Here is a 272228-nt window from a genome sequence, read left to right on the forward strand (position 1 = left end):
ACCGGCCAGGCCTTGGGACTGTATCTGTGCACGAATTTCATGCACCAGGCCTCTAGTTTACACATAATTACACATGAGGGTTTCGAATATGTTACATATATGTGTTATGCATATCTATACAGTTTCATGGGGATTGTTAATGAATACCTTCTTGTGTTTCTTTGGGATAGAGTCTAAGCAGGGGAGTGGGCCTCAAATTATGAGGCATTCCTGTTGGGTCATTTCTAAGTGGGACACCAGCCTTTGTTGGCAGGATGCAGGGAGGGTGCTTAGGGCAGTGGTTCTCAACCTGTGGGTCACGACCCCTTTGGGGGTCGAACGACCCTTTCACAGGGGTCGCCAAAGACCATCGGAAAACACATATAATTACATATTGTTTTTGTGATTAGTCACTATGCTTTAATTATGTTCAATTTGTAACAATGAAAATATTACCTGCATATCAGATATTTACATTACGATTCATAACAGTAGCAAAATTACAGTTATGAAGTAGCAACGAAAATAATTTTATGGTTGGGGGTCACCACAACATGAAGAACTGTATTAAAGGGTCGCAGCATTAGGAAGGTTGAGAACCACTGGCTTAGGGGGTGTTGTCTGATTCTCAAAGTACCAAGACTCCAACACGGTAGAAAGTGGGAGAGTAAAAGATTCTGGCATCCAGACTCTGGATTCAGGCAGTGATGTTGGCTCAGTTGCAGACACTAGTCAGTGGAGCTTTGGGAACTGAGTGGGTCTAGGCAGTAACTTCTCTCTTGGCTGTTTATTGAATACCATTGCATTTCTTCATTCTGACCTAAGGTTCTGCCTGGATACCAGTAGAATGTTTGTGGGACAGTCTCTAGGGTCCAGATTTCCATCAAAGGATGCTTCTTAGCACAATTTTTAACTTCTTATTTGAAGTAATTTTAGTTTTACAAAAATGTTGTAAAAATAGTACAGAATTTATATACACATACCCATCACCCAACTTCCCCTAATATTCCTATCTTAAATAAGTTTAACACAACAGTTCAAACGAAGAAATTAACACTGGTCCAGTATTATGAACTAAATGACAGACTTTAGTCACATTTCACTAGTTTTTCCACTGATGTCCTTTTTCTATCCCAAGATCTTATCCAGGACCCCATACTGCATTTAACTGTCATGTCTCCTTAATCTCCGATCTATAATGGTTGTTCAGAAGACAACTACTATGTTATTTTGTAGACTGTCTCAGTTTGGGTTTGTCTGATGTTTTCTCATGTCTAGAGGTTATGCATATTTGGCAGAACACCACAGAGGTCATGTGCCCTCCTCAGCGCATTGTATCAGGGAGTTCTTGGTGTCCATGTGTCTTATCACTGGGGCTATTAAACTGTATCACTTGGTTAAGTTGCTGTCTGCTGGGTTCCCCTTCTTCTTTCTTTCTTTCTTTCTTGTTTTTTTTTAAATAAATATTGTTGAAAGTATTGCATATGTCACCCTTTTTTCCCATTGACCCTCTCCAGGCCTCCCCTGCCCCCACCCCAAGCCTTCACCACCCTATTATCTGTGTCCATGTGTTATGCATATCTATACAAAAAAAAAGCCTAGGTGGCTCTCACGCGACTCCCTCATGTCATCACAGGATGGCCGCCCCCATGTCATCACAAGATGGCCACCACAAGATGGCCGGCAGGGGAGGGCAGTTGGGGGTGAGATCAGGCCAGAGGGGAGGGCAGTTGGGGTGACCAGGCCAGCAGGGGAGGGCAGTTAGGGGCAACCAGGCTAGCAGGGGAGGGCAGTTAGGGGTGACCAGGCTGGCAGGGGAGGGCAGTTGGGGGCAATTGGTCTGGCAGAGGAGCAGTTAGGCGTCAATCAGGCCAGCAGCGTAGCTGTTGGGGGTGAAGGGGTCGTCAGGGTAGCGGTTAGGAGGTGATCGTGCTGGTAGGCAGAAACAGTTAGGGCAATCAGTCAGGCAGGCAGGTGAGTGGTTAGGAGCCAGCAGTCCCAGATTGTGAGAAGGATGTCCAAGAGGTCCCAGATTGGAGAGGGTGCAGTCGGACATCTCCCGAGAGGTCCTAGATTGGAGAGGGTGCAGGCTGGGCTGAGGGACACCCCAACCTCCTGCCCCATGCACAAATTTTGCGCACCGGGCCTCTAGTGTGCATATAAGGTCTTTGGTTGATTACCTCCCACCCACCCACCCTCCCCTCCAAGATTCCGCACTCTGTTCCATGCTTCTATGTCTCTGGATCCACTCTGTTCATCAGTTTATTTTGTTAATTAGGTTCCATATAGGAGTGAGATCATATGATACTTGTCTTTCTCTGTCTGGCTTATTTCACTTAGCTTTATGCTCTTCAGGTCCCTCCTTGCTGGCTCAAAGGGTAAGAGATTCTTCTTTTTTACAGCTGCATAGTATTCCATGGTATAAATGTACCACAGCTTTTTTATCCACTCATCTATTGATGGGCACTTGGGCTATTTCTACATCCTAGCTATTGTAAACTGTGCTATGAATATAGGGGTGCATACATTCTTTGTGATTGGTGTTTCAGGTTCCTTAGGATATATTCCTGGAAATGGGATCACTGGGTCAAAATGGCAGTTCCATATTTAACTTTTTGAGGAAACGCCATACTGTTTTCCATAATGGCTGCACCCGACTACATCCCACTGGCAGTGTACTAGTGTTTCCTTTTCTCCACATCCTTGCCAGCACTTGTCATTGTTGATTTGTTGATGATAGCCATTGTGACAGATATGAGGTGATAACTCATGGTTAAAATTTACATCTCTTTGATGACAGTGACTTTGAGCATTTTTTCATATGTCTCTTAGCTACCTGTATGTCCACTTTGGAGAAGTGTCTATTTAGATCCTTTGCCCATTTTTTAATTGGATTGTCTTTCTTTTGTTAAGTTGTATGAGTTCATTATATAATTTGGATATTAACCCTTTATTAGATGTATCATTGCCAAATATGTTCTTCCACATAGTGGGCTCCCTTTTTATTTTGTTGATGGTTTCTTTTGCTGTGCAGTAGCTTTTTTATTTTGATGTAGTCCCATTTGTTTATTTTCTCAATTTCCTTTGCCCTAGGAGATGTATCCATAAACATATTGCTATGAGAGATGTCTGAGATTTTGCTGCCTATGGTTTCTTCTGGGATTTTTATGGTTTTCCGATTTACGTTTAAGTCTTTTATCCATTTTGACTTTATTCTTGTGTATGATGTAAGTTGGGGGGTCTAATTTCTTTTTTTCTTTTTTTTTTTTTGCTTGTATCTGTCCAGTTTTCCCAACACCGTTTATTGAAGAGACTGTCTTGACTCCATTGTGTGCTTTTACCGCCTTTGTCAAATATTAATTGAGCGTAATGGCTTAGGTCGATTTCTGGGTTCTCTATTCTGTTCCATTGATCCAGATGCATGTTTTTGTGCCAGTACCAGGCTGTTTTGATTATGGTGGCTTTGTAGTATAACTTGAAATCTGGTATTGTGATTCCTCCAACTTTGTTTTTCTTTCTCAAAATGGCTGCAACTACTCGGGGTCTTTTTTAATGCCATATAAATTTTTGGAGTACTTGTTCTAGATCAGTGAAATATGCTATTGGTATTTTAATAGGGATTGCATTGAATCTTTACATTGCCTTGAATAATATACATTTTAATGATGTTGATTCTACCAATCCATGAACGCGGTATATTCTTCCACTTGTTTATATCTTCTTCTACCTTTTTTTTCTACATCGTATAGTTTTCCAAGGACAGTTCTTTTGCCACCTTGGTTAAGTTTATTTCTGAGTATCATCATTTGTTTGTTGCAATGGTAAATGGGATTATTTGTTTAGTTTCTCTTTCTGTGAGTTCATTATTGGTGTATAAAAAAAGCCATTGATTTTTGGGTGTTGATTTTGTATCCTGCAACTTTGCCAGATTCGTTTATTAAATCTGGTAGTTTTTTGGTGAAGTCTTGCAGTGGTTCTCAACCTGTGGGTCGCGACCCCTGAAAATACATCCTGCATATCAGATATTTACATTACGATTCATAACAGTAGCAAAATTACAGTTATGAAGTAGCAACGAAAATAATTTTATGGTTGGGGGTCACCACAACATGAGGAACTGTATTAAAGGGTCGTGGCATTAGGAAGGTTGAGAACCACTGCTTTAGAGCTTTCTATATACAATATCGTGTATAAAAGCTAGGTGACCAGTATGACCGATCGCTATGACACAAACTGTGGCCAACCAACTGACCTGATTGGGGCTGGGGCTGGGGCTGGCGGCCAACCTCCTGCAGCCCCTCCCCCTGGCCAGCCTGGCCGGCTACCCCCACCCTGATCGGGGGCAGGGCCGGTTGGCCAATCTCCTGTGGCTCCATCTCCCTCCTCTCCCCGCCCCCCACTCCACCCCTGCCAGCCCAGCCCCAACCACCTGATTGGGGCGGGGCCAGCCAGATCCCACCCATGCACGAATTTGTGCATTGGGCCTCTAGTCTGGAAAAAATGAGTGTTTTGCTTCCTCCTTTCCAATTAGGATGCCTTTTATTTTTTCTTCTTGTCTGTTCACTGTGGCTAATATTTCCAGTACTATCTACACTAATAAAAGAGAAAAATGGTAATTGGCGTACGGCGATACCATTTTCATTGGCTAATCAGGGCTATATGCAAATTAACTGCCAACTAAGATTGGCAGTTAACTGCCAACAAGATGGCGGCTAATTTGCATATGTAGGCACAATGCAGGGAGGCGAAAGGGAAAGCAGGAAGAAGCCCCCTGCCACTGACAGTGATCGGAAACCCAGGGGGAGCTAAGAGCTGGGGGGCAGGGCAAAGGCGGCCCTTGGGCCGCCTTTGTCCTGCCCCCCAGCCATGATCGGAGAATCAGACACCTTTGCCGCCCTGGCCAGTGATAGCAGGAAGTAGGGGTGGAGCCAGCGATGGGAGCTGGGCACGGTCGAAGCTGGCAGTCCCAGGAGCTAGGGGTCCCTTGCCTGGGCCTAAAGCGAAGCCCACGATCGCGGCGCCCCCCGCTGCCACTGCAGGTCCCCGCTGCCTGGGCCGGACGCCTAGGCCAGAGGCGTTAGGCCTGGGCAGGGGCGGAGTCTGCAACCGCGGGGAGCTGGGGGTCCCCTGCCCAGGCCTGACACCTCTGCCGGAGGCCTCAGGCCTGGTCAAGGGGCCGATCCGGTGATTGGTGATCGGAGGGTGATGAGGGTCAACTCCTCTGGCCGAGGCATCAGGCCTGGGTGGGGGGCGGAGCCGGGGATTGGGGGGATATGATGGTCCCCTTGCCCAGGCCTGAAGCCTGGGTCAGAGGCGTCAGGCTTGGGCGGGGGGTGGAGCAAGCGATCAGAGGGAGATGGCGGTCCCCTGCCCAGGCATGATTCCTGGACCAGAGGCCTCAGGCCTGGGCGGGGGCCAGAGCCAGTGATCGGGGGAAGAGGGGGGGTCCCCTGTACAAGCCTGACACCTCTGGCGGAGGCGTCAGGCCTGGGCAAGGGGCCGATCAGGCGATCGGAGGGTGATGGGGGTCAACGCCTGAGGGCTCCCAGTATGTGAGAGGGGGCAGGCTGGGCTGAGGGACACCCTCCCCCCCCCCCCCAACACACACCCAGTGCACGAATTTCGTTCACCGGGCCCCTAGTGTTGAATAAGAGTGGTGAAAGTGGACATCCCTATCTTGTTCCTGTTCTTAGGGGAAATGGTTTTAATTTTTGCCCATTGAGTATGATGTTTGCTGTAGGTTTGTCATAAATAGCCTTTATCATGTTGAGATATGCTCCTTGTATTCCTACTTTGCTGAGAATTTTTATAAAAAATAGGTGTTGGCCCATCTAGCATGGCTCAGTGGTTGAGCGTTGACATATAAACCAGGAGGTCACAGTTTGATTCCTAGTCAGAGCAAGTGCCCAGGTTGTGGGCTTTATCCCGAGTGTGGGGCATGCAGGAGGCAGCCAATTAAAGAATCTCTCTCATCATTGATGTGTGTATCTCTCTCTCCCATTGCCTTCCTCTCTGAAATCAATAAAAAATTACATATACTTTTTAAAAAGGTGTTGGAGTTTTTTGAATGCTTTTTCTGCATCTGTTGATATGATCATTTGGTTTTTGTCTTTCAGTTTGTTTATGTGATGTATCACATTTATTGATTTGCGAATATTGAAATTGCCTTGCAAACCTGGAATAAATCCCACTTGGTCATGGTGTATGATCTTTTTAATATATTGCTGGATCCAATTTGCTAATATTTTGTTGAGGATTTTAGCACCTGTGTTCATCAGGGATATTGGCCTCTAATTCTCTTTCTTGGTAGTGTCTTTATCTGGTTTTGGAATTAGGATAATGCTGGCCTCATAAAAAGAGCTTGGAAGTGGATTTTTTGTTCATAGTATTTTCTTACAACCCTTTATATTTCTACTAGAGGCTTGATGCATGAAATTCATGCAAGGGGCTTGGCCCTTGAAGCCTTGGCTTTGTCCAGAAGGTCGTTCAGCTGTCCAGTCTAATTAGCATATTACGCTTTTATTATTATTACTAGAGGCCTGTTGCACGAAGAGATTCGTGCAATAGGCCTTCCCTTCCCCTGGCTGCCGGCACTGGTTTTCCTCCAGCACCTGGGACTCAGGCCTTCGCTCCGGCCAGAGCCTTCAGTCCTTGCCACTCCCGCTCCACTGCTTCGTGCCTATGTATGCAAATTAACCGCCATCTTTGTTGGGTTAATTTGCATACTCTCCTGCTTGGCTGGTGAGCGTAGTGGAGGAATGGTCAATTTACGTGTTTGTCTATTATTAGGTTAGACTAGAGGCCTGGTGCACAAAAATTTATGCACTGGCGGGAGGGGGGAGTGTTCCTCAGCCCCACTTGTGCCCTCTCACAGTCTGGGACCCCTCAGGAGATAACAACCTGCTGGCTTAGGCCCGCTCCCAGGTGGCAGAGGGCAGGCCCAATCCCTAGGTGCAGCCCCTGGACGGGCTCAGAGCAGGGCCTATTGGGGAGTTGGGGCGCCGCCCCATGTCATGCACAGAGCAGGGCGGATCGGGAGGTTGCAATGCCACCCTCAGTCACGCTCAGGGTAGGGCCGATTGGGGGGTTGGGGCGTTGCCCCCTGTCACGCACAGAGCAGGGCCCATCAGGGGAGTTGGGGCTCCATACCCTGTCACACACAGAGCAGGGCCGATCAGGGGGTTGGGGTGCCTTCCCCTGTCACGAACAGAGCAGGGTGTATAGGGAGGTTGTGGCCCTGCCCCCTATTACACACAGAGCCGCAGGGCGATCAGGGGGTTTGGGCGTTGCCCCCTGTCACGCTGCTCCAGGGGCCAGGAGGCCTCAAGGCTCCGCTGATCCCAGTGCTGGGAGGCCTCATGGCTCCATTTGACACCGGGGCAGTGAGGCCTCGCTGCTCAGCTGATCCTGGTGCTAGGAGGCCTCGCAGCTCTGCTTAACACAGGGGCAGTGAGTCCTCGCTGCTCCGCTGATCCCGGTGCTAGGAGGCCTCGCAGCTCCGCATATAACCCTTTTACTATATAGGATAGAGGCCTGGTGCATGGGTGGGGGCCAGCTGGTTTTCCCTGAAGGGTGTCCCGGATCAGGGTGGGGGCCCCGCTGGGGTGCCTGGCCAGCCTGGATGAGGGGATGATGGCTGTTTGCAGCTGGTCACACCCCCTTCAGGGTGGGGGTCCCCACTGGGGTGCCTGGCCAGTCTGGGTGAGGGGCTGAGAGCCGTTTTCTGTCTGGCAGGTGACTGAAGCTCCCAACCTCTCCTTTTTTCTTTTTTTTTTATTCTGGGATTTATTTACCTTCTGTGGCTGTCACTGGAACTGAGAGCCGGCTTTAGCTTTGTGGCTTGGCTCTGAGGCCTTGGCTGCTGAAAGCAGGTATCTGGGTTTGTTTGGGTTCTATAATTGAAACACTGTTGCAACTCCAGCTCCGCCGGCTGGCTGAAATCATGGGGTTTGTTTAGCTTCTATATTTGCAACATTGTTTCTTAGACTGCAGCTCAGAGCCCAGCAGAGGCAGGCGGGGAACCTTGGCTTCCTCCTTCACTGGAGCAAGCAAGCCTCCTGTTTGCTTCAGCTGCCTGGCTTCCGGCCGCCATCTTGGTTGGCAGTTAATTTGCATATCCTACTGATTAGCTGATGGGAAGGGTGTCGGGGTTATGGTCAATTTGCATGTTTCTCTTTTATTAGATAGGATAGGTGGTTTCAGTCATTATTTACCCACTTTCATTTCTGATTTTATTTTTCTGGGTCCTCTCTCTTTGTTTCTTGATGAATCTGGCTAATGGTTCATCAATCTTATTTATCCTTTCATTGGTTTTCTTGTGTGTTTTTTTGGTGTTTTTGTTTTTTTTTTTTAGTCTCTGTCATTTATTCCTGCTCCAATCCTTATTATTTCCTTCCTGCTACTTACTCTGGGCTTTGTTCTCTTTTTAGTTCTTTATGTTGTAGAGTTAAATAGTTTATTATTAATTTTTCTTGTTTTCTTGAGGTAGGCCTGTAGTGTTATGAACTTCCTCTTAGGACTGCTTTTCCTGTGTCCCAGAGATTTGGGGTTGTTGTGTGTTTATTTTCATTTGTTTCCAGGACCTTTTTTATTTCATACTTGATCTAGTTGGTAACCCATTCATTGCTTAATAACATGCTATTTAGCTTCCACGTGTTTGAATGTTTTGGGGAATTTTTACTGTAATTGATTTCTAATTTCATTCCACTGTGATCTGAAAAGATGCTTGATATGATTTCAGTCTTGAACTTGTAGAGACTTGTTTTGTGTACTAACATGTGGGCTATCATTGTGAGTCATCCATGTACACTTGAGAAGAATGTATATTCTGTAGCTTTTGGGTGAAATGTCCTATAAATGTTAGTTAAATCCATTTGATTCAGTGTGTCCTTTAGAGTTACTGTTTCCTTGTTAAGTTTTTGTCTGGAAGATCTCTCCAGTGAAATCAGCAGGGTGTTAAAATCCCCTACTGTGACTGTATTGTTGTTGATTTTTCCCTTAAAGTCCTCTAGAAGTTTTTTATATGTTTAGGTGCTCCTATATGGGGTCATATATGTTTACCAAGGTTATATCCTCTTGTTGCATAAATTTCTGTAGTATTATGGTGTGACCTTTGTTGTCTCTTGTGATGTATTTAGAAATGTATTTTGTCGGATATGAGTATTACTACTCCAACTTTTTTGTTTTCAATTTGCATGGAATTTTTTTTTCTATCTCTTCACTCTCACCCTGTGTGTGTCTTTTGTTCTGAGGTGGGTCTCTTGTAGACAGCATATAGTTGGGTCATGTTTTTATATCCATTCAGCTACCCTATGTCATTTTATGGGAGCATTTAATCTATTTACATTTAAGGTTATTATTGATAGGAGTTTACTTATTTATTGCCATTTTAATTCTGTATGCCTAGGTTTCTCTCTATTTCTTCTTCTCATTACAGAAGTCCCCTATAGCATTTCTTGTAATGCTGGCTTGGTGGCAATGTACTCCTTTGGCCTTTTTTGTCTGGGAAGGTCTTTATTTGAGCATCTATTTTGAATGATAGCCTTGCTCAATATAGTAATCTTGTGGCCTGTATTGTTTCTGATGAGAATCAGGTGTCAGCCTTATGGGAGCTCCTTTGTAGGTAACAGTTTGCTATTCTCTTGCTGCCTTTAAAATTCTCTCTTTGTCTTTAACTTTTGGCATTTTAATTATGATGTGTCTGAGTGTGGGCCTGTTAAGAGTCTTCTTGCCTGGGTCTCTCTGTGCCTCCTTAACTTGTGTGGCTTTTTCCTATACCACATTAGGGAAGTTTTTTGCCATTATTTTTTCAAACACGTTCTCTATCTTGTTCTCATTAACACCTGCTCTTCAAATATTGTTAGGTTTCACGTGTCACATGGTCCCCTTAAACTGTCCTCCTGTTTTTTAATTGTTTTTTCTTTTCGGTTCTCTGTTTGAGTGATTTTTTTCAACCCTGTCTCTAATTCATTGATCTGATCCTCAGCTTCCCCCAATCTGCTGTGTATTCCTTCCAATGTGTTGTTTATTTGTGCTATATTATTCTTTATTTCTGTTTCCATAGTTGGTAACCCATCTTTGTTTACCATTGTTATTAACTGTATCCTTTCTCTTGCTGTTGATCATCTTTACCATCATTATTCTGAACTCTATATCCGATAAATTTTCTTATTTCCATTTCATTTATCTCTTCTGATGAGTTCTCTTGTTCTTTCTTTTTTGGGTTGTTTCTTTGTCTCCTCATTTTGGATGACTGTTTGGATTTGTGATCATGTATTAATTCAGTGGTTCTCAACCTTCTGGCCCTTTAAATACAGTTCCTCATGTTGTGACCCAACTATAAAATTATTTTCGTTGCTACTTCATAACTGTAATGTTGCTACTGTTATGAATCGTAGTGTAAATATCTGACATGCAGGATGGTCTTAGGCGACCCCTGTTGAAAGGGTCATTCGACCACCAAAGGGGTTGTGACCCACAGGTTGAGAACCACTGTATTAGGTAGATCTGCTATGCATCTCAATCTCTAGTGCAGGACATTGTCAAACACTGTTTCTGACTAATTAGATCAGGCAAAGACTCAAAGCCTCCAGAGACTGCCTCTGACTACAGACTGATAGGATTTCATCTTGAATAGCCCTCAGGCAATTATCCACAGTTGAGGTGAGTTTTTCAACTGGGGCAATCACTCCTGCCTGGAGGGTAGTTGTTATTTTCCGTCTTTTTATAGGCCTCAGACACTCCCGCACTGTGGGCAAGGGGTTTTCCAATAAGGTGAGTCAACTGTCTTCCCCCCAGGCAAAGCTGCCTGTCTAGCAACTGTCTGCATGAGAAAGATGACCTCCACAGTGTGAGGGGATGACTCAGCACAGGAAAGCAGAGTGTCTGTCTGCCTTCTGAGTTCTAACCCTAGATTCCCCAACCCTGGCTTCTGCTGACACAGCTGCAATCCACTCTGCCCTCCCTCTGTCGGAGCACAAGGAGAGTGGCTCCACAGGGAATTTTGTGCGTTGACCCTTTAGAGCAGTGGTTCTCAACCTTGGCTGCACATTAGAATCACCCGGGAATCTTTTTAAATCCTGATTTCTGGGCCTCATCCTCCAGAAATTCTGTTTCTTTGTTATGGGGTGGGGCCACAACATTAGTAACAAGAAACAGAATTTCTGGAGGATGAGGCCCAGAAATCAGGATTTTAAGAAGATTCCCAGGTGATGATTCTAATGTGCAGCCAAGGTTGAGAACCACTGCTTTAGAGGGTGCCTGCATTTCCAGCTATCCCTCCCTGGCAGACAGCAACCCGCTGCTTTTCCCAGCCAGATATTATGTGGGTATCCTTCTCAGTTCTGGAGCTCTCTGCTGTGAGGCCCAGCTTGGGGATTAAACCACAGAGTTCTTGGTGGCAACCCCCTACAGCTGAGATATCTCTCTGGACCTTCAGTTGCTGTCTGTGGGAGCCGGACCAGCTCTTTTGCGCCTCCTACCAGTCTCCATTTTCCATCCTTGGTTATCAAAGTTCTCTCCAGCGAGTCTTCCGTTGATTATTCAGGAAATTTTTCTGTATTTTAGTTGTAATTTCAGTTTGGTCCTGGAAGCGTGTCCATGCAGCATCCGCTTATTCTGCCACCATTTTTAATCTCCTGATTTCTCTACTATAAAGTGACTGTTTTTCCCTTTGTAATTGATACATATCTTGGGGGAGGTACTTTGAAACTATGCTTATTTCTCCTCAGATTTCCTCCCACTAATTTTGGCATGCATCTTGCCTGCAACATTTATTACTGTGGTAGTTACCTAATGGTGATGTTTGTATGTCCCTAATTTCTTCTACATTTATTAATTATTCACATAATTAATTCTGAAAGGATGACCTGTTCTCATTAATTTCAGGTTTTGGTTAACATGTTTCTATGTGGCTTCAAATATTCATTTTATCCTAACAATATATTCCTGGTTAATGTGGTGAAATTTCTCAAGTTCTGAGTGAATTTCTGATATTACCTCTCAGACTTCAGAAGAACCAGCATTTTTTCTATACGGTAAGCCTTTGGGCCTTAGGGAACTGGAAAGCAGAAGATGGGGTTTCATTTGCTCATGCATTTGCTTCTTTCCTTTATTGAAAAAAATAAGCATTGAGCACCTACTGTTATGTTCCAGGCACGGGGATTGAGGAATGAACAAAATAGACAAAATCCTTTCTCTGACATTCTACTGGACATAAAAATAGATAAGCAGTTGAAAACAGGATAAGTTGAATGGGGACAAGTAACTACAGAAATCAGTAAAGCAGGAAGGGGACTGACTGGGCATAACCAGGGTGATTTTAGGCAAGATGGTCCGGAAAGGTCTCTCTTAGGAGGCCCTGAATGGAGGGAGTAAGGCAGGTGTCCAACCTGATTTTTCCACCATCAGGTGGGAAATCTAAACGAATTATCTCACTTTGGATCAGGGTTTTAGGAATCATAGAAAACTGAAAAATGTGTCCCCTCTCTGAGTGGTAGCTCCTACTTACCTGTAGCTCACTGTTGCACTGTGGAAATGCCAAATCTTCTGATAGTTTTTCCCTAGTAGAAGACAAAAATTAGGAATTCTTGCTAGTCCATTGCACCCAAATTATGCTGTATCAGATAATTTCTAGTGGTATGTGGATGAATATATTTTGTTTTCATTGTATTTATTTATTGAGTTACTTTTGTAATAAAGGATTCCTATTTTGCATTTTAGTGGTAATGCAGATTCCTTTTTAAATATATGTGTATATATATACATAAATATATTTTACTGTAAAAATAAGCTGATTTAAAGGAAATCCTATATGATAAAAGGCTAATATGGAAATCGACTGAATGGTGGAATGACCAGTCACCATGATGCGCACTAACCACCAGGGGAAGACGCTCAACACAGGAGCTGCCCTCTGGTGGTGAGTGTGCTCCCATGGGGGTGGAGGGGGGTACGGGGAGGAGTGCCTCTCAGCCAGAAGCTGGGCTCATGGCTGGCAGTGCAGTGGAGGGCGCAGACTGGGCTGAGGGGACACCCCCTCCAGTGCGTGAATGTTGTGCACCGGGCCTCTGGGATTGACTAAATATTCAGCTGGGGCAGATGTAGCTGAAAAGGAAGAGGAGAGCACAGTGACTGAGGTTTTTGGTAAACACTGTTCTGGCTCAGTTCACTCTTTCTCCTCTAGATCTGGGGCTCTCAACCAGGAAACTGAACTGAGTTTGACAAATGATTACCACGGGCTCCGAGCCATTTGTGTCATGGTGGGTGCATCAGTCAGGAGTGCTTTCAGGTACAAAAACAGACAGCTCACAGCAGCTTAAACAAGTGAGGATTGATTTCTCTCCCATCACAATAAACCTGGAGGTAACTTGACTACCATTAGTTGAGAGGCTAGCTAGGCTGAGTGTTGTTCAGGCTGGAACCTCTGATTTGCTTGGCCTTCCCCTCATGGTTACAAGGTTGCTGCTGCAGCTCCAGCCAGAACAAGGAGAGGGAGGCTCAACTCCAGCAACATGTATTTTTCAGTTCTGGATTGCTTAAGCACTCCCAGATTCCCCACAGATTATTCCACTTACATCTCATTGGCCAGAAATGGGTCACATGGCCTCCCCCAGCTCCTAGGAGGGCGGGAAATTTCATTTAGCTTCTCAGCCTCTCCTGAGGAGGAAGCCAAAGAAAGAACAAATTGAAGGTCTGCAGCCAGGAGTGCCTGGCTCTACAGGGGAAGGAAAACAATAATAATTAACATTGGTGGGTGTTGACTGTGCCAAGCCCTGCTGTACGCATTTTCCATGCATGATCTCATTCAGTCCTTCCTTATACCCAGCTTATTAAGTTGCTGCTATGATCTCCCCATAGGAATGGCTTGGAAACTGAGGCACAGAGTGGTGAAGTCATTTGCCAAGTAGAGGAGCCAGGGTGGGAACCTTTGCAGTTTGTCTCCACAGCCCTGACTTTTGGGCGCTATGCTTTGTTGCCTCCACAGAGGACCTGGATGCCCAGACAGCTAGCTCTCTGACCTCAGTTTAAATTTTTCCAGTGAGGGAGGAAGAGACCAGCATGTTTTACTTTGGAGAAATTTTTATCATTAAAAACTTCTTGTGAATCACATCTGCTCTGTGTAACTACCTCTCACTACTTCTGGTCCAGTCTGGTGAGCAGCACCAGCGACTTGTCTTCCTGGCTGCTCTTCAAGACTTGCAAATGGCTGAGAAGACTTCTCTTGACCTCCCTTTCCGCAAACAAATTGTATCTGTGCTTTTCATTATTCTTCCCAGAATGAGGTGTCTGGCCTTGGGGTTTTTCCTTTCTTTGGGTTCTGCTGGTCAACTCAACAACATTTAGCATGTCCCTCCTCTGTGCCTGTCTGTGTAGTGCTGAGTTGTGGGTGAGACAGCTTTGTGCCTGGGTGGTCCTGCTCTCACTGTGCTCTTCATCTAGCGAGGGAGGCAGCCCTCAGTGACAGCTCATAGTGGTCAGGGTTGTATGGGGAATCCAGGGGATAATGGGAGTCCAGAGGAGGTGCCCAGCCCTGATTGGGGTTCTGAGAGGACTCCTGGAAGCAAATTTGGGTCTTAGAGGAGGAATAGATATGCATCAAGGAGCAGGTTTTCCTTTCTGAATCTCCCCTCCCTTCCTCTATATAAAGGGTTTGGACTTGGGTTTCCATTCATCCATTCACCCATCCATTTAACATTGACCGGGCATATCCCATTTCTGATCCTGTGTTAGGCACTAGGCTTACAGGGATAACCTCCTAGAAAGATGATACCGTGATTACGAGTCTCAAATACTTAGAGTAGTCATAATAGATGAGCTGGTGGTGATGACCGAGCTTACATTCATTAGCCCCTACTACATGTCAGAGGTTAGGCAGCTTAGTCACCAGCCCATAAGGTAATAAACTTTAGCTGCTGCTGTTGTGATTGTTCATTCACCACATATGAGTATTTACCTTATGTCCAGCACCAAGCTTGCATGGTGCCTGGATATGGTAGAACTGTGCTCTGGGAACAGGGCTTGTCGAGTTGAGACCTGGGCCAGAAATTTCATGGCAGAAGACAGGAGTTTCTTTGGTCTATTTGGAAACCCGTAGCTGTTGTCGTTTCACCCCTTTCCCTCTAATTCCGAGGCTTCTCGAACTGGCTTCTAACACATGGGCTGCTCTTGACCCTGTGGCCAGAATGTATGGATGCTCTGCTCAGTCCATCAGTTGAGTCCCAAATTAGACCTGACAGTATGGTTTATTCTCTGGGATGGAGCAGGGAGGGCAGAGGAAGGCTGTCAGCCCGAATTAGTTCAGGCCCTTCATGTAGCATTGCTGGTTCAGCTTCCTCCAGCTAAAAGAGTTTTCCAGGGTATTAGGGCTCCTCCCACCCCCAGGGGCTGAGATTTAGCTGTGATTCCTGAGAAGCTGTGTTCGATAAGGACCTCCAAGGCAAGCTCTGTCTGAAGGAATCCAGGGCTCTGGGTCCTTTCATCTCCTGTATCAGGAACTGAAAGTGGCGATTCCCAGGGAGTGCAGACCAGCTCTATGGTTTGATTTACAATTTTTCGACTTTACAGTGGCGCGAAAGTGACATGCATTCAGTAGAAACCATACTCCAAATTTTGAATTTTTATCATTTCCAGGGCTGGCAGTATGTGGTGTAAGATGCTCTCATTATGCCGGGCAGCAGCAATGAGATGATTTTGCCCAACTGTAGACTAATATAGTGTGGGCAAAGCTGAGATACGATGTTTGGTAGGTTAGGTTTATTAAATGCACTTTTGACTTCACATATTTAAGCTGAATTTATTGGGACATGACCCCATCATAAGTCAAGGAATATCTGTAGCTGTTCTATATCACCCTTGTCCTTTCTTAAAATTACTATATTTTTATTGATTTCAGAGATGAAGGGGAGAGGAAGAGAGAGAAAGAGAAACATCAGTGAGGAGAGAGTATCATTGATCATCTGCCTCCTGCATGCCCCACACTGGGGATTGAACCATGGCTTCCTGGTTCATAGGTCGACGCTAAGCCACTGAGTCATTCCTGCTGGCCAGGCTCACCCTCATCCTTCCATTGAGGTTCAGTTCTGGCAGCTGGAGGCCACTTCCTTGCTCCTCACCTCCCAGTCTGTGATCACAATTGCCTCTGCCTCTAGCTGCTTGCATTTATTCCCAGGACTGCCAGTGATAGGCAGGATTCTTTTGTGGTAACAAATCAAATCCTGAAATCTTGGAGGTTGGGACACAACAGATGTCAATTTCTTCTCTTTTTTTAATATATATTTTTATTGATTTCAGAGAGGAAGGAAGAGGGGGAGAGAGAGAGAGAAACATCAATGATGAGAGAGAACCATTGATCAGCTGCCTTCTGCATGCCCCCTACTGGGAAGTTGAGCCCGTAACCAGGGCATGTGACCTTGACTAGAATCAAACCCAGGACCCTTCAGTCCACAGGCTGATACTCTATCTGCTGAGCCAAACCAGCTAGGGCCAGATGTCAGTTTCTTACTTAGTGCATAAGGTAGATCAGGGTGGGGCTTCACTTTATACATCAGAGCCCCAGACAAACAGGCTCCCTGTCTTAAAGCCTCATGACTGGAACACAGCCTCCAGGGTCAAAACTGCAGAACAAGGGACCTAGAAGGTCACACAGCAGACTTAAAGAGTGACACAGTTCTTTTCTGCTCACCCCTGGAATTAGTTGTGTGACCCTGCCCAACTACAGGGCGCTGGAAATGTGGGTTATTCAGTGAGTAGTAAATATCCTGAACACAAGAGTTAGGTGTGGTTTTTATTTAAGAACCTACTGTGTGCCAGGTTTTCTAAGGGCTCTGGAAATACAGAGGAGTCCCTGACTTCCTGGAGCTCAGAGTTCAGTGGAGGAAACAGAATCTAAGAATGTAATTATGGAAGCAGCTCTGTAATTAACATCTGTGCTAAGTGCCTCAATGGAGGAGTGGTGAGAGCATATCCAAGGGGGTGCCTATCATGTTTGGGTTGGTCAGGAGATGTTTGTCATGAGGACTGTCGTTTGAGAGGAGGCTTGAAGGAAGAGTAGGTCTTAATGGAATGGGAGGAGCATTCCCAGTGGAGGGAACAGAATTAGCAGAGCCCTGGATGTGGGGAGGAGCTTGACTCTGCAAAGGAACTGGAAGACAGACAACCTTAACTGTAGGATCATGAATGGGCGAGGTGGTTGGGGGCAGACCGTGCAGGGTCTGCATGGTTGTGGGGAGGAGTTTGGTATTTGTAACACCTGCCATTTGGAACTGTTGAAAGAATTAAATGAACTCCATTATTTTTTCAAGGAATGCTGAGTTTCTACTCTTTAGCAGGCAGTGTTTCGGGTACTAGGGATATAGCAGTGAACAAGACAGACAAATTTCTCTGCTCTCATGGAACAGGCATTCTGCAAGGAGGAGAAAGACAATAAACAAGAAAAACATATAATTAAGGGCACCTTACTTGGTAAAAAACTTATGACCATCCTACCTGGTTTGGCTCAGTGGATAGAACGTCGGCCTGTGGACTGAAGGGTCCCAGGTTCGATTCCTGGTCAGGACACATGCCCGGATTTTGGGCTCGATCCCCAGTGTGGGGCATGCAGGAGGCAGCCGATCAATGATTCTCTCTCATCATTGATGTTTCTATCTTTCTCTCCCTTTCCCTTACTCTCTGAAATCAATAACAATATTTTTTTTAAAAAAAACACACACTTATGACCAATAAATAGGGTAATTTAACAGAGAGCATATAGTTTGGCTGCTGTGGGTTTACCCATAACAGAAAACCCCATTTGTATTGGCTTAAACCATCAGGAAACAGGTGGGCTACCCAACTCCAAATCCAAGGGTTCTTTGGGCCTCTTTCTAGGCTGGTAACATGACAGCTCAACAATGGCATCAAGAATCTAGATTTAGGCTGCTAACAACTCTGCTGTCTGTGAAACTTACTGCCTTCACTTTAAAGCAGACACTTTCCACAGTCATAAGGGGGCAGTTGGTATCACTGCAGGAAGTCTCAGGTAGGAATAGAAGTTTTTCAAACTTCGTGGGCCCTAAGGATCTGTTAGCCCACCCTTGTGGGCAACGAATTGTAGGGCCAGTAGGAGGGCAGGGAGCAGGCAATTGCCATAGTCTAGATGGGAGGCCATGGAGGACAAGACCAAGCCAGGGAGAGTGGGGGGTGGGGAAGGGCAGGTTACGAGGTAGACTGGACAGGGCTTGCTAACACCTTGGCTGCTTGAAAGAAGGAACGCTCAGCACACACACAGAGATGTCCACTATGTACTATGTCTTCTGCTTGTAAAAGTCATGGGCACATTTGCTTTTTACAGACTCTGAGAAATCTTACAGGAAAGAAACCTGCTTTTTTGACTGTAGAATCTTTTTTATTTTCTAAAACACACCAACATGTTCTGTAGAAAAATTTGAAAAATGTTGCTTTAATACCTATTCTCATTGTTGCTGCACATTAGAGTCACATGGGAGCTTTAAGAAACTCCCAGGCCTGGGCCACACTCAATTCATTAGACTCATTGAGGGTAGAACCGGGTGTGCACTGTTTTTTTAAAGCTCCCCAGATGTTTCCAGGGTGTGGCAAAGAATGAGGACTGATACTTTATAATGTTTCTTGGGTGCATTTCCCATTATAAAGCTCTATTGCTTGCTTGCATGTCTGATTATACAAATCGTACTTACTGGTTGTTTAAAAAAAAAAGAAGAAGAAGAAGAAGTCAGCCCAGTTGGTGTGCTCAGTGGTTGAGCATCGACCTAGGAACCAGGAGGTCACAGTTTGATTCCAGTCAGGGCACATGCCTGGGTTGCAGGCTTGATCCCCAGTAGGGGGCATGCCAGAGGCAGCCAATAATGATTCTCTCTCCCTTCTGCTAACAGCTCTGCTGCCTGTTTCTTACTGCCTTCACCTTAAAGCATTTAAGGTGATGTTTCTATCTCTCCCTTCCTCTCTCTGAAGTGTATATATATATATATATTGTTGTTAATCCTAGCCTAAAGATATTTTCTCCATTGATTTTTAGAGAAAGTGGAAGGGAGGGGGAGAGATAGAGTGAGAGAAACATCATTATGAGAGACACATCAACTGCTTGCCTCCCACACAACCCCCAAACCAGGGCTGGGGATCAAGCTTGGAACCAAGGTGCTGCCCTTGACCGGAATCAAACTTGAAACCCTTCAGTCCGTGAACTAACGCTCTATCCACTGAGCCAAACCAGCTAGGGCAATAAAGATATATTCTTTTATAAAATGACCTGTGTTGTAATCGCAGCCCGCTTCTACCTCTCTGAGTGTGGCCAACACAGGTAGCCTTCTGGTGCCTCAGTTTCCCCATTTATAAAATAGAGTGATTATGGGATTTAGGGATTTAATACAGATCCACAATCCTAGGTGGAATGTGATCCAAACAGACAGATTATCTTCACTGCAGAAATATCTGTGTGCGGATACTTCCCCAGACCCTGCCAGAGTATAGGCTCTATATTGCCTTTCTGAAATCCTAATTATTTAGCCCTAGCTGGTTTGACTCACGTCAGCCTGGGGACCAAAGGGTCCTGGGTTCGATTCCAGTCAAGGGCACGTACCTTGGTTGCAGGCCCCGGCCCTGGTCAGGTCTCGTGCAGGAGGCAACCAATCTATATGTTTCTCTCAGATCGATATTTCTCTCTGTCTTTCCCTCTCCCTAAAAATCAGTTGGAAAAATATCCTCATGTGAGGATTAACAACAACAAAGAAATTAGTAAAAATAAAATAAGGCTCATGCCAAAAAGACATACCTATATATATAAAACCCTAATATGCAAATAAACCAAACAGTGGAACACCTGAACAACCAGTTGCTATGATGTGTGAACTAATACTCTATCCACTGAGCCAAACCAGCTAGGGCAATAAAAATATATTATTTTTTAAAAAATATTTTTTAAAATATATTTCTTTATTGATTTCATAGAGTAAGGGAGAAGGAAAGAGAGATAGAAACATCAATGATGCGAGATAATCATTGATTGGCTGCCTCCTGCACACCCCCTACTGGGGATTGAGCCCGCAACCCAGGCATGTGCCCTTTGCCGGAATCGAACCTAGGACCCTTCATTCCGCAGGCTGATGCTCCATCCACTGAGCTAAGCCGGCTAGGGCTAAAAATATATTCTTTTATAAAATGACCTGTGTTGTAATCGCAGCCTGCTTCTACCTCTCTGAGTGTGGCCAAGACACATAGCCTTCTGGTGTCTCAGTTTCCCCATTTATAAAATAGAATGATTGTGGGATTCAGGAATTTAATACAGGGGGCACATGTGGAATATGGTGGGTGTTGGCTGTGGAGGTTATGGTGGAGCAGGTGAGCGGGGGCACCAGACCAAGGTGGGGCGCTGGTTGCTGTCATCAGGGCAAGCCTCTGGTGGTTACTGAAAATTCTTTGCTCCTGTGCACTGCAGTCCCACCCGACGGTGCTTGCACCTGCTGCCGGCACCAGCACCGCTTGCACCCACTGCCGGTGCCATCCCTCAAACCCGCTGCTGGTGCCGGTGCCAGCCCCAATCGCTCGGCATCATCAGCGAGTGCGAGTGGTGGTTGCTGGCCCCAATTGCCCCTCAGGGCTTCTCCACCTCCCCCTGCCCTTGAGGGACAATCAGGGCCGGCAGCCACCTCTCGCACCTGCTGCCAGCAACAGCCCTGCTCGCTCCTGCTGCCGACGCCGGAGCTGCCACTCACACCCACTGCCAGCACCGGCCCCACTCACACCTGCAGCCGGCACCCAGTGCTGGTCCCAATTGCTCGGTGCCATCAGCGGGTGTGAGTGGTGGCTGATGGCCCCGATCACCCCTGAGGGCTTCTCCACCTCCCCCTGCTCCTGAGGGGCGATTGGAGCAGCAGCCGCTGCTCACACCCGCTGATGGTGTTGGCTCCACTCGCACCCGCTGCTGGCACTGGCCCCAGTCACTCTACGCCAGTGATGGCGAACCTTTTGAGCTCGGCGTGTCAGCATTTTGAAAAACGCTAACTTAACACTGGTGCCGTTTCACATATAGAAATTTTTTGATATTTGCAACCATAGTAAAACAAAGGCTTACATTTTTGATATTTATTTTATATATTTAAATGCCATTTAACAAAGAAAAATCAACCAAAAAAATGAGTTCGCGTGTCACCTCTGACACGCATGTCATAGGTTCGCCATCACTGCTCTACGCTGTCAGCGAGTGCAAGCGGGGCTAGTGCCGTCAGCGTGTGGGAGCAGCAGTGGTTGTCAGAGCGGGGCTGCCAGCAGAGAGGGGACCAGGCAGGGGAGCGGAGCATGGGCCAAGACCCGCCCCGGTGCCCACCTCAGCCTCATGGCCCACAGTTCATTTCAAGATGCACTAATTCATGCACTGGGCCCCTAGTTAAAAATAAGTAAATAAAATAAAATCCTAATTATCCAGAACTCTGAAACATATCTGGCCTAAGAGGTTGGAAAGGGATTATGCAGTTGTATATATAAACTGCTCTACATAGTGCGTGGCACATAATGAATGCCGTGTAAATGTATTATTAAAAATAATAATAATTTAAAGTACTTCACCATCCTTAATCATAATCATGGAAATGCAAATGGTATCCATAGTGAGATACCATTGTACACCGACCTCAGTGGCTAAAATAAAAGGCAAAACGGGAGGAGATGAGGTCAGAGAATGACGTGAGAGGCCTTCTAGGGACTGAGGCTTTTTCCCAGATGTACAGTGGAAGGATTCTGAGATGAGGAGGAGCGTGATCTGACTCACATTTACAGAAGCCCTCTGGCTGTGTGTGGGAGCAGGGGTGAGAGCCAGGAAATCTTGGGAGGAAGCTCCTAATATGTCCAGGCAGGAGATAGGGGAGAGGGGAAGGGTGGATCTTAATCATATTTTGAAGGTGGAGTTTACAGTAAGTGTGAATAGACAGGGTGTCAACGTGACACAGAAGGGTGGAGGATAACGAAGGGTTTGGCCTGAACACCAGGTGATTAGTGAAGGCATTGACAAGAGAACATTTGCGAGGAGAAGTTGAAAGTGCTGTGAAGAATCAAGAACATAGCTGTGTGAGCTCTTCAAGTTTGGCATTGAAGGGAGAGAGCCAGGCTGGAGAAGGAAACATAAGAGTCCTCAGGAAAGTGATGGTATTTAGAGCCAGGGACCAGATGAGATCACCAAGGGAGGGTGTGGATAGAGAAGAGAAAAGCTGTCCAGAGATGGTCAGGAATCAAGCAAAGGAAGTCCTGTGCAGGGGCGGGGTTGCGGGTGGGGTGGGGCTGGGGGCAAGAGGAGGGAGAACATGGAGCCTGAGGCCAGCAGAGGAAGGAGGGAGATGAGGGCCCAGAAATGACTGCTGGGTGGGCAGATATGAAGGACAGATGGCTGATGGGAACAGGTTCAAGAGAGGACTTTTTGTTTTGTTTTGTTAATCCTCACCAGAGGATATTTTTTTCCATTGGCTTTTAGAGAGCGTGGGAAGGAGGGAGGGAGAGAAAGAGAGCAGAGAGAGACATCAATGTGAAAAGACAGGTACCGTAAGTAGGTCTCTGACGTAACCCGATTTTCGCCGTAAGTCAGAACCCACCTACATGAGCACCTACATCACTCACATGGAGCACATACACAGCAGTAATGAAGTGAAACAGTAAAAAAAAATTTATAGAAAGATAATGATTCCTGACCTTTACTTGTGGTAAATAAATAATAAAAAACATAAAGCACATATGTACATACGTTGAAATGACGGAACTTCTTTTTAATATATAAATAGATGGGAGATGGTGACGTAACCACAAAACGATGTAGGTCGAGTCCAACGTAACCAGAGAACTGTCTGTAGATTGGTTGCCTCCTACACACACCCAACAGGACCAGGGATTGAACCTGCAACCCAGGTACATGCTCTTAACCAGGAATTGAACCCGAGAGCCTTTGATGCATGGGTCGGTGCTCTGTTCACTGAGCCACACTGGCCAGGATTTTTTGTTTGTGCTTGTTTGTTTTGTTTTTTAAAGCAGTTTTAGGTTTACAGAAAATTATAAAAGTACCTGGTTCCCAAACTCCCTCTGTCTTCACCACACAGTTTCCCTATTACTTCTGTCTTGTATTAATATGGTACATTAATTTGGTACAACTGAACCATTATTGATACATCATTATTAACCGAAGTTTATAGTTACCATTAGGGTTCACTCTGTGTTCTACATGGGTTGGGTTTTGATGAATATATGACATGTATCCTCCATACAGAGTAGTTTCGAGGCCCTAAGGATCACATATACTCCACCTAGTCTCCTTTCCTTCCTCCCTCTCATGACAACTGATCTTTTTCCTGAAGAGAGACAGGGCCTTTGGGTCCATGTCCCCAGCAGACATGAGCTATGTAATCATATGGTCCCATGTGCTTTGTTTATTGCTGTGTCTCCAGTGCTCAGGCCTTGCCAGACACAGCCACACAATAAAGATTTATTAAGTTAATGTCTTCTTGATTGGGGAGGGATTAGAACCAGAAGGGCCCTTGGGATCAGAGGCTATCACTCCAAAGTGGTCAAAATGTGTTCTATGGACTTGGGCTTCATAGATATTAGGGGAAGGGATAATTGGAAATGTAACCCAGAATATGGGTATTCCCTAAACTAACCATTTACCGAGTGCCTGTAGGCAGGGCTCACAAACCCATCTGTGAAATGGGATAACAGTAGTATTGGCCTCATAGAACTGTTGTCAAAAGTCAGTGAGATAATGCTGTAAAACTCTGTAAGTGTTTAATAAATGTGAGCTGTTGTTAAAAGTAATAATGTCGCCCGACTGGTATGGCTCAGTGGTTGAGTGTCAACCTATAAACCAGGAGGTCATGGTTTGATATGCAGTCAGGGCAAATGCCTGGATTGTGGGCTCAGTCCCCAGTAGGGGGCATGCAGGTGGCAGCTGATCAGTGATTTTTTTCTCATCATTGATGTTTCTATCCCTCTCTCCCTCTCCCTTCTCTGAAATCAATAAAAAAATATTTTTTAAAAAATAATATTATTACCATTATTCTGATTTCGTGGCATTCACCATCTAGTGGGCAAGATAGATATTAAATAATGACATAAATAACCACATAATTCAACTGATAATTAAATTCTCAAGAGAAAGTCCAAAGTGCCTTGAGAGAGAATAACAGGGCTGGAGGTGGGCTTGGGAGGGTCCAAAAAGGCCCTTCTGAAGAAGTGACCTGCAAGCTTACGCTTTTTGGGGGATGGGTTGGGGCCGGGATGTTTGGGCAGGGAGAAGAGCCTGTACAAAGGCCCTGGGTGTGTTGTAGAACAGAGTCCAGTGTGTCCTGAGCAGAGTGAGGAGGGGAAGTTCAGGCTGGTCATACTGGCCCTGGTGAGCCCTCGTTAGAGATTTGGACTTTTCTTCCCATGGCCACAGAAGGGTTTGAGGGAGAGCAGTGGATGGTTTGTGTTAACTCCTCTGTGCACTTTCAAGACTTGGTGCCCTGCCTCCCTTCCTTCCCCTGGACAGTTTATACTGCCTGCTACAGGTCAGGGTTGAAGACTCCAGGCCGCATGCCCCACGGCACCTTGAAGTGCTGTGCTGTCATCTGGCCACTCGGTCTGCAGGGTTGAAGGAGCTTTATATAAGATAGAAGGTGCCTTGGCTCCAGACTCAGTCCGTAGGCAAGAGGCAGCTTTCTGGTCAATCCCAGTCCACTGGCTGTCCAACAAAACAGGTCACCGCAGCACTGCCTCTTCCTTGGAAAGGCTCAGGGCCTCACTGACTCATGATTTCTCCTCTCAGAGAAGGGACCCCAGCCCATTCCCTGCAAAGACATCCTCATTTCCCCCCAAGGCTGGAGCTGCCAACAGCAGCATCCCTCCTCCCCCCAATCCCCAGTTCCCTACTGTTTTTGTAAAATGCCAACCAATATGCTTCTCTCAGTTCCCTCTTCTCAGCCAGGCCTAGAAAGAGGTGGGACAGGGTGGGGAGGGGAGTTTCCAGATTACCTCTGTCTTCTTAGCACTGCAAAGGAAATGGCTATTTTATGGGCCAAGAGTTTAGGGAGGCCCTGTGCCTAAGCCCCTGATCAAGAATGCAGCTGAGTCTGCCAGCCACATTCCAGCCTGGGAATGGGGTCCGATCCCAGGTGCCCTGAGAAACTTCTCTGATCCAGCATCCTTACAGCTCCTCTGCTGCAGTGCTCTCCCCCCATCTTCCCAAGGTAGCTGGTTAAGTGGAGGGCCTCTCTGTCCCTTTGTTATGCCCACAGCAGGCCAGTCCCAGAGCAAGGTAGGCCCTGGCACCATGGGGATGGGTGTCCTCCCTCCTAAGCACCCGTGTCTCAGGAAACCCACAAAGCTTGTAACTGGTCTTCTTAGCAGTGCCACCTGGGTGGTCAAGAGCTTCTTACAGAGACTCTTAAACAGATGGCTTTCCATCCAGGCCTGGTCCATGCTGCTAAATGTGTTATGTGTATTGACTCTTAATCCTCCCAACATCCCTTTGAGGTCAGTGCTAACCAGTTTTACAGATACGGAAACTGAGATGCAGGTCAGTCAGGTCACTTGTCTGAACCACACAGCTAGGAAGAGGTGGAGCCAGGATTTGAACCCATGCCATCTGGCTTCATAATCGCAGTGTTATACCTCCTGCCTGCGCATCCTTTTTTTTTTTTTTTTCCGGTGGTCAGGGCCTTAAGCTCTTTTTTTTTTTTTTCTTTTAATTAAATCTTTATTGTTCAGATTATTACATTTGTTCCTCTTTTTTCCCCCCCATAACTCCCCTCCTCCCAGTTCCCACCCCACCCTCCGCCCTCAATCCCCACCCACTGTCCTCATCCATAGGTGCACGATTTTTGTCCAGTCTCTTCCCGCATCTCCCACACCCCTTTCCCCCCCAAGAATAGTCAGTCCATTCCCTTTCTATGTCCCTGATTCTATTATAATCAACAGTTCATTCTGTTCATCAGATTATTTATTCACTTGATTCTTAGATTCACTTGTTGATAGATGCATATTTGTTGTTCATAATTTGTATCTTTACCTTTTTCTTCCTCTTACTCTTCTTAAAGGATACCTTTCAGCATTTCATATAATCCTGGTTTGGTGGTGATGAACTCCTTTAGCTTTTCCTTATCTGTGAAGCACTTTATCTGACCTTCAATTCTGAATGATAGCTTTGCTGGATAAAGTAATCTTGGTTGTAGGTTCTTGGTATTCATCACTTTGAATATTTCTTGCCACTCCCTTCTGGCCTGCAAAGTTTCTGTTGAGAAATCAGCTGACAGTCGTATGGGTATTCCCTTGTAGGTAACTGAGTTTCTTTCTCTTGCTGTTTTTAAGATTCTCTCTTTGTCTTTTGCTCTTGGCATTTTAATTATGATGTGTCTTGGTGTGGTCCTCTTTGGATTCCTTTTGTTTGGGGTTCTCCGCACTTCTTGGACCTGTAAGTCCATTTCTTTCACCAGGTGGGGGAAGTTTTCTGTCATTATTTCTTCAAATAGGTTTTCAATATCTTGCTCTCTCTCATCTTCTGGCACCCCTATAATTCTGATGTTGGTACGCTTGAAGCTGTCCCAGAGGCTCCTTACACTATCCTCGCATTTTTGGATTCTTTTTTCATTTTGCTTTTCCGGTTGGGTGTTTTTTGCTTCCTCGCATTTCAAATCATTGACTTGATTCTTGCGCTCCTCTGGTCTGCTGTCGGGAGTCTGTATAATATTCGTTATTTCAGTCCGTGTATGCTTAATTTCTAGGTGGTTCCCCAATATACGATCGAGGGTCTCATTAGTTTTCTTGTAGATCTCATTAAGTTTATTGGCGGCTTCTAAACAGTTCTTGAGAGACCTTAAAAGTGTGGTTCTGAACTCTATATCTTCCATTGACAATTTTGTCCTGTTTCTTTGTCTCCGCATTTTGTTATGCTTCCTTGGTGCACCCCCTAGTGGTCTTTGTCCTGCGCATCCTTTTGACACACACACAGTCCTTATCACATCACCCTATTTATTTTCTTCTTAGCACTTATCAGTTTCTTGACTTGTGTATTGCCTGTCTATACCCTTTAGCATGTCAACTCCTACTGATAACACAAGCGGTGTGTCTCATTTATTGCTATAAACCTAACATCTAGAACAGTACCTGGCACACTGGAGCTGCTCAGTACATATTTTTTAATTAATGAACTGAATTGCCAGTAGTAATAATGTGGAGAAACTGGGTCTCTCATACTTTGCTGGTAGGAATGGAGCAGCCACTCTGGAAAACACATTGGCAGTTGCTTAAAAAGTAAATATGCAGTTCTCATGTGACCCAACCATGGCATTCTTGGGCATTTATCCCAGAAGAGTAAAACTTATATTCACACAGAAACCTATACACAGTCATACATTGTAGCCAAAAGTGAGAAACAGCCTAGATGTCCTTCAGCAGATGAAGGGTTAAGCAAACTGTGGTACATCCATAGCATGGAATACTGCTCACTGGTGAAAGGGAACAAACTATTGATACAGGCAACAATTTGGATGAACCCAAGGAAATTAAGCTAAATGAAAAAAGCCAATCTCAAGTGGGCACATACAGGATGATTCCATTTATATAACATTTCTAACTGGCAAAAGTACACAAATGGAGAGCAGGATTGGTGGTTGTCAGAGATTGAGGATAGAGGCATTATAGGGTGGGAGATGTGGTTATAAAAGGTAACCTGAGGAATGTTTGTGGTAATGGAATGTTGAGATCTTGCTTCTGATGGTGGATATCCAAACTTAACACATGTAATGAAGTTATATAGAACTGAATACACACAAATGAGTACAGGAAATAGGAATAAATTCAGTAGATTATATCAATGTCAGTATCCTGATTATGATACTATACTATAATTTTGAAAAATATTACCATTTGCCAAATTAGGTTAAGTGTATGTGGTGTCTCTCTGTATTAAATTTACTTACAAGCATATGTGAGTCTACAATTATATCAGTAAAAATTTATTTTAGCCCTGCCCGATTTGGCTCAGTGGATAGAGCATTGACCTGCAGACTGAAGAGTCCCAGTTTCTTTTTGAGTCAAGGGCACATGCCCAGGTTGCGGGCTCGATTCCCAGTAGGGGTCGTGCAGGAGGCAGCCAATCAATGATTCTCTCTCATCATTGAAGTTTCTATCTCTCCCTCACCCTACCTCTCTGAAATCAATAAAAATATTTTTAAAAAATTTATTTTTAAAAAGTTGTCAGTGAGACTGGAGGATACAGAGAGTCTGGGAAGATGGGCAGAACAGAGTACAAGACCTCCTAGGACATCTTCAGCCTCAGAAGGATTTCAGGCAGGGCTGCATTTTTTAAAATTGAATTTATTGAGGTGACTTTTGGTTAATAAAATTACATAGGTTTCAGGTGTACAATCCTATAATACATAATCTGTATACTGTATTGTGTGTTCATCACCCCAAGTCAAGTCTCCTCCCATCACCATTTATCCCCCCATATTCTCTTCTACCTACCTCACCCCCTTTCCCTCTAATCACCATGCTATTGTTTGTGTGTATGAGTTTGTTTGGGGCCTTTTGGGGGAGTGAGGGGTTGCTTAATCCCTTCACCTTTTTCACCCAGCCCCCTTTGCTCTGACAGCTGTCAGTCTATGAATCTGTTTCTATTTTGTTGTTAGTTTATTATGTTCATTAGATTCCACATATGAGTGAAATCTTATGGTATTTGTCTTCCTCTAACTGGCTTATTTTACTTAGCATAATGCTCTCTAAATCCATCCATGCTGTTGCAGAGGGTAAGATTTCCTTCTTTTTTCATTGTGTAAATGTACCACAACTTTTTTATCTACTCATCTGATGGACACTTGGGCTGCTTCCAAATCTTGGCTACTGTATATAACACTTCAATGAACATAAGAGTACATATATTCTTTTGAATTAATGTTTCGGGTGTGTTCAGATATATTCCCAGAAGTGGAATTTCTGGGTCATGAGGCAGTTCCATTTTTAATTTTTTGAGGTAACTCAATGTTAGACTTGAAATCTTATATAAAAGTCCTAGAAGAAAACGTAGGCAGTAAAATTTGGACATTTCTCATGGCAGTATATTTTCTGATCTATTGCCCCAGGCAACAGAAACAAAATAAAAAATAAAAAAATGGGAGTACATCAAATTAAGAAGTTGGGTTTTTGTGGGGTTTTTTAATATATTTTATTGATTTTTTTTTCAGAGAGGAAGGGAGAGGAATAGAGAGTTAGAAACATTGATGAGAGAGAAACATCGATCAGCTGCCTCCTGTACACCCCCTACTGGGGATGTGCCCACAACCACGGTACATGCCCTTGACCGGAATCGAACCTGGGACCTTCCAGTCCACAGGCTGACACTCTACTGAGCCAAACCAGTTAGGGCTCTTTTTTCTTTTTTAATTTAAATTCTTTATTGTTGAAAGTATTATGTAAGTCTCCTTTTTCCCCCATTGACCTCTCCCTGGCTGCTCCCAACCCCCAGCACATGCCCTCCCCCCCCTCCTCCCCCCGATCTGTGTCAATTGATTATGATCATATACATGCATACAAGTCCTTTGGTTGATCTCTTACCCCCTCCCCACCCCCACCCTCACCTTCCCTCATGGGTTGGACAGTCTGTTCGATGCTTCTATGACTCTGGTTCTATTTTTATTCATCAGTTTATGTTCATTATATTCCACAAATAAGTAAGATCATGTGATATTTATCTTTCTCCAAATGGCTTATTTCGCTTAGCATAATGGACTCCAGGTCCATCCATGCTGTTGCAGATGGAAAGAATTCCATCTTTTTTACAGCAGCATAGTATTCCATTGTGTAGATGTACCACAGTTTTCTAATGCACTCATCTGCTGATAGGCACTTAAACTGTTTCCAAATTTGTAAATTGTGCTGCTATGAACATAGGGGTGCATATATCTTTTTTGATTGGTGGTTCTGTTGTCTTGGGATATATTCCTATAAGTGGGATTACTGGGTCAAATAGAAGTTCCATTTTTAATTTTTTGAGGAAATGCCATACTGTTTTCCACAGTGGCTGCACCAGTATGCATTCCCACCAGCAGTGCAAGAGGGTTCCTTTTTCTCTGCATCCCCTCTAGCACTTGTCCTTTGTTGATTTGTTGATGACAGCCATTCTGACAGGTGTGAGGTGGTACCTCATTGTTGTTTTGATTTGCATCTCTTGGATGATTAGTGACTTTGAGCATGTTTTCGTATGTCTCTTGGCCTTCTGTATGTTCTCTTTCGAAAAGTGTCTATTTAGGTCCTTTGCCTTTTTTTGATTGGATTGTTTATCTTCCTTTTGTTAAGTTGTATGAGTTCCCATAGCTACAACAAATGTCTGCTATTTTGCTGCCTATGAAATCTTCTAGGATTTTTATGGTTTCCCGTCTTATGTTTAAGTCCTTTATCCATTTTGAGTTTATTTTTATGTATGGTGTAAGTTGGTGGTCTAGTTTCATTTTTTTGCATGTATCTGTCCAATTTTTCCAGCACCATTTATTGACTCCATTGTACGCTCTTGCCTCCTTTGTCAAATATTAATTGAGCATAATGGCTTGGGTCAATATCTGGGTTCTCTGTTCTGTTCCATTGGTCTATCTGTCTGTTCTTGTGCCAATACCAGGCAGTTTTGAGAACAGTGGCTTTGTAGTATAGCTTGATATCTGATATTGTGATTCCTCCAACTTTGTTCTTCTTTCTCAAGATTGCTGCAGCTAATTCAGGGTCTTTTTTTATTCCAGATGAATTTTTGGAGAGTTTGTTCTAGGTCTTTGAAGTACGCCGTTGGTATTTTAATGGGGATTAAATTGAATCTATAGATTGCTTTGGGTAGTGTGGACTTTTTAATGATGTTAATTCCACCAACCCATGAACACGGTATATCCTCCCATTTGTTTATGTCTTCCTCTATCTCTTTTTTCAGTATCTGTAATTTTCTGAGTATAGGTCCTTTACCTCCTTGGTTAAATTTATTCCTAGGTATCTTAATTTTTTGTTGCAATGGTAAATGGAATTGTTTTTTTTAGTTTCTCTTTCTGTGAGTTCATTCTCTATAATAATAAAAGCATAATTTGCTAATTAGACTGGACATCCTTCTGGACATCCTTCCAAATGAAGCCAGGGCTGTGAGGGAAGCCCAGGTCCCAGGTGCCCGCCAGCAGCCAGAAGGAAGCCCGGATCCCGGGTGCCAGAGGGAAACCAGTGCCGGCAGCCGGGGAAAGGACGGCCTATTCTTGCATGAATTTCGTGCATCAGGCCTCTAGTCTATATAATGAAAGCCCAGCGAATGACCAGTTGCTACTATGCGCCAGGTGCAGGGACCACCACCAGCGCCACTGTGGAGCCCAAGCAGCCAGTTGTGCTGCCGCCGTCAAGGTGCTGGTAAAGAAGAACACGAAGGTGACCAGCATGAGCGTGCAGCTTGAGATGAAGGCTCTGTGGGACGAATTCAGTCAGCTGGGCACCGAGATGATCGTCACCAAGGCTGGCAAGTCATAGCGCCCCTCTCCCCGCTGCAACCCTCCCCACGTGGCGTCAGTCTCGGGTAGTGGGCTTTGGCCTGATACATACGAGCGAGACTGAAAAGTGGGGAGGGGCACAGCCTGGCCACCTGCAGGTCCCTCTCGGCGCAGGCCTGCTCCTTCTCTCTCTGAGTGCTGACTCTAGTGACAGCCGCCTGGCATGCTGGGCCAGAGGGTACTGCTCGGGAGGCCAGGAAGGCGGTGGAGAAAAACCCTGTGGACCAGCCGCCCAACCAGCAGTCTAGGACCCAGCACCACCAGAAAAAGACCGGCTCAGAGCACACTGAGCAGGGGGGAAAGGCAGCCGCCTGTAAGGGGCCTTGCCACCACCCAGCTCCTGGTGGATCCCACCTCAAAGGAAACTCAGATTTTGGTTCCTTAGTTGAGTCTATCCCAGCTAAAGAGGACCAGCTGGCCACATTTTAGGGGATAATTAAGACTCTAAAACAGTGTGTTCTGTTTCATGGCGTTTGCTATCAAACGGCCTAAATTCAGGGTGATTGTGGGGCCTGGCTCTGCCACTGGGGCCCAAGTCTTCCAATTGGCTTGTATTTGTTGTAAGGCCCCAAAGAGAAGAAGGGGAACAAGTTTTTCGATGCAATGGATTTGACCAGCAGACAAAGGCGAATGCCAGACTGTGTCTAATGTGCACACAGATATACCAGTTCTGAGTCTGCCTGGCCAAAGGGAGCTCAGGGCCTGTTTGCAGAACCTTCTGGTGGTTTCTGTTTTCTTGCTGAGGCCATCCTCCCTGGGAAGCCTGAGACCCATGCTCTTCTGTAGGCCTCTTCCCCTAGCTGGCTGCTCAACCGATTGATACCCCCAACCCCGATCTGGGGCGGGTCCAGCCAACCAACCTCCTGCCGCCCCTTCCCTCAGCTGGCCCAGTCCAATTGGCCCTGATTGGGGAGGGCCGGCTCGACCCCACCCGTGCACGAATCTATGCATCGGGCCTCTAGTTGATGTATAAAAAAGCCATAGATTTCTGGGTGTTAATTTTGTATCCTGCTACATTGCTGAATTCATTTATTAGTTCTAGAAGTTTTTTGATAGAGTCTATGTACAATATGTCATCTGCGAATAATGACAGTTTTACTTCTTTTTTTCCAATTTGGATGCCTTTTATTTCTTCTTCTCTGATTGCTATTGCTAGCACTTCCAGTACTATGTTGAACAGGATTGGTGAGAGTGGGCATCCTGTTTCGTTCCTGTTCTTAGGGGAAATGGTTTTAGGTTTTGCCCATTGAGTATGATATTGGCTATAGGCTTGTCATATAAGGCTTGTATTATGTTGAAGTATGATCCCTCTATTCCTACTTTGCTGAGAGTTTTTATAAGGAAAGTGTGTTGGATTTTGTCAAATGCCATTTCTGCATCGATATGATTGTGATTTTTGTCTCTCAATTTGTTTATGTGATGTATCACATTTATTTATTTGCGGATATTGTACCAGCCTTGCATCCTGGAATAAATCCCACTTGGTCATGGTGAATGATCTTTCTAATGTAATGCTGGATCCAATTTACTAGAATTTTGTTGTGGATTTTAGCATCTATGTTCATCAGAGATACTGGCCTGTAATTCTCTTTCTTTGTAGTGTCTTTGTCTGGTTTTGGGATTAGGGTAATGCTGACTTCATAGAAAAAGCTTGGAAGTGTGCCTTCCTCTTGAATTTTTTGGAATAGACTGAGGCGGATAGGTTTTAGTTCTTTGAATGTTTGGTAAAACTCCTGTGAAGCCATCTGACCCTGGGCTTTTGTTTGCTGGAAGCTTTTTGATTACTGCTTCAATTTCTTTGGTAGTTATCGGCCTATTCAGGTTTTTTTATTCTCCCTGATTGAGTTTTAGAAGCTTGTAGTTTTCTAAGAATATGTCCATTTTGTATGGGTTGTCCAGTTCGTTGGAATAGAGTTTTTCATAGTATTTTTTCATAATCCTTTGTATTTCTGTGGGGTCTGTTGTTATTTTGCCTCTTTCATTTCTGATTTTGTTTATTTGGGTCCTCTCTCTCTGCTTCTTGGTGAGCCTGGCTAGAGGTTCATCAATCGTGTTTATCCTTTCAAAGAACCAGCTCTTGGTTTTATTGATCTTTTGTTTGTGGTTTTTTTTCTCTATGTCACTTATTTCTGCTCTGATCTTTATTATCTCCTTCCTTCTATTCACTCTGGGCTTTTCTTGTTGCTCTCTTTCTGATTCTTTAAGTTGTAGAGTTAGATAATTTATTACCAGTTTTTCTTGTTTTTTTGAGGTAGGGCTGTAATGCTATGAACTTCCCTCTCAGGACTGCTTTCACTGTGTCCCATAAGTTTTGGATTGTTGTGTTTTCATTGTCATTCATCCAGGTCGTTTTTAATTTTTTCTTTGATCTCTTTGGTAACCCAATCATTGTTTAATAGCATGCTATTTAGCCTCCAAGTGTTTGAATTTTTTTAAATGTTTTTATTGCAATTTATTTCTAACATTATGCCATTGTGGTCTGAAAAGATGCTTGATATGATTTCAATCTTGTTGAATTTGGAGAGACTTTTCCTGTGACCCAATATGTGATCTGTCTTTGAAAATGTCTCATGTGCACTTGAGAAGAATGTATATTCTGTAGCTTTGGGGTAAAATGTTCTGAAGATGTCAATTAAGTCCATCTGATCTAGTGAGTCATTTAGGATTGGTGTTTCTTTGCTGATTTTTTTGTCTAGAGGATTTATCCAGTGATGTCAGGGGAGTATTAAAGTCCCCGACTATGATTGTATTGCTGTCAATCTCTCCCTTGATATCTTCCAGAAGTTTTTTTTATGTATTTGGGTGCTTCTGCATTGAGTGCATATGTTTACCGTGTGTATTGATCCCTTTAGTATTATGAAGTAGCCTTCCTTATCTCTTGCTGTGGCCTTCACTCAGGTCTATTTTGTCAGATATAGGTATTGCCACCCCAGCTTTTTTGTTTTTCCCATTTTCCTGAAAGATTTTTTTCCATCTCTTCACTTTCAGTCTATGTGAGTCTCTTGTTCTGAGGTGGGTCTCTTGAATACAACATATATATGGGTCATGTTTTCTTATCCATTCAGCCACTCAATGTCTTTTGATTGGAGCATTTAGGCCATTTACATTTAAAGTTATTATTGATAGGTACTTGTTTGTAACCATTTTTATTTTTTGTACCTGTGTTCCTTCTTCCCTTTTTCTTCTTCTTTTTACAACAGTCCCTTTAGCATTTCTTGCCTTGCTGTGGTAGTGATAAACTACCTTAGCCTTTTTGTCTGTGAGGCTCCTGATTTCTCCTTCAATTTTGAATGATAGCCTTTCTGGATAGAGTATTCTTGGATTCAATCTCTTGTTTTGCATCACTTTGTAAACTTCCTTCCATTCCTTTCTGGTCTGATATATTTCTGTTGAGAAATCATTTGATAACCTAATGGAAGATCTCTTGTAGGTAACTCTCTGTCTCTCTCGCAGCTTTTAAAATTCTATCTTTGTTATTAATTTTTGCCATTGTAATTACGAAGTGACTTGGTGTGGATCTTTTGGGTTCATCTTGTTTGGTACTCTGTGCTTGTGTGACTTTTTTCTTCCCCAAGTCAGGGAAGTTTTCTGACATTTCTTCAAATAAGTTTTTTAACCCTTGCTCCTCTTGTCGTCTGGAACCCCTATTATACCAGCTGTACCAGTTAATAATGCAGATTTTTTTCAATAGATGGGAGTTACACATATGTTGATATATGTGCGATTTGATATGTATGCTATTTTGTTGTATTGACAGCAAGCTTCAAAACTTCATATGTCAAATTTGCTGAAGGTGTTAACATCATAGATATTTTTACACTTAAAGATGTTGAATTTCGTGCCAAAAAAAGAGCATTTGCGGGAAGTTTTAATTTTCATTACTTTACTTTGAAGAAAACGTTATCATATACTTCAGGAAGCTTATGGTGAACATTCTCCATCTCAAGAAACTTGTGAATGCTGGTTTAACACGTTAAGCACCAAGTCTGTTTTGTCTTCCTTTCTGTGTAGCTCACGATATCTGATTTCACTGATATGCTGGCGGCACCAGTGACTGACTGGTCTAGACAGAAAGTATAGTGTCAGTCACCAGAGACTGACATGGTGCTTAACATGTTAAACGCTTTAAAAGTGGTGATTTCAATGTGAAACACAAAGAACATCCAGGTCAATCGAAAAAGTTTGAAGACCAACAATTATTGGTTGAAGATATGTGTCAGACTCAAAAAGCAACTTGCGGAAAGATTCAACGTTGCTCAGCAAACAATTTCCGATGGTTTACAAGCAATGGGAAAGATTTTAAAGGAAGGAAAATGGGTGCCACATCAACTGAACGAAAGACAAATGGAAAAGTCATCAGTAAAATGTTGCTTCAACGCCACGAAAGTCTTTTTTGCATTGAATTGTGACTGGCAATGAAAAGTGGATTTATTTTGAGAATTCCAAATGCACAAAATCATGGATTGATCCAGGTCAACCATCAACATTGACTGCAAGGCCAAATCACTTCAGAAAGAAGACAGTGCCCTGCTTTTGGTGGGATCTGGAAGGTGTGGTGTATTATGAGCTTCTAAAACTAGGAGAATCCATTAATGCTCATCGCTGCCGACAACAAATAATCAATTTGAACCATGCTTTGATTGTGAAAGGACCAGAATTATGCCAGAAGACACAGCAAAGTAATTTTGCTTCATGATAATGCACCATCACACACTTCAAAATCAGTTAAAGACACGTTAAAAGATCTTACTGGGAAGTATTAATATACCTGCTGTATTCACCAGACCTTGCTCCTTCAGATGACCACTTGTTCCGATCGATGGCACACGCACTTTCTTAGCAGCACTTCAAAATGTATGACGAAGTGGAAAATTGGGTCTCTGAATGGTTTGCCTCAAAACAGAAAAGTTCTATTGGGACGGTATCCACAAATCACCTGAAAGATGGGGGAAGTGTGTAGCTAGCAATGGACATTACTTTGAATAAAGCACTTTTGATGTTTCTCTTGAAATTATCGTTTTTTCTTTGATTATGAAATCGCATTATTAACTGGTACACCTGTTATGTATGTTGCTTCATTTCAATGTCCTTCAGGTTCTCCTCCTGTCCTGATTTTTTTCTATCCAATTGCAGTTCAGATTGGGTGTGTTTTGCTCCCTGTCTTCGAATTCGCTAATTTGGTCCTCCACTTCTCCTAGTCTACTGTTGAAAGCTTCCATATTGTTTTTTATTGTAGCTAATCACTCTTTATTTCCTCCTGATTCTTACATATGTTGTTGATTTTTCTCATTCATCTGGTGTATGAACTTTATGATCCTTATTCTGGATTCCTTTTTCTCACATATTGCATGCCTCTGATTCATGTAGTTCCTTTTCTGGTGATTCCTCCTTTTCTTTGCTTTTGGGGGCTGTTCTTCTGTCTCCTCATTTTTGATTGCACCAAAGGATCTAGGTGTTGAGTCACCTGAGGCCTGTGGCTGCAGTGGTGGGCTCTGTGGCTGGTCTTCAGGTAGTTGTGGGTGGCATCTGCTCCTTGGGCCATCACGGGTGGCAGCTGCTCCTCTCGTGGTCACGGGCAGCAGCTGCTCCATGGGCTGGGTTTCGCGGGGAGGCTGCTTCTTGGGTGGTCGCTTGTGGTGGCTTCTCCCCTCCTGCGGTCATGGGTGGCAGCTGCTTGCGTGGCTGCTGGAGTGGTCATGTGCCCAGAGCTGCTGTGTAAGTCTCAGCAGTTGCGGTGCCTGGGGCTAAAGTGTCTGGCTGGTGGGAGGCTGGAGTTCCGGTCTCTGTGGGTCGGCAACTGAGGCAGCAGGTCCCTGGCCAGAGTGGCTGTAGGGTCCCGGGTGGTGTCTCAGAGCACCCTGAGTCAAGGTGAGCCTAGGCTCCCAGTCACAGCAGCTCGCTCCTTCAAGATGGCGCGGCCTCTGTGGCAGAGCCAGCACTCCAGGGGAGATTACAGCAGTAGCATAGGCTGCCCAGCTATGCGAGCCCAGTCCGCCAGCCCTAGAAGGTCCTGAGAGATCTAGCTGTCCCTCACTCAGACACACACACACACACACACACACACACCACATTCCATACACTTCCCTTTCACTCCCTTACTCATACTCTCTTCCTCATTGCCATCCTCCCAGCCGCCATCTTGGAATCCTCTCTGTGCTTCTTTTGGAAAATAAAAAGGTTTTGCACTGCAAAGGAAACTGTCAACAAAATGAAAAGACAACCTACTGATTGAAAGAACACATTTGCCAATGATAGATCTGAAAAGGACTTAATATCCAAAATTTATGAAAAATCATACAACTCAAGACAAAAAAAATAAAACAACCCAATTTAAAAATGAGCAAAGGACCTGAATAGACACTTCTCCAAAGAATACATACAGATGGCCAGTAGACATATGAAAAGATGCTCAAGGTCACTAATATCAGAGTAATGCAAATTAAAACCACATACAATATCACCTCAAACCTGTCAGAATGGCTACCTTCAATAAATCAACAAACAATTGTTGGTGAGGATGTGGAGAAAAGGGAATCCTTGTGCACTGTTGGTGGGAATGCAGACTGGTGCAGCCACTATGGAAGGGCTACATTTTTGTTTGTTTTTTTGTAAATCCTCCCCTGAGGGTATGTTTCCATTGATTTTTTTTTTTTTTAAGAGAGAGAGGAAGGGAGGGAAGCATTGATGTAAGAGAGAAACATCAATTTGTTGCCTCTTGTACACCCCAACTAGGGTTCAAACCTACAGCATCTATATATGCCCTGACCAGAAATCTTTTGGTGTATGAAATGACACTCCAGCAAACTAAGCCACAAAGCCAGGGCAAGAGCTGCATTCTTTACATGTGTTAATTTTTTTTTCTCAACAGTTTTGTGAGATGGACTCTTCTGTTCATATTCTATAGATGAAGCAACTCAAGTCAAATCACTGATCCAGAATCACAGGGCTAAGTCCAGGCAGGTTCCTGTGACCTCCCGGTAGTCTCACTCGGACCTTCGCCTTGATTCTGATGGCGTGATGGTGCCCTGAGGCTGCTGTGGCCTTCTCACTGTGGTCTTTGTGTGCCATTTCAGACAGCCCAGCTACAGTCAGGTCTTAGTGTAGCTCAGATCCAGAGGGCCGAGCTTTGATTCAGGAACAGAGCCACCATAGGAGGGCCAGGCTGGGCTTTCTTGTCCTATCTTTCATCCTCAGCTCCAGCCAGCTGGAGATTAACCCCCTGCCATTGTCAGAAGTAGAACATAGGAAACTACCTACAGTTTCTTGTGATGAAGGAGGGAAATGAAGTAACCGCCTGTGGAAGGTTTCCTGAGTTCTTGTGTGCAAAGGACAGTTCAACTGACTGTTTCTGTGGATTACGTGTGAATGGCTGTAAACACCCTCCATACATTGGGATTTGTCATTCCTTCCTGTCTCAGATGCCCCATTTCCCTCCTGCAGAGATTTTTCCCTTGTTTAACAATTGAAAAATGGCTGCCTAGTTTGTTGGTCAGTTAGGATTCTTTTAGTTGCAAGTAACAAAAGGCTGGCATCATCTGGCCAAATGGCAAAGGCATTTGGTATATTGGATTGTAGAAGTGGGTGGGCGTCAGATGGGATAAAATCAGCAACTCAAATGTCTGTCATCAGGGACTCAGTTTCTCAGCTTGAGCTTCGTCCTGAGGCCTATGTGTATACAGGCTGGCGCAGAAGTAGATTGAGCATCTGCCCCCTGCATTGAGCATCTGCCCCATGGTGGTCAGTGTGCCTCATAGCTACCAGTTGGACAGTCGCTTAGGCTTTTATATATATAGATTGTATTGTTTTTCCTATGAGAAACTGTAAGTGGACTTTTGCCCACCCTATATTTGCCTCTTGGTCCCAAGATGACTGCAAGTGGCAATCAGGGCCACTGACTTTCTTGTCTACATACATCAGGAGAGAGAAAAAACAGCCCCATCCCTTCTGGTTATAAATACTTCCCTTTAGTCTATGATCAATCCAGTTAGATCATGTGCTTCCCTTACCAGGCCAATCAAATCCCCAGAAGAGTGTCTTGGTGTCCACCTGTCAGGGAAGAGGGAAGTGGGTATTGAGACAACCAAATGCCTGCTCCAGCTGAGAAAGGCCTCCAAACTCAGTTCCTAACTGAGGCTCACTAAGGTAGCAATAGATTGCATCAGGCACAACACATGTGGCACTTTAGAACACAGAAGTGTGGTTTCCTTTTGAAGAAGTGTAATGATTTATGGCAGGAACAACACCAGGTGTTAGACTGGTGGGGTCAGAACGGACCTGGGTTCAGCAGCCTTGGTACTTGAGTTATAGGTAGGAAAGAATTCAAAGCCAAACTTAAAGAGAACATGTATTTGGAAAAATCACAGAGATAGGAGAAATAATATGTAGAAGAAATGGGCTGAGGAAACAAGTTATAGAGGTAAAGGAAGAGCCCTTGGAGCTTAGAAGTGAGGAAGGTAAAGGTAACATACCTGGGGGGATGCAGAGGGGAAGAGGCAAGGGAAAGGGACAGGAATGCTCCTGGGATGGAGCGCCATGTGCTGGATCCTCCATCCTAAGGGTTTTAAGAGTAGAGATTTTAGGGGAGGTCCTTTCAGGGTTTAGGGCTCCACTGATTGATTGGTCAGGCTAGGGAGTCATTATCCAATGCAGCTGGTCCTCAGGTCAGCCTTGAGATCACTTGTCTGTTTTTGCTGCCTTTCTGGGCCTGGAGCTGAAATATAACTGAGGCCTAGATGTTATCTCTAGGAAGGATAGGTCAAGGGATCCAAACTGCATAACCAGTGATATGCTAGGAGAGGAACGGTCACCCTGGGGACAAGGTCCCACCCTACAATTGTCCTTTGCTAGGTACCCAGGGCTTTCTGTCCTGGAGACCTGTACCAGGGCTATCCTCCTTGCTCTGCTCATGTCTAACTGCCTACCACATGCCTGGTTTCTGCCTTCTGCCTCTTCTCCCACCCTATGTAACCCCACAAATCAAGACAAGTAGAGTCTAGCTCCCACTGATTATTTGTCTGTTGGTGGAAACAATGTGTGTGTCACCTCCCTTACCACTGGGAAGGCAATTATTTTTTCCTTCTTCATCCTCTATACACATACCCTCTGTATTTTTTTCCTCCTTCCATTCCCTCCCCGACTCTGAGCTGTCTGTGGTATGTCTGTAGCTATGTACATATCCTTGCAAAATATATTACGAGGTTTGAGTAAAATGTCTGTTTCCAGAAATGGTTTTGGGCTCCATTTCTCATTATTTTGCTTCTGGATTTCACCAAGTAGCATGTTTTTTAGATGAACTACATTGCTCGTGTGCTCCAGTGTGCTATATCTGTCCTCTGAATAGTCATATATGATGCGCATCCATCACTCCTCATGTTTCTGGTCCCCTGATGTTGGGCATCCAAGTCACCCCCAGCTCCACACCACCCAGACAGCACTCAGTGAGTACCCATATACCTATGCCCTGAAGCCCGAGGTTTATATCCAGGGGTCTCATTGTGGCAGGAGGCAGGAGGCAGGCATTCTCTCTTCTCCACACACACCCCTTCCCAGGGATGGATGGTGAGGTTGCTCTTCACAAGGCTGCTCTGGTGCATGCTCTCTCCAGAGTGCAGGAGGGTCCAACTTTCCCATTGAATCATCACCACTTGCTGTTATCCTGCTTCCTTATTTGTGTCATGTTGATGAATTGGGGTCTGGATTATAATACTCTAATTACTGGTCTGACCAAGGCGCCTCTTCATGCCTCTTTCTGCACTTGCTACCCTGATTCAGGCTTCCCTTTCCATGAGTGGCTCATTCAGCGATGAATTAAGGCAAAGGGGCTCATGAGGTCGTGAGGGGCAAATTCTGGAGTTGGTTGGCCTGGGTTTGAAGCCTGACCCTGCTGTCACACCCAGCAAGTTACTTAACCTCTCTGAGCATCAGAGCTTCCTTAAATAGAAAATGGGAATGATAATAATATTTATATTTTAAGATATTTTGAGGATTTAATGCATTTAGGACAGTATTGAGCATATATGTGATAAGAAAATATCAACTATCATTACTATCATCATAATTATTGATGAGTGTTTTAAAGTTTCTTAAAGTTCAAATATTTTATCCCCTCTTTTCCTTTCATTCATGTCAGGCTGTGACAGCATTTCTGGGTTCTTCCTGGTGGTTCCTTAGGAACTATAAGAGACAATATAGTGAAACTTGGAAAAAGACAAAGCACCCACATTTGGGAGAAATACATTCATTTCCATGTGTGGTTTCATTTTTAATTTTTAAAAATGTGATGTATGAGCCCTAGCTGGTTTGGCTCAGTGGATAGAGCGTCGGCCTGTGGACTGAAAGGTCCTCAGTTTGATTCCAGTCAAGGGCACACGCCTGGATTGTGGGCTTGATCCCCAGTAGGGGGTGTGCAGGAAGCAGCCAGTCAATGATTCTCATTACTGATGTTTCTCTCTCTCTCTCCTTCTCCCTTCATCTCTGAAATCAATAAAAATACGTTTTAAATGTGATGTATGATTTTTTTAAAATTTAATTATAAAAGTAAAAATTGAAAATCTTACTCCTCCTTTCTCTGCAGCCACCCCCAACCTCACTTTCCAGAGATAAATAACCTTGTAAACAATTTTCTGTGTTGGCCACATTGATAAGAGTATGGACTCTGGAGCCAGATGACCTGTGCACTTAAATTCTGGTTCTAGCACTTATTGGCTCTGTGATCTAGTATATTAGTTTGTATTACTACCATACATAACAAAGAACCACAGATTGGGTGATTTAAACAAAAATTTCATTTTCTCCATTTCCTAGTGTGGAAGCTGGAAGTCCAAGGTCAAGGTGCTGGCAGGGTTGGTTTCTTTTGAGGCCTCTCTCGTTGGCTTGCAGGTACCATCTGATACTGCCTCTCCATGTGGTCATCCCTCTGTGCACATATGCCCACAGGTATCTCTCTATGTCAAGGACACTAGTCAGCCCGGCCAATCTAGCTCAGTGATCAGTGGTTGAACATCAACTCATGAACCAGGAGGCCACGGTTCGATTCTGGTCATGGCATTATGCCTGGGTTGCAGGCTCGATCCCCAGTAGCAGGCATACAGAAAGCAACCAGTTCTCGCTTATCAATGATATTTCTATCTCTCTCTCCTTCTTCCTTCCTCTCTCTAAAATCAATTTTAAAAACCTTTTTTTTTTTAAAAAAAAAAGGACACTAGTCAGATGGGATTAGAGCATCTTTTCCCTTCATTTTTAGATAGATTGGGGGAAAGGGGTGCGCAGAGAGATAGAAAGAGAAAGAAACATTGATTTGTTCCCCATTTTTATGCATTCATTGATTGATTCTTGTATGTGCTTTGATCTGGGATCGAACCCACAACCTTGACATAGCAAGATGACACTCTAACCAACTAAGCTACTCAGCCAGGGTTCCCTTCATTTTTAGGTGCCCCTAAAATGCAGGCAAGGCAGATATATCTGTAAGGAAAATAGAATCCACTCTTGAGTGAGGAAGGAACAAGGAAACCAAGCGGTCAGGGAGGCAGTCCTGACACAGCGGCCAGTGCTATAGGGATACAAGGAGTGGGGATGTGGGGGTGGTATGACCAGCACCCAGGGCATTGTTGGGGAGAAGGGGCAGAGAACCATTCCCTACTCTACTCAAGATGCTATTCAAGGTGGAGAAAGAGAGGGAGGCTGGCTTCTCATCACTTCCACCTTTCAGGCCTTTGCCACTGCCCCATTGATTGAACTTAACCAGAAATCCTGGGAAATGTAGTTCCTTGTGGTTCAGGGCAGCACAGGAGGAGGGCAGGAACTAGGCAGCTAGCCAAGACAGTGGTACCACTCTTATCAGGAAGCTTCCCCTTCCTCCTAGCAGACTTCTCAGCTGGAAAAATGTGTGTCTGGCTTTTTAAGCCCGATATTGGCAGGTAGGCAAATAGAAAGGGGCAGGATGTCACGAGAGTGTTTGCTCTGGCTTAAGAAATGAGTTTTGCCTTCCACTCAAGCCTGACCCCAGGCATCTCTCTTTGTGCCATGGACATTTATACATTTATTCATGCAACAAGTATAAACTCTAGAGTCAGTCTGCAAGATTTGAACCCAGGTTTGCCATTTACCAGCAATGTGACCTTGGGCAAGATACTTCATTCTGTGCCTTACTTTCCTCATGTGTAAAATGGGGATGATAATAGTACCTTTCTCAAAAGATTGCTGTGTGGATAAAGTGAGTTAATACACCTAAAGTGCTCAGAACAGTGTCTGGGCATATAATGTGTTAATGTGATTTCATTCTTCATTCTCCCATTCATCAGATGTACTTGAGCATCTCTTGGAGGTGCCAGCACTCCTGTGGAGGCAGGTGAGTAGGTGGGGTGCCTGCCCACAGGAACTGGTAGTGGTGGGGTGGGGGTGGCCAGGTAGATGCATGTATGTGAATGCCAGGTAGACAGCCTTTCACACATTCAGCAGGAAAGGTCCCAAGGGCTTCCCAGAGGTACCATGCCAGATGGGGTAGGGAAATCAGGGAAGGTCTCATCCAGGAGGTGGATTGGGAAGTAGGCCTAAGGAAGGGGAAGGAGTAGTGTGCAAAGAGCATGGCATGTACCCCAGCCAGTAACTCAGTTGGTCAGAGCATCATCCCATATGCCAAGGTTGTGGGTTTGATCCCTGGTCAGGGCACATACAAAAATTAACCAATGAGCGCCGAAACCGTTTTGGCTCAGTGGATAGAGCGTCGGCCTGCGGACTGAGGGGTCCCAGGTTCGATTCCGGTCAAGGGCATGTACCTGGGTTGCGGGCATATCCCCAGTAGGAGATGTGCAGGAGGCAGCTGATCGATGTTTCTCTCTCATCGATGGTTCTAACTATCTCTCTCCCTTCCTCTCTGTAAAAAATCAATAAAATAAAAAAAATTAACCAATGAATGCATAAATAAGTGGAACAACAAATCTCTCCCCCCCCCCTTCTTCCTTTCTCTAAAATCAATAAGTCTAAAAAAAAACAACCAAAGAGCGTGGCAGTTACTGCAGGCAGAACACAAGACTAAGGCTGAGGCGGGAGGCTGCTCTGGTTAATAAACATTTGGGAATTAGTTGGGAATCCTAGGGGGTGTTTGGCCTGTGAGTTATAGCTAATTTGTGAAGAGAAAACCTTTTAATCCAAGGGTTTTTTTTGTTTTTGTTTTTTTAAATATATTTTAATGATTTCAGAGAGGAAGGGAGAGGAGAGAGAGATAGAAACATCGTTGATGAGAGAGAATCATTGATCAGCTGCCTCCTGCATGCCCCACACCAGGGATCAAGCCTGCAACCCGGGCATGTGCCCTGACCAGGAATCAAACTATGACCTCCTGGTTCATAGGTTGATGCTCAACCACTGAGCAACACCCACCAGGCTGAATCCAAATGGTTGGTGGTTTTTGTTGTTTTTGTTGTTGTTTGTTTTTAAAAAGGTCATCTAGAGTTGTTGAACCCTTTTGGTCATGCAGAGAGATCTTTGGAAGAGGAGATTACAGCCTCCAAGTGGTAATAATGGATCCAATAGTTGGGCACTTACTGGACATCATGCCCTGTGCTTTATGTTTCTTCCTCATTGAACCCTCACAGCCTCCTGTGAAGCCGTTGGTAGTGTTCCCATTTTCCAGAAGAGTCACTTGACCTTCCCAGGCATTGTCACTCCTTCAGGAGGGAGGGGCTGAACACCTGCCAAAAGCCCTGTGCTGTTCTAGGTAGTTTAGAATGGGCAGCAAAAGAGTCAACGTTCTGTGGAGTTCATGCTTCTGCTGTGGGAGATGGACAAGCAAACTTCTAATTGGAGAAGTGAATTGAAGCCAAGTTTCCTTCAAAACCAGGACTCTTAACTAAGGTTCAAGGTGCTGTTTTGAAAAGGTTAGGAACACAGGCTCGCATTCCAGCTTTCTCTTTCTGGCTCTACGTGACCACAGGCTAGTGACCTCCTCTCTCAGAGCTTCAGTTTCCTTATCTGTTAAATGAAAATCTGCGTGGTACCTCTTGTTAGTTAAGATTGTACTCTGCTACTAGTAACAGACAACCAGTAAGCAGTGGCTTAAATAAGACAATTTCTCTTTTGCCTATAGGAAGGAAAGGGTGTGTAGGTAGACTGGGGCAGGGCCACTGGTTAGGAGAGTGGGTTCCTTCTGACTCCTTGCCCTGCCATCGTCAGCATATGGTTTTCCAACCTCAGGATCACAAGATGACTGCCACATCTACATTTCTAGAAGAAGGGTGGAAGGGTCTGAAGCTGATATTTTTTCCATTGATTTTTTTAGAGTAGAAGGGAGGGGGAGAGATATATATAGAGAAACATTGATGTGAGAGAGACACATTGATTGGTTGCCTCTCACAAGCACCCTGACCAGGTAGGGCCAGGAATCAAGCATGCAACCAAGGCAGGTGCCCTTGACCTAAATCCATTCTGGGACCCTTCAGTCTGAGGACCAATGTTCTATCCACTGAGCCAAACTGGCTAGGACAATGTCTTCTTATTGGAAAGTGTAGCTTTACCAGGAGGCCCCTTCACACACACCCCCAGCAGACATTCATTTAATCTCTCATTTGCCAGAATGGGACACATAATTACCATAGCTGCAAGGGATCCTGGGAAAGCACACTTTTTGGTTAAGCGTCCTCACCCCAAACAGATTTGGACCTCTTTTGAGGAAGAAGAGAAGAGCAGTTGGAGTCTGTGCAGCCTCAAATATGAAGCATTCAGCTTGGTATCCAGTACAGTAGCAGCCCCCAGAGGAAGGTCATAGTGTTCTCAGATTGAGAGGCAAAGTTCTCTTTGTTGTCAAGCACTGCCACCAGGTTGTGTGCAGTTTTCTTATCTGCCCATTAGGAGTGATGCTCCTTGTCTTCAGGTATCCTGAGGAGCATTTGTGAGTCTGTGAAACTGAATGGAAGGACTCTGAGATACAGCCCACCCTGTAGGAAGCTGGGGCTAGTTTTTGTTTGGAAAATTGTCAAATTTTCTTAAAGTTGAACCCAGCCCTACCAACTGACTGTCCACCCAAACATACTGCCCTGAAACGGCTCATTTATTCATCTCTGTCCCCCTGTAGTGTGAGAGCAGGAGTGGTGACCTACATCTCCATGACCAGGTCTGGCACAGTACCATGGCCACCTGGTACTCAGTGGAGATTGAATTATTTTAGGCTCCTCCTCTTATGAGGAAGCAACCAAACGTTTGCATCAGCACCATTCCTGCCCCCATGTGGACAGCTACTACAGCTTCCAATGGGACCCTCTGCCTTTCACCATATTCATTATCCATATGGCAGCCAGATCACGCACTGTCCTCCTGTACCTGCCGTGAAAGTCAGCTCCAGAATCCCAAACACGCTGGGGTCTTTGCACCTGCTGTTCATTTGTCCCCCTCACCTACCATCACCCCTTTCCTTGGCCACCTCTGCATTATTCAGGGTTTAGTGTAGATACTGTCCCTTCCATGAAGCCTTCCTTGATTACCCACTCTATAGGACCCTGCTCCTTTCCTTTGTCTATCGATCCTTCCCTCCTCTTGCTTTATATTGACATGTACTTGGTAAGTGCACTCAGTCCATGTGTGTCTTCCCCTCTAGCCAGAGTACAGAGAGGGCTCTTCTTCATTCACTACTTTATTACATAGAAAGACCCCAGGAAATTTCTTCTGCTGCATGAAAATCAGTTAAGTAAATAAAGACTTACTGCTTTTTCCTGATTTTGAAAACACAGGCATTAAGGTAATTAGAATAAATATAAGAAGGTATAAAGAACACATTTCCAAAAATGACTGGTAGTTCCAGCACCAGTTAACATTTTAGAGTAATTTTCCTAGTCTTTTTTCTATGACTGCATCTGCGGGTATATAAATGTTTAACATCATAGGACGTGCAGTAATTTCTTTAGCCATTATCCTATTTTTGGACATTGAGATTGATTATTCTTATTTTTTTTCTTTATAACCAGTGCAATGCATTTTTTTTTTTATTCATCTGTGTGATTTATTTGGGATCAATTCCCAGAAGTAGCATCACTGGTTCAGAGGGTAAGAACATTTTAGAAAGCAATTGCCAGATTTCCTTTAGAAAGATTCCAACTGTGAACATTAAAAAAAAAGAAGAAGAAAAAAAAAAGTATATGGTTCTGGGAGTGAGTGGCTGACTTCCTAGTGTCCTGGGCCCCCTGAGAGCCATTGCCCTACCTCGTCTCCTGAGGACCCAGTGCCCACTTACAGCCTGTCTTCCTCTACCTTGGCCTTGGCCTGGGTACTCATCCTGCATGCAGTCCTGGGGCTGGATGTTTGATTACAGTCTTGTGCAAATAGTGCTGCACGCCCTCGCCATCTGTCAGCCAGTTCATGGGCCCAAGAAGAGGCTTTGCACCCAGTCGAGGGTCAAAACTGGAGCCTCTGTGGTGTCACTGCAGGGGCATGGCCAGGATGCACTCCTAACAGCGTCTGGCCCCACAGTCTCTGTGCCCTGAAGCCCTCCTGAACTTTCAAGTGTGTGTGGATCCCTTCCCCCTCTGTCCCCAGCTGTCATGTGGTGAGTTGTCCGAAACTGCTGCCGGGTGTAGCCTTGCTCTCCCTCCCTTCCCCTGGCCAGGAGGAAGTGCACATTCCCCCAGCCTGCCCAGGATGTTTATATGCAAACTGATGAAGTGGCCCTGCCCTTCTGGGAAATGGATACCTTTTCTAGGAGAAAAAGTGAATTTTGAGTCAGAGGAGCAAGAATGACTGGTATGTGTGTGTTTACATATACTGCACACAAAGTCTTGAAACTTATCTTTAGGCCTTCAGAGAGGGTCTTTAAATATAAAACAGCTATGACTTTTAAAAATATATATTTTTATTGATTTCAGAGAGAAAGGGAGAGGGAAAGAGAGATAGAAACATCATTGATGAGAGAGAATCGTTGATCTGATGCCTCCTGCACGCCCTGTACTGGTCATCGAGCCTGCAACCCTGGCCTGTGCCCTAACCAGGAATCAAACATGGGACCCTTCTGTCTGCAGGCCAGCGCTCTATCCACTGAGCCAAACCAGCTAGGGCAAGACTTTTAAACATATATATCTTTTTCATAAAATTGTATATGTAATACAACAGTACAGTCTTTAAAAAGAATTCATGCAATGCAAAAGACTTTAAAACTTTGTTATTTTGAAATATAACAAATGCTCTGAGAAATGTGTAAATTGTAAATATACAGTTAGCAAACGTTGCTATATTAAGCATTCATGTCAACCTGAGATCTGCAAAGAGATGCTGCCAGCATCCCAGAAGCTTCTCCCGCCCCCCAGGAGGCTTTGTTTCTCAGACTTCCATGGTCACCATTTCTTGGGTTTTTGAAAGTTTGCTCACCCATGTGAACAACTCTGAATAGCATGGTCCTATTTCACCTGTTTCTGAACTTTCTGTATACAGAATCATAAACTCTACATGATCTGTGTCTGGCTTTTTGGCTCAGAGTCATGTCTGAGAGTTACATCCTGGTTTTGATGTTGGCACATTTCTGGTACTAAAACTCATTTTAACTGATACACAGACAAGCTTTATGAATTTTCATATTTGTGCATTTTGTTTCATGAGTACTAGGAAAAATATGATTCCAATGCAAGTATCATTAAGGCTTTAATGAGTCAGTTGGTGGAAAGGACCCTCTTGAGTCAATAATAGTACAGGTGGTCTGTGATTGTGCCAAAGTGGAGACCTGTGACTGGGAAGTTTGGGAGCTTCAGGGTTGAGGACAGGAAGATCACATGCATGTATACACTGTCACTACCCTCCCTGGGGTGACCACTTGCAGCTGGAAGTCAGCCTTCCAGGTCTTCTGTTCTGCAATTGACATATGTGGATATAGATAATACAAAATAATTTGGAGTGTGGGAACTATTTTTAAATACAAAGTTTTTATAGTAAGAGAGAGTATGCCATTCTTCCTCATTACTTCTTGGGGTTTCTGATTAAAGTAGCCAATTTCCTTGTAAGATTCCATTACAGGGTGGAGTGAGACTGGCAATGGTGACTCCTGCCTGGAATACGAGAAATTAGGGACCTGAAAAATGCCACACATGTCAGTGATTCTTTTATTTAGCAGATGGTTTGGTATCGCCTCCCTATTTTATTTTATTTTTTCAGTAATCTTGGCAATTCCATAGCTTCTCTCCCTTCCTGCACATGTTGGGAACTTGGAATCTGGAAGGGAGTTAACAGGGGGACCAGGCAGAGGCTGCCTGGCTTGGGACATCCTCAGTACTGAGTTAACATAGGATTGTGACTCAAGAACCACAAATGTGCAGGGCTGTGGCCATCTGTGCGTGCACATGTGTGAGAGAGACACACAGACAGTGGGACATGGAGAGACTGGAACAGGGTCCCAGGTAGCAGAGATATAAACATGGCACCGAGATGCAGAGAGATGGGGTAGAGTTATAGATAGAAAGGGACAGGGACACAGAAACGTGAGACTGTTTGGCTGTTTAACTGGCTGTTTGGCTTGCTTATTGGTTGGTTACCTGGGTGGGTGGTTAGTTGGTTATCTGCTTGACTGGCTAGTTGATTATCTGGCTAGTTGGCCGACTGGTTGCCTGGTTGGTTTTAGTTTTTCTTTTCATTTTAAAGGACTCAAAATACTTATGGAGGACTCACCCTGATCACAGTGCTGTTTTGGATCTGGGAATAAAGCAGTGAACAGTTGCTGCAGGCATTTGCGTATCTCACCACAGCTCTCCACTTCTCCCCATTAGGGCACTGTGAGTGTAGCTGCTTTGTCGTCATTATTGTTTTTAAATTAAGATGTATGAGGACTTATTGTGGTGCCTTATGAGGATCATCTCATGCTCCTCCAGCAGTCAGAGGAGGTGGCACTGCTATCTTTCTGGTATGTGTTGGGGTCCGAACTTGATCTTAGGCATCTGACTCCAGAGTGTGAGCCTGATTTCTGCCTTAAAATCACTCAAAGGTGGAGGGAAGACATTTATTGACCGCCCACGGTGTTCATAGCTCTGTCCCTGGTTTTTAGAGATGAAAGTGGTTATGATGACCTTAGAGTCACCCACCTGGCTCTTCAAAAACCCCACCTCTGCCTTTTCCTTCCCAGGGTAGTCTCGAACACGTAACTTGCCACTCTGAGCCCCAGTGCTCCCTTCTGTGGGGAGAACTGTAGGTCCCCCTGCCTAGGGATGCTGCATGGGTTGAGTAGGGCCAGGTTTGAGGCCAGTGTCATATGTAGCTTAGGGAACTTGCCCAGTGGAGCAGAACTTCAGCCTGGGATCCTGACTTCAACTGTACCAGTTTTTGTTCTTAGATGTAATGGCCCAGGACTTGGGTCAGCCAGACCCAGGTTCAGAGCTCAGCTCCTCCTCTCATTCTCTTTGTGACTTTGGACAAGTAATGTCCCCTCTCAGAACCTTGGTTTCCCAATTTTGTGTGGTAGGTGCTCTGCACGGGTCCTGTCTCTTGGCACCTTGGATCAGGAGACAGGGTGATTACTGATGGCAGCTGGGCAACACCCAGGATAACACAGTTCAGCTGTGTATATCCAGCTCCCTCACTCCCCTCCCACCACAAGGAGCCTCCCTTTCCACAGGGTTCCTGGTGGGCTTCACACACCCCCACCCCACTCCAAAGCTGTTCTCAGGTCAAAACAAGCAGAGCCAGAGATGCTCCTGGCTGGCTCGCCTAGAGCAGGATGGAAAGAGCAGAGCATTAACAGATGTTCTTTGACGAGAATTCCCTGGTTCTATTTAATCAAGATTGTTAAATATTGATTTAATCTCTGGGCCCAACAGATGTGATCATAGCAGGTTTCAGTGGCAATTAGCCAGGATTAATTTGCAAGTCAGGCTCCATGTTGACAAACCATCTTCTAAAGGTGGCTTGGCCTGGCCACAGGCATGAGCCCTGTGCGGGGGAACATGTAAATATTTAACCACCAGTCCAACCTGGGCAGCAGCAGCCATGAAAACAGACCCAGAAGGTTGTCTCACACAATGATTGGGAGCACTCGGGGTTCCAGGCAGCAGCATCTACCAAAATGTTTCAGTATTGAAATAAATGGCATCGCCACACAGTGCATATGGCTTGACACTGGGCTGGCTGGAACCAGTGAGATCCCTCGGATGTCAGGCCTCTTGGAGCAATGATTGTGCTCTTGATGAAGTCTCCCCAGAAGGGCTTCCCCGATCAGAGGCCTTCATTTGGCCTTTCAGGCCCCTTGCTTGGCTCTGTCACATCATCCCCATTGCATAAGCGTGGCTGCACTTCTGTAGCTCCTGGGTGGGCCCATTCTTCAGGAAACATCCTTTTGTAATTTTGTATTTCAAAGTCTTATTTGAAATGAGTGGGACTGCCCCCAGAATTAGAACAAGATGCTCTCAATTCACTTGTGCTTTGTGGGAGGTAGCAACACCCTAACCTAACCCACCCAACCCCACAGGGACTTGGAGGGGACACCTCCCCATGGCCCTGGTTCTGGGCTACCAGGATAGGGTGATTACTGATGGCAGCTGTGTGTGTCCAGCTCCCCCACTAACCACCTGGCTTCTGAGCCCAGGGGACCCAGGGTTCACTCCAAGGGCACATTTGGTACCATTTGTTTGCTTGAGATTTGTTTTTATTATTACACTAGAGGCCCAGTGCACAAAAATTTGTGCACTCGGGGGGAAGAGGGGATCCCTCAGCCCGGCCTGTGCCCTCTCTCAGTCAGGGACCCCTCGGGAGATAACGACCTGCTGGCTTAGGCCTGCTCCCGGGTGGCAGAGGGCAGGCCCAATCCCTAGGTGCAGCCCCTGGTCGGGCTCAGGGTAGGGCTGAGTGGGGAGTTGGGGCACCGCCCCCTGTCACACTCAAGGCAGGGTCAATGGGCAGGTTGCGGTGCCACCCCCTGTCACACACAGAGCAGGGCCAATCAGGGGGTTGGGGCGCTGCCCCCTGTCACTCACAGAGCAGGGCCCATCAGGGGGGTTGGGGCTCCATACCCTGTCACGCACAGAGCAGGGTCGATCAGGGGGTTGGGGAGCTCCCCCCTGTCACGCACAGAGCAGGGCCCATCAGGGGGTTGGGGAGCTCCCCCCTGTCACTCACAGAGCAGGGCCCATCAGGGGGTTGGGGAGCTCCCCCCTGTCACTCACAGAGCAGGGCCCATCAGGGGGTTGGCTAGCTCCCCCCTGTCACTCACAGAGTAGGGCCGATAGGGGAGTTGGGGCACCGCCCTCTGTCACACACAGAGCAGGGCTGATCAGGGGGTTGGAGCGCCGCAACCTGTCACACTCAGGGCAGGGCCGATGGGGAGGTTATGGCTCTACCCCGTCACACACAGAGCAGGGTTGGGGCACTGCACCCTGTCACACACAGAGCAGGGCCAATCAGGGGGTTGGGGCGCCGCACCCTGTCACACACAGAGCAGGGCCGATCAGGAGGTTGGGGCACCGCAGCCTGTCACACACAGAGCTGCAGGGCAATCAGGGGGTTGGGGAGCTCCCCCCTATCAGGCACAGAGCAGGGCTGATCAGGGGGTTGGGGCGCCTTCCCCTGTCACGAACAGAGCAGAGCGGATAGGGAGGTTGTGGCCCCACCCCCTGTCACACACAGAGCCGCAGGGCGACCAGGGGGTTTGGGCACTGCCCCCTGTCACGCTGATCCCAGTGCTGGGAGGCCTCGCGGCTCCGCTGATCCCGGTGCTGGGAGGCATATTACCCTTTTACTATATAGGATAGAGGCCTGGTGCACGGGTGGGGGCCGGCTGATTTGCCCTGAAGGGTGTCCTGGATCAGGGTGGGGGTCCCCATTGGGGTGCCTGGCCAACCTGGATGAGGGGATGATGGCTGTTTGCAGCTGGTCACACACCCTTCAGGGTGGGGGTCCCCGCTGGGGTGCCTGGCCAGTCTGGGTGAGGGGCTGAGGGCTGTTTTCAGGCTGGCAGGTGACTGAAGCTCCCAACCGCTCCTTTTTTTCTTTTTTTTTTAAATTCTGGGCCAGCTTTAGCTCTGAGGCTCCAGCTCTTAGGCCTCCGCTGCTGAAAGCAGGTTTCTGGCCTTTTTTTACCTTCTGTATTTGAAACAATGTTGCGATCCTGCTGGCTGAAGCCCGGCGACTAAAGCAGGTTTCTGGGGTTTTGTTTCACTTCTATATTTGTAACATAGTTGCTTAGAGTTGCAGCTCAGAGGCCGGCAAGGCAGGCGGGGAACGTTTGAGTCCTCCGTCACTGAAGCAAGCAAGCCTCATGTTAGCTTCCAGCTGCCTGGCTGCCGGCCGCCATCTTGGCTGGCAGTTAATTTGCATATCGCCCCGATTAGCCAATGGAAAGGGTAGCAGTTGTACACTAATTACCATGTTTCTCTTTTATTAGATAGGATGAGTAAAAATAATACAGCCAATACTTGTATATCACTATGCCATCATAACTCATAACATCCCTAGGAGTTAAACCCAATTATTATTATCTCTAATTTATTGATGGGGAAACGGAGGTAAAGAGAATCCAAGTGTCCTGCCAAGGTCTAGCTAGTTAGGTAGCAGTGCTGGGACTTGAACCTGGGTAGTTCTAACCACTATGCTACAAGTACCTCATCAGGAAACATCTCCAAGATGGTAATTAGTAAGAAAAGCAACTATGAGAGCATTAATCTGTTGTTATTTTTTAAGTTCATCCCTCTTTTTTTTTTAATCCTCACCCAAAGACAGACAGAGAGAGAGAGAGAGAGAGAGAGAGAGAGAGAGAGAGAGAGAGAGATATTAGCTGCCTTCTGTTGTCATCCCAATCAGGGATTCAACCAGCAACATTTTTGTGCATAGGAGGATGCTCAACAAACTGAACCACTCTGGACAGGCTTTAATTCATCCTGTTTTATAAGCATGTAATGATACAAGCATTTAACCTATGCAACTTGAACTATACTAGTTAGCAAACTAAAAACAAAGAAGGCACCATTCCAGCTTAAGCACTTTGGGTGAGCATAGCCTCCCTTTCACCGAGGAGCATGTGAACACAAGATCAGTGCCCCTTCCTTCCTTCCGTGGGGCTGGCGGTGAGCATCTTCAGGCCATAGAGGAATCTCCTCTTGGAAAGATGCATAGTTTTCAGACTCCTTGGGCCCTAGAGGCCAGGCAGACATGGATCCTGGTGCTCTTCCATTCTGACCGCCTTCTGTGTGGTCAATGCTCTTCAGGGGTGGCTTTCATTCACTCTGCCATGTTTACCCTCGCATGCTCAAGAAGGAAATCTTCAGTTCAGTCCGAGACTCCCCGCCTCTGTTCATTTGTGAGCATTTCCTTATAGACTCATAGAGAAAGGTCTGGAAGTGTATAAAAGCTGTTCACAGAGCCTCCTCTCTCAGGATGCGGATTCGGGGTAGGGCCTCAGAGGTATTGAACTTACATACTTGCAAAAACTCAAACACAGAGATTCCTGGAGGTGTAATTGCTGTATTAAACTAAAATAGCATGCTCACCTGAAATTTCAGTGCATTAGTCCAGCTCATTCTTCCTATTCCCCAAAAGGAAAGAAACAGGTTTATACCCTTAGAAACAGGACAGGACACTGGGAATTCTGACCCTTTGGGACTTTCACCTGTTTGAGTATCCTATCAAATAAAAGGACCACCACTCTAACACACAAGATGGCTGCCCCCAGGGCTAGGTTAGAGGGTAGTTGATCATTACATCTGGTCCTGATGTTAGCCATGGTATCTCTTCATCTGGTTTTGCCGATTTTCTGGGTCTGGAGCTGAAACAAAATTGGAGCCTAGGTGTTATCTCTAGTTTGATTAAAACTCTGTCCCTGTAGTCAATAGACCCGAGGCTTTGTTCCTAAGATTGATTGATGCTGATCAGAATCTCATTGTCCTGAGCCTTAATGATTGATTAAGGGAGTGGATGTGCAAGGGGGAGGGAAGTAGGTGAGTCAGGGTGCACCTAGGCTGGACAAGGCCTATTTGAATCCAGTGGAAAGAAGGAAAAAAGGTCAGATTAAAGAAGTGAAGTTTCTGTGCAGTTGCACCCTCTCTTCTGCACATGTGTCCAAGAACATATGTCATAGACCCAGTCCACTGCAGACTTGAAGCTGCTTATAGTCTAAAGAGGACAAAAGATACTCAGAGGCTTAAAAATCCAGTGGGCTAACTCCTATAGTCAAGGATGTGTGCAGACGCTCAGAGCACAGCAGAGGGAGAACGGGAGTGATCCTGACGGGGATGTGGCAAGGAAGACACTGTAGGCCAGCAGCACTGGGAGACAAGAGGTGTGTACAAGGCTCCCTGGATCAGCAGTCCTGTGAAATACCACCTGCAGTAGTTCTCCAGTACCCTTCAGACCAATAATTGTTACCGTGCATGACCCAATCAGCAACATTCAACCCTGCAGACCACCTGGTCCCCCTCGGACCACACCCACTGCTCAGGCCTCTGCCACACCTGCTTACCTGCCTCTCTCTCTGCCTAGGCTTGCTCTGCCTTATGTGCTCACTGGCTGTCAGATTTGAAGCCTCTGGGGCTTGGTGTCAAGCCCTCCTCTCTTTGCTCTCTCTTCCTTCCTCTGTCCTCAGCCCTGACTACATATTAGAAACAGCTGCAGAACTTTTTTTAAAATTTTTTTATTGTTTTAATGATTTCAGAGAATAAGGAAGAGGGAGAGAGAGAGAGAAACATCAAACACCTGGTACATGGCCGGTGCCCTCTCTTCATGTAGATCCCAGGTCAGACAGCACCCCCACAACAAGCCTTCCCGGCCTTCCCCATCTGTAGATGAGTACCCTCACTCTACCCTCTCACATTTTGTTCCTTTATACTGCTGACCACCTTTGAAATTTGTTTTCTGTCCTTGTTTACTTATTTCTCTGGCTTCCCTCTACTGCAACTAAGTTCCTGAATACAGGAGTGCAGTCTCTCTTGCTCAGGGCTTTATTTTCAGCACGTACAATAGTAGCACATAGTAGGTGCTAAGAACTATATTGAATAAATGGATGGGTTTTAAGTGCTCAGTGTTTGTGGAATGAATGAATGAGTTATACATGCCTGATAAATGAGTAAGTTTTTAGTGCTTTCTTAACAATAATTTGGACTGAATGATTTGTAAGAATGTGATGTTTGTTGTATGAATGAATGAGTTGTAAGGACTGGTTTTTACTTGACAAATAAATGACTTGTATGTTCCCAGAAACACTTACCACATGTATGCCCTGAGGAGTCATCATTCCCCTTGGGCCTCTGAGAGTAGCCCTCAGGCACAGCTCTAAGCTATCCAGAACTCTTAGATCCCACTGAGCCCCCATCACTGTGATTGGATCACATTTCTATGAAGGATAAACACGTTCAGCTGATCAGGGCAGCCCTGGACACAGAAGGCTACCTGGGAAGGAGGCCTTGGATCCCCGCCAACCCCCATCTAAAGGCCTTTGAAGAGGCAGTGCCCTCCCTCTCCCCATGTATTACTTTCAGCTTCTTCCCAGGGACAGATATGCCTGGACACCAAGCAAGCTTTGTTTGCCCTCAAGTCACAGACCCTTACTGTGCCAGTGCTTCATGGTCCATCCATTCATTTATTCACCAGCTATTTATTACAGCTTTCTATTTGTCAGGTCTGTGCTGGGGATGCAAGCAATGATTAAGACTCACCTTCAGTGCCTCACAAACTTATATGTAGCAAACAATTAATTACATGGTAAATTACTTATATATATTGATGCAGGGACCCCAAAGAGAAAAGCAGAGTGCTCTGAGAGCTTAGGTTGGAGATCAAACAAGGTTGGTGAGAAGGAAAGTCATGTGGAGAAAGTGTCCCCATTTGTCCTGAGTCTTGAATTACCTAGATAAGGGAAGGGGCAGAAGGAATGGCATGTACAGTGGCCCTGAGGCAGCAGGGAGGCCATGGTGTTGTCAGTCAGTGAGCAGTCAAGGTAGCTCAGTCCAGGGTGGTTGTGAGAGAGTCAGCAGGATGTGGGGTGGTGAATTGGACATGTGGAGTGAGGGAGAGGAGGTATTAAAGAGGATGCTGATGTTTCTACTTTGAACCCTTGGATGGAAGGAAGTGCCTTTCACTGAAATATGGAAGAAGCAGTTGACCAGTTGCATTCCTGTTGTAACAAATATTCCAATGTACCACCACCCTGTTGACATCAGCCTCGGATATATGACTATTTTGGCCAATGAAATGTGAGCAGAAGTGACATGTCATTCCTGTGTTAAGGACCTTTAAGGGCTGTTAATAGTTCAGCCATGTCTCTTAACCTCTGGGATTGGCAGGGTCTCAGGTTAGGGCTGAGCTGTCAACTGGGAGCAAAGCTGACATGAGCAGGGCTCTTGACCAACCCGTGATGGACATGCAATATGAACAGGAAACACACCTTTATTGTATAAGTCCCTGAGCACTTGGGGTTCTTTATTACTGCAACATAATTTAGCCTATATTGACTATCCTGAGAAAGAACAAGTTTTGTGGATGGGGAGAGATCAAGCATTCAGTTGGGAATGTTCACCTTGTAATGCATGTGGGATACATATGTGGTGATACCAAGTAAATAGATAGATACCTGACTTTTTGTGCTCAGCAGAGTGATTGGATCTGGAGATATTTTAGTGTGTGTCACCAGGGAGGAAAATGAGAATCAGAGAGGTCCAGGACTTTGCCCATGATCATCGGGAGGTGTTTGAACTCGGGACTGCCTGACTTCAGGAATGAAGCACCTGGGTCAATCCCAACTCTGCCACCACATAGCCATGTGGCCTTGAACACATTACTTCACCCGTCTATTCCTCAGTTTTCTCATGTGTAAATTGAAGATAATGATGTCTACCTTAATGAGTTGTTGTGGGAGTTAAGAGAAATGACAAATGTAAAGTGCTTAGAAAAGGAACTGAGCCACATAGAAGGATGGTAGCCATGGTAAACCAATATATGTTTTATTGTTATTTTGTTATATAACTAAAATGTCTATGGGGGGGAGTGGAATAGGGCTGACTTCAGGTCCAACTTGATGCAAATGATGACTGCAGTCCCCAGATTGTCTCTAACTATTGGCCCCTTTCACAGGCAGTTCTCCCCTCACAGTCAAAAGATGGCTGCAGAGATTCCATTCCTCACATTCTATCAGAATCAGGGTAAGGGGGAAACGCACTGTCTTCAGCCCCTGCATTCCTGACCAAGATGTCACTGGGCCTCACTGGTTCTGATCTGGTCACATGGTTTGTTCCTGAGCTCCAGAAGGAGCCCCTCTTCTAGCCCATTGTGGCCCCACAGAGCAGAGCTCTTCAGAGCCAGGATACCCAGGCCATGGTCCTTGTCTGTTTTTCTACTGTCCCAGCCTCTGGGCTGTGGGGACCTGGTGAGGGAGTATCCTCTCAGCTCAGTTCCCCAGCTTCTTCACAAGCAACAGTCTGGGAGCATTTACAGAATACGGACAGACCCTGACCTTTTCAGGAGCCAGTGTGGCCATCCCCAGGGGTAAGTCCTCATGGCTCAAGGGCACTCAGGACAGTCACAGATTCTGGCTTTCCCAGCTTCTCCGGCAGCTGGTGGAATGGCTAACAAGTGACCACATTCTGGCCAATGAGACATAAAAGGAAGTCTGTTGAGATAGGGGAAATGCTCTGGCAGATTCTCCTTCCTGATTGGGTCAGATAGGTAGAAAGAACACTCTTACATTAACTCTTTCTTTCCCCCTTTCCCATGGTTCAGTGAGAAGCTTAGCTATGACCATCAGCTGCAACCACGAGGCCACAAGTCAGTGTTGAGAACCAGCAATACATTGAGCGGGGCGGGCGGGAGAGAAAGAGACAGTGCCTGACATCATCCACTGTACCAAGCATGGAACCGTCATATCTGCTTCCTTGTTATGTGAGATAATGAAATGTTTTCATCACCTGAACCACTGTTGGATGATATTCTCCTACTTGAAGCCAAATGCATCCCATGTGACTGTTCTATTGCCACTGACTTCTCATTGTGCTGCTGTGTTGGCCCCATTTTTCCCTCTGTCTACCATTCCCAGCTTCCTTCCTTGCACACCATGTCATGTATTAATCAAGGTCCTCAGATGGCAACAACAGAAGCCACACTTGGCGATTTTGGCTTAGAAAATTAACAAGAGGCCAGAGGAGTAACTCAGAAAACAGGCAGGAGCCAAGGAACACTGGAGAGAGGGAACCAAGGGTCCCCAGGAAAAGCCATGCCACAGGAAAAGCCAGGTCCACCCCCCACCACCACCACCATTGCAGGACACTCCCTAGCTTTCATGCTCTTCTGAACCTTGCTCAGATTAAGCAGAGAACATTGGCTTGCTGGCTAAGCTGGGGTCCTGTGCTTACCCCTGGCTTTGGTGTAATTGTGGGGAGGTGATAGAGCTCTTGCACAAGATACATGAAGGAGTGATTAATAGTAGCAATGGCTGTGAGGTAGGTGGTATTACCCCCATTTATAGATTAAAATTGAGTCAGTTTCAGTAACCAGGCCATGGCACACGAGGATCTGAACCAAGGCTGTATATGTCATAATGGAGGTCCCCATTAGGAAAATCAAGGTACTTTTAGGAAGCCGATGCTTAACAGTGAATAGCTGGAAATGTCCCAGTGTGCACTAGTTCTTGAATCCCAGAGAGGCTGTAGGTATCACTCAGCCTCCAGCCTCAGAGTGTCATAGGGACACTCGGCTGCACCTGCTCAGCAGATTTGTGCAAAGAGACCAGGGCCTCGAGAACATCTGTGTTTTCGCAGAAGGGAGCAAAACGGATTGGGGGTTTCCAACTGAGCTGAAAACAAAATGCCATCAGCAAAGCCCATCTGTCAGGAGGTGCTTGTGTAAATAATTCGGGGTCACATCTCAGTGACTGGTTTTCCCAATTAGACCAAATGTGGCTTCAAAGGACTAGTCCTTTGCACTCTGCCAGGCTGGCCCAAGAGTGCAGCTGCCGTGCTTAGTGCAAGCAGTGCCCTTGACTGGCCAGACACCCAAGCCTGGCCTAGGACCTCACGCCCAGCAGAGTGTGGGGCATCATGACCTCAGCTCTGGCAGATGTCAAAAACCCTAGAGGTCTCAACCCGGCAACCCCTGCCCAAATCTGGCCCACATAATTATTTTGTTTACCCTCATTGTGGTTTTTGCTGGTAATGCTTTTAAGAAGTATTTATTTAGTGGCTAGAAATATGTGCAAATAATTAGTACAAGGTAGCTAGTATAGATCCTTCCCTCCCCCTCTTTCAAAACAGATCCTGGGGATACACAGGGTCTCATGGAGCGGGGGTGGAGGGTCGGGTGGGCAGGTAATAATAAGAACTGAGTGTGTTCATAAGGAGTAAAACAAAGCAGTGAGAGGGTAGGAGGTGGGCAAGACACCCAGCTCCCCTTCCCAGAGGCAACCACTACTAGTAATTTCATATTAGGAGATATTGCATACAATTCTAGATTTCCGTTTCTCTTGAAAAATCCGAAGGTCTGGCATCCACATCATACAAGGCTCGGTTGCTAGAACTGAGGAGGCCCACCTGCCTCTTTAGAATACACCTCTGCTGTTCAGGTCACCATAGCTTCACCTGGCCTCGCTCCTGCCTCCCTTAACCAACCCAACTTTCCTCCTCTGTTCTCTGCCCCATCTCCTACATGCTTCCCTGAAACTACTTCAAGAGTGCTCCATGGGAGCCTGGTTCTCACTTTCTCAAAGGATATAGGCTCACCCACTGTTTTATTCCATTAATCTGCTTCATGCTTTCCCCTTAGTCTCTTTCTGTCAAGTCATTCCATACCTCTGGGCACACATGTGCACATACACTCACAACAGGAGGCCTTGCAGTTCTTCACTTGGAGAGAGAACACCAACACTCGCTGATCAGAATGGCCATGTCTGGCTCCAAATTCCAAAGGAAAGAAAACTTACTGGTCACCTTAAACCAGATACCCAGCCCAACCTAGACTCTGCTGCTCTGAGCAGAATTCAGTTCTGCTGGCAGGAGGATGGGCACAGCTGTTGGGACAACCAACAGATTCTGCCACAGACCATGACTCACTTTGTCTTCCCCAGCAAAGAGTTTCATCTTCCAGAAGTTCAAGTTAGAGACAAAGGGAGATGATTCTGCAGAGTACTTCAGGTTGCCGTGCAGAAGCACAAACTCCCTGCCCCAGAGGTCTACAATTTGGGGTACACTTACTCGTCAAGTTAGAAGCTGTCTGTTCACTCATTCATACAATAAATAGTCCTGGACACTGTTCTAGGGACTAGGAATACATGGGTGACCAACACAGACACCTTTGCCATTCTGGAACTGATAATGTGTGGTGAAGAGATTCCATAAAGAGATAATGAACCTACCTGGTTTGGCTCAGTGGATAGAGTGTCGGCCTGCAGACTGAAGGGTCCCAGGTTTGATTCCAGTCAAGGGCGTGTACCTTGGTTGCGGGCACATCCCCAGTAGAGGGTGTGCGGGAGGCAGTTGACCAATGTTTCTCTCTCATCAATGTTTCTAACTCTCTATCCCTCCCCTTCCTCTCTATAAAAAATCAATAAGATATATTTAAATTAAAAAAAAAGAGAATGAACAAAAATAATTTCAATTGGTGCAAAAACAAAGCAGAGGGGGCAGGTGACAGAAAGAAAGACTTTGAGGAGACCTGGCTTTTGTGTCTACAGAGGGTGGTTTGGGAAGCTTTATTGAAGAGCTGACGCCACAGGAGGGAAGCCAGCCTGGTGAAGAACCAAGGAAGGCTGCCCAGATGTCCTGAATGGGGTTTGCTATGTCAGAAGAATAGAAAAGAAGACCCGAGTGATGGAATCTTGGTTGGGGATGGTGAGTGGCATCAAGGAGACTGGCAGGGGTCAGATCCTGTGGCGTTTGGGGGCCAGCAGAAGGAATTTAAATTTTATTCTAAAACAGGAGCCATTGAGGAGATCTCAGAAATAAGTGATTTACCACCTCAGGTTTCTAGAGACATTCCCTCCGCCAGTGCTCATGGTAGCATCTGCCCTTCTCATTTCCTTTCCCGTCGGGTAGCTGGTCCAGCAGATTGCAGAACAGGCGAACAACAGTCCAGCCTCTGTATACAGCCATCAATAGACAGGACTCAGAGGGCAGCGGAGCGTGTTCTCTGACACCACAAGGGAAAAGTCAGTCAGATCTTGAATGTGGGAAACTGCACACAAGTGACCCCACAAATAGCATCAAGTAAAGGGGGTGGCATTATAAAGTAGAAAAGACATAAGAAATATATCTGCCAAAGTAGAATGTGGATCTTGTTTGGATCTTGGTTTGAACAAATCAACCTCAGAAACACCTTTGAGACAATGGGGGAAATGCAGTACAGATGGAATATTAAATGGTATTAAAGACTTCTCAGTCTAGATTGGTGTGATAAAGGTTATATTTTTAAAAGCCTTATCTACTAGAGATATAAGCTAAACTATTCATATAGGTGAAATAGCTGTCTGGGATTTACTCTAAAATAGTCTCTCAAAAAAAGTGTAGGAGTAGGTGGATGGGTAAAACAGAAATGGCAAAAACAATAGTCCCCCCTTATTCACGGTTTCAGTTACCTGGGGTCAACCACAGTCTGAAAATATGAAATCAAAAATTCCAGAAATAAACTATTCATAAGTGTTAAATTGTACACCATTCTCAGTACCTCACTTCATCTCATCACATAGGCATTGTTTCACATCATCTCAAGAAGGGTGAGTACAGTAAAATGAGTATTTTGAGAGAGCATATTCACATAACTTTTATTACAGTATATTGTCATAATTGTTTTATTTTCATTATAACTTATTGTTGCTCATCTCGAACTTTGCCTAATTTATTTTTCTTGCATTACTTACTGGGTTTTTTTTTACTTTTTTTTTTAATTGCTTAAAGTATTACAAAGAATATTACATATGTCTCCTCCCGCCCCCCTTGACATTCCCCCAGCCTCCCCTACCCCCCAATGGCTTGTGTCCATTGGTTATGCTTATATGCATGCATACAAGTCCTTCGGTTGATCTCTTACCCCCCCTCCCGCCCCCCAATCCTCCCCGGCCTTCCTGCTGTAGTTGGACAATCTGTTCGATTCTGCTCTGCCTCTGTATCTATTTTTGTTCATCAGTTTATAATGGTCTTTATTATCCATAAATGAGTGAGATTATGTGGTATTTTTCTTTCATTGACTGGCTTATTTCACTTAGCATAATGCTCTCCAGTTCCATCCATGCTGTTGCAAATGGTAAGAATTCCTTCTTTTCTACAGCAGCATAGTATTCATTGTGTAGATGTACCACAGTTTTCTAATCTATTCATCTGCTGATGGGCACTTAGCCTGTTTCCAGATCTTAGCTATGGTAAATTGTGCTGCTATGAACATAGGGGTGCATATATCCTTTCTGATTGGTGTTTCTGTTTCTTGGGATATATTCCTAGAAGTGGGATCACGGGGTCAAATGGGAGTTCCATTTTTAACTTTTTGAGGAAACTCCATACTATCTTCCATAGTGGCTGCACCAGTCTGCATTCCCACCAGCAGTGCAGGAGTGTTCCCTTTTCTCCACATCCACTCCAGCACTTGTCATTTATTGATTTGTTGATGATAGCCATTCTGACAGGGGTGAAATGATACCTCATTGTTGTTTTGATTTGCATCTCTTGGATGATTAGTAACTTTGAGCATGTTTTCATATGTCTCTTGGTTTTCTGAATGTCCTCTTTTGAAAAGTGTCTATTTAGGTCCTTTGCCCATTTTTTGATTGGATTGTTTATCTTCCTTTTGTTAAGTTGTATGAGTTCCCTATAAATGTTGGAGATTAAAACCTTATCGGTGATAACATTGGCAAATATGTTCTCCCATGCAGTGGGCATTTCTTGTTGTTTTGTCGATGGTTTCTTTTGCAGTGCAGAAGCTTTTTATTTTGATGTAGTCACATTTGTTTATTTTCTCTTTAGTTTCCAATGCCCTAGGAGCAGTATCAGTGAAGAAATTGCTTCGGCATATGTCTGAGATTTTGTTGCCTTTGGATTCCTCTAGTATTTTTATGGTTTCCTGTCTTACATTTAAGTCCTTTATCCATTTTGAGTTTATTTTTGTGTATGGTGTAAGTTGGTGGTCTAGTTTCATTTTTTTGCATGTATCTGTCCAATTTTCCCAGCACCATTTATTGAAGAGACTGGCTTGACTCCATTGTATGTTCTTGTCTCCTTTGTCAAACATTAATTGAGCATATTGGTTTGAGTCGATTTCTGGGTTCTCTATTCTATTCCATTGATCTATATGTCTGTTCTTGTGCCATTACCAGGCAGTTTTGAGTACAGTGGCTTTGTAATACAGCTTGATATCAGGTGTTGAGATCCCACCTAATTTGTTCTTCTTTCTCGGGATCGCTGCAGCTATTCGGGGTCTTTTTTCATTCCAGATGAATTTTTGGAGAGTTCGTTCTAGATTTGTGAAATATGCCATTGGTATTTTAATTGAAACTGCATTGAATTTATAGATTGCCTTTGTAGTATGGACATTTTAATGATGTTGATTCTACCAGTCCATGAACATCTGTTTATGTCTTCCTCTATCTCTTTTTTCAACGTCTTGTAGTTTTCTGAGTAGAGGTCTTTTACCTCTTGAGTTTATTCCTAAGTATTTTAATTTTTTTGGCGTTATGGTAAATGGGATTGTTTTTTTAGTCTCTCTTTCTGTAAGTTCACTGTTGGTGTATAGAAATGCCATAGATTTCTTGGCTTTAATTTTGTATCCTGCTACATTGCCGAATTCATTTATCAAGTCTAATAGTTTTTTGATGGAGTCTTTAGGGTTTTTTATATACAATATCATGTCATCTGTGAATAAGGATAGTTTTACTTCTTCTTTTCCAATTTGGATGCCTTTTATTTCTTCTTCTTGCCGAATTGCAGTGGCTAGTACTTCCAGTACTATGTTGGACAGAAGTGATGAGAGTGGGCATCCCTGTCTTGTTCCTGTTCTTAAGAGAAACGGTTTTAGTTTTTGCCCATTGAGTATGATGTTGGCTGTGGATTTCTCATGAATGGCTTTTATTATGTTGAGGTATGATCCTTCTATTCCCACCTTACTGAGAGTTTTTATCAGAAATGGGTGTTGGATTTTGTCAAATACTTTTTCTGCATCAATTGATATGACCATGTGGTTTTTTTCTCTCAATGTGTTTATGTGATGTATCACGTCTATTGATTTGCAGATATTGTACCATCCTTGCATCCCTGGGATAAATCCTACTTGGTCATGGTGTATGATCTTTCTCATGTACTGCTGGATCCGATTTGCTAAGATTTTGTTGAGGATTTTGGCATCTATGTTCATGAGGGATATTGGCCTGTAATTCTCTTTCATTGTGTTGTCTTTATCTGGTTTTGGTATGAGGGTGATGCTGGCTTCATAGAATGAGCTTGGAAGTGTTCCTTCCTCTTGAAATTTTGGAATAGTCTGAGGAGGATAGGTTTTAGTTCTTCCTTGAATGTTTGGTAAAACTCTCCTGTGGCCCTGACTGGTTTGGCTCAGTGGATAGAGCGTCAGCCTGCGGACTGAAAGGTCCCAGGTTCGATTCAAGTCAAGGGCATGTAGCTTGGTTGCTGGCACATCCCCAGTGGGGGGTGGGGGGGTGCAGGAGGCAGCTGATCGATGTTTCTCTCTCATTGATGTTTCTGACTATCCCTCTCCCGTCTTCTCTGTAAGAAATCAATAAAATATATTTAAAAACAAAAACAAAAACTCCCCTGTGAAGCCGACTGGCCCTGGGCTTTTGTTTGCTGGGAGCTTTTTGATGACTGCTTCAATTTCTTCCACAGTTATTGGCCTATTGAGATTTTTAGATTCTTCCTGATTGAGTTCTGGAAGGTTGTATTTTTCTAGGAATGTGTCCATTTCCTCCAGGTTGTCTAGTTTGTTGTAGTAGAGTTATTTATAGTATTTTTTAACAATCATTTGTATTTCTGTGGCGTCTGTTGTTATTTCACCTTCATCATTTCTGATTTTGTTTATTTGGTTCCTCTCTCTTTGCTTCTTGGTGAGCCTGGCTAGAGGTTCATCAATCTTGTTTATCCTTTCAAAGAACCAGCTCTTGGTTTCATTGATTTTATATATTGGGGTTTTTTTGGTCTCTATGTCATTTATTTCTGCTCTAATCTTTATTTCCTTCCTTCTGCTCACTCTGGGCTTTTCTTGTTGCTCTCTTTCTAGTTCTTTGAGATGTAGAGTTAGATGATTTACTACCATTTTATCTTGTTTTTTGAGGTAGGCCTGTAGAGCTATAAATTCCCTCTCAGGACTGCTTTCATTGTGTCCCATAGGTTTTGGATTGTTGTGTTTTCTTTTTTCTTTTTTTAAAATGTATTTTATTGATTTTTTACAGAGAAGAAGGGAGAGAGATAGAGAGTCAGAAATGTCGATGAGAGAGAAACATCGATCAGCTGCCTCCTGGCACATCTCCTACTGGGGATGTGCCTGCAACCCAGGCATATGCTCTTGACCAGAATCGAACCTGGGACCTTTCAGTCCTCAGGCCGACGCTCTATCCACTGAGCCAAACCAATTTCGGCTGGATTGTTGTGTTTTCATTGTCATTAGTTTCCAGGATGTTTTTAATTTCTTCTTTGATCACATTGGTAACCCAATTAATATTTAATAACATGCTATTCAACTTCCAAGTGTTTGAGTGTTTTGGGTTGTTTTTATTGTAGTTTATTTCTAATATTGTGCCATTGTGGTCTGAGAAGATGCTTGGTATGATTCTAATCTTCTTGAATTTGGGGAGACTTTGCTTGTGACCCAATATGTGGTCTATTTTTGAAAATGTCCCATGTGCACTTGAGAAGAACGTATATTCTGCGGCTTTGGGGTGAAATGTTCTGAAGATGTCAATTAAGTCCATCTGATCTAGTGAGTCATTTATGATTGCTGTTTCTTTGCTGATTTTTTTGTCTAGAGGATTTATCCAGGGATGTCAGTGGTGTATTAAAATCCCCTACTATGATTGTATTGTTGTTGATCTCTCCCTTGCTATCTTCCAGGAGTCTCTTTATGTATTTGGGTGCTCCTACATTGGGTGCATATATGTTTATCAGGGTTATATCCTTTTGTTGTATCGATCCCTTTAGTATTATGAAGTGGCCTTCTTTATCTCTTGTTATGGCCTTCACTTTGAGGTTTTGTCCAATATAAGTATTGCTACCCCAGCTTGTTGTTCATTTCCATTTGCCTGAATGATATTTTTCCATCCCTTCATTTTCAGTCTGTGTGAGTCCCTTATTCTGAGGTGGGTCTCTTATAGACAGCAAATGTATGGGTCATGTTTTTTTTTTTATCCATTCAGCCACTCGATGTCTTTTGATTGGAGCATGTAGTCCATTTACATTTAAAGTTATTATTGAAAGGTACTTGTTTGTAGCCATTTTTATTTTTGTGCCTGTTTTCTTTCTTAGCTTTTTATTTCTTCTTTTTACACCAGTCCCTTTAGCATTTCTTGCATTGCTGGCTTGGTGGTGATAAACTCCCTTAACCTTTTTTTGTCTGTGAAGCTTCTTATTTCCCCTTCAATTTTGAATAATAGCCTTGCTGGGTAGAGTATTCTTGGATTCAGTCCCTTACTTTGCATCACTTCGTAAATTTCCATCCATTCTTTTCTGGCCTGATGAGTTTCTGTTGAGAAATCATTTGAAAATCTAATGGGAGATCCGTATCTCTCTTGCAGCCTTTAAGATTCTCTCTTTGTCCTGAACATTTTCCATGGTAATTATGACGTGTCTTGCTGTGGGTCTTTTAGGGTTCATCTTGCTTGGGACTCTCTGTGCTTGTGTGACTTTTTCTTCTCCACCTCAAAGAAGTTTTCTGACATTATTTCTTCAGATAGGTTTTCCAATCCTTGTTCCTCTTCCTGTTGTTCTGGCACCCCTATTATTCATATGTGGCTTCGTTTCATGTTGTCCCGTAGCTCCCTTAGGCTCTCCTCCTGTCTTTAATTTTTTTACTCCAATTGCAGTTCAGTTTGGGTGTGTTTTGCTTCCCTGTCTTCTAATTCGCTAATTTGTTCCTCCGCTTCTCGTAGCCTACTTTTGAAACTTTCCATGGTGTTTTTTATTGCAGCTATATCACTCGTTATTTCTTCTTGATTCTTACATATGTTATTGATTTTTTTTCATCCATTTCTTCTTGATTCTTACATACGTTGTTGGTTTTTTCCTCCAACCAGTTTATGCACTCTAGGACCCTTATTCTGAATTCTTTTTCTGACATATTGCATGCCTCTGTTTCACTTTGCCACTTTTCTGGCGATTTCTCGTTTTCTTTTCCTTTGAGTGTTTCTTTTCTACCCATTTTTGGTCTCACCCACTGATCTAGATGTCGCGTCGTGCAGGGGCTGCTCCTTGGGTGGCAGTGGTTCCTCGGACTGCAATTGCTCAAGTGGTCACAGTAGTGGTTGCTTCTAAGTTGGTAGCGGCTCCTCTGCTGGGTGCTGTTCACAGCAGTGGTGTCTCCTCTGGTTGGTAGGTGAGGCTGCTCACACAGCTGCTGTTCCTTGGACAGGGGTGGGCTGATCACGAGCCTGCTGCTCTTCAGGTTGGGTGGGGTGAGCGCGGCTGCTGCTCCTTGGACAAGAGCAGGCTGTTCATGTGGCTTCTGCTCCTCAGATAGGCTCGGACTGCTCGCATGGCTGCTGCTCCTTGGATCGGGGCTGGCTGCACGCTGCTGCTGTTCCTCAGATGGGGCGGGCTGCTCATGAGGCTGCCGCTCTTTGGACAGGGGCAGGTTGCTTACAGGGCTACTGCTCCTCCTACGGATGCAAGCTGCTCACACAGCTGTTGCTCCTCAAATGGGGGGCGGGCTGCTTGCGTGGTTGCTGCTCCTCGGGTGGGGGTGAGCTACACATGTGGCTGCTGTTCCTCAGATGAGGGTGGGATGCTCACCCAGCTGCTGCTCGTTGGGCATGTGCAGACTGTTTTTGGCTGCTGCTCCTTGGACCAGTGTGGGCTGAGCAGGGCTGCCGCTCCTCAGATGACCTCGGACGGGGGCGAGCTGCTCGGGCGGCTCCTGCGCCTTGGGCCAGATTGAGCTGCACGTGCAGCTGCTGCACCTCGTACGGGGGCTGTCTGCTCGCGTGGCTGCTGCTTCTCAGACGGGGGATGGGCTGCTTGCGTAGCTGCTTCTCTTCAGGCGGGAGGGAGCTGCACATGTGTCTGCTGCTCCTCTGATGGGGACAGGCTGCTTACCCAGCTGCTGCTCGTCAGACAGGTGCAGGCTGCATGTGTCTGCTGCTTCTTGGACCAGTGTGGACTGCACAGGGCTGCTGCTCCTCAGATGTGGGTGGTCTGCTCGTGTGGCTGCTGCTCCTCGGACTGGGGGAGGCTGCTCGGGCGGCTACTGCTCCTTGAATGGGAGCAGGCTGCTTGCGGCAATGCTGTTCCTTGTATGGGTATGGGTTGCTCACACTGCTGCTGCTCCTTGGATGCGGGCAGCTGGGTGCGGCTGCAGCTCCTCAATCGTGGGCCGCTCACACAGCTGACAGCTGCTGCTCCTTGGACTGGGGAGGTCACGTGAGGCTTCTGCTCTTAGGCCTGGGGCAGGCTGCTCACGGGGCTGCTGCTCCTTGGACTGGAGTGGGCTGCTCACGTGTCTGTTGCTTGCGTGGTTGCAGTGCCCCAGGCTAAGACGTTGGGCCAGTCAGGGGGCAGCATGCTTCAGAACTTACAGGAGCCTGCGCCCAGGGTGGCTGGAGATTCGTTGACCGTGGGACCCCAGCTGAGGTAGCAGGTCCCTGGCAGGGATGTCTGTAGAGTCCCAGGTGTTATCTGAGGAACTTTGTCTAATTTATAAGTTAAACTTTATCATATTTATATGTATGGGAAAAAGCATAATAATACATAGGGTTCTACTGGTGGTCTTAAAGTATATCTCTCACAGATGAGTGAAGAATACTATAATATACTAGAGGCCCGGTGCACGAAATTCATGCACTTGGCAGGGGTGGGAGGTGGTCCCTCAGCCTACCCTGTGCCCTGTCTTAGTCCGGGAGCCCCTCAGGGGATGTCCAACTGATGGCTTAGGCTTGCTCCTTGCAGGGAGCAGGCCTAAGCCGGGAGTCGGACATCCTTAGCGCTGCCACGAAGGCAGGAGAGGCTCCTGCTACTGCTGCTGCACTTGCCAGCCATGAGCTTGGCTTCTGGCTGAGCGGCACTCCCCCTGTGGGAGCACACTGACCACCAGGGAGCAGCTCCTGCATTGAGTGTCTGCCCCCTGGTGGTCATTGCTCATCATAGCAGCCACTTGTTCCACTACTGGGCCGAAACCGGCTCGCCAACATCCCCTGACGGGGTGCAGGCCAGGCTGAAAGACCCCACCAGTGCACAATGTGGGCCGGAGGGCTCCAGGGCGTGTCCAGCCCATCTCACTCAGTTCCAATCGGCCAGCCCCCAGCAGCAAGCTAACCTACCACTTGAAGCATCTGGCCCCTGGTGGTCAGTGCACATCATAGCGAGCATTTGAGCGGCCTTAGCATATCATTAGCATATTACACTTAGATTGCTTGAACAGATGACCAGGCACTTAGTATATTAGGCTTCTATTATATAGGACTAGAGGCCCGGTGCATGAAATTCATGCACAGTGAAGGGGGTGGCGGGGGGGTATGTCCCTCAGCCCAACCTGCACCCTCTCCAATCTGGGACCCCTCGAGGGATGTCTGACTGCCTGGTGTGGGATCGGTCCTAAATGGGGAGTCAGACATCCCTCTCACAATTCAGGACTGCTAGCTCCCAACCGCTCGCCTGCCTGCCTGCCTGATTGCCCCTAACCGCTTCTGCCTGCCAGCCTGATCAGCCCATAACCACTCCCCTGCCAGCCTGATCAACACCCAACTGCTCCCCTGCTGGCCCGATTGCCCCCAACTGCCCTCCCCTGCTGGCCTGGTCCTCTCTTGCTGCCCTCCCCTGCTGTCCTGGTCACACCAAACTGCCCTCCCCCTGCTGGCCTGGTCCTCCCCTGCTGGCCTGGTTGCCCCCAACTGCCCTCCCCCTGCTGGCCTGGTCCCCCAGAACTTCCCTCCCCTGCTGGCCTCGTTGCCCCAACAGCTCCCCCTGCTGGCCTGGTCCCCCCCAACTGCCCTCCCCTGCTGGCCCGGTTGCCCCCAACTGCCCCCCCCCCGCTGTCCTGGTCGCACCCAACTGCCCTCCCCCTGCTGGCCTGGTCCCCCCCAACTGCCCTCCCCTGCTAGCCTGGTTGACCCCAACTGCCTTCCTCCTGCTGGCCTGGTTGCCCCCATCTGCCCTCCCCCTGCTGGCTTGGTCCTCTCTTAATGCCCTCCCCCTGTAGGCCTTATCTTTCCCAACTGCCCACCCCTGCTGACCATCTTGTGTCCACATGGGGGCGGCCATCTTGTGAGTTGGAGTGGTGGTCAATTTGCATATTATTCTTTTATTAGATAGGATGGCTATTGAAATTGGTGGGGTGGCTTTTCATAGTCTCCTCTCTGCTTTGGGATATTTTTGGAAATATCCATAATAAAAAGATTTTTTAAGTGAGTGAAGCTGTCCAAAAAAGTCACTCTCTGGAAGCAGTGATGTCACATCTCACCTTTGCCTTTTCTCCCTTTTCAGCATGGCACCCCTGCAGTCTGCTGGCCCTCTCCTCCATCTGCTGTTTGCTTTGCCCTGCTGAACCACTCAGTCTGTAGCTCCCGGGACAACACCTGCCTCCTGAGGTTGTCCTGGCTCGGTTTTCCACAGCGATGGTGGAGAATTGGACTCCACAGACTCACAACCTTTCTGTTAGGCTTCAGGAGCCAGCATCCTTCATCCTGGGACTGGCAGCCCTGAACAATGGCTGAGGGCCAGAGGACCCCATAAAGTTACTCTACAGCTTACAGGGCCCAAAGCATTCCAGTGCCTGTGGACTATGACCACTTATCGGCCCATTCCCAATGATGGCATGGACCTGGCAGCCAGCTGTGGGGTTAGGGGAGCCAATGTCCTCCCCGGGCCACAAACAGGAGACTATGCTCCCATGGGATTCTGGGTCCAGAATGGTATGCCCCAGCCTGTTGGTGAGAGCCCAGCTACTGCCATCACCCGCCCCAGTCCCACCACCCCCACAGTGCCCAAGATGGGCGTGCGTGCAAGAGTGGCTGATTGGCCACCCAAGAGAGAGGCCCTGAGAGAGCAGAACAACCCGAGCCCCTCACAGGACACAGATGGCACAAAGACCACAAAGGTGGCCCATTCCTTGAGGAGCATACAGAATGGAGAGCCTGCCGCCAACACCCCAGCCTCCTCAGGGTCCCGGGCCTTCCACCGACTCTCCAGGAGACGGTCCAAAGATGTGGAATTCCAGGACGGGTGGCCCCGGTCCCCTGGCAGGGCCTTTCTCCCCCTGCGGCATCGCAGCAGCAGTGAGCTGACCCTCAGCGAGTGTGACATGGAGGACATGGGGGAAGCTAAGGGGGGTAGGCTCATGGGGGCCTTGCCTCTCTTCCGTGAATATGGGAGCACCTCCTCTATCGATGTGCAGGGCATGCCTGAGCAAAGCTTCTTTGACATTCTCAACGAGTTCCGGAACGAGCAGCCAGAGGCCCAGGGCTCCCAGAACCTCACGGAGCTCCTCCAGGCCCATTCAGGCCCACACCTTCCAGGGAGCATCAGCGGAGCCAAGGGAGATCTCCGCCACGAGCAGCCCACCAGGGACAACCTTCTCCCACTACAGCCCGGGAAGGAGAAGGAAAGGGCCCGCAAGAAGCCTGTGCGGGGCCTGGGCAGTGGGGACACAGTGGACTCGTCCATCTTCCGGAAGCTGAGGAGCAATAAACCAGAAGGTGACACTGGCCGGTCCCCAGGGGAGGCAGAGGAAGGGCGGAGCCCCCCGGAGGCCACCAGGCCATGGGTCTGCCAGAAGAGTTTCGCCCATTTTGATGTGCAAAGCATGCTGTTCGACCTCCATGAGGCGGCTGCCAACAGGGTGTCCTCAGCCCAGAGGCGGAACACCACCACTGGGGCCTCAGCCGCCTCGGCCATGGAGTCCCTCACAGTGTCGCGGGCCCATGGCCTTGGGGGCCTGGACCCGGCCTTCACCAGTATGGAGGACTTGAACTACAAGGAGAACCTGGAGCAGGACCTGGGCGATGACAACAGCAATGACCTGCTGCTCAGCTGCCCACACTTCCGCAATGAGATCGGTGGCGAGTGTGAGCGCAATGTGAGCTTCTCCCGGGCCTCAGCCGCCTCCCTGGGTGGGAGCGAGTGCCGCCTGGCCGACCCCAGCACCTACCGCACCAACGCCAGCATCTCTGTGCTGGAGGTGCCCAAGGAGCAACAGAGGACGCAGAGTCGCCCGCAGCAGTACAGCATCGAGCATGTGGACCTGGGCGCCCGGTACTACCAGGACTACTTCGTGGGCAAAGGTGACTGGGGCAGGCAGGCGGGCGGTAGTTTGTCTCTGAGACTCCCCTGCTCATTCACTCATTGTGTGCTGGGAACTATGTCAGAGCAGAGCTGTGAAGATTTAGTGAGCAAGCCTCAGGACACAGGGCTGGCACACCAAAACCTTGAGCTATGTGAGGCAATAGGTAGGCATTTATTTAGCAAACATGTGCCTGGTTCACCGTATGTCAGCACTCTCTAGAACCTGGGGATACAGTATTGGACAGTTAAACACAAAAATCTTGTTTTCCTAGCACTATAATGTTTTAGGGGTGGGTGTAAGGCAAACAATAAAATTAGATAAATGGCCTGGCCGGTGTAGTTCAGTGATTGAACATGGACCTATGAACCAGGAGGTCACAGTTCAATTTCTGGTCAGGGCACATGCCCGGGTTGTGGGCTCGATCCCCAGTAGGTGGTGTGCAGGAGGCAGCCTATCAATGATTCTCATCATTGATGTTTCTATATCTCTCTCCATATCCCTTCCTCTCTCTGAAATCAATAAAAACATATTTTTAAAACTAGATATATAGATAAAATATGTAAGGTGTCATATGGTGGGAAGTGCTATGGAGAAAAGTAAAGCAGCCAAGAGAAAAATAAAGTGTCAGGGTGGGAGGTTACGATTTTCAATAGGGAATGGTTGGGAAGAACCTCCTAGTAGGTGCCATTTGAGTACTGAGCTGAAGGAGGTAGGGGGGGAAAACTAGGGACAGTGTTTCCAGCACAGGGAACAACAAGTACGATAGTCCTGAAACACCAAATAGGAAGAAGGCCATTGTTGCTGGGGTGAACGACTGGGGGAGAAGAGAAGGAGCTAAGGCAGAAAGGTGACAGGGACAGATCATATGGGACTTTGTGGGCCATAGTGAGGACTCTCACTTTTACCCCAAGTGAGATGGAGCTGCAGGAGGTTCTGAGCAGGAGAGGACGAAGTTCACAGCCTCCCTCTCAGGGTAGAGAGCCAAGAAGAAGCCGATGCTAGACACATCTAGGATAGGGGCAGGGAAGAAATAAGCAGACTCTGGATCCCCTTTGAAGGTGGAATTATTGATGTTTTGAAGTCATTAACACCAGGGAGAGACAGGCTTCATATATCATTAAATTTGTTGGTGCTGGTGGGGCAATTCCACGAGGCAACATAGCATAGTGCAGAGACCACAAACCCAGGCAGGACATGTACAGAAGTTAAGCACACCAACCAGGGACTAAGCACAGGGCAGCTCCTGCTCAGGTCCAGCTCATCATTGTCATGTAGGAAATGCAGACAAACCCAGGGTTGCCATCCTTTCTGATTTTTTTCAAGATTCTCCTGAAATTCAAATTTTTTAAAAGGTGAATTCTTCTAACGTTTAAATGCTGGTAGCTGAATCAATTCACAATTGCTTACAACTACCAGTAGCAGGCTTACACAGCATAGAAGTTTATTTCTCTCATGAAGAAGTTCAGAGGTCAGCAGTCCAGGGCTGGTATTGTTACTCCTCAGCATCAGTGGAATGCCAACCTTAGTACATGGTCTCCAGACCTCAGGTGGTCTCCTAGTCCAAGATGGTTGCTGGAGCTCCAGCCATTTCATGCATGTTTCCAGGCAGAGAAAAAGAGAACAGGATAAGGGCAAAAAGGCAGACCTCCTGTCAAGTCAATCCCTTTTTTAAAAAAATATGTTTTCATTGATTTTTTTTTACAGAGAGGAAGGGAGAGGGATAGAGAGTTAGAAACATCGATCAGCTGCCTTCTGCACACCCCCTACGGGGGATGTGCCCGCAACCAAGGTACATGCCCTTGACTGGAATTGAACCTGGGACCCTTCAGTCCGCAGGTCGACGCTCTGTTCACTGAGCCAAACCAGTCAGGGCTCAAGTCACTCCCTTTTAAAGAGTTTTCTCAGAAACCCATCCAACTGTTACTGCTTATTGTCTGCTCCTATCTGCAAAGCAGGCTGGGTAATAGAGGTTTTTACCTAGACATAGTCGCTTTTTTTTTCTTCCCCCAAGATTAGAGGGTTTTCCTAAAAAGGAAGAAGGGATGAATGGATAGGCAGCTAATACTTCATAGCAACTAGTTGAAAAAATTTTTAAAGCAGTGTCCTACTCAAGCATAACCAATATCAATTCGGTCATCCTGCAAGGCTCAGAGTACAGTCTCTGTAGTCAGGCAGCCCTGGGCTTGGGGTGTTCATTCCATAGCTTTTTTTTTTTTTTTAATATATTTTATTGACTTTTCACAGAGAGGAAGGGAGAGGGATAGAGAGCTAGAAACATCGATGAGAGAGAAACATCGATCAGCTGCCTCCTGCATGCCTGCTACTGGGGATGTGCCCGCAACCAAGGTACATGCCCTTGACCGGAATCGAACCTGGGACCCTTCAGTTCACAGGCCGACGCTCTATTCACTGAGCCAAACCAGTCAGGGCTCATTCCATAGCTTATTAACTACATGACACATTTCTTCCATGTCCTCATGTGAGGAATAGACATGATTGTAGTAGTATCACATGCCCAAAAACAAAATGATACAAAAATTGAAAATAAAGGGATTAAAAAAGAAGTTTCAGTCCATTGCTAACCAAGAGAAAGCAGGTAAGGCAACCTCAGTATCACACAAAATGTATTTCAAGGCTAAAAGCTCTTTTAGGAGGAACTGAAAAGGTCCTTTCATGCTGATATTTAAAAATTTACCAAAAAGCTCTAATAGTTGTGAACCTTTGTATTTGCCAACCTGGTTTAGGGGCATATGTATATGTATACAGGGAGAAGTGAACAAATCCATAATCAGTGGCAGCAGCTAACCGGGCCTCTCATTGAAATTGATGGATCTAGGAGCCAAAACAATAAGGTGGAAATGGATTTGAATAACCCATCAAAACTGGGTTTTGATATTAGTACATATTTATTTTGTATACATATTACATATACATATGTATACAGTTGTGCATATTAATTTTGTACCTAATTAACAGAGGATACATTCTTTTCAACTCACACCTAGAAATACCTACATGAAAGAACTGTCATGAGGATCAAAAAGGATTGTACATTAAAGCATGTAGCTCTTCATCAGGCTGGTAGTAAGTACTTACGTAACTTTTTAAAAAGCAGCTTACTTTAAAAAAGTATTTTTTTGTAGCCCTGGAAGCTCATAAATTAATTAGTCATTGGTCATTATTTATTGAGTGCCTACTGTATGCCAGGACCAATTGGGAGATACCTGGGTATGCATTAGTGTATTAAAAAAACAAACCCAACAACCACTTCAGGAGTGAACTGGTATTTGCGGAGTATAGTATTTACTCTGTTCTCTGCCAGCTGGGGAAATTATTGAACCCACTGTAGGTGCTGTTCTGATTGGGTCATTAACTAACATATTATTTGGGCCTTAGATCAGCCGTGGGCAAACTACGGCCCGCGGGCCGGATCCGGCCCGTTTGAAATGAATAAAACTAAAAAAAAAACAAAGACCGTACCCTTTTATGTAATGATGTTTACTTTGAATTTATATTAGTTCACACAAACACTCCATCCATGTTTTTGTTCCAGCCCTCCGGTCCAGTTTAAGAACCCATTGTGGCCCTTGAGTCAAAAAGTTTGCCCACCCCTGCCTTAGATAAACCTTTGATTTGCAAGAGCATCCCATGAAACATCAGATCAACATCAGAGCACTGGATGGGAAGGAATTTCTAACAGTGGGTAGATGCTGACTTCATGAACTTGGATCAAGTCAGACTGCTGATGGATATCTACCACAGGCAGGAGATACTTGGGTTATACATCAGGAAGAACAGTTTTCTGGAAGCATAATAAAACAGCAGCATGTTTTAGAAAGGGGGTGAGACAGCTGTCGTTTCCTGGAAAGAGCAAGAGACTTCCTCCATGACTCCTTAATGGCTATGTCAGCACAAGGGAAAAAAGAGTAGTGGTTAAGTTTCCTGGGTCTACAGAAATGCGATCAGATAAAGGTGATGCTTATGGACCTGAATCATGGTCCTTTTTCTGTGACAAACATTATGCCCTGGGAATAGTAATAGCTAGCACTGCTCACTTGCTTGCTGTGTGCCTGGCTCTGTGCTGAGTGTTTAGTACTTTTAAACTTCATTCTCACAATCATACTGAGAAGTGGGTCCATACTTACTGACCCCATTTTACTGATGAGAAGCCTATCAAGTGACTTGGGCCAAACATCTAACATTGCTAGTCAGGCTTCAAAGGCTCTTTAGCTAGAATCTTAATCACTTCTAGAGTGTTAGCCATTTCATGAGAGGTAATTTGGCAACTAAACTGATGAACATTTGCAAATACAGAAGAATCACAATGACACTGGGTTTATTACGTGCTGTGTACCACACTGACATTTTATATTTGTAGCTTTATTTTACCCTCCCATCAGCTCTATGAATTGTGGGTAATGTCAGGGCCCTCATTTCTGAGAGAGCACTGAAGCTCAAGTTGTGTGACTTGGCAGATATGGTGTAGTAAGATGGGCGTTCACCTCTTATGGTCTCTCCATTGAATGTGGCCGTGACCGGGCTGAGAGCCTACACCCGCCATCCCCTCAGCAGGCCTGCCGTGGGACATCACCAGAGAGCTGACTCTGAACTCACCTACTCTTCTCTCACAGAGCATGCCAATTACTTTGGTGTGGATGACAAGCTAGGGCCAGTGGCTGTAAGCATCAAACGGGAGAAGCTGGAGGACCACAAGGACCATGGGCCTCAGTACCAGTATAGGATCATCTTCCGGACCCGAGAGGTAGGTTCCCTATTATGTAAATAATAGCTGCTCACATCTGTGCACTCTTCCTCTGTGCCAGGTTCTATGGGCAAGCGCTTCAACTGCTTCATCTCATGTAATCCTCCCGATAACTTCACAAACACGAGTCTCCTCATTTTACAGAAGAGAAAAGTAAGACTCAGAGAAATTAAACTTGTCTAAGATAAGTGAATGAGTGTCCAGGCCAGAACTGGAATCTGTTGTGTCTCACTGCAGAGCCCTGGGTCTTCTATTTGCAAGAAATTATTAAAGGAAGGTATGTAGAGGATTCTTTCAGGACCATGAGGTGTCCTGCAGAGTGGAAAAAAGATTTAAGGCAGCATGCCTGGGCAGGGCAAGGAATTGGGAAATCTCAGCCCAAAGCACTGCTGTTGATGCTGATGGCTCAAAACACTCCCATTGCATTTCTTCATCCTGAATGGAGAATCCCATTGTCCTGGCTTGGTCAGAGGCCTTCCTCTGGATTACATGTCAGCTGTTACTAAGGAACAAGGCTTATTGGGGGCACCCTGCTTGATTAGGCTCTTAAGTTGTAAGTAACAGAAATCTACTTCTAACATTTTAAGCCAGAAAAAGAATTCATTGGTTCATATATCTGCAAATCCAGGGGTAGGGCTACCTTCTGGCATGGTGGCCCCAGGCACTCCAACCATGTCACCAGAGGACTCTGCCTCCTCATCTCTCCATTCTGCTCAGCTTTTTAGATTGTGAATGTCATTCTCTTTTGCCTCCAACAAACTCTCTTCATGTCACGGGAAAATGAAGACTGGCCGCTCAATTCTTCTATATCTTTATGACTTTCTCTCTACAGGGAAGACACTCTTATCTGCTGAATCTCTGGGAAGGACTCTGGCTCTGCTTGGATCACAAGTCCACACACATCCCGGGCCAGCCATTGTCATCAGGGATGATAGAGGAAACTGGGACAGGGCGCAAGGCACTGTTATTGACACTTCCATCAGAGCCACCTGGAGGAGGCTGCTTGACCAAAAAAGGGGAACTGGGAGAACAAACACAATGGAGATTTCCAAAAAAACCTTTCCAGAAAAGAAGCAATTGTCAGCTGGGAAGGTCCCCCAAAATGGGTCTCCCTCAGCCCTGCATAGCCCCTTGGGCCTGGCGTTTGCCCAGACATGGTGTGAGGGGCCAGCCAAGCCTGGAACTCATCCAGATAGGTAGATGCTATACTAAGAACCCAGCCCCAACCCCTCATGAAGTCCTTCCCACTGAGGGGGAATGTGATAACACAGAAGCTTTGTGGCAGCTGAGGGGAGGCAGCCCCCAAACCTTGTGCCCCATTTTGCAGGTGGTCACCTACCCCTGTCTCTCCAGCACTCTCCTCTCTCTCCTTGCCTTTCTGGCCACATGAGCATTGGGGCAGAATGTGAGGAGAGAGCTCACACTGTATGGCACTGTTGTATGACATGGGAAACTGCTAGGTGTAGTGGCAATGATCACCAAATACTAATAATATTTGCTATAGCTGTTTAACACTATGTGTTGGGCATTTTCTATACCCTTTTATGTCTGTTCACTCACTTAAATGTCATGACAGTTCTGTGATGAAGGCACTATTATCCATTCACAGGTGAGGAAACCGGCATAGAAAGGTTAAGGGACTTGCCCAAAGCACCCTCCAGTAAGTGGTACAGTGAGGTGTCAGCCTGTGCTCCAACCACAGCTCAGCTGTTTCTGGGATTTCAGTAACAGCTTAGACTCTATGTCAGACCCATTCATGAGTTGTGAACTCAGCTTAGTGTCAGTATTTTTATGTTGTTGTTAGTGGAAATAGAATATGTAGAATGGATTTTTAAAATACCAGACTGCATTCCACATTCTGAGAGTCATGAGACTGGTGTGGAGATATTGGATCAGGGTGCAATATTTTTGCTGTGGCTCCTTTTCAATAAGCTTGAAACTGACTTAGAGCCATTTCTGGCATGTGCCTCCTTCCATCTCCTTACTACCCACAAAACCAACCTCCAGTCTGCCCAGGTGGGGCCTGAGGCTCAGGGCCACAGGTTGGAGTTTTATCCACCCCATAGAGATTCACTCAGGCCCGGCCATTGTGACTCAGTGGTTGAGCATCAACCCATGCACCAGGAGATTGCCGATTCTATTCCTGGCCAGGGCCCGTGCCCAGGTTGTGGGATGTGCAGGAGGCAGCCAATTGATGTTGATTCTCTCTCTCTCTAATGAATAAAAAATATTTTTTTTAATAAAAGAGAATCACTCAGCACTGCCCTCTGCCAACTCTATGCTGGGCACTGAGAGAACAGGAAGTAATGAATAAGGCAGCAAAAATACTCATGGGGCTGCATTCCTATGGGGGAGGCAGACAATACACAGATACCTTAATAAATTATATAGTGTGTATGACAAGGTGGAAAGTAAAGCAAGGAAGGAGAAATGAGTATGAGGGCAGCCTGGTGTGGATCCTGGTTTGGCCATTCAGCAGCTATGAAATCTTGGGCATGTAGCTTCTCTCACAGCCTGTTTCCTTCTTAGGAATTTCAGTTTCATTGGACTGGTGTGGGCTCTGTGAGATTGCACATATAAAGTGGTCAGTGCTGGGCCTGACACTTAAGGAAAGGCCAATGAAGTCAGCGGTTGGGAGTGGTCTCATTCCACTGTCCCCTTGTCCATGCCAGTCAGTCCTGTGAATTTAGACCCACCATGAAGTTCACAACCACAAGCAGCCCTTTCTTTATCCTCACACACACACACACAGGTCATACGTAGATTCAGCCGTAGGCTGAGTCCTTGCATAGCTGCCCTGTTGGGCACTCAGGCCCGGGGACCTCATCATCTGGAGTTGGAGGGAAAGGCAGCAAGATTTGCCTGGTTCCTTCCCAAGACCCTTTCTGTCGTGGTGGCAGAACAGAGGATTTCATAGCCTCAGAGTAGTAACAACAATAGCTAACACTTTTAGCACATACTAGTATTCCTGCCAGGCATTGTCCTAAGTGTTTATATGCACTTACCCTTCAAATTCTCTCTACAGTCTCATTATGATCCTCATTCTGTAGATGAGGACATTGAAGTCTATGGCAGAGCTGGACATGGACCCAAACTGCCTGGGTCCTGAGCTCATGCTCTTTACCACTCATCACATTCACTCTCAGGTCAAAACTGAATTCTGACTCTGGGCACAGACAGCCTTGGGTTCGGTCTGGCTCTGCCACTCATTAGCCTAGTGACCTTCGGCAGATGGATTTACTTCTGGGCACCTCAGTATCTTCATCTGTAAAATAGACTTTGTGCTGCCCCATTTCTTGAAGTGGCAAGAAGAGCACAGGTGTGGAAGCACAAGGCTGCAAGGCAGGGAGCTCTAAGTGGCAGATATTATGATGACACTGCTGTCGTGGCCATCGCCCTCTGATGCGAGGTCAGAGATGCACTCTGGGGAGCAAGGGTTGAGTTCATGCACAGAGTTCTGTTCTCCTGTTTACACACATGTAACAGGCTCTTATAAACCAAGGCATGGGACCAGAGCGAGGGCCCCGGCTGTTTTCCAAGCCAGCTGGCTGGTCTGCCCCATATGGCCACCACCACCACCGGCCACCAAGCAGACAGCCAAGCAGGCCTACATCTCCTGGCAAAAGGAGAGTGTGTTGGCAGCACCTAACTTCCCACTGGAGCAAGGACAGACTTGGAGCTGGGCTTTGGCAGCACACACCTAAGTGTCAGCCCCTAAACCTGGATAGGACAAACCCAGGCCAGGACTGCCCTGTCCTCAGCCCCTTTACTGGCAATGTCTCCCATGACATAGGGAGACCCAAACCAGGAACTCCCTGGTCCACCAAGCTCAGTGAATTCCATTTAGACCTCCCAGTGTGCGTTTTTGACAGACCTTAGTTTTGTTAAGGTTAGAGGTTTATATTTTTATTTTTTTCTTTATTTAAAAAGTAACAGTCACTCACTGTTAAGAATTTAAACAGTACCTAAGTGTACAAAGTGGAAAAGGGAGAATCTTATATTAAATGTAATAGTATATTGATTGAGACCTTTTAATTCTTAACTGCATGTGTGGCTTTGTGCAAATACATTTGACACATGTACATGTAATAATGGCTAATATTATTGAATGCTCACTGTATGCCAGATACCATGCTAAGTACTGTATATGGATTATCTTATTGAATCCTGATAACCCTTTGAGGCAGGCACTATTATCTCTATTTTATAGATGAGGAAAAGGGCCCAGGGTCACACAGCTGGAGAAGGGGTAGAGCCAGTATTCAAACCCAGGCAGACTGACTCCCAAGTGGCCTCCCAGGAAAACGTGCTTAAAGGAGGGTGCACCCAGCACAGAGAAAGGCAGGGATGCTGGTGGAGAACCATCTGTGTAGATAGGAACCTCCTTGTTTACGTGGCCCTGAGGTCCTTTTGTGGCTCACCTGACAAGTTTCCCTCAGTGAGATGCCAGGGCCTTGCAGGAGGAGCAGTAAGTGTAGATTTTATTCTGAAAGTGATGGGAAATCCTTAGCAGGTTCTGTGTAGAGCAGAGACATGATCTGACTCAGGCTGCTATGGGAAGAAGGGCCTTGGCAGGATGGCAGGAGGAAGGAGGCCTGGAGGAGGCTGTTGTCACAATCCAGGTAGTACATGGCAGTGGACAGGACCAGTCAGAAAGTAGAGGTGGCCACTTGTTGCAGCCTGCCAGTGCCCTACTTATTGTCCCCAGCAAGGAAGGAAAAGCTTGGGGTCAAGTAGTCAGAGCCAAAATGTGACCATAGGCCACCTGTCTCCGTTGTGGAAGAGAATATGAGGATTTCTGGTCCATGCTGTTCCCTAGTCCCAGCAGAGGGTGCTTTGGAGCAGTGTCTGCAAGATACTAATACACTGATCTTGTTGTTGATCCATTAATTGAACCCATAGTTCCAAGGCCAAAGTGTAAGATGTCATTGCTTTTCATGATCTATTTCAATACTCCCCTGCTTATGATAAGAGATTTGTTTGTATTAACTGCCAAGACCAGAACTGGGAACTCCCAAGCATGAGGTCATTCCATTCCTTCCACGCACACCTCCTGCCCAGGTTCAGTTTGGCAAGGGTCAGCTGTATATTTAAAATCAATGTCATGACACATTATTTTCGCCACCTCCTGTGTCTGTTGACATAGGGTGAACATGTTTTACCAGTTAGAACTGGTCCTCCTTAGTCTTTAAACCATAAACCCAAGTGTATTTTGTTAACAGTCCCTCAGGGGAGGGGTTTTTCCTTGTACTGCTGCAGACTCTGCTGTGCCATCTTGGTGTGGTCCTGGAACTACTGTGCCTAGCCCCAGGTATGGCATCACCTAGTGGCCAGCCTGAGCGAGTGTTAGTGAGAATGCAAAGCAGCAGGAGTTCTCAGACAGGGTGGGCGAGTGGAAATTGGTACAACCACTTGGAAAACTTTGTAGTGCAGTGTAATTGCATATTAACAAGCCTGGTGATGCAGCAATTTTTCTCCTAGGTATAAATCCAAAAGAAAATATGTTCATGTGAACTAAGAGGTGCTTCTGTGAATGTTCCTGACAGCACCTCACAGTTGTTGAACACTGGAAGCCGTTTCCATGCTTGTCAACAGTAGAGTGGATTAAATCCATCATGGTAAAAATGTCAGCCTCTTGCAGCAACATGGTCAAATCTCATACCCATTGCATTCAGAGACAAAAGCCAGATATAAAAAACGCAACCTGCAGGAAACAGGCACAATAAGTTATGGGGTTAGAAATCAGGATAAGGTTGCCATGGGGAAAGCACAGAAAGGCTTCTGGGAGCTAGAAATGTTGTGTTTTTTATAGGGTGGTGATTATCTAGATGTTCACTCTGTGATAATTCCTTCAGCTTTGCTTATGTGTGTTATGGATTATACTTCACAGACAAAAACATTTTCAAAGGAAAAGGATAATGAGCTTTGGAGAACTCAAGCCTGGGTTGGAACCCAGTTCAGCCACTTAGCTGCGGTGATCTTAGATAAGGCGCCTAACATCTTGGAGCTTACATTTTCTTTTTCTTTTAAGTTGTGGGGTGTTTCTTTTTTCTTTTTTCCACATTTAAAAAAATATCTTTATTGTATTTAGAGTATTACAGATGTCCCCATTATCCCCCTCCACTGGGTTCCTACCCTGCCCCAAGCCTTCTCTACCCTATTATCTGTGTCCATAGGTAATGCATATCTATATATATAAAAGCCTAAGCAACCATTACAACTGGACAACCGGCCAATAGCTATAACATGCACTAACCATCAAGGGCAGACGCTCAACGCAGGAGCTTTCCCGTGGTGATCAGTGTGCTCTCACAACCAACCTCCCGCAGCCGGCCAACCTCCCACAGTCCCTCCCCGCAGCCGGCTGGGTGGTCAGTGCTCTCCCACAGCCAACCTCCTGTTGCCAGCCAACCTCTCGCAGTCCCTCCCCCTGTCCAGCCAACCTCCTGCAGTTCCTCCCTTGGCCAGCCAACCTCCCACGGTCCCTCCTCCCAGCTGGCCAGCCCTGATCAGCCCTGATCGCCAGCCAGGCCAAGGGACCCCACCCATGCACAAATTCATGCACCGGGCCTCTATATGCACATAAGATCTTTGGTTAATCCCTTCCCACCCACCCCCCTTCCCCACTTCCCTCTGAGATTCGTCAGTCTGTTCCATACTTCCATGCTTCTGGTTCTGTTTTATTCATCAGTGTATTTTGTTCATCAGAATCCTTGTTCATTTATTTTGCTTTTTAGATTCAATTGTTGAAAAAATATCCTTCAACATTTCATATAATATGGTTTGGTGGTGATGAACTTCCTTAGCTTTTTCTTGTCTGTGAAGCTTTTTATCTGACCTTCAGTTCTAAATGAAAGCTTTGCTGGGTAGAGTAATCTTGGTTAAAGGTCCTTGCTATTCATCACTTTGAATATTTCTTGACACTCTCCTCTGGCCTGCAAAATTTCTGTTGAGAAATCAGATGACAGTCATATGGGTGCTATCTTATAGGTTCATATAGGTAACTAATTACTTTTCTCTTGCTGCTTTTAAGATTCACTCTTTGTCTTTAAACCCTTGGGCATTTTAATTGATAATGTCTTGGTGTGGGCCTCTTTGAGTTCATCTTGTTTGGGACTCTGTATGCTTCCTAGAGTCTATTTCTTTTACCAGGTAAGGGAAATTTTCTGGCATTGTTTTCTCAAATAGGTTTTCAATTTCTTACTCCCTCTCTTTTTTTCTGGCACACCCATGATACAAATGTTGGGATGCTTGAAGTTGTCTCAGATGATCCTTATACTATCTTCATATTTTTGGATTCATTTTTCTTTTTGCTGTTCTAATTGGATGCTTTTTGCTTCCTCATATTCCAAATTGCTGATTTGATTCTCAGCATTCTCTACTCTACTATTGATTCCCTGAAATTATTCTTCATTTCAGTTAGTATACCCTTTATTTCTGACTTGTCTTTTTTCATGTCTTTGATGTTCTTACTAATTTCTTTGAAATTCTCACTAAGTCCCTTGAAGCTCTCACTATAACCATTGTGACCATGAGGAAAGAGACAACATCATTATAACCATTGTTTTGAACTCTGTATTTAATAGTTTACTTGCTTCCATTTCATTAGTTCTTTTTCTGGAGGTTTCTTTTGTTCTGTCATTTGTGACATGTTTCTTCATCTCTGCATTTTGGCTGCTTCCCCGTGTTTATTTCTATGTATTAGGTAGAGCTATTATGTCTCCTGGAATTGGTAGAGTGGCCTTGTGTAGTAGGTGTCCTATAGGGCCCAGTGGCTCAGCCTTCCCAGTCACCTGAGCTGCGCATTCTAGGTGCACCTCTATGTGGGCTGTGTGCACTATCCTGTTATAGTTGAGCCTTGATTGCTGTTGGTGTCGCTGGAATTGACCCCAAGACCAATTGGCTATGAGGATCAGCTGCAACTACAATGGAAGAGCAGCTCTGCAGGAGACACCCCTATGGAGCAGGACTGCTTCAGTGGAGCTTTAGTGCTCACTGAGTCTGTCCCTTGAGTGTGTCGCTCATGGATGTATAGTTATAATCTGGCATGGTCTGAGGCTGGGTGCACTGGCTCTGGGGTCCTCCCCTGGAGGTGCAAAATCAGCCACTGTCTATACCCTACCTGGGGCTACCCATCAGGAGCTGCAGAGTGATCTACAGGTAGCTGCTACTTGTGTTAGGATTGGAAGTGCTCAGGAAAGGCCAAGCTGAGAATCAAGGCAGGCTGCTGCTAGGACTGGGCATGGGGCCTCTTATTGAGATGTATGGGGCACGCTGAAGCCAGCTGCTACTTGTGTGAGAGATTTTAGGAAAGTCTGGAGCCTGAACCATAACAGGCCATTCATATGGAAAAGCCGCTGCAAACAGCTTAGGTTGGGTGGTGTTTCAGAGAATCACCAGGTAGGATCAAACAGTGTGAGAGCCAAGTTGAATGGAGATTCAGATATGGCACCTGGCAGTCAGCTCTGCAGCAGAGGAGGTCTCAGCATAGTAACAATGACCCTTGTGAGTACTTCTGTCTGGGAGAAAGCCACCCCTGTGTTCTTGCTCTGATGTTAGATAATCCAGTTCCTCCCCATATGTTCCTGGATCCCCCCAAGCCACTGCCTGGGTCTCCAGCGCCAGCCCTTTAAGAGAAACTGCCTGGGTCTCCAGAATCAGCCCTTTAAGAGGAACTGCTTGGGTCTCCAGCAGCTTCCATGTCACTTAGCCACAATCCCCAATGGTTTTTACAGCCCAAAGTTACAGGGACTTCTCTTCCTGGTATTGGAACCCTGGGTTGAGGGGTCTGGTGTGGGCTGGGACACCTTGCTCTTCACGGGAGGCTTCCGCAGCCGAGATACTCCTCCCAATTAAAAAAACACCACACGTTGGTGTTGGACCAGCCCATTCCACGCCTCCACCCCTCCTACTAGTCTCAATGTACTTTCTTCTTTACTTCTCTAGTTGTAGGACTTCCATTCAGCCAGATTTCAGGTGGTTCTAAATGATGGTTGTTCTGTATTTTAGTTGTAATTTTGATGTTGTTGTGGGAGGCGTCGAGTACCAGTTACCTACCCTACTATCAATGATCACTTGTGGGTTTATTTTTTTTAATCCTCACCTGAAGATAGGTTTTTTTGATTTTAGAGAGAAAGGAAGGGGAAGAGAGATAGAGAGAAATATTGGTCAGTTGCCTCCATATGCACCCTGACCGTGGATCAAACCCACAAGCAAGATTTGTGCCCTGACCAGGAATTATACCCACCACCTTTTTGGTGTTTGGGACAACACTCCAACCAATTGACCCACCTGGCCAGGGTGAACTTTCACTTTCTTATCTGTAAAATGGAGATAATAAAATCTTTCTTAAACAGACTTATACATATAACTAGATAACTACTATCATACTTGAAATACAGTGCAATAAACTGAACCTGCAGTTTATTAATGTGACTTGTTATGAAGTATATCAGTTAGAATTTACTTTGTCTACAAAGTAACAGAAAACCTGACTAGCCATTGCTAAAACTAAAATAGGGTGTTACTTTATTATCTAACAAGAAATCTGGAGGAAATTGGCTGTAGGGATTGACTTCTCTGTGATTTTTTTTTTTTTTGGTCTCTTTCCTCATGATCACAAGGTGGCTGCCACAGCTTCAAACATCTTATCAGCACACCAATGTCCTTAGCAAGAAGAAATGGGCAGGTGAAAGGGAATTTCCACTTATAAGGGAGAAATCTGTCCCAGGAGTCCTCCCCAAGCTGAATTCCCTTTCACATCTCCTTGCCTGAACTAGTCACGTGGCCAGCTGTAGGGACAACTTGGAAAGCAACATCTGGGAAAGTAGAATTAAATGGACAAGATTGGCTTGACTAAAGGTTTTAAAACCTGACTACATGTCACAATCACCTGAGTGGTATTAAAAATGTGTGTGTGTGTGTGTGTGTGTGTAAGTATACACATATATGAGTGTATGTATACATACATACATATATGCCTGGGCCCCACCACAGACCAATTGAATCAGAACCATTGATTGTGAATTTTTTTTTTAGGTGTCCCTATTTTGTTTTTATTCTAACTCAATGGTTCTCAACCTGTGGGTCGCGACCCCTTTGGCGGTCGAACGACCCTTTCATAGGGGTCGCCTAAGACCATCCTGCATATCAGATAGTTACATTACGATTCATAACATAGCAACATTACAGTTATGAAGTAGCAACGAAAATAATTTTATGGTTGTGTCACAACATGAGGAACTGTATTTAAAGGGCCAGAAGGTTGAGAAACACTGTTCTAACTGAATAACATTTTTAGGAGAGAGAGGAGGGACACAAGACCCACACCGCATGTGCCCTGGCCAGGAATCAAATCCATAACCTTTTGGTTCCTTGATGATCCTGAAGCTCTGCTTATTCTGCAGGCCTTGAAAGAGCATTATGTATCTCTTCCCAGCTTCCAGACTGAAAGTTTTCTTGGTGGCATCTGTGATTGTGATTTTGTCAAGAAACCAGATTGAGCCCTAGCCAGTTTGGCTCAGTGGATAGAGTGTCAGCCTGGGGATTAAAGGTTCCTGGGGGTTTGATTCCGATCAAGGGCACGTACCTCAGTTGCAGGCTCCTCCCTGGCCCTGGTCAGGGCATGTGCAGGAGGCAACTAATTGATGTGGCTCTCTCATGTTGATGCTCCTCTCTGTCTTTCCCTCTCTCTTCCACTCTCTCTAAAAATCAATGAAAAATAGCCTCAGGTGAGGATTAAAACGTAAATTAAAATAAAATAAAATGGTAATAAAAAAATTTTTTTAAAAAAGAAAGAAACCATCTAAACCAGTTTGGCTCATTGGCTAGAGTATTGGCCTGCGGACTGAAAGGTCCCAGGTTCGATTCCGGTCAAAGGCATGTACCTTGGTTGCGGGCACATCCCCATTAGGAGGTGTACAGGAGGTGGCTGATCGATGCTTCTAACTCTCTGTCCCTCTCCCTTCCTCTCTGTAAAAAAAATCAATAAAATATATATATAAAAAAAAAAGAAAGAAAGAAACCAGATTAAAAATGAGTGCCACAGCCCTCGTTGGTTTGGCTCAGTGGATAGAGTGTCGGCCTGCAGACTGAAGGGTCCCGGGTTCGATTCCGGTCAAGGGCATGTACCTTGGTTGCCAGCTCGATCCCCGGCTCTCTCATCATTGATGTTTCTATCTCTCTCCCTCTCCTTTCCTCTCTAAAATCAATTTTAAAAAAATTAAAAAAAATGAGTGCCACAGTTGAAGACCCAAGTCTTCATGTACTGATGGCCAGAGAGGCAGGTGTTTTACATAAGAGCTCATGGTATTATGTTTACATATAATATTGTAATGACAGTGAGAGTGTCCATTTGAATGCCTATCTCATGGAGCCTATTATATTTGTTATACTTCTTACTCTCTGACATAATCCATTTCCCATTAAAATGCCAACTCCATGAAATAAGAGTCTTTGTTTTGTTCACTCTACCTAGAACAGGGCTGGCACTTAGGAGGCACTGAGTCAGTATCTGTTAAAACAAACAAAGTTATGCCCGGACAGCATGGCTCAGTGGTTAAGCATCAATCTATGAACCAGAAGGTCATCGTTTGATTCCCAATCAGGTCACATTCCTAGGTTGCGGGCTTAATCCCCCAGTAGGGGGCATGCAAAAGGCAGCTGATCATTCTCTCTCATCATTGATGTTTCTGTCTCTCTATCTCCCTCTCCCTTCCTCTCTGAAATCAATTTTTTTAAAAAAGTTATGTTCCATTCACTGTCCCATTTAGTCCTCCCAAAACCCGTTTGGGGTTATGATACTGTCACTCTACCCATTTCACAAAAGAAGACACATGAGGCTCAGAAATAGGAAGTCACTTAGACAAGATCACACAGCCAAAAGGCATCAAGTTCAAGTCCTGGTCCAGACCCAGGGCTTTCTGGCCCTAGAGCCCAAGCTACTGACCATCGCACATATGTTCTAATCCAGCTGTGGGCAAACTATGGCCCACGGGACGTTTGAAATGAATAAAACTAAAAAAAAAAAAAAGACCGTACCCTTTTATGTAATGATGTTTACTTTGAATTTATATTAGTTCACACAAACACTTCATCCATGCTTTTGTTCCGGCCCTCCGGTCCAGTTTAAGAACCCATTGTGGCCCTCTAGTCAAAAAGTTTGCTCACCCCTGATCCTTTCCTGGTTCCCAAGAGCCTCCTAACAGTCCCTTCTCTCCCTTGAGCAGCTCATCACCCTGCGGGGCTCCATCCTGGAGGATGCCACACCCACATCCACTAAGCATGGGACCGGGCGGGGCCTACCCCTGAAGGATGCCCTGGAGTATGTCATTCCTGAGCTTAACATCCACTGCCTGCGGCTGGCTCTCAATACTCCCAAGGTGACGGAGCAGCTGCTGAAGCTCGACGAGCAAGGGGTGAGCTGGGGCCGGGTGAGGGTGTGTGGGGCGGGCGCACTGGGGCACAGCCAGCAGCCCCACTCCTGGTATTTTCTGTCTTGGTCACTTTTTTTTTTTTAAACATCAGAAACCAACTTAAGCTAGTTTCAATAAAAGGAGGAATCTGTTATCAAATTCTGGGATTGCCAAGAGCAGGAATGTAACTGTGTCTCAGGAGGAAAATAGTCTAGGGATAAAGGAACCACCAGGTTGTGTGTGTGTATGTGTGTGTGTGTGCGCGCACACATGCGCGCACGCGTGTGTACACTCGGGTTTTCTCTCTCCCTCTGCATACTGGTACCTCTGCTACTCTGGCCCTCCCTCAGCTCTCAGAGTTGCTGTTAGAATTGTGGCCACTTGCAGAGACCATCTCACTGATTCTCAGCCCAGGAGAGCCTCTACCTGGCTCATACTAGGTCAGGTGTCGGTCCATGGTCCAGTCACCAGTGACCTGGGGAATCAGAGATATGTTAAAAAAAAAAAATAAAAAAAAACACATGGTTATCACAGGCCCACCCCCTAAAAAAACAGTGTTAACCCTACTGATCCCTGCACGCTTCAGAATTTCCTTTTGCAGAGTCTTAGCCAGCTCCAGTCCACCTACTTTGGGAAGCCGACCCAGGCAACAATCTCTTTCATGAGAGAATGGCATTGCCTTCCATAGATAGATTAAAAATCCAAGGCATGGGCACCTTGTCATGCCTCTCTGTAATGGAAGGAAGGGAGAGAGAGAAGACAACTGGGACATGTCCCCATGCCTTTTTCCTTCCTCTGGCTGTGGCCCTAAATTCCTGTCACTCCAGCAATTTCCTGGGCTCAGTGCCCAAGAAAGCCCCCCTTTGTTCCATCCTCTCTGACATTTCTACCTGTCCTGCCTCCATAAAGCCGCTCTCGCCTCTGCAGCTCTGCCGGAAACACAAAGTGGGGATCCTCTACTGCAGGGCAGGCCAGAGCTCGGAGGAGGAGATGTACAACAACGAGGATGCTGGCCCCGCCTTTGAAGAGTTCCTCTCCCTGCTGGGTGAGAAGGTCTGCCTGAAGGGGTTCACCAAGTATGCAGCCCAGCTGGACGTCAAGAGTAAGTGGCCTGGTGGGGGAGCCAGTTAGATCACGTTAGAACCAGTGAACCACCCCCCGCACGCCCTCCTGATGGGCAAAAGGCCTGGTGATACTCAGATGAGGACCCTGGGCAATGGGAGCTCTGGATCTCTGCTGATGGGAGTGCAGGTAGTACTCCACTTTGAAAAACACAGCATATTCTGGTTAAGTGAAAATTCACCAACTCTGTCTCAGCAATTACACTGCTAGACGTGTCCTGTGAGAACTCATGCACATGTGCCAGCATATGTCCTGCATACTTATAACCGCAGAGCCCAGAACAGTGCCCAGTGTGCATGATCAGAGCTGTGGTATATTCATACAGCACCATGCTGTGTGGTGATAATGACGACAACGAACTGGGGCCACAGGCATCAGTCTGGATGAAATGCGTGACCAGCAGGTCTCAGAAAAGTGGGTACTGAATGATGCCTTTTATACAGTAACTAGGGCCCTATGCACGAAATTCGTGCATGTGTGTGGGGACCTCTGGGCGGGAGGCCAAAGCCCTGTGCCCAGCTGCTTGCTGTCAGCCGGGGCCTGGGTGTGGTGGCCCCGTCCCTCCCACCACTGGTTGTTTTGTTTGGTTTTTTGTTTCTTTCTTGGTGTCAGCCCCCACCTCCCCCCCTTACTTCTGCTGCTGGTCGCCCCCTGCCCAGCTCCCTCAGTGCCTGGGAGCAGCAGTGGCCCTGTCGCTTCTGCCACTGGTTGTTTTTATTTTCCCCTATGTCCTTTCACCCCCTGGTGGCCAGCACATGTCATAGCAGCAGTTGAACTCCCGGTTGAAGTCCCATTTGGTCGACCGCCTGAGGGGACAATTTGCATATTAAGCTTTTGATAGAGCCTAATATGCAGTTGAGTAGGTGCCTGCAGCTGTTGTCATCATCACCTTTATCTCCTCCATTGAAGAAGGCAGTAAGAGGAAAAAGCATCTTATTGTGCCAGTTACCGGTTTGGTGGTCTTGGCTTTGCCCCTCTCTGCCTCAGTTTCCTCATCTGTAAAGTGACAGTAATAATTGCGCTTAATTGCCCTGACCGGTTTGGCTCAGTGGATAGAGTGTCAGCCTTCGGACTGAAGGGTCCTGGGTTCGATTCTGGTCAAGGGCATGTACGTTGGTTGCGGGCACATCCCCAGTGGGGGGGTGTGCAGGAGGCGGCTGATCGATGTTTCTCTCTCATCGATGTTTCTAACTCTCTGTCCCTCACCCTTCCTTACTCTGAAAAATCAATAAAATATATTAAAAAAATAAAAATAAAATAATTGCGCTTAATTCAGGAGCACAGTATTGAACCTAATGCACTGTGCCCTCAACTGTGCCAGGTACTGGACCTGTCCAACTTCCCAGAGCTCTGAAGGTGGGTATCACCTGCAGTGTGCTGATGGGGCACACAGGACTCTTACTACCGCCTGGCACATAGGAAGTCTGCAGCAAGTGTGAGCATTAGTATTGTGATTCTGTTGGTGAACTGCTGAAGAGGCAATACACTCAGAAAAAAGGAATAGGAGACTTATCCCCTTCGTCAGATGCCTGCTTTGAGGCTCGGCATCCTCCACTAAGTGACAGCCATAACCTTACCCTACACTGACTTCCTGTGAAGACCAGATGCCTATCACAGTGCCTTACAGAGAATTAGCTCTCAAATAAACATCAACTGCTGCCAGTAATTGCAGTGTCATGTTGGGCAAGTCACTCACTCTCTGTGCCTCAGCTTCCCCTTCTGAAGCATGGAGCCAGTAATGAGGTGTGCTTCTCCCTGGTCATAACCCCTCACATTAGAGATCACCAATATCCTGACTCCTGTAATTATCATTCTGTTTTTTCCTTCATAGTTTCGCTACTTATATGTGCATGTCTACATAATATGTTTTGCTTGTTTTGTAACATAATGTGAATGCACTCATACAGTGTGTGCTCCTTTGTGTCTGGCGTCTTTCATTCAACATTGTTTTTCGGATTCAACCATGTGGTGACTATGACTCATTCCTTTTCATGGTTGTGTATTTTCCACAGTATGAGTATACCAGTTTGTTTCTCAGTTCTTTTTTTTTTTAATCTTTATTATTGAAAGTATTACATACGTCTCCTTTTTTCCCAATTGACCCTCTCCATGTCCCTCCATGCTGTCTCAAAAGGTAAGAGATTCTTCTTTTTTACTGCTGCATAGTATTCTGTGGTATAAATGTACCACAGCTTTTTTATCCACTCATCTACTGATGGGCACTTTGGCTATTTCTACATCTTAGCTACTAGGATTATAAATTGTGCTGCTATGAACGTAGGGGTGCATACATTCTTTCTGATTGGTGCTTCAGGTTTCTCAGAATATATTCCTAGAAGTGGGATCACTGGGTTAAATGGCAGTTCCATATTTAATTTTTTGAGGAAACTCCATATTGTTTTCCATAATGGCTGCACTAGTCTGCATTCCCACCAACAATGTACTAGGGTTCCCCTTTCTCCACATCCTCACCTCATTGTCGTTACAATTTGCATCTCTATGATGATCAGTGACTTTCAGCATTTTTTCATGAGTCTCTTGGCCATCTGTATGTCCACTTTGGAGAAATGTCTATTTAGGTCCTTTACCCTTTTTTAATTTTAATTTAAATTCTTTATTGTTAAAAGTATTACCTTTACCTGCCCGGGCTAACCAGCAGACCCTGAGCAATGAATAAATGAATACTCTGACACACATTTCTATAAAAGGGAGGGCTAAGGGACTGCCTGACTAAAAGAACCAGACAGCCCTGTTCACCTGCCTCCTTAGGCTTTTATTGTAACAACAGCTTGAACTAAAATTAACTATTAGATACTATCAGCAGGGTAAGTATCCTTGAGAAGATACATGCATCTGCAGTGTCCTTTAAGCAAGGACATCTGAACGATTCCAGTAAACACCCAGGGGCTCAGGCTTGTTTGGAAAAGTCAAGGACGGGTCTGCCACCTTTGGCAAGTTCCCCTAGAGGCCTCCAACTTTTCGGAGATTCCTCCTTACAGACTTTCCAACCAAGTCATGTGCTTTCCCACATTTACCCATTTTTTAATTGGATTGTTTGTCTTCCTTTTCTTAAGTTGTATGAATTCCTTACATATTTTGGATATTAACCCTTTATCAGATGTATCGTTGCCAAGTATGTTCTCCCATATAGTGGGCTCCCTTTTCATTTTGTTGATGGTTTCTTTTGCTGTGCAGAAGCTTTTTATTTTGATATAGTCCCGTTTGTTTATTTTCTCCTTAGTTTCCTTTGCCCTGGGAGATATATCCGTAAACATATTGCTATGAGAGATGTCTGAGATTTTGCTGCCTGTGGTTTCTTCTAGGATTTTTATGGTTTTCCAACTTACGTTTAAGTCTTTTATCCATTTTGAGATTAATTCTTGTGAATGGTGTAAGTTAGTGCCCTAGTTTCTTTTTTGTTCATTTGTTTCTTTCTTTTTTTTGGCATGTATCTGTCCAATTTTCCCAGCACCATTTATTGAAGAGACTGTCTTGACTCCATTGTGTGCTTTTGCCGCCTTTGTCAAATATTAATTGAGCATAATGGCTTTGGTCTATTTTTGGGGTCTCTCTTCTTTTTTTTTTTTTTATATATTTTCAATTCTTTTTTTTTTAATTTATTGCTTAAAGTATTACAAAGGGTATTACATATGTGTCCATTTTATCCCCCCGCCCTAGACAGTCCCCTAGCCTCCCCTATCCCCCAATGTCTTATGTCCACTGGTTATGCTTATATGCATGCATACAAGTCCTTTAGTTGATATCTTACCCCCCTACCTCCTGCCCCCCAACCCTCCCTGGCCTTCCCGCTGCAGTTTGATAATCTGTTTGAGGCAGCTCTGCCTCTGTATCTATTATTGTTCAAAAGTTTATAATGGTCTCTATTATCCATGAATGAGTGAGATCATGTGGTATTTCTCCTTCATTGACTGGCTTATTTCACTTAGCATAATGCTCTCCAGTTCCATCCATGACGTTGCAAATGGTAAGAGTTCCTTCCTTTTTAGAGCAGCATAGTATACCATCGTGTAGATGTACCACAGTTTTCTAATCCATTCATCTACTGATGGGCACTTAGGCTGTTTCCAGATCTTAGCTATGGTGAATTGTGCTGCTATGAACATAGGGGTGCATATATCCTTTCTGATTGGTGTTTCTGGTTTCTTGGGATATATTCCTAGAAGTGGGATCACAGGGTCAAATGGGAGTTCCATTTGAAGTTTTTTGAGGAAACTCCATACTGTCTTCCATAGTGGCTGCACCAGTCTGCATTCCCACCAGCAGTGCACAAGTGTTCCTTTTTCTCCACATCCTCTCCAGCACTTGTCGTTTGTTGATTTGTTGATGATAGCCAGTCTGACAGGTGTGAGATGGTACCTCATTGTTGTTTTGATTTGCATCTCTCGGATGATTAGTGACTTTGAGCATGTTTTCATATGTTTGTTGGCTTTCTGAATGTCCTCTTTTGAAAGGTGTCTATTTAGGTCCTTTGCCCATTTTTTGATTGGATTGTTTATCTTCCTTTTGTTGAGTTGTATGAGTTCCCTATAAATTTTGGAGATTAGGCCCTTATCAGATATGACATTGGCAAATATGTTTTCCCACACAGTGGGTTTTCTCGTTGTTTTGTTGATGGTTTCTTTTGCTGTGCAGAAGCTTTTTATTTTGATGTAGTCCCATTTGTTCATTTTCTCTTTAGTTTCAAGTGCCCTAGGAGCTGTATCAGTGAAGAAATTGCTTCGGCATATGTCTGAGATTTTGTTGCCTTTGAATTCTTCTAGAATTTTTATGGTTTCCTGTCGTACATTTAAGTCCTTTATCCATTTTGAGTTTATTTTTGTGTATGGTGTAAGTTGGTGGTCTAGTTTCATTTTCTTGCATATATCTGTCCAATTTTCCCAACACCATTTATTGAAGAGACTATCTTGGCTCCATTGTATGTTCTTGCCTCCTTTGTCAAATATTAATTGAGCATATTGGTTCGGGCCGATTTCTGGGCTCTCTATTCTATTCCATTGATCTATATGCCTATTCTTGTGCCAGTACCACGCAGTGTTGAGAACATTGGCTTTGTAATACAATTTGATATCTGGTATTGAGATCCCACCTACTTTGGTCTTTTTCAGGATTGCTGTAGCTATCCGGGGTCTTTTTTTATTCCAGATGAATTTTTGGAGAGTTCGTTCTAGATCTCTGAAGTATGCCGTTGGTATTTTAATGGGAAGTGCGTTGAATTTATAGATTGCTTTGGGTAGTATGGACATTTTAATGATGTTGATTCTACCAATCCATGAACACGGTATGTTCTTCCATCTGTTTATGTCTTCCTCTATATCTTTTTTCAACGTCCTGTAGTTTTCTGAGTAGAGGTCTTTTACCTCTTTAGTTAAGTTTATTCCTAGGTAGCTTAATTTTTTTGGTGCGATGGTAAACGGGATTGTTTTTATAATCTCTCTTTCTGAAAGTTCACTATTGGTGTATAGAAATGCCTCAGATTTCTTGGGGTTAATTTTGTATCCTGCTACATTGCCAAATTCATGTATTAAGTCTAGTAGCTTTTTGATGGAGTCTCTAGGGTTTTGTATGTATAATATCATGTCATCTGCAAATAAGGACAGTTTTACTTCCTCTTTTCCAATTTGGATGCCTTCTATTTCTTCTTCTTGCCGAATTGCAATGGCTAACACTTCCAGTACTATGTTGAACAGGAGTGGTGAGAGGGGGCATCCCTGTCTTGTTCCTGTTCTTAGGGGAAATGGTGTTAGTTTTTGTCCATTGAGTATGATGTTGGCTGTGGCCTGTCATATATGGCTTTTATTATGTTGAGGTATGATCCTTCTACTCCCACCTTGCTGAGAGCTTTTATCAAAAATGGGTGTTGAATTTTGTCAAATGCTTTTTCTGCATCAATTGATATGACCATGTGGTTTTTTTCTTTCAATTTGTTTATGTGATGTATCACGTTTATTGATTTGCGGATATTGTACCATCCTTGCATCCCTGGGATAAATCCTACTTGGTCATGGTGTATGATCTTTCTGATGTACTGCTGGATCCGATTTGCTAAGATTTTGTTGAGGATTTTGGCATCTATGTTCATGAGGGATATTGGCCTGTAATTCTCTTTCATTGTGTTGTCTTTACCTGGTTTTGGTATTAGGGTGATGCTGGCTTCATAGAATGAGCTTGGAAGTGTTCTTTCCTCTTGAATTTTTTGTAGTAGTCTGAGGAGGATAAGTTTTAGTTCTTCCTTGAATGTTTGGTAAAACTCCCCTGTGAAGCCATCTGGTCCTGGGCTTTTGTTTGCTGGAAGTTTTTTGATGACTGCTTCAATTTCTTCCATAGTTATTGGCCTGTTGAGATTTTTAGATTCTTCCTGATTGAGTTTTGGAATGTTGTATTTTTCTAGAAATTTGTCCATTTCCTCCAGGTTGTCTAGTTTGTTGGAGTAGAGCTGTCCATAGTATTTTTTAACAATCATTTGTATTTCTGTGGGGTCTGTTGTTATTTCGCCTCTATCGTTTCTGATTTTGTTTATTTGGGTCCTCTCTCTTTGCTTCTTGGTGAGTCTGGCTAGAGGTTTGTCAATCTTGTTTATCCTTTCAAAGAACCAGCTCTTGGTTTCATTGATTTTCTGTATTGTTTTTTTGGTCTCTGTGTCATTTATTTCTGCTCTAATCTTTATTATCTCCTTCCTTCTGCTCACTCTGGGGTTTTCTTGTTGCTCTCTTTCTCATTCTTTGAGTTGTAGAGTTAGCTGATTTACTACCATTTTTTCTTGTTTTTTGAGATAGGCCTGTAGAGCTATAAACTTCCCTCTCAGGACTGCTTTCATTGTGTCCCATAGGTTTTGGATTGTTGTGTTTTCATTGTCATTAGTTTCCAGGATATTTCGAATTTCTTCTTTGATTTCATTGGTAACCCAATCAATATTTAATAGCATGCTATTCAGCTTCCAAGTGTTTGAGTATTTTGGGTTGTTTTTATTGTAGTTTATTTCTAATATTATGCCATCATGGTATGCGAAGACGCTTTTTATTATTTCAATCTTCTTGAATTTGGGGATACTTTGCTTGTGACCCAATATATGGTCTATTTTTGAATATGTCTTATGAGCATTTGAGTAGAATGTATATTCCCTGGTTTTGGGGTGAAGTGTTCTGAAGATGTCTATTAAGTCCATCTGATCTAGTGAGTCATTTAGGATTGCTGTATCTTTGCTGATTGTTTGTCTAGAGGGCTTATCCAGTGTTGTCAGTGGTGTATTAAAGTCCCCTACTATGATTGTATTGTTGTCGATCTCTCCTTTGATATCTTCCAGGAGTTTTTTTATGAATTTGGGTGCTCCTGCATTGGGTGCATATATGTTTACCAGAGTTATATCTTCTTGTTGTATTGATCCCTTTAGTATTATGAAGTGGCCTTCCTTATCTCTTGTTATGGCCTTCACTTTGAGGTCTATTTTGTCCGATATAAGTATTGCTACCCCAGCTTTCTTTTCCTTTCCATTTGCCTGAAAGATATTTTTCCATCCTTTCACTTTCAGTCTGTGTGAGTCCCTTCTAATGAGGTGGGTTTCTTGTAGACAGCAGATGTATGGGTCATGTTTTTTTATCCATTCAGCCACTCGATGTCTTTTGTTTGGAGCATTTAGTCCGTTTACGTTTAAAGTTATTATTGAAAGGTACTTGTTTGTAGCCATTTCTGTTTTTGTGTGGCTGTTTTCTTTCTGAGCTTTTTATTTCTTATTTTTATACCAGTCCCTTTAGCATTCCTTGCATTGCTGGCTTGGTGGTGATAAACTCCCTTAGCCTTTTTTTGTCTGTGAAGCTTCTTATTTCCCCTTCAAGTTTGAATGATAACCTTGCTGGATAGAGTATTCTTGGATTCAGTCCTTTGCTTTGCATCACTTTGTAAATTTCTGTCCATTCTTTTCTGGCCTGATGTGTTTCTGTTGAGAAATCATTTGACAATCTAGTGGGAGATCCCTTGTATGTAACTTTCCGTCTCTCTCTTGCAGCCTGTAAGATTCTCTCTTTGTCCTGAACGTTTGCCATGGTAATTATGATGTGTCTTGGTGTGGGTCTTTTCGGGTTCACCTTGTTTGGGACTCTCTGGGCTTGTGTGACTTTTTTCTTCCCCACCTCAGGGAAGTTTTCTGATATTATTTCTTCTAATAGGTTTTCTAATCCTTGTTCATCCTTCTGTTGTTCTGGTACCCCTATTATTCGTGTGTTGTTTCGTTTCATGTTGTCCCAAAGCTCCCTTAGGCTCTCCTCCTGTCTTTTAATTTTTTTCTCCAATTGCAGTTCAGTTTGGGTGTGTTTTGCTTCCTCGTCTTCTAATTCACTAATTCGGTCCTCCGCTTCTCCTAGTCTACTGTTGATACTTTCAATGGAGTTTTTCATTGCAGCTATATCACTCTTCATTTCTTCTTGGTTCTTACTTAAGTTGTTGATTTTTTCATCTGTTTCTTCTAGCTTCTTGCAGAGGTTGTCGATTTTTTCCTCCATCCGGTTTATGCACTCTAGGATCCTTATTCTGAATTCTTTTTCTGTCATGTTGCATGCCTCTGTATTACTTAGCTGCTTTTCTGGAGAGTCCTCCTTCTCTTTCCTTTGGGGGTTTCTTTGTCTACCCATGTTTGATCTCACTGACATATCTAGACGTTGAGTCGTTCAGTGGTTGCTCCCTTGGTGGCAGTGACTCCTTGGTCTGTGGTTGCTCTTCGGGCGGTTGCGGTAGCAGCTGCTCTTCAGTTGGCAGCAGCTCCTCTGGTGGGTGCTGTTCACAGCTGTGGTGGCTCTTCTGGCTGGTGGGGCGAGGTTTCACGTACAGCTGCTGTTCCTCAGCAGAGGGTGTTGGTGCTCAGGAGGTTGCTGTTGCTTGGATCTGCTGCGTTGATTTAAAGGCACAAAATACAACACAACAAGGCACCACGTACCAGGCACTATACACAAATATATTCACGATATTAATAACCCCAAATAAAGGTGACCACCTGAATTAAGAGAATTAGGGGATAAGGAAGAAGGAAGAGAAAAAGATAAAAGAGAAAAAAGAAAAGAAAAGTAGGGACCAAAAAAAGGAGTGCAAAAATGAAATTGGGAAAAAGGAGGGGGGAAAATAATAGCGAGAAAAGAAAAGAAAAGAAAAGAAAAGAAAAGAAAAGAAAAGAAAAAAAGAGCGAAAAGAGAGAATGAAGTGGAAGAGGGGAAGAGACTTTTTTATATGAGGAGAATACTCCTATAGAACAGCCATTAATCCCAAAAAATTCCAGCAACAGCTCCCTGGGGATGAATGCAAACTAGAAACAACCAATAATATAACGATGAAAATAGAATGGAGAACACTAATCCCAAAATAAAATAAAGAGAAAATAAAATGGCACTTTAAAAAAAATGGTAAAATGGTAGCAGTAATAATACTGGTTAAAAATAAGAAGGTAGTAATTAAAAGGGTAAAATCAGGTGATGGAAAAAAGAAGAAAGAAAAAAAAGGAAAAAAAAAAGAGAAAAAAAAATTGATTTCTTAGTTAAAAGGTGAAAAAAGAAAAAAAAAATTGCAGTAGTGAAGGTCCTTCGGTTCTTCTATTCTTCAGTGTGGCTCGCCTTAGACCTGCCAGGTATCCAGGAGAGTGTTGAGTTTCCCTGCGATACACTGTTCCTCTGTGTTGTAAACCACAGTCCTTATTTTAAAGCAAGCCGCATTTGTTTCCCAGACTGCCTTATTTTGTGTTTAGCAAAGAGTCAGTTTGTGGGTCAGCCTCTGGGTGGCAGTGTTCTGGGGTTGGCCTCTGAGGCTATAGGGTCTCTCTGTCCAGTGGAGGTTCACTGCCCAGAGCTGGCTGCGTAATAGTTAGTTACCGGCGCTGTGTTGTTGCTGGGATTGAAAATCCCTCTATATGCCAGACCCTGTTAACTCCCAGGGACTGATCAGGTTATTTTAATCCTTGATCTCCTACAGGGTGGAATCTGGGTGTGGCTGTGCTCCTTGCCTGGGGGCTGGGGGGAGGAGTCTCACTCTCCAGAGAGAATGGCTGTCCCAGACCTGGGCTCGGGGGTGTCTCAGCACTCAATTAGCTGCCACCTCTCCCGGCCCCCCTTCTCTCCTCAGTCTCTCCCCAGATTCCACTCCTCCGCACACTCTCCCTCTCTTCAGCACAGGTGAGTGTCTGTATCCGAAACGTCCCATGAACAGGATTCAGTAAAAACAAACAAACAAACGCCGGCTGCGGAAACGGGAAAGGCTTGGTTTCTGTAAGCTTCCTCTCTTACCGGGACTGCATGGTCTGGTCAGCTCCTCAGGCCGCCCCCTTTAGGCTCAGTCCTCTGTGATCACAGAACCCAGCTCTCAATTTTCCCGGCGGCGCCAGGAATCCCGCGGTTCTCCCTTCCCCTGTCAGGGGCTGTGCCTGTCCCAAGGGACGCGGCTGCCGCGCGGTCTCCCTCCGACTCTCTGGGTTCAGAGGTCTGGCAAACTTTCCTGCCCAAATCCCTGGGTTTTTTACCTTTCCAGGGGAGTTCCGCTCTTCCCGGCTGCAAACCGTCTCACCAGCTGAGCGATTTCACCAATTCGGGGTGGATGTTACTAGTTTCAGCTGCTCACTCCATTTGCTCCGGGACACGACCTGGGACGCGTCTGCCTATACCGCCGCCATCTTCTATTTTTCCTCTCTTCTATTCTATTGATCTATATGTCTGTTCTTGTGCCAGTACCAGGCTGGTTTGATTATGGTGGCTTTGTAGTATACTTTGATATCTGGTATTATGATTCCTCCAACTTTGTTCTTTTTTTCTCAAAATTGCTATAGCTACTCGTGGTCTTTTTGGGTTCCATATAAATTTTTGGAGTATTTATTCTAGATCTGTGAAATATGCTGTTGGTATTTTAATAGGGATTGCATTGAATCTTTAGATTGCCTTGGGTAGTATGGACATTTTAAATATGTTTATCCTACCAATCCATGAACATGGTATAATCTTCCACTTGTTTATATCTTCTTCTCTTTTTTCAACGCACTCGGAAGATGTTTCAAGTACAAGTCTTTTATCTCCTTGGTTAAATTTATTCTCAAGTATCTTAATGTTGTTTTTGTTGCAATGTTAAATGGGATTGTTTCTTCAGTTTCTCTTCCTGAGAATTCACTATTGGTGTATAAAAAAGCCATCGAATTTGGGTGTTGATTTTTGTATCCTGTTACATTGCCAAATTCATTTATTAAGTCTATTTTTGGTGGAGTCTCTAGGGTTTTCTATGTGCAATATCGTGTCATCTGAGAATAATAAGAGTTTTACATCCTCCTTTCCAATTTGAATGCCTTTTATTTCTTCTTGTCTGATCACTGTGGTTAGGATTTCCAGTACTATCTAATCTAATAAAAGACAAACATGCAAATTGACTGTACCTTTGCTATGTGTTAAGCCACGCCCACCAGCCAATCAGAGCGACTATATGCAAATTAGCCCAACCAAGATGGCGGCTGGCAGCCACGGAGCTGGAGCGAGCAGGAGGCTTGGTTGCTCCAGTGATGGAGAAAGCCAAGTTTCCCACCTGCCGTGGCCAGCTCTGAGTTCCACTAAAGGCAACAAACTTTCAATTATAGAAGGTAAATAAATCTCAGAATAAAAAAAGAAAAAAAGGAGAGGCTGGGAGCGTCCATTGCCAGGGGGCTTGGCCAGCCTGAAAATGGCCTCAGCCCCTCACCCAGACTGGCCAGGAAACCCAGTGGGGACCCCCCCACCCCAAAGGGGGTGTGGCCAGCCTGAAAACAGCCATCAGCCCCTCACCCAGGTTGGCCAAACTTCCATGGGGTGAGGGTCCCCACTCAGGGAGGCTTGACCAGCATGCAAACACCCATCAGCCCCTCACCCAGGCTGGCCAGGCACCCCAGCAGGATCCCCACCCTGATCCAGGATACCCTTAAGAGCAAACCATCCGGCCCCCACCCATGCACCAGGCATCTATCCTATATAATAAAAGGGTAATATGCAAACTGACCCTAACAGCAGAACAACTGGGAATGACTGGTCACTATGACACACACTGACCACCAGGGGGCAGACACTCAATGCAGGAGCTGCCCCCTGGTGGTCAGTGCACTCCCACAGAGGGAGCTCTGCTCAGCCACAAGCCAGGCTGATGGCTGCCAGTACAGCAGTGGTGGTGGGAGCCTCTCCCGCCTCCTCAGCAGCACTGAGGATGTCAGACTACAGCTTAGGCCTGCTCCCCGCTGGCAAGTGGACATCCCCCAAGGGCTCCTGGGCTGCCAGAGGTATGTCTGATTGCCAGCTTAGGCCCAATCCCCCGGGGAGCAGGCCTAAGCCAGCAGGTGGTCATCCCCCGAGGGGTCCCAGACTGCGAGAGGGCACAGGCCGGGCTGAGGGATCCCCCCCCCCCCCCAAGTGCACAAATTTTTGTGTACCGGGCCTCTAGTGTTAAATAAGAGTGATGAAAGCAGACATCCTTGTCTTGCTCCTGTTCTTACGGGAAATGGTTTTAGTTTTTGCCCATTTAGTATGATGTTAGCTATAGGTTTATCATATATGACCTTTATCATGTTGAGATATTCTCCCTCTATTCCCACTTTGCTAAGATTTTTTACCAAAAATCAGTGTTGGATTTTTTCAAATGCTTTTTCTATGTCTGTTGATATGATCATGTGATTTTTATCTTTCAATTTGTTTATGTGACGTATCACGTTTATTGATTTGCGAATATTGTATCAGCCTTGCATCCCTGGAATAAATCCCACTTGGTCATGGTGTATGATATTTTTAATATATTGCTGGATCCAGTTTGCTAATATTTTGTTGAGGATTTTAGCACCTATCTTCATCAGGGATATTGGACTATAATTCTTTTTCTTTGTAGTGTCTTTATCTGGTTTAGGAATTAGGATAATGCTGGCCACATAAATAGAGTTTGAAAGCGTTCCTTCCCCTTCAATTGTTTGGGAATAGTTTGAGGAGTATAGGTATTAGTTCTTCTTTGACTGTTTGGTTAAATTAACCCCGTGAAGTCATCGGGACCTGGACTTTTGTTTGCTGGGAGTTTTTTTTTTTTTCTAAAATACATTTTATTGATTTCTTACAGAGAGGAAGGGAGAGGGATAGAGAGTCAGAAACATCGATGAGAGAGAAACATCGATCAGCTGCCTCCTGCACGCTCCCTACTGGGGATGTGCCTGCAGCCAAGGTACATGCCCTTGACGGGAATTGAACCCGCGACCCTTGAATCCGCAGGCCGACGCTCTATCCACTGAGCCAAACCGGCCAGGGCTGCTGGGAATTTTTTGATTACTGCTTCTATTTCATCAGTTGTTATTGGCCTATTCAGGTTCTCTGATTCTTCCTGATTCAGTTGTGGGAGATTGTATTTTTCTAGGAATTTGTCCATTTAATCCACATTGTCCAACATTATTGGCATATAGTTGTTCATAGTATTTTCTTACAATCCTTTGTATTTCTGTGGTGTCAGTGGTTACTTCTCCACTTTCATTTCTGATTTTATTTATTGGAGTCCTCTCTTTGTTTCTTGATAAGTCTGGCTAACAGTTCATCAATCTTGTTTATCCTTTCAAAGAACCAGCTCTTGGTTTCATTGATTTTTTTTTTTTGTCACTATGTCATTTATTTCTGCTCAAATATTTATGATTTTCTTCCTTCTACTTACTCTGGGCTTTTTTTGTTCTCTTTCTAGTTCTTTAAGTTCTAGGGTTAAATAGTTCACTATTAATCTTTCTTGTGGTTTTTGTTGTTGTTGTTTGTTTGTTGTGTTTTGTTTTGTTTTCCATTAATCATTACCCAAGGATATTTTTCCATTGATTTTTAGGAAGAGTGGAAAAGAGAGGGAAAAATAGAGGGAAACATCAATGTGAGAGAAACACATTCACTGGTTGCCTCCTGCACGAGCCTCAACCAAGGCTTAGGCCAGGGAGGAGCCTGCAACTAAAATGTGTGAGCTTGACCAGAATCGATCCTGGGACCCTTCAGTCTGCAGACCGATGCGCTATCAACTGAGCCAAACCGGCTAGGGCAATCTTTCTTGTTTTTTTGAGGTAGGCCTGTAATGCTATGAACTTCCCTCACAGGACTGCTTTTGAAGTTGCCCAGAGATTTTGGGTTGTTATGTGTTCATTTTCATTTGTTTCCAGGAAGTTTTTTATTTCTTTCTTGATCTCATTGGTAACCCATTCATCTACACTAATAAAAGAGAAACATGTAAATTGGTGTCACTCCACTATGCCCACCAGGCAGTCAGATGAGTATGCAAATTAACCCAACAAAGATGGCGGTTATTTGCATACACAGGCGCAGAGCGAAGGTGGAAGACAACGTAGAAGGAAGCCAAGTGCTGCAGAAGGGAGCGAAGCTGCGGAGAAGCAAGCAGGGCGGCGGAGGCGGAAGCGAAGCAAGAGGGGCAGCAGAGGCGGGAGGGAAGCAAGCGGGGCAGCGGAGGCGGAAACGAAGCAAGCGGGGCAGTGGAGGCGGGAGTGAAGCCCGCCTCAGCAGGTTTCGCTCCCTTCTCTGCTTCGCTCTGGCCACAGGAAGCCCTATTCTTGCAGGAATCTTCCTGCAACGGGCCTCTAGTTGTTTAATAACATGCAATTTAGCTTCCATGTGTTTGAATGTTTTTGAGTGTTTTTACTGTAGTTTATTTCTAATTTCATTCCACTGTGATCTGAGAAGATGCTTGATATGATTTCAATCTTCTTGAACTTGTAGAGACTTGTTTTGTGTCCTAACATGTGGTCTATCTTTGTGAGTGACTCATGTGCACTTGAGAAGAATGTATATTCTGCAGCTCTGAGGTTCTCTAAATGTCAGTTAAATTTATCTAAATGTTCTCTAAATGTCAATTAAATTTATCTGATCCAGTGTGTCCTCTAAAGTCACTGTTTCCTTGTTAATTTTTTGTCTGGAGGACCTATCCAGAGAAGTTAGTAGGGTATAAGTCCCCTACTATGACTGTATTGTCGATCTCTCCCTTAAAGTTCTCTAGAAGTTTTTTTATGTATTTAGGTGCTCCTAAATTGGGTACATATATATGTTTACCAAGGTTATATCCTCTTGTTGGATCAATCCCTGTAGTATTAGGTAGTGACCTCTGTTATCTCTTGTGATGCCTTCATTTTGAAGTGTATTTTGTCGGATATGAGTATTGCTACTCCTGCTTTTTTTCTTTTTCATTTGCATGAAAAATATTTTCCCATCCATTCAGTCGCATCCTATGTGAATCTTTTGTTCTGAAGTGGGTCTCTTGTAGACAGCCTATATAGTTTGGTCATGTTTTTGTATCCAGCTATCCTATGTCTTTTGATTAGAGCATTTAATCTACTACATTTAATGTTATTATTGATAGGAACTTAAATATTCCCATTTTAATTCTGTATGCCTAGTTTTCTCTTTCTGTTTCTTCTTTTCATTACAGCAGTTCCTCTAGCATTTCTTGTAATGCTGGCTTGGTGGTGATGAACTCCTTTGGCATGTTTTTATCTGGAAAGCTCTTTATTTGACCATCTACCCTATATAATAAAAGCCTAATATGCTAAGTGTCCGGTTGTCCGTTCAACCAATCAAAGCATAATATGCTAATGGTATTTAAAGCCCCTCAACCATTCGCTATGACGTACAGTGGCCACCAGGGGGCAGACACTCTGACAAGTAGGTTAGCTTGCTGCTGAGTTCCCGCCGATCGCAACTGAGCGAGACAGGCAGACACGCCCTGGAGCCCTCCCACTGTCTCCCTAGCTGGCCAACTTCTCATGTCCCTCCCCAGCCCTAATCGTGCACTGGGCCTCTAGTTTTTAATAATAGCCTTGCTGGATATAGTAATCTTGGTTTCAGACTCTTGTTTTCTATTACCTTGAGTACTTCATACCATTCCCTTATACAGTTTCTGACGAGGAATCAGATGATAGCCTTATGGGAACTCCTTTGTAGGTAACAGTTTGCTTTTCTCTTACTGCCTTTAAGATTCCCTCTTTGTCTCTAATTTTTGACATTTTAATTATAATGTGTTTGAGCATGGGCCTGTTTGGGTTCTTCTTGCTTGGGACTCTCTGTGCCTCCTGAACTTGTGTAACTTTATTTTTAATATATTTTTGTTGATTTTTTTACAGAGAGGAAGGGAGAGGGATAGAGAGTTAGAGACATCGATGAGAGAGAAACATTGATCAGCTGCCTCCTGCACGCCGCACCCCGCCCCCCCGGGGATGTGCCTGCAACCAAGGTACATGCCCTTGACTGGAATCGAACCTGGGACCTTTCAGTCCGCAGGCTGAATCTCTATCCACTGAGCCAAACCGGCCAGGGCTGAACTTGTGTAACTTTTTCCTTCACCAGGTTAGGGAATTTTTCTGCTATTATTTCTTTAAACGTGTTCTCTATGGCTTTCGGCCTCTTCTTGCACACCTACTATTTGAATATTGTAATGTTTCATGTTGTCCCACAGCTCCCTTAAGCTGTCCTCCTGTATTTTGTTTTGTTTATTTTTGGGTTATTTTGGGGGGAGTGTTGTTTGTTTTAATCCTCACCATAGGATATTTTTCCATTGATTTTTAGAGAGAGTGGAAGAAAGAGGGAAAGACAGAGAGAAATATCAATGTGAGAGAAACACATTGATTGGTTGCCTCCTGCCTGAGCCCCAACCAAGGCCTTGGTCAGGGAGGAGCCTGCAACTAAAGTGCATGAGCTTGACTGGAATTGAACCTGAGATCCTTCAGTCTGCTAGCTCTATCCACTGAGCAAGACTGGCTAGGGCTGTCCTGTTTTATAATTGCTTTTTCATTTTGGTTCTCTGATTTTTTTCTATCCTTTCTTCTATTTCACTGATCTGATCCTCAGCTTCCCCTAATCTGCTGTGTATTCCTTCCAATGTGTTCTTTATTTGTGCCATGTCATTCTTTATTTCTGTTTTCATAGTTACTATATCTTTTGTCATGCTGTTGAGCATCTTTACCATCATTATTCTGAACTCTATATCAGTAAATTTTTTATCTCCATTTCATTTATCTGTTCTTCTGGAGAATTCTCTCGTTCTTTCATTTGGGGGTTGTTTCTTTGTCTCCTCATTTTGGCTGCCAGTTTGAGTTTCTGACTGTATATTAGGTAGATCTTGTACACCTCTCCATCTCTAGTGCAGGACAGTGTCAATCCCTGTTTCTGACTAATTAGATCAGGTAAAGACTCAAAGCCTTCAGAGACAGCCTCTGCCTGCAGACTGATTGGATTCGGTCTTGAATAGCCCTCGGGTAATCGTGCCCAGGTGTGGTGAGAGTTTTTCCAATAATGTGAAGCAATTGCTTCTGCCTAGAGCAGTGGTTCTCAACCTTGGCTCCACATTAGAATCACCTGGGAATCTTTTTAAAATCCTGATTTCTGGGCCTCATCCTCCAGAAATTCTGTTTCTTTGTTACTAATGTTGTGGCCCCACCCCATAACAAAGAAACAGAATTTCCAGAGGATGAGGCCCAGAAATCAGGATTTTAAAAAGATTCCCAGGTGATTCTTATGTGCAGCCAAGGTTGAGAACCACTGGCCTAGAGGCTAATTGTTATTCTCAGCCTCTTAATGGGCCTCATCAACTCCACACTGTGGGGCCAGGTGGTTTCCAATAGGGTGGGTCAACTGTCTTCCCCCACACACAAAACTACTTGCATAGCAAATGTCTGGGTGAGAAAGATGACTTTCACAGCATGAGGGAATGACTCAGCACAGGAAACTGGGGTGTTTGCCTCCTGAGCTCTAAGCCCAGAGTCCCCAACCCTGGTTTCTGCTCACACAGCTCCAGTCCACTCTCCCCTCCCTCTGCTGGAGCACAAGGTGAGTGGCTGCACAGAGAATTTTGTGTGTTGGTGCCTGCATTTCCAGCCATATTTCCCTGGCAGTTAGCAAGCCCAGTGCTTTTCACAGCCAGATATTATATGGACACCTTTCCCACTTCTGGTACTCTGGGCTGGGGAGCCTAGCTTGGCGTTTACACCCCAGAGTTCTCAGTGGCAACCCCCTCACAGCTGAAATATCTCTCCAGAACTTCAGCTGCTGTCTGTGGGAGCCCAGCCAGCCCTTTCATGACTTTGCACTTCTACCAGTCTCTATGCGGTCTCCACTTTCCATCCTTGGTTATCAGGGTTCTCTCCAGCTAGTCTTCAGTTGATTATTCAGGAAGTTTTTCTATATTTTCGTTGTAATTCCAGTTTGCTCATGGGAGCATGTCCAAGCAGTGTCTACTTACTCTGCCACCATTTTTTATTCCATTTATCCATTCTTTTGACTGACATTTGAAGATATTTGTACCCATCTCCCAGGGTACAGGTGTGGAGTCATCTACACTATGATCCTAGGAGAGGAAGTACTGGGTCATCCATTATGCCTACCTTCACATTCAATAGATATTGCTAAAAAAATTTTCCCAAGTCGTTATACCAGCTTACGTATATTTCATCTATCCAGTCACATAAAGGATTTTAGTTACTCCACATTCTCACCAACCCTAGGTACTGTCAGACTTTTACATTGTTACCAATCTGGTGGGTGTATAATGTAAGCTTTGCTTTTTATCTAAATGTATTTAATTTTAAAGAACGGAGTCAAATTAAAAACTGACACAGATGGTATGTGGGAGATGGCAAAAACCCAGAGGCTTTGGAAACATGGTACTAACTTGTGTTTCTGTTTCAGCTGACTCCACGGGAACCCACTCCCTCTACACAACGTACCAGGACTATGAGATCATGTTCCATGTCTCCACTCTGCTCCCTTATACCCCCAACAACAGGCAGCAGGTCAGTGGGATCCCACATAATTTCCAGCTGATACACGGCTGAACCCCAAGGTACTCTTTCCCCACGACTGCTAGCTGGCTGCCAGCCTGGCACTGGCAGCTCTGGTGGTGTCCTGTGCAGCATTTGGAGGCCTTTGGCCTTGGACCCTCTGCACCACAGTCCCATCACCTGAATCAGTTGTCATTTAATGGCAGTTTTTTCTTAGCTGTTCCTTGGCCGCCCTGCTGGCCTCTGCCCCAGCTCTCCTCAAGGGCCTCTTTGGTCCTTAGGGATCCTATGAAGAAAAGAAAAAAAAGTGAATAGGTCAACATTTTCCCAAGTGGTTGTACCAACTTACATATCTATCCAGCCACATAAAGGATTTTAGTTACTCCACATTCTCACCAACTGAATGAAATGCAAACCAAGGTACGGGAGGTTGGGTGTAAAGGGGAGAGATCAACCTAACGACTTATATGCAAGCATATAGGCCTAACCAATGGACACAGACAACAGGGGGGTGAGAGCATGAGCGGGGGGATAGGGAGTAACGTGGGGATAAGGACACATATGTAATATCTTAATCAATATATATATATATATAAAATTTGAAAAAGAAAGAAATGCAAACCAAACTGGCATAAGCAAAAAGTGGGATGAGCTGCACTATGTAACTCTCAAGTGTTGAGAGAACTAGCTTTATGTATGGCTAGATCCAGGGCTTAAACAATGTTAGGAATCCTTCCATTCTTGACCTTTGCTTTTCTTCATAGTGTTCTTATTTATAGGTCTTCCCAAGTATCAAAGATGCCCACTAGCAGCACTTGTATCATGTCCTCTTAGCATAGCCACCACAGGGCAAAGTGGTGCCTTCCAGGTGTCCCAGAGACATTTCAGCACTAAATCTCATTAGATGATTTCACTTGCCAGTCCCTAGGCTTGGGGTAGGGATGGACTGAGCTGAGTGGCCCAGCCTGAAGCACATGCCCACCCCTAGAGAGAGTGATTGGGGTCAGAAAGGGGATTGCTGTGGCTGCCAGAAGGAGGAAGAGGTGAGGTACTGGCTGGGCAACAACAGCTAATGCCCACTGCCGGGAGGCTCCTCTCCTAGACACACCATGCAGACTCAATCCAGGAGCAACTCTTCCTAGTTTCTAATGAACAGAAATCCCACAGACTTTCGATGATTTGGGAAATGTATATTTTTTCCATTGGTACAAGTGACATTGTAGATATTATAGGCCAGAAATGGTCAACTCTGAGTTATTTCATAAAGTTAATGGCATGCTATAAGACGATTGGCCTTAGAGTTAGACCTGAGTGTGAGGTCTTTCTGCACCACTTCCTAGCATCATGATCTGACCTTTCTAAGCCTCAGGTTCCTCCTCTGTAAAATGGGTGGAATGATAGTACCCATGTCTCAGTTTCATTGGGAAAGGTCCCTGCAACTCTTGCGTGAAACCAGAGTACAAGGCAGAGCCTGACCAGAGGGGCATAGGAAGCGGTACCTATTCCTGGGTATTTGGGAAGCATGGGGGAGGGGTGGAAGCTTGGGTTTTATCTATTTGTTTGTTTGTTTGTTTTAAGATTGGTTTTTAGAATTAGGCAGAAGTAGCCTCAAATTCTGGGTCTTTCCCTCCATGTCTATGTGACCCAGAACAAGTCGTGTAACAATGGTGAGCCTTAAGTCTTTTCATCAGTAAAAGGGGATAGGATGAGTTAATGCCTCAAAGGATTGATGTGAAGATTAAATGAGATTGCAACTTTAAGATATGGGTATAAGCCCTGGCCGGTGTTCCTCAGTGATTAGAGCGTGGTCCCCTGACTGAAAAGTTGTGGGTTCAATTCCCAGTCAAGGAACATGCTCAGATTGCGGGTTCAATCTCCAGTCAGGGTACATGCATGAGGTAACCATTCTCCCTCTCCCTCTCCCTCTCTCTCTCTCTCTCTCTCTCATTAATGAAAACCATATCCTCAGATGAGGATTTAAAAAAAAAAAAAAAAAGATAGGGTATAAAATGCCAGCCATAGTAAATGGGTACTTTTATCTAGAAATTTTATTTTATTTTATCTAGTTTAAAACACACATAAAGAACTAACAATATAACAAAATGATGTGAGTCATGCTTCTAGGAGTGTCTGCATTTCATACTGTGGCTACCTCACATAGAACTACACACAGCTCTTATCTGTGGATTCCTAACAGTTACACGAAGGTTAAACTTAGGTAAATAAGAACAGTGTAATTTCAGCAGATAAGTAATATACCATGAATACATCATCTCCTGCGAAGGTTACAGTCTCCCTTGGACTGACAAGCAGGGGAGAGAGTACAGGTCTCCCATAAGCCTATATGAAGCTGAAGTTGCCCCAGTCTTCTCAACTCAGGTGTGCCAGGGGAGGGGCAGTGGCTTGGGATCGACCCTGTGGACTGCCTCTGGTCTGCTTCTACCATCATCCATGAGTGTGGCCTTGAGCAAATTGAAGGCTGCCAGCCCATGCTGCCCTCCAGGAGATGTTTCTTGAGTACCTACTGTGTGGTAGGCACTGCTCCCGGCACTGAGGATACAGCAGTGGGCAGCAAACAAAACAGACAAAATCCCTGTTCTCATGAAGCTGACATTAGTGCGAAGAGTCAGATGAGAAAGAGAAGAGGGAAAAGCTACTGTTTGCTAAGTGTCAATAAATATTAAATAACAGGGACAGAAGAGCAGAGATGGGCGTATTGAGGGGGTGAGATCTTGGATAATACACTCAGCAAAGGCCTCTGTGGGAGGGTGACATTTCAGCCAAGACCAGGAGGGAGCCATGTGGGGATCTGCAGGAAGAATGTTCCAGGCAAGAGGCCTTATGCAGAGGCCTTGAGGAGGAAATGTTTCTGGTATGTTTGAGGAACAGAGAGAAGCCATTGTGGCTGGAGCAGTGAGCAAGGGGGAGCGTGAACAGAGATGTCAGAGAGGTGACAGGGACAGCATGCCTGGAGTTCCCTGGGCCATTTGGGGACTTGGTCCTTGCCCTGAGTGAGCCACAGGAGGTCTCTGAGCAAGGAGGGACATGATTGACCCAGGTGTCCCGGTTCCCTCAGACTATGGGATGAGGTGGGAATAGCGAGAAGTGAGGAGACTGCTGTGATGGTCCAAACAAGATCCTGGAGCCAAGTCGAATTTTGACGCTTTTCTCTCCCACTCTGTTTCCCATTTACCAGCTTCTACGGAAGAGGCACATAGGAAACGACATTGTGACCATCATCTTCCAGGAGCCGGGGGCACTGCCTTTCACTCCCAAGAACATCCGCTCACACTTTCAGCATGTCTTTATCATTATCCGAGCCCACAACCCCTGCACTGACAATGTTGGCTACAGGTATGTACCTCCCCACATGGCTCCAAGGAGCCACCCAGGGGATTGCCCCACCCCACTCCTATTTTCTTAAATCCCAAAAGCTATTTCCAGCATGCAGAGAGACAGATAGTGAGCAGTGAGATAGCTCAAGTGGGGTGCCTCCTGTATTTCGTATTTGTGCTTCAGCAGGGGAGCTCTTTCCACACCCTCCCCCACCCTGTAAGAGAATGATTCTCAGCCAGAAAGGGGCATAGTGTCCCAATTTTTATATTTTCCAGGAATTTTGAGAAAACTCACCTCTATCTGACTTAAGGCAAGAAGGCAGTTGTATATACCGGCTCACAAATAACAAGTTCAGGCCTAACTAGATCTGTTCCATTGTCCCGTACGTTGCTTTATTTGCTGGCAGCTCTGAGCACAACATCCTTCCAGCTGCAAATCCAGCAAAAAGAGAGTTTGCCTTTTCCAGGAAAAGAAGCTCCAGGATTGAGGCTTGTTGACCTGGCTGGGGCTCAGGTACCCATCCAAGAGCAAAACCACTAGCTGCACCTAGGCATCAGGTGTGTGAGGAGTAAGGTCCCAAGGGGAAGTTGGTAGAGGGAAGGATGGAGGCAGGGCAGGCAGGAACCCCCTCGGGAGGTACTGCTGAGGTTTTTGGTTTACTGATCAACAAGTAACACAGGCCTCAAACCATTCAGTATCTTCTCCAAGCACATGTTGTCACCCGGTCCCCAAATAAAAAGCACTCTGGGTGTGGGGTGAGGTAGATTTGTGGTCCTTGGAAAACCAGCCAATGAATAGTTCAGGCCCAGGGTCAGCAGTTTACCCTAGAACAGCGCTGCAAACTCTGGGAAATGGGCTAGGAAGTGATATTTCCCGTCTTTTGAAAACGATTTGAAATTCAAAAGATAGAAAAGGTAAAATTAAACAGTAGAAAGTGATCCAAGTCTCCCACCTTTGACCCCACACCAGCCCAGTTGCCCTTACAGAGGCAACTCCTGGTAACATTCTGATATTTTGTGCACATACAGGCAAATACTTATAGGTTTTTCTTTTCTACCTTTTTAATACAGAAGGTAGCATATCACACACACTGTCCTGCACCTTATATTTTTTTCACTCGATAGTCCTTGAGATCTTTCCAAACCAAAACACAAAGTGCTTTTTCATTCCTTATGACTGTGCAATATTCCATCATAGGGATGCCTGAGAATCTTCCTCCATCCCTGTCATTTGGGTTGTTTCCTGTCACCTGCTATTACAGTACATCCTGCAATGAATAACTATTTGTACTCTTATTGTACACATGTCCAAGTAGACAGCTGGAGAAATTCCTAAAAATGGAGAGATGAAGTCAAAGGATATGTCCGTGGGTGCATTGGTAGCCTTGGTGGAATTGCCAGAATCTAACAGTTTCTTCTCAGCTAGTGTCTGAGAGAAGAGAGGGGGGTCCCAGTATGTGGCACTTGCTGTTAAGGACCATTGTGCTGGATGTGTGGCAGGGCCTCCATGCAACACAGGCCCAGGCCTGAGCCCCCCGCTCCACCCCTGCCACCCCTCACCCATTTGTTTCAGCAGCAGCTGCAAGTGCCTATGCCTTGTGGCTTGAGGTCACTCAGATGATGTCCCATGCTCCTCGGCAGTTGAAAGATAGCCCTGGTGAGGGAAGATGGAGTTGTTCTTGGCTGTGCATGGGTACATGCACACATTTGGAGGAGGAAGTTGTCCGCTCATCACACATCAGAGGCAGAGGCTGAGCAAGGTTGGGTGGTTCTTCTCCCCTTCCTCGCCACCCTAAAAAGAACAGGAAATAATACAACAGAAGCCCCTGTACCTACAACCAGATTTAACAGATGTTAACATTCTGCCATATTTGTTTCAGCTCTCTCCTCTTTATTTTTAAGAAAGAAAATGTTAGAGATACAATCAAAGCTGCAACCTCACCCTCCTTACCTCTTTCCCCACAGGCAGCTCCTCTCTAGACAAACCTTACCCTGTCCCCGCTGTGTTCCCAAACATGTTTGTCACAGCACTCATCACACTTTCAAAATGACTTAGTGAGATGGCCCTTGCCTCCCTTGAAGGTAACCTTGTGTCATGTTCATCTTCATGTGTCTATCACGGCACAATCCTTGCCATAAGTGGGGCCTCAAGACATTTTTGCTGGCTAGACAGATGTCTGACCCAAACACTGGGGACACTGAGAAAATAGTTGTTGAATAATTGTGAATACTCTAGAAATACTTAGTGAGCTACAGTGAGCAGATGACCTGGTGTCACACCATCTCCTGGTGGTGGGACAAGTTGTTCTCCTTTCCCATTTCAAAAGTGCTGTTTCCAAATAGTACACCAGCATCCCTGTAGCCTGGGAGCTGTGAAAATCCAGCCCCTCCTGTTAGGGAAGTTAGAATCCAGCTGTTCTGATTGTCCAGAAATCTTCAGCAGCTTACAGTTTCATGATTTTTAAAATTACAAATCAGGACTGTGGGAAAAGCCAAAATCTGTCACTATAAACAGCCACATGCTGAATGAAGAAATTGCAAAGCTATTCACATCTGTAAAGCACAGTCTGAATGCATTGTTGTTTAATTAGAGAGACGGTGAGGTCATCTCATCCATCCCTCTCTGCCTGGGGATAAGGCCATGCCCACAAGGTTAAATACTTGCTTATTCTCATGATCAGGATGAAAAGTGCTAACACACCACCAAAGTCCTGCTTGGCCTGGCCCCTGGTAACCTTACCAGTCTCCTGCTCTTTGCTTTCTGACCTCTTTCTCTTTCCTGGTCAGGCACATGCTGCACCCTCCCTTTAGCTCTTCCTCTGGCTCCTGCTCAGCCTTAGATCCCAGCTTCATTGTCACTTCCTCAGAGAGGCCCTCTCGGATTCCCCCTGTCCAAATCAGGTCCTTCTATTGTTCTGTCATATCCATTTCCTTTTTTGTCTTTATAAGTTAATTTGTGAGTATGTTTAGTATGTCTCTCCTCCTAGATTAAAGGCTCAGGAGGGTAGGGACCACTATATCCCAATGCCCAAGGAGTGGGCATCCCAGAAATGGTTGTCAAATGAATGTTGTACTGGCCACCTTGTGTTGGGAGTCAAAACCAATAAGCTTACATGGTATTTGGGGTTCATGGAATATGTTTTAATCAAGACTCTCATTATTTAGCCCTACCTGGTTTGGCTCAGTGGACCGAAGGATCCCAGATTTTATTTCGGTCAAGGGCACATACCTCGGTTGCAGGCTTCTCGGCTCATGCAGGAGGCAACCAATGTGTTTCTCTCACATCAATATTTCTTTCTGTCTTTCCTTCTCTCTTACACTCTAAAAAAATCAGTGGAGTCCTGGCTTGTTTGGCTGAGTGGATGGAGCGTCGGCCTGTGGACTGAAGGTCCCGGGTTCGAATCCCATTGGGGGTGCATGCCCGGGTTGCAGGCTCCATCCCCGGTGGGGGGCGTGCAGGAGGCAGCCAATCAATGATTCTTTCTCATCATTGACGTTTCTATTTCTCTCTCCCTCTCCCTTCCTCTCTGAGATCAATAAAAGTATTTTTTTCAAGAATCAATGGAGCCGAAACCGGTTTGGCTCAGTGGATAGAGCATCGGCCTGCGGACTGAGAGGTCCCAGGTTCGATTCTGGTCAAGGGCATGTACCTGGGTGGGAGATGTGCAGGAGGCAGCTGATCGATGTTTCTCTCTCATCGATGTTTCTAACTCTCTATCTCTCTCCCTTCCTCTCTGTAAAAAATCAATAAAATATATTTTTAAAAAAAAAAGAATCAATGGAAAAATATCCTCAGGTGAGGATTAAAAAATACTTTTTTAAAAATCTCATTATTTAAAAAATTGTCCTACAGTAGGAAGAGAAACAGGAAATCTCTCTTTCTCTCTCTCTCTCTCTCTCTCTCTCTCTCTCTCTCTCTCTCTCTCCATATATATATATATATATATATATATATATATATATATTTAAAATTTATTTCAGAGAGGGAGGGAGAGAGAGGTAGAAATATCAATAATGAGAGGGAATCATTGATAGGCTGCCTCCTACACACCCCACATTGGGGATCTAGCTTGCAACCCAGGCATGTGCCCTGACCAGGAATTGAACTGTAGCCTCCTGGTTCAACCACTGAGCAGGAAGTCTTTTCTAACACCATACTCTCGAGTTGAAGTTGTTGTAGAGGCCCAGTATCGTACTCTAAGAAAAACTTACCGAACTTATTGCTCACTCATTTACAGCAACTCGTACCATTTTTTAATCATCGTATTTAAACAGTATAACTCGCGGTGACTCTGAGCCCCTTGAAATGTCTTTCATCAAGAGTCATCCTCCCCAGTCCTGGGTGATCACTTTGGCAGATGCCACACCTATTTGCTTGATGTTAGAAATTATCTGTCTTTTAGCCACTGGTTCTTGACTCAGTTTGCTCATTAGAATGTGCAAAGATACTCATCAAATCTCCACATTCTTTCCTCCATAGAGGGTCAGGGCTGCTTCTGCCTGAAAGCCTCTGTGGATCAGGTGCAGGGAGGTTTACCTCTCCTCTGTTTCTCCACCTTGCACTTCCTCCCCCAGTCCTGCTGACAGCCATGTCTCACCTGTCCAGGGTTGGAGCGCAAGGGAAAAATGAGTCCAGGCAGTGTCACTGAGACTGATTGAAGCTGGCTGCATGCTCTCCGGGCTCCTCCAATTATAAGGATCACCTAGAAGGCCCCTAGCTGGGGGTGGAGCAAGGATAATGGGGCTCCACCCAGCTTTCCCTAAACATTACCTCCCTCTCTCTATAGTTTGCATAGTGGGTGAGGAATTTGGGGGAACAGGTTTTATATCATTTCCTCTTTTTCATTCTCAGTTGCTATCTGATTTTTATCATGGTGGCATCTTGGTCAAAACTGAAGTAGACAGGGTCCCATTCTAACTTCCTATCACAATGAATTTTCAAAATGACCTTGTTGAGATGATTTATATCACTCAGGCGTTCTGTAGTAATACTGCTTGACTCCCCTTTGCCCCCCTTAAACTCAGTGACTCACACATTTGCAGGTGAGCTGTGGTCTAGCTGGCCTTTTCTCCAGGGCACAGGTCGGGTCTATGTCTGCTCCAAGTGGCCCTCATCCCTCTGGGACCGGTAGGCCATTTAGAGCGTACTCATCTCATGGCAGGAGCACAGGAAGCGAGCCCAGCTCCCACCCACCACCCCCTACCCACCCCCCCACCCCCCCACACACACACACATTGCATGCCTTTGCTTGACAGTCATTGACTAAATCAAATCATGTGACCAGGCCCATGATCAGTGAGGTAGGGGTAGACCTGTCCACAAAGGAAAGGAAGGAGTGAATTTTTGCCAGATTCTAAAGTACCCCAGTCTATATATATGTAAAATGAGAATATTTGAAGTTAAATAGTGCAGGAGAATTATTCTTTAAATATCAACAGGTATTATAACATCTACTGTATAAGAAGTAAAAAATGCATGTATGTGCCCTAAGACTTTCTAAAGTTTCCAGTCTAGTTAGCTAGCAACTAACTAATTAGAGGTAAACTTCCATTCTTAAAAAGGTGAGCTCTGTTTCTGATCGTATATTTTCTTTCTGAAGGGGATCTCAAGTGCCTTTCTTTCTACCATCTAAATGATTTCTCCCTCTTCAGTATGGCTGTGACCCGATCCAAAGATGCTCCTCCTTTTGGTCCCCCCATCCCCAGTGGAACCACATTCCGAAAATCTGATGTCTTCAGAGACTTCTTGTTGGCCAAGGTGATTAATGCAGAGAATGCTGCACACAAGTCCGACAAGTTCCACACTATGGCCACCAGGACCCGCCAAGAGTACCTCAAGGATCTGGCAGAAAACTGTATCTCCAACACACCCATCGATTCCACTGGCAAATTCAACCTCATCTCCCTGACCTCCAAGAAGAAGGAGAAGACCAAAGCTCGGGCGGGCGCTGAGCAGCACAGCTCGGGGGCCATCGCCTGGAGGGTCGCGGCTCAGGACTATGGCCAGGGGATGGAAATCGACTGCATTTTGGGCATTTCCAACGAGTTTGTGGTACTCCTGGACCTACACACCAAGGAGGTGGTATTCAACTGCTACTGCGGGGATGTCATTGGCTGGACCCCAGACTCCTCAACGCTAAAAATCTTCTATGGGCGAGGGGACCACATCTTCCTGCGGACCACAGAGGGCTCTGTGGAGGACATAAGGGACATTGTCCAGAGACTGAAGGTAAGGTCGAGACAGCAAGGGCTACAGCGGTTCTGTGGTTTGGCAGAGGCCTTAGGAACCACTGAAATGCCTTCCCTTGCCCTGTCAATTAGGCCAGGACCCTAATTGGCCCCAAAAGAATCAAAATTGTCCCTTATACATAGGGGTGTACTGGTTGCTACAGCCTAAGTTTTTTCTGGGGAAGGTGTGGGTCAGGGATCTGAGATTGTCCATGTCAATACCTTAGGAGAACAAAGGCATATTTATTCACTCTAGGTCAGTAGTTCTCAACCTTCCTAAAGCCAAGACCCTTTAATACAGTTCCTCATGTTGTGGTGACCCCCAACCATAAAATTATTTCCGTTGCTACTTCATAACTAATTTTGCTGCTGTTATGAATCGTAATGTAAATATCTGATAAGCAGGATGTATTTCATTGTTACAAATTGAACATAATTAAAGCATAGTGATTTATCACAAAAACAATATGTAATTATATATATGTTTTCTGATGGTCTTAGGCAACCCCTGTGAAAGGGTTGTTTGACCCTCAAAGGGGTTGAGACCCACAGGTTGAGAACCGCTGCTCTAGATGTTGATAGAAAACATAAGTTTAAGCTTATATTAAAAATGTAAGGTTACCTCCCAGAAGAATTAATAGAGTGAAAAGCTTCCAGGCCATTCAAGGACAGGGCATAAGCTGGGGTTGGGGGAGGGGGTGGAGGGCAGGGAGGGAAGGGGAGAGATATCAGAAAGCATGATAAAAGAAACAAAACAGCCCAGCCTGTGTGGCTAAGTGGTTGAGCATCGACCCAGGAACCAAGAGATTCCCAGTCAGGGCACAGACCCAGGTTGCAGGCTCGATCCCCAGTAGAGGCAATGCAGGGGGCATTCTCATCATTGATGTTTCTATCCCTCTCTCCCTCTCCCTTCCTCTCTCTGAAATCAATTTTTAAAAATTCATTTTAAAAAACACCATAAAATTATATGGCAGGAATAATTCCACATCAGTAATCACAATAAATGTGAACGATTTAACTACTTCTATTAAAAGACAAAGATTCAGTATGGATAGAAATCTTACCCTGGTGGGCAGCTCAGACTCAGACCACTGGCCAAACCAAGGGTGACAGATTGGTTTCAAGTCAGGTAACAACTTCCTAACAACTGCTTGTAGCATTGTGCTAAGAAGTGCTCAGATTGGCCTTGACTGGGTATCTCAATTGGTTAGAGCATTGTTTCAATGCACCAAGTTTACAGGTTCAATCCCCAGTCAGGGAACATACAAGAATCAACCAATGAATGTATAAATAAGTGGAACAACAAATCAATCTCTCTCTCCCTTTCTCCCTCTCTCCCTCCCTCCTCTCTCTCTCTCTCTCTCTCTCTCTCTCTCTCTCTCTCTCCCTCTCCCTCTCCCTCTCCCTCTCCCTCTCCCTCTCTCCCCCTCTCTCCCCCTCTCCCTTTCTCTCTCTTAAATCAGTAAATTTAAATTTAAAACAAAAAGTACTCAGGCCACATCTGAGGTCCATGAGAAGGAATGCTGTGGTCAGTGATTGGCTGTTAGTGAATTGAACAGAATGGCACGTCTTGGGTGCGAAATAGAGAAGGTAGTGTAGCACAGGAGCCAAGAACACAGGTTCAAGAATCTGAAGACCTGCCTTCAAGTCCTGGCACTGCCACTTACCAGCTGTGTGACCTTGAGCCAATTTGCTTAACTGCTATGTGACTCAGTTTCTCCATCTAAAAATGGGAATGATAATCATCCTACGTCACATGGAAGTTTTAAGCATTGGATGAGTTATATTGCTTAGATAAGCTTGCTTGACTTGGTGGGCTGTGGCCTCTGGATGCCACTGTCAGCTGGCTATCTTTGCCTTTCTAGGCCTTTGCACTCTGTGATTCAGTTCAAGTTGGATTGGTAAAGCCCTACTCTCAGCTTCCCTCACTCCAAAATTCATGCTCAGGTTTGGTATTTAGATTTTCCATTGGGATATGAAGTCCATGAACCAGAGCCTCTGCTTTGCTCACTTATCTCATTTCTGTAGATAAGGGCTGGCACATAGTAGCTGTTCAATCAGTACTGATTAGTTGGTTAGTTGAAAGAGTTTATTGAACCCTGCTTCTGTGTAATCATTTTACATGCATGATTTCACAATCCTCCAACCACCCCCATGGAGTATAAGTGCTGTTCTTATACCCACTTGACAGATGAGGAAATTGAGACTCAGAGAAGTATAGGTACTCACATAAGGTCATACAGCCAGTAGATGGCAGACTAGGATCTGAATCCAGGTGTTTCTGACTCCAAAATCGATTTGTGCCCTAACTCAAGACTGGTAGCTTACTGCTTACTCAGCATGTCCATTTGAGTGTCTATAAGCCCCTAAAAACACGTCCAAGAGCAAACTCCTAGTTTTCCTGCCCCTGCCTCCCAGAGTTTTTCTGTCTCAGTAAAGCACAAGTTGGCACTTCATTTGTTGAGGTCAGAAGCCTTGGCATCAGCCTTGCTCCCCTCTTTCTGTCACACCCACATCCAGTCTGTCAGCTCCACGTCCAGTAGGCACATCCAGCTACTCCTAGGCTTCTACTGCCTCCACCCTGGCCTTTCCTAGACTATCCAATAGCCTCCTTACAGTCTCCCTTGCGTCCATCTTTGCTGCCCTATGATCTGTTCTCAGCATGGTAGTCAGAGGTACCTGATCATGTCACTGCTGTGCTCAAAATCCTCAGCTCACTCTAGGTAAAGCCAAAGTCCTTATGGTGGCCCGTGAGGTCCTACATGAGGTCAGCCTCTCTGACCTCATCTCTCATCACTGCTCTGCTCCAGGCACACAGATTTTTGATGTTTCCTCAGTGTGCTAGGCAGGCATCCAACCTCAGGGCCTTTGCACTGCCTGTGCCCTCTCACTGGAACAATTTTCTTGATCTGCACATGGCTCACTTCCTCCTCTCCTACAGGCCTTTATTTATATGTCACTTTGTCAGTGAGGCCTCGTTATCTAAAATTGTAAACCCTCTCCACCCATTGCCCCGCTTTAATTTTCCCCATAACTTACCACCATTTGAAGTGTTTTTTTATATATGTTGTTCACCACTATTCTCAGCACCGAGTCCAGCACCTGGTATTGCAGTAAACATTCAGTGAACTTGTACTGAATGCATGCATGTATACCACCCTGTAGTAAAAGCAAAAATGAACATTTATGGAGGACTGTGTCAGACCCTGCTCAACGCCTTGTGCAACTTTGCATTTCTCCCTCAAAAGGGCCCAGTAAGGGAAATACCATTGTCATCTGTGAAGTTGAGGAAACTGAGGCGCAGAGAGGTAAAGTGGCTTGCCCAGGACCCAGAGTGAGTTAAGTGCCTGAGTTCTTCCTCCCCAAATCCTGACAGCAGATTGCACATTTTACCCACATCCTTTTTTTTTTTCATCTGGTTCTTTATTTAAAATTAAATATATTGGGATAACATTGGTTAATAACATTATACAAGTTTCAATTGTACAATTCTGTAATACATTGCCTGCATATTGCATTGTATGTTCACTGCCCAAAGCCCAGTCTTCTTTCACCTATTTTTTTAAATTAAATCTTTATTGTTCAGATTATTACAGTTGTTCCTCTTTTTTCCCCTCATAACTCCCCTCCACCCGGTTCCCACCCCACCCTTTGCCCTTACCCCCCTCACTGTCCTCATCCATAGGTGTACGATTTTTGTCTAGTCTCTTCCCGCACCCCCCACACCCTTCCTCCCCCCCCCCCAAGAATAGTCAGTCCACTCCCTTTCTATGCTCCTGATTCTATTATATTCACCAGTTTATTCTGTTCATCAGATTCTGTATTCCCTTGATTTTTAGATTCACTTGTTGATAGATGTGTATTTGTTGTTCATAACTTGTTTCTTTACCTTTTTCTTCTTCTTCCTCTTCTTAAAGGATACCTTTCAGCATTTCATATAATACTGGTTTGGTGGTGATGAACTCCTTTAGCTTTTTCTTATCTGTGAAGCTCTTTATCTGACCTTCAATTCTGAATGATAGCTTTGCTGGGTAAAGTAATCTTGGTTGTAGGTTCTTGCTATTCATCACTTTGAATATTTCTTGCCATTCCCTTCTGGCCTGCATAGTTTCTATTGAGAAATCAACTGACAGTCATATGGGTACTCCCTTGTAGGTAACTGACTGTTTTTCTCTTGCTGCTTTTAAGATTCTCTCTTTGTCTTTTGCTCTTGGCATTTTAATTATGATGTGTCTTGGTGTGGTCCTCTTAGGATTCCTTTTGTTTGGGGTTCTCTGCGCTTCCTGGACTTGTAAGTCTATTTCTTTCACCAGGTAGGGGAAGTTTTCTATCATTATTTCTTCAAATAGGTTTTCAATGTCTTGCTCTCTCTCTTCTTCTGGCACCCCCATAATTCAGATGTTGATACGCTTGAAGTTGTCTCAGAGGCTCCTTACACTCTCTTCATATTTTTGGATTCTTTTTTCTTTTTGTTTTTCCGGTTGGGTCTTTTTTGCTTCTTCATATTTCAAATCTTTGACTTGATTCTTGGGATCCTCTAGTCTGCCGTTGGATCTCTGTATAATATTCTTTTTTAAAGAATATGTGTGTGTGTGTGTGTGTGTGTGTATATATATATATATATATATATATATATATATATATATATATAATTGACTTTTTTACAGAGAGGAAGGGAGAGGGATAGAGAGTTAGAAACATCGATGAGAGAGAAACATCGATCAGCTGCCTCCTGCACATTCCCCACTGGGGATGTGCCCACAACCAAGGTACATGCCCTTGACCGGAATTGAACCTGGGACCCTTGAGTCCGCAGGCCGATGCTCTATCCACTGAGCCAAACTTGTTAAGGCTGTACAATATTTGTTATTTCAGTCAGTGTATGCTTAATTTCTAGTTGGTCCTTTTTCATATCCTCAAGGGTCTCAGTAGATTTATGGAGGGTCTCACTAAATTTATCAGTGGTTTATCTAGAAGATTCTTGAGTAACCTTATAATTGTGGTTTTGAACTCTATATCCAGTATTTTGCTTTCCTCCATTTCTGTCATTTGTGACCTGTTTTTTTGTATCCTCATTTTGGCTGCTTCCCTGTGTTGATAGAGTGGCTTTCTGTGCTAGGTGTCCTATAGGGCGCAGTGACTCAGCCTCCCCAATTACCTGAGGTTGACACTCTTGGCGCACCCTCTTGTGGGCTGTGTGCACAGTCTTGTTGTAATTAAGCCTTGATTGTTGTAGGTATCACTGGGAGGAATTGACCTCCAGGCCAATTGGCTGTGAGAATCTGCTGTATCTACGGTGGGAGAACTCCTGTGCTGGAGACACCCTTATGGGGCAAGACTTGCTTCAGTGGGGCTTTGGTGCTCACTGAGTCTGCCCCCTGAGTGTGTCCCTTATGGATCTGAGGAGTTGTAATATGCATGGTCCCACTCTGACCACTAGGTAGACTGGCTCTTGGATCTCTAAGGAGGTGCTAATTTAGCCTCTACCTGAGGCTACCCAGCAGGAGCTACAGAGAGATCTGCAGATTCCTCTTCTTTGTTTGGGGTTTGGAGGTGCCCAGATGAGGCCCAGCTGTGAAGCAGTGCAAGCTGCTGTGGGGCCTTGGGCCTTCTTTTGGATGTTCTGGGTCTCTCTGACCCAGCTGCATTTTGTTAGGTAATTTTAGAGTGCAAAGGGCCAGGTCATTCATATGCAAAAGCCTCTGCACACAGCTTGGGTGAGGCGGGGTCTCAGGGAATCAACAGGGCGGAGCAAACAGCTATGACTGATCCTCAGCCCTGCCCTCAGAGGCCCTATGTCTCAGTGTCCCAATAATCACTGCAAGCACCTCTTAGAGAAAGCCGCCCTCAAGTTCTGCCCAATGCCAGACAGTCCAGTTTCTCCCCGTATGAGTCTGGGTCCCCAGATACTTGCCCGGAACTGGAGTTCAGAGCAGTCGGGAGCTTGAGACTCCCTCCCGATTGAAAAAGACAACCACGTCCTCAGTTGCCAGCCTTTTCCGCGCACGCCTCCGTATCTCTGCACTTTACTTCCGCACCTCCTCTGAGTCTCAGTGTGCTTTTCTCTTTCCCTCTAGTTGTAGAATTTCCACTCAGCCAGCCTTCCTGTGGTTCTGGATGGTGTCCGTTTTGTCTTTTAGTTGTATTTTTGAAGTGGTTTTGCGAGGCAGCAATTTCAGGTGTTTACCTATGCTGCCATCTTGGTTTCTCCTCCCCACATCCTCTTTGTGCCACTTTGTCCCATGCCCACCCCATGCCTACTGTGGGTGTGGTGCTTCTAGAGCACACTTCTGCAGCCCTCCTCACCATCTCAGTGCCCCAAAGCCCACTGAGAGACCAGGTGGCCAGGTAGTGATGATAAGCCATCTTCTGTGAAGGGCTGGCCCATCTGAAACGACTTCATGATGGTGAGTCTCTTTTCTTAAGTACTTCAGGGTGAGGAGTCCACACCCTTCCTCCCCACAGAACTGGGATTCGGACATCATCTTTTACTAAATCAAGAAGTTTTATTATGTGCAGGCCCTTGGTGGAGCAATGCTGAGATATAGCAGTGACTATGATGGGCCCAAGCCTGCCCTCCTGGTGCTCCCACCTGAGGCCTAAATACCACGAGGCGTGTTAAAGGTGCCAGGGGAACCTATCATGGGAGACAGTCTCAACATGCAGGGTGACTGCAGCCCCAGACATATTCAGTTAGGTACCAAACCTTAACATCAAAGGATTTTATATGAATATAGCTCTCTGGCTTCTCTTAAAAATGGCCTGAGTTTGCACAGGACAGTAATCAGCTGTAGCAGAGGTTGGGTGCCCCCTTTAGATGATACAAAAAGCATACCATTTGGTCATGGTTCCACCAACCTTCATCTCACATTACCCACCTAGCACCCCAGCTTGTGAGCCTGCCCCCCAGGGTTGGGGGCACTTCCATGAGTATATTACTTTTATACTGTGACTAGAGCAATAAAGAAGAATCATCCTGGTGAAGAGCAAGGGACAAAGAAACAAAAGAGCAAACGGCAGGGGGAGCAGCAGGGGATACAGCACAGTGGCTGAAAGCTGGAGTTCCAGAGTCAGGACCTAGAGGAACTGACATCGCCTCAAGTTTCGGCACCCAATAAAATAAGCAAATTATTAATCTAGCGAAATTGGGCATATCAAAGGCATACCTAGCGCCTGGTACACAAAGATCAGTCCTCAGGAAAATGAGCTTTCAGAGGGGGGCTTGGGGCAGTGTGGCTGCATGACACGGCAGAGGTTCCTTCAAACTGATCTGTGTGTTTGGTCTGGTGTTCCCTCTGCCATTGGACCATTCTGGAACCTTGTAAACTTCAGGAATGGATCTCTCCTTCGGGCAGTGATTTCTTTGGTTTGTTACAAAAGCAAAGGGGACAGACACAGTAGTTTCAGGACACTGAGACAGTTGTCCTACCAGCTCCTGTCCAAAATGATCCAAAGTAACTGTGGGTAGTTGTAGACTGAGCTGCTTGTAGCTGAAATAAGGTGGGCGTTTAATACTCTCGTGCTTAGTGCTCAGGCTGGTCAAGGCTGTCAAGGACAGGGCTCACATCCCTTCCATCTTGTAGTTTCTCCTTTTCCTTCAGGCACTCCATACCCACATCCCTGTCTGCTGGGAAGGAGAATGTGTGAGCATGGAGAACAAGCAATTTTCTTTTTAAAAACACAAGTAGAAGTTCCATCACTTTAACTCATATCCTGATAGCCAAAGCGAAGTCATATGTCCACACCCAGCTGTGGGGAAAGCTGAGAAATGTGGACCCCAACTAGGTGGCCCTGTACCCATCAGAACTCTAACTTGCGGTGGGGGGTGGGAGAGTCTTACTACTAAAGGGAAGGAGGGGAGAATGGAGTTTGAAGGCCATTAGCAGTTCTGCTGCAGCATTGTCTGAGCTGCTTGGGCCCCCCAGAAGATTGGGCCCTCCCCAGGACTCCCAGGGCTGGTGTGGCCTAATTGGTCACGGGCACAAACACAGACGTGCAGACTTGTCTCTATAATCCACAGCCAAATTCTTTGGACACAAGGGTGACTGCTTCAAAGGGAAGAAATTTCGACTCCCAAAGTAGAAGTAATAGACCAGGATAGATCCAGTCATACTTTCTCTTTGAGGCTCTAAACAATTTTTTAATTGATTTGAGAGCGACATAAAGAAAAATATTGATTTGTTGTTCCACTTATATATGCATTTATTTGTTGATTCTTATATGTGCCCTGATCACGGATTGAACCCACGACCTTGGCATATTGGGACAACGCTCTAATCAGCTGAGCTACCTGGCCAGGGAAGCACTAGACTTTTTTTTTAAGTAAAAGGATTTGCATAATGAACGCCTAGCCTCATCCATAATCATTAGCCATGGCCAACCTTATATCTTCTTTCCCTCCCCCTAATCATTTTGAAACAAATCCTAGACATCCTGTCATTTTAATATTTATCTCTAAAACATATAGACCCTTAAAACGTTTTGTTATTATCATATGTAGAGAATTAATAATAACATCTTATTGTTATGTAAACAGGCTAGGCAATGAAATCAATTATGGGATCTCAATCAAAAATTTCCTAGGAAAGAATAGAAAGTACCAGAGTACACCCCCGTGAGTAAGGATTTCCACTCTTTTGTGGCGTTCCCTGCTGGGGTCCAACCCCAGCAGGTCCAGGGGTCCCCAAAGGTGTGGACGGAGTCGGCGAAGAAGGAATGACACGGAGACAGCGTTCAGTTGATCAGCAGCCTAGCCAGGATCTCTAGCCAGGATCTCCAGCCAAGTTCTGGTCTGGATCTCCAGCAAAGTTCTGGTTAGGCTCTCCAGCCAGGTTCTGTGTCCATGTTCTCTTGCTAGGTTCTCCAGCAAGGTTCTGTAGCCATGTTCCCTCGCTAGGTTCTCCAGCCAGGTTCTGTCCAGGTTCTCCAGCCAGGTTCAGTCACCAGGTTCTAGTCAGGTTCTCTTGCCATGTTCTATCCAGGTTCTGTGACCAGGTTCTGTCTCTAGGTTCTTCAGCCAGGTTCTCTCGCTAGGTTCTGTCTCTAGGTTCAGTCTCCAGTTTCTGTCCAGGATCTTTTGCCATGTTCTCTCCAGCGAAGTTCTTCTGTCTCTAGGTTCTGTATAGGTTCTATGTCTAGGTTCTGTGTAGGTTCTGTGTCTAGGTTCTGTGTCTGGGTTCTGTGTCTGGGTTCTGTGTCTAGGTTCTGTGTCCTGTTGTCTTGTTACATCTGTATTTATACCAGTTGATTCCAATCCTATCAATCTCTATTCCAAAGGTTAGGGCGTTTCTTATCGCCATTCCAGGGAGTAAAGATTATGTAGCTTAAACATGATTGTTCGTAGTTAAAGTGATTAATTACCCGCCTGGCACTTAGTTAAGGGGTTTTATTCCCTCCCTAACTTCAGGGGAAAATCCCTACCTGGGGAAACAACCTTTCTCAGAGAGGTGACCTTGGTTAAAATACATAGTGCCAAGAAGGTGAGCAAACATATTAAGAACAGTATGCCATATATGCCAGGTCCCTTGAAACAGCAAGGATGGACCGGCTCCCGGCAGTTCCCATCTTAGATGTTGCCCTGCTTCCCAAATTTTCACTTTCCAAATCAGGAACCAAACAGATATAGTTTCATTTTCAGGTAAGTTTTTTCTATCCAAACTCACTTCTTTTTTTTTTTTTTAATGTATTTTATTGATTTTTTTACAGGGAAGAAGGGAAAGGGATAGTTAGAAATATCAATGAGAGGAACATCAATCAGCTGCCTCCTGCACACCCCCCACTGGGGATGTGCCCAGAACCAAGGTACACATGCCGTTGACCAGAATTGAACCTGGGACCCTTCAGTCCGCAGGCCAACGCTCTATCCACTGAGCCAAACCAGTTAGGGCCAAACTCTCACTTCTTGCTAACTACAGTCACAAATGTGATCAATTTGGATTGCAAGGAAGATTGTTGTGTGTATGATGTATGTGTACATATGTAAATGCGTAGTGTGGCTTGTGGGATAAATTTTCTTACTGTAAGTCATGGTCAGAAAAGTGTGAAAGCCACCACTCTTATAGGCACATTCAATAGGATAATTTCTAGCCAGGAGTTGACTTCTCACAGGAAATTTAAACCATCACACATTCTCTTTGCTTAATGGAGATTTAGGAAAAGGCAGACAGATCTTGATGGAACTTGCTTAATAGCCATAGTTTGTTAAGTTTCTCTTTTTATCCCAAGAAGAGGATGTGCTAAAGGACCGGGGATTCTGTTCCTTGGAACCTCACATCTATATATGTTTGGAGAACATGGCTTGGCTAGTGACTGCTGCCTCTCTCCGAGGTAATGAGCCACATACTTTCTCTCCAAAAATCAGGATCCTGGGCTGGGACTAGGTGTTTGTGCTCCTGCACCCTGGCATCACCTGGGAGGTTATATGGGGATCAGCTGGGTCTTTGGCCTCAAAGGAAGGAATCTGATCAGGTGTCATCCACAAGAGCTGACCCCCAAACAGCTTATGAAGCTAGATTCCCACCTGTTGCCTGCAGGTGATGACCAACGGCTGGGAGACGGTGGACATGACTCTGCGGCGGAATGGGCTCGGGCAGCTGGGCTTCCACGTGAAGTATGACGGGACTGTGGCTGAGGTAGAAGACTATGGGTTTGCCTGGCAGGCCGGCCTCCGGCAAGGCAGCCGGCTGGTGGAGATCTGCAAGGTGGCTGTGGTCACACTGACCCACGACCAGATGATCGACCTGCTGCGCACCTCCGTCACCGTCAAGGTGGTCATCATCCCACCCTTCGAGGATGGCACACCCCGGAGGTAAGGGAGTTCACCCTGCAAGGTGGGAGGGGCAGTGGAGGTTGACAGCTCCCAGAATACTGACAAGAGGCCTCCCCGGGGTTGTTACTTGAGGCCCTTTGTCATCCGGAAGAGTGGTAATGGTGATGGAGTAGGAGTCAACATTGGCCAAACACATACTGCAAGCCAGTTATGGTTTAAGCGCACCATATGCATATTATCCCATTTCATCTCCACAGCAGCCCCATGAGATGGGCACCCTCAGCAATCTGTTTTCTAGATAATGTATGCAGCATTAAAAGTAACTTGCTCTAGCCCTGGCCAGCGTTCTCAGTGGTTAGAGCATCGGCCCACTTATTAAAGGGTCTCAGGTTCAATTCTTGGTCAAGGGCACATGCCTGGGTTGCAGGTTCAATCCCCAGCCCTGATAGGGGCACATGCGGAAGGCAACCAATTGATGTATCTCTCTTGCATTGATGTTTTTCACTCTCTCCCCCACTCCTTCCCTTCCACTCTCTCTAAATATCAATGGGAAAAATATCCTCCAGTGAGGATTTACCAAAAAAAGAGGTAAATTGCCCCAGAATACACTACACTTCATTGATTTGTTTGGCATATGTTTATTGAGACCTTACTATGTGTGAGCTCTAATCAAAGTGCTCAGGTTAGAGAAGTGAACAGTGCCTCTTCCCTTGGCAGGGAAGGGAAGGCAATCCTATCGAATAAGGAGGGAATATGCTAATTGACTGTCCTGCCCTCAAAGATGGTGGTGCCCACAGCCAATAAGGAGGGAATATGCTAATTTACTGCCCCACCCTTAAAGATGGCCCACAGCCACAAGATGGCTGGCAGGGGAGGGCAGTTGGGGGTGACCAGGCCGGCAGGGTAGCAGATAGACATCGATCAGGCTGACAGGGGAGTGGTTAGGGGGTGATCAGGCTGGCAGGCAGAAGCAGTTAGAGGAAATCAGTCAGGCAGGCAGGCAAGTGGTTGGGAACCAGCAGTCCCGGATTGTGAGAGGGATGTCCCATAGGGATTGGGCCTAAGCCGGCAGTCAGACATCCCCCGAGGGGTCCCAGATTGGAGATGGTGAAGGCTGGGCTGAGGACCACCCCCCCCCCCAGTGCATGAATTTCATGCACTGGGCCTCTAGTCTATATATATAAAAGCCTAAGCGACCAAATGACCAGTTGACCGGTTACTATGATGCATACTGACCACCAAGGGGCAGCTGCTCCATGCAGGAGCTGTTCCCTGGTGGTCAGTGTGCTCCCACAGCCAACCTCCCCCAGCTGGGCAACCTCCCACAGTCTCTCCCCCGCAGCTGGCCAACCTCCCACAGTCTCTCCCCCCCAGCCAGCCAACCTCCCACAGTCTCTCCCCCCCAGCCAGCCAACCTCCCATGGTCTCTCCCCCCACCCCCCCGCCGGCCAACCTCCCACAGCCCCTCCCCCTGGCCAGCCGCCCCCCCCTCCCCCCAGTCGGCCCCAATTGCCAGCCAGGCCGAGTGACCCCACCCATGCACGAATTCATGCACCAGGCCTCTAGTAATTAAATAGGCAGGTAATCTAGGATCAGGCAGCAGTGAGATCTAAGGAGAGGATTAAAGTGTGGTAAATACAGGGTCTGTAGCATGGCAAAGAGCTGCAGACAGAGTGGTCATGGAAGGCTCCTGGGAAGAGGTAGCCATCTGGTTTTCTGGGCCAGAGAGGGACTGGCCAGGGACTTGGAAGTGCAAGTGTATTGGGCATGTTCCTACAGCACAGGGAGGCTGGTATGGCTGGAACAGAGTAAGCAGGGGTGAGAGGTGGGAGAAAGGGACAGAGAGGGACTGAGGGGGCCAATGGCAAATTGAGGGGAGCTTTCTGGACACAATGAGGAGCTTGATATTATTCAGTAGGAAGCCAGTGCAAGTTTTTTTTGTTGTTGTTTGTTTGTTTAAATATATTTTATTGATTTTTTTACAGAAAGGGAGAGGGATAGAGAGTTAGAAACATCGATGAGAGAGAAGCATCGATCAGCTGCCTCCTGCACACCCTCTTCTGAGGATGTGCCTGCAACCAAGGTACATGCCCTTGACCGGAATCGAACCTGGGACCCTTCAGTCCCCAGGCCGACACTATCCAGTGAGCCAAACCAGCTAGGGCACAAGTTTTGTTTCTTTTCATTTTGTTTGTGTGTTTTTTAATAGAATGTTTCAAACATATTAAAAGTATACTGAACCTGTTGTTTCAACATTTATCAACATTTAGCTGGTTTTTTGTTTTTTTAAGGTATGTTTTTTGTTGTTGTTTTTTAAATATATTGTATTGATTTTTTACAGAGAGGAAGGGGAAGGGATAGAGAGCTAGAAACATTGATGAGAGAGAAACATCGATCCGCTGCCTCCTGCACACCCCCTACTAGGGATGTGCCTGCAACCAAGGTGCATGCCCTTGACTGGAATCGAACCTGGGACCCTTCAGTCTGCAGGCCGGCACTCTATCCACTGAGCCAAACCAGCTAGGACTAGTTTTTTGTTTTTAAATCTCCAGCTTCCCCACCTTGAACTATTTGAAACAATTCAAATTCTGGGATTGTATCTCTACCCCATCAGGATCTTTAAAAAATTACTAGTAAGTACACTTAAAAATTTTAACAATAAGTGAATATCAATAACTTTTGTCATATCAGAGATACTTTTAAACAACAGTTGTTTTGTTAATCAGGCTCCTCCTACTGCATTTGGTTGATGTATCTTTTCATGCTCTTTTAATCTGTAAGTTCTCCCTTCATTTTTTTTTCTTGCAACTTATTTGGGAAAGAAACCAGGCCACTGTTCCAGGAGTTTCCCACTTCATAAACTTAGCTGCTTGCATCCCCTGTTTCTTTAGCACGTGTTTTTCCTGTAAACTGGAGTTCTGTATTGACCAGATTGTGGTTAAATTTCTTTTGGTAACAACACTTACCAGTGTGTGTCCATCAGGAGGCACCATGTATCTGGCTGTCCCTCTGTGTGTGATGCAAAGAGCCATCAGAGGGTTCACATGTGGCAACCTCATCTGTCATCATACATTTCCCCTCAGCTTTCAGCTGCCATTGCGATTATTACCTAGATTTATTTTTTCATTATAGTTGTGACTGGAGGCCCGATGCACAAAATTCGTGCAAGAGTAGGCCTTCCGACGAAACCGGTTTGGCTCAGTGGATAGAGGGTCGGCCTGTGGACTGAAAGGTCCCAGGTTCGATTCCGGTAAAGGGCATGTACCTGGGTTGCGGGCACATCCCCTGTAGGAGATGTGCAGGAGGCGGCTGATCGATGTTTCTCTCTCATCGATGTTTCTAACTATCTCTCTCCCTTCCTCTCTGTAAAAAAATCAATAAAATATATTTTAAAAAAATAAAGAGTAGGCCTTCCTTCCAGCTGCCAGCACTGGCTTCCCTCCGGCCGCCAGCATGCACCCGGGACCCAGGCTTCCCTCCAACCACCAGCAGGCACCCAGGACTCAGGCTTCCCTCTGGCCGCTGGCAGGCACCCATACCCTGCTTTCCTTACAGCCCAGCTATGACATCTGGTCTAATTAGCATATTATGCTTTTATTATTATAGATATGCTCAATGCTGCCATTTTTCTTCATTTATTGGCTGTAATTCTTCTAAAAAAAACTTGCCTTCAGTAACTATATGGTTACTCTGAGGTATAATTTACACAGGGAAGACAGGATAAATTCAATTTTTGGATTGATGAGTTGGCACTCTAGCCATCTCCAGAAATGACCAGAGACAGAGAGGGAAAATCACTACATTCCAAGCTACACAGAGGGCAGGCAAGGAGTTGGCCCTGATAGAGCTAACATATGGGTCAGGAGACAGACAATAAACAACTAAGCAAATAGGACGATTGCATACAGCAAAAAGGGGAGGCAGCCGAGTGTAGTAGGAAGGTGGGCTCTGCAGTGAGATTGCCTCGGTTTGAATCCCAGCTCCTTTTATTAACTATAGCCCTTCACAAGTGGCCTCACCCTCTGTACCTCAGTTTCTTCATTTGTAAAATGAGGACGATAATAGATCCTTTCCTCAAAGGGTTGTTGCAATGTTGGAGGAGGTAAGACTGGTAAACCATGTGAAATAGTACTTGGCCCGTAGGAGGCACTCTAGAGATGCTAGCTGTGAGATACTGAGTGTGAGGAAATAAAGGGCATGACCTGACCTTGGAGAAGATGGTCGAGAAAGTGAGAAGGAGCCAGAAGAAGGCCTTGCAGGGAGGGAGCATCCATCACAAAGGTGAGAACAAAGTTCCTCGGCTTGTTGACAGATTAGTAGGAGGGTAGTGTGACTGCTTTAAGAAAGTAAAGGTGGAGGGTGGGAGGAACACCTGAAAGGATTAGAGAAATTCCCAAAGTTCATAAGAGCCTGAACCAGTTCCTCTTACCAACAGTTAAAAGTGATTAAGCACACCCTGGTCAGATAGCTCATTGGTTAGAGCATTTTCCTGATGCACCAAGATTGCAAGTTCAGTCCCCAGTCAGGGCACATACTAGCAGCAACCAGTGAATGCATAAATAGGTATAACAACAAATCGATATTCTCTATCTCTCCCTCTAGCTCTCTTTCTCAAAATCAATACATTAAAAAGAAGAAGTAATAGGGTGGTGTGGCTAGAGCAGAGTAATCCAAGAGGAAGGCATGAGATGAGGTGACATGGAGTGCTTATACACATGAACTCCCAAGACTGGTGTGATCCCCACTTAACAGATAAGAAAGTAAGGCCCGGAGTGGAACAGTTAAGTCACTTGGTGCAAGGTTATACAGCTAATAAGTGACAGCAAACTCAATCCAGTTTGCCCATTCCCATATGCTCTGCTGTCTCTAAAAGATGTTGAAAACTCACCATAGCTGGTTTGGCTCAGTGAATAGAGCATCAGCCTGTGGACTGAAGGGTCCCAGGTTCGATTCCAGTCAAGGGCATATGCCAGGTTGCGGGCTCGATCCCCAGTGGGGGGCATGCAGGAGGCAGCCTATCAATGATTCTCTCTCATCATTAATGTTTCTATTTCTCCCTCCCTCTCCCTTCCTCTCTGAAATAAAAAAAAAAATATATTATTTTTAAAAGAGAGATGTTGAAAACTCCCTACATGCAAATTCTGGTTATTCCATCCCCCTCTTCCTGAGTCCTGCTTGCTCTGAACTCAGTGGGGGGCAGTTCTGGGCAAGTCTAACCCCTGCAACCAAGGGTTTGGCCACCCACGTGCACACCCTGGTCCCTCAGCCTCCAGACTTCTGACAAGCCTCAGATATCCCTTCTCCCAGTCCTCTTCTGGGGCCTCCTCCATCTTTGCAGAGCCAAAGCCAGCCACACCCACTCTGAGCTCTGCAGAGGCAAGTCAAGCCAAGGTAACTCCACAGGCTGGCTCCCTCTCTCCTCTCCCTACATACATGCTCATCCCTACATGTATGCACGCAGCAAGCCAGCCCACCTGTCGGATGACTCTACAAAACTCAGGGAGTGTGAGAGGATCTGAAGGTGCCCTACACCTGCAGCAGGGCCCAGCTGAAGTGAAGGTAAAAGTCTGCAGTCTTACTTCTCTAGTTTTGGTGACAGACCAGGGAGGGTGTGACCAGACAGACGAGTTCTGCTCCCTGCCCAATTTAGGAAAAAAACAGTCATCCTGGTCCCTTTACAAAGTGGCTACGAAACAGGATCTCTTGTTCACAGGGATGGGTGTGGGTTGGGACTTGTGTGGGTTTTGTGGTACTTCAAATGCAAGAGTGTCTGACTGGCCTTCTTTGAAGACCTGATAGCGCAATTCTGGGGTCCCTTCAGCCTCCTGATGCAACCCTGGCCTCCTGGCTCAAATGTCACGATGAGCTCTGAGTGGAAACCCTCAGGGATGGGCAAAGATGCTCTCCTTGCCACTAGCCAGGCTCTGGAGGGCACATATCCAGACCCCATGCTCTTGGGACACAGGGTAGAGTATAGGGGGACATCCTTGCACCCGTAGGCCACAAGGCTGGGGTTCTCAAGTGAGCCCTGCACTGCTAAGCCACAGCTGGGCTGAACCAGGTAGCCAGGAGGACATGCCAGAGCCCCTGATAAAATACGTCATTTTGACCTTGGGTGCTTGCACAGGCTCAGGAGGGATGTTTTCACCTTGTTGTCTCTGTTGCTTTGCTGCCTGACGGGGAAAGTGATCTGTGAAGCTTTTGTCCTCTTTAGTTGGACTTCAGACCGCAGATGGGTTGGGGAGTTGGAAAGTCCTCCCTCAGAAGGGAAATTGAATCTGCACAAGTGAGATAAGAAAGGAGTCCCCATGGCCCCCAAAAATCAGGCTGTCAGGAATCAAGGCCAAGGAGGCAGTGAGGAAAAGTGGTCTGTAAGCCCATGGGCATCCTCCCTCAGACATCTCCCGTGAGTAGCCAAGAGGTTGGAAAGGAATATTTAGTGCAGTGTTGTTGGTCGAGCAAAAGATTAAAAAGCAACCTAAGTATCCAACCATAGGTTCTGGCTGATTAAATCCCAGGTCCTCACATGATGGAATAGTAACTGGTTATTTAAAGTGAGGTGAGCCCTGGCTGGTGTGGCTAAGTTGGTTGGGTGTCATCCCATGCACCAAAAGGTCATCAGTTTGATTCCGGTCAGGGCACATGCCTAGGTTGTAGGTTCATCTCCAGTCAGGGTGCCTACAGGAGGCAGCCAGTCAATATTTCTCTTTCATATCAGTGATTCTCTCTCCCTCCCTCTTCCTCCCTCTCCCTTCCCCTCTCTCTAAAAGTCAATAAAAACATTTAGTGGAAGGAAGGAAGGGAGGGAGGGAAGGAGGGAGATGAATCTGTTAATTAATGCCAAGAGGGCAGGGTGTGGGGGAGGGGGCAGGATGGTATCTGAGGTTAAGTGTGCTGTTCTTTTTATGTCCATCTATACTACTAAAAGGGTAATATGCTAATGAGACCGGGTCGGCCAGCCATCTTCTGGACATCTGACTTCCTTCCGGACAAAGCCATGGTGGTGGGGGCCGAGGCAGAGGCCATTAGGGACAATCAGGCCAGCAGGGGAGGGCAGTTGGGGGGCAACCAGGCTGGCAGGGGAGGTCAGTTGGGGATGAGATCAAGCTGGCAAGGGCAGGCAGTTAGGGGTGATCAGGCAGGCAGAGGCAATTGGGGGCGAGATCAGGCTGGCAGGGGAAACCAGTTGGGGGCAAGATCAGGCCGGCAGGGGAGGTCAGTTAGAGGCAATCAGGCAGGCAAGCAGAGGCAGTTAGGGGCAATCAGGCAGGCAGGTGAGCAGTCAGGAGTCAGCGTGAAATTTCAACAGCTTAACCAACTATAATTCAACAAAGAAATATCTGCTCAACACAGACACATGCCTGAGAGACCCACACATTGAAACATCTAAAAGTGGGCAACTGGGATTAAACAGGGAGTCAAGAAGAGAGGAAAGCACAGACAGCCCTGCAGCTGAGAGCTTGTGGCTTGGCTGGGAGAAGGGAGAAACCCGCAGTAGCAGGCACTTCTTTCAGCCAGGAGGAACAGAGAGCTGCAGTGGGGAGAGTGGGACAAGGGGCAGCCCAGCAAGACGAGCAGTGAGGGAGTGCAGTTTCTGAGTCATCAGACACCTGACAGAGAATGGGGTTCTGCCATACAGCTCTCCACTGTCTGCCGGCAGTGGTATTTCAGGCAAAGCAACGGAACCACAGAGCCCTGCTGCCACTTGGACTCGCATAACTTGCCTCCCTTTGCCCTTGGAGTCAGTCCAAGAGCTATTGCAGTAGAACCGGTTTCCCTATGTGAGTAGTCCTAGGAAGCGTGCTTGGGGCAGAACCCCACAGAGGTCAGAGGCCACCATTACTGTGAAGGCAAAACAAACCCCACCCCCAAGCAGTAAGGCTGTACTGTCATATGGAAGCTATGGAGGTTCGAGACTGGGAGATCACATAGCTAAAAAAATATTGTGATTCAGCGCCATCTACTAGAAAATAGTAGAAAGACCTCTCCATAGAAAGCTGCATGCCTAGACAAAGGAGAAGAGCAAACATCATGAATAACCATGGTAATGAGGATGGTCAGAAAGAAAATGGAAAAATCCCCAGAAAGCAAGCTGGAACACATGGAAATATGTTATATAAATGACAGAGATATTAAGATTGCAGTTCTGAAAATACTCAAGGAGATGTGAGAAAATACTGACAGGCAAATAAGTGTACTAAGAAAATAAATTAATGGACAAAGCAAGTACTTTACCAAAAAGATTGAAACTTTTAAAAAGAACCAATCAGAAATCCTGGAAATGAAGCATGCAATTAAAGAGATTAAGAGAGAACTGTGCCAAACTGGTTTGGCTCAGTGGATGGAGCATCGGCCTGTGGACTGAAAGGTCCCGGGTTCCAGTCAAGGGCATGTGCCTTGGTTGTGGGCACATCCCCAGTAGGAGGTGTGCAGGAGGCAGCTGGTCGATGTTTCTCTCTCATCAATGTTTCTAATTCTCTATCCCTCTCCCTTCCTCTCTGTAAAAAATCAACAAAATATATTTTAAAAAAAGAAAAGAAAGGCTAACTGTTGGTAACATCTTTAAAAAAAAAAGTGAACTACTGAGCATAGAAAACAGAACCAACCAGATGGAGGAAAGAATTAGTGATTTCGAAGATATGAATCAAGAAATGATGCACAGGGAAGAAGAGAAAAACCTGATCATAAAGAAAGATGAAAAAGCTCTATGAGAACAATCAGAAACGCAATATTAGAATTAGAGGCATTGCGGGGGAGGAAGAGAGGAAGCATACAATGGAGAATCTATTAAAACAAATAGTGGATGAGAACTATGGAAAGAATTAGATGCTCAAATCCAAGAAGCCAACAGAACACCTAGTTACCTCAATCCAAAAAGGCCCTCTCCAAGGCACTTAGTATTGAAGCTGTCAAAAATTAATGACAGTCTAGCCAGCATGGCTCAGTGGTTGAGCACAATTCCCGGTCAGGGCACATGCCAGGGTTGTGGGCTCGATCCCCAGTGTGGAGCATGCAGGATGCAGCCAATCAATAATTCTCTCTTGTCATTGATGTTCCTATCTCTCCCTCTCCATTCCTCTCTGAAATCAATAAAAATATATATTTTTTAAAATAAATGACAAAGAAAAAATTCTCCAAACAGGGAAAAGAAGGAAGTGACCTACAAAGGAAAACCCATCAGAATTTCATCCAACTTCTCAGCAGAAACTCTACAAGCCAGAAGAGAATGAAACCAAATATTCAGACTCTGAAAGAAAGAAATTCCCAGCCATGAATAATATATCCAGCAAAATTATCCTTTAAATATGAAGGAGAAATAAAAACATTCCCAGACATACAGAAATTGAGGGATTTTATTACCAGAGAACCTAATTGCAAGAAATACTCAAGGGAGTTATTCTACCTGAAACAAATAACATAAGATCACAACACTATGAGTAAGATCACCAAAAAACTTACAGCATAAACATGGATAATTTGTGACAACAAAAAAAAAACATAAAAGAGGAGGGGGTAAAGGTCTATACTGGCAAAGGAGGATGAAGATCAGATTGCACTCAAAAGAAAAAAAAATTGTATATATGCAAGTTTATTTTGTATAAACCTAATGGTAACCACACACCAAAAAAAATCCCCAAACCAGGACACATAGCTTTAAAAAAAGAGGAAACAAAGGAAAGAAGAATGGAATACCACTAGGCAAACAGAAACACAAAGGAAAGGAAGCAATTGAGGCACAGAACAACCAGAAAACAAAAGATAAAATGGCTGTAGGAAATCATCATACATTAGTAATTACCCTAAATGTAAGTGGCCTGAATTCACCAATAAAGAGGCACAAAGTAGCAGAGTAGATACAAAACAAAACAAAACAAAACCATATGCTGCCCACATCCAAGCTGCAAAGACAAATGTAGGTTTAAACTAAAAGGGCAGGAAATGATTTTCCAAGCAAATAGCATCCACAGAAAAGCAGGTATAGCCATACTTACATCTGGCAAAATAGTTTTCAAGATAACAAGAGACAAAGATGGAACTTTATAATGATAAAGGGGACATTATATCAACAAAACATAATACTTCTATTAAGAATATGCACCCAACAAGGGAGCAGCAAAATATATAAAACATCTACTCATAGAACTAAAGGGAGAAACAAATCAAAACACAATCATAGTTGGGGGCCTTAATACTCCATTGACAGCTCTAGACAGATCAACCAAACAGAAAATCAGTGAAGAAATATCATCCTTAAACACTAGACCAAATGGACATAATTGACATTTACAGAACCTTTTATCCCAAAACATCAGATTATAGATTCTTCTCCAGTGCACATAGAACATTGTCAAGGGTAGACCATATATTGGGTTACAAAACTAGCATCAACAAATTCAAGAAGGTTAAAATTATACCAAGCATATTGTCTGATCACAGTGCCCTGAAGTTAGAAATCAGTTGCAAAAAGGAAGTAAGGAAACCCACAAATACATGGAGATTAAACAACATGCTACTAAAAAAATGACTGGTCAAACAGCAGTGTGGTGATTGCCAGAGAAAAAGGGGTGGAGGGAGAAAGTGGTCCTAATATAAGGTGACACAAGAAGATTTGACTGGATGGTGGGCACACAGTGCAATATACAGATCTCCCTCCACCCCTTTTCCTCTGGCAATCACCACATTGCTGTTTGTGTCCAGGAGTTTCAGTTTTATATCCCACATATGAGTGAAATAACTTAGTTCTTAGCTTTTACTGACTGACTTATTTCACTTAGCATAATGTTCTCAAGTGCCATCCATATTGTTGCAGATGGCACTATTTTGTCATTTCTTATGGCTGAGTACCATTATATATCTGTACCATATCTTCTTTATTGAGCCCTCAATCGCAGGACACTTTGGCTGTTTCCATGCCTTGGCCACCATGAATAATGCTGCAGTGAGCATAGGGGTGCATATATCTTTGCAGATACATGATTTTGAGTTTTTTGGGTATATACCAAGGAGAGGGATTGCTGGGTCATATGGAGTTCACTGTTTGTTATTTTAATCCTCACCTAAGGATATGTTTTTATTGATTTCAGGGAGAGAGAGAAACATCAGTCAGTTGCCTCCCATTCGTGTCCAACTAGGGATGGAACCCAGAACCTAGGTATGTTCCCTAACCAGAAATCAGACCTGCAACCCTTCAGTACATGGGACAACACTCTAACCAACTGAACTACACCAGCCAGGGCTCAACTGTGTTTAAATGTAGTTTCATTTCTTACTGCCTGTGTGACCTTCTCTGCTTCAGTATACTTCTCTCTAAAGCAGCGGTTCTCAACCTGTGGGTTGCAACCCCTTTGGGGGTCGAACGACCCTTTCACAGGAGTCGCCTAAGACCATCGGAAAACACATATATAATTACTTTTTTTTTTTTGATTAATCACTATGCATTAATTATGTTCAATTTGTAACAATGAAATTGGGGGTCACCACAACATGAGGAACTGTATTAAAGGGTCGCAGCATTAGGAAGGTTGAGAACCACTGCTCTAAAGTGTGATGGGCTGATCAGGATTACCAGCAACAGAACCAGCTCAAGCATGATAAAGCAGAGAGGGGCTGTGCTGGCTTATGTGCTTGACAAGACTGGGAGACAGAGCAAGATTTAAGCAAGGCTCTGTGCCAAGACTCAGGCACCCTCATCAGGAATCTATCACCTGCCTCCTTTTCTGCATTAATGTCATTCTCAAGCCATCTCCTACTTCATGGGGACAAAGATGGCCCACTCCGCCTCACAGCTCCAGCTATTGGTCTCCCCAGCTCAGCAGCCACAGTGAAATAGAAGTTTCCTCCAGTAGTTTCAGAAACAGTTCCAGAATTGATGCCTACTGTGTCTAATTGACCCCACTTTAGGGCACATGGCAGTGGCACATGGCAGTCGTATGCCAGTCATGTCCAGAAGGAGAGGAGTTTCTGACTGGCCAGGCCTAGGTCACATGCTCTTACCTGGAGCCAAGCAGTGGGGTCAAGCCCTACCCAGAGCCCACAGACCTGTTCTCAGGAGCCAGGGATGTGGAAGCTGGGTAGACAACAGCAGGTGTGCACTGCCTGGAGCCGTGCTGCTGCCCTCCTCTATTTCTACCCAGCCTACCATATCTACGAGCTCTATTAGACATTTGTGTTCTTGTCATTCCACACCTGATACCATTCTTCTCTGACTGTCAGAACAAGCTGCCAAATGTCAGCTCTGACCTTCATGCTGCTGAGGGGCAATGTGTCTACCAGGTGCCAGAGCACACCCTCGGGTCACCTTTGGAGAACTCCTTAGTAGCCATGTCCTGGGCTCCAGCCACCAAGTCCACCAGATCTTTTTGTCTGGTGGCCCTGAAAGTTCCCTGGGCTCCAAAGGACTCAGGAGAGTCACAGAGGACTGGCTCAATGGGGGCATGAGAGCTTCCAAGCCAAATCATCTGAACTGAGCTCCCACAGCTCCTTCCTCCGGCTCAGAGCCCTCCTGCCTGCTCTCCAGCCTCAATGGAGAATGTCAACCCAGTCCAAGACCCTCCAACCCAGCCCAAGGCTCTCCCCGCCTGCAGCCAGGAATGCCATAATTCCTGTGCCAGCCTGGTCTGGGGGAGTCACAGGCTGTTAGTTCTGCATTTATTTCAAGGTTCTGGATTTTGTGGGGGTTTTGTTTGTTTTTTTGTTTTTTTTTTAAGTAGGTCACCTGCTCCTCTTCCAGCTGTCATTGAAATTCTTGGGAACAAAGCAGATACTATCCTTTGATCCTAAGGATATCTCCTTTTTTTTTTTTTTTTTTAATCCTCATGGAGGATATTTTTCCATTGATTTTTTTTTTTTCTTTTTTAGAGAGAGGGAGAGAGAGAGAGAAACACATTGATTGGTTGCCTCTTGCACACACCTTGACCAGGGCCCCGGCCCGGGGAGGAGCTTGCAACCTAGGTACGTGCGCTTGATGGAAATCAAACCTGGGGCCCTTTAGTCCCTAGTCCAACACTCTATCCACTAAGCCAAACCAGAGGACTGGCTCAATGGGGGCATGAGAGCTTCCAAGCCAAGTACTCTGAACTGAGCTCCCACAGCTCAGTTCTGCCTTTCTGGCCCCAGTACTGCTAAGGAGGGCCGAGCCAGTCCATGGAGAACACTGGCTGATTTGAGGCCTGTGTCAGGGAGAAGGGAGAGGAAGGAGAAAAGGGGCGTGGAGATGAAATCAAGCAGCCAGTCAGACAGACCCCTGTGTTGGGCCCTGTCGTCTACTCAGCCTCTAAAATAGGCCACCATGGTTTAAATTGTGCCAGGGAAGCCTACCCAATGTCACCAGGCAGCGGGCATGTGTGCAGGTGGTCCAGAGCCTTTCTGAGTAACAAAGTTTCTCTTCCTAGGGGGTGGCCAGAGACCTACGACATGAATACCTCAGAGCCCAAGCCTGAGCAGGACAGCATGCCCTCCGGGGGCCGGCCCCCCTACCGCAGCAATGCTCCCTGGCAGTGGAGTGGACCCGCCTCCCACAACTCTCTACCAGCCTCCAAGTGGGCCACTCCTGCTACCCCCGGCCACCCTCAGCCCCTGAGCCGGCCCCCGAAGCAGACCCCCATGGTCCCCTTTCGGGAGTCCCAGCCCCTGCACAGCAAGAGGTAAGGACCCCCAAGGGCATCGACTCCTGTCCCCATCTCCCTCCTGTCCTTTTCTCTCTCCTTCCTTTTCTTTCCAGTCCCTTCTCAGTCTTCCTCCTTTCCTTCTTGTCCTTTGCCTTCCTCCCTCCTCCCTTCATTCATTCATGCCTTCCTCCCTCCCTCTGTCCCTGCCTCCCTTTCCTTCAACTTATAATCTGAGCCCGTTGTGTGAGGGCCTAGTGCTGACAGCTCAGTGTCTGAGGTGGAAATTCGCCATACTATGTATGGTTAAAACTGTGTGTTTTAAAAGGTCAAGGGACTGATAAGCACAGAGTATGGCGAACCTGACACACGTGTCAGAGGTGACACCCGAACTCACTTTTTGGGTTGATTTTTCTTTGTTAAATGGCATTTAAATATATAAAATAAATATCAAAAATATAAGTGTTTGTTTTACTATGGTTTCAAATATCAAAACATTTCTATATGCGACACGGCACCAGAGTTAAGTTAGGGTTTTTCAAAATGCTGACACGCCGAGCTCAAAAGGTTCGCCATCACTGGCCTAGGATGTGATAACTTCCTGGGGGAGGCAGGGAAGTGAGAAGGGGAGCAGCCCACATGTGTATAGATATCGCCACCATTCTAGTTCAAAGAGTTTATTGTGATGACATATACCTTACAGATAAATTCTTTTGAATATATTATATATTAAAAGATAAAGGGAGTTTTTCAAGAAATGGAGGGATCTAAGCTGCAGAGAAGCATGTTGTCCCAGGAGTGGGCTAGAACAGTCCTATCAGGCCCATGTCAGGGCCACAGTGGCTGAGGGCGTGGGAGGCCAAAGTGGGAGAGGGGGAGGGGAGGGCAGGAGTATCCCCAGCTTCCTGCTGCCCTTTGCTCAGCAGCCCTGTCCACCCCCAGGGGATGATAGCAGATAAAGCAGATGAGATGTGGTTGGGCCTGAGTGAAAGGTGTGTCTGTCCCTCCTCTGTGAGGGCAAGGGTATCTTCCTCTCTCACCCACCTTCTTCCCTCTTGTCTGTTCCAGGCCTGTTAGCTTCCCAGAAACCCCTTACACAGCATCACCAGCAGGGGTCGACAAAGCCCCTCCCTACCGACAACCTTCTGGGAGCTTCTCCACCCCAGGCTCGGCCACCTATGCAAGATACAAGCCATCCCCAGAAAGGTCAGAATCTCCACTCTTTTCAAATTAAGGAATCTGGTGAAACCTGGGGATCCTTCTTTCCCAGGAAATGCACATACCCTGTAAGTCCAAGGCCACTTTATGGGGTTTCTGGCACCCTGCAGGTCATCAGAGGGTTGGTTGTGCCTGAGCAGGACTCGTGCTGGCTTATCTTGCAGCAGAATATTGGTTGCCACTTTCTTGATACCTGTATCACTTGTTTGAGCAAGACCATTCACCTTCCAGCATGGCCATATATTTACCTCTCCAGCCCCACTCCCAAGACCAGGCCACCTGCATTACCCAGTTTTCATAGCCCCTCAGGCTTCAGTCCTGTCCCCTTGGATCCTTCCCCAGACTGAGGGATTATCCCAACTCCTCCATGGCTCCTGTGCCCCCAGGATAAACCCAGCTACCTTCAGCTCCAGTGCCCTGTGCACTTCCTCCTCTGGGGACCCAGGAACTCTCACCATTCTCTTGTCACAGACCTGAGCCATGGGCCTCATTCTGGATGTCTCCCTTTGTCCTCACCTTTACTGTGGTCTTCAGCCTTCTGCGCATATCTGCCCCTACCCCTCCTCCTGTCCCCACTGCCCCGCCCTGCACACCTCCCTGAGCCCCCAGCTCCACTTCCACTTCCTCTGGTTCATCCTCCACTCAGCAGCCAGGGGAAATCTTTCTATATCTGGCTACATATGTCCCCTGCTCCCAGGTGTCTTAGATCCCTAGGACACAGGCTCAGTGCCTCCCTTTGGCCCCCATGACCCTACCTGTCTCTCCAGCCTTCTGTAGTGCCACATGTCATCGTCACTGGTCACTTCCAGTTTCTTAGGTAGGCTGTTTGCATTTCAGTTCTCATGTTCTTACCTCTGCCTGGTTAATTCCTCACACTCTTTACCCTCACATCTCACCCCTTTCCTGCCCACCTGAGCACTGGTGCTCCTCCTCCAGGAAGTCTTTCCTGAACCTCCCCTAGCACTAGGGGCTACCACTCTGCCCCTCAGTTCCCTGACCTTGAGCATTCTCTATTCTATTAGCCCAATTGAGAGAGAGGGAGAGGGAGAGGGAGAGAGAGAGAGAGAGAGAGAGAGAGAGAGAGAGAGAGAGAGAGAGCATATTCATGCTTTTTAAGAGCTAAGACCTTCCCAGTTTATCTGCATGATTATCATGCAGCACAGATCTGGCACATGGTAAGATTCTTGGTATGTTTGATGAAAGGAAGGAGTGAGTTAGTGATTGTCTTTATATAAGACCACCTACCATAAGACCAAGGATCAGTCCACTAAGCTAGTGGGTCTCCATTTTTAGTGTGCCTCAGAATCACCCAGAAGGAGGGCTTGTTAAAATACAAGTTACTGGGCCTCTCCCTCTAGTTTCCAACTTGGTGGGTCTGGAGTAGAATGTGCCATACCAATGCTGCTGGTCCAGGAAAAACACTTTGAGAGCTGCTGAACTAAACCATTGTTTGTTTGTAAGCCTCTGCTATAAAATTGGGGAAAACATACTCTTTCATCTTCTAGTAGTTACCATTCAACTTTCATTCAGCAAAGGGTCCCAAGAGCTTTCTGTGTGCCAGGTGCAGGGAGAACTATTTGAAATACTTATCAGAGGCTCTTGTTTCAGTACTGCTGACTGTGATGGAGAGAGGGTCTTAGAACCAATGTGCACTCTGATGCACACTCAAATAGACTCAAGGAGAGTACAGTCCATCCCCAAAGTTCTAGGTTGTCTGTCTGGAGGAAGTGACATTTGAATGGGGCTTTGAAAGATTAGTAAGAGGTTGCCACAGAAAGGAGGGAGTAAGCAGAATGGTATGGAACACAGGAGGCATGGAGAGGAGTCGTGCGTGGGGGTGATGCTACTGATGACTCCAGAGAGCTTGTTGTTTTTTCAAAGGCTCAGTGTCCCCACTTCATTATTATTATTTTTAAACTTTTTATTGGAAATAATAACAATTCACAGAAAGTTGAGAAGAAATGCACAGGGAATTCCTCCACCTAGCCTCCCCCAGTGTTAACATCCTGCTAACTAGGATATAATATTAAACCAAGACATTGGTCAATCCCTAGAGGTTCTTCAGAATTTACGCCCTCAGCATGCATGAAAACAAGTTTTTATTTCTCTGGGATAAATGCCCAAGAATACAGTTGCTTGCCAATATAAGGAAGCAACCTAAATGTCAGTCGACAGATGAATGAGTAAAGGAAATGTGGCATATATATACACAATGGAATATTATTCAGCAATGAAAAAGGCTATTCGGACATTTGCAACAGTGTGAATGAGCCTGGAGGGCATTATGCTAAATGAATTAAATCAGACATATGCTGTATGGTATCACTTCTATGCAGAATCTTAAAAAGATTCGAACTCAAAAACAATAGAATGGTGGTTGCCTAAAGGTGGGGGAAATGGGGAGATTTTACTCAAAGGGTACAGAGTTTCAGTTATGAGATTAATAGGTTCTGAGATGGACAGTATGGTGGCTATAGTTAACCAATTAACTGCCACGCATCCAAAACGGAAGGTCCTCCACTTGTGTCTATAGATGCTTATGGGAGGCAAATGGTTAATAACTCTGTATTATACACTTGAAATATGCTGAGAGAATAGATCTTAAGCATTCTCACCCAAAAAAGGTAACTACATGAGATGATAAATGTGTTAATTAACTTGATTATGGGAATCATTTCGCAATTCATACATATATCAACTCATATTGTACACTTTAAATATATTACAGTTTTGTTAGTCATACTTCAAAGCTGGGGAGAGATGTTTCTGAGAGTGCTCCTTGCTCAGCAAATTGAGAACAGCATTAATTCAGTGAATGGGTGAATGACTATTCTGTATTGCACGTAGAAAAGTGTTTAGAACAAAATACAATTGCTTTATTGTGTGGTATGTCCATTTTTAGTTTTAAAAGGAACTGCCAAACTATTTTCCAGAGTGGCTGTACTATTTTACATCCCCCCTGGCAGGGCATGAGTGCTCCAGTTTCTCCTCCTCCTCAACACCATTTGGTGTCATCACTGTTTTTTGTTTTAACCATTCTAATAGGTGTGTAATGATATCTCACTGTGGTCTTAATTTGCATTTCTCTAATGGCTAATGATGTTGAACACACTTTCATTGCTTATTTGCCAATTATATCTCTTCAGTGAAATGTCTTTTGCCCATTTTCTAATTGGATTTGATGCTTTTTCAATGTGGGAGAATTCTTTCTACAATCTAGATACAAGTCCTTTGTCAGATACGTGATTTACAAATATTTCCTCCCAGTCTCTTTATTTTTTAATTAAATCTTTATTGTTCAGATTATTACAGTTGTTCCTCTATTTTCCCCCCATAGCTCCCCTCCACCAGGTTCCCACTCCACCCTCTGCCCTTACCCCCCCAACGTCTTTATCCATAGGTGTATGATTTTTGTCCAGTCTCTTCCCGCACCCCCACACCCCTTTCCCCCGAGAATTGTCAGTCCACTCCCTTTCTATGCCCATGATTCTATTATATTCACCAGTTCATTCTGTTCATCAGATTATGTATTCCCTTCATTTTTAAATTCACTTGTTGATAGATGTGTATTTGTTGTTCATAATTTGTATCTTTACCTTTTTCTTCTTCTTCCTCTTCTTACAGGATACCTTTCGGCATTTCATATAATACTGGTTTGGTGGTGATGAACTCCTTTAGCATTTTCTTATCTGTGAAGCTCTTTATCTGACCTTCAATTCTGAATGATAGCTTTGCTGGGTAAAGTAATCTCGATTGTAGGTTCTTGCTATTCATCACTTTGAATATTTCTTGCCACTCCTTCTGGCCTGCATAGTTTCTCTTGAGAAATCAGCTGACAGTCATATGGGTACTCCCTTGTAGGTAACTGACTGTTTTTCTCTTGCTGCTTTTAAGATTCTCTCTTTGTCTTTTGCTCTTGGCATTTTAATTATGATGTGTCTTGGTGTGGTCCTCTTTGGATTCCTTTTGTTTGGGGTTCTCTGCGCTTCCTGGACTTGTAAGTCTATTTCTTTCACCAGGTAGGGGAAGTTTTCTGTCATTATTTCTTCAAATAGGTTTTCAATATCTTGCGCTCTCTCTTCTTCTGGCACCCCCATAATTCGGATGTTGGTACGCTTGAAGTTGTCCCAGAGGCTCCTTACACTCTCTTCATATTTTTGGATTCTTTTTTCATTTTGCTTTTCCGGTTGGGTGTTTTTTGCTTCTTCATACTTCAAATCTTTGACTTGATTCTTGCGATCCTCTAGTCTTCTGCTGGAAGTCTGTATAATATTCTTTATTTCAGTCAGTGTATGCTTAATTTCTGGTTGGCCCTTTTTCATATCCTCAAGGGTCTCACTAGACTTATTGAGGGTCTTATTAAATTTATCGGCGGTTTCTAGAAAATTCTTGAAAAACCTTATGACCGTGGTTTTAAACTCTATATCCAGTAGTTTGCTTTCCTCCATTTCTGTCATTTGTGACCTGTTTCTTTGTCTCTGCATTTTGGCTGCTTTCCTGTGTTATTTGAGTGGCTTTCTGTGCTAGGTGTCCTATAAGGCCTAGTGACTCAGCCTCCCCAATTACCTAAAGTGGACACTCTTGGTGCACCCCTTTGTGGGCTGTGTGCACAGTCTTGTTGTAGTTAAGCCTTGATTGTAGTTGGTATCACGGGGAGGAATTGACCTTCAGGCCAGTTGGCTGTGAGAATCAGCTGTATCTACAGTGGGAGAACTTCTGTGCTGGAGACACCCTTATGGGGCAAGACTTGCTTCAGTGGGGCTTTGGTGCTCACCGAGTCTGCCCTCTGAGTGTGTCCCTTATGGATCTGAGGAGTTGTAATCTGGATGGTCCCACTCTGACCACTGGGTACACTGGCTCTTGGATCTCTAAGGAGGTGCTAATTTAGCCTCTGCCTGAGGCTACCCAGCAGGAGCTATGGAGAGATCTGCAGATTCCTCTTCTTTGTTTGGGGTTTGGAGGTGCCCAGATGAGGCCCAGCTGTGAAGCAGTGCAAGCTGCTGTGGGGCCTTGGGCCTTCTTTTGGATGTTCTGGGTCTCTCTGACCCAGCTGCATTTTATTAGGTAATTTTAGAGTGCAAAGGGCCAGGTCATTCATATGCAAAAGCCTCTGCACACAGCTTGGGTGGGGCGGGGTCTCAGGGAATCAACAGGGCGGAGCAAACAGCTATGGCTGATCCTCAGTACTGCCCTGAGAGTTCCCGAGTCTCAGTGTCCTATGTAATCGCTGCAAGCACCTCTGAGAGAAAGCCGCCCTCGAGTTCCGCCCGATGCCAGACAGTCCAGTTTCTCCCTGTAAGAGTTTGGGTGCCCAGATACTTGCCCGTAACTGGAATCGGGGCCGTCGGGAGCTTGTGACTCCCTCCCTATTGAAAAAGACAACCGCGTCCTCAGTTGCCAGCCCTTTCCGCACGCGCCTCCGTACCTCTGCACTTTACTTCCGCACCTCCTCTGAGTCTCAGTGTGCTTTTCTCTTTCCTTCTAGTTGTAGAATTTCCACTCAGCCAGCCTTCCTGTGGTTCTGGATGGTGTCCATTTTGTCTTTTAGTTGTATTTTTGAAGTGGTTTTGTGAGGCAGCAATTTCAGGTGTTTACCTATGCTGCCATCTTGGTTTCTCTCTCCTCCCAGTCTTTAATTTATCTTTCATCTTAACAAAGGCCTTTTGCAGAACTAAAGTTTTAATTTTGATGAGGTCCAAACTATCATTTTTTTCCTTTTATGGATTATGCTTTTGATATAATGTCTAAGAATTATTTGCCTAGATTTGAGTCCTGAAGATATTTTTATGTTTATTTTTCCAGAAGTTTTATAGTTTACATTTAAGTCTATGATCCATTTTGAGTTAATTTTTGCTAGAGGTGAGAGGTTTAGGTTGAAGTTCCTTTTAGTTGCCTACAGATGTCCAGTTTGTTCCACGATTTTTTATTTTTTATTTTTTAAATATTTCTTTATTGATTTCAGAGAGGAAGGGAGAGGGAAAGAGAGATAGAATGATGAGAGAGAATCAGTGATTGGCTGCCTCCTGCACATCCTCTACTGGGGATCAAGCCCACAACCCAGGCATGTGCCCCTGACCGGAATCGAACCTGGGACCCTTCAGTCCACAGGCTGATGCTCTATCCACTGAGCCAAACCAGCCAGGGCTATTCCACCATTTATTGCAAAGGTTCCATTACAGTGCTTTTGCCCCTTAAAGCAAAAATTCATTGGAAGGATAAATTAATTGGTCACATTAGCATGGATTTATTTCTGGGTTCTTTAGTCAATTCCATTGATCTATGTGCATGACCTCAGTTCCACAAGGTGGATAGTTTAATTATTCTATTTTACAGAAGGGAAACTGAGGTTCAGTGAGATGAATGCACTTGGTCAAGGTCACTCTTCTGGGAGTTGCTGAATCAGGACAGGAACTCAGGCCTTTGTGATTCCAGAGGGCTAACCCTGACTCCAGACTCTACTTCCTGCCAAAGGACCCTGAGCTCATTCTCCAAATTAGGGCAACATCGCTTTGGCCAGTACTGCTGAGTGGATAGGGCATTGGCCCATATTCCAAAGGGTCTCAGGTTCAATTCCCAGTCAGGGGCACATACCTGGGTTGCAGGTTTGATCCCCAGCCCTGATCAGGGTACATGGGGAGAGGCAACCAATCGATGTGTTTCTCTCACGTTAATGTTCCTCTCTCTCTCTCTCTCTCCCTCTCTCTCTCTCTCTCTCTCTCTCTCTCTCTCTCTCTCTCCCCCCCCTCCCTCCCTGCCTCCCTCCCTCCCTCCCTCCCTCCTTCTCTTACACACTTCCTTCCTCCCTCTCTCTAAAAATCAATGGAAAAAATATCCTCACGTGAGGACAAAAAAAAAAATTAAGGCCAAAACCGGTTTGGCTCAGTGGATAGAGCATCGGCCTGCGGACTGAAAGGTCCCAGGTTCGATTCCGGTCAAGGGCATGTACTTGGGTTGCGGGCACATCCCCAGTAGGAGATGTGCAGGAGGCAGCTGATCGATGTCTCTCTCTCGTTGATGTTTCTAACTCTCTATCCCTCTCCCTTCCTCTCTGTAAATATCAATAAAATATATTTTTTTTAAAAAAATTAAGGCAACATACATGGTTCCTGTGGGTTTCCCTGCCCCACTGTGACACTTCATGGCTATGATTTTGTGTTCTAGGCTCTCTGGCATTGACAAGTAGGAAACTAATGCTTTTTCTTTGGACTCAAGCTCTTCTCCCCCTACCCTTCTCTTTCCAGGGCCCCAGTGAGTCTGCCTTGCTCTCTGTGTCCCATATCTCAGCATTTTTATCTCTATTAGCAGCTAGGCTTCAAGTTTTGCCAAATGTTCCTAGCACACCTCATCACTGAAACCCCCAGAAGTGTTTTTCACAGGCAGTCAACAGCCTGCAATAAGAGGCTGGGAGCAGATCAGGGTGCCCCAGTGGCCTCTGGCCTCATCTCCTTTCCTCTTTTCCTGCTACACAGCTGCCCCGTGACATCCTGGAGCCTGTGGGTCCTGAGCCCGACATTCCAGGCCATTACCAGACATTTCTCCCTCAGGACTCCTCTGTCTCATGCTGTCTTCTCCAGCAGGTTGCTACTTTTAAGAAAGCAAAGGTCCTCATAGACAGAACCTGTCTTGTGGCCCATCTTAGATTTACCAAGAGACAAGATGGCAAATTGGCCTACTCCTGCCTGCCATGTGAGTGTGAGCAAGTGACTTTCCCTCTCTGCACCTCAGTTTGCTCACATTTAAAATGTCTGTCTCTGAGCCATGTTAAGAATATTGAAGGAGGGACAACCTTTATAGCACTTGGAATTGTGCCTGGTACATAGTAAGTGCTCCATGAGGGTGATGACTGTTCCTACTGAGTGTGGTGCCTGTGCTGGCAGCTGGGGTACAGAGGCTGGCAGATGCTGTCCCTGCCCTCAGGAGTTTGCCCCCCTCCTGTGCAGGAATAACAACCCACCCACTCAGTACAGACTATTAAGGCAGAATTGTATGCCCAGCTCTGCAAGCCTGCAGGGCTGGACTGGGCCCTAGACTTTTGCTCATCAGACCACCTAGTTAGTTTTTAATTTTTTTCCTGTTTTTCTCCTTCAGCTCCATAAAGAGTGGTACATTGGTTAGGAGGCATTTGACTGCAAGTGACAAAAAGCCTAACTCGAGAAGGCAGGAAGCATTAAGGGGCTTTATCATCACATAGTAAGTCCAGAGTTAGGGTGGCTTTAGGGCTGGTTAGTTCTGCAGTGAGGTCCTCAGGAACCAGCTCCACTCATAACCCATGATGGCTACTGTGGCCCCCAGCAAAACCAGTGCCCTGCAGAAGAAGAGGAGAAAACTTCTCTTTGTTTCCAAGAGTGCCCACGCCTGAATCAACCCTTGGCAAGGTCCCATTGGACCAACATAACTGTCTTAAACTGTCAGGATGTACTCAAACCACATGGCAGAGGGATGGCCTCCAGAGCAGAATCTGGGCTCCACCAGCAAGGACAAAGATAAAGATGGCTAGCTGTTGGAGTGGCAGCCAGTAGTGGCTACATTGTCTGCCCTACCCTTCCATTGTCCCATCAGTTAGGATAGGAGATTGATAGCAGGCTGTAGCCTTCCCCTCACATTCACGTCTTTCTTGTTACTTTCCTCTGTGGCCAAGTGAGAAGCTCTATTCCAGTAGCCCAACCCTGCTGATCTTAAGGCAACCCCCACCTTGGCTTTCCCAGGATCAGTGAGTATGTCGTTTGTGCCTGGAGGCTCTTGAAACTGCAGCTGGTTAGTTCCTCACTAAAACTTCAAACCCTTTAGTTTTAAAGTGATTTCCAATTCTGAAAAAATATAAGAATACATTATATTTTCTCAGAAGATATTAAATATATATTTGATCTCTTGTTCTAGGGACTTTTGCCCAGAGCTGTACATGGTGAGATGCTGGAATGTCCTGATTTCCAATCAACTTGACCAGATATGGCAGTAATAGAATGGCCCTGAATGGGACTTATTTAACACCCCAAAGAATGGTCAGCATAGGTCATTCAGTTTGCACTGGGATTATTATATGAATGGACAAAGTACAGGTTGTCTTGATTGAGGACAGTAGCTGAGAAATGAAGCATAATAAATACAGTGGATCCTCGGTTTTCGAACTTAATTCGTTCCAGAAGGCTATTTGAGAAGTGATTTGTTTGAAAACCAAATCATTTTTCCCATTAGAAATAACATCAATTGAATTAATACGTTCCAGACCCCTTTTTCACATATCACTGCCTCCGAAATGCTGTCACCACTGGCAAACTGCTTTTCCTTTATTTAAATGAACAACAGTTTTCTACCTCCTTAATGCCTGTGATTGTTGTTTTGTGACCACTTTCATATCCTTAGCAACATCAGCATACTCGTGGCCTCTTTATGTTTTAAAATTGTGCTAATGGTCTATTTCACCAGCAGCAAAAGCGAGAGAGAAAGAGAGAGAGAGAGAGAGAGAGAGAGAGAGAGAGAGAGAGAGAGAACATGAAAATATTCACAGCCCAATTTCCTGAGGTGTAGCCTGAGAGGTGCTTTTTGTCATGCTGATGTTTCAGCATGAAGGGTTATCAGGTTGAGAACTGGAGTTATGTTAGAAAATGGAGACATGTTTTCAGTGAACAACTTGGTCGAGAACCAAAGTGTTTGAGTTGGGACATGTTTGAGAACAGAGGTTTGACTGTATGTCCCACTAAAGTTAGGATTAGGTTTAGCTGCATAGTATAGAAAGCAGATATTCAGATGAAATAGTTTCTTTCTTTCTCCCACATTGTCAGAGACCCAGGCTCCTCCTCACCAATGCTCTGCCATCCTTGGCCTATTGCCTGTTGGTCTTAAAGTGGCTGCTGGAGCTTCCGCTTTAGGAGATGATGAGGCAGTGGCACCCACAACACACCTCCAGAGATTTCCTGAATGTCACATGCAGCACTTTAACTCATTGGCCAGAACTGCAAGAGAGTCTGGGAAATGTAGTCTGTTTGTTAGCTGATGCTGCCCCAAATATAGTTGGGATTCTGTTAGCAGGGCAGAAGCAGAGAATAGATATTGGGGGAGCCACCTGCATGTCTACCACTCATACCTTCCACTTTCCTCTGCCAACCCCAGCCACTGCTGATATTTTCCTTTAGTGCTCAGGATATGATACAGACATTTTGAAAAAATAGAATAAACATGTCCATACTTCAATTTCCAGCTGTGGTGGAGCCATATTTTACCAGGTCACCCTTAAGGTAAAGATTGCTTATGCATTTTATTGTTTGGGCTCTCCTTTTCCTGGAGGCATTAGAAGTCAAGGTCTGGGAGGGCAGGGATAATATGTACACTCTGGGGAGGCAAGTAGGGTTGAGTTTTCAGAAAATCCAGTGGACCACTGAAGCACCCGTCTGCTGCCCTGGTGGCGTTGAAGCCTAGGGGTTTGGAGTTGTCTTTGCAGAGGCAACCCTGGCTTTGTGGCTGGCAAGACGACCTTGGAGAAGCTAACTTCTGTTTGGGATGTTGGGGGTCCCAGGCTATCACCCTACTTGCATATGGACACAAGTGGCCGAATGGGGAATGTCAGCATCCACCTGATAAATAGAGGCTCAGTAACCCCCAGAGGACAGGGCCTGTGTCCATGGGGTGCAAGTGACTGAAGTTTGGCTGATGCAAACATTGTAGGAATTTATCATCTCACAGAAAAGGAGGCTCAGAGGCAGAACAGGCTTTGGGGAGGCTTAATCAGGTATTGTGACAGCATTATCGAGGGCCTCGTTCCTCCGCCTCCTCCTTTCCACCCTCAGCATTGGCCTCATCCATCTTCAGGCTGTCATGAGAGGCCAGCACAGACTCATGGTGTTATATCTGGACCCAGCAATGCCTGGATTAAGAAGAGAGGCCATCTTTCCTCATCATCTCTCTTAGCAAGAGACTTTTCCCAGAAGCTCTCCCCCATGCCCCAGCGGACTTTCGCCATTTCAGTCAGGTTATGCTGAGTAACAGACATCTGAAACTCTCAGTGACTTATATCAGTAAAGGTTTGTTTCACACTCACACTGCAGCTCCACTGTCAGTTGGCAGGACACCTCTCAGGACACAGGTACCACCACCTCCCAGTCATTCCCCTGCGAGATCTAGTCACACAGCCCACCCGGTCAATCTAAAGGGGCCAGAAAGTGTCATCCTGCTACCTGCTTCCCAGATGGAAAGCCAGAGTATTTTGTGGGAGTCTTAATAACTCACATGCTCTCCCATCTCAGTGGCCAAAATTGTGTCATTTGCCTGTCCCTGAACCAAGGCAGGTTTCCTTCATGATGGGCTCCGATGTGTGGTGGAATGGACATTAGGAGGTGCTCATCGGATTCACTCCAGGGCATAGAGAATGCCGCTGGGATTGAGGCCCAGGGTGAGACTTCTGTCACGTCTCTTAAATCTGAGCCATGGCCTGTGGGTGTGCGGAGCCAGCCTCCAGGAGAATCTCTGACTAGGAGATAACTACTTCACTTGTTCCACACCCTGTGTGGCAGAAAATGTTATCCCTTTTTTCCAATGGGAAAACTAAAGCTTGAAAAACGGAAACCTATGGTTTATGCTGCTCGTAAGGGATGGAACTAGGGTTTGAGCCAAGATCGCCTAGTTCTGAGACCTGCGTCCACAACTTCCCCAGTGCCTTCCTCCAGAGTCTGAAGGCCAGTTGTCCCGGCTCACCCTGGGCCATATGTCAGCCTCAGGCTAAGTCATTCAGTCCCGCAAGAAAGAGGCTGTTGTGAGCACCTCTTGACAAGTAGGCAAACTGAGGCTCCAAGCTGAAAAATTGACTGACTGCCTGGCTGGGCAAGAGGCAGTGGTGAGGTTTAAACCCCAACCTACTGGCTCCAGGGCTCCTATGTGTACACATATACTGCCTTATCCTGCTCTTCCCCACCAGAGAGAGGAAGCCCAAGACAGGCCTGGGGTGAGGAGCTGCTGACAACAGCTCACCCCATTTTACAGCCAAAACACAGGACCCCTGAAGAGCCTGTGGGTAGGGCCATCGACCTAAGTGGCTTCTGCTCCTCCTCCTCCCTGGAGGACCCCTCCTTGCCCAGCACTCCCTGCCACCAGCAGCTCCTTGGCCTCCTCCCTCAGGCTGCAGCACATTTAGCCTCATCTAGCCTCCCTCCACTTGGGCTCTCCTGTGCTTAAAACCCACTGGAGACTCACAGGTGGTTTTGACACACCAGCCCTTCACCCTGCACTTGCCTCCTCTCACTCCCCTGCAGGTACGTGGCTGCCCCACACCCACTGCTGTCTTTCGATCCCCACTTTGGCCACGACGGGACATCCAGCGGGGACTCCTCCTCAGGTGGACTGACCAGCCAGGAGAGCACGATGGAGCGCCAGAAGCCAGGTAGGGAAGGCTTCCCTGGGCCAGCTGTTCCCTCCCACATCACCCTACGGGACCTCTACTCACAGCTTGACGGGCAATGCCCTCCTTCTGGCAGATGGCTAAAACATACAGGAAAGCTTTAAGGGCCACACATAGATTAGAGGGGTCTCCTGCAGAGCACTGGGAACCATGGAGCAATCCTTCTCCACCCAGACAGGGCATCAGCAGGGTGTCTGCCAACATTGTCTATCAAGATTCAAGTACAGATGTGTGACATGAAGGTGGCAACTGCCAGCGGAAAGAGTTGAAAGGACTGAAAGTGTTGCTCTTGGGAAGCAGAACCCACTTGGTTCTGAGGCTTTTCATTGCACAGACCCTCCTGGTTTATATTATTGACTATTACACAGGTACAGCACATACTGAGAAAAGAGCCCAAATCATGAATGTCCAGTGTGATGACATATCACAAAGCTAGCATGCCGTGTTCCACACCCAGGGCAAGAACATGGCCTGGGCCCCTCCCAGTCAACACCCCACGCAGGCCACCCCATCTTGCTTCTCACAGCCTAACTTCGTCTTACCTGGTTTTGAATTTCATGTTACAGAATGTAGACTCACGCTGAATGCATGAGTCTGGCTTCTGTTACTCAATATTACGTTGGTGAAAGGTGGCCATGTGATTGTATATAGCAACACAGTTTCTGAGTAGTTCTCATTCCATTATCTAAATGACCGACCACTGACTACTCCATTCTAATGCTGATGGACATTTGAGTGGTTTCCAGTTTGGCACTGCTTAGACTGGTGCTGCTGAAGATGAGCACTGTGTCTGTCTTTTGATAAGCACAGGCTCACACATTTGTAGGGTATATACCTGGGAGTGGAATCGCTGGGTCATATGTTTAACTTAATAAGAGACTGCCAAACCTTTTCCCAAAGTGACAAACCATTTCACACCCCCACCTGTGACATCTGAGAGTTGTAGTTGCTCCGTGTCCTCACCAACCTTTTTATTTCAGCCATGTAGTAGTTGCAGGACATTGTGGTTTTAATTTGCACTTTTTTGGTGCCTGAGGAGACTAAGCATCTTCTCATCTGTCTGTTCTCCTCCTAGAGGCCCAATGCACGAAATTCATGCAAGAGTAGGCCTTCCTTCCCCTGGCTGCCAGCACCAGCTTCCCTCTGGCATATGGGACCCGGGCTTCCCTCATAGCACTGGCTTTGTCTGGAAGGTCAACTGGAAGGACGTCTGGAAGGATGTCTGGTTTAATTAGCATATTATGCTTTTATTATCATAGATCTGTAATGATTATCATGGGTGCATACACTAAGATGAGTATTTTCAACATAATTTTGCATAACAAACTATTGCCTCTTTGAAGTCTGACAACCACTAGATGAATGGGTAGATTCTAAAGAAAGAAAACCAGTGAAATTATCAGACGTTAGAGGGGAAGAGGTGGAGATGTCTGCTTAGGGGATCTTACAGAATTTCCAGGCAGCTCAGGATGACCATGTCAGCACGCTACCAGCTTCCCCAGGCTTCATAGGGCAGGGAAGAGGTTTCATAGCCCAGGACTGGTAGCCTAGGGAAGTCCTTGGCATCCCAGCCCCATGGTGTCCTTAAACCAGGAAAACAGATGGACTTCAGGCAAGTAGGTTGCCCTCCAGGGCCTGTAAACACCCTTGGTCCTGCCTGTCCCTGCCTGCAAGTCTGTGATCTTGGCTCCAAGACAAACAAATTTGCATCTTTTTTTTTCCACCCCACCCAGTTCAGAAGAAGAGAAAAGTGTTGCTTGGTGATCTCATTATACTAAAGTGTAAATGAGGAGGAAATTTTTCCAGCATTCACCATGGGCCCCAAATAAAGTGTCACAGAAACTCACCATTATCCTTGTTTCCTCTGTCTCCTAGAGCTCGGGTCCCCTGTCACTTACTTGGGACCTTGTTATAAATCGACTGACACCTTATCCCGCTCCTCTAGCCCTTCCCCCCAAAATCAGGGCAAGCATCATGAAGTCTGGAATGTATTGAAAATCCAGAAAAAAAGGTGGTTCAGGCTGGGAGGAGTCAGGCACCATGACAGACATGAGGACATGCCTAGCCCTGATCAGATGATAGTAATCTTAGTAACAGCAACAGGGTTTTGTGTGCTTGTTGTATGCCTGACACAATACTGGATACTCCACATTTCCTTCTATTTAATCACCTTAGGAACACAATAGAATGGGCACTTTTCTTAAAATATTTTTATTGATTTCAAAGAGGACGGAAGAGGGAGAGGTATAGAAACATCAATGATGAGAGAGAATCAGTAACCAGGTTCCTCCTGCTCTCCCCCTACTGGGGTTTGAGCCCACAGCTCAGGCATGTGCCCTTAACCAGAATCAAACCCAGGACCCTTCAGTCCACAGGCTGACACTCTATCCACTGAGCCAAACCAGCTAGGGCTAGAATGGGCACTTTTTACTACCCCATTAGAAATGAGGAAGATGAGGCACAGAAAGGTGGTCACTTGGCCAAGGTTCCTGCTGATAAGTGGCAGCATTAAGATTTGAACCAAGGCCTTTCGGGTTCTAGAACCCCTCCTTAACCCACAATTCCTCACCTACAGAGTGTGGTTGTTTCTCAAGCCTCAGAGCACCCAGGCTGAGAAGGTGTCCCAAGGATCACCAGCTACCCCGAGTCCATACATGGCCATGGTTTCAGCATGTGAAAGGTGAAGCATGAGAGTCAGGTCACTGGGGGGCAGTTCAGAGGATCAGTGAAGGGCCCAGGCTTAGGGCCAGCCAAGGGCAGAACCAGGGACACTGAGGCAGCCAGGGAGGGGAAGGAACCTAGCCCTTCACTAACAGTACACCAGGCTGAGTACCAGGGATGTGGTGTGAGCCAAGCAGGCACATACCCTGACAGTCTGCTGGAAAAGATGGACAATGATAAGTACTCACCCATGATGCTGAGTATCAAGTGGGAACTAACAGTGCTGAGAGAGATTGGTGGCATTTGGGAGAATCTCTGAGCAAATCAGGCAAAGGAGCCAGCTAGGATAACATTCCAGAGGAGGGAAGAGCTAGTCAGTGACCCTGAGCTAGCATGACTCTGGTGTTGGAGGAACAGTAGAAGACCCATATAGAGACCTGATGGAAGGTGACAGGGACGGAAGGTGTGATGCACAGATGGGATGGGATCTGCTTCAGGTGATCACAGGATCTCTGTTGCTACAGAGTGGGAACAGTGGAGGGGAAAAGATGGGTGGGTTCTGGATATGGTCACTTGAAGGTAAATTTTTTTGGTGTTTTTATGGGTTTTTAATTTCTTTTTCTCATTTTGAAGGTAGAGTTGATAGAATTTCCTGATGCCTCAATGTGGGCGAGAGAGAAAGGAATCAAGGGTGATACCAGGTTTTTGGCCTGAGGAGCTGAAAGGATAGAGCAGCCATTGATTGAGCAGGAGAGACTGAGAGATTCAGGTTTGGAAGAAGATAAGGAGCTGGCTTTGGCCATGTTCAGTGGGAGGTGCCCAGCCATATATACCAGCCTGAAGTCAGGGGAGAGTCTAGGCCAAAGGCAGAAATACGTGTCATAAATGGTAGTTAAGGCTGGATGTGACAGCCACAGGCTTGGCTCTCTGTAGAAATGTGGTTTCCTGGCATGGGTTGGCCGCCTCCCAGGAGACCAGCACCTTCTGGGGGTGTGGGATGCTCCAAAGAGGATAATCATCTCCAGAGGCAGAGCAGGTGGCCACCCTCCCAGCTCTCTTATGTCCATGGTTCCCAAGTGAAAGCCACACAGACAGTGACACCTTGCCTGTGCCAGACAGGCTGCTCTCTGCAGTAACCCAACTGCAGCCCACCTTCCCCAGAGCATTTAAAAGATTAATAGATACTAACTAGTCCTCCCTTGGTGGTTTTATTTTTGTGGCGTTTTTGTTGTTGTTGTTTTTAAGGTCAGATGCTCAATTCAGGCTCACTTGTTTTAGGAGTTTAGACTAATTTATGCCCATACCAACCATCACAATTTTAAATCTGTTTCACATTTGAACCAGCAATTCCACTTGTATAATTCTGTCCCAGACAATCCTATACTTGTTCAAAATGTAAGTATATTGTAAAGTGAAAATCAACTTGTAGGACAGTGTTTATTATTATCCCATTTTCATTAAACAAAAAGAAATTATGTTCATTTAACCAACAAAAGATTGCTACCTTGCATATGTAAAGAATCCTATACACCACTAAGATAAAAAATAGTCAATTCCATGGAAAACTGGGTAAAGTGTGCAAGCAGGTAATTTATGAAATAAATACAAATGGTTAGTAAGGATGAAAACGTGCTCAATCTCCTTTGGGAATAAAGATGGAGGATTGTTGTAAGGCTTCAGTGAGTTCACCCATGCAAAGCACTAGAGTGGGGCCTAGCACAGAGTAAAAGCTCTGTAACTGTTCCATTACTGAGTGTTGTTATACCCACAAGACATATATTGATGGGGTCATGGCCCTGTGTGCGCTGAGCAGACAAGCCGGCAGAGAGGTGGCTCCATCACAAACCATATTTAGGGCCAGATTCTTTGGATGGACTCGGGACAGACCTGAGTCACCTCTAACCACTGATGTGTCTCCTGTCTTCCTGCAGAGCCTTTGTGGCATGTGCCCGCCCAGGCCCGGCTCTCAGCCCTGGCTGGAACCAGTGGGAGCAAGCACGCCTCCAGGCAGGATGCAGCAGGCAAAGATTCCCCCAACAGGCATTCCAAAGTGAGTGTGGGCCCCACTGCCTCACCCTGGGGAGTCAGAGCTGTAGGAATTAGCTAATTTGGCTGCTCGGCTTGCCATGACTGCTTTGGGCCGGGCAGCTTTACCTGCCTGGGCCTCTCAACTCCACATGTGAGCACATTCTCTACCTTTGCTAACTTTCACTCGATCAGAGGGCTAAATGCTAGAGTTAGAACCAGCCAGGTGCACATCCTGGCTTACCAACTATGTCATCCAGAGCAAATCACTTCAGCCCTAGCTGGTTTGGCTCAGTGGCTAGAGCAGCCATGGGCAAACTATGGCCCGCGGGCCGGATCCGGCCCATTTGAAATGAATAAAACTATTGAAAAAAAAGACCGTACCCTTTTATGTAATGATGTTTACTTTGAATTTATATTAGTTCACACAAACACTCCATCCATGCTTTTGTTCCGGCCCTCCGGTCCAGTTTAAGAACCCATTGTGGCCCTCGAGTCAAAAAGTTTGCCCACCCCTGGGCTAGAGTATCAGCCTGCAGACTAAAGGGTCCCAGGTTTGATTCCAGTCAAGGGCACATGCCTAGGTTGCAGGCTTGATCCCCATTGTCCCCATTGCCTCCATTGATCAATCAATGATTCTCATCATTGATGTTTCTATCTCTCTCTCCCTCGCCCTCTCAGAAATCAATAAATATATATATTTTTTTAAATCACTTTAGCTTCTCAACCACCACTTTCCTTATTATTTTATCAGTCATGGTAAGAATCTTCATCAGCTCAGGCTCTGTAACAAAAATGCCATATACTAGGTTAGCTTATATTAATAGATATTTCTTTTTTCTTTTTTAGTATATTTTTATTGAATCCAGAGAGGAAGGGAGAGGGAGAAAGAGAGAGAAACATCAATGATGAGAGAGAATCATTGATCAGCTGCCTCCTGCACGACCCCCAATGGGGATCGAGCCTGCAACCTGGGCACATGCCCTTGACCAGAATCAAACCTGGAACCCTTCAGTCAGCAGGCTGATGATCTAGCCACTGAGCCAAACCAGCAAGGGCAGATATTTATTTCTCATAGTTCTGGAAGGGTGGGAAGTCCAATATCAAGGTGCAGGCAGATCAGTGTCTGGTGAAGACCTGTTTCCTAATTCATAGGCAGCCTTCTCACCCCATGTGGTGGAATGTGTGATGGAGCTCTCTGGGGTTCCTTTTATAAGGACATAAATATCCATGTGGATTTTATAACCCTGTTCATGAGGAATATAAATATACTAGAAACCCGTTGCACGAAGATTCTCGCAATAGGCCTTCCCCTGGCTGCTGGCACCGGTTTTCCTCCGGCACCCAGGACCCAGGCCTTTGGTCTGGCCGCAGCGGAGAAGCCAAGCCTCTTCAGTCTTCAGTCTTCAGTCTTCAGTCTTCACTCCAGCTGAAGCCTTCAGTCTTTGCTCCATGCCTGCTTATGCAAATTAACTGCCATCTTTGTTGGGTTAATTTGCATAGTTGCTCTGATTGGCTGGTGGGCATAGTGGGAGTGACACCAATTTGCATGTTTCTCTTTTATTAGTGTAGATATAGGAATACATAGGTAAATATATATAAGGACTTAACAATTCCATTCATGAGAGTTCCACCCTCATGACCTAATCACTTCCCAAAGGTACTACCTCCTAATACCATCACACTGGGGATTAGGATTCAACATAGAAATTTGGGGGGAGTAGGTTAACATCCAGTCTATGGCAGTAGGTTAACAGCTATGACAGCTATGGTAGGCTGTCTTAGTGACCTCACACAAACCAGTTTATTTCCCTCTCATGTAACAGTTCAGTGCAGGTATTCAGAGAGCAGCTCTCCACATGGTGATTCAGGAACCCATGTTCTGGTCTCTAACATCATCTTGTGGCCCCACTGTCCCTCAGGGCCTTGGATCCCTCTGCTGGGTTCCTGCCCTGCCTCTTTCCAAGGCAGGGGATGGGAGGGAGAGAGGTTCATGTGGGAAGTTTTTGTAGTCCAAGCATGGAAATAGCAAAAATCACTGTCACTTATATTGCCGTGGCCAGGACTTTATCCTTGACCACACCTCACTGCAAAGGAAGCTGGGAAATGTAGTCCTGTGTGCCCAGAAGGAGATAGTTTTGGTGAGCACTTGGCAGTCTTTTCATATCCATTCATTCAGTGAGTGTTTGATGAGCACTTACAACATGCCAGGCATTGGGCCACAATGATGAAGAAAACAGACCAGCCGCTGTTCTCACAAAGCTGACATGCCGTTAGGGGCAACAAGCAATCTACACTAATAAAAGAGAAAAATGGTAATTGGCATACGGCGATACCTTTTTCATTGGCTAATCAGGGCTATATGCAAATTAACTGCCAACTAAGATTGGCAGTTAACTGCCAACAAGATGGCGGCTAATTTGCATATGTAGTCACAATGCAGGGAGGCGAAAGGGAAAGCAGGAAGAAGCCCCCTGCCACTGACAGTGATCTGAAACCCAGGGGGGAGCTAAGAGCTGGGGGGCAGGGCAAAGGCGGCCCTAGGGCCGCCTTTGCCCTGCCCCCCAGCCATGATCGGAGAATCAGGCACCTTTGCCGCCCTGGCCAGTGATAGCAGGAAGTAGGGGTGGAGCCAGCGATGGGAGCTGGGCACGGTCGAAGCTGGCAGTCCCAGGAGCTAGGGGTCCCTTGCCTGGGCCCAAAGCGAAGCCCACAATCGCGGCGCCCCCCGCTGCCACTGCAGGTCCCCGCTGCCTGGGCCGGACGCCTAGGCCAGAGGCGTTAGGCCTGGGCAGGGGCGGAGCCTGCAACCGCGGGGAGCTGGGGGTCCCCTGCCCAGGCCTGACACCTCTGCCGGAGGCCTCAGGCCTGGTCAAGGGGCCGATCCGGTGATTGGTGATCGGAGGGTGATGAGGGTCAACTCCTCTGGCCGAGGCATCAGGCCTGGGTGGGGGGCGGAGCCAGGGATTGGGGGGATATGATGGTCCCCTTGCCCAGGCCTGAAGCCTGGGTCAGAGGCGTCAGGCTTGGGCGGGGGGTGGAGCAAGCGATCAGAGGGAGATGGGGGTCCCCTGCCCAGGCATGATTCCTGGGCCAGAGGCCTCAGGCCTGGGCGGGGGCCAGAGCCAGTGATGGGGGGAGATAGGGGTCCCCTGTCCAAGCCTGACACCTCTGGTGGAGGCGTCAGGCCTGGGCAAGGGGCCGATCAGGCGATCGGAGGGTGATGGGGGTCAACGCCTGAGGGCTCCCAGTATGTGAGAGGGGGCAGGCTGGGCTGAGGGACACTCTCCCCCACCCCCCCACACACACCCAGTGCACGAATTTCGTGCACCGGGCCCCTAGTAAGTAGATACGCAGATAAAGCATGTAACACCAAGAACTGATTCTTGCTGGGAAAGGAAAACAAAGCACAGTTAAGGGAAAAAGTGCTTTAGGATGAGGTGGTTAGAAACGGTCTTTGAAGAGGTGACCTTTAAGCCAAAACCCTGAGTGAAGTAGAGGGTGATCCATGAAGACATCTGGGGGAAGAGAATTGCAGGCAGCGGGATAGCAGGTACAAAGGCCCTGAAGTGGATGCGTGCCTGGCATGCTCAAAGAGCAGCAGGGAGGCCCATGTGGCTGGTGCAAAGTGAGAAAGAGGTAGAGGGAGATCAAGTTAGAGACCAGAACATGGGGCCAGATCACTTTAGGGCCTTGGTGAGGACTCTTGCTTCTCCCCTGAGTGAGATGGAAGCACAGGAAGGTTCTAAACAGGGAAGGGACATGAACTGATGCGGGTGCATATAGGGAACAAACAGGCAGGGTTGGCCAGGAGACAGGAGCAAGGAGACTAGGAAGAAGCCACTGTGGGAGGTAGTGGATGGAGCCGCGGAAGGAGTGGTGAGTTCTAATCAGTTTTGAAGATGCTAGCAACAAGATTTACTATTGAAGTGGGCATGGTATGAGGTCAAAAGCAGGTCCAGGGTGACTCTAAGGCTCTTGAGTAGGACAGCTGAAGGGATGGTGGTGCCATTATTGAGAGGGGGAGAGGCAGATTCAGGAGGGAAGGCCAGGAGCTGAGTTTTAGACATGTTGAGCTTTAACTGTGAGCTCTTGTTGCATACATAATGTCATCCCTCCAAGCGACCCATGAAGTAGTTAGTATCAACCCCATTTTACACATGTGGAAACTGAGGTACTTGCCCAAAGTCACATGGCCAGTAAGTAAGGGAGCCAGAGTTGGAAGTTGTCTGGCTCCAGGGGTCACACTCAGGGGAGTAGGACCCAGGGAGGGAAGGTTTGCCCCAAACTGGAATCTAGAGATGACACTTCTCTTGCCTCCAGGGAGAGCCTCAGTACTCCAGTCATTCCAGCAGCAATACCCTGTCCAGCAACGCCTCCAGCAGCCACAGTGATGACCGCTGGTTTGACCCCCTGGACCCTCTGGAGCCAGAGCAAGACCCCCTCTCCAAGGGCGGCTCCAGTGACAGCGGCATTGACACCACCCTCTACACCTCCAGCCCCAGCTGCATGTCACTGGCCAAGGCACCTCGGCCAGCCAAGCCACACAAGTCATCAGGAAGTATTGGCCTTTGCGGGGGTGGGCGTGAGTCCACTGGCCATTCCCATCATGCAGAAAGGCGAAGGGAGGTCTCCCCTGCTCCTGTGATTGCTGCCCAGAGCCAGGCCTACCGACCGAAGCTGTACAACTCAGGCTCCAGCACCCCTACAGGCCTGACCGGGGGCAATCGCAACCCACCAAGGCAGACCAGGTAAGGCGCTGCTCCTCGCCCGGGCCCTTCAGGGGATCCTGACCCTTTTCTACTTCCCCCACAGGCTTGATGGCAGGGTCCCAGCCTCAGAAACATGCTCACAAATATATGAGCTTGTACAAGAGTTTGCTTACAGAGTTAGGAGGCTCATGGAGCACCCCCTGCTACCCATCCATCAGCCTTCAAAGACACAATAGAGGGAGAGAAACTCCTGGCTGGTTGTCTCATCTGTCCCTGATGTCCTCTGTCTCTTTCTTCCTCTGCTGAGACCCATGGTTTTTATGCTTTCTGGGGTCACAGAATGCATCTGTTAGGAGTGTGTTTGGCTGGAGGTTATGGGAAACCTGACCCACGCCAGCTTAAACAAATAGAGGTTTAAGAGCACCCTGAAGGAAAGTCCAAGAGGACAGAGCCTGGCTGATGCAGCAGCTCAGGGAGAGCCTCAGACTGTACCCTGTGTCTTCCTGCTCCCCCATCCTTACCACACAGGCTGCCACTTCCTGGTCTCTGGGTAGCTGTGGAGCCCCTGGGGAACGTGGAGGCAGAGAGCAGAGGAAAGATTGCAGCATCTATAGAGCTCATTTTATATGGAGAAAACAAAAGCTTTCCCAAAACCTTCTTCAGCAAGCAGTGTCACATGACCATCCCAGAGACAATGAAGTCTATAGCCTTTCAGCCGACACAGTAACAGGCAGTGGTCCCCAGATAATCCCCTGGAGGGCTGTCAACACAGAAGCTGGGTCCCACTCAGTAGGTCAAAAGGGCCAAAGAATATGCATTTTTTTAAAGTTCCCAGTAGATCCTGGGACTACACTTTGAGAACCACTGGTAGAGAGACTGGCAGGGGAATGAGAAAGAACAGGCACTGGAGAACCAACAACCTGGAATCCAAACCACACACTTTGAGAATCTGACAAAAGCAGTGAACCATCTCCCAGAAAAATGCAGAGGATGAAAAGTTCTTTTGCAGCCACGGGGTTCAGCCTGGTCCATGGGCCCCTTCAGAGGTCTATGACTCCAGACAAAGATTATTGTGCTGCCTGACCCTAAGGTGAACCCCTTAAGAACTCCTTAAGCCACAGCCTCACAGCCTCCCTTCCCTTCCCTTCTCTGAGCACTCCTTAAAAAAAGGTGAAGCAAAAATTTCCCAAACAATACTTAGCACTTAGTTGTAGTCTCGTCTTTTTAAAATGTTAGAATGCTGCTTGATACCTCCTGAAGTGATGTCATGATTTCACAGTGGTTGTGTGGCAAATTTGGATTTCAGAGTACCTGTAAGTCCGTGCTTCCCCTTGCCTCAGTGCACAGATCCTGAGTCAAGGGGCCCAGGAGAAGGGGGAAGGTGGGGAGAGAGAAGTGTCCCAGCTCGGTCCCTGGTCTCCATCTCAGGCTGCCTCCCTAAACAGATAGTCTTTCATTGGAACTCACAGCTCCTTCATTCATTCATTCATTCATTCATTCATCCATTCACTTCGCTCACAAATACTTCTTAGGGATTTGTTATGTCCCAGACACCTCAGCCCACCACCAGTGAGACAGACAGATGAGAATCAGATCATCGCTGAGACAAATGTCAAATGTCAGACAAATGTCCCAGGTCTCCGCTGCAGTAGCCCCTGTGCTGGACACAGGCCTATGATAGTGACCTGAGTAACTATAGGGTTGCAAAATCTTTGACATAACGGTAGCAGCGCTGGGGAGTAGACTATGGCTGAGGCAGGAGGTGGGTATAAAATTACCCTTGTCTGAGAGGATTTACTGAACCTAGAAATGAGGACAATAACATGGGAGGGGAGCCTGCTAGGAAAGAGGGCCCTAAGGTTACAAGCTTTAATTTGCATTCAGACAATTGATGCTAATTGCACATCATTCTTATCTAGTCATTAAAGCTGCTTCCGGAAGTTTTCTCCTAGGCAACCAGGCTCTAATGTGGAACAGCATTTCCCAAAATGCTCTAGGTGATTTGGGTGGTACAGGAGGAAAACGTATTTGAAATGGATGTATGTTTGCTTTAATGGGTAGTATTAAAGAAAGTGTTGCCACTCATTCTCTGATTTTATAGATATTGCCTTGGACAAGTTCAGGAAAATTAAATGAGTTGATTTAAAGAAACATCTTTACAGTAGGTAAGAGTGTGGGCTCCAGAATCAGCCCACCAGTGTTCAAGCCCTCCCTCTGCCTTGTCTTGGCAGTTATTTTTGAAAAGAGAAAGGAAAGATTGGGTGTGGAAAGGGTGTCCCTGTGCAAGTAGCATGTTCAAAGATCCTGAGGTAAAAAGAGGATGGGTACCTTCAGGTCGCTGAACAGGCCCCCCAGGCTCAAGGGTAGAAATTGAGGGGGCAACTGAGTTTGGGGAGGTCAGCAGGGGGCAGACCATGCAAGGCCCTTTCAGCCACATTAAGGAGTTTGGATTTGATCCTAAGAGCTGTGGGCAGCAAGGGAAGTTTTCAGCAGAAAGGGTAGTGCAGACAGATTCATGTTTTGAAATCTATGTTTTGAAGTGCTATGCTGGGGCTGAGGCTGAATGTGAATGAGAAGGAAGAAGGCCTGGATCAGAAGACAAGACAAGTGGTACTACTGCTAGGACATAAGGAGGGAGACAGAAAGGGTCCAGGACAGTGCCAGCAAGCTATGTAAGAGTCAGGGCCAAATGCTGCTGCAGACTGGGAGCTTGAGATTCTTGAGAGAAGAGAAGAGCAGGACTGGGCAGGCTTGACCATTAAAGCACCCACTTTGTGCCAGGCAGTATTCCCAAAATGGCGATACAGCAGGGAACACAGTCAAACTAAGTCAAATTCCTTATGGAGCTGATATTCTCCTGGTGAAAGTGAGGCAGACAACTGAGCCACCATGTAATAATAACATGCCAGATGGCAATAAGGTCTGGGGAGGAGAACACTCGGGGCTACTCTAGGGCAAATTATTTTGGGGGTAGTAGGAATGAGTTTGCAGGCAAAATTTGAGGGATGGGCCTTGTCATGCTCAAACAGGGAACCCCCACAAAGACGGATGCCCTCTTACACTCCAGCCATGCTGGGGAGGGCCCTGCAGCCTGTAGCAGCTTGTGCCCACTGATGATTTCAGTGCACAGACTCTCCCCCAGACATTCGTCATGGGAGCCTGGCTTCCAGGCACACTGCCAGGCGCCAGCACCTACTGTGGGCACCACAGTGGGCTGTGTGATCCCAGGCGAGAAGCCACCTGGACCCCTGCCCTCTCCTGAGGCAGCACACACTCCAAACCTTCCTGGGTTTCCAGGGCAATTTGTCAGAGCTGTTCAGGAGCGATCAGAGGCTACGGCTTCGTGTAGAGCTGACACCTGGGCGTTCCCAGGCAGGCAGGAAGCACGTGGCTTCCCGTCCCAGGGCTGTGCTGCAGAAATCGTCAGATACCCTTCTGGGGGCAGAGCCCCGAAAGGTAATGTGAGGGCCTTAGGATCCATTGGGGCCCACCCTACCTGTGTTAGCCAGGAGACTGGGGTCACACATGCCAAAGACCTCCTCCAAGAGTCACAGTCAGCTTGGGAAGAGGAACCCAGGCTAACGCAGGGAAGGTGGGACCATGAAGAGATCTTGGGGGAGAGAGCAGTGCAAAGGCCCTGCAGTAAAATGTTTCTGGCATGTATGGGAACAGGTTCCATGCAACTGGAGCAGAGTGAGTAGGAGGGAGGATGGAAGGCAGAGGGCCATTACAGGTAGCGTGTGGAGGGCTGTGATCTCACTCGGATATTCCCAGACTCCTCCAGCTGTATTTGGGGGGTGGGCAGGAGGAGGCCGCTGTGATGGTGAGCGGGCAGTGGTTGGTGGAGGTGGCCAGCGCTGGTTGGGTCCTCATAGACTTTGACCCCATAGCCTCTCTGCTTCCACTCTCTGAAGACCTGCCACTTCTGCTCCCAGGCCACAGGGTGGAATACGGCCACTCATGGCTACTACACTGGAGCGTTATTCCAGCCACATGCAGGGGCTGACTAACTCTTGGGCCATGGCACACACCAGGGAGAGAGGGTGAGATTGGTCCTGCAGTTAAGGTCAAGCATCAGGGTCCCACCTAAGGGTATCTGGGTGAGCAGTGTTATTTCCCAGGCTCTAACTATGTCCAGATCACAGCTCTACCACTAACCGGCCATGTGATCTCCATCGGTTTCTCTGAGGCTCCATTTCCTTATCTGTAAATGGGGGTAATGAAAGGCTCTGTGGTCTAAGGCTATGTGGATGAACCGACATTATGCATTAAAGTACCTAGCACAGCCTTAACTGGTTTGGCTCAGTGGACAGAGTTTTGGCCTGCAGACTGAAGGGTCCCAGGTTCGATTCCGGTCAAGGGCATATACCTTGGTTGCAGGCACATCCCCAGTAGCAGGTGTGCAGGAGGCAGCTGATCGATGTTTCTGTCTCACCAGTGTTTCTAATTCTCTCTCTCTCTCTCTCTCTCTCTCTCTCTCTCTCTCTCTTCCTCTCTGTAAAAAAATCAATAAAATATATTTTTAAAAAATAATAAAGCACCTAGCACAGGGCCTGAGATATATCTGGGTCCAAAAATATCAGCTGCTGCTAGATTTTTCTGATCACTCACTACATATTGATTGTGACTTCTGTTGTCATTGAAAGTACAGGCTGGTGGTTAAAATCAGGTTCTTTCTCTTGGGCCAAACTATCTGGGTTTGCACCCTGGCTCCATTCCCTCCCAGCTACGTCATTTGGGAAATTATTTAATCTCTCTGAGCTTCACTTTTCCCATCTGAAACATGGGGATGGTGGTAGTTCCTGCCTCTTGGGGTTGCTGAGCTAACTAAATGAAATGACAGCTGTAAGATGCTCAGAGCAGGGCCTGGCGTGTTCACACTTGGCGGGATCAGCACTGTCACTGTCTCCTGCTCCACCACTGCTCTTCCTCCTGAAGGCAGGAGCACAGTGCCCTTTGTGCTTGTCACCCACCCTAGGCCACCCATCAAGACCAGAGCATTGCACATATCCAAACAGCTGTGTGATTGCTCCATCTAGCCCAGGGGTGGGCAAACTTTTTGACTCGAGGGCCACAATGGGTTCTTAAACTGGACCGGAGGGCCGGAACAAAAGCATGGATGGGGTGTTTGTGTGAACTAATATAAATTCAAAGTAAACATCATTACATAAAAGGGTACGGTCTCTTTTTTTGTTTTGTTTTATTCATTTCAAACGGGCTGGAACCGGCCCGCGGGCCGTAGTTTGCCCACGGCTGAATTCTAGCCTGTGGTTTTCAACCATTTTTGTAAGCCACAAAACCTTTTACTCCAACAAAATCTTCAGTGCTTCCTTGAGATATAACTTAGCCTCTGTGGGTAAAGGTGGGGTGAGAGTGCCAAGTCCAGAGCCCATACTTTTAGTCTCTGGACCCATGACGTCCCTTTATAATAACTGCAACTCGGGGAGCGCATCCCTGTTTCCTCAGACCATGCAAGTACTTTGCACATATGAGTTCATGAGGCAGATGCGTTGTTGTCTCATTTCTCAGAAGAGGAAACTGAGCCTCACAGAGGAAGGGAAGGAACTCGAGCAAAGGTTGGGGTGTGTCAGTTGGAGCTGGGATCGGAACCTGGGTCAGGTGAGCAGCACGGCTCATGTTCTCATCCACTGCTTGGTGCTGCCACTGGTAAAAGCTAAGGCCCAGGGAGGACACCTGTCCACACTGGTGCTTCTGAAAGAAAGTATGTTTACTCTGGATTGCTAGGCAGGTGAGGAACTCCACCCTGCACTGGGCACCTGGCACTGCTCATGTCCATTGGTGTGTGGGAAAGGGTGCCCACCTCAAGGGGCTGAACTGAGATGCACAGCATGTTCAGGAGAATAGTTTTTGGTTGAGACCATGCCATCCCTGAGGCACCATCTAGTCCTGAGCCTTGTCAAGGGTGAAGAAGGACACAGTCATGGGAATATCTTTGTCTACAAGTAACAGAAAATCCCAGCTCAATTGAAGGAAGACGCTTAGCTCATAGAACATGAAATCCCAAGTTATGGAGGCCCCCGGGACTGGGTAAGTTCTTCACCCAGGGACCCATGCTCTTTCCCTGTTTTTGTTCTGCCTCCATCAGACTACAGGCCAGCTCCCCTCACAGTCTCAGAGTGGCTGCCATTCCACCAGAGAATCAGTGTCCAGTGGAAGAGGAAGTGTTGTTTTCTGCAAGTTTTTTGTTTTTGTTTTGGTTTTTTATAGTTTATTGGTGTGTTTGGGTTGGGGGGGGGGTGTTTAATTTCAGAGAGGAAAGGAGAGGGAGAGATAGAAACATCAATGATGAGAGAATTACTGATTTGGCTGCCTCCTGCACACCCCCTACTGGGGATTGAACCTGCAACCCAAACATGTGCCTCGAACTGTGATCTCCTCATTCATAGGTCCACACTGGATGGGCAGTTTATTGATTTTTAGAGAGACAGGAAGGAAGAGGGGAGAGAGAGAGAAATATTAATGTGAGAGTGCAACATCAATTGGCATCCTGCACGCTCCCTACCAGGAATTGAGCCTGAACCAGCAACCTCTCCATGCACAGGACAGTGCTCAATCAACTGAGCCACACTGGCCAAGGCTGTGTGTTTGTTTTTTAATGAAGAGATCTTCCCCAGAAATTGCCCAGCGGACAACACACATGCACACACTCTCCCAACATCTCACTGGCCAGAAGTGGATCACAGGCCCACCCCACACCCATTTCAGACAAGTGTTGTCAACCAATCAGGATTTCTTCCCTGGATTGGGTATTAGGTCACCTTCCTCAAGCAAAGAATGAGTAAAATCAGCCTTCATCTATATAGGGTGAGGAGGCATTAGGATGGCACGCTTAGTGTCTGCCACGGGGCCTGAAGGGGAGCAAACCCATATCAAAAGAGTCAGTGATAGCCCTGGCCAGTGTGTCTCGGTTGGGCAGCATCCTGTGCACTGAAAGGTTGCCAGTTTGATTCCTGGTCAAGGCACACGCCGGGTTGCTGACTCAGTCCTTCGGTAGGGGGTGCCCAGGAGGCAGCTGATCAATGTTATGCTCTCACATTGATGCTTGTCTCTTTCTCCCTAACCCCCTCTCTCTCTAAAAATCAGTTTAAAAAATTTTTTTAAAGACGCAGTAGATGGAGCTAGCTAGCAAACACAAAGACAAAGTGTGTTCACCCTTTTCCCTTCTTTAATCATCTCATGTTTTTTAGCTCACAGAAGTTAACATTACTGATAACAGGTAGAGAAAATATGTGATGTAGAAAGTAAAATGAGGGTAATATAATTTATGATATAATCCCAGAGTGGCCCCTCTGCAGCCATTGAAGAGAGAGGGCCCTGTGTAGACTGACATGGAGCGAGCTCCAGAACATATTATTAAGGTCAAAGCCAAGTGCAGAACAAGCTTACTATGTGCTGCCTGTTATTTTACAAAGGACGTTGGGAGGATACACACTCCCTCACTCACGTGTGCTTGTGTATGCATAGGTGCTCTGTTGAAAAAGTAAAGGGTGGACCAAGGTTGCCTTGATGAGGGAGACTGGGGTATCAGATGGTGCTTTCTTTTGCCCTGTGTGCCATTTATATAGTTTCATTTGACTGTTATTCTGTACATGTTCCCTATCATTACTCTGTCCAGTGATATAGTAATGTTAGTGTAAGCTTCCCCAGAGATTTTTCTCCAAACTTGTATCGGCCCAGTTTTTTCAAACATTTTTGACCACTCCCTTAAACAGGAAAGGCACTTTACATTATAAGCCACCATGGACATCCCTAATGAAGTTCCACAAAACCATTTATTTACCCTTACCTCACATGATGGTCACTGTTGGTTTTTATACTAGCCTATTTTTTCCCTCTTAATAATGGTCAGGACCCAATAAGTTGCTTTTATGATCCACAGTTGGGAAAAATATGCACATTCCTTTTTATAAAAACAAAACAAAAAATGTTACATAATCATAACAATATATGTACATTTAAAAAAGAAAGAGTAGAGCCATGCTTTGCACCATGCCTTGTTTCCACTTACAGACATCTGTTCTCATCCACAAACAGAAATCTACCTTATTCTTTGCACTGGCTGCATCGTTTTGGATCATTTGGGTACGGTTGGAATGATCTTTTTAATCCTCTATGAAAAGACATTCAGGTCATGTCCAACTTTTCCTGGTTACACACAGCACCATAGTGACCATCTTGTGCAGGCTTTTCTGTGGCATGGATTTCTGGGAGTTCGTGTGTTAGATTGATGCTACTCATCCTTCACTTTTCAGCTCAGACACCATTGCCTCCTTGGGGGAGCCCTTCTGCCCACTATAATACAGAGTCCATTCCCTGTGTTATATATTCCATGCCTCCCTGGACATCCCCCACAGATGCACAACCTAGGCCCTTTCAATAGCTGCTGCTAAATTGCAGAAAATATAAATAATTGGAGCTTGTTTTTTAAAAAATCTTTATTGTTGAAAGTTTGCTTTCTTTTTTAAATCCAGTCTGACAGTCTCTTTCTTTTAATTGGGGTGTTTAAGCATTTACATTTAATGAAATTATTGCTAATGAATGGGTTTACATTTTCTGTTTCGCTTTTGGTTTTCTATATGTCTGTCTTTATTGCTCCTCTGTTGTTTCTCTACTGCCTTTTGTGTTAAATAAATGTATTTTAATGTACTGTTTAGAGTCCTCTTGATTTTGGGCTATTTTTTAGTTATTAAAATATGCATCTTATCAGGATAATTTAGATTAATACTAATAATTCCAATATACCATGGAATCTTTTCTCCACTATAGCTTCATTCTCTTCCCTCCTTTGTACTATTTTCTCATGTATGTTATAAACCCAACAATATATTAATATTACTATTGCTTTATGTAACTTTTGTCTTTAAAGAAGTTGGGTAAGAAATAAATTCTAACCCATAAATTTACCATCTTGGACCCTTCATTCCTCTATATGGCTTCAGATCACCACTTACAGTCATTTCCTTTCAGTCTGATGACCTCTTTTATTATTTTTTAGGCAGATGTGCTAGCAATGCATTTTCTCAGTCTTTATCTGGGAAAATATTTTGCCTTCATTTATGAAGGGTAGTTTTGCTGGATATAGAATACTTGATTGACAGATTTTCTTCAGTGTTTTGAAAATATCATTCCAGCCATAACTGGTTTGGCTCAGTGGATAGAGCGTTGGCCTGCGGATTGAGGGGTCCCAGGTTCGATTCCAGTCAAGGGCATGTACCTTGGTTGTGGGCACATCCCCGGTTGGAGATGTGCAGGAGGCAGCTGATCGATGTCTCTCTCTCATTGATGTTTCTAACTCTCTATCTCTCTCCCTTCCTCTCTGTAAAAAATCAATAAAATATATTTTTTAAAAAAGAAAGAAAATATCATTCCATTCCATTGTTTCAATGAGAAGTCATCAGTTGGTTATATTGCTACTCTGTGTGTGACAAATCCTTTTTCTATTTATGCTTTCAAGATTTTTATCTTAGTGTTTGACCTTCAGCTGGTTTTCTTGGGGGAGTCGGGGGTGAATGTCTTTGTATTTATCATGCTTGGGGTTTGTTGAGCTTCTTTTATGTGTAGATGAATGTTTTTCATCAAATCTGGGGAGTTTTTAGCTGTTATTTCTTCAAGCCTTTCTTCTACCCCATTCTCTCTTCTGAAATTCTGATTGCACATATGTTGGTATGCTTTTACTATCCCAAACGTTCCACTGTGGCCAAACTTCCTTGTTCATTGAGCTGGGCAGGGGGATGTGAGGAACCCTACGCCAGGATGCCTCAGATGTCTCTCTTCTTACCTGAAGTTCAGCAGTTTTTTAAGCATAAATGAATCTTGGTTTGTTATATGCCATTAGTTAATTTACAGAGTGCTGAAATGGTTGTTTTTGTCAAATGGTTGTTTTATGCTTTTGGGATCCAAGATTTGCCAATCTCCTCACTAGGTCATAGTCAGAAGTCCCACCCCTCTAATATTGCTAAATTGACCTTCAGAAAGGATTTTTTTTTTTTAATTCTCACCCATGGATATTTTCTCCATTGATCCTTAGAGAGAGAGTGGAAAGGAGATAGAGAGAGAGAGAGAGAGAGAGAGAGAGAGAGAGAGAGAGAGAGAGAGAGAGGACAAACACACACATCGATGTGAGAGAGACACAATCAACACTTGCTCCAGTTGGGGTCAGGGATCAAACCTGCAAACAAAGTACATCCTTTGACCAGAAATCAATCCCATGACTCTTCAGTCTACAGGCTGATGTTCTAACCACTAAGCCAAACTGACCAGGGAAGAAAAGATTATTGACTTATACTCCAAAGGCATTAATTTTCTCATTAAATACCTCTTATTTGAAACTAGAGGCCTGGTGCATGAAATTCATGCATAGGGAGGGGGAGCTCCCTTAGCCCAGCCTGCACCCTCTCCAATCTGGGACCCCTTGGGGGATGTCCAACTGCCTCTAGCAATCTGGGACCACTGGCTCCTAACTGCTCAGCTGCCTGCCTGCCTGATTGCCCCTAACCCCTCTGCCTACCTGCCTGATCGCCCTTAACTGCTCTCCTTCCGGCCTGATTGCTCCTAACTGCTCCCCTTCTGGCCTGATCACCCCTAGCCGCCTCTGCCTTGCCCCACACCCAGGACCCAGGCTTCCCTCCCTCTGTCCGGTCACAGGCACCCGTGACCCAGGCTTCCCTCCCTCTGGCCAGCTGCAGGCACCCAGAACCCACACTGGCTTCACCCGAGCTGGCCACAGCCGCAGAGGACTGTGGACAGGCGGCTTCACCTGGGCCACAGCCGCAGGCACCTGGAACCGCAGGGCGGGCGGTTTGTCCCTCTCCCGGGCTGCAGGTGCTGGCACCTGGGACTGCGGGGTGGGTGGCTTGTCCCTCTCCTGGGCTGCAAGCGCTGGCGCCCAGGACCACAGAGCATGCGGCTTGTTCCTCTCCCTGGCCGCAGGCGCAGTCACAGCCACTGGTGCCCAGGACCGCAGGGTGGGCAGCTTGTCCCTCTCCTGGGCCACAGCCTAGCTGGTCCCCATTCCTCTCTCATGAGCTCATTTGTGCCTGGCTGGTCCCCATTCTCTCTCCCCAGTATTGAGTGTCTGAGCTGTGATGGCATGAGAGCATGATGGACCATTTGCATATTAGCTCTTTATTATATAAGATGGAATTGAACTTCCATTAAGAAGTCAATTGCCTCCGTGGTATAAGTGGTTGGCTCCCCAAGAATTGGGTCCTAGTCAACAGCATGAGGTTTGTTGTAGCATTAATTCCACAGGTATTCAGCATTTGTGATATTGAGCTATGGTTTGGATTAGGTCAGCTGGAATAGTTTCTGATATATAGTAGATGCCTTTAAAAGTAATGAAGAGCTACATCACATATATATTTTAAATTAAAAACCCCACAAGTTGCCCTAACCGGTTTGGCTCAGTGGATAGAGCGTCAGCCTGCAGACTGAAGGGTCCCAGGTTCAATTCCAGTCAAAGGCATGTACCTTGGTTGCAGGCACATTCCCAGTAGGGGGTGTGCAGGAGGCAGCTCATCGATGTTTCTCTCTCATCAATGTTTCTAACTCTCTATCCCTCTCTCTTCCTCTCTGTAAAAAATCAATAATATATATATTTTTTAAAAAGATAAATCAGTCTACTTTAAAAAAAACCCCACAAGTTACCGTACAATATATTAACATGATCTCAGTTATATAACAACATAATCCTCACTCCCGTACCCCCTATTTCTGATTGTGTATATTTTAATGCATAGGAAAAGGTTAAGGCCATAGAGCAAACTGTGAGCTTTGGTTGCCTATAGACAGGCAGTCAGGATCACCACCTTCAGATGTGTAGATTGTGCCTAGGAGGAGGGGAATCTCACAGGGGGTCATCCACCCATAGAGGGCTATGTTTTTAGATTCCCATAGAGGAACTAAATGTGTTAGAAGGGCATTCCTGGTGGGATTGAGTGCTGTGCAGCAGCTGTACCATTAGAATTTTCTGAAGCAGCAATGTATTTATGTGTCTCTTGGTTTAATGAACATTTTTATTTCCCAAGAGTACATTTAAACAGATCTGTTTTGTGATATGGGATAAATTTCATCTCTTAATTCTTTCATTTTTACTTTGCAGTGACATGAACTCAAGGGCTGGGTACCCTGCTCAAGTTTACAAAACTACCAGTGCAGAGACTCCTCAACCTTCACAGCTGGCCCAGTCCAGCTCCTTCCAGCTCTCTGCCTCCGTCCCCAAGTCCTTCTTCTCCAAGCAGCCTGTGGGGAATAAACACCCAACAGGGTGGAAGAGAACAGATGAGCCCCCGCCACGGCCACTCCCCTTTACTGACCCAAAGAAGTAAGTGTCTGGTCACCCACTAAGGCAATGCAGGATCAAAGGCTGAGTCTTGGGGCCTGGAAGACAGTGACACCTCAGTCACTGATCATCAGGACACTGCCAATCCATACACTGGGAGTACAGCTGTGAACAGGTGCACTGGGGTCCCTGCCCTCAGAGAGCTGACATTTTGGTTGGGGAGACAGAGAATAAATAGGGTAACTAAGAAAAGCACACAGTGCCCAACTGGCATGGCTCAGTGGTTGAGCATCGACCTATGAACCAGATCGCGGTTCGATTCCCTGTCAGGGCACATGCCCAAGTTGTGGGCTTGATCCCCATTGGGGGGCATGCAGGAGGCAGCTAATCAATGATTATGATCATTGATATTTCTATCTCTCTTTCCCTCTCCCTTTCGCTCTGAAATCAATAAAATTTTTTTTTTTTAAAGAAAAGCACATAGTAGGTCAGTCAGCGGCTAGCACTGTATAGTGTCTGGATGAGGAACATTCCAGGCAGAAGGAATAGTAACTGCAGAGACCCATGCTTGGTCTGTAGGAGGAAGGCCAGTGGCTGCAACAGCATGAACACGTGAGATCAGAGAGACGATGCGCACAGGTCACTGAGGGTCTTGTGACCTGTCTTGGCATCTGCTATAAGTGAGGTGGCACCACGGAAGGGTGTGGAGCAGAGGAGGAACATCTAAATTGAGTGGCCTTGGGGCCGCTACCTCTGCAGGTGGGGCAGAGCCTGTGAGGAGCTTCTGTGACAGTCCAGGCAGGAGACAAGGAGGCTGGAACAGGGTGGAGGCCCAGGAGGATAAGGGCTGCTTCAGAATAGATTCTCTGTAGTAGGAATAGACAGAGTTGTTGGCAGGTTGACTGTGGTGTGAAAGAAGGCAAGGTAGAGATGATAACAGCTCTTGTAGCCTTGAACTAAGATGGGACTGAGCAAGGAGCAGGCTTGGGTGGAGCTCCGGAGCTCAGTCGTGGATGGGTTACATTTGCAATGTGCAGAAGACATCGAGGAGGCAGTCGGGGGAGGAGTCTGGAGCTCAGGGAAGAGGTCAGGCTGGAGAGAGAAATGTGGATGTCATCATCATAAGGTGGAGGAGCTCACCCAGGACCAGATGTGGGTAGAGAAGAGGGAAGGTGTAAGACCAGGCCCAGTGTAAGACTGGGCCTAAGGAGGAGCCCAGGCAAGTGTGGGGTTTGGGGAGCCCAAGAGTGATGTACCGGAAGCTGTCAGATGGATGAATCTGATGCTTGTGTAGGAGTGAGCCTCATGGAGGTGATTGGAGGGTGCAGGAGAGAAGGGTGGAGCAGAATTGGAGGCAGCTGTGTATGAAGTTTGTAAGGAGAGGAGTATGCAGTTAAGAAAGGGTTTTTGTTTTTTTAAGGTAGGTGGAAATGATGTCTAACATTTATGAAGTCCTCACTGTACGACAGTCTTGGTTCTAAGCTAATGTGTGTCGATTAATTCAGAGAATCTCACAGGATTTCCATGAGGTAGACCTATTGTTCATTCCCAGACTCACGCAGCTGGTGAGGGAGGGAGCTTGGCTCGGAGTCTGGGAACCTGGGCCAAGGCTCCTCTTCTTTTGTGTGGGAGCAGACCTGTCTTCCTCCATTCTGTTTGTAAGGTTGTCCTTCTTAACCTGGAAGGAGCCATTCAAATGTGTGAATAACACAGAGCTCATAAGGACAAGTGTCAGGAGACAGAAGCCAGGTCCCCGGAGATGGTGGTGGGCAGGCAAGCCTGCTGCAGTCACACTGAGAATCCAGTTCACACACCTAACAGCCATCCAGGCCGCTCTGAAAACTAGGTTCACATCCTCGCTCCCCTGAGTAAAGTCCCCAGCAGCTTACCCCTTTCCAGGATTATTGATAAAGTCACACATTTACTGAGGACATAATTTGTACCAGGCAACAGTGCACCATGTGTTTTGCCCAAACTCCCATCCAGACTCTACATGATCTTCCCTTTTGTCCCCTTGCCTTCATGTCCTCTCACTCTCCCCCTCGCTCACTGCCCTCCAGCCACGTTGACCTCTTGCTGCTCCTCAAACTTGCCAAATACAGTGCTGACCTCAGGGCCTTTGCAGAGGCTCTCCAATGCCTGGACACTCTTCCCCCAGGTCTTCTGGCTGGCTCCAGAGAGGCTTAGTCTAATGCCCCCTCCTCAGATGGGCCTTCCCAGTCTTCCATAGCCCCTGCCATCATTCTCACTTTTCTCTGTTCCATTGCCTATTGCCCCACAGGAAAGCAGGTACTACTGTCTTGGTCACTTGTCACCTGCCTGGCACTCTGTGGATGCTCTGTCAGAGAAAGTATGAGCCATGCATCTCATTCTCACCTCATCCCCGTATGATCCTGTAAGGCCCCCACTTTTCAGAGTGGCCAGAGGGCCAGGCCCTGCTGGCCCTGTTATGTTCTCCACAGTGACAGCTGCTCTGGCCACCCTTCCCCTGCATGCTGTTCCCTCTGGCTAGGTGCCTCCAACCCCAGCTGACTCACTCCTACCCCCCTGCATTGGTGTGCGAGGTCTGCCGAGACAAATACCACAGAGTGGCTCAACAACAGAAATTTATTTTTCCACAGTTCTGGAGGTTACAAGTCTGAGACCAAGGTGTCTGCAGGGTTGGTTCTTTCTGAGGACCTTGAAGCAAATCTGTTCCACACCTGTCTCTCAGCTTCTGGTGGTTTGCTGGCAATCCGGGACTTCTTGGCTTCTGCCGATTCACCTCAATCTCTGCCTTCATCTTCATACATTGTTCTCCCTGTGCATGTCTCTGTCCACATTTCCCCTTTTCATAAGGACACCAATCATATTGGATTAGGGTTCACCTTAATGACCTCATTTTACCTCGATTACCTCTATAAAGACTCTATTTATAAATAAGGTCACATTCTGTGATCCTTGTGTTTAGGACTTCAATATATCTTTTGTGGGGAGACCCATAACACCAGCCCTCAGGTATCAATCAGCACAGACATGCCATACTCGGAGAAGCCCTCCTAACCCCCATCCAGGTTCCTCCCTCCTGCTGACCACATGGTGCTTTTCTTCCATGGTGAAGGTCCCAGGGCACATCATGCCGCTTTGTTGCACCTGCTGGACAGAGAGATTTAGGAGAGCAGAGACACCTGGACCTCAACTAGAGCCTGGTACATAGTAAATGCTCAGAAAATAGACCTGAACACATGACAGTCCTAAACAAACAGCCACCTCCTTTTTCCCAGGAAGGCTGTGTGTGTGTGTGTAAACAATCCATAAAATATTTGAAGACACAAAGAGTTTCATGGGTTCTTATAATATCCATTAATTGATACTTAAGTTTTCTATTAATTTAGAATTATTGCCCTTCTCCATATACTCCCATTTCATAAAGCTTTCTAGTTCAAGCTCTCCCTGAGCATTTTGGAGATAGTATCTTTGTCATTGTTAGAGACATTTCTGAGTCACTAACCTAGTTTTCCAGAAAATATCATCACTTCCAGCTAAATTATTTGAGATTAAACATGTTTTTCTTTTTTTTAGAGAGAGAGAGAAAGGGAGAGGGATAGAGAGATAGAAACATTGAGGAGAGAAAAACTTCATCAATTGGCTGCCTCCTACAAGCCCCCTATTGGGGATCAAACCCTCAACCCAGGCATGTGCCCTGACTGGGACTCAAACTGGTTACTTCTTAGTTCCTGGGTCAGTGCTCAACCCTGAGCCACACGGGCCGGACTGATCATGTTTTTCTTGATGCTGTTACTGAAATTTTATCTCAAGGCATAAGAACTCATTTGTATAACTTATTTATCTACATTTACATACCTGCTTTACCAGGTACTGTTGTAAGCCCTTTACCTGCATTAACTCATTTAATCCTCACGACAGAATGGAGAGATGAGAAAAATTGAGGTGCAGAATGATAAAGTCACTTGCCCAAATTCACTCAGATAAAGTTAATTACTGCAACTATTACAAATGCTGGTTTTATAGTTGTTGGCCCCACAAGTCACCACATATTATGATCTTATCTCCCCCAGGACAATTGCCTAATCTATCTACTATATTTCTTTGCCTCCTTGCTCATTGGTTCTGGTCACACTGAGGCTGTGCATCCACCAGAGAAATGGCAGTGGCTGTGGCTAACACAGGGATCCCTGCCTTCAGCCACACTACTCTACTTGGGTTGGCCCCATTTATTCTCCTGGCTATCCCATGAGAAGGATCCTGTTTCTATCACCATTTCCAGATGAGACACAGTACCCAGCCCAGGTCACCCAGCCAAAAAGTGGCAGAGCTAGGATTCATACCCAGCAAGATAACTAACAGCATCTCATCATGTGAGAGACTCAAGGAGGACACGCACACGAGGCAGTGACTCACATTTTCTGAGGATGGGTTTCTTGGAGGGAACAGTCTCTTCTGTATTTGGCACTCCCTGTTGAGCACATGCTCTCTTTGGTGAACAAAAGATGCAGTGAGCTAGTGAAGGACGGGGAATCTGTATGCAGAGGGAATTGAGAGCATCTGCCACAGAAGGTCCCTCATGCTCAGTCCTTCTGCTGCAGACCCCAGTCAATGCTGGCAGCTCCGTCTCAGGAGATGGGCAGACAGCACCCTGAGACCACTTTGTCCCAGGACTCTTAATTGATTGACCTATTGTATCCCAACCTTTAGAGAGGCAGAACAACATGGGGATGAGGGCAGGAATCCCTCATTGGCTGCTTACCCCCTCTTTAACTCCTCAGTTTCCCTCTCTTTCTTTTTTATTTTATTTTTTAATTCTTAAATTACAGTTGACATTCAATATTATATTAGTTTCAGGTGTACAACACAGTGATTAGATATTTATACAAAGTGACACCCCCCCCCAATAAGTCTAGTACCCGCCTGGCACAATACATAGTTATTACAATACAATAGAAAGGAAATTAATTAGAAGAAATATTTTGATATTGCTATTTGCCCTTTCTCTATAATAGAAGTGTCAGAGATGAAAGAATATTAGTAAAATGTATATGAAAATCTTATATAATAAAACCCGAATATGCAAATCAACCAAACGTTGAGCGTTTGCCCCCCCAAGAGGGAGGCGACTGGTGGCAGCATGATCAGGGGGTGGGGCCGACCAGCAAGGGGTGGGGGGGTGGGCAGGGAGGGCCGGTTGCCCCACCCACCAGTCACCCCACAGATCAGCCCTGATCGCTGCCAGGCCTAGGGACCCTACCCTATATATTGGGAACAGTCTCTTAGATTTAAAAATTAAAACCTGGTAAGGCTACTCTAACACTGAAAAAACAGGATGATACAACAATGACATGCATGGACTCTGGCTTGCACATTTATGGTCATACCTGATTCTGACACTTATACTAGTAACTGTGTGACAAAGCCAATTACTTAACTTCTCTCTGCTTCAGTTTTTCCACCCATAAGATGGGGAAAATGGTACTGCTGCCTCAGAAGGATCATGTTATATACTACTTTTTATAATCAGGGCCAAAAAATGTAGCTGCCCATACAACAAACAAGATGCCTTTCACCTGTATGAAAAGTATGGTCACTGGTGCATGCGGCGTCCCAGATTGTGAGGGGGGATCGGGTCTGAACTGGCAGTCGGACATCCCCCAAGGGTGCAGGCCAGGCTGAGGAAATCACCCATCCACCCACCCCCTGTGCATGAATTCCATGCACTGGGCCTCTAGTAATATATAAATTGATGAATAAGTAAATAATAACAACGTGATATAAAAACAAAAACATGATATAAAAACAACAGAAACATGATATAAAAACATTGATAAAAAAAATGATTGACAAATTGATTAAACTTATTCTAATATCTCCCTGTATACCACATTAAGAGTGAAAACACTTTCAGAGTGCTCGACTAATTTCCCTTGTGTGAAGTATTTATAACTTTAATGTCATACGCTCTTCAAACTCGAGAGAAAGCAACATATAACTGACCATGTCTGAAAACAGGTTCAGGTAGGAATATTTCTACTCTGACTAGAGTTTGTCCTTGTGATTTATTAATAGTCATCACAAATGCTGGCATCACAGGAAACTGTCTTCGAATTAATTTAAATGGGAAGCCAGTGTCAGATGGGGACAAATCAATTCTTGGAATCAGAACAGCCTCTCCTTCTGCAGATCCTGTTAATACTTCAGCTTCAATTATGTTAGGTTGCAATCTTGTGATAATAAATGTAGTACCATTACAAAGACCCCATTTACTATTAAAATTTCTCAGTAGCATGATGATTGCACCTACTTTCAATTTTAATTTATGACACGGCATTCCCGAAGGAGTAATACTATTAAGAAATTTGATGGGAAAGTTTTCCTTTTCAGCATCATCTGTGGAATCAATGGAATCATCACTCAAATAGGTGTAAAAATCTCCATTGAGTATATCCAAAATTCCTTCATTTAATTTATGAACATGCTCATTTTTAGGACAAAGAGTTGCATGTTTACACTATTTCCAAAGGTAGCTTCAATAGTAGATCCGTTACAAATCATTTCACAGGGGATTTCAATAATATCCATTCCTAAATGAAAACTGCTATCAAGTTTGCCATCTCCAAGTTTTATTAGCCATTCACTATAAGCAAAATCCTCTGATCTCATATTTGTTTTAAGAGACAACTGTCTGAAACATCCCTAAATATTACAGTACTTTAAACTCATTTGTACTATGGCTGATCGCATAGCATACAGCACAACACTGAAACATTGTTGAAAATCCCCTCTGAGGAGAACTTTTCCATCAAATGCAACATTCAGATTCATAATTTCTCTTAGTATCTATCTGTGGCATTTATAGCATGACTGATGCCATGGTGCATTCATCAATAATGAGAAGTTGGGCCTTTTATAATGGTTTTAGCAACTTCACTCTTTATATCGAGTCTAGAAATTGAAGTTTCATTTAATGGAATTGGTAATTTATATTGGGAATGAAAGGTTCTTCCACCGAGGAGTAAATTTGCAGCAATTCCTATAGACACTGTGGGTAAAACAGTACCACCATGACCTCTAATATAATGTATTAGAACTTTATAAAAATATTTTTTTCCACTACCACCTGGACCATCCAAGAAAAAGCATTTGGGGTGTACAGTTTGATCTTCGATGGCAGAAGTTATAGTCTAAAAGGCTGCCAACTGTTCATCGTTCAGAGAATTGATCAAAACCTCTGTGTTGTTGCTCGTACGATTCATCACATGTGTTTGTATTTGTTAATAAAGGATAGTCCGGAAGTTTGAAATCCGAACATTTCATTCCATGCAATGTGAATACTTTTTGAATTTTGTTAAGGGCGTGCATTTCATAATTCACACAGGCATGCATGAGTCAACGTTTATTTTTAAATTGCCAGTATGCGTCCTATGTACCGGCCAGATAGATGGACGGACGGACTCACGCACGCACAGTCGGTCAGATTATTGACCAAATTCCCTATGCTGGGTCAACGCTCAACCACTCGTGACTGTGTTTATAACTGGCAATTTGTACTTTTTTTTTTTCCAGGATTAACCAAAACTCTTTATTCTTCTACTTTATTTGTTCTAATTCTCTACATTTAGAATCCAAAGAACGTAGCTTTTATCTTTTTCTTTACATCATTTATCTGGTCATGGGAAAAAGTAGTGGAAAGCAACATTTTCAGCCAAGAGATTTGCAGGAGTTGATATATTTATTTACAGTGAAGATACTCAGCTAGAATGGGCAATTTGTGCTTTTTAATCCCTGCTCCTTTTTCACCCATCCCCCCAAATCCCCTCTCATTCAGTAACCATCAAAATGTTCTCTGTATCTATGATTTTGTTTCTGTTTTGTTTGTTTTTTATAATATACCTATAAGTGAAATCATATGGTATTTGTCTTTCTCTGTCTGACTTACTTCACTTAACATAATACCCTCTAAGTCCATTCATGTTGTTGCAAATGGCAAGATTTTCTTCTTTTTTTAATGGCTGCTATTCCATTGTATATATGTTCCACTTCTTCTTTATCCACTTGTCTATCAATAGACACTTAGGTAGTTTCCATATCTTGGCTATTGTAAAAATAATGCTGCAGTGAACATAGGGGTATATGTCTTTTCAAATTAGTGTTTTGGGTGTCTTCAGATAAATACCCAGAAGTGGAATTTCTGGGTCATATGGTAGTTCTATTTAAAATTTTTTGTTGTCTTTTTTTTTTTTTAATCCTCACCCAAGGATATGTTTGTTTGTTTGTTTTTTCATTGATTTTAGAAGAAGGAGGGGGAAAGAAAAACATCAGTGTGAGAGAGAAACATCATATGCACCACGCCACCTGGGAATCTAACCCACATCTTGGGCATATGCCTTGACCAGGAATCGAACCATCCACCTTTCAGAATAAGCTCAACCAACTGAGCCACAAACCTCCAGGCTATTTTCCATAGTGGCTGCCCCAATTTATAATCCCAAGCTTACCCTCTCTTTATATTGGGATGACAGTCCTGCCTCTAGAGTTGCTGTGAAGACTTACTGAGTTCATGTGAGACACACCTCCCCCGCCCCCAGCACTGAGTTCAAGTTGCACAGGACTTAGCAGGTGAGGGCATGACAAGGTGAATGGCTTCCCAGGCTGACTGGGGTAGGCCAGGCTAGAGCAGGAGACAACCAGCAGCCCTCAGCTGTCCCGATCTTGACCCAATTGAAGGGCTCACACTGCCCTGCAGGCTAGGGGTCCCTCAGCCACCTGAGAAGCCTCCCAAGGCTGACACAGCCAAGAACAGGCCTCAGCTCTTCCAGGGATTGTCTACACTGACACCACTTATCCCTGAGTGGGAAGCAGGTCAGCCACAGCACACAGGGTTGTTCTTAGGTATATGTGTGTTGGCCCCTGGCCCCCAAACCCAGAGCCCAGTGAGGAGGATGCAGGCCCTGGAGGAGAGCCTCTATCGTTACCTTAAGAGTGGAGTGGTGGTTAGGGAGGGCAAGCCCAGTGGGTCACACCTGAGGACCCAGGGCGTCCTCATCTATAAGAGGCACAGCCCTGTCTCATATAGGACGATTGAGGAGATGAGATGAAACAATGCATGTGAAGGTCAGCTGGGGCCTGGGAGAGTGGGCACTCAGCAGGTGAGCTCTGTTGCTGCTGCTGATACTACAAGTGCAGTCAAGGACAAGCCTGAATTCACCCTAGTTCACACCCTAGCTCTGCTGTTGTGTGTCAAACCCTTCAGAGCATCACTGCCCTTGCCTGCAGAGTGAGGTGATGGTAGCACCAATGCCTCTCACATTTATTACTGTGAGGAATAAATGCCACCACATGAGACACACTGGCCCCAGGTGAGGCCCACGTCACAAGGAGCTGCTGATGTCACAGTTTGTATATATTGAACTCTGCTTTCATCATGAGAGAATCTCAGGGTGGCTCAGAGCATCAGGTAGATATGGATTCTGGGTGTTCCTAATTCACTGTGCCTCAGTTTCCCCAGCCTTAAAAGGCAAAGACTCTGAGTACTTACATCCAGAAGTGGCATGAGGATTCAGTGAGTCACAGGGAAGTGCCTGGTCATTGTTGGTTGGACTGACGGACATTGGCATCTGGTAGTGATTGACACCTGGCATTTGGGTGGCCTCCTTTTTCAGGTTTAGGACCCCTGTGTCCAGCACAGCACACCCACAGCAGAAGCAGGGAAGGCCTCTCCCCGATGACCCCACCCCTGGAAAGGCTGCTGCCCCCACTCCGCCAACTCTCCCTTCCAGGAAACTGCCTGCTGCCTGAGGTTCAGACCTGTGAGTGTCCTCAGTTGGCAAACCCCCAGCTCAGGCAGGCCGGCAGTGCTGCTAATTAGCTTAATTAACCCACCCCAAGGGAGCTGCCCCAGTTGGAGGCCAGAACTCCCAGTCAGCTGGGATCAGACCCAGCCAAGTTGGAGCCTTTGGTTGCCTTGTCAGGGTCCTAACTGCAGAGCCTTCTTGGTAATTTTTCTGTCTTTTTATTATTTTCTAATATAAGGGGTTTAATTCCACATGACAAAATCCAACTTCAGACAACATAGGCAAATTAGGCCAGAACCTTGAGGAGAGGCTCTGGATGTTTTCTTCATTTGCGTTTTAAAATGTACCATATGCACAGGGTTTTAAAAAAAATCAAACTAATATAAAAAAAAGTTAGCAGTGAAAACCGAGCCTTTCTCCTTCCCTGGCCCCAGCCATCCAGCTCCCTCCCAGAAGCAACCATTATTTCCTTTCTCCCGTATCCTTCAAAAAAAAGTGCCAGACTGGACCAAGCATGTGTGAGGGAGGGTGCTTCCCTCGCCCACTTTATGTATCTCTGTGGTCACCTCCTGTCTCTGCACTTCTGCCTTTTTCACTTTTTAAAAAATATATATATTTACTAGAGGCCCAGTGCACAAAAATTTGTGCACTCGGGGCGGGGGGTCCCTCAGCCTGGCCTATGCCCTCTCACAGTCTGGGACCTCTCGGGGGATGACCACCTGCTGGCTTAGTCCCGCTCCCCGGGGGATTGGGCCTAAGCTGGCAATCAAACATACCTCTGGCAGCCTGGGAGCCCTTGGGGGATGTCCACTTGCCAGCAGGGAGCAGGCCTAAGCTGCAGTCGGACATCCTTAGAGCTGCTGAGGAGGCGGGAGAGGCTCCCACCACCACCGCTGTACTGGCAGCCATCAGCCTGGCTTGTGGCTGAGCAGAGCACCCCCTGTGGGAGTGCACTGACCACCAGGGGGCAGCTCCTGCATTGAGCGTCTGCCCACTGGTGGTCAATGTGTGTCATAGTGACCAGTCATTCCCAGTTGTTCTGCTGTTGGGGTCAGTTTGCATATTACCCTTTTATTATATAGGATAGATGCCTGGTGCATGGGTGGGGGCCGACTGGTTTGCCCTGAAGGGTGTCCCGGATCAGGGTGGGGGTCCCGCTGGGGTGCCTGGCCAGCCTGGGTGAGGGGCTAATGGGTGTTTGCAGGCTGGTCACACCCCCTTCAGGGTGGGGGTCCCCACTGGGGTGCCTAGCCAGCCTGGGTGAGGGGCTGATGGCTGTTTGCAGGCTGGTCAAGGCCTCCCCCCCAGTGGGGACCCTCACCCCATGGAGGTTTGGCCAGCCTGGGTGAGGGGCTGATGGCTGTTTGCAGGCTGGCCACGCCCCCTTTAGGGTTGGGGGGTCCCCACTGGGGTGCCTGGCCAGTCTGGGTGAGGGCCTGAGGGCTGTTTTCAGGCTGGCCAAGCCCGCTGGCAATGCAAGCTCCCAGTCTCTCCTTTTTTTCTTTTTTTTTTTTTATTCTGGGATTTATTTACCTTCTATAATTGAAACTTTGTAGCCTTGAGAGGAGCTCAGAGCCAGCCAGGCGGGAGGGAGGGTAGCTTGGCTTCCTCCATCACCAGGGGCAACCCAGCCTCCTGCTCACTCCAGCTCCATGGCCATGGCCAGCTGAAAGCAGGTATCTGGGGTTTATTTATCTTCTATAATTGAAACTTTGTTGCTTTGAGTGGAGCTCAGAGCTGGCCGCGGCAGGCACAAAGCTTGGCTTCCTCCATCATTGGGGCAACCAAGCCTCCTGCTTGCTCCAGCTCCGTGGCTGCCGGCCACCATCTTGGTTGGGTTAATTTGCATTTAGTCACTCTGATTGGCTGGTGGGCGTGGCTTAAGGCATAGCGAAGGTACGGTCCATTTGCATGTTTGTCTTTTATTAGTGTAGATTGACTTCAGAGAGGAAGGAAGAGGGAGAGAGAGAGAGAGAAAAGAACATCAGTGATGAGAGAGAATCCTTGATTGGCTGCCTCCCCCATACCCCCTACTGGGGATCGAGCCTGAAACCTAGGTATGTGCCCCGGACCAGAATCGAACCCAGGACCCTTCAGTCTGCAGGCCAATGCTCTATCCACTGAGCCAAACCAGCTAGGGCTTCACTTGTTCTTTTCTCTTCAAATACCTTGACAAAGGTTCCATATTAGCATATAGAAGGTAATCTCTTCTTTCTAAGGTCAGAGTAGTTCATGTTATCCTCAGAGGGTATTATGTTTTGACAACTGTAGAAACCAGAGATCTTAGAAAAAAGGAAGAATATCAAAGCTATACAAGCCCATTTTGGTTTGGGTTTTTTTAACCTGGAATTAATGCCATTGTAAACTATTGCTGGGACTTTACAATTTTTTTAAAATATATTTTATTGATTTTTTACAGAGAGGAAGGGAGAGAGAGAGAAACATCGATGAGAGAGAAACATCAATCAGCTGCCTCCTGCACACCTCCTACTGGGGATGTGCCCGCAACCAAGGTATATGCCCTGGACCGGAATTGAACCTGGGACCTTTCAGTCCGCAGGCTGATGCTCTATCCACTGAGCCAAACCGGTTACGGCTTGGACTTTACAATTTAGAAAAAAACATTGGAAAATTTCTTCCAGAAAAAAGCAAATAATTAAAAATGATTAGTTGACTCTCCAAACTGAATTTCATCATACTTTTTTTCCCTTTAGACATGTCACAGCAGCCCACTAATAGTATCAGGCCATGAAACCTGCAATAGGCAAGACAGATGCAGATTTGAGGGTCAGGGGAGAAAGTTCTAGCCTGACTTCTTCTACTGTAGAATTAGAAATGTGCCGTTAGACCTAGCCATCCTCGGAGCTGGGAAGGAAATTCTAGCAAATGAACACAAACTAAACAGTGGGAAGGAATACTCATTCTTTTGGCTTAACTTGTCAAGGTATCTTTTTCTTTCTGTTTTATGAAAGTCATTTAAGCTTGTAAAAGGAAAGAAGAGAGGAAGGCAGGCAGGGAGGAGGAAGATAAGAGGTTGCTTGGAAGGAAGGAGGGAGGGAAAGAAGGAAGGAAGGCTTCATCTGATACTCATTAACAACTACATTTAACTGCCCACAGTGTGGCACTCCTGTTCCTGATTGCCACAGGACACAGAACACAGAAGGCTGCAAGTTAAGGTGGAAGGAGAGAGAACGCAAATGCACACTACACACAACAAATCCTCATGAAGTGACTTCAGAAAAGAAAAAGCACAGGATTGCATGATCGAGGGCACCTGGGCTGGGAGTGAGTACCAGGAGGTTGAGTGGTCAGGGGAGGCCTCTTGGAAGAAGTGACATTTGAGCTAAGCTGGATGGATGAGAAGTTGCCATTCATTCATGGAGAATGCTGGGCAGGGCACTCTAGGCAGACAGAAAAGCCTGTGCAAGAGCCCTAGGGTAGGGACGTGCCTGGTGTGTTTAAGGAACAGTGGGAGGCCTGTGCAGATGGAGGTGAGGGCTGAGAGGGGCCAGGACAGGTTGTTTGGGACCTTGTGGGCTATGGTGAAGAATTTTTTTTGTTCTTTGGGGAATAGGGGGTTTGTGTGTTTATTCTAAATTTTTATTTTTTTATTTTAAAGAGCGAGGGGAAGAAAGAGAGAAACACTGATTTGTTGTTCCACTTATTTATGTATTCATTGGTTGATTCTTGTTACGTGCCATGAACAGGGATCAAGCCTACAACCTTGGCATATCAAGACAATGCTCTAACCAACTGAGCTACCAGAGGACTGTTTTTAGAAAGAGAATCCCCCACATATCCAGTTTTGGAACTGAGGGTTTGGTGAACTTCAGTATATACAGCTAAGCTGTGTGTGAATTTTATCTTCTAAAAATGATTTCATGCTATAGATACCACTTGTTTATTCCCATGACCTACCTGGAAGAACCTCTTCCTGTGTCATGTGGGTTGCTCCATTTCTTTTTCTGTGGTGTGTCACCCTTCCCTGCTTCTGTATTTGCCCCACAGGCAGGGACAGGACCCCATATAGTGTCCGGTACACCGGGCACATGTGGATCGAGGCAGACCTTCTGGAGGACCCAGTCCCAGAAGTAGGACTCCTAAGACAGAGAGAGAACATGTTTAAAAATTTTCAGCAGGTATTTTTACACCCTCCCAGAGGAGAGCCTCATGAACAATGCCCCTTCCCCACTGGGTGAACCGAGGGCCCACCTGTTCCACCCGGCCCCGTGCACATGGGCACAGTACCACCGTACCTTGTACTGAGTCACACCCTCCCTGTGCAGGGGATTCTGGAAATGGAGAAATCTAAAGAGAAAGGAGATGGGTGGGTCCCCTTCCAGTTCCCATGGGAGGAACATTTACTCTGGGATGCCTGCATCTCTTCCTTTCTCTCTGTATCTGTTTCTCTCAGATCTAAAGCTTTTCATTTGCCCAGAGAACACTGTAACAGTGCCAGAATTAGCCTAGACCTGAATTCTCATGTGGGGAGGAATATGACTTAACAAGAAAAAACTTGCCACACTTTCTTCCTTTCTTTGTTAAATCCCAGAGCTAGAGGCTGAGAAAATGAAAAAGAAATTGTGGACTTCAAAACCTCTGGAGTCCAGACAAAATGATGGAAGTCTAGGTTTCAGCTTTTTATTTTTTTATCCCCCCCCCCCTCCACAACTCCCCTCCACCCAGTTCCCACCCCAGCCTCCACCCTTACTCCCCACCCACTGTCCTCATTCATAGATGCACGATTTTTGTCCAATCTCTTCCCGAATCCCCCACACCCCTTTCCCCCCCCCCCAAGAATAGTCAGTCCATTCCCTTTCTATGCCCCTGATTCTATTATAATCATCAGTTCATTCTGTTCATCAGATTATGTATTCCCTTGATTTTTAGATTCACTTGTTGATAGATATGTATTTGTTGTTCATAATTTGTATCTTTACCCTTTCTTCTTCTTTCTCAAAGAATACCTTTCAGCATTTCATATAATACTGGTTTGGTGGTGATGAACTCCTTTAGCTTTTTCTTTTTTTTTTTTTTTTTTTTTAATATATTTTTATTGATTTTTTACAGAGAAGAAGGGAGAGGGACAGAAAGTCAGAAACATCGATGAGAGAGATCGATCAGCTGCCTCCTGCACACCCCCCACTGAGGATGTGCCCGCAACCAACGCACATGCCCCCGACCGGAATCGAACCCGGGACCCTTGAGTCCGCAGGCCGATGCTCTATCCACTGAGCCAAACCGGTTCGGCAGCTTTTTCTTATCTGTGAAGCTCTTTATCTGACCTTCAATTCTGAATGATAGCTTTGCTGGATAAAGTAATCTTGGTTGTAGGTTCTTGGCATTCATCACTTTGAATATTTCTTGCCACTCCCTTCTGGCCTGCGAAGTTTCTGTTGAGAAATCAGCTGACAATCGTATGGGTGCTCCCTTGTAGGTAACTGACTGTTTTTCTCTTGCTGCTTTTAAGATTCTCTCTTTGTCTTTTGCTCTTGGCATTTTAATTATGATGTGTCTTGGTGTGGTCCTCTTTGGATTCCTTTTGTTTGGGGTTCTCTGCGCTTCCTGGACTTGTAAGTCTATTTCTCTCACCAGGTAGGGGAAGTTTTCTGTCATTATTTCTTCAAATAGGTTTTCAATATCTTTCTCTCTCTCATCTTCTGGCACCCCTATAATTCAGATGTTGGTACGCTTGAAGCTGTCCCAGAGGCTCCTTACACTATCTTTGTATTTTTGGATTCTTTTTTCATTTTGCTTTTCCGGTTGGGTGTTTTTTGCTTCTTCATATTTCAAATCTTTGACTTGATTCTTGCGATCCTCTGGTCTGCTGTTGGGAGTCTGTATAATATTCTTTATTTCAGTCAGTGTATGCTTAATTTCTAGTTGGTCCTTTATCACAACATCGAGGGTCTCATTAGATTTCTTGAGGATCTCACTACATTTATCGGCAGTCTCACCAGTCTTTTCGAGGGCCTTACTAAATTTATCGGCAGCTTCTAGACAGTTCTTGAAACACCTTAAAAGTGTGGTTTTGAACTCTATATCCAGCAGTTTGCTTTCCTCCATTTCTGTCATTTGTGTCCTGTTTCTTTGTCTCTGCATTTTTTATGCTTTCTTGGTGTACCCCCTTGTGGTCTTTGTGCACAGTCTTGTTGTAGTTAAGCCTTGATTGTTGTAGGTAACACTGGGGGGGATTTGATCTCCAGGCCAATTGGCTGTGAGAAGGGTTTCAGCTTTTTAAAAATTAATTACTGTTATTATTGTTGTTATTGTTATAACATGTGCATATATATCTGCAATCAGAATGCTGTAGACTGGAACTACTGGTCGCTATGATGCCTGATCAGGCGGTGGGGCTGGCTGGCCAACCCCCTCTGGCCCTTCCCCCCTGGCTGGCCCTGCCCCTAATCACACCCCCCACCCCAATAGGGGGCAGGGCCAGCCAGCCAACCTCCTGCACCCCCTCCCCCCACTTGGTCCTCCCACCCCAATCAGGGCCAGCCAAGCACCTGCAGCTCCTCCCTCCCCCCTCCCCGCCCCTCCCCTGCTGGTGCCACACCCAATCATTGCCCCCACCCCATTCAGAGGCAGGGCTGGTTGGCCTACAGCCCCTCCCCATAGCCAGCCTCACCCAAAATCAGCCCCCCCCACCCCAATCAGGGGCGGGGCCCGCCGGCCAATTGCCAGTGGCCCCTCCTTCCAGCGTCCCGGCCCTGATCTGCCCCAACTGGAGCCAGCCGGACCCCATCCATGCATGAATTTATGCACTGGGTTTCTAATGGTAAAATAAATTCAGACAGAAGGGTATCAGATGAAAAGTTTATTTTCCCATTTCCCAGAAGTAATCATGGCTCATCATTTCTTCCAGAATTTTTTTCTACATATGAAAGTATATTTTAAAACCAAATGTGACTATGTGCCACAAATGTGTGTCGTTTGCATGCCATCTTTGTGATATAAACATGGCAGTGGCACCTATAGGCTCTGCAACCTGGTGGCCTTGACAGGGATCCTGACTCCTCCACTCACCAGACAAGCACTGTATAGTTACTTTACCTCTCTGTGCCTCAGTTTCCCATCTGTTGAAGGGGGTGATAGTAACAGTGGCTCCCAGGGAGGGCTGCCGTGCAAGTTTAACAGCACACAGGAAGTCCTCGGGATGGGGGATGATGCTGCTGCACGATGAAGACTGCTCCTGGTAGCTGTTGCTTCTTCTCTCCTAGCAACACCTCAGATCAGAGGCCCAGTTTTCACCAGGGAAATAAGACTTGAACCCAAAGGCTGGGCTAGAATCAGAAGGCAGGAGGAGGCCTCAGGGGAAGTCCCAAGAGCAATGACCCCAAAACCCAGGGGAGGGCTAAGGGCACTATCCAGTAGTGGCCTGTGGAGCCAGCAGAGGGGATAAGGGAGCAGCTCAAGGTGCTGGTCGGCCAGGTAAACTGTTTCAAGGGCAGCCCTCATTTTCCCAAGCATCGCTCTGGGTCAAATGCCCACAGTGCTTTGCATCAAACTCTACAATTCCATAAGGTCAGCATGTTTTCCTGGTGAGGAACCTGCGGGTCAGAATGATGGTGTGACTTGCCCAGGGTCCTACAGAAAGAACAAGCAGTCAGGACTCAACTCCAAGCCTGCGTCTCCAGGGCTCCTGCCTTTAACCTAGACTGTGCTTCAGTGGCTTTTAGACCACAGAGTATTCTGGAAGGCAGTATGGGGTCAGCTTTGGGCAGTGATCAGTGACTCTAGCTCACGGACAAACTTCTGGAATGAAAGGCAGAGTAGAAAAGCGGAGATGGGAAAGTCAGGGGCTCCAGGCCCCTGCCCAGGTTGCAGGAGCCTCATCTCTAGACCCTGTTACCTCACAGTGTATGAGCTCCCTTACCCCATGTAAGGATGTGGAAACAGGCTAGGAGAGCTGATGACAGCTCCTAGAGCACCCAGGCCAGAGATCTACTGCCTGTGGCCTGGCACTTACTGCTGGGGACCAGTCGCCCAGGGGTTCTCCCTCTGTGAGGTCTCATTCCTCTTCTGTGGCTGGAAGTCCTGGTCTGGGCCACTTTCATCTCACCTGCAGGAGCTTCCTCGCTGTCTCCCTGCTTCCCCTCTTGTCCCCACCTCTGTGAAGGTCACTTTTATGTTCAACAACCAGAGCAATTCTACAAGGCAAATCAGGACCCCACACTCGCCAGCTCAGAACTGCAGAGCCTCTGCACATGCCTCCAAGTCCCCACAGTGCCTCATGAGTCCCGTGCAGTCTGCCCTGCCCCCACCCAGACCTCACCTCCCACCACACTGCCCTCCCCACTCCACCCCTCCAGTCCTCAGACTCACCACTCTTGTTCCCATGCCACCCCTCAGAAAAGCCATTCTCCATCCAGTCATCCTGTCCATTTACCCAGCTTTATTTGCTTCTGACACCTCTTTCTACAGCACATTCTGGGATCTCTGTTTGTTTGCTCATTGTCAGGCTTCCTGACTGGAGGGCGGCTCCATGCTCACTGCTGCGTTCCTTCTGCAGCAGGTTGGCACAGAGTAGGTCCCTGGGAAGTATTTGTGGGGTGAGTGAATGGAGAACAAACGAGGTCTCCTGTCATACCAGGTGAGATAGAGAAGGCTGCGGTCACTCGCCTAGTGGCGTTGGGCCTTCTCGAGTTAGGACAGATTTGAGACACAGCTCCCGCCTCCCCAAGACCCTGCTAACTCTGATCTCTTGTTCCAGGCAGGTGGACACCAATACAAAAAACGTCTTTGGGCAGCCACGGTTGAGAGCATCCCTCCGCGACCTCCGCTCCCCACGGAAGAACTATAAGTCCACCATCGAGGATGACCTGAAGAAGCTCATCATCATGGACAACCTGGCGCCAGACCAGGAGAGAGATGCAGGAGTACGAAGTGGGCTGCAAGGGAGGGTGAGGGCAGAGAACCTACCTCCCACGGCCACTCCAGCCTCTTCCTGCAGGTCCTTGGCCTTTGACCCCTGCCGGCCCTGTTTGGGTGTATGTGGCTTTGTGGCAGGGATTCGGGACATTACATCATCAGTCAGGCCAAAGGCACGGTGTAAACCAGCCTGGTGGGCAGGCAGGGATTTGTTCCACACTAGAGGACCTCACGTGACAGGGAATTTCTCAGAGGCCTCATGGAGCCCAACCTCGGGCACTAAAAGTGGAGGCAGGGTTCCCAGGGACCAAAACCGCAGTTGTCCTTGGTCCCTCTACACCCCCCATTGTCCCTGCCTACCCCTGACTGGTCTTTCTCTCAGGCATGCACTCTCTTGTGGGGATGGAGAGGGCTGTATCCCACAGCACTAGGGAAGGCAGCGCTCTGTCCCCAGTGGTCCCCAGCAGTGACCCATTCTCATTGGTCCAGCTCAGGCCACACCACCTTCCCTAGCCTTACCTGGAGCTACAGGGCAGAACTGAGTGCTCTCCAAGTGGTGGAGGAGGAATCCTCAGGGGGAAACTGGGGTGCTTTGACCAGAAAGGGGCAAAAATGGATGCTGGGTGGGTAAGAGCCACAGATGTCCAGGACAGGAAGGCACTTCTGAGAATGGTGACCATGGGCCAGGCCACGACCATGCCCCGTGTCCCTCCCCTATCTCAGCAGCAATCGCCACAAAAGAGTCTTCAGCGGACACTGTCTGACGAGAGTCTATGCAGCGGGCGGCGTGAGCCCAGCTTTGCCAACTCCGCCAGCCTGGAGGCAGGCCTGCCTAGTGACGTGCTCTTCACCAGCACCTGCGTCTTTCCCTCCAGCACGCTGCCCGCCCGCCGCCAGCACCAGCACTCTCATCTGCCAGGCAGCAGCAGCCCCAGCACCATCCCTGCCCCTGGCAACAGCTTCCCAGAGAAGACATGTGAGTGTGGGTACCTTGGGGCTGTCAGGGGAGTTACCCCATGGTTGGAAAGCAGGAGGGACAGGGCTTGGAGGTCACCTGTGGGTTACCTGGAGGTCAGAGGCAAGAGGTCATTGGAGTCAGCTGAGGGAGGGAACTGGGCTACACAATGAACTTCAAGGGGGCCTGATGGGTAGGCACAGTGTCACCCAGGAAGCAAGGGATTATTGGCCAAGACTGAGGATTTCCAGGGGGGTCACCCTGGAATCTGGAGCACCCAAGGATTGGGGTCATCTGATACCAGAAATGGGAGATCAGTCTCGCCAGGTGTAGTTGGCTGGGGTCCTGAGGATCAGGGGTTGGCATCAGCTGACCTCCAGCCCTGTTACCTGTTCCAGCTTCAAACAGATTACCTAGTGATCATGGCTTTACCTACCTGACTCACCCAGGTCTGCCAGGGAGGGAGGGAGTGCAGGGGTGCAGCTCATCCATCCTCTATTCATCCAGCAAATATTTACTGAGCGTCCCCCATCAAAAAGCCTTTGGTCTACCTTCAGATCCCTTTCCACACCCAAAGGCTCTGAAACTAAAGGGAGGGGAGAGGGTAGGGCCAAGCTCACTATCAGCACAACCCAACACAGTGCACATGAGGCTCTTGATGATCCTCGAACACCCCGCTTAGTGGGAAAGATGCTGCTTCGTTGCAGAGCACCACCTGCCCCCTGGGGCTGCGTCATATGTAGCACAGCCTCCCAAGTCCAGACAGGTCTGGACAGAGATGTGTTTTCCCCAAGGGTTTTGGCTGAAGGCCTATGTCCCATATCATTGATGGAGCCTCTTGTACACACAGAGTAGATGGAGGAGGCTCTGGGATTTTTTTTGAAAGGGTCTGTTTCTCCACTTAGAATTCTCTTGGTTCCCCACTGCCATAGTGTCTGGATCCATACTCTTATGTTTTGGGGCCCAATCTCAGCTACTCCACTTCACAGTACCCTTCTTGAGATCCTCCAGGCCACCAGACCTTTCCTCCTCAGGACATTCCACATGTCTGTTCCCTCTGCCTGTCATGCCATTCTCCCAACCCTGCTCTTGAAACTCCTGCTTCTCCTAAGGGCTTTGTTCAGTCATTGCTCTTTCCTAGGTGTCTTCCCCAGCCCCAAGCTGGCCCATCTCCCTGACTTCCTCTCAGGGCACCATCCCAGCCCCTCATTACCTTCAATCCACGTGCTGTGGGCCAGGCTCTCCTCTAGGTGCTGGGCATGCAGTGACAAGCACGTCAGAGAACATTCCTGCCCCAGTGGGGCTGAGTTTCAGGGGGAATTCCTCAAGCTTCCCTAACCCTCCCTCTGCCTCCCTCCTTTGTCTTTCATCCTTACTGCCCTGTCTGCCTCAGGCAGGACCTGGCACATGGTTGGCATTCAACACATACTGAGGAGAAGGTGAGAGAGGGCCAAGGCAGAGGTCATATGCACAGAGAACACAGAAGACAGGTTTGAATGCCTCTGACCAGCTCTGCACACCCTATCAGTCTCAGCTCAGACACTGCTGCCTCCAGGATGAGTCAGGCACTCCTCATGGCCCCCACTGCACCTTGGGGTGCTCCCATCCCATTCCCAATCCCTCTGCCTTTCATTTCCCCATTACAGCCCCATTCACTGTGGTTGTCATGTGGGGATGGGTCTGTTTCCCTCGCCAGACTGGAAGCTTCCTAAGAGCAGGGCCTAAGTCACTGTAGTGACCCCAGCCCAGGACTCCCTCTCACAGGCACACCTCTCTTCACCCACATGACACCCGTCCCCCTTAGTCAGGGAGATTGCCATCTGGCCTCAGCCTGGCCACGGCATCCAGGCCTCCGCCTCTCCCAAGCCTGCTCAAGAGCTCTTTCCAAGCCATGTCAGGGGGTTGGCCCACCTCAGGCTTCACTAATCAAGGACCCTCCTTGCTAAGAAGCGTCTCACAACAGAACCTGCTAATTTCTCACTGGGCAGTGGCAGCTGCTCCCATGGCCCCCACCAGCTCAGCAGTGAAATGCCTGCAGACTGGAGATGCAGAGCTTGGTGGTCAGGGGCCCAGCTTCCTTCCAGGCCTTTGTCATTCCCTGAACGTCCACTGGGCAAACGCGCCTGAGTTTGTGGCAGGTCTCCACTCACAGAAGTAACCGCTCTGTGCCTCAGTTTCCATGATAGTAAAATGTGAGCAAACTTTCTCCAGCCCTATCAGCTCCTTGGCTCCCCGAGCCCCTCCTGGACCTATAAACTCCACCCTGCCTGTCAGCCCTGATTCTAGTTTCCTATCTGACCTTCAAGTTCAGCCACAAAATCCATCCCCCGACCACAGCTCCACCGCAGGCTCTCCTCTCCTTAGCCCAGCCTCAGTCACCCCCCAAGCGAACCCCTCTTCCTCAGTCCCCCACACTTCAGGGTTTCTTTGGCTCCCAAGGGTGGGAGAGGCTGGGTCCAGTTGTCAGGACCTCGGAGAAAATCTTTAGGGTTTTGTTTGGTTGTGTGTGTGGGTTTTTTTGTTTTTGTTTTTGTTTTTGTTTTTTTGGGGGGGGAAGGGGGAGGGCCTAGGCATTAAGTCTCCAATGTGATTCTCAAATGACAACCGTAGCTGTAATAAAAAAAATTTTTAAAAAGTAAGCAAAAATACTGCCCACCTCACTGTATTAATCTGAGAGTCAAACAAGTTAATAGTGGAAAATGCTAGCACAATGCCTAGCATATAGTAAACACTGAAAAAACAGCTGTTCATCTTTTCTGTGAGTATTCTATCATTTGGAGCAAGCGTTGTAATCCGCCATGAGTCAGCTTAATGCATGAGCACTGGAGAACAGGGTTAAAGCAGTGTCAACAACCTTACCACCAAAGCCCTGTGGGCTTGGGCTTGGAACAGGGTCAGTGTCGGGCCACTGGCAAGTGTACCCACGGGCAAGACAACTTCTTGCTTTGAGCTTCAGTGTCCCCCTGCACATGGGTCATAATGACACTTCCCTCCTGACTAATTGGAGGTGAAGCTGTGAGATGAGCCCCATAGTACCCAGCATGGTGCCCAGCAAGAGGGTGCACTCAGGGAACACAGCAGCCCTGGTTCAGCCAGGTCTGGCCCTGCCTGAGTCACCCCCTGACCTCTCTGTGCCTTGCTGTCCTCCTCTGTCCCATCCCCTTTATGGGCTATGAGGCACCGGCCTCGCTTAGTGGCTGTAGCAAATGCAGCTGCTGATGCGACTCTTGTGCTGTCTGTCACTCCAGCACCCTGAGACTTCAGGGGTCACTTTCCCCACTCAAGCCCCCAGGTCTCCCGACAGTGACTGCCACAGCAAATACTGTCCAGATACTGGCAACCCTTTATACCTGCAGCCTGTAACCTCTCCTCCACCCACACTCCATAGCCAGCCACCACCCACTGGCTTCTTGTAGGAGTCTAATGGCAGCTCACACCCCACACCCCCAGCAACAAACTTCTGCTCCCCGCAGCCTTCCCATCTCAGCACCAGCTCCAGCATCTTGACGTCACCGTGGATCCATCTATGTCGTACACCCACATCCCCTTTCAGGAAATACTGTTGGCTTCACCTGCAAGAGAGAGCCAGGATCTCCCAATCGTCCTCCACTCTCGTCTCCCTCCTGGGCCATTGCAGTGGCCTCCTTACTGTCTCCCTGCTCCTCGAGGCCCCTCCACCATTTAGCCCCCAAACAAAGCCAGGAGGTCCCTGTGAACACTGCACTGGGTCACATCTCTCTCTGCTCAAAGCCCTTCTGTGGCTCCGTCTCCCTAGGAGACAAAGTCCTCATCATGGCCCACAAGGCCCCCTGCAGTCCAGCCCTGCCACCTCTCTGACTCCACTTCTCTGGTGCCTCAGTTTCTGTGATAGTGAAATGGGAGCAACAATAGTGCCTACATCACTGTTAACCTGAGAATCAAACAAGTTAATACATAGAAAATGCTAGCACAATGCCTAGCATGTAGTAAATACTGAAAAACAGCTATTCCCACTACTCTCTCTCTTTCTCCCCCTTTCCCTCTGTCCCAGCCACATGGCCGCCCCAGTGTTCCTTAAACCCACAGGCACATTCCTGCCTTGGGAATTTTGTACTGGCTGTTCTGTCTGCCTGGATACTCTTCCCTCCTGTAACCCCTGGCTCAGTCCCTCCTCTCCTTCAGAGCTTTTACAAATGCCATCTTCTCAGGCCTCCCCTAGCACCCTGTTTAAAATTGTACCCACAGAATTATCCAACACTCCCACCCCCTTCCTGCTGGATGGTTTCCATGGCATTTATCATCTAATAAATATGGCGTTTATTTCATTATGTATAATGTTATAACAATTACATACTGTTGCATAATTATATATAAAGTATAACAATATATTAATTTCTTTGTTTCTCCCACATTGTCATACGTACCCACCTCCCTATCTCTGTTCTCCCCACCCAGCCACCATCTCAGCCTCTGAGCTCTCACTGGCTGATGGACGGGACCGGCCACTTCGACGCCTAGACCCTGGGATGATGCCACTGCCTGACACAGCTGCTGGCCTTGAGTGGTCCAGCCTGGTAAACGCAGCCAAGGCATATGAAGGTAGGTATCCTCCACCCAACCCCACAAGATCCTACCCAGTGATGGCGAACCTTTTGAGCTCGGCGTGTCAGCATTTTGAAAAAACCCTAACTTAACTCTGGTGGCGTGTCACATATAGAAATTTTTTTATATTTGCAACCATAGTAAAACAAAGACATATTTTTGATATTTATTTTATATATTTAAATGTCATTTTAACAAAGAAAAAGTAACCAAAAAAATGAGTTCGTGTGTCACCTCTGACACGCGTGTCATAGGTTCGCCATCACTGTCCTACCCTCTGCTGTGCCCTAAGAGGATCAACAGAGGGCTTTGGGGTTTTGAAAGGGGACACACTCAGGTTCCAGAATCCGGTGGAACAGGGTTCACATCCTTCCCCTGTCGCTTGCTGTGCAGTCCTAGCCAAATGTCTTCATCTTTCTGATCCGGTTACCTTAGCTGCAGATCAGGGACGTGACTGTGCCCATGACCTGAGGCTGCAGTGAGGATTACATGAAACTTATGTAAAACATGTCAGGCACAAAACAAGCCCTCAACAGACAATACCTTATATTATTACTGTAGGGCAAAATTGTAGCAATCCAAACTGTGTCTAGATTTGCTTCGGCTGCAAGTGGCAAAAAATCCAAATTAATAATGACTTAAACATGCCTGGTTTTGCACAGGTAAAAATTATTGGGTGGGCTGGCATGGCACTTCCACAAATGCCTGAGGTCACAGGCTTTTCACCCCCACAGTGAGGCTACTAGGGTTCTGACCATGATGTTCAGCTTTGAGCAGGAGAGAGAAGGACACATGTCCTCCCTATAAGGGCACTTCCCAGTGCCTCACACTTCTGTGCTTATTTCCATTGGCCAGAATGTCACACATGGCCACGTCTAGTTGCAGGGCAGGCTGGGAAATGAGACCATGTGTCCAGATGAAATTTGGAATATGTTATTATGGAGAAAGGGAAAACTCATGATGGACAGCTAGCAATCTCTCCCATTTCCTTCCTGTGTGACCTTGGGCAAGCGGCTTTATCTTTCTACTAGAGGCCCAGCGCACGATTAAATCGTGCGTGGTTAGGATCCCTGGGTCTACCTGCAATCAGGGCCATGTCCACTGCCCAGCGACGCTCTTCCACCTCTGTGGCCCCTGCCCCATGAACCTCCATGCTCACAGCCCCCGCCCTGCGAGGCTTCTCGACCTCACTGCTGCCCACGCCCTGCAATGCTCTTCTGCCTCAGCAGCCCCACAGAGCTCCAAGCTCACAGCCCTTGCCCCACCTCCACTGCCCCGCAGCGCTCCTCCACCTCAGCCACCCCACAAAGCTCCACGCTAACAGCCCTCACCCCGCAAGGCTCCTCGGCCTTAGCCACCGCCACAATGCTCCTTTACCTCAATGCCCTGCGAAGCTCCATACTCACAGCTCCCGCCCTGCTCCTCTGCCTCGCATCCCCCCGCCCCTGCCCGCGACGCTCCTCCGCCTCAGCCACCCTGGGAAGCTCCATGCTCACAGCCCCCCACCCTGCGAGGCTCCTCAGCTTCCGCGACCCTGCCCCGCCATGCTGTGAGAGCCAGACCGGTCCTTTGGTCATTTGGGCCCACAGCTCCCACTCCCTCAGCTCCCTAGCCTGCTGTTTGGTTGTCCGTCCGGTCGTAATGGCACCTGGCTTTTTATATATATTAGGATGCCTCCATTTCCTCATGGCTTCTCATGGTGATCCCTGACGGACACAACCATATTCTTCTGGCTCATTTTTTTAATCTTTTAGGCCAAGCATGTCAAACTCAAAGGCTAACACGGGCCAAATAAACAAGGTTTAAGTTTATGTGGACCGCAAAAAAACAGAAGCTTCAATTTTCATAGAAACATAGGTTTATTTCAATAGAATACAAAGGGCTGAAATAAATGAGTAATCATTAACATAAAATAATAGAACATTTGAATAAAAATTAATATATTTTCTTGAACATTAACTTACCAGACACTGAATAACTGCACAAATTAATAAGCATAACACAAATAAACCTATTTTTCTTGTTCTCCGAAAGTGAAATATTTCCTGTTGTGCATACCAAAAAAGTCAGTCCAAGACTAATGACGTCAGCTGCTAAAATATTCACTGCCAGTATTAAGTGGAGAGAAATGGTGCACCTGTGCACGTAAGGCGCATAAGGGACATGAATGCAACACGATTATAGTAATCAGTCATTAGCGAACGTAGTTTGTTATTAATAATTATGTATATAGAGACCAGCTACTAACCTGGAAACAAGGGATCACAAGCAGCGTGACTGCGTGAACTCAGACGAGCACTGCTTCTTCTCACGGAAAGGTTGGACATACCCTAAAGGTGCGGTTTGCAGTTCAGGTTGGAGGGAGGACCGAGCTCGCCGCAGCCGTTGGGACCAGCGTGACCCGCGAGTGGGGAAGGGGCCCCACAGGGCTGCTGGCAGAAGGGAACGCGAAAAATGAGCCCATAGCTGGACTGGATGTAAAGGAGCAGCCTTGGACTTTGCCAATCTGCTGGCTGCTTGGTGCCAGGGGCGAGTGGGCGCGCGGAGACTGCGCGCGGAGACTGTGCGCAGACCTGGAAGGTGGAGGCTTGCGAATTCGCACAACTATCAGGCTCTTGTTACAGTTCCCCTTAGATCCGTGCATTTGATTATTAAACCCAGCGCATGGGATTCCCCAGTTGGGGTCATTCGCAGAGCCTGTAGGGGAAAGTTCTTTTTGGGCAGCCTGGGAAACAGCGGACAGTGGCAAGGAACCAGCTCTGGGCAGTGGTCTTTCCCGAATCAGTTCCAAATACCATAGAGGACAAAACCCTACTGATAGAGAGGACTTAGAGCCTCGGAGGTAAATCCAGACACACTGCCACCCAGAGGCAGAGCCACGAACTGTCTCTTTTGCGATCACAAATAAAGGCAGTCTAGTAAAAAAATACAACCTGCCTTAAAATCAGGTCTGTGGTTTACTGCACGGAGGGACAGTGTATCGCAGGGGAGTTCAACACTCCCCTGAATGCCTGGCAGGACTGAGGCGTGCCAAAAAGAAGAGTGGAAGATCTGAAGCACCTTCACTTCCGAATATTTTTATATATTTTTTTTTAATTCTTTTTTCACCATTTCATTAAGAACCTATTTTTTTTTATTTTTTATCTTTTTCATCACCTGATTTTACCTTTTTAATTACTACATTTTTTAACCAGTACTATTGCTATCCTTTTACCATTTTTTCAAGTGTCATTTTATTTTTTATTATTTTTTTTTATTTTTCTTTATTTTATTTTGGGATTAGTGTTCTACACTCTATTCTCATCGTTCCTTTAGCATTATTTCTCTCTGTCTCACATTTACCCTTAAGCCAAAACTCTCTTCCTCACTTTTCCCCTTTTGTTGTCCTGTTTCTCTTACCCTATTCCTGCTTTGGATTTTACCTATTCCTTCTTTCTACCCACTGTCTAAATTTCACCCTACTTATATATCTAATTTCCAATCCCTCGCTCTCCCCATACAAATAGCCTCTTCCCCACCTCTATTTCATTCTCTTAATTTTGTTGTTGTTGTTGTTGTTGGGTTTTTTTGTGTGTGTGTTGTTGTTTTTTTGGTCTTTTTGTGTGTTTTTTTTTCTCTCCCTTTTCCCAATCTCATTTCGGCACTCCTTTTTGTTTTTTATTTTTCTCTTTAATCTTTTTCTCTTTTTTCTTCTTTATCCCCTAATTCTCTTCGCTCGGGGGGTCACCTTTATTTGGGGTTATTAATATTGTGAATGCATTTAGTTCGGTGCCTTGTACGTTGTGCCTTGTTGTGTTGTATTTTGTGCCTTTGAATCAGCGCAGCAGAGAGAGAACTACATAACCAAACACCTTGAGAAGAGAAATATGGTGAAACAAAGAAACAACCCAAATATGAAAGAAAAACAGGCATCATCAGAAAAGGAAGTAAACGAAATGGAGGCAATGGAGGCAAGCAACCTGTCAGAGAAAGAATTCAGAGTAATGGCCATAAGGTGGATGAAAAGAATGGAAGACCAATTCAACAATATGTGTAGGAACCAAGAGGAAATGAAGAAGAACCAAGAGGAAATGAAGAGAAACCAAGAAGAAATGAAAAACGACATCACTGCCATAAAGAACTCAATAGAAAGCATCAACAGTAGACTAGAAGAAGCAGAGGACCGTATCAGCGAGCTAGAAGACAAGGTAGAAAAAAATACCCAAACAGAACAGCTTCTAGAAAAAAAAATTAAAAAGCAGGAAGAGAGCCTAAGAGAACTCTGGGACAATGCTAAACGAAACAACATCTGAATAATAGGGGTGCCAGAAGGAGAGGAAACTGAGCAAGGAATAGAAAACCTGTTTGAAAAAATAGTAACAGAAAATTTCCCTGATATAGGGAGGAAAAAACTCACACAAATCCAAGAAGCTCACAGAGTCCCAAACAAAATGAACCCGAAAAGACCGACACCAAGGCACATAATAATTAAATTGGCAAACACCAACGACAAAGCAAGAATCTTAAAAGCAGCCAGAGACAGAAAGTTACCTACAAAGGATCCCCCATCAGACTAGCGACCGATTTCTCAACAGAAACACATCAGGCAAGAAGGGAATGGAATGAAATATACAAAGTCATGCAAAGGAAGGGTCTGAATCCAAGAATACTATACCCAGTGAGGCTATCAATCAAAATTGAGGGTCAAATCAGGAGCTTCACAGACAAAAATGGTCTACGGGAGTTTATTACAACCAAACCAGCAATGCAAGAAATGCTAAAGGGTCTGCTGTAAATAGAAAAAACAGGAAACAAAGAAGGAACGCAGCGGTAAAACACAAAAATGGCGACTAACAAGTTTCTATCAATAATAACTTTAAATGTAAATGGATTAAATTCCCCAGTCAAAAGGCATAGGGTAAATGAGTGGATAAGAAAACATGACCCATATATCTGCTGTCTACAGGAAACCCACCTCAGAAAAAAAGACGCACACAGACTGATGGTGAAGGGATGGAAAAAGGTTTTTCAGGCCAATGGAAGTGGAAAAAAAAGCCGGGGTAGCAATACTTATATCTGACAAATTAGATCTCAAAGTGAAGGACATAAAAAGAGATCAAGAAGGCCACTTCATAATACTAAAGGGAGCAGTCCAACAAGAAGAAGTAACTCTGGTAAATATATATGCACCCAATATAGGAGCACCCAAATACGTAAGAAATCTTCTGGAGAAGATCAAGGGAGAGATTGACAGCAATACAATCATAGTAGGGGACCTTAACACCCCATTATCGCCACTGGACAAATCCTCTAAACAGAAACTCAGCAAAGAAACATCAATCCTAAATGACTCACTAGATCAGATGGAATTAATTGACATCTTCAGAACATTTCACCCCAAAGCCACAGAATATACATTCTCCTCAGGTGCACATTTGTCATCTTCAAAGATAGACCATATATTGGGTCACAGACAAAGTCTCTTCAAATTCAAGAAAATTCAAATCATATCAAGTATCTTCTCAGACCACAAAGGCATAAAACTGGAAATCAACTACAACAAAAACAATCCAAAAAAATCAAACACATGGAGACTAAATAGCATGCTATTAAACAACGACTGGGTCACCAGTGAGATCAAAGAAGAAATAAAAAACATCATGGCAACGAATGACAATGAAAACACAACAATCCAAAACCTATGGGACACAGCAAAAGCAGTCTTGAGAGGGAAGTTCATAGCTCTACAAGCCTACTGCAAGAAACAAGAAACAATGAGAATAAATGACCTAACTCTACAACTCGAAGAATTAGAAAGAGAGCAACAAAAAAAGCCCACTGTAAGCAGAAGGAAGGAAATAACAAAGATCAGAGCGGAGATAAACGACATAGAGACCAAAAAAACAATACAAAAGATCAACAAAACCAAGAGCTGGTTCTTTGAAAGGATAAACAAGATTGATACACCTCTAGCCAGGCTCACCAAGAAACAAAGAGAGAGGACCCAAATAAACAAAATCAGAAATGAAAGAGGAGAAATAACAACAGACCCCATAGAAATACAAAGGATTGTTAGAAAATACTATGAACAACTCTACTCCAACACACTAGACAACCTGGAGGAAATGGACATATTCCTAGATAAATACAACCTTCCAAAACTTAACCAGGAAGAATCTAAAAATCTCAATAGGCCAATAACTATGGAGGAAATCGAAGCAGTAATCAAAAAGCTTCCAGCAAACAAAAGCCCGGGGCCAGATGGCTTCACAGGGGAGTTTTACCAAACATTCAAGGAAGACCTAAAACCTATCCTCCTCAGACTATGTCGAAAGATCCAAGAGGAAGGAACACTTCCCAGCTCATTCTATGAAGCCAAAATCACCCTAATCCCAAAACCAGATAAAGACAATACAATGAAAGAGAATTATAGGCCAATATCCCTCATGAACATAGATGCCAAAATCCTCAACAAAATCCTAGCAAATCGGATCCAGCAGTACATCAAAAAGATCATACACCATGACCAAGTAGGATTTATCCCAGGGATGCAAGGATGGTACAATATCCGCAAATCAATAAACGTGATACATCACATAAACAAATTGAGAGAAAAAAACCACATAGTCATATCAATTGATGCGGAAAAAGCATTTGACAAAATCCAACACCCTTTCTTGATAAAAACTCTCAGCAAGATAGGAATTGAGGGATCATACCTCAACATAATAAAAGCCATATATGACAAGCCCACAGCCAACATCATAATCAATGGGCAAAAACTAAAACCATTCCCCCTAAAAACAGGAACAAGACAGGGATGCCCCCTCTCACCACTCCTGTTCAACATAGTACTGGAAGTACTAGCCATTGCGATCAGACACGAAGAAGAAATAAAAGGCATCCAGATTGGAAAAGAAGAAGTAAAACTGTCCTTATTTGCAGATAACATGATACTGTACATACAGAACCCTAAAGACTCCATCAAAAAATTATTAGACTTAATAAATGAATTCGGCAATGTAGCAAGATACAAAATTAATGCTAAGAAATCCATGGCATTTCTTTACACCAATAGTGAACTTACAGAAAGTGAAACTACAGAAGCAATTCCATTTACCATTGCACCAAAAAAATTAAAATACCTAGGAATAAACTTAACTAAGGAGGTAAAAGACTTATATGCTGAAAACTACAGGACACTGAAAAAAGAGATAGAGGAAGACATAAACAGATGGAAGAATATACCGTGTTCATGGATTGGTAGAATCAACATCATCAAAATGTCCATACTACCCAAAGCAATTTATAGATTCAATGCAATCCCCATTAAATTACCAATGGCATATTTCACAAATCTAGAACGAACGTTCCAAAAATTCATCTGGAATAAAAAAAGACCCCGAATAGCTGCAGCAATCCTGAGAAAGAACAAAGTAGGTGGGATCTCAATACCAGATATCAAACTGTATTACAAAGCCACTGTTCTTAAAACAGCTTGGTACTGGCACAAGAACAGACATATAGATCAATGGAATAGATATAGAGAACCCAGAAATCGACCCAAACCACTATGCCCAATTAATATTCGACAAAGGAGGCAAGAGCATACAATGGAGTCAAGACAGTCTTTTCAATAAATGGTGTTGGGAAAATTGGACAGATACATGCAAAAGGATGAAACTAGATCACCAACTCACACCATACACAAAAATAAACTCAAAATGGATAAAAGACTTAAACGTAAGACGGGAAACCATAAAAATGCTAGAGGAATCCACAGGCAGCGAAATCGCAAACATATGCCGAAGAAATTTCTTCTCTGATAATGCTCCTAGGGCAATGGAAACTAAAGAGAAAATAAACAAATGGGACTACATCAAAATAAAAAGCTTTTGCACAGCAAAGGAAACCATCAAAAAAACAACAAGAAGACCCACTACATGGGAGAACATATTTACCAATGATACCACCGATAAGGGTTTAATTTCCAACATTTACAGGGATCTCATGAAACTTAACAAAAGGAAGATAAACAATCCAATAAAAAAATGGGCAACGGACCTAGATAGACACTTTTCGAAAGAGGACATACAGAAGGCAGAAAGACATATGAAAACCTGCTCAAAGTCACTAATTATACGAGAGATGCAAATCAAAACGACAATGCGTTATCATCTCACACCTGTCATAATGGCTATCATCAACAAATCAACAAACAACAAGTGTTGGAGAGGATGTGGAGAAAAAGGAACCCTTCTGCACTGCTGGTAGGAATGCAGACTGGTGCAGCCACTGTGGAGAACAGTATGGAGCTACCTCAGAAGACTAAAAATGGAACTCCCATTTGACCCTGTGATCCCACTCCTAGGAATATATCCCAAGAAACCAGAAACGCCAATTAGAAAGGATATATGCACCCCTATGTTCATAGCAGCACAATTCACCATAGCTAAGATTTGGGAACAGCCTAAGTGCCCATCAGCAGATGAGTGGATTAGAAAAATGTGGTACATATACACAATGGAATACTATGCTGCGGTAAAAAAAAAAAAAAGGAACTCTTGCCTTTTGCAACAGCATGGATGGAACTGGAGAGCATTATGCTAAGTGAAATAAGCCAGTCAGAGAAAGATAAATACCACATGATCTCACTCATTTGTGGATTATAGAGAACAACATAGACTGATGAAAAGGGACAGACCCAAAGACTGAGAAACAGCGATCAGGCTATCAATCCCCAGAAGGAAAGTAGGGGAGGGCGGGGGTAAGGGGAAGAGATCAACAGAAGGACTTGTATACATGTATATAAGCCAAACCAATGGACATGGACAACGGGGGGATGGGAGCATGAGTTTGTGTGTGGGGGGGAGGTTAGGGGTTAAAGGGGGGGATGAGGACACATTTGTAATACCTTAACTAATAATAAAAAAAAAAAAGTTATATGATTTAAAGGTTTGGGTTTAAGCACGGTTGATTTATGGAAAGTATCCAGCTGAACTGATGCGAACAAAAGTGTAGTAGACCTGTGTAGAGAGCTGTTAAGTGAAATAATGTTACTTATGAAATAATCTGGCAAGTTGAATATTATATTAAATTTTAAGAAGTAAAAAAAAATAATAATAATAATAATTATGTATAACAGGGTATTATAAAAATTAAGTTACCAAGTTTTTATTAAAACATTTCTTACATACCATTATATTGGTTGGGCCGCAAAAATATTCCTTGTGGGCCGCATGCAGCCCGTGGGCTGTGAGTTTGACATGCTTGTTTTAGGCCACAGCTTAGTTGTCCCTCCTCCAAGAAACCCTCCTTGGTATCCCCTAGTCTACATCAGGCACCTCCTCTGAGCTCCCACAGCCCTGACCCCTCTGCCTGTGCCCTGACCACTCTGAGCCGTCGCTATCCGCTGATGGGTATGTTTCCCCACTAGGTCGGGCGGGCAGGACCCGAGGGCAGTCACTACTGGGTACCCAGCACAGATCTGCTAAACCAGACCCATATAATACACATCCTTCATTTTTCCATGGTTGAGCCAGTCCACTCTGGCAGGTGGCCCTAGAGGAAACATCCTTCCTCATTTCTTCAGCCCGTTGCTTCCACCCCATCCAACAGCCTCCGCTGGCCACAGGATAAAGGCAGTCAGGCCTGAGGTTGGGGTGAGAAGGAGAGTGGTTAGAGCATACGAGGCCCTGCCTCTGGTCTACCTCAGCCTTCCCCTGGAGAATGGCTGCCAGGCAGAATCCCAACACTGCTGATGGGTGTGGCCCTCTGAAGGCCTGGCACATGCAGGGGTAGGAAGGGTTGCTTAGTGGTGCTTCCTGAAGGCAAGATGCAGCCAGCACTTCCTCACTTCACAAGCAGCATCTCTTCTGGTCTCGTCTGAGGGATGTATTCGGATTCCCATTTACAGATGAGGAAACTGAGGCTCTGCCAACAAAGGCACCTAGGAAAATTGTACACGTTTCGACATTTGCAGTCTGTTGTATGTCAGTTAAGCCTCAAGAAGCTATTTATAAGGTGGGAGGGAAAGGAGTAATCTGGTGAATAGAAGCAAAGGACAAGCAGGGAGGAAGCCAGGGTATGTTGAGTTGTTGGAACGGGCGCTGGGTTCATGAAGATGCACAGTGCTGTTGTCTCTGCTTTGGGGCATGTGTGACATTGTTCACAGAAGAATATTTTCAAAGAGAATAGATTTTAAGGCCAGGAGAGAAGACAGTAGCTATAGGGATGTTGTTTAGAGAACTTGGGGCGGGGGGGGGCGGATTTCAGGATAACTGTTAGCCGTTGAGTACAAGTGTTAAAGTTCTTGAGTATGACAGTGTGTTGTGATGATGTAGGAGAGCGTCCTATTCTTTGGAAAAGTATAATGAACTACATAGGGGTGAAGCACCATGGTGGTGCCATTTACGATCAATGGTAGGAAAACATATATTCTGACACAGATGAATGAGGAGAGAGGAGATCAGGGTGGCAAAATATTACCGGCTGGTGGACCTAGGGTGGGTGTTTGGTTGTTACTGTGCTCGTCTCGAAGCAGAGATGTCCGGCTGGCGGGAGCTGCCTCTGCGGGTAGCAGTGCACGTCCCGCATGTGCACCTCTGCTCCTGGCCCTGCCTGTACCCTCAGGGCACGCACAGGCCCACCTCCTGGGCCTTCTCGCCCCCTTGTCTGGCAATAGTGAACCAGCCACTCTGTGGTGCATCGGTGCCCTCGCCAATTCTTGTCGTTACAGAAAGATTCCCCCAACAGTCCTATTTAAAATTGCCAGCACTCAGGCCCCACGCAAAGCACCCCGTGACTGTTCACTTGCACCAGCCAGCCCTGTGACTTCTGTTCTCTTCAGCATACGTGATTTTGTATTTCTGTTTTGCATTTCTTTTTGCTTTTGTGATTTCACAGACATTCTTAGAACTGGACTATAATGGACCCTCATGTACTATGTCACTCAGTACACTCCACTTTTAGCCATTTTTTTCTGCCACTTATTTGTTGACTAAAGCAAGTCATTTATGCTAAGAATGTGCCAGGTTCTGAATTGGGTTATTACTTCCTCACACTATAATTTAACCTGTCTCTCTCTCCCTTGAATTTTGTCTAAACTGGTCATTTTGGTCTAGGGCAGCGGTTCTCAACCTGTGGGTCGCGACCCCTTTGGGGGTCAAATGACCCTTTCACAGGGGTCACCTAAGACCATCGGAAAACACATATATAATTACATATTGTTTTTGTAATTAATCACTATGCTTTAATTATGTTCAATTTGTAACAATGACATTGGGGGTCACCACAACATGAGGAACTGTATTAAAGGGTCGCGGCATTAGAAAGGTTGAGAACCGCTGGTCTAGGGACTTGCTCAGAATCACAATGGGGTTTTGTTGTGTCCTGATCTGATTGGATTTTTTGGCAAAAATTCATCCACATTGCCTGTGTGATCTAACAGAGGTGTTGTTGGGAATGTGGTGGAGGTTCAGGCGAAAAGTGCAGAGGGTCATCGAGTGAGGAGGAGCCAGGATCCCCGCTGACCCCTCTCCCCTCTCTCTCCGCCAGTGCAAAGAGCCGTGTCACTCTTCTCTCTCAATGACCCAGCTCTGAGCCCGGACATGCCACCTGCACACAGTCCTGTCCACAGCCACCTGAGCCTGGAGAGAGGGCCCCCAACCCCCAGGACCACCCCTACCATGAGGTGAGGTTTCCCTGGGGACATCCAGGTGAGTGATAGCCACTGCAGGTCACCCCACCACCCGGTCTGCAGTGTCTGGGGAACATCTGCTTCCTCATCTGACGCTGTGGAGTGATCCACACGCTGGGCCCGCAGTGACCAAACCAGAGCGGGCCCTGTCCTCGTGGCCAGGTGGACACGACACTGTAATCCGTGCTCTCACAACTGTTGCACTTCCAGCTTTGAGAACTACTTACGTTGTGACTCCATTGTCCTCTCTGTCGGCTTCGGGGTCTCCTCCTCTGAATGTTCCTGATTCTGTGAATCTTCTCCCTAACGACAGCTAGGGGGTCCCTGCTGGGCTGTCTGGGACCTGGGAACGATAGGCAGGAACCCTGCCTCAGGAGGCTTCCTGGGGAAGGGAGGAGGACATGGGCCAGGCTGTCACATTTGCCATCTCACAGTTAGTGTAACATCTTTGACTGCATTGTCGTGGCAGACAATAAAATTAAAGAGGGAGATAGAATGGGAATAGCATGTTTGCAAGTCCGTGGGTGTAAAGAGTGCATGGCACATGTGCACAGCCGCCCTTCCCTCACAGGACTCTATATATCACAGTCATGGACCTTGTGGGCAGTACAAGCGATTTTTCAGGGTAATTTTGATTCTTCTTGTTGGTGTCACAGTGGCTTCACGACTCAACCTCCTCCCAAATGTGGCCCCACTGTAATTACAGGAACTAGGCAGCTACAGGTGGTGCCACCACAGAAAGGGTAGGAATAGAGTGGGTGTGGAACTGGTGGCACCTGTGACCTCTGGATGCTCTCCTGACCTCCTCCCACCGGCATCCCATCTCCCCCTGCAGAAGATCCAGGACCACGGAGGGAGGGAAGGGTGAGGGGCCGAGTCCTCTCCCCTTCTTGGGCTGAGACCCCGGGCTCCCTTCGTCTGCTGCAGCCCACCCCTCCCCAGCACCCACCAGATATGTGTGACCCACAGGCCAAGTGGAGCCTTCTACAGGAAGGGGCTGCCCACTGTCCCCTGAAGAGGCTAGGCAAGCCCAGGGCAGAGGAATCTGCAGAGGAGGAGCCATAGGCTAAGGTCCTGGGTGCAGTGTCCCTGCCTGAGCCTGGGTTTCTCTTCTGTCCAGTGGGTAATGACATGGTGACCTCCCAGGCTGCGTTGGGCCAGAACCTGTTAGATGGAGACCATGTGCAGTGCCAGCGGCTATCGTTGTCCTCCTCAGTCTCATTGCTAGTCCTGTCCACTCACAGGCCTGTGTGCTCCATGGATGTCTGCGGGATGGGTTCTTTGTCTCATGCCACACGAGCTGGTCACACTTGGGCAGGATTTCTCCCTAAGCACATACATGGTCCCTCCTCCGGGGAAAGCACACTTCAGGGCAGGCACAGGCACAGCCTTCAACCTCACCCACATCCACACACGTGCCCTCACTGGGCGGAGCAAGGCCAGGAAGAGAGCTGGCTTCTGGCTTTCCCCAGACCTACTCCTCCAGGCCCTGTTGGGATACCAGCAGGGAAAGGATGCCCCAGAACCTCAGGAGTGAGAGTAGCCTGACCCTGTCCCCTGTCTTTCCAGCGAGGAGCCACCCCTGGATCTGACAGGCAAGGTGTACCAGCTGGAAGTAATGCTGAAACAGCTGCACACGGACCTCCAGAAGGTAAGCCCCCCCACTCCACTGCCCAGACACTTGGGGGCCAGCAATGCTGAGGTACCTGTCCTCCCACCCCTGCAAATCTAGGGGAGGCCACCCATCTTTGAATGTAGTCATGAGTAAAGAGTAAAACGTGACACTACCGAAGGCTGGTGAACACAGAGAAATCACACGTTCTTGGAGGAAGAATAAATTAGTCTAACCTTTTGGGGGCAAGAAAAGTAATTATGTACCATGTTGACCCAGCAATTCCATTAGTGGGAATTTTCCCAGCAGGATCTCAAGCATGGGCACAGAGACCTGTGAGTGAAGGTGTTCATGCTGCACTGTTGGCAGAATAAAAAATGGGAGCCAGGCCCAGCTGGCATGGCTCAGTGGTTGAGCATCGACCTATGAACTAATTTTTTCCCCCTAATGGGAGCCAGTGTAGCCATCCCTGCACAGGTCAGTGCTGATAGACGTGACAGTTCACCCGGGCAGCAGGTATTCTGCAGCCCATTAAAATAGTCACATAAAACTATATATTTACTAATATACAAAAGAAATCCAATAACTTAAGTAACTAACTAAGCAAGCTGCAGAACTGTTTTCTAGAACAACATCATACTTGAAATAAATGTTTAATGTCCATGGGTCAGAGGACTACGTAGAAAGCAGCAGTCTGAATTGTTGTATTTACCTCCAGGGTAGAAAAATGAGGAGAAATAAGGATGGAGGATACTTTTCCTTGTTGCTTTCTATAGTTTGGGGTAAAAGGCAGCATATACTGTGAGTCTCAAGCACAAAAATCACAGGAGCTCTGGTTCAGATTTCACCCCAGCACCTCATGTGACCTTGGACGAGTTGCCACCTCTGGATGTGAAGGATCCTGGAAGGGTGTCCCAGGAGAGGCCATGGAGGCAGCCCTGCGTCCATACCCAGCTCCCCCTTGCTGTATGGGGCTGGGTTTCCCAACACCCTGGGTGGCTGAGGGTGAAATGAGGTGATAATAATCACAGTGATGTTTGTCAGACTATCCCCCAACATCACGCTGTTGTGTGAAAGCTCCACATAAATGACCTTAGGGAAAGCTCGCAGCCACCCCTTTTTAGAGTTGAGGCTATTGGTCTCAGAGAGATGAAGTGACTTGCCCGGGGTTACTCAGCTGTGAACAAGCAGAGCTGGGCTTTGCACCTGGCAGCCCAGCTCTAAAGCACAGCTGAGCCAGGGCTCACAGGCCCTAGGGAGCCCTTGGCTAGACCACTCTGCTGATGCCCACACCCCACCCTGCAGGAGAAGCAGGACAAGGCAGTGCTGCAGTCGGAGGTGGCCAGCCTGCGTCAGAACAACCAGCGGTTGCAGGAGGAGTCACAGGCCGCCAGTGAGCAGCTGCGCAAGTTCGCTGAGATCTTCTGCAGGGAGAAGAAGGAACTCTGAGGTGGAGAGGCCGCCTCACACCCCCACCTGGGTGGATGGGGGCTTCTGCTCTCCTCTCTCCCTTAGCTCAGCTCCTGGTTGCAGGTGTGACCAAGATCATCCAGCTAGGACCCCACCACACTCCCCTTAGACATAGAAACTCTCTGGGGCTGTGAGGTAGGGTCTGCTCATGGTTCTCGAGCCCCAGCAGGCCACAGGGCCTCAAGCCTCCCTTGGAACTGCTCACCTCTGGTCCTTGGGGTGGGGCCCTGCCCACTCTACCCCCAAGGGCCCTTCCTGCGGGAGGGGGGGGCAGGCATCCTGTCTCTTCCTAGGATCTAGACATCAAAGCTATAGGAAGGAAAGAGGGAGGGCAATAGTGAGTCTCTAAACTCCACAGCTCCAGGCGTTCATAATCCAAGTTTCTTCACCACATATAAGAGTTTGGGCTTGGCTTATGGGGCCCAGCCCCCTGCATGAGAAATCACAGTGTGAGCCGGCCCAATCTGCCCCACCCTGGAGAGATCAGAGCTCATGTGGAAACAGGCCAAGGCTCTCCTTCCTGCACGAGCGCCAAGAAGCACGGACATCACTCCCTCCCAACCCCATATTTCAAAAACATCCAGGAGCACATTCTTAGAGTTTCAATTATTTCTTGGGGGGTCCCAGGATAGAGAGGGGGAGCTCAAAGATCCGGAGTCATATGCTCTGAGGGGGAAACTATTTGCACACCATTTAGAGTCTTTTTCTATCAGCCACAGAGGCCATCGTGCCTGAGCCCCTCCGCGTGCGATTTGAGCTCCTGCCCCGCCAGGCCCAGCCGCAGAGCTGCCCAGCCCCCCGGCCCTGACCCCGCAGCCACGGCCTCTTCCAGGCACCAGGAGGGGCTCCAGGGAGCCCCCAGGTCACATGGGCCTGCCCACCCTCACTAGAGAGAAACAGCCTTCATCTCTCTGCTTTTGTTTTGTGTTTGCAAGTCCCTCAGCCCACCTTGTAGCCCCCACAGCAGTGGATTCTGGGCCACCCTCACTGTGCTCCCCGGAAGCCTTTGCTGTGGGAACCCCGAGACGCTGGTCCTCTAACGGCAATAAGGGGCAGCTTGCCAGGCAGCAAGCTGGTGTGACACTACGCTGTTCACCCAGGAAACAGAGTTTCTTTTTTCCTTTAAAAACAAATATATATATACATACACACATATATATATTTATTTTTTCACGTAGAGTTGTGCCAGAACAAGCCTGTGTGGCCACAGTCTGTGGATTCCCCCAGCCTCAAGCTGAGGATTGAGGCCAGTTCCCTGTGGCCGGTGTTCAGCAGGACTCAGAGGGACAAAGTGAGGGCGGGCAGGCCCATGTCTTTCCTTTTCAGGAATCACCAGAGCAGGAGAGCCGCGCGGGCCTGGCTCAGAACCGCAGCTCCAGGCTTGGAGCCAGCCCCAGCGGCCCGGTCCTTGTCCAGAGACCTCACCGCCTTCTCTTTGGGACCAGAAACCTCAGGGGAGGGGGTGCTGAGACACAGGCATTCAGGAAGCCAGAGAAAAAGACACTGACCATGTCCCCCTGCAGTCAGCCCCTGGCCCCTGGCAGCACTGGTGCCTGTGACAAAGCCTGCACATCTGCCACCTCCTCGTCCTCACCTGGGCTGTGGTGTGCGACAGGCTGCAGAGGGCCTGCCCGGTCCCCAGCCCTGGCCAACTACTGTGATGTCTCCACTCCTCTTCCCAGACCCCCATTTTGGACAGGTTCTCCAAGACCTCCCCACCCCCTTTCTTCAGACCCTAGGCTGGAGCCCGTGCTTCCCCAGCCCCTCGCTTTTAAGTTGTCACCTCATCTTCAGATCATTCTAATCATTTTGGGGACCTAATCATGTACATTGACAAGTGTAAATTATGATTTTTGGTTTTCTGTTATTTTTTAAGGATCTCTGCAAAACAAATCTATTTAATTTGAAGCTGGTGTTCTATCTGATGGGTAAGATAGAAGCATGATTTGGTTTGGGGTTTTTTGTATGATTTGTTTCATTTGGATTTTTTTATTCTTTTTTGTCTTTTTTCTATCCCTGTTTTGAGATTTTCTGGCATGTTTCTGGAGGTTTCAAAGAAAATAAATGTTTCATAGAAATGGTCTGTGTGTTCACTAGCTGGGCAGCTGCCTGGGGTCACTGATGAGAGGTGGTCCAGCATCAGCCCCCTCTTGTGTTCCCCTTGTCCCAAACAGTCACCGTGCGTGCGCACACACACACACACACACACACACACACACTCTTCCCTAAGTACCAGGGGACACCAACCTTGTAAACATTTTTTCCTTGAAACCCAAATGACAGAAATCCACCACTCAGACCGTAAAAGTCCTTCTTAAGTTAAAAAGAGGGAGTTGCCCTGGCCGGCTTGGCTCAGTGGATAGTGTCGGTCTGTGGACTGAGGGGTCCCGGGTTCAATTCCAGCCAGGGGCACATGCCTGGGTTGCGGGCTCGATCCCCAATGGAGGACGTGCAGGAGGCAGCCTATCAATGATTCTCTTATCACTCATGTTTCTATCTCTCTCTCTCTCCTTCCCCCTTCCTCTCTGAAATAAAGAAATATATATTTTTTTAAAATAAAAAGAGGGAGATTCTACCTCAGAAGTCACATACTACTAGTAAATGCCTGAAAGCAAGGCCCAGCCACAAAGTTGTGTTAGTTTTAGAATTAGTGGGCAACTTTTAAAAATGGAGATTGAACAGAAAGAAAGCCAGATTTCCAGCTCGGTAAATCTGTCCTTTAAGGGCCACCCACGCCTCCTCTGCCCAGGCAGTCACCCAGCCACTCCCTCCCACTCCCCCAGCTTGGGCTTATTGGCGCCCCATCCACCCAATGTGGGGAAGGGTGGTGCCAGGCACAGCGAGTTGGAGGTGTCCAAGACAGACTGACACCTCCCCTGTGACCTCCCCTGGCTAAGGCCTTTCTCTGGGGACTCCCATCTGGGGAGGGGCCGTGGACTCTGGGCCCCAGATCTGCAAACCCTTACAGTTTGACCCAGAGACCACAGTCCAAATCTCAAAATTCCACATGAAGATCCCAAAGTCTGGCCTCAGTCTAGATCTGAGATCAGCCCGACCCTCTTGGCAAGGTTGGCCAGGTGGCTGGGCTTTCTGGCCCACCTCACCCATTTCCCTGTCTCTGAGTCAAACCTGATGTCTCTTTAACCCAGACCCTTCCCTCACCACACACAAAATCTTTTTCCAAGACGGGTATATAGCCTTTTTCCAGAGGAGGTGGACCAGCTATTTTCACATCTCCTAAAAATTCTAGAGTGTTCCAGAAACTCCCTTCCCCACCCTCCTTGAGGCCCCATCCTCGACCGAGCTGCCCTCCCCCAACCAGGGAACAGTAGAACAAGCTGTTCTCACATCTTCTCCTGGCGCCTGTGACACACCAACTTCCAACACCCCACAACTCACACATGCACTTGCCAGCCCTCGCTCTCGCCTAAACTGTGCCCTGCTTGTCCCTTTCCCATTTTGCCCGATTTCAATGTCTGCCTCATCCTCCTGTTTCTCCTACAGGCGCCCTTTGGAGCCTCCCCTAGTCTCTCCCACCCCATCTCTGGCTTTCTCCTCACCCAATCTGAATCCCTTCATACCTTTGTCTCTCTCACAATTTTTCTATTGTCCCATTAAATTCTTTGTGTCCTTCTCTCCCATGAAATCTCATTCATCTCCTGTGTCCTTGTGCTGAGATTTTACCTGTCCCTGGATCCTAATTGTATCTCTCTCCCCAACGTGCCTCTCTTCTCCTTTTTCTCTCCTATTTTATGTGCCCTGGTTCTCTGCCTCCCCCATCAAATCTCTCTTCTACTTCTTCTCCAAGTCACTGTCTACTTCCTCTTCCTGTCTCTCCCCAACATGTCTATTTTTTATTATTTTTTCTCCCACTAAATCTCCATCTCTTCTCTTCCCCCATAATTCCTGTGGCTCTCCTCATCTGTATCTCTAGATTTTTTTTTTGCTTCCCTGTTCTTCTCCCTCCTGCTGTCTTTTTTCTGATTCTCTATAAATTTGTGATTCTCATATCTATGTCTCTGTCCTAATCACTCTTTCCTGGTTCCCTCTCCGCAACCCACCTCACCCAAATCTCAGCTTCCTAATGTCCCTATGTCCCTATCTTTCTCTCCCCTGCTCCTTCCCCTCCGCTCTTGGCCCCATACAGGAAGCCCCAGGTGATGTCTGGTACTAGGATGAGGTGCTCCTGGCACCCTGCCCTCTACCCCAGCCAAGGAGGGGCTGACCAACTTCATCTGTTCATCCCTTCCCTTCCCCCAGCCCCCAGTTCCCCGCCTTCCTCCTCTCAGCTTTCTGCTGCAGCTGCAGTAGTCCGTTGCCAGGACAACCACAGCTGGCTGGGCGGGAGCCCCCTCCACCCCATCCCCCTTCTTCCTTCTGCCAAGGCAGTGAGAAGGTGGGACAAAGCCAGAGAAAGGCGGGGTACAAGGGGGAGATGGAGGTGGGAGCCAGCTCCAGCTGTTAACCTGTTTCTTCTCCCCCAAATGAGGCCCCAGCTCCCCTTCTTGGTGACGCCCCAAACCAGCCTGGAGAAGGAGGTAGTCGTGGCAGAGGGGTCAGGCCCAGTTTAATACACAGAACAATTTAATTCACAGCAGAGGCAGGCAATAAAGGAGACTCATTTACAAGGGGGGGGCATGCCTGGATTGGGGGAGGCCCCCAAAATCCACAACCTCATCCACTTGCAATCTCAATTTCCCTTTTTTTAACCCGAACAATAAACATACACAACCACAAGAAATAACCACTCCCCCTTGTTACCCTCAATATGGCCAGTAAGGGGGCAGGGGTAGCCCGGCCAGGCCGGTGGGGATCAGGGCAGGGGAGGAGGAAAAACTAGTCCATTGCAGAGTCTGTGCTTCTCATCCCAGCAGGCGCTGGGCAGGGACCCGCCTGCCCCACCAGTAACTGTGGTGGTGGCAGACAGGGTGGGGCTCTCAGGAAGGGGCAGGAACAGATTTCAAAGCCACAGTTCAACATCATGCAGTATCCACAGTGGGCACCAAGAGGGGATAAAGGGTGGGCACCACACCCATCTGCCTTGGGCAAGAGTGGGGAATGGTGCCCACCTGGGGAGGGGAAGTGGGGTAGTTGCAGCTCCAAAACTGGGGGGAGGGGTTGCCAGGCAGGAAACTGGTATAGACTGGTGCCCTGTGGACTCACTCAGCAGTGCCCCCTCACCCAGCCAGGCCTTATAGGATTCTGTATATATTAATTTCTTTTTTTTTAACTTTTTGATTTTTTCTTTAGAAAAAGGCTGGGTCCAGGCCCTGGGCTGGCATCCACCACCCCTCATGCCCGCCCAGAGGCGGGGTATGGCTTTGAGGGGAGCAGAAGCCCCTGGTGCCCATTTGCCAAGGGATGGGGAAGGAGGGAGGAATAGAGAGGAGCCCTGCTGGGCCCACCAACCCGCAGGGCAAACATTCCACTCGCACAGAGGGGGTGGCCCAGCCTCCTCTCAGGCTTCCCGCGCCCCTTCCCACGGTGGCACATTAAGGATGAGAAGAGAGTAGAGGAGCTCTGAGAGGCAGATGGGCAAGCACCACCCCAGAGGTCCAGGTGAGCCAGAGCCAGGCCTAGGTGAGAGTGATGTAGGCAGAGGCCTTCTCTTTCAGGTGCCGAAGACACAGGTGACAACTCCAGCTCCCTGTGGGGTGGCCAGAGGACAGGGAGTTAGGCCCAGGTCCAGGGAGGGCTGCTCAGCCCCTCCTATACAGAGGGCAAGGTCTTCACCAGCAAGAAGACAACTTTCTAGCCCACCCACCCCAGTGGCATGCCCACCTCTTCTCTCACCTTCCGGGGGCTCCGCCATGGGGGGGCTCAGGCAGTACATGTGGTAACCCCGATCACAGTCATCACAAAACAGCAGCTGGTCCTGGGGGGGTGAGACCCGCCCAGTTAGCACCCTGGGAGCACAGGCACTAGAGATCCGGGTGGGGGGCTGGGGCAGGGGCTAGTCAAAGGGACTGGGGGAGGTGGGCCCTTCTGAAAGAAAGGACTCCCAGAGGTCTGGGCCACAGAATCTTCGCAAAACCCTGCTTAGCAGAGCAAAACACCCCTGAGCACTGTAAGTTGGCAATCTGTAGTGCAGGCTTTATCATATCTTATGGAACACTTAAAATGACACTGAGATGGCCTGATACCAGCTCCAAAAACAGTGGACGTGGGTTCAGGCCCAGCTATGCCATTTCCCTAGCTGCCTGACCTTGGGCAAGGCATTTCCCCTCTCTGTGAAGTGGGAACCAGGCACCTGCCTCAGAGGGTGGTTGCGAGGAGTCAGAAAGATGAAAAGTATTAAGTACCAGGCTCAATGAATGGCCACTAACAATAATAATAATACGGTTACTAGTGGTCACCAGCAAGGAGGCTCCAGGAAAAGGTGGAGGTGCCAAGTGGGGAGGCCAATGGGGATATGTCCTGGGGAGGTGAGGGCAGGGCACTCACATCATTCTCCGAGGTGCCACACAGGCTGCAGGACTTGCACTCGATGCACTGCCAGCGGTAGGTCCGAACGGCCGCTGTCATGTTCACCGTGAACTGTAAACACGAGGGGTGTCCTGGGGGCCGAGGGGCAGGGATGCGGTTAGGGGTCATCATGTCCCTGGTGACTACAGACGCGGGGGAAGAAATGACTCAGCCCTTACCCCTGGCTCATAATGATGAGCTTCTGTGGTCCTCAGCCTAACCCCATTCTGTCCAGGGTGCACGGCACCCTACTGCAAGCAGCACTACTGTGGCCACCATCTCCTACCCAGCCACCATGGCAACCGCATTCCATTACCCACAGTGCTGTGGCAACCACTTCCTACCACCCACAACACTGGGCAGCTACACTCTGTTAACCACTGTGTGGAGAGAACCACATAATGTAGCAACCACATTCTCCCAGCCACAATGCCATGGCAACCACCATTCACAGTCAGGGGGCATTCCAGAGTTCCTTGCAACCTAAGCCTGTTATACAGGATGCCCCAGCAACCAAACTGTTAATAGCAATACTCTGCAATGCCAATCCGCCAGTCCCCAAGTGCCACAACTACATTCTACTACACCCAATTGCCATGACAACCATATTACACTACCCACAATACCATGACAACCACAATTCATTAACCACTGGGCTGAGGCAACCACTGTCTGTCACCCACAAGTCCACCATGAGAAACCACATCTATTAACCACAGTTCCATGGCACCCTCTGTTATCCACAGTACCCAGGCAGTGGCAATCCATTACTCACTTATCACAACCCACTACCCACAATGCCTTGGCAACCAGCTCTCACTACTCCCCACCAGGGTAAGCACGTCACTCTGGCAATGCCAAGACAACCACATCCCATTATTCCCAGAGCTTCCTTGATCCCACTCAGTTTCCCACAATCTTCAGCAATGGAGTCAGCCCCACGGACTCTGGTTCTCAGTGCCCATGGGGCACTCTGGGTCTCCTTCCCCTCTTACCCCCCGCCCCCCCCCCCCCAGTCCTCACTCCTCTGCCTCCCATCCTCCAGACCTAAACTCCTGGAGTCCTCTCCACCCTGGCTCCCAGAAACCTCAGTGGGGGTGTCACCTGATCGCCCACAGTCAGCACAGGAGATGAGGTCCTCAGGACACCCTGTCTTCTTGGAGCCACCCAGACAGAAGTCACAGTAGCCATTGGGGATGACAGTGCCGTCAGGCCCCTTCTTGGCTGAAAGACAGCAGATGGGGTTGGTGTGGGCAGGCAGGGGCCCCCAGTCAAAGGCTGCTGAAGAAGTAGGGGCAGGGGGAGGCGTCCCTACCTGTGTGTTTCCTCTGTGCCTCAGGGACCCAGGCCAATTCTTTGTAAAACTCTGGGGAGTGGGGAGGGGACAGAGAGAGGGACTCTCACCATAGGCAAGGCTCCACCCTGTCCCCAGCCTCAGCTCCAGGGAGGGACCCTAGGTCTGGGCTTGGGGAGGTGGGAAGAGAGAGTACTACCCCAAGCTGTGGCCAGTAGCAAAAGAGACCTTGGGAACCCAAATAATTCTCATGAGGATCCCCCCATTTCTTTGTTGTCAAGTGACATGTCCTTTTTATTAGGTAAAAACTGACCAATACAGCTTTAGGCAGAGTCCACTGCTTCCCCATGCATTCACTTCCATCAGACAGCCACCCCCAACTATATAAAAAAGTGGGTAGGTACTACTGGCCAAGATCTGGTATGAAAACATTCAGAAGGAACATTGTGAACACAGAGATGCCGGGGTGTACAGTGGGAATAGAAAGAGACTGTCCTCTCCCACCAAGGGATGGGTGGGAAGATGGTTTCTCCACTGACAACCTCCCTCCAGGCCCTCCCCAATCCTTTAGCTGGCCGGGTTGGCATGGGATTGGCATGGGTGGTTCAAGGACTCCTAGGCCACAGACCCTGCCACTCCACCAAAGCTTAGCAGAGAAGGGAAAAAGGGAGGCAGGGACGGAGGGGAGTCATCTATCACCCCCCTCCCTCAGCTCTAATTGAAACAATAAATCAGACCCAGAAATATTACAGCCGGGAGAGAGGGAGAGAGAGAGAGAGAGAGAGAGAGAGAGAGGAGAGATGGTTGGTTGCCATGGCAACCCCAGAGCCAGCTTCCCCATGATCTGTGGGGGGAGGTGACGGCTGAGCTGGAGATTTTCCAGAAATGTCTAATGTGCCCCCTCCCTCCCAGGCTCCTAGCCCCCATTCCCAAGGCCCCTCACCAGCCCAAAGCCCGCCTGCCTGCTCACGTTTATGGTTGTTTTTCCGGTGGAAGGGCAGGGCGTGGCGCTCGGTGTTCTCCTCCCCCTCCTCCTCAGCCAGGTGGGTGTGGGTGTAGTGGTAGCTGAGCCCTGGCCGGTTCTTATACCGTTTCCCACAGACTGGAGAGCAGAGTGAGCATGGAGGGCCGGTCAGCCCTCCCAGCCCCTGCCACCTCCATTCTGGCCTCTGGGATCACACCTCCCCCTCGGCCAGAGGCCTGAGCATCCTCCCACCAGGGTCCTGAATAGGAGGAGGTGACCAGGAGCGGGCAGGTCAGGTGACTGGGCCCCACTCGCTCTCTTTCCCTCTCTTCAGAAGGACTCACTATCACAGACATACGGCTTGTCTCGGTCCTCCAGGGAAGCGGTGTCCTGGCGTTTCCGGAGACCCCCGATGCCATATGCCTGGGGGAAGAGCAGGAGTGAGGGGCCAAGAAAGGGAGGCAATTGAAAGAGTTCTCATCATTTGGGCCTGAAAGCTGAATTGCAGCTCTGCCGCTTCCTTACAGTGGCCTTACGTAATTCAACTTCTCTGGGGTTGTTTCCTCTCTATCTATAGCACAGGTATGAAGACAGCTCTAGTCCACCTTACAATCTCTGGTTTGCAGATGGCTTAACATAGCTGAGCCTCAACCTCCTCATCTGTGAAATGGGTATAAGATCCTCCTCCCCTCCCCCCGCCCCTGCTGTTCTGAGAGTTAAATGAGGCCAATTGGGGCAGGTCTGATCACTATGCCTGCTTAGTATACGGGGTCTGCTTTGAAGGGATGGATGATGGAGAGATACCTTTCCTTTGGCCCTGTTTTTCCTCCTGGGAATATCATCCTCCAAGTCTTCCACCTCAAGATCATGCGGAAACTCCAGCAACTGCTGTTTCTGAGCACCAGGAGAAGGGAGATTGGAGTCAAGAAAATGGGGAGCACTGTTCTGCTTTTGGGGGTTCTGTGCAGAGCTGGAGATTGGGTGGCAGGGCAAGTCAGAAGACCTTCCAAAGATAATGATATTTGGAAGACAAAGACTTAAGATGCCAGAAGGCCCTAGGGAGCCAGGGGAGGTTTCAGAGCAAGAATGGGATATGCCAGGGCAGAAGAGCTTGGGACCCAGGGGTAGTCCTACCTGGCAGTCCATAATGGCCTCTTCCTCCTTCAGCTCAATCTTCTTCTCCCCTGTCTCAGCACACAGGAGAGCCTCAAGGACCGGCCCTTCAGGAAGGCCGCCCTCCTTCTTCAGGGGTGCCTCACAGTCTGGGGACAAGGCCATGGGGAGGAGGGGTCAAGTGGGAAGTTGTCCCTGGAGGATTCCTCAAACTGCCCAGGTGAGAGAACCATGCGCACTGAGGGAGAGAAGAGGCTTTCCCACTCTCAACCAGCAGCAGATCTGAAGATTCAACTACACCTACTGAGGACGCTCAGACCCTGGAGAAGACACAGCCAGACCCTCAGAATCTCGAGGACACACTCAGGAGGACCCTTGTATATACCTATACACATGGAGGAGACCCCAGCCAGACCCTCACTTACACCTGGACAAATATGGAAGGATACAGATAGTCAAAGAGGATACACAGGGGAGACAGAACATTTTAGACAGTCAGACAAAGGAAGAGATACACCCAGACACTCAGATAACCTGGGCATGTGGAGGAGATACATGCAGACCCTTGGATACACCCAGAGACACTCAGATTGTTAGACCATCAGACATAGCCAGACCCACATGGGGAAGACACAGGCAGACCCTACTGTACACCTGGCCACACATGGGGGTGATAGACACACCTAGGGAGAATCACTCAGATGAATACACATAGACAATACAGACAGCCCCTCTGAGGCAGTCAGACACACCCAGGAAGATACAGCCAGGTAGACACCTGAGCCTAATATATCTGGACTCAAACAGATCCTTGGACAGGGAAAAGAAACAGCCAGTGATCCTGATAGTACTGGACACATTTAAGTGGTAAGGCCAGACACTCTGGTGGACCAACACACATGGCAGAAACATACCTAATACACCAGGTACTAAGGAAAGAGAGACATTCCAAACATCTGGGCACTCAACGGAAAAGGCAGCCAGGCACCCTGATATCACACACACACACACACACACACACACACACACGGAAATAAACCTGCTAATACACTTGAAAACACCTGGAAAGAGACTCAAGACACTTAGATACACTCCACTACAAACGGCAAGAGTTACAATCAGACTCTCTGACACACCCACAGGAAGAAACAGAGCCAGACATTCTGACACATCCCAGCTCACAAGGGGAGATGTACAAAGGCTGGATACACCTAGACACACATAACAGACACCACTCTGCTCTCAAATACACCTGGGCCCACGTGGAAGATACCATCTGAAGCTCAGCCACTCAGGGAAAACTGGAGAATCCATGGACTATACCCAGGCACACACAGAGAGACACACAAGCCAGCCACGCAGACACTGGCTAGAAGGGAGAAAAGGTGAAGGCTCAGACACCCACTGGCATGCCACACACTTAGCAGTGCAGGGGGAGCACATGGAGGCCACCCCAGGCACAGACAGCTCCACCCACCGATCTTGTACTCGCAGGGCCGGAGTCTGGGGTCCTCCAGGATATTGAGTCTCCGTTTTTTTCTCCAACAGCGAGCGGGGTACGTGTAGATCTGTCCTGGAGCCAAACCTGGAGTGAAATGGGAGGTAAAATTTTGGGCTTCATTGTGGCCACCCGGCCCCACCCCTACCCATCCCTCCACCACCCTCCCAGCGGGCACCTGGCCCACGGTGGGTCTTCTCCATCCAGATGTAGCAGTTGTTCTGGGCCACTCCGGTCTGAGAGTCGAGGAAGGGCAGGCGCAGGCTGCGCTCGGCACACAGGCGCGCGTTGTAGCTGCGGCAGTGCTCAATGGCCTCGCGGTAGAAGTCCTCGCCTAGACTGCAAGGGGCAGTGAGCAGGCCAGCAGGCGGCTGTCAGCAAGGGCAGGAGCGCCAGGTCGCCAGCATCCCTCCCCCAACCCTCCCGTCTAGAATGGGTGGGCAGAATCCTCCAACCTCACCTCTCCCCTCCTGTCGCTCCTGGACTCAAGAGCCCCCCGCCTGGGACTCAAGCAGGCCTCTAGCCAAGGAGTAGATATACACAATATAGAAACAAACAAAAATACACTGGGCCCCATTCATATGTGCACATATCCAAACACACAACACAAAAAATCGCACATAGTCACATCAATTCACATACAAAGAGAGATATCCTAAGACACAAAGGAGAAACACAAATCTAACATACGTGCACATACACATATCTACTGAAACACAAATATCCCAAGTCACAGTGTAGGAACGAACAGATCACACATGTACTAGTTTCCATGCACAAGTATGCATCACATATCCAAAGACACCCAACATAAATCACCCACACAGACACACAACATGCAAACCAGACAGATCAGACACACCATAGCACACATAACACACTCAAGCATCCAAACACACACACAAATGTTAAAAGAAGGAATGTTAAAGCAATCTACCCATATGCACTTACACACATGACAGAGACACAACACAAACAAAATCACACACACACACACCCACACACACACACTGAAGGGCCCCCCGGAGTTTGATTCTGGGACAAGGGCAAGTGCCTGGGCTGCAGGTTCACTTGCTCCGGCCCCAGTCGCTCCCTTCCGTTGCTCCCCGCCCAGGTCAGGGCACAGGTACATGAGGGACAGTAGATGTGTCTCTCTCTCACATCAATGTTTCTCTCTCTCTCTCTCTCTCTCTCTCTCTCTCTCTCTCCACTTCCCTCCCTCTCTCTGAAAACCAATGGAAAAAAAATATCCTCAGGTGAGGATTAACAAAGCAAAAACAAAATAACATATTCAACACAAAGACACACACATATACAACATAGATATAGCTACCCACATTCAAACAAAAATTTACACAGACACATGCACACCTACATATCCAAAGACACAGAACACAAATGATGCAGTTTCAAAGGAAAGGTACACACGCTCAGACCCAGTGAAGCACATCCCCAATGAAACACACATATCCCCGAAGAACAGAACACAAACAAGTGACAGACACTCTACATCCCAAGACAAAGGTGGTGTGGGCTTCACCCAAGTTTACCAAGGTCCCCGCACCCCACAGCCATTTTATCCTCTCCCCTACCTGGGGGTCGCCGGGGGGCATGCCCTGCCCCGAAGAGGGCTCCGACTTCCCCACACCCTCCGCCTTCCCAGGAGCGGTGCGTCGACCCCAGACACCCAGTCACACACTCGCACCCCCACACAGCCGGGCCACAGTGACAGCCCGACTCCCCATCGGCCCCACCCCCAGTCGACACACACGCGCGCGCGCGCGCCCTCCCCCCCTCCCGCCGGCCCGCATCACCTCAGGGGGCCGGGGATGACCGTGGCCATCTTGCTCCCCGGGTCCTGCCCCCAGCAGGTCCCCGCGGGTCGGTCCTCCTCGCGCACGGGCGGGCAGGCGCGGAGGCCGCCCATCCATTCATTCCCGGGGGGGCGGGAGTACGGGGGCCACAGCCAATCAGGGCGGCGGGGCGGGCCCGCCCCTGCCATGCTGGGAGTCGTAGTCCCGGCCTGGGGGCGGGCGGGATCCCGCGGGGACGCGGGTGCAGAGGTGGGGCCCAGGCAGCGCGGCCACGCACACATGCTCACTCATACACACACCTGGGCTCACGGGCGTACACTCACACTCACACCTGGACTCGCACACGGCCATTTACATACAAAGTCACACATACACTCACGCTTCCCACGTAGACTTACGCACACTCCACTCCCACACCCCACATATACTCACATACATCTACACTCACACAGTCTTCAGTGCCGGGGGACCCGGAGACACTACAGGTGCCCACACAAACATCCCACCGACAACCCCGCACGCACGCAGACTAGGCTCGCTGACACTGCCCCTCCCCACCCCCGCTCCCTAGTCCCTCCCAGCTCCAGAGAACCCTGCCTTGTGGGTCCCACTCGAGGCTGCCACTCTCACAGTGACCCCACCCAACCTGTTCAACCCCTTGGAAGGCCAAACAGTGGCGGTGCTAGTTAGGGACTGTAGCCACACCTCTTAGGTTCAAATCCTGGCTCTGCCACTTGGTGGCCATGTGACCTTGGGCAAATGATTTAATCTTTCTGGGCCTCAGTTTCCTCATCAGAGTGGTGCCTCATTGTATTGTTGTGAGGATTAAATGAGTAACTATAAGTAAAGTGTTTTAAAAGGTACCTGGCAGGTAGTAGGTGCTCAATAAATTCATCCCACAAAAAGAATCTGATATGTACTAAGATGTAAAATGGTGCTATAATTACCATTATTAGAAAGAATAATGCCTGGCACATAGTAAATGCTCAATAAATATATGTTGAATGAATAAACAAATATACTGAACAGCCACCATATGCTGGACACAGTTCTCAGTGCTTTACAGGGCTTAACACATTTAGTCTTCATAATAACCTTCCAGGGTGATGGTGTTATTACCCCTACTTTCCGGATGCGCAGGGAGGTGCAGCTACATGTTCCCTGCTCTTGGAGGCTGTTTGAAGTGTGACTGAGGGAAGGATTCACTCGCCCAGATGTCTGTGTCCCCAAGTGGGCCTTACTGCCTTCTCTTTCCCACTGTCTCTCACAGTAACTCTACCCTGAGGAATCCCCAGAGTGCGAGTTGACTCACCTAGTCACACACACACTCTCTATGCGCACACCCACAGCCCTCCTAGTCCAAACTTTGTGTTCAGGTTTGAGCCTCCGTATGGACGAAAACACCCACTAGGGGGCTCTCCAGTAGACAGAGCAGGCATATTAGCCTTCACCTCTTTTGTTACTTCATACCCTCACCTCCCCCTGACAAGAGGATCCTCTCAGGCCTCCAATCCATGGTCACTCCTACACACACACACACACACACACACACACACCTCTAGTCTAAAACCCCTTCCACAAATTCTCCCCATCTGCTTCAGGTAAGGCCTTGAGGGAGGGGGTCTCTGCTTCACATCTGGCCCAGAGGTGTGACAAGGGGAATAGTAAAATATACTGGCAGCCCCACTCTCACTCTGGCCTCCAGGCCCCTATAGTGGCCACTCCATATGTCCACAGTAAGCGTGTCAGCTCAGTTCAGAGGGTGCCCTTGCCACCTTCCTCTCTCACCTGCCACCACCATCACAGCTCCCCAACACTCCCTCTAACACTTACTCCCCACACCTCTAGCCTCAAAAACCCAGGTTTTCTCCTTCCCCATCCCAGAACTCTCAAATCAATTCCACCCATTTGGGGCCTTCATGTAGACACTTCACCTCCTCCAGGAGGCCTTGTCTGTCTGCCAGCACAATTTGACCTACAGACTCAGGTGGAAACTTGGAGAGGGATATTCCACCCTTTTCTTACTCCTGCCACCTTCACAGACCCCTCTTCCAGTTCTATCCCCTGCCCAAACAATCCTATCACCACCTCACCCCCCCCCCCCCGCCCCCCGCTCTTTGGGAAACTGGACCACAAATGAAATCAATATTGACACTTCTCCTACTAGTCACTACATTTAGTGTATGAAGTGCTCTACAAAGATCAAACAGCCCCCTGAGGTAATAAGAACGGCTGATTCCCCAATTCACAGAAGGTAACACTGCGGCTGGGGAAGGGGAGAACTAATGGCTCAAGCTGGGTTTGAACACAGGCACTCAGAACTCCCGAGGGCTGCACCTCCGGCCTCTCACTCCCAAGGAGATCTGACTTGTACATTCTTTCAGGAGTCCCTCCCTTCGCCCCTGCACAATCCTCAGAAGGTGAGAGAACGGAGGGTGCTGGCACTCCCACCCAAATGCTGACTCTGGCCTCCAGGTCCCTGCAATGGGTTGCCCCACATTTCCTAGAGGTCTGGGTAGATCCGTGTGAGGAGGCCTGGATGTCTGCCTATAGATCCACCAAAAACAGGAATCTGGTCCCAGCCGGTGGAAGGTATCCCTCACAGAGGAGACATCTATCTGTGTGTGCTGAAAGGAGTCCTCATCACACACCATCTCCTACTGACCCAAGCCCCACACCCGCCCTCTAAACCTGCTTTTGCACACCGCTAAGCCACACGTGCAGGTGCGTGCCTAGGAGCCTCTGCCCACCATCTCTCCCAACTTCTCTCCGCCAGAAACGAGAGGCAACTGGGGCTTTAGGTCTACACACCAGCACAGCCCTAAGGGTGAGGAGCGCTCCTGAGCCACTCCACTCTCCTCACCTCCCAGCACAGGTGCTCAAGGTCAAGGCAGGGGGCGCAAAGGGTTGGGGGAAGGTTGGGGAAGGTAACCCCGGCCCCTATGTCTTCTACCCTAGCGCAAAAAGAGGGGGAGGGGAGTGCGCGCTGGCCAGCTGAGGAGGGTGGACGCCAGCGGCCGCGCGCCTGTCACTCGGAGCACGCAGTCCCCGCCTGGGAAAGGGGGTGGGGAGCGCTGGGACCTTGGAGTTCAGGGTCCCGACGAGGGAAAGAGGTGAAGAGATCGAGGAGAGGGGAGATATGGGAGGGTGCTAGGCTCGAACCCAGACATCCTGGGTCCCAGACACTGGGCCCAGGAGGAAGCTAAGGAAAGGAGAAGGGACTTGGGCAGGAAGAAAGGGAGGGAATTCTCAGAGACTGAGGGCACTCCCAGAGCCCTCCCCGGAGGCATCCTGTCCCCAAGAGGATGGGAGATGCTCGAGTTAGATGTGTATGAGCGGGCAAGGGAGGAATCCCACGCTCTAAGCTGACCGCGCATCGGGGCTTCTAGGTCCTGGAGACCCGAGGAGTAAAAAGGGAGACAACAGGGATCTCCCCGGGAATCCCCGAAATCTCAGCTCCCACCCCCGGTCGCGGGGGCCGAGAAAGAGAGGGAAAAAGAGAGAAAGGTGCTTTGATGAGGTGGGAAAGAGAGACCCTGGAGACTGAGGTCTGGACTTGGGCGCCGGACTCCCAGCCCCATGTCCGGGCAGGCCCGCGCCCGGGAGACCAGGAGGAGGAGAGATGGAAGAGGAGGAGAAGGAAGCCCCTACCCCCACTCTGGGTGGGAAGACGGCCTCCACCCCCACCCCTCCGCCCCAGCCCGCGCCACATTCCTTCACTGACAGCGACAAAGAAGGGGCTCCCCCGCGACCCTGAAGGAGCTCCCAATCCCAACCAACCCCAAGGAGACACAGGGGAGTGGACCCCCCAGGGGGCATGGGGGCTGCGCTGGGAGGGGCATTCAACTACCCTCCGCGCACTGCATCCCACCCACCGCCCCTTGCCAGGGCGGGGGAAAGGCGGGGGTTACAGAGGGACGTGGACGGCAGGGACACTCACGACTTGAGCGGGTTCTGAATGGCGGTGGCCATGGCCCGCTCGGCAGGGCCGCCTCCGGGCCTGGGCGCCGCTGCCGCCGCGCGCGGGCCCAGCCCGGCCTGAGCCACCCGCTCTGCCGCCCAGCGCGCTACGATTTCATTCATTCTTGGGGCTGCGGCGCGAGCGGAGTGGGGCGGGCTGGGGGCGGGGCTGGACCAATCCCCGCGCCTCCGGGCGCACGACGGGACGTGGAGTCTGGGGGCGCGCGGCGGGGCCCCAAAGCACTCCTAACTGGACTACACGTCCCAGGGGGCGTCGGGAGGGTCGGGCGCCCATTGGCCGCTGGGGATACAGGGCAGGGCGGGGCTCGCCCCTGAGCATCCTTCCCTCCCAGGGGTGCTCCATTCCCAGCTAGGACTCTATCCTCCAGGCACCGCGTGGGGGGGAGAGGGGTAGCCGGTGTCCCTGGCTTCTGGGTCTCCCCAGGGCATGTGGACGACCGCAGGCTCTGTCTTGGATTCTTGTCTATGCCTGCTTGTCTGGGTGTCTCTTCTGTGTAAGCCAATCTGTGAAGGAGCAGGGGGTTAATCAATGCCTTTGTTCCTTTTAAGTGTTTGCTATATGCAAACACTCTCCTAGCCACTGGGAATACAGCAGTGACCAAACAAGTCGCTGCCCTCAAGGAGCTGACCTTCTAGTAAAGAAAGACAGATGATAAACAAAACAAACAAAAAAAAGATAAGATCATTTTAGAGAGTGGTTAGTGCTATAAAGAAAGGGGTGACTTCTCTGAGAAAGTGACATTTAAGCTGAGACTTGAGAAATTGCCAGCCATGCAATGTATGGGGAAGGGGAACACGCTTGGCATGTGCAATAATCAGTAAGAAAGCTAGTGTAACTGGAGCAATGGGGGGGGGGGTGTAGGGGGACAAGCTTGGGGAGAGAGCAAGGGTCCAGATCATGTAGGGCCTTGTAGGCCATTATAAAGAAAATAGATTTTGTTCCAAGTGCAATCAATCATCCTTGACTCTCTTCTTCTTTTTCACACACACACACACACACACACACACACACACACACCCCAAGCCATCAGCAAATCCTGTTATCTTTACATTCACAAAATAAATCCGGGACCCATCCTCACTTTTCCTCTTCATATTGTCTCCCCCTGAACAGCCCCACAGCAGTCAGAGGAGACTATCTAAAGCATATGGCATCACACTGCTCTCTGGCTTAAAACCTCAATGACTTCTTTCACAATTAAAATAAAGTGCAATGCCCTCAAAGCCTTTCTGGATCCCCTCCCTAGACCCCATCACATTTCCGACCTCATCTCCTTTCTTCTTTCCCTTGACTTACCTTTCTTCAGCTACACTGGCATCCTCTCTGTCGCTGGAACATTCCAATCCTGCTTCCGTCACAGGAACTTTGCACCTGCTATGTCCTCTGCTAGAATGCTCTACCCCCATATACCTACATGGCTTCATTCCTCTCTTTATTGAGGTTTCTAATTAAACCAGAGGCCCAGTGCACAACATTCATGCACTGATGGGGATCCCTTAGCCCGGCCTGTGCCTTCTCACAGGGAGTGGCCTAAGCTGGCAGGCAGATATCCCCCAAGGGGTCCTTAGCGCTGCAGCAGAGGCAGGAGAGGCTCCTGCCACTGCCTCACCAGCCCTGAGCTGGGCTTCTGGCTGAGCAGCACTCCTCCTGTGGGAGCGCACTGACCACCAGGGGGCAGCTCCTGCATTAAGCATCTGCCCCCTGGTGGTCAGTGCATGTCATAGCGATTGGTCATTCGATTTGCATATTATCCTTTTATTATATAGGACTAGAGGCCCAGTGCACAAAAATTTGTGCACTCGGGGGGGGGGGGGGGAGGGTCCCTCAGCCCGGCCTGTGCCCTCTCGCAGTCTGGGACTCCTCGGGAGATAACGACCTGCTGGCTTAGGCCTGCTCCCGGGTGGCAGAGGGCAGGCCCAATCCCTAGGTGCAGCCCCTGGTCGGGCTCAGAGCAGGGCCGATTGGGGGGTTGGGGCACCGCCCCCTGTCACACTCAAGGCAGGGTCGATGGGGAGGTTGCGGCACCATCCCCTGTCACGCACAGAGCAGGGTCAATCAGGGGGTTGGGGAGCTCCCCGCTGTCACACACAGAGCAGGGCCCATCAGGGGGTTGGGGAGCTCCCCCTTGTCACGCACAGAGCAGGGCCCATCAGGAGGTTGGGGACCTCCCCCGTCATGCACAGAGCAGGGCCCGTCAGGGGGTTAGGGAGCTCCCCCGTCACACACAGAGCAGGGCCCATCAGGGGGTTGAGGAGCTCCCCCCTGTCACTCACAGAGTAGGGCCGATAGGGGAGTTGGCGCACTGCCCTCTGTCACACACAGAGCAGGGCAGATCAGGGGGTTGGGGAGCTCCCCCTTGTCATGCACAGAGCAGGGCCCATCAGGGGATTGGGGAGCTCCCCCCTGTCACGCACAGAGCAGGGCCCATCAGGGGGTTGGGGAGCTCCCCCCTGTCACGCACAGAGCAGGGCCCATCAGGAGGTTGGGGACCTCCCCCGTCATGCACAGAGCAGGGCCCGTCAGGGGGTTGGGGAGCTCCCCCGTCACACACAGAGCAGGGCCCATCAGGGGGTTGAGGAGCTCCCCCCTGTCACTCACAGAGTAGGGCCGATAGGGGAGTTGGCGCACTGCCCTCTGTCACACACAGAGCAGGGCAGATCAGGGGGTTGGGGAGCTCCCCCTTGTCATGCACAGAGCAGGGCCCATCAGGGGGTTGGGGAGCTCCCCCCTGTCACGCACAGAGCAGGGCCCATCAAGGGGTTGGGGAGCTCCCCCTTGTCATGCACAGAGCAGGGCCCGTCAGGGGGTTGGGGACCTCCCCCGTCATGCACAGAGCAGGGCCCGTCAGGGGGTTGGGGAGCTCCCCCGTCACACACAGAGCAGGGCCCATCAGGGGGTTGAGGAGCTCCCCCCTGTCACTCAGAGAGTAGGGCCGATAGGGGAGTTGGCGCACTGCCCTCTGTCACACACAGAGCAGGGCAGATCAGGGGGTTGGGGTGCCACCCTCTATCACCCACAGAGCAGGGCCAATCAGGGGGTTGGGGCGCCACCACTCTCACACTCAGGGCAGGGCCGATGGGGAGGTTATGGCTCTACCCTGTCACACACAGAGCAGGGCCCGTGGGGTGGGGGGCTTGGGGCGCCGCACCCTGTCACACACAGAGCCGCAGGGCGATCAGGGGGTTGGGGCGCCTTCCCCTGTCACGCTGATCCTGGTGCCGGGAGACCTCTTAGCTCCGCTGATCCCAGTGCTGGGAGGCATATTACCCTTTTACTATATAGAATAGAGGCCTGGTGCATGGGTGGGGGCTGGCTGGTTTGCCCTGAAGGGTGTCCTGGATCAGGTTGGGGGTCCCCACTGGGGTGCCTGGCCAGCCTGGATGAGGGGATGATGGCTGTTTGCAGCTGGTCACACACCCTTCAGGGTGGGGGTCCCCACTGGGGTGCCTGGCCAGTCTGGGTGAGGGGCTGAGGGCTGTTTTCAGGCTGGGACTGAAGCTCCCAACTGCTCCTTTTTTTCTTTTTTTTTCTTTTTTATTCTGGGCCAGCTTTAGCTCTGAGGCTTGGCTCCAGCTCTGAGGCCTCAGCTGCTGAAAGTAGGTATCTGGTTTGTTTAGATTCTATAATCGAAACTCTGTATCAACTCCATCTCTGAGATCCCAGCCGGCTGAAAGCTGGTTTCTGGGGTTTTGTTTAGCTTCTATATGTTACAATGTTTCTTAAACTGCAAGCTCAGAGGCCGGCAAGGCAGGCAGGGAACGTTGCAGTCCTCCGTCACTGGAGCAAGCAAGCCTCATGTTCAGTTTAAGCTGCCTGGCTGCCGGCCGCCATCTTGGCTGGCAGTTAATTTGCATATCACCCTGATTAGCCAATGTGAAGGGTAGCGGTCGTACACCAATTACCATGTTTCTCTTTTATTAGATAGGATTATATAGGATGTTACCTCCTTAGAGACAATCTCAACTAAAATAGCACCCTCCATAATTCTCTATCCTCTTAAATGCTTTATTTCTCTTTTAACGCTTATCATAGTTTGTTATCATGTTATAGGCCTATTTAGTTATTTGATTTATTGTCTGTCTCCACTCATTAGAATATCAGCACTTATGAGGGCAGGAACTGTTGTTCCATCCACTGTTGTCTCCCAGTGCCTAGAACAGGGCCTTAAAATAGTAGGTGCTCAAAAATTGTTTACTAAATAAATGAATCAATTAGTCATTATGCTCTGTGACTCTCTGCACTGTCCAGAACTGTGGCATTCAACTAGCAGAGAGAGAGAGAGTAAGATGGGCTCCAGAACAACCTGAAGGGGTGGGATTGGGGCTGTAGTAAGGAAACCTTCCCAGAAGATGGTCTGGAGCTAAAAAGTAAAAAGAAGGGAGAGGTTAATGGCATATTCACTGGTTTGTAGAGTATTGTGGTCCCCAGCCCTGAGTGGACAGACTGAGAACACAGAAGTGATGTTTCTTTTTTTTTTTTTAATATATTTTATTGATTTTTTACAGAGAGAAAGGGAGAGGGATAGAGAGTTAGAAACATCGATGAGAGAGAAGCATCGATTCAGCTGCCTCCTGCACACTCCCTACTGAGTATGTTCCTGCAACCAAGGTACATGCCCTGGACCGGAATCGAACCTGGGACCCTTGAGTCTTCAGGCCAACGCTCTATCCACTGAGCCAAACCGGTTAGGGCAGAAGTGATGTTTCTGATGGCTCTGTGTCCCAGGTTCTGCCTTAAGCTCATGGTCCAGTGAGGTAACAGACCCATCACCACACAATAGCCAAGAGTGGGGGAAGCCAACCTAAAGAGACAGGGAGGCTCCTGGCCCAGCCTAGGGTGCAAGAGAGGGGCTTCTTGGAGGAGATTTAAGAGGAGTCTTTTTCAGTCCAGACCCCCTACCCCTCCAGACACAGGGCAAGTCCCTGTTCTGGCCTGATCCTCCTGTCACTCAAATAGTGATATGGGAAGTCCCAACCTTAGGTCACATGTAATGCTGGAACTTAAGTATTTGGCCACTAGAGGGCAGGGTGGCCTCAGTCTTTGGCACAGGCTGCTCTTGCGTCCTGACTCAGGAGAGACATCTTTGGGCAGTGGGGCCTGCGGGCAGAGATATTGGTCCCCCACCTCTGATACTCAGATCCTGCCCAGGATGTGACCACCAGTGTCTGACTCCCTCCTCTCCTCACCAAAGGTTCCTGTGGAATCACTAGCAGATCCTCTGTCCTAGACCCCTGGGACCTCTGAGGGAGAGACTATTACCCCCGCCCCATGCCTCTCTTCCCCGCTAATCTTCAGAGGATACAGCCTCCCGGGTGCTGAGATATTCGGACATGACCTTCAGAAGCCTCCTTTCCAGGTGGGGAAACGGAGGCGCAGGGGATGTGAGAGTGGTCACACAACACCCGGGCACCAACACTAGTGATTAATAATAATAACAACAATATACAAGGTCCTGTTGATTTCACTCTTCCTGTGGGTCAGGACCTGTACGGAGCTTTTACAGGATTTACATCACTGAATCATACAGACCATGCGCAGGAAGCAGGACTTGTCACCTCAGCATCAAACAAGGGAACTGAGACTCAGAGGGCAATACCCTCACCAAGAGGCCTCACCCATCAGGGCAGGGAGATCTAAGATTTGAACTGAGGTCTGACTCAGACACTTACATCTCATGCCTCCTTCCTGTGCTACTCTGAATCGGGGGGAGGGGTGCTGACTACCTGTGTCAGAATCCTCTTAGGCCCTCTGTGAAAATTTCATCCCTGCCCACTCACCCCAGCCCCCCATGTCCCCAGGATTTAGGGTCTCTGAAGACAGATCCCAGAATCTGTCATTAACAAGTCCCCAAGCCTTTCCGATGAACACCAAGCCCTGAAAGTCACTGGTTTAATGTTTGGGGACAAAGAAAGAAGAAACAAAATGCAGTTGAAGGAAAGTTCTTAAGCTCTGGGGTGGGGTGGGGTGCTCCTATGGGTTGATCCGAGGCCATAGAGCAGTGGTTCTCAACCTTCTGGCCCTTTAAATACAGTTCCTCATGTTGTGACCCAACCATAAAATTATTTTCGTTGCTACTTCATAACTGTAATGTTGCTACTGTGATGAATCATAAGGTAAATATCTGATATGCAGGATGGTCTTAGGCGACCCCTGTGAAAGGGTCGTTCGACCGCCAAAGGGGTCGTGATCCACAGGTTGAGAACCGCTGCCATAGAGCCAATGGTGGGGCATGGGTTCTGCAGGCCAACTTCCTGTGTCCCCCAATGGCCCTACTGGAACTTCCCAAACCTTCTGGGACTTCATTACCAAGCACCACTCAAACCTCGCACACTCCTGTGGCCCTCACAACAATCCTGAGCCTGGGATATCTTCTCTCTCTCCCTCTCTCTCTCTCTCTCTCTCTCTCTCTCTCTCCCATCCTTGGGTGAGGATTTTTTTTTAAAAAAAAAAACTGGTTTGGCTCAGTGGATAGAGCGTCGGCCTGCGGACTGAAGGGTCCCAGGTTCGATTCCAGTCAAGGGCATGTACCTTGGTTGTGGGCACATCCCCAGTAGGGCGTGTGCAGGAGGCAGCTGATCGATGTTTCTAATTCTCTATCCCTCTCCCTTCCTCTCTGTAAAGAATCAATAAAATATATATTTTTTAAAAAAGGGTTCCAGCTAAAAAAGAAACAAAAGGTAAAGGAGGATTATTGAAATAAGAATGACCATGCATTGCCTGGCCAGTGTGGCTCAGTGGTTGAGCATCAATCTCTGAACCAGAAGGTCACAGTTTGATTCCTGGTCAGGGCACATGCCCAGGTTGCACACACACACAATGTTTGGTGGCCTCCCAGGGATCAAATCTTTGACCCTTCAGTATGCAGGCCGAAGCTCTAACCACTTAGAAACACCAGCCAGGGCTAAATCTCCATTATTAAAAATAGGGCATTTCTTATAGGCTATCTGTCTGATCAGGTCAGATACCCCACCCCTCAGGACTGAACATTAAGAATACACCCTTATGAGGTACTCCCCTGTGGAAATGAATACGTATAACCAATTAGCTATAATTTACATGCCATAGGTGGACTTGCCCCAAGAATGGGCCACATTTTGGAGAAAGCAGCTAAAATGAGAAAGCAGATTGACTTGGGTGGCCATGATATCTTTAATGGTTTGCTGTAACCTTGCTCCAACCCTCCATGGTAACAAAACTGCCATAGAGAACTGGGGTATCCAATGAGGAATTCAGTGGAAACACATAGGAGCCACTGATGTTTGAAGAGCTGCACTCCTGGCCTACTAGGTGGACCTCTTAAGTGTATTGCTGGCTTGAGGTGGACTTGGCTATATCAATCATAGCCCTAAAAAGAAATGGAGGGTCAGTAAATTAGAATAACTTGAGTAAGATAACTAATAAAGGGGCTATTTACAGAACTATGAGCAGGATTTAGAAAATCACTGTATAGGGAATCACTCTAGAGCTAGTAGCAGTGGAACAGCAGTGTTTTTTATTTGTTTGAACAGCAGGTTTATGTTTCATGATCTGCCACGATTGAGAGGTGGATAGTGGAGAAAGGCAAACAATTATCTGGTGGGTGACCTGGAAGCTCAGGTTGCCTGGCAATGAGTTTACCAAGAGCAAGGACTTCCTCCCTCATCCCCAGTGGGAGAAGCTTCCCATGGGACCCTCAGCAGCCTCAGTAGAACCATCCCCTTTCAAGTGAATTGCTGATGCCCCTCCACAGCTCTATTCACATGATCCAATTGGAAACTGCCATTTTATATGTGATCCCACATCCCTGGCCAGTGATTGGTTCAGTGACAGGACAGAACCCAGGCTGAGTCAGTCGGGGTCCTTCCTTGGGATTTTTCATAGTGTGCCTAAGTAGAAAGGTCCTTAGTTTGAATATAAGGTTCATTGCTGGCAACCAAAGAATCCTAGTGGATATAATCTAAGAGTCTCCAAGTCTCTGCACCTCTCAGTAATCCATTAAGTCATTGATTCAGCAAATGTGTACCAACTATGTGTACACGTTGCTCCTTGGGGCTACAGCAGTGAATGAATCTCCACCCTCTTTTGGGAGTGTGAGAATTTCCAGCCATGGAAGAATGCAAACCTTGCACAAGGAGGAAGCAGGTTTGAGAGAATGAAGTTGAAGGTCAGAGACACAGTACAGTCTATGCTGAGCAGAGTTGCAGCTGTCTTGTGGTTAAAAGTGTGAGTTCAGAAGTCAGATTGTCTGAGTTTGACTCTCTTTGTAGGTAACTGACCCTCTCTATGCCCCAATTTCCTCATCTATAAAATGAAATAATAGCAGGACTTAGCACCCTAGCTGATTTGGCTCAGTGGATAGAGCATTGGCCTGTGGACTGAAGGGTCCCAGGTTTGATTCCAGTCAAGGGCACATGATCAGGTTGTGGGCTCAATCCCCAGTAGGAGGCACGCAGGAGGCAGCCAATCAATGGTTCCCTCTCATTATTGATGTTTCTATCTCCCTCTCCCTCTCCTTACCTATCCAAAATCAATTAAAATATATATATATTTTTTTTTTAAAGCAGGACTCACCTCATCCATTCATTCATCTATTCTAAGAATACTTACCAGCCGAAACCGGTTTGGCTCAGTGGATAGAGCGTCGGCCTGCGGACTGAAAGGTCCCAGGTTCGATTCTGGTCAAGGGCATGTACCTGGGTTGCGGGCACATCCCTGGTGGGGGATGTGCAGGAGGCGGCAGGTCGATGTTTCTCTCTCATCGATGTTTCTGACTCTATCTCTCTCCCTTCCTCTCTGTGAAAAATCAATAAAATATATTTAAAAAAAAAAAAAGAATACTTACCAAGTACCTACTATGTGTCAGACACTGATTTAAAGATGGGCAATCTAAAAAAAAAAAAAAGGGCAATCTGCCCTAGCTGGTTTGGCTCAGTAGATAGAACGTCAGCCCCGACTGAAGGGTCTCAGGTTTGATTCCAGCCACAGGCATGTACTTCAGTTGCAGGCTTGATCTCCCGCCCCAGTAAGGGTGTGTGCGGGAGTCAACCAATCTGTCTGTCTCTCACATCACATTGATGTTTCTTTCTGTGTGTGTATCTCCCTTTCACTCTAAAAAATCAATGGAAAAATATCCTTGGGTGAGGATTAACAAAAACAAACAAACAAACAAACAAAACACCCAAAGATGGTGAATCTGCAGGGGGAACAAACATCCCTGCCCTCCTGGAGCTGATACGCAGGAGGGAGGAGACAAACAATAAATGTATGTTCAAAATAAGTTCTACAGAGGGCGCCAAAGTTTTGAGTGGCACAGTGGAGGCAGAGGGATGCTCTGCACAGTGAGTTCCTGGATTGCAGATCGGGATGACCATCCCTTCCCTGGAGGACCTGAACTCCTTTAAGTACAGTGACCTGCAGAACTTGGCCAAGAGTCTGGGCCTCCAGGTTAACTTGAGAGCAGACATGTTAAAAGCCTTGAAAGCCCACCTGACAATGGGGGGGGGGGGGAGGGGACATATGTAATACTTTGAACAATAAAGAATTTAAAAAACACACACACCTGAAACAGGAAACAAGAAAATGAAAATCAGGATGAAAGTCAAAGTTCTGCATCCTCTGTGATGAGACCGAGACACAGATTAGCAGCAGGAACAAGCTGAGAGGAACCAGCGGCTGTGCCAAGAAGAGTGCAGAACTGTCCACAGCAATCCTGACTCCCAGCAGGGTCATTCAGAGATAAAAAAAAAAAAAGTGGTTTCTTGCCAGGCTGGCATGGCCCAGTGGTTGAGCGTTGACCTATGAACCAGGAGGTCATGGTTCGATCCTAGTCAGGGCACATGCCCAGGTTGCGACTCTATCTCCAGTGTGGGGTGTGCAGGAGGCAGCTGATCAACCATTCTCTGTCATCATTGATGTCTCTCTCTCTCTCTCTCTCTCTCCCCCCCCCTCCCCTTTTCTTTCTGAAATCAATAAAAAAATATATATATGAAAAATAAAAAACAAACAGAAAAACAAAAACAAGTGGTCCTACTGAATCCCAGAATCAAGAAAAGCAGGAAGATGAGAGCCAAAGAGATGAGAATGCAGTGTCCTCAGGAGAAAGTGGAGTGAATGGTAATGAAGAGTCAAAGGTACCTTCAGAAAGAAAAAAGTCTGTCTACATAGATGGGTTTTCAAAGCTGGAAAAAATAAGAGTTTCAAGCACTACTCCAAACTTTAAGAAGCTTCATGAAGCTCATTTTTAAAAAATGGAGTCCATTAATCAATATATTAAGTGAAAAAAAGAAACATTTGAACAACACAGTTTACTTAACAAACTGGAGAATCAGTCTGTCACCAAGGAAGTGGTGGCAACTCCAGATGATCTCCAAGGAAGAGTCCCTCTGACTTGTACTTCTGGCTTACAAAGCCGGGCCGGGCACTGCAGATGGGAGTACCTTATGTGTGAAGGGGTCAGTCAAGCGACCCACTCCCTCGGCAATTAAACGAATCTCAGGTTTTCAGCTGCTACTGAAGATAATGAGTATAAGCCCTCACTGACCACAACTCTGCCAGAAAGTCTCCGCATGTGACCATGTCTAGGAATTCACCACAAGGCCAGGCTGTGCTCGGGACAAACAAGTTAAAGGCCACAAAGGGAGATTCTGCGGCACTTATTGCTCTAGTCAAGTTGACTGTTGAAGCAGCACAGACTCCCGTCTCCAATGGGAAACCAGTGTTTGATCTCAAAGCAAATGTCTCATCCCCTCAACTATGAGCCACACAAAGGAAAGCTGAAGCCATGGGGACAATCTAAAGAAAATAAACCTCTGAATGAGCATGTAAACAGAGCTGGCTTCCACAAGAAAATTTACAAACAACCTGGTTTCTAGACCAGGGAGGAGCAACAGAAAAACATGAGCAAGAACAAAAGGAGAAGAAAGCAAAGGTTTTGGGAACTCAAAGGAGCCTCATATGGTTGCAGATTAATGTTTAACATCCTATAAATATTCCTTTATTCTGAACCTTTTTTAAAAAATAATATTTATTTATTGATTTCAGAGAGGAAAGGAAAGGGAGAGAGAGAGAGAGAGAAACATCAATGATGAGAGAGAATCATTGATCGGCTGCCTCCTGCATGCCCCACACTGGGGATTGAGCTTGCAACCCAGGCATGTGCCCTTGACTGGAATCAAACCCAGGATCCTTTAGTCCACAGATCAACGCTCTATCCACTGAGCCAAACCAGCTTGGGCCTGACCTTTTTTTGTAAATATTTTTATACTGTCCTTCCTGCTGTAGTCAAAATAACTTCTGCTCTTTATACAGTGTTGGTGGGTTCTTCACATGCTATACTCTCTGAAAAGATATTACTACCTTAAAACTCACGAACTCTTTGAAATAGTTTTGATCTAAGTCCCTGTACCTCATTTTTCTAATGAGATCCATTTTATAGATTTTTTCCCATCTTATAGGTTCTTGACCTAGATTTTTGTTGTTGTTGTTAATCCTCACCTGAAGATATTTTTTTCCATTGCTTTTCAAAGAGAGTGAAAGGGAGGGAGGAAGCAGAGAAGAGAAGGAAACATCAATGTAAGAAAGTCACATCAACTGATTGCCTCCTGCACTTGCCCCAAACCAGAGTGGGGAGCGAACCTGAAACTCAGGCACATGTCCTTGACTGAAAATTGAACCCTTGCCCCTTTGGTGTGCAGGCCAATTCTCCAACCACACAAGCCAGGGTTTGACCTAGATTGATTGATTGATTGATTGATTTAATATATCTTCTTGATTTCAGAGAGGAAGGGAGAGCGAGAGAGAGGGAGAGAGAGAGATAGAAACATCAATGACGAGAGAGAATCATCGATTGGCCACCTCCTACATGTCCCCCACTGGGGATTGAGCCCACAACCTGGGCATATGCCCTGACCAGGCATCGAACCGTGACCCTTTGGCTCACAGATCAATGCTCAACCACTGAGCCACGCTGGCTGGGCTTGACCAATATTTTTAATGTCAAGTTCCTCATGCCCTGGAAAGGTAGCTCAGTTGGTTAGTGCATTATCCCAATACACCAAGTTTCGATCCTCAGTCAGGACACATAGAAGAGTCAACCAATGACTGCATGGATAAGTGGAATAACAAAACAAGTTGATGTTTCTCTCTCTCTCTCTCTCTCTCTCTCTCTCTCTCTCTCTCTCTCTCTCTCTCCTCCCCCCTTCCTCTCTTTCTCTCAAATCAATAAATTTTAAAAAACTATTAACAAAAGTCCCCCCCCCCCGCTAGCTCTAATATTAACAGACTTGCAATCCTCTTCTAGGCAAGAGTGTTTAACTGAAGATAGCTAGTTATAGCATAAGCTTATTGCAAATTGAATAATAACTTATGAATAGAGTAAGCTGGGAAAATCCACCTCTTTATCCTCTAGAGCAGGCATGGGGAACCTTTTTTTCTGTCAAGGGTCATTCGGATATTTATAACATCATTCATGGGCCATACAAAATTATCAACTTTAAAAAAATGTTTGAGCCCTAACCGGTTTGGCTCAGTGGATATAGAGCGTTGGCCTGCGAACTGAAAGGTCCCAGGTTCGATTCCAGTCAAGGGCATGCACCTTGGTTTCAGGCACATCCCCAGTAGGAGGTGTGTAGGAGGCAGCTGATCGATGTTTCTCTCTCATTGATGTTTCTAACTCTCTATCCCTCTCCCTTCCTCTCTGTAAAAAAATCAATAAAATATATTTAAAAAATGTTTGACATTTGGTCAAACATTTAATTAGCTGACTCCTAATGCCTTGGCAGGACCTGACCAAATGATTTCATGGGCCTTCTACAAACCATGGTCTGGACGTTCCCCACCCTTGCTAGAGAATCTAGTTATCTTAATGAAACTTTGGACCTATGTAAAGTGTGTGTGTTTTTCAAGTTTATGTATCTTTGTTCAGATCACTTCATGTAATTGCCATCTCATATAATATATTCTTTTTTATTATTGTTACTGATTTCAGGGAGGGAGAGGGAGAGAGAGATAGAAACATCAGTGATAAGAGAGAATCATTGATTGGCCTCTCCTGCATGCCCCCTACTGGGGATCGAGCCCCCAACCCAGGCCTGTGTCCTGACCAGAAGTTGAACCATGACCTCCTGGTTCTTAGGTCAATGCTCAACCACTGAGCCATGCCAGTTGAGCTCATGCAATATATCTTTAAAAACAAAAACTCTATAACTCATTCTAGCCTTGCTTATTTTCTTACATCATTTTTTTTCAGTTTCAATTGACAAAAAATATTATATTAGTTTCAGGTGTAGAGCATAATGATTACATATTGTAAAACTTATTAAGTGATCATCCCAAAATATCTCATCCCCATCTGAAGCAATATATAGTTATTAGAATATTATTGACTATATACTCTATGCTGTACTTTATACCTCCATGACTATGCTATAATTACTAATTTGTGCTTCTAAATTCCTTCACCTTTTTCACCCATCCTCTCAATCCCCTTCCCATCTGATAACTGTCAAAATGTTCTCTGTATCTATGAGTCTGTTTCTGTTCTGCTTGTTTGTTTATTTTTAGATTAGATTGTTGATAGATATGTGTTTATTGCCATTTTATAATTCATATTTTTTATTTATTTTTCTTCTTCTTAAAGAAGACCTTTTAACATTTCATATAATACTGGTTTGGTGGTAATTAACTCCTTTAGATTTTTCTTGTCTGGGAAGCTCTTTATTTGACCTTCAATTCTGAATGATAGTTTTGCAGGGTAGAGTAATCTTGGTTATCATCACTTTCAATATTCCTTGCTACTCCCTCTGGCCTGCGAAGTTTCTGTTGAGAAATCAGGTGATAGTCGTATGGTAACTAGTTGCTTTTCTCTTGCTGCTTTTAAGATTCTCTCTTGTCTTTTATCTTGGGCATTTTAATTATTATATGTCTTGGTGTGGGCCTCTTTGGGTTCATCTTGTTTGGGACTCTATGTGCTTTCTGGACTTGTATGTCTATTTCTTTCACCAGGTAAGGGAAATTTTCTGTTATTTTCTCAAATAGGTTTTCAATTTCTTGCTCCCTCTCTTTTCTTACTGGCACACCCATGATACAAATGTTGGGATGCTTGAAGTTGTCTCAGAGGATCCTTACAGTATCTTCATATTTAGGGGTTCTTTTTCTCTTTGCTGCTCTGATTGGATGTTTTTTGCTTCCTCATATTCCAAATTACTGATTTGATTCTTGGCATCCTCTACTCTACTATTGCTTCCCTGTAAATTATTTTTTTATTTCAGTTAGTGTATCCTTCATTTCTGACTGGTCCTTTTTATGTTGTTGATGTTATCACTAACTTCTTTCACTTCTCAGTAAGTTTCTTGACATTCTCACTAAGTTTCATGAGCATCCTTATAACCATTGTTTTGAACTCTGGTAGTTTGCTTGCTTTCATTTAGTTCTTTTTCTGGATATTTCTACTGTTCTTTCATTTGAAACATTTTTTTTAACTTCTCATTTTAGCTGCTTTCCTGTTTATTTCTATACATTAGGTAGAGCTGTCTCCTGGAATATTATGTCTCCTAGAATTGGTAGAGTGGCCTTGTATAGTAGGTGTCCTATAAGACCCAGTGGCTCAGCCTCCCCAATCACCTGAGCTGAAAGGGTGTCACCTCCAGGCCAGTCAGCTGTGAGGACCAGCTTCTGTGCAGCCAATCTTATGAAGTAGGACTTGCTTCAGTGGGGCTTTGGTACTCCCTGAGTCTACCCTTAAGTGTGTCACTCATGGATATAGTGGATGTGGTAGGATTGTAATCTGGTGTGGTCTGAAACTGACCACTGGGTATGTTGGCTCTGGGGCCTCCCGTGAGGTACAGAGTCAGCTACTGCCTGTACCCTGCCTGGGGCCACCCAGCATAAGCAACAGAGTGATCTGCAGATGGTTGCCACTTGTATTGGGCTTAGAGGTACCAAGGAGAGGCCAACCTGTGAACCAAGGCAGGCTGCTGCTAGTGCCTGGCCTGGGACCACTGAGGCCAGCTGCTGCTTATTTGAGAGATTTTAGGAAAGTCTGAAGCATGAGCCAGGACAAGCCATTCATATGGAAAAGCCACTGCAAACAATTTGGATGAGCCTGCAAGTTGGGTGGGGCAAACAGTGTGAGCCAGGTTGATGGAGACTCAGATATGGTGCCTACCTGTCCATTCTGTAGTGGGGAGGTCTCAACAAAGGAACAATGACCTCTTGCAGCACTTTTGTCTGGTAGAAAGCTGTCTCTCACCCCATCCTCCAGTTCTTGCCATGATGCCAGACAATTTAGTACTTCCCCATATATCCCTGGTTCCTTTGAAGCTGCTGCCCAAGTGCTGGAGCTCAGAGGGAGTGAGTCTGAGTAAGTGTGTGTGCAGGCCCTTTAAGAGGAACTGTCTGGGACTTCAGCAGCCTCTGTGTCACTCATCCACAATCCCCCCTGGTTTTCACATCCCAAAGTTATGGGGACTTCTCTTCCCAACACTGGAATCCTGGGCTGAGGGGTCTGATATGGGGCTGGAACCCCTCACTCCTCAAAGGAACCCCCTGCAGCCAAGATATCTCTCCTAATTAAAAAGCACCACACATGGGTTTTGGACCAATCCGTTTCATGGCTCTGCATCTCCTACCAGTCTCAATGTGGCTTCTTTAAATTCCTAGTTGTAGGACTTCCCTTCAGTCAGATTTCAGGCAGTTCTGAATGATGATTGTTCTATATTTTAGTTGTAATTTTGATGTGGTTGTGGGATGAGGTGAGTACTGCTTTTACCTATGCGGCATCTTGATCCTCCTAGCCTTGCTTATTTAACAATATATGGGGCAGTATTGAAAATTGATGATTTAAAAGCTTGGAAACCAAGATGGAGGCATAGGTTAATGCCGGAGATTGCTGCCTCGAACAACCACTTCAAAAAACAACTAAAAGACAGAACGGATATCATACAGAACCACAGGAAGGCTGGCTGAGTGGAAATTCTACAACTAGGAGGAAAGAGAATATCATACCCAGACTCAGAGGAGGCGCAGTGCTGAAGTGAAATACTCAGGTGCGGAGTGCACGCGGAGCGGGCTGGAGGCGGAGGGTGCGGTTGTTGTTTTCAATCGGGAGGGAGTTTCAGACTCTGAGCTCCAGATCTGGGCGAGTCTCTAGGGACCCAGACTCAAACGGGAGAAGCGGGACTGTCTGGCTTCAGTTGGTACTTGAAGGCAGCTTTCTCTCCGAGGTTTGCAGCGGTTGCTGGGACTCTGTGAGGCAGAGCCCCTAGGGACGGAACTGAGAGCAGCCATAACTGCTCGCTCCGGCCCGCCCTGTAGATCCCCGGGGACCTGCCCTGCCCAAGCCCTGCTCAGAGCCATTTGCCGGATAGCCTCAGGCAAACGCTAGATTAGCATCGCCCTAGAGATCCAGCACAGAAGCTCTCCCACTGCAGACACAGCGGACTCTCATAGCCAGTTAGCCTGGAGGTCAAATCACCCCCGGTATTGCCGACAACAATCAAGGCTTAACTACAACAAGACTGCGCACAAAGACCACTAGGGGGTGCACCAAGAAAGCATAAAAAATGCGGAGACAAAGAAACAGGACAAAACTGTCAATGGAGCATACTGAGTTCAGAACCACACTTTTAAGGTCTCTTAAGAACTGTCTAGAAGCCGCCAATAAATGTAGTGAGATCCTCAAGAAATCTAATGAGACCCTCGATGTTATGATAAAGAAACAACTAGAAATTAAGCATACACTGACTGAAATAACGAATACTATACAGACTCCCAACAGCAGACCAGAGGACCGCAAGAATCAAGGCAAAGATTTGAAAGGCAAAGAAGCAAAAAACATCCAACCAGAAAAGCAAAATGAAAAAAGAATCCAAAAATACAAAGATAGTGTAAGGAGCCTCTGGGACAGCTTCAAGCATACCAACATCAGAATTATAGGGGTGCCAGAAGATGAGAGAGAGAAAGATATTGAAAACCTATTTGAAGAAATAATGACAGAAAACTTCCCCCACCTGGTGAAAGAAATAGACTTACAGGTCCAGGAAGCGCAGAGAACCCCAAACAAAAGGAATCCAAAGAGGACCACACCAAGCCACATCATAATTAAAATGCCAAGAGCAAAAGACAAAGAGAGAATCTTAAAAGCAGCAAGAAAAAGAAACTCAGTTACCTACAAGGGAATACCCATACGACTGTCAGCTGATTTCTCAACAGAAACTTTGCAGGCCAGAAGGGAATGGCAAGAAATATTCAAAGTGATGAATACCAAGAACCTACAACCAAGATTACTTTATCCAGCAAAGCTATCATTCAGAACTGAAGGTCAGATAAAGAGCTTCACAGACAAGAAAAAGCTAAAGGAGTTCATCACCACCAAACCAGTATTATATGAAATGCTGAAAGGTATCCTTTAAGAAGAGGAAGAAGAAGAAAAAGGTAAAGATACAAATTATGAACAACAAACATGCATCTATCAACAAGTGAATCTAAGAATCAAGTGAATAAATAATCTGGTGATCATAATAGAATCAGGGACATAGAAAGGGAATGGGTTGACTATTCTTCGGGGGGAAAGGGGTGTGGGGGATGCGGGAAGAGACTGGACAAAAATCGTGCACCTATGGATGAGGACAGTGGGTGGGGAGTGAGGGCGGAGGGTGGGGCGGGAACTGGGAGGAGGGGAGTTATGGGGGGAAAAAAGAGGAACAAATGTAATAATCTGAACAATAAAGATTTAATTTAAAAAAGAAAATTGATGATTTGTGCCTTAAGGATTATTATACTGTCAAACTTAAATATTATTCAATTTATGGAATGGACTAGTGTTGCTGAACATCATATCCATGCTTATTGCACCTAAGTGCAGCTTCTGAGTTTTGTACTGTTTCATATTTAAAAAAATATTTTTTTATTGATTTCATTGAGGAAGGGAGAGGGAGAGAGAAATAGAAACATCAATGATGAGAGAGAATCATTGATTGGCTGCCTCCTGCACACCCCACAATGGGGATTGAGTCTGCAGTTGGTACATATGCCCTGACTGGGAATTGAACCATGACCTCCTCTTCATAGGTTGATGCTCAACCACTGAGCCATGCCACTGGGCTGCTTCAGATTCTCATAAATAAAATAGTCTGTCAAAGTGACAGGAAAATAAAGAAAAATAAAGTAAGTTCTACAAAGACTTCTGTTTCTGGACAAGGTGGAGCTGGATTTGCCTTACGGCCTGAGACAAGTGGAACAAAGAAAACAGACAAAATAATGGTTTGGGAGATACAGAATATCTGGCAATGAAGGACAGTGATCCCTGAGAGATGGCAAACAAATGAAGTGAGCTTTATGAGTGCCCGGGCACAGCCTAGAGAGTGTTACCACGCTGTGAAGCAGGGAGTGAGAATCCAGGTGGAGTCTGGCAGAATATGCCACCCAAAAACATACCACTATGGCATAGGATCATTTTGAGCTAAAGGCAGTTCAGAGGAAGCCGATACAAGAAACACTATCTGCCCTCTCCAATCTGCCTATAAGCACGACATAAATTTATAAAGATATCCCCACTCCCATCTCTACCAGGAAGAACAAAAGTTAAATCTTACATCCCAGAGACCCCACCAAAGGAATCTACACAACAAACCTTACTAATTAGCCCTTATCTTCCATTAGTTCCCCATATATTTACCTTCCCTTTGTCTTATCACTTCTCTAAAAAGTTTTGTTCTTCTGTTAAGCTGCTATGTGAGCCTGAGCTCTAACCTTTCCTTCGAGTTACTCATCAGAGTTTTGCTATGTGTATGTGTGATGCACATGTTACTGAACTTCTGTTTGTTTTTCTCTTGTCAAACTGTCTTTTGTGGATCTAATTTGTAGGGCCCCAGCTGGAGAACCTTGAAATGTAGAGGGAAAAATATTTCTTTCCCCCACTACAAGTCTAACAGACTCCCTGAGTTGAGAAAAGACAGAACTGAGAGTCAGGGGAGAGCAAAGGGGTAAGAGTTTGCAAGACAGACACCTGGAGAGGAGGGAGCTGCACAAGAAGACCCCAGAGATCTACAGAGGTCCCTCAAGTATTGAGCAGCGTGCTGATCAGCAATGCATGTGAGGAAACTACCTGTGTTGAGGGAGAAGAGATGTCTGAAAGAATAAGAACATTGCCTGGCACTTGGAATAGTGCCTGTCCCCACCAGCCAGATTAGAAAGACTTCTCCTTCATTGAGGCATTGGGAAAATACTCCAGAAAGTCTTGCCTAAGTTGTAGGGAGCAATTAGGCTCAGGACTAAGCTAATACAACATAAATATAAAACCCAAAAGCATAAAACTGCCTCCATGTAACTTAACAACCCAGAACTAAGTCAACAAAATTTATAAGAATACAAAAATAGTCAAAAAACAAACAACAACAAAATATTCAGCATCTAATCATCAAAATCAGAGTCAGAAACACCAGGCTTTCAAAAATCAATGAAGCAGTAAAATACAGCTGATAATGAAATTAACCAATAATTGAAACTGAATATTAGATTTATCAAAAAGGACATTAAAAGTTATCACAACTATATTCCATATGTTCAGAAATAAATTGGAGATGTGGAAGATTTTTTTTAAATTTTTTTTCAAAATATACTTTATTGATTTTTTACAGAGAGGAAAGAAGAGGGATAGAGTCAGAAACATCGATGAGAGAGAAACATCTATCAGCTGCCTCCTGCACACCCCCCACTGGGTATGTGCCTGCAACCAAGGTACATGCCCTTGACCGGAATCGAACCTGGGACCCTTCAGTCCGCAGGCCGACGCTCTATCCACTGAGCCAAACCAGTTAGAGCTAAAAAATTTTTTTATTGATTTCAGAGAAGAAGGGAGAGGGAGAGAGAGATAGAAACATCAATAATGAGAGAGAATCGTTGATTGGCTGCTGCCTGCACACCCCACTGGGGATTGAGCCCCGCAACCCAGGCGTGTGCCCTGACCGGGAATTGAACCGTGATCTCAAGGTTCATAGGTCATTGCTCAACCACTTCCGGCCAGGCGATGTGGAAAATTTTTAAAATTTTTTTATTGCTTTCAGAGAGGAGGGAGAGGGAGAGAGAAATAGAAACATCAATGATGACAGAGAACCAGTGGGCCTACTGCACGCCCCAAACTGGGGATTGAGCCCACAGCCTAGGCATGTTCCCTGACCGGGAATAGAACCTCAACCTTCTGGCTAGGCAGAAGATTAAAAAAACAACAACTGGATGTCTAGAAATAAAAATGACAGAGGCTGTTGATAGGGGGGACCTGTAATCTTAGAGATAGAGCACCTGAATTAATCTGAAAATAATTATATTACTTTCAATCTTAGAACACATATACTTATGTGAATAGGGGGTTAAGTTTCTTATATGTGAATAGGAGTTACATTTTTCTTAAGTTTCCATTTCAAGGCTTGTGGGAAGCGATTAAGGAGGTGACTCAGCTGTGAATCCAGCAAGAAGAACCAATACTAAACAGGGTCAGACCGACCCACCAGAAGTCAAAACATCATCTCATCAACAGCCTGATGACTAAAGAACAATAGCTGACATCTCCAGAGCTGGCCTCACCCCAGCCCCTTTCCCTTTATAATCCTGTCCCCTGCACCTTGCTGTAAGACAGGATTTGAATGCTTGTGACCACCCTGTCTTCTTGGTTGACTGGCCTTCTCAATAAACGCCTTATACTATTCAACCCTGCCTTCGTTATTGGACACAGCGACAGGCAACCTGAGCCCAATTGGGGGTTTCCCAGTAATAATGTGATGAAAAATACACTGGATGTGATTACATATTGCAGAAAAATAGACTACTGAGCACATAGCAGTAGAAACTGTCCAAAATGAAAGAGCATCGTTGAGCTGTGAGACTTTTTTGTTCCTTATTACTCTTTTTTAATCTTTATTGTTGAAAGTATTACATAGGTCCTCCTTTTCTTCCTATTAACCTCTTCCAGCCAGCTAGCATCCTGCCCTCCTCCCTCAAAGCTATGAGACAATTTTAAGCAGCCTCATACATGGCAAATATGAGTACCCAAAAAATGGGAGAGGGACATAAGATATTTGAAGAAGTGATAGCAAAAAAAAAATGTCCAAAGCTGATGAAAACTATAAATCCACAGATCCAAGAAGTTCAAAAAAACCCAAGCACCAGAAAACATGAACAAAATTAAACTAAAATTTAATCAAATTGTTCAAAACTAGTGATAAAAACAAAACTCTTTTTTTTAATTTTTTTATTGATTTCAGAGAGGAAGAGATAGATAGAAACATCAATGGTGAGGGAGAATCACTGATCAGATGCCTCCTGCACGCCCCACACTGGGGATGGAGCCTGCAACCTGGGCAGGTTCCATGACCAGGAATTGAACCGTGATCTCCTGTTTCATAGGTTGACATTCAGCCACTGAGCCATCCCAGTTGGGCCAAAACTTTTTTAAAAAGAGAAACTGCTTAAAAGCATCCAGAGAAAACGACAGGAATAAGACAGAGGAATAAAGATAATGATGACATTAGATTTCTCATTAGAAATACCAGTATGATTGAACCAAATGAGAGTTCATGCCCACCCATGCACAGTAAATCAATGAACACTGGCACTAGGCTTTGCAGTGAAGGAAGATAAACTATTTTTATTGAAATGGCACCACCCAGGAGAACAGAAGCTAATGCTCAAAATCCAAATTCCCCAGAGGTTTTTAATCAAGAGTTTTTAAAGGCAGAGATTGAGGTTTAGGGGTTAGGGGCTGAAGGTGAAGCTCCTTGGTTAGTTCTTATGTAAGCTTCACTGTTTTTTTCTGATTAATTTGATTCCTGACATCATCTTGTCTGGTGTCTGTCACTTTGGTGGAGCGATCTAACTAGGCTGAGGAACCAAGATTCTGCAAAATATCTCATAATTGAGCAACAGTGATGTTATCTTTAAAGCAAAAGGCAGAAACTAGACATCTTGTGACTATCAACGTTATTTAAGCTATCATTGTTTTGTGCTTAACTAGCTACCTTTTTGTATTATCTCAAGCAAAGTGTACTTTTAAACATTCCTCCTGGAACTTGCTTTACTGGTGGGCCTTCAGGATGTACCTAACATATTTTCTTTACTTTTTATGTGTTAAAAAATGAAAGGTTTTATTTGCACTTACATAGTTTCAGGGGGGAAAACAACCAAACACTGTTCAGAATCGGACATAAGCTAAGTTAAACATTAAAAAATTTTAATGCTGCCAAACCGGTTTGGCTCAGTGGATAGAGCATCGGCCTGAAGACTGAAGGGTCCCAGGTTCAATTCTGGTCAAGGGCATGTACCTTGGTTGCGGGCACATCCCCAGTAGGAGGTGTTCAGGAGGCAGCTGATCGATGTTTCTAACTCTCTATCCCTCTCCCTCCCTCTCTGTAAAAAAACAATAAAATATATTTTAAAAAATTTTAATGCTTACCCAAAGATATGTTTTAATTTATTTTATTTTTAAATATATTTTTATTGATTTCAGAGAGGAAGGGAGAGATAGAAACATCAATGATGAGAGAGAATCGCTGATCAGCTGCCTCCTGCAGGCCCCCCCACTGGGGATCAAGGCTGCAACCTGGCCATGTGCCCTGATCTGGAATCAAACTATGACCTCCTGGTTCATGAATAACACCAGCCGGGCTATATTTATTGATTTGAGAGAGAGAAAGAGAGATAGGGGGAGAGAGAGAAAGGAAGAGAGAGAAACTTCAATGTGAAAGAGGAACATGATCAGTTTCCTCCTCTACACACTCCAACCGGGGATCAAACCAGTCATATCCAAGAATATTACTATTGATTTTTAGAGAGAGAGAGAGAGAGAGAAACATCAATGTCTTTGAGAGAGAAACATTGATACATTGTGTTGGGGTCCAGCCCCAGCAGGTCCAGGGGTTCCCAAAGGTGTGGACGGAGTCGGCTAAGATTATCCACCCTCTTCCCACGGTGGAGTCCTATCCCTCCCAAGAATGGGGCTTACCTAAGGGAATGGGGGGCTTACCTAGGGGTCCCTGTTCAGGCGCCATCTGTGGGGGTCCAGCCCTAGCAGGTCCAGGGGTTCCCAAAGGTGTGGACAGAGTCGGCAAAGAGGGAAGGACACGGAGACAGCGTTCAGTTGATCTCATAGCAAGGTTCTGTCTTTATTGTCCTGTTACAACTGTATTTATACCAGTTGATTTTAATCCTATCCATTCTATTCCAAAGGTTAGGGCGTTTGTTAATCTAGTTCTGTTGAGTTTAATCCTGTCTAGGTTAATCTCTGTGTTCCATTATAAGGGCTATTCCAAGGTCACTGCTCTACTGATAAGCTACAAGGAAGTGACTGAAGGAGATTATCCTACCCAGTAAAGGTTATGTCCTCCCAGCCTCGCTGCTTGCCTTCCCTGGGACTACCCTGTGTCGGTGAGTCTCCAGGGGTATAGGCTTTGGTGCTTTCCCTGGTGGGCAGACCCCTGGGGATGTGGGCCCAACAAGTCCCAAATTTATTGCCAACAGTCTTAGTCCAAGTTCTTCATAAGTAGTACATGGTATTTCTGTAACACTAGGGGGTTTCACTGATTTATTCTCTTCCTTAGTCTTGTTAATCTCTAACTCCAGGGAAAAAATCCTCACCTGGGGAAACAACCTTTCTCGGGGAGGTGGTCTTGTTTAAAATACATAGCGCTAAGAGGGGGAGCAAACATATTAAGAACAGTATGCCATATACGCCAGGTCCCTTGAAACATATGCTGTGCAGATGTTTCTTTCCCTGCAGCGACTGTGTCAAGCAGCAAGGATGGACCGGCTTCTGGCAAATTCCCCCTTTTTTATTTTTTAAATGGTAGGGTGTGTAAATCAGTGGCCACCTCTCAGATTGGGTTGTTTAAGACTCGGAAGACCTGTTTGTGACTTTGCCAACAGGTCAGTCCGAGGCTTAACCCTATATCTGCTCCCCACAACATTGCCTCCTGTACATGCCCCGGTAAACAAACCACAACGCAGGCCATGGCCTGACCAGGAATCAAACCTTTTTGTGTACAGGATGATGCTCCAACCAACTGAGCCACCCAGCCAGAGATATATTTTATTTTCCCTGGCCAAGTAGCTCAGTTACTTGGAGTATTGTCTCGATACACCAAGGTTGCAGGGTCAATCCCTGGTCAGCACACATACAAGAATCAACCAATGAAGGCATAAATAAGTGGAACAACAAATACCTCTCTCTCTCTCATCAATAAATAAATAAATAAAATTTTAAAGAGTAAATGTCAGACTCTGGCCAGGTGGCTCAGTTGGTTGGAGTGTCCTCCTATACACCAAAAGGTTTTGGGTTCCATTCTCAGTCACTCAATCTCTCTCTCTTCCTCACTCTCTTTAAAAAAATAAAAGAGCCCTAGCTGGTTTGGTTCAGTGGATAGAGCATCAGCCTGCAAACTAAAGGGTCCCAGGTTCAATTCTGGTCCAGGGAACATGCCTAAGTTGCAGGCTAGATCCCCAGTGGGGAGCATGCATGAGGCAGCCGATCAATGTTTCTCTCTCATCACTGATATTTCTATCTCTCTCTCTCCCTCTCCCTTCCTCTCTGAATTCAACCAAAATAAAAATTAAATTAAAAAAGAGTAAATATCACCTTTCCTTAGAATATTTCAAGTACAAAACAAGAAAAAATATATACCTAAGACTGTTTAGAAAAAAGTTAATTGTTCAACCTGGACAGTGTGGTTCAGTTGGTTGGAGCATTGCTTGGGTACACCAGAAGGTCACTGGTTCAATTCCTGGTTCAGGGCACATACTTAGTTTGCGGGTTCAAGTCCTAAGTTGGGATGCCTATGGGAGGATCAATGTATCTCTCTCACATTGATGTTTCTCTCTCTATCCCTCCCTCCCTCTCTAAAATCAATAAAAAGGTAAAAATACTTGTCTAAGAAAAAAAGTTAATTGTTCTGAGAATACTACTAAGGCACTGAATTCAAATATCCCTTGAAATATGAATTATCTAAATTTTTATATTTTTAATATTCAGATATAAAAATTTAGTTATTTTCTTAAGAAATATTTTTAATTTTTATGTATTGATTTTAAAGAGAGAAGAATGGAGAGAGAGAGAGAGAAAGAGAGAGAGAGAGAGAGAGAGAGAGAGAGAGAGAAACACTGACTTATTGTTCCACTTATTTATGCATTTGTTAGTTGTGCCCTGACCTGGGATTGGACCCACAACCTTGGCATATCAGGGCAATGTTCTAACCAACTGAGCTACCAGCCAGGGCTTAAAAAAATTTTTTTAAATGCTCACCTAAAGATATGTTTCTTTATTTTAGAGAGAGAAAGGGAGAGAGAAACATCAATGTGAGAGAGAAACATTACTCAGTTGCCTACCGTACATGCCCTGACCAAGAATGGAATCCAAAACATTTTGGTGTACAAGGATAACACTCCAACTAACTGAGCTACCTGGCCAGGGCAAGAAATATCTTTAGTAGGATGACTCAACCTTATCATTTTTTCCTCTGGAAGGCAGAGTTTTAAACAAGTATGTAATACAGTCTCATGAAAATACTGTGATAATACCCAGGTTCAAAGGTACTTATCACTAGAAAAAGGGCTTATATACCTAGATGTTTTTACTTTTAGACATATTTTATTTCATCACTATAACATATCAGCCACAATAAGGTATACTGAAGCATGGAAGGCCATCATGTTATACAAAACTAGAGGCCTGGTGCACGAATTCATGCACCAATGGGGTCCCTTGGCCTGGCCTGCGGGATCAAGCTGAAACCAGCTCTCCGACATCCCCCAAGGGGTCCCAGATTGCGAGAGGGTGCAGGCCAAGCTGAGGGACCCCACTGGTGCGTGATCAGGGCCAGGGAGGGATGTTGGGAGATTGGCCTGCTGGGGAGGGACCACTTGCTCAGTCCAGCCCTTCTTGCTCAGTCCCGAATGACTGGACCCCAGCAGCAAGCTAACCTACTAGTCATAGCATCTGCCCCCTGGTGGTCAGTGCATGTCATAGCAAGCAGTTGAGCATCTTTAGCATATCATTAGCATATTATGCTTTGATTGGTTGACTGGATAACTGGACACTTAGCATATTAGGCTTTTATTATCTAGGATTTGATACAAAAGCTCAGGATCATTTTACTAATTAGATAGTTACATCAATAAATTTAAAGTTTTATAAAACTATTGAGAGGTTAGAGTTTCAGATGTATAATACCCTTTAAAATATATTCCCAGCCTTGGCTGGTGTGGCTCAGTTGGTGGGAGTGTCATCCCTTGCACTGAACAGTCTCGGGTTCTATTCCCAGTCAGGGCAGTAAATACTCATGTTGTGGGTTTGGTCAGGGCACAAACTGATAGATGTTTCTTTCTCTCTCTCTCCCTCCCTCTCACATCCTCTTTCTAAAATTAAAATAAAATATATTCCCCAAATTTTACCTTTAGTATGTACAAAAATGGTTCATCTTGGAATATAAATGCAAGCAGCTATAATAAGAATGAGTTGTGTATTTTCAAAGGCACTGACACTGCTCTGTGGTATAAACTCTGCAAAGTGACAATAAGTGGGCAGCAGGAGAAACTATCTAGATTCATACAAACCAACAATCTAAAAATGTGTAACAACAGTGAATATATAGTGCTATCATCCACTCTGGCTTATGTATGGACCTTATACTTAAAAGTATTTTTCCAACCAGCCACTGTGGCTCAGTGGTTGAGTATCAACATATGAACTGAGTTTTGGGTTTGATCCCCCAGTGTGGGGCATGTGGGAAGCAGCCGATCAGTGATTCTCTCTCATCACTGATGTTTCTATCTCTCTTTCACTCTCCCTTCCTCTCTGAAATAAATATTTTTAAAAGTATTTTCCCATAAATGGCAGTTACTATGGCCATTTGCCAAATGCAGAATAAGTGAAAAATCAAATAAAAACAGCAAGAAAGTCACAGCATACTTCTAGAATTTTTATATCCTTTGCTTGTGATGACCTCCTGTGATCTAGAACCTTTGTTTTATGTAAAATTGGAGTTCTTACATTCCTTGCCCTTCAGGTTGCCGCCCATTGCCATAAAGGTCTGGTTCTGGAATATGTTGAAGGTAGCTTTTTTTTTTTAGATAAAGAGATGATGTTCGGCCCCAGTGAGCTTGAAATGGCCCCGGTGAGGTCGGGACGGCCCTGGTGAGGCCAAAACGGCCCCGGTGAAGTCGGAATGGCCCCGGGGAGGTGGATACGGCCCGGTGAGATTGAAATGGCCTTAGTGAGGCCGAAACGGCCCTGGTGAGGTCAGGATGGCCCCGGTGAGGTTGAGACGTCCCGGTGGGGTAGAGATAGCCCTGGTGAGGTAGGGATGGCCCCAGTGAGGTCGGGATGGCCCCGATGAGGTCGGGATGGCCCCGGTGAGGTCAAGATGGCCCTGGTGAGGTTGAAACGGCCCAGGTGAGGCTGGGATGGCTCCAGTGAGGTTGGGACAGATAATGGGGACCAGTATAGACTGATGAACAGGAGTAGATGCAGAGGCAGAGCAGCATTGAACAGACTGTCAAACTACAGTGGGAAGCCTGGGGAGGGTTTGGGGGGGTGGGTTAAGAGATCAACCGAGGGACTTATATGCATGCATGTAAGAGTAACCAATGGACACAAGACACTAGGGGGTAGGGGCTGGGGGAATGTCAAGGGGGGGGGGGGGAAGGAGACATATGTAATACTCTTTGTAATACTTCAAGCAATAAAAATTATATATATAAAAAAAGAGAGAGATGATGTCTTCTTCAGGAAGCCTTCACTTTCTTTCAAGCTTCATTCTCTCTTCCTGGTGAACTTTTTTTTTTTTAATTTTTCATTAGTTAAAGAATTACAAATGTGTCCTCATTCCCCCCCATTAACCCCTATCCTCCCCTCCCCTCACTCATGCTCTCATCCCCCTGTTGTCCATGTCCATTGGTTTGGCTTATATGCATGCATACAACTCCTTTGGTTGATCTCTTTCCCCTTACCCCCACCCTCCCCTACTTTCCCTCTGGGGATTAATAGTCTGATCGCTGTTTCTCTGTCTTTGGATCTGTCCCTGTTCATCAGTCTATGTTGTTTTCTATAGTCCACAAATGAGTGAGATCATGTGGTATTTATCTTTCTCTGACTGGCTTATTTCACTTAGCATAATGCTCTCCAGTTCCATCCAAGCTGTTGCAAAAGGCAAGAGTTCTTTCTCTTTTACCGCAGCGTAGTATTCCATTGTGTAGATGTACCATGGTTTTTTAATCCACTCATCTGCTGATGGGCACTTAGGCTGTTTCCAAATCTTAGCTATGGTGAAGTGTGGTGCTATGAACATAGTGGTGCATATATCCTTTCTGATTGGTGTTTCTGGCTTCTTGGGGTATATTCCTAGAAGTGGGATCACTGGGTCAAATGGGAGTTCCATATTTAGTTTTTTGAGGAAGCTCCATACTGTTCTCCACAGTGGCTGCACCAGTCTGCATTCCCACCAGCAGTGCAGAAGGGTTCCTTTTTCTCCACATCCTCTCCAACACTTGTTGTTTGTTGATTTGTTGATGATAGCCAGTCTGACAGGTGTGAGATGGTACCTCATTGTTGTTTTGATTTGCATTTCTCGTATAATTAGTGACTTTGAGCATGTTTTCATATGTCTTTCGGCCCTCTGTATGTCCTCTTTCGAAAAGTGTCTATCTAGATCCATTGCCCATTTGTTGATTGGATTGTTTATCTTCCTATTATTAAGTTTCATGAGTTCCTTGTAAATGTTGGAGATTAAACCCTTATCAGTGATATCATTGGCAAATATGTTCTCCCATGTAGTGGGTCTTCTTGTTGTTTTGTTGATGGTTTCCTTTACTATGCAAAAGCTTTTTATTTTAATGTAGTCCCATTTGTTTATTTTCTCTTTAGTTTCCATTGCCCTAGGAGCATTATCAGAGAAGAAATTCCTTCGACATATGTTTGCTATTTCACTGCCAATGGATTCCTCTAGTATTTTTATGGTTTACTGTCTTACATTTAAGTCTTTTATCCATTTTGAGTTTATTTTTGTGTATGGTGTGAGTTGGTGGTCTAGTTTCATCTTTTTGCATGTATCTGTCCAACTTTCCTAACACCATTTATTGAAGAGACTGTCTTGACTCCATGGTATGCTCTTGCCTCCTTTGTCAAATATTAATTGGGCATAGTGGTTTGGGTCAATTTCTGGGGTCTCTATTCTATTCCATTGATCTATATGTCTGCTTGTGACAGTACCAAGCTGTTTTAAGAACGGTGGCTTTGTAATACAGTTTGATATCTGGTATTGGGATCCCACCTACTTTGTTCTTCTTTTTCAGGATTGCTGCAGCTATTCAAGGTCTTTTTTTATTCCAGATGAATTTTTGGAACACTCTTTCTAGATCTGTGAAATATGCCGTTGGTATTTTAATGGGGATTGCATTGAATCTATAGATTTTGATGATGTTGATTCTACCGGTCCATGAACACGGTATGTTCTTCCATCTGTTTATGTCTTCCTCTATCTCTTTTTTCAGTGTCCTGTAGTTTTTCGCATATAAGTCTTTTATGTCCTTAGGTAAGTTTATTCCTAGGTATCTTAGTTTTTTTGGTATGATGGTAAATGGGATTGCTTTCTTAGTCTCCCTTTTTGTAAGTTCACTATTGGTGTAAAGAAATGCCTTAGATTTCTTGGCATTAATTTTGTATCCTGCTACATTGCCGAATTCATTTATTAACTCTAATAATTTTTTGATGGAGTCTTTAGAGTTTTCTATGTACAGTATCATGTCATCTGCAAATAAGGACAGTTTTACTTCTTCTTTTCCAATTTGGATGCCTTTTATTTCTTCTTCTTGTCTGATCGCAATGGCTAGTACTTCCAGTACTATGTCGAACAGGATTGGTGAGAGGGGGCATCCCTGTCTTGTTCCTGTTCTCAGGGGAAATGGTTTTAGTTTTTGCCCATTGATTATGATGTTGGCTGTGGGCTTGTCATTATGGCTTTTATTATGTTGAGGTATGATCCTTCTATTCCTACCTTGCTGAGAGTTTTTATCAAGAAAGGGTGTTGAATTTTGTCGAAAGCTTTATCTGCATCAATTGATATGACTATGTGGTTTTTATCTCTCAACTTATTTATGTGACGAATCACGTTTATTGATTTTCGGATATTGTACCATCCTTGTATCCCTGGGATGAATCCTACTTGGTCATGGTGGATGATCTTTCTGATGTATTGCTGCATCCGATTTGCTAGAATTTTGTTGAGTATTTTGATGTCTATGTTCATGAGGGATATTGGCCTTTAATTCTCTTTCATTGTGTTGTCTCTATCTGGTTTTGGTATTAGGGTGATGCTGGCTTCATAGAATGAGCTTGGAAGTTTTCCTTCCTCTTGAATTTTTTGGAATAGTCTGTGGAGGATGGGTTTTAGTTCTTCCTTGAATGTTTGGTAAAACTCCCCTGTGAAGCCGTCTGGCCCCGGGCTTTTGTTTGCTGGGAGCTTTTTGATGACTGCTTCAATTTCTTCCATTGTTATTGGCCTGTCGAGATTTTTAGAATCCTCTGGATTGAGTTTTGGAAGATTGTATTTTTCTAGGAGTATGTCCATTCCTCTAGGTTGTCTAGTTTGTTAGAGTTGTTCATAGTATTTTTTAACAATTCTCTGAATTTCTGGGGTGTCTGTTGTTATTTCGCCTCTTTCATTTCTGATTTTGTTTATTTGAGTCCTCTCTCTTTGCTTCTTGGTGAGCCTGGCTAGGGGTTCATCAATCTTGTTTATCCTTTCAAAGAACCAGCTCTTGCTTTCATTGATCTTTTATATTGTTGTGTTTTTTTTTGGTCTCTGTCATTTATTTCTGCTCTGATCTTTATTATCTCCTTTCTTCTGCTCACTTTGGGCTTTTTTTGTTGATCTCTTTCTAATTCTTTGAGTTGTAGAGTTAAATGATTTACTATCATTTGGGTTATAGAAGGGCACAGTGTACCATGCGATTGCTGTGGCATTGCATCTGTGTATAGTTCTTGGACACCCTGATTAAGATTCCCGTGCCCAGAGTGGCCTTGGCCATCTGGTGTATTAAGAACAAGGCCTCAATATTCCAATTGGCCTTGAGCATCCCACATACCCTGGCATGGTTCCCACAGACCCACATCAGAAACCCATTTCCTCTAGTTTGCAATAGCCTAAGGTTCATAGTGCCTAGTGTGGGTCTGTTCTTGCAGGTCCTCCATGTTTGTACTATGGATCCTGATTTTTAAAAACAACAACAACAACAAAAACCTACTATGAAGGGCTCCTGGGCTTAAATTAAAAAAACAAATGAAAAATCCCAGAACCTAACAGTCATTTCTACACAGAGGCCTCTCAGGCAAACTACACTTCAAGGAGAAGCCTGCACTAAACTACATGGCTGCTGCCAGGCAGAGCCAGCCATTATAAAGGCGTTCCTGGAGTCCTATTTCAACCAATAGGACTGACGTTTTCCCCATCCAGTCAGAACTGTACAGCTATATTCCCTGCCATCATCTTCTTCACCAACCAATTAGAGCAGCTCTATTCTGACCAATCAAGACAGTGCCTTTTGGTCCAACCAAACTTGGAGGATTTGGAGTCTTCATTTGCATGAGAACCAACCCATCAGGAATTGGAGTGGAGACGTCTATCCATGTAAATCAGCTCTCCTCTAACTGTGGGAGCACATTTTCCCTTTCCACCAAAGCCTGTGTTACTTCAGCTGAGCTGAGGCACTAAAATGTTTAGGGGAGTAGACCAGAGCAGGGCAAAGCAGAGAGACTTGGGGCACGCCTCACAGCTGTGCCATTTTGACAGTCATGTTATATCACAGTTGAGCATTGTATTGGCGCGAATGACCATAGGTTGACAGTACAAATGAGCATTTCCTGGAGCTTTACAAAGTCACAGTGGTTTTCATTTTCTAGTTGTACAATACCCCAAGGGTACTGGTGAGTTTTGACCATCTTGTTCCCAGCTTTTATCTCATCCATACATCCTACAACAGCAAGTGGCAAGTATCCATTCACTGGAACATTAATTATAACAGTTTTATCATCTGATGATAATGGGTATGTCTGGGCACTGTTGCTGAACAATTCACTCATGAGTTTGATCTTAAACTTCTATTATTCAGTTTTAGAAATGTCATCTGCTATGGCAATCACTGTATGAAGTTTACTTTGCTGTCAAGGCTCTTAGTGGCTAAGGGATCAACTATCTGTTGGTGACATGAAGTAGAGGCATGCATGGATCCAAGAATTATGGTAGTTAAAAGAGAACCTTTCATCTTTAGTTCTTGGAAATTGGCCTTGAACTGAGCATCTATGTGTCAACTCTTGGTTGGTAGCTCTCTTCTTTATTTATTTGGTTACCAAATCCCATTGTATTCACAATGGTCAATTTCAATTGAACATTACTTCCTTGGAATTCATATGTCTCTGCTTTAATTAAGCCTAACATGTGGGTAAAAATATGAGGATTCATGATCTTTAAAATTAGTATTAAACAATGTGTCAATCATCACTGATTTTCCAATTTCAGCTTCCCCAACACAGAGAATATAAAAACAGAAGCCTTGTTGAATGGATCTATTGACCAGCTGACCATGCAAACTCCAAAAACCAAAGTGGCCACATAGTTAAATAATAAATATTTTCTCTTTTTTGTCTCTGTTCATCATCAGATACTTTGTTACAGAAGACCAGAGAAAAACCAAGCCACGCTTAGAGAAAGGGAGTTACATTTTATTATTAAATTCTGTGGAGGCCCAAAGAAAAATGTGTCTTTCAAATTCTGGGTCCTCCAACAGGGAGGAAACTCCCTTTATTTATACTTTTTCCAGTCCTTTGTCTCCCAAATTTGGAATGAGACTTCTGGGCCTTCTGAGAAAGAAGGCCTGCGTGCTGGGAAGGGGCCATGAGACCATATCTCAAGGCCTGGCCTGGTGTCAGCACTGACAACTCTGTCTGGGGCATAGTTTATGGCTTCTCTGGAATGGGAGTAGTCTTATTTTCCTTATTATTTAAGCAAGCAAGCATTTACAGAAGCCAGAATAGCAGGGTTAAAATTTCAGCAGTTTTTATATAAGATGGATGCTTCAACTTGAGAGCACATACAAGTTTTGTCACCATGTGAGATTGAAAAAGCAGGTGCCATACCATCTCAGAGGGCATGGTCCCATGTGGAGCGGAGTGAAACTGGCTGAGGGACAGTGAAGCTGTGGCCTCAGCCCTGGCCCCAGAGTGGTGCATCCTAGTGGCCAAAGGAAACAAGGGCAACCGGGAGGGCTTAATGTGGGCCACGGCTGGAGGCAATATTTTCTTAATCTTTGACTATAAGCCACATGACAATCAAAGCAAATGAAAATTTAGCTAAAGCCTATACCTATATCTCTCGACTCGATACCTAAACCTGCTTAGTTGAGTGTCGGTTTCAGTAACAATGCAAGCAAGAAGACAGCAATATCTTTTTTTTAAATTTTTTTTTTTATTGATTTCAGAGAGGAAAGGAGAGGGAGAGATAGAAACATCAATGATGAGAGAGAATCATCAATCAGTTGCCTCCAACACACCCCCTACTGGGGATCAAGCCCACAACCAGGCATGTGTCCTCACCCAGAATCAAACTGTGACCTCCTGGTTCATGGGTTGACACTCAACCACTGAGCCACACTGACCAGGTGACTGCAATATCTTTTAAAGAACTGCAATTAAAAACCAAAACTGTCGTCGAAACCGGTTTGGCTCAGTGGATAGAGCTTTGGCCTGAAGACTGGAGGGTCCCGGGTTCGATTCCGGTCAAGGGCATGTACCTTGGTTGCGGGCACATCCCCAGTAGGGGGTGTGCAGGAGGCAGCTGATCGATGTCTCTCTCTCTCATTGATGCTTCTAACTCTCTATCTCTCTCCCTTCCTCTCTGTAAAAAATCAATAAAATATATTTTTTTAAAACAACAACAACAAAAAAAAAACACCAAAACTGTCGACCTAGAATTTGATTCCCCAGGAAAATATCTTTCAAAACCAATGGTAGTGCCCAGCCAGTATTGCTCAGTGGTTGAGTATTGACCTATGCACCAAGAGGTCACATGTTCAATTCCCAATCAGGGCACATGCCCAGGTTTCAGGATTGATCTCTGACAAGGGGTGTATAGGAGGCAGCCGATTGATGTTGATGTTTCTCTCTCATCAATGTTTCTCTCTCTCTCTCTCCCTTGCCTTTCCTCTCTTTCTTAAAAACATAAAAAACTAAAGGCAATTAAAAGGAATATCATTTAGCCATAGAAAGGAATGAAGTCCTGATATATGCAACAAAGTAGATGAATTGGGAGAGTTCCAAGTGAGATGAAATAAAAATAAGCCTTTTCATCAGGAATCCACCAGACAGGTCAAAACAAACCACCACAATTACTTGAGAACTAGAGGCCCAGTGCACGAAATTTATGCATGGTGGGGGAGGGTTCCCCCCAGTCCAGCCTGCACCCTCTCCAATCTGGGACCCCTCGGGATTGGGCCTAAATCAGCAATCGGACATCCCTCTCACAATCTGGGACCACTGGCTCCTAACTGCTCACCTGCCTTGCCTGCCTGGTCGCCCCTAACTGCCCCCCACCACCACTGCTGGCCTAGTCGTCCTTCACTGCACCCCCCCGCCCCCCGCTGGCCTGGTCGCCCCTCACTGCCCCCCCACCCGCCGGCCTGGTTGCCCCACACAGCCTGCTGTTCAGTCGTTTGGTTGTCCCTCACTAACTCCCCCCCCCCCCCCCGCCCCTGCAGGCCTGGTCGCCCCACGCAGCCTGCTGTTCGGTTGTTACTCTGAGGGCATCTTGACCAATTTACATATTACCCTTTTATTAGTATAGATAAGGTCCATCTGCTCCCTCTGGTGCCAGGAATGTAGGCTGTAGTCTACTAAGGCTACCACTGACCTGAAGAGCAGAGCATGGGGCCAGGGTAAGTTAAAAATGTACACAGCTATCTTATCGAGACTCAGCTGGGTGGGGGTTTTTTCTTTCTTTTTTTTTTGAGAGGGGGGTCTTGAATAAACATTCACTTGGCTGCTGTAAACTTTTGATTACTTTCTAGCATTCAGATAAGGTTGATTCTGATGGTTTTTGCCAGTTTACTCCCTGCTTTTGTGGAGGAACACTTATTGATTTCCCTATCCTGCCACTTTTGCTGATCTCACTCCCCCATGTACTTTTCTGCCTTGTGATTTTGCCTCTGCCCCATCAAGAGATGGAGTCTGGTTCCTCTCCCTTTTAGTCTGGACTGGCTTTAGTGACTCAGATATAATCAATAGAAAAGGATGGAAGTTACATTGCATCACTAAGAAAGCCAAGTCAAAAGACTTCTTAGAACACTTTCACATGCCCATCAAGTTGTGAGGAAGGCCCCAGTCCAGGCACCAGACACATGAGTGAAGAAGCTTCCAGATGAGCTCACAGCCAGCCATGTCAACAGCCACCAACCGCACAAATTTTCCCAAGGCACCAACATTCCCACAGAAGCACAGGCATCACAGAATGGTTGTGGCGCCATCTCACTTAAGGTAAAGTTTATGTACTGAGTAAAGTTCCACACAACCTAACCCTATCACCTCTCTGATCTCAGTTCTGTGCACGCTCTCCCTTCCTAATTCTGTTCCAGCCACATGGGCCTCCTCACTGATAATCCAACAAGCAGCATACTGCCCGCCCCTACCTCAGAGCCTGTGCACTGCTGTTCCTTTCATGCGGAATAGTCTTCCTCCAGATATCCCTCCTCCCCTCTCGGGTTCTTTGCTCACATGTCCTAGTGATGCCTCTCTGATCACCTGCATTAGTTTCCTGGGGTTGCTGTAACATATTACTGCAAACTTAGTGACTTAAAACAACACAAACCATCTCATAGTTCTGGAAGTCAGAAACTGAACGTGGGTCTTAATAGAGCTAAAATCAGGGTGTCACAAAGCTATGTTCCTTCTGGAGGCTCTAGAGGAGAACATAGTCACAGTTTCTGGAG

At 46.4% G+C, this 272228-nt stretch overlaps 2 protein-coding genes and 2 pseudogenes across 33 annotated transcripts; 2 read left to right on the plus strand and 2 right to left on the minus strand.

The window, feature by feature from the left end:
* Nucleotides 1-72347: 72347 nt before the first annotated feature.
* SIPA1L3 (signal induced proliferation associated 1 like 3) lies at nt 72348-221188 on the plus strand (the record flags this gene model as incomplete). Its single annotated transcript, XM_081106713.1, has 20 exons — nt 72348-73845; nt 78479-78609; nt 90837-91025; nt 91950-92124; nt 110828-110931; nt 114116-114273; nt 119907-120483; nt 131015-131289; nt 144642-144893; nt 145923-146060; nt 158312-158439; nt 163050-163168; nt 167467-167894; nt 179977-180198; nt 198658-198847; nt 199542-199791; nt 204205-204348; nt 215887-216022; nt 217598-217679; nt 218946-221188. The coding sequence occupies 20 exons, from the start codon at nt 72348-72350 to the stop codon at nt 219087-219089; spliced, it is 5340 nt and encodes a 1779-aa protein (XP_080962839.1). The 3' UTR covers nt 219090-221188.
* Nucleotides 221189-223660: 2472 nt separating this feature from the next.
* DPF1 (double PHD fingers 1) lies at nt 223661-237725 on the minus strand (the record flags this gene model as incomplete). Of its 30 annotated transcripts, none has more annotated exons than XM_081106686.1 (12): nt 223661-224757; nt 224904-224985; nt 225555-225667; nt 226680-226799; nt 226891-226941; nt 227840-227971; nt 228178-228256; nt 228638-228727; nt 228968-229095; nt 230424-230531; nt 230623-230783; nt 237537-237725. In XM_081106686.1, the coding sequence occupies 12 exons, from the start codon at nt 237662-237664 to the stop codon at nt 224687-224689; spliced, it is 1263 nt and encodes a 420-aa protein (XP_080962812.1). In that variant the 3' UTR covers nt 223661-224686. The 30 variants fall into 30 exon arrangements, with proteins under 30 accessions (XP_080962812.1, XP_080962831.1, XP_080962809.1 ...); XM_081106705.1 differs by lacking the exon at nt 237537-237725 and adding an exon at nt 236199-236346; XM_081106683.1 differs by lacking the exon at nt 237537-237725 and adding an exon at nt 236199-236345 and having other exon boundaries at nt 224904-224979.
* A 7857-nt stretch (nt 237726-245582) lies between these two features.
* Nucleotides 245583-247194, plus strand: LOC308531462 (nucleolar and spindle-associated protein 1-like; annotated as a pseudogene). The gene is made up of 2 exons: nt 245583-245683; nt 246241-247194. The product of its transcript is annotated as a nucleolar and spindle-associated protein 1-like (transcript).
* Nucleotides 247195-268047: 20853 nt separating this feature from the next.
* On the minus strand, nt 268048-269400 carry LOC308531463 (septin-10-like; annotated as a pseudogene). Its single transcript has 2 exons — nt 269386-269400; nt 268048-268896 (listed from the first exon to the last, which is right to left on the minus strand). The product of its transcript is annotated as a septin-10-like (transcript).
* Nucleotides 269401-272228: the final 2828 nt, after the last annotated feature.

This window comes from Myotis nattereri (assembly GCF_964212035.1).
Source record: "Myotis nattereri genome assembly, chromosome: 15".
Taxonomy (NCBI): domain Eukaryota; kingdom Metazoa; phylum Chordata; class Mammalia; order Chiroptera; family Vespertilionidae; genus Myotis; species Myotis nattereri.